We start from the raw sequence: 288,358 nt of genomic DNA, 5'->3' as shown, positions 1-288,358 counted from the left end.
CATGCTCTCACACTTAAATTCTGAGTATTATCAGTAAGTCCAGAACAATAATTGAACACTCTACATCAGTGGGTCTCAACACCTTTCTGCTAATGTCAAACGCTGTTTTAGGGCCAAGCCGATAGCTCAGTGGGACTTAGTATTTGCTGACAAGCACAGGACTGGAGTTCAAATGTGGGTCATGAGCCCTTTGGGGGTCAAATGGTGGTCTCACAGGGGTCACATAGCAGATATCCTGCAAATGGACACTTACAGTACAATTCACAACAGTATTAAAATTACAGTTGTGAAGTAGCAGTGAAAATAATTCTATGCTCTGTCTCGGAAAAAAAAAAGAAAATTATTTTATGGTTGGGGTCATCACAACACGAGGAACGGTATGAACGGGTCGCAGGGTTAGGAAGGCTGAGAGCCACTGCTCTAGGCGTCATTGTCTTGGATAAGACGAGGAGTTAAAGGTGTGACTGAAGAGTTATCTTCTTCCCTCTCACTCATCCTCAGAGCCATTTTCATCTCCTCCTCTTCACCTCCATCCTACTTATGGCCTTGGCTCCCTGTGTGACCCTCATGTTTCGCTCTTACTTTTCTTTCCGTGTTGATGGACTGTTCTAAGCTGGCTAACATTTTCTTGGCACGTTGCTTTCAAATCAAAAGCAATTCTTACTAATATAGTTCCTGTGTTTTGTTCTCAACTAAATTGGTTTGCAAAATTTCCCATCCACTGCAGCTCACAAGTTCTTTGAAGATAAGAACAGAAGATACTGACTTGAGGCAAGCAAAAGTGTTGTAAAACCAGACTAAGAGTAAGGCCCAGTGGTTTCAAGACCTTAAACACTGAAGGCAGCTGAGAGTTCTCTAATTGTTTTAACATAGCAGGAGCTGCTATCTATGTACCTATATTCTGTGTGATGTTTTATATTCTATAAATAAATTCATAAAAGGGAATGTATGCTTTTCCAGCTTGTTTTCATCCACACACCCTTACCAGGTATGCTTCAAAAGGGCAGGCAGATTTTCAAAAGTTTGCTTTCTCCAAAATAGTTAGATATGTGCCAGTTAGGGGGTATCCTTGGAGCCTAACTGTAAAATTCCTGGGATCTGATAGTCTTGTCTCTCTATAAACAGAGGCATGCACACTGTTTAGATAAAATGCTATACTTTACAAATTAGTGTATGCTTGTTTATAAGAGATATGCATGCTCACGAGATATAAACCATCTCGTGGGCTTGTTCAAATTCCTTAGCCTAGAGTATAGAAATGCAAATTAAATAGCAATAGTCCACTGTGCTTTTACATTTCAGTATTAAGAATGTTGCTGAGTTTATGACAAAGCAGGTGCTCTTCTGTGCTAGAGACACACAAAGTGGAAGACGCTCACTATGTGACATTTACCAGGGTGTTTCCATGCTCAGTTCATTAGGGCAGTATCTCCACTTCCCAGAAATGTATTCCACAGATTTATTTATATGTGTGGTCAAAGACACAAACACGAGAATAATTTTATTTTTTTAATTTTAATCGCCTAAGCTGTCAGAACCTAGGAACTGACCTAGAGTCCTTCAGAATGACAGCTGTGGAGTTACCCAACAATGTTTTTCTTGATAGACACTCAAGATGTGAGAACAGGCCCATCGAGATGTCTGTGTTTATGTGTGCATGTTCATAGCAGACATTCTTTAGCATAGACAAAAGTGCAAATAACATAAATGTTGTCCAACTTATGGGTGGATACATAAATGTGATCTATCTGCATGACAGGATAAAATTCAGCATGGTTGACATGCTATTATATGACCCATAACAGCTCTTGATCTTATCTGATTTATCATCAAAATACCCATCACATCTCCTCTTGAGGCTTCAGGTTCCGGCTCCAGTGCTCTGACACAGTTCCTTCCCTTGCGCCCCTTCATCTGAACTAGAGAGATAAGAGTCGGGGTCCTTACTAAAATATCTGTTGACTTTCCAGGTCACTGTGGTTCTCAACCTGTGGGTTGAGACTCCTTTTGGGGATCAAACAAAACCATCTGCATATCAGAGTACATTACAATTCATAACAGTAGCAAAATTATAGCTATGAAGTAGTAACAAAAAAAAACTTTATGGTTGGGGGGTTACCACAACACGGACTATATTAAAGGGTCACAACATTAGGAGGATCGAGGAAACCAGCCCTGTCTACCGATGCAGGGTTCTATATCTCTGGCCAATCCTGTCCTTTTCAGAGGAAAACACTCCTGATCTTTTAGTCTTGGTTCTTGACGACCACAGACCACCCAACAAAGTGCCCAAGTCTTGCGGGACAAGACAAATTAGTAGATGAGGATTGCAGGGGTCATCTGTCAAACTTCACATCTGTGTCTCCTAATGCCAACAAAAGCCTAAACTTGTTCTTTGCTGTTATTTCATAGATTTAACATACTTTTGTGGCTTTATTTCCAATTCCCTGACTAATTCCGGAGGAGTCTTCTCCTAGTGTTGGGCGGCATGTTTGAGAGTGTTTACTAACTCCAGGATGGCTACATTCCTGTCATTGGACTTCCAAAATCAGATTCTAAAGCAACACAAAGTTAGCATCCCACACACCCCTCCACATATACTTGGTAGTCTGACCCAGTTTTGCCCAATACCCTTATAAAATCGGCCTAAGAAGAAAGGTTTTTTTAAAAATCAAAAATAGTTGAATTATATTTCAATCTTAGGAAAATTTATTGTCTACTTGAATTTTCTAATAATTTCAGTTTTATTACAGTGAAAAGCAAGACACCATAGCAGAAAGGGCAGAAACACAACAAAATCATGACTGTGGTTCATCTCCATTTTGTTGCTCATCAACTTTGAACTTGAACAGTTTTCAACACTAAATTGAAAGTAAATGGTAGCATTATCCCAAGGCTGTTATAAGGCATAACTAAAACTGCATGTGTACAACACCTGTAGGGTCCCTACTAAAATTCAGGAATGGACTCTTATTCTCTGACATTTTCTGCCAATGTGTATTGTTTATCTATCTCTCCATATTCCATTATAGTTCAATGCCTATACTCTTCCTAACAAGAATCTCAGTATTGGCTGTGTTTTATGAAGCCTGTATGGTTGAGATTTTAGAGTCAGATATATATATATATATATATATATATATATATATATATATATATATATATAACTATATATATGTATATATAGTTATATATATGTATATATAGTTATATATATAGTTATATATATATAGTTATATATATAGTTATATATATAATTATATATATAGTTATATATAATGAAATATAAGGTTATATATAGTTTTATATATAGTAATATATAAAGATATATGTATATATATGTATATATAGAGAGAGGGGGGATAGTCTGATCATTTCTTTGTCCCAGGAAAACTAAGACACTTTGTTTTAGAATAGTTTTTCATAGATGCAAATGGTTTTTCTTTGCAGTATTTGAGAGTGACCACAGATTTTGCAAAGCAAAATATGTCACTGCCAACTCCTAGTGTATCACATGGAGACTTCAGTGTGTCATGAGGAGTGGGAATAATTAACAGTTAATTTAGTGCCTTATGAAGTCTTGCTGTTTCTTTTTAACAATTTCCCAATGGTCCTCTTTATTTCAAATCCAGTCCATTCCTCTCTGTTTGAGTCGTGCCCTTCTCTAGCCTTGGCGCACTTTCAGGCAAGCCCTGTCCTGCTGATGCACAAGGTTGCCAGCAACTGAAACCCACCCTTCTGCTCCAAGTCCCATGGGAAGGAGTGTACACTCTCCCAACATGACTCTGGCTATGATAAGCAATGAACAGCAAGTGGGTGAGAGGCATGCAGAACAGGAGGTATCTACCACAGGCCACAGACACCTCTTCAGATAGGGTCCACCAGACTGTGGGCAGGTAGAGAGCTTTCTGAGTACACCGTCTCTCTCAAGACTAGATATCGCCTGGCCCTCTGCTATAACTTCTCCCTTCCAGTCCTTAGCTCACTCTCCTATGGTAATGACTCCTGCTTGCCAAAAATCCCATCCTTGAAATACGGGTCACAGATGGCTCATAAACATTTTTGTATGTATGCAATGGCTTATTAGCATTTACTCACAGCAGCATATTCTCTTTGGCTACAAATCACTTATTTATGAATTAAAATAGCAAAACTCCTTTTCATCTGCCCAATAATCTAATATCTATGCTCTGGTGAAAGAGGCATTTCAAATTAATAAGCACTGCCATGGGTCATGAAATAGCATGTCAGTCAACACCAGGCTACATGAACCACGGGGGGTCCTAGAAGATTATTAGTTAAAATACAAGTACACACTGCTAAGACCTGCGCCATCTCTCTACCCCGAGGTTAATGTTCCTAATAAAGGTATTGTATAAATAAATAAGAGCAAGCACATGGTATGTAGAATGTAGACAAAGAATTGAATAGATTAAACATTTTAAAAGAAACACAAATCTAAAGATAGAAAATTACACCAGTGTTTAAATTGATATAAAAACAATAGGTTTTCCAATTAAAATTAACACACCCTCTTGCCCTCTCTAAAAAATCACATCAAAGCAAGGACGATAAGAGACACAATCTCCCTAATCAAGGAAACTAGGTACGGCAAGCAATTTTAAAGCATAAAATGTCAAGTGAGAAAGTAAATGGAGAATTGTGTGTTGGGAAAGGAGTCAAAGCAAGCCAGGAATGTACAGAGGCAAATGTGCCTCCCCCATGCCCTCCAGGCTCCCCATTAGCCAGGGCAAGGTTCTCAGGCACCAACTGAAAGATGCTGTCAAATTCTCATGAAAAACTAATAATAGTGTGTGGGGTTGTGTACGTGCCTGTGTGCTTATATGCATGTAGCAAGTGCACATAATTGTTGTTTCTGGTAGCCAGTCTATTGTTGCAATCAATAAGTGACTACTATGCCAACCGAAATATTGATTAGGTTGAGTATTTTTCAAGTCATTGGTAAGCAAAGGTAATAAAGTTGCACGTCAGAGCTTCATTCGTTTGTGGATGAGATGAGTGAGTGTTTGGGTCAGTTAGACAAAAGCTATAAATATTTGGCTAAGTACTAGAAGAATATTTCCTTGACTTTATGCTGCTCATAATATGGTAACTGGAGGAATGGGACTCTTAAGTCTAAACAGCATCACCAGTGTTTTGCTCTTGACTTTCTCAAGATAGTCACGAAAGAAGCCTGGTGCTTTCGATTTCTATTAGAAAAAAAGTGTGTTTATATATATGGTCCAACTCCAATATACCATGGTCAGGTCATTGAATGCAGAGCTGGAGAGAACACCCATCGCATGCAGTTACATAACACTTCCACCTTTCATTATACATGTTACAATTTATGTGACAATTCACATCAAGTATTATTTATGTATTTAGGCATTATATATTTCCTCAGAAACTGTCTGATTTTTTTTTAATTTTTAATATTTTTATTACATATTTTCCTCAATTACATTTCCAATGCTATCCCAAAAGTCCCCCATAGCGCCCCCCACTTCCCTACCCACCCATTCCCATTCTTTTGGCCCTGGCATTCCCCTATATTGGGGCATATAAAGTTTGCAAGTCCAATGGGCCTCTCTTTCCATTGATGGCCGACTAGGCCATCTTTCGATACATATGCAGCTAGAGACAAGAGCTCCGGGGTTCTGGTTAGTACATCATGTTGTTCCAACAATAGGGTTGCAGATCCCTTTAGCTCCTTGGGTACTTTCTCTAGCTTCTCCATTGGGAGCCCTGTGATACATCCAATAGCTGACTGTGAACATCCACTCCTGTGTTTGCTAGGCCCCGGCATCGTCTCACAAGAGACAGCTATATTTGGGTCCTTTCAGCAAAATCTTGCTAGTGTATGCAATGGTGTCAGTGTTTAGAAGCTGCTTATGGGATGGATCCCTGGATACGGCAGTCTCTAAATGGTCCATCGAAACTGTCTGATTTATCTCTGCTGCGTTCCTAGTATCTCAAACAGAACTTGGCATATTGTAGGCACTCTACAAAAATTTATTAAATAAAAAATAAAACATTGAACTTACTACCCACCAGACACTATCATAAGTGCTTTATATTATTGGACCATAACATCCCACACAAACATATAAGGGGCCATAATGGTTAGCTCCATTTCATAAAAGAATGAAGGAAATAGCCGGTCCAAGCCAGGACCAGAGCCCACGGACTTATTCCCATGCTCTTTGCCACAGAATATTCCACAGAATATGCCACAGAATGAGTACCATGCTGCAGAATTGAAAAGCAACAGAGACCTGAGTGTGTTAGCACACACCTTTTATGCCACTCGAGCAGTAGAGGAAGTGAATCCCTCTGAGTTCCAGGCGAGCCTAGTCTACACAACAAGACCCCATATCAAAACTCCAAATAAAATAAAAGTCAACAGAGTCATATTAGAGGAATTGAAAGGAGACAATATACTGATATCATACATTCACATCATAACACTCAGAAATACGTGTGTTTCAATAGGCAGTGGGAGAGGTAGGAATATGGGTGATTCATGCTTAAATTTTCTTAATATCTATAATATAATTTTAGCAATGTATCCGATTTACTCATGGGATGATTTCATAGGCTTCCATGTTTAAAAACGAGAGCCCAAACAAAATATCATTTGTTAAAAAGCAAAAGGGTGGGCTGGAGAGATGGCTCAGTGGTTAAGAACTGACTGCTCTTCCAGAGGTCCTGAGTCAATTCCCAGCAACCACATGGTGGCTCTCAACCATCTGTAATGGGATCTGATGCCCTCTTCTGGTCTGTCTGAAGAGAGTGACAGTGTACTCACATACTTAGAATCAATACTTAATAATTTTTAAAAAGATCAAAGAGCTTGTCAAAAACAAAGTGAATTGTGATGACAGTAGATGTGAGTGCTAGATCTGGGGACAGGAGATGTGAATACTAGATTTCTCTGGTCTAAAATACAGATCTAATGGAAAGAAAATAAAATGTATTTGCAAAATCATGAAGACAGTGCTATAAAATCGATACAGAGTTGTTCGCAAAATAATGTTAAAATTAAGGTTTATAAAAAGTTCATAAAAGGTAATATCCATAAAATATTAAGACACTGTAAAGCATTTGCTCAACAAGGTGGTATATTTCTAAGGTTTCTTTCTATTCGAGTTTCTTTCTGCATCCTTGGAACAGTAAGTTCTTAGTTTACCATCCCTTGCTTCTTAGGTGCCACCAAAAGCCAGACACCTTACTCGACAACTTCGCTGCCACCACCTCCGCCTACACATCCAGCCAGCCAGCCACCTCTGCCAGCGTCTCACCCCGCGCACCCGCCAGTCCCCAGCCTCCCCCCTAGAAACATCAAGCCTCCTCTTGACCTGAAGTAAGTAAAGGACCGTCTTACAATTTCATCCGCAGGCTCTCGCCAGGGCTTGCAAGATCATGTGTGGCTGGGTGCTAAACGGTCTATGGAAAACGTCCATGGTACTTTGGTAGGCAGTTGACAGGGAGAAAGGCAGGCTCTTTTCAAAGTTTGAAATCTCTCACCTGTGGGCTCCTTGGGAAAAAAGTCAAAATTATGTTGCATACTTACTTACTTCCAGTGGGAAGAGCCAGGGCATACTCACAATCTAACCAAAGCAAAACCAGACTCCAGCAGTGTAGATAACTCAATGTCTAATTGTCTGGCATTTACTGACAATCTTCTGGACCAAGACACTTGGGTTACTTCTCCAGCTCTGCCCTCCGCCACACATACAGCTTGTCTTCTAGGCTCCAGCAGGCTCCATTGCTGCCGCCGCTCGTTGTTCTTGGTGGTCATCCCCTGGCACTGACATCTCCAAAACTACAGGGGGCTTCTGGTGAAAGGGCTGCACTTTCACCAGAAGCCTCTCCTGGGCTCCTTTCATGGACTCCAGCCCTGTCACACAGTGCTCAGATACTCTCCAAGACCCCTTCAACACCCTCAGAACGAGCACCCCCTGGGTGACTCCTACACTACCAGGTTCATCTGGGAACATACGGTACAACCTTGGCCACACCTGGAACACAGGTTCTATGCGCTGACTCCCAGGAAAAGCTTTCCAGGCGATCTCACCTCGGCAAAGCTTCTGACGAACTGCTAATTTCTCAGCTCCAGCTGACCAGAACTACAGATTCTTCACCCAAAAAAAAGCCCAGGGAAGTGTTTGCTTCCCTCTGAACTTGACAAGCCAGGCCTCCACTGTCTACACTACTTCTGACATTCTTTTTTTCAAAGCTCAATCCTCCCCAAAATGACATGGCCAGCAATACCAGGTGCCAACTTATCTTGGTTAGGGTTACTATTACTGTGATGAAAACTATGACCAAAAGCAACTTGGGGAAGAAAGGGCTTATTTCACCAACAATGCCACATCATCAAAGACAGTGAGGACAGGAACTCAGGGCAGGAACCTGGACGCAGGAGCTGATGCAGAGGCCATGAAGGGTGCTGCTTGCTGGCTTGCTATCCATGGCTTGCTCAGCCTGCTCTCTTGTAGAACCCAGGACCACCAGCCCATGTATGGCTCTCCCCGACTGATTATTAACTATGAAAATGCCTTATAGCAGAATCTTATAGCTGTGTTTCCTCCATTGCGGTTCCTTCTTCTCTGATGATTCCAGCTTTTGTCAAGTTGACACAAAACTATACACACTACAGTGACATTCCACTATAGAAGCATAATTTGATTTCACCTTGTCCCCAGCATGATGTGTTTGTCTTTTGCTCATAATCCACATAATGCAATGTATTAATTACAAAATCACTTAATTGCTTCATGGTTACAATTTAGAACAGTGATTGAAAACGCACTTTTTATGAGTTACCCATGATTCTTTTTAACATCATAATACTTCCACGGGAGTCTCAAGTTGCTAAGTATGTATGTACAGCTTGGTGGGTCTTCTATGTGGGCTGCTATGTGTGTGCATATTAACATTACAGCCTTTCAGGCATTTGAGTCTAGAGATACTTGTTTGAAGACTTAAACACCCTTGTGAACATGCTGGTAGAGTCTGCTACCAAATCAAAGTCTGAGCATCTACCTACTACTACTATTAGCCTAATTAGCATTATCTATATATTTATTTAAATATATTTTATTAGGCTTATAAATATTAGCCTAATTAAAATAACTAGTATATATTCTCTTAAACATTTAATTTCCATATAAATTTTTTCTGTTCACATATATAAAATCATATTTCTTATTTCTAGGTTTATTTTAACCTCTGGTCAATTTAACTCATTAAATTTAGATCTCTGAATTTTTTTTATATATTTACTTTTATTTTACATTTAATTTTATTTTTCGTTTTGTTTGAGACAGACCATCACTATATAACCCTAGCTGGCCTAGCCCAGGCTGACTTTGATGTTAAAAAGATCCTTCTGCCTCCGCCTCCACCTCCGCCTCGATTGCAGGCATATGACACCATAGTGGGGGCCCAGGATCCTAGCACTTCTAAAGTCTGTTAAAAGCCCTCCCCCAGACACCAGCTCCAGCAAAGCCTCTGAGTATGGCAAGCTTTTAGAATGAAATCGTCACAAATGGCTCAAACAATATGAAAGTTGATAAACTCTGTTGGCCAGTTATCATTTCATTGAGATTATGAAAAAAAATGTATTTGACAATAGATCCTCTGCTTCAGGGGCCCTCCAGACCACCCATAAGTGTAATGACTCATTAAAAGGACTCCCAGGTCTCAGGGTTCAGTTAACAAAAGAGGCTGGCATTCGATAAGGTTAAGAAGAAAGGACAGCCAGCAGGTGGCGCTGTCTAAGCACAGGTTTCCAGGCAATTCCACAAGCATGAGAAGGGCCTACAGAAACCACAGTTATGAAAAAGCAGTGGGTGTCTCAGGCAGCTTCCACCAGGAACCGGTCTGAGGTTGGTAGAAACTAAGGTTTGCACAGGGACTAGGGGAACTGTCTCATGGTTTCCTTAGGCCTGACACCTGTCAGAAGACCTAAAACCTAGACAGAAAGCATATAGTTGATGAGGCCTCACACAGCAAAAATAATTTTATCAACTAGGCAACTTTTACAGCAGTGTATAATTATAAAGAAAATGTGTTCCTCTGTCAGTCATAGGCCAGACTTGATAGCATATTGTTCTAAAACCCAGCATGGGGCCTGCTGTGCTGACTCTCTGAAAACCTCATTGCTAGAATCTGTCCTGGATAAGGTTCCTAAGTAGGCTGTAGAAGGAAGTACAGATTTCAAAAGCAGTGGTAGAGCATGGGATGCTAGTCAACGTGCCAGCTTTGCAGGAATCACACAAAAGACAACATGCTTGGAGTCTTTTTTGTTTGTTTGTTTTTTGAGACAGGGCTTCTCTGTATAGCCCTGGCTGTCCTGGAACTCCCTCTGTAGACCAGGCTGGCCTCCAACTCAGAAATCTGCCTGCCTCTGCCTCCTAAGTGCTGGGATCATGGCTTTTTAATTGGCATGTGGCAGGAATTCACACCTAAGCAAGGAAGGCAATACTGGTGTGTATAACTGTAAAGCCCAGAAATGGCTGCCTCAGGAATGGCTATGTCCAAGAATTCAAGTAACACCAAGAATGACTCCCTATAAATACACACACACACACACACACACACACACACCTCAAAAAAACTTCCCTCTAAAACCAACAAGATGGCTGCCAACAGCCCGCCCTGCAGGCTTGGACTCTTGTAGGCAATATTGTTTCCTTAAGTTATCTCCAACGCCCACTGATAGTAATAAACCTTGAGTCGTTTATAATCTCCATCATATTAAGGCTTCCTCTTGCTACGTGGCTTATCTATGACCAGCCAACTTCATAAAAAAGATCCAACTTAGAAGGAACTTGGAAAGAACAAAAGAGGCTGGGTGCTTTCCATTGCCTGGGAAATCTATACTTAGAGACTGTAAAGTTAACTATGGTGTGCAGAAAGGGGGGAAATGGGCAAGTTAGTGACCTCTAGGAGCTTAGTCGACTCTTCAAAACAGAAAACTCTAACAGTCTTAAAGTCCCCAACCATAAATTCCACAATGAGGAAATATCTAGATGAGAAATCTCCCCCGCTGAAGGGGAAGTTAGATAAACACATAGAGGAAATGAAAGCAAAACAGGCCTTAGTCATGCTCAAGAGCATGGAGGAATGGATGGGTTGGGTTTGAGGCAGAAAAGTAGAAGAGGCATGTATTTCTGAGCCTCTTTTCCCACCTTCAGAGCATCCTTGGGATGCTGGTCCCTCCCTACTCAGAATCCATTCACAAGTCACAACCTATTGGGCTTTTAAAATATTCACTGGGACTGGAGAGATGGCTCCTTGGTTAAGAGCACTGACTGCTTGCTCTTCCAGAAGTCCAGAGTTCAATTCCCAGCAACCACATTGTGGCTCACAATGTGTTGGGATCTGATGTCCTCCTCTGATGTGTCTGAAGATAGCAACAGTGTACTCATACATTAAAAAAAAAAAAAAGTGTGTAAAATAGTCACTCAACAAACCTTTGAGTCACTCCTCTGTGTCTTTTCTATTGAACTTCAGGGAAGGCCATGCACAAAATAGAGATCTCTGCTTCTATATGAAGCAAGGGCAGGAGAAACAGGAACTGACGGACAGATGGAAGACACTGTGGTGGGCAGTAAGGGTCAAGTGCTGAGGGAGAAAACAGGAAAGGAAAACGTGAGGGGTGTTACAGGCAGCATAGCATTACAGCTTTAAACAGAGATCCGAGGGAGCAAAGATGCAAGGGGATGTGGGCGTTGGGCATAAAGCTGTGGGGGAGGGGCTGCTCAAGGCAGAGAACAGAGAGAACAGAAAGGCTCAAGTCTAAGGAAGAGGCGAGCAGAATTACACTAACAGCAGCAAGAGACACAATGGGGAAAGAGCCCGCTGTTGTAAGGGCTCCATGTGCTGTGACAGTCTGCGACTGTCACAGAAGTGAGATGCGAACCCCTGATGGTTGCAGCACAGCACCAAGGTTTTTTGACTTTTGTTTGATTAAGGCCACTTTAAGTAGATGGGCAAACTCGGGGGCAGCACCAGAACCATTTAGATGGTGCAGAAATGCAGGCAATCTACCGAAGCATTCTAGCCAAGATGGGCTGTTCTCTGCAGAGGCGGCAAGAAATGTCTGCACTGTGGATAAATTTTGAAGGGAACGGTAGCAGAATTTGAATTTATTAATGAAACGCACAGTGAGGATCGTGTGTGGTCTTAGCAACTGGAAAGTGCCTGCCACAGGAGCATGAGGTTTGTGCCCATCACACAGGTAAAAAGCATGTATATGGAACCCCATTTCTGACGAAGCAGAGGGGTTACTGATACGGCAGAGACAGGTAGAGTCCGGAGGCTCACGGTAGCTAAATCAAAGGCTCTGGATTCACTGAGAAATACAAAATGTAACGTGATAAAGGAAGATCCCCAACTTCAACTGCTGGTCTAGACATGCACATGCATGCACACAGGTAGAAAGAAACTGGAAAGAGCCCATTCAGACTCTATTCAAGGTGTGAAGCAAAGACACGGAGTAACAACTAGGATGGGAAGAATTTTTGTTCGTTTCTGTTTCTATATTTTGAGGCAGGATCTCATGTCACTATAACTTAAGCTAATATTAGGTAGCAAGGGTAGCATGGAGCTTATATGAAAATGACAACATGCTTATATATGGTGATAAGAAATAACCAGCAAAGGCAAAAACAATGCTGTAGACTGGGAAGAATTTCTGGAACAGAGTCTGGCTCAGCATCAGTGAGGGCTTGGCTAAATGACTGACGAGGTTAGATCTTCCCGGGTGCACAGTGGAATCTCCAACGGGAAAGTGGGGAGGGCATTTGGGGAGCTAGGGACTTTGACCATGCAGAACCTGCCCAGCCTACTTCTGAAGTTATTCTAGGGAGTAGTTTCTAATCATGTCCTTCAGATCAATTTATGTCTCAAGTCTGAAAGGTTTGAAGGTAAATGGGAACTAGAAATCACGAATCATTTCAAAAATCTTGAGTTTGTGGGAGGCAGGTTACCGGTATTTTAAATTGAATTCTTTCGCCACCTAGTGGGCAGAAAGCAGGCCGCCCATTACATTTTCCTGTATGTTACTCTGACCAAATGAAGTGAAATCAGAAGGGGAGCTTCTTGCTGTTAATGTCCAAGTCCATGTCTTTTACTATAGCACATTTCTTAGGGCTGTTTTAAAGGAATCAGAATTGTATCAGTATAGCCTATCCTTCAGATGGAACCCTGGGTTGAGATTTGATATACAAAGCAACTTTTGTGGGTATTAATAGTAATAAGACAGGAAACGTGAGGTAATAAGAAATAATAATGAATGGGAAGTGACTAAGGTCAGAAAAGGAAAGGTTAACTGCTTTTCCTGAAGTCACTCTAGTTAGGACCAGGGATTGTTTTAAAGAAGAATGTCCCAGTGTGATCTTGTAATTAACTACAAGTGCTTTAGTTTTCCAGAACTGGAGACTTGGCACATCAGACAGCCTTACCTAATTCCATTTGGCAATATTTGGCTTAGGCCAGTCATCGTTTGGAAATTTCTCATAGGTGAAATATAGAAAGACGTGTTCCCAAGGGAGGGGTCCATTCCTGAAAAGGGCAGGTATAAAATAACGATATGCGTCACTTAGATCTTTCTTCAAAAAAAAAAAAAATCAGCAGTAAAAGGTTAAAAGCTAAACTTTTTTTTAATTAGGTATTTTCTTCATTTACATTTCAAATGCTATCCCAAAAGTCCCCCATACCCTCCCCCAACCACCCACCCACCCACCCACTCCCACTTCTTGGCCCTGGCGTTCCCCTGGACTGAGGCATATAAAGTTAAAAGCTAAACTTACAAAGAGTAAATAGAGCATTAAAATAAAATAAAAAACACAGTTTCACACCTTTAAATGTTAAGATATAGAGCCTTTGTTTGCTTGGTTTTGGTTTTACCTTCCTGGGAACTGAACCAGGACCTCACGCGCACTAGGCAAGCACTCTATCTCTGAGCTGCAACCCCCACCCCACCCGAAGAGTGCTCCAAAATGACGGGCATAATATTAAATGAATTTCATTTGGTTCTTTAGGCTGTGCAGGAAACAAAGAGCTGTAGTGAGAAGCCGGCTTGCAGGGACTTATCTCCGCAGTTAAGCTCCCTGCTCTTTCTCCTCCCTGCCCACTGCCTCCACTTGGCTGCCTGTGGTCAGCTGTGGCTGCCTGTGGTCAGCTGTGGCTGGTTCCTTTCTTCTCTCTGTGAAACTCTCCTTTATGCCTTCCTGGAACACTGAGCAGTTAGTGGCAACTGGACTTGGATCTTTTCAGGACATTTGCATCTATTTCTTATCCTCATCTTGGTCCATTTTATTCTCCACTGTCATGGCCATTGGGGTCATTATTTCATACTTATTATTTTAATACTATAAACTTCATGAACTCAGACCTATATAAAATGGCATCACATTTTATATGGCATAATATTGAGTCTATGTATGCAAGTAACATCTCCTTGGGTGAGAAACGCTTTGACTGAATGTGCCAATGCCTTTTGTCTTATTATTATTATTTATTTATTATGTATCCAGGTGTTTTAGAAAGTAGACGATGAGTCCAGTGGGGGATGATGATGGTGATGGTGAGAAAGACAGTGTGTGTGCCCGAAGAGAGAAAGAGAAAGAGAAATGAGGGAGAGAGATCAAAATGTCTGGATTATATAGGCAGGAGCCTTTTGGAGGAAGGGCAACTCAACCCCTAGGCTGGAAAGTTCAGGGATGGGAGCAGGGTGTGCCAGGCATGGACTGAGGGATGCTGGGAGAACCTTAAGTCCAGATCTGCTTTGAAACCAAACATTACTTAATTTCCATTGTAAAACTTGTTCTTCCTTGTCCACACCTAGCAATATTATTTAAATAATTATTTCCAAAAGGACCTTTTTTTCTTTGCTTTGCTTTGTCATTGAAATGGAAACTTATTATCTAGTCCAGGTTGGCTTTGAACCCCAGAGTACTGCAATTATAAATAAGTGTGTAAGTACAAAGCTACAGTAATTGCTCATTACTGGTTGGACCACCCAACTTCAGGAGGTTTCGACGTGTTGGCGTGAAGGTTAAAGTGACTTAACCATTCTTAGATGTTTCATGCCCCATATACAAATGTAATATACCGACTTTCCTTTTTAAGGATTTTGAATACCTTAAACCAATGGTTCTCAGCCTTCCTATCCCTGTGACCGTGATCGTTTGATATAGTTCCTAATGCTGTGCTGACCTCCAATCATAAAGTGACTTTGTTGCCACTTCATAACTGTAACCTTGCTACTGTTATGCACTGTATGTATATATCTTATATGCAGGATATCGGATACAGACTCCCAATGTGGGTCATGACCCACAGGCTAAGCACCGCTGCCTTAAATGGACTTCCCAAAGACTTCACTACAGAAACCCCTCCCAGGACACTGTAAAAGCTTTGGAATTAAATCAGTTCCTTTAAAGAGCCCAAGAGCTTTTGTGATTAAATTACTAATTAAACCCCGTGTGTTAGCATAAGATATCGAATCAGCCATCAGCAGGACACAGGCCTCTCATCCCAGCACTCAAGGTTTTGAACCATGGAGGTTATTAGGTCAAGGCCAACTTGACCTGCTAAATTTTTCAGTCGTAGTATTCCTGTGTGCCTTAACTTTGACTAAGAGCTCACAGCCTAAAGTCTTTGATAATTCATGTTCATATTTTATGTATTCATGCATTTATACCTTTCACATGGAGGTTTGCCTACCACCTCAGTTTTTCTTTTTTTTTCCTTGCAATTTATTTATTAAGGAAATCAGATTGTTTGCTTGTGGATGTTATGGCTAGCCTTGTCCGGGTTTTGCTGACTGGGTCTCTGTTAGTGCGTTAGCAGATTCTCTCCCCTCTGCCTCCTGAAGATTGCTAATTGAATGCAAAGTTGGCTTGCTGACATTTGGTTTTTCTTTCTTACTGTTTTATTTTTGGTTTGGGGTAAAGCTTGTCTCTAGATGATAGTGTATTTTTTATGTTATTTATCATTATTTTATGTGTGTGAGAGTGTTTTGCCTGTATGTATGTGTACTGTATACATGCTAAGTGTCTACTGAGGCCAGAAGAAATTTCAGTTTATATGTATATGTTTATGTATATTTTTACTTTAAGGCAAGCTTCTACTTTATTCTCATGGGTGTTTTTCTTTTCCTTCTTTCTTGTTTTCAGACATCCTATAAATGAAGAAAATCAAGATGGTGTCATGCACTCTGATGGTAAGGAGTAACTTTCTTCTTCTTTTTTTTAATCTGAAGTACATGTTTGAATTAGTCAAATGTCATGGCATCCTTAATGGCCAGTTACCATCACTGGCCTATGCTGGCCGGATCCCCTGTTTTACTGATTTCTTAGCGTTCTCATGCTTCATTTCCTTCTCTTTCTCACTACAGACAACATCCTAAAACACTCAGTGTGTATTTGTACATATTCTTCTCATATGATTATATGTAAGGATACATGTAATTTATATGAAAAGCAGATTCTGGAGTTTTCTTTTTGAGAACACTCAGTGCACGGGTTTTCCAGCCTCCACTCCATGACTGTGCACACATTTAGTCTGTGGTGAGTAGGCACCGCCCAGCACACCGTGGAATGCACATCTTACCGAGCTCTGTCTCACTGGGAGTGAAGAGACCCTGCAGGGCTCCGCTATGGGCTCGTCCAGGTGGACCTCAGAGACGCCATTTCTTCATAGAGCAATGGCAGTGGAAAGGCTGGTTGTGTGCTCCGAGGTAGTTACTTTGCTGGACAGGACTAGAGTGCTCCTCAGAACTCATACCCTGTCTACAGTCTCAGCAACAAGGCACGGATGTGGCCACGTCCCCACCTTTCACTAAGCTTTCTCATCATTTTCCCAGTCTTATGGTATAAAACAGATCTCATTTTAATTTTTATACATTTTATTTTTATTAAACTTATTCTGTGGCCTCTCTGTACACTTATACCATACACTCTGCCCCCACTCAGCCACCCACCTCCCTCTTCCCACTCCTACCCACTCAACACCACTTCCCCAGTGCAAGTCTCCTTTCTATTTCATGCTTTTGTTTTGTAACCCACTGGATTCTGCAAACTACCTACGTTCGGATGAGTGTGGACCCCTCTCCTGGAACGTTGGGAACCCATTACTGGCTTCATCGCTGAAATCAGCGCCTCTCCTCAGCTAATTCATATTGGTTTTCATTTCATGATTCTGTTTTCTGCTCTTGAGTTTGTATACAGTGCCAGTGTTCTTCCAACCAAACTCAAAGTAATTCATGCTCTTCCTATAGTATATCGACTATATATGAATGTGGGTATGTGTGTGCGTATATGATGTGGCCAATTGGAAGTTTTTAGTCCCCGTCTTAGGGTTACTATTGCTGTGATGAATCACCACATGGGGAGGAGAGGGCTTATTCAGCTTATGCTTCCACACCACAGTTCATCACTGAAGGAGGTCAGAACAGGAACTGGGCAGGAACCTGGAGGCAGGAACCTGGAGGCAGGAGCTGATGCAGAGGCCATGGAGGGGGCTGCTTACTGGTGTGCTCCTCATGGCTTGCTCAGTCTGCTTCCTTATAGAACCCAGGACCTCCAGTCCAGGAATGGCACCGTCCAAAATGGGCTGGGCCCTCCCCCAGCAATCACAATTAATCTATAGGTTCTCCTACAACCCAATTTTATGAAGGCATTTTTTAAAAATGGAGGTTCCCTTCTCTCAAATAATTTTAGCCTCTGTCACATTGACATAAAAGTACCCAGTACAGTCCCTGAGCTCTTTTCTATCCCTTTGTCCTATCTATGTGTTTTAAAGCAATACAACATTGTTGTTTTATTATGGCTGCGCTTAATGTTATTATCTTAGTAACATAATATCAGATTATGGCTTGATATCTGGCAGGGCACATTTTACACTAGACTCTTGAGTAGTCTTTTTTAATTTAATCACCTTAGCTTATTTAATTCATGAAAGTAAATCCTTAAGAAAGAATATGCCAATGAGTGTGAACTATTGGTGATTTCCACCTTCCCCCCGCCCCTGCCCTGCTTTACATCATTTCACATAAATACATGCATCAAATGTACTATGCCCCACATAAAGCAAATAATAGGTACCATAACTGTTATTTATTTTTGAATTATCTTATAAAAATTAATAAAATAACTTTGTAATTAAATTACAAGTGTTAAAAAAATACCAAGCACATATTTTATTTTGTGCGTTAAAACGTTACGTTCGGTTATACTTTAAATTGTTATAAGTACTATTTTATCCATTTTGAAGTGTGTCTAATTACAGCATATTGTCTTGTTTTGTTTTTTCAATCCTTTAGGTACTGGAAATCTAGAAGAGGTCAGATATTTTTATATTTCTTTTTCTATTGCTAAAATGGAATGCTTAACAATTATTATGATTCACATAGTATTGTTATAAACAGACAAATAAAAAGTTTTACAAGTCCCAATAGTATTTTTTCCTTTTCTAACCTCAGTTAATATATGAATGCTTGAAATATTATATGCCAGTCAGCATGCTGACCCATGGTAGAGTAGGGTAACGCTGAACATGTGTCTGGCTGCATAGCTAAATTATGAACAAGACAGAGAATTTAATTTCCTTTATTTTGTTCCTAGTGTCTCTCACAGTTAGAAAGAGAGAGAGAAAAAGAAAATTTCAAATAAGCCAATTTAGGCTCAAATTATATAAACTCATAAACATTTTAAGGAACAATTTGCCAATGAGATATATGTTAAACACTTATTTTAAGGAATAAATTGTCAATGAAATATGTGTGTGACCTTTTGGAATAATCACAGTAATTATCTAATTTTTCTTGACAGGAACAAGAGAGTGAAGGAGAAACATACGAAGACATGTATGCATTGCTTTCATTACCATAATGATTTTCTTCTAAAATGAATACAGTGTTTTATAAGAGGGCAGATGGGTATGCAAAAGCACTAGGAAGGAAAAGCTTTATTTACACTGACGTTTGGCCTGTAATGACCTTCCTTATTTTACTACAAAGGACTGAAATTGGTTCACTTCTTCAAGAACGCTACATGGGACTCTGGTGACAAACTGCCATGCGGGACCTGAAGCTACCTGAAAAGCAGTCAGGGGATAGACTCCAAAATCTGTATCTTTCTCTCCCTTCCTCCCTCTCCCTCTCTGTCTCTCTCTTTGTCTGTCTCTCTCTCTCTCTCTCTGTCTCTCTCTTTGTCTGTCTTTCTCTCTCTCTGTCTCTCTCTCTCTGTCTCTGTCTCTCTCTGTCTCTCTCTGTCTCTCTCTGTGTCTCTCTCTCTCTCTCTCTCTGTGTGTGTGTATGTGTGTGTGTGTGTGTGTGTGTGTTGTATCTTCTTCACCCAGTTATTATGGACTGTACCAGATGCCCACATTATAGCCTACTGAGTAGATATGAAAAAATGACTCTGCAATGGAGTTTAAAATAGACTAAGAAATTGCTTGGAAACTGCCTTCATTTGAATTTCTATTACTATGAAGAGATACTATGACCATGGCAATTCTTAAAAAGGAAAACATTATTTAATTGGGATTGGCTCACAGTTTCAGAGGCTCAGTGCATTATTGTCATGATGAGAAGCATGGCAGCATTCATACAGGCATGATGCTGGAGAAAGAGCTGTGAGTTCTACATCTTGATCCACAGGCAACATTTGCAACTGACCCACCAGAACTAGTTTGAGCATATGAGACCTCAAAGCCAGCCTCCACAATGATTCACTTCCCCCAACAAGGCCACACCTCCTGATAATGCCACTCCTGGTGGGCCTCGAATTCATGCCCATGAGTCTATGGGGTCCATTCTTATTCAAATCACCACAGAAAGTGTGTGGAACTAGTAGTAATCTTTTTTTAAGGTATTTATTCATTCACTTTACAATCCAATATAAGCCCTTCCTCTCCTCCCAGTACCCGCTCACACAACTCCTCCCCCCATTTCACCTTTCCCTTCTCTTTTGAAAAAGGGAATCCCCCTTCTGGGTGTTTTACACACACACACACACACACACACACACACACACACACACACCAGCACATCAAGTCACTTCAGCACTGGGCACATCCCCTCCTACTGAGGCTAGGCAAGGTGGTCCATTTAGGGGTGCAGGATCCACAGTCAGGCAGGTAGGAAACAGGCTCAGGGACAGCCTCTGCTCCAGTTGTTGGTGGACCCTCATGAAGACCAAGCTGCTCATCTGCTACATATGTGCAGGGGGTCTAGGTCCAGCCAATGATCGCTCTTTGATTGGTGGTTCAGTCTCTGGGAGCCCCCCAAGGAACCAGACTCTGTTGGTCTTCCCATGAAGTCCCCGGCCTTTTTGGGTCCCTCAGTCCTTCTCCCAACTCTTTGTAAGACTTCCAAGCTCCATCTTATGATTGGGTGAGTCTCTGTATCTCTTTCCATTGGCTGCTAGGTGGAGCCTCTCGGAGGATATTTATGCTGGGTTCCTATTTGCAAGCAGAGCAAAGGATCTTTAATAGTGTTCGATTGAATGCTGAGCTCAGGTGTCTTAATTTCCTCTGCCCAATTCTTCAACCTGTTCCATGTAGTCTCTAGATTAGAATGTGTTTGAGTAACTGTGCTCACGCATGCCTAGGAAAGTGTGGGGGCGACTTGCCAGCATCAAGGACAGGGGCTTTCTGATCAGTGCCTCCCTCCTTGTGGTGCACACTGCAGCGGGGAGTAGCTGCACTGCCAGAGAAGGTATTTGTAGCTATGGGCTCCTCTGGCTTTACAAACAATCTCACACAGCCAGAGTTCTCACATCTTTAGCTTCTTGCCTTCATCTCTCATTTTTGGAGACCTCATTCTGTAGTGGGTAGACAACACCTCTCTGCACAGCGGTTCCTGACCTACGAACACCTGCACATGTAACCACAACATAACAATTTCTATTCACAGAGACTCATCTAAGGAAAGAGACAAGAAACGGGAAAAAGAAGAAAAGAAGAGGTTGGAACTAGAACGGAAGGAGCAGAAGGAGAGAGAGAAGAAAGAGCAAGAACTGAAGAAGAAATTCAAGGTGAGAGCTTGCTTGCTGATGAATAAAGCCATAGCATTATTTTTGTCCAAAACACCATCTTATCCTACCATCAAAAATGAAATGGGATTAATAAAATAAAATAAAACTAGCTTATAATTGGTGGGTACCCAGGGATTTCCTGTTGACAGAGGAAATGAATACATCATTACTGTGTGCCATGAGTCTGGACTCACACACAAAGATGTCCCAATGGCACATCACACAGTGGTTGCTTTGGACATAGTATTCCTGGATGAACCACATTCCCTGGAGTTACCAGAGACCCTGGTCTCTGGATCAAACTATACACTTGCCTTTAAGCCTCATACTTAGTGATAGTCTATGACCTGTTGCCTCTCGTCCCTCTTTAAATGCTTCAACTTCTGACCTTTATCTTCTCTGAATGCTGGTAACTGTCAGCTCTATGGCTACCCCTACTATGCTACATGCACAGGCTGAACTCTCATGGCTGTGCCATCTTTGATGACGGAAGCCATCTGGTATGTTTCCGGGGCCTCAGAAGTATTTGGAGCAACGATGTGAGTTACAAAACTATTCTTCACTTCTAAGGGAATTCACATGGTTTTCATTAAATATTTATTCCTTTAAGTATTTATTTCTCTAGAGAATTTGATACATGGGATTACGAAGTGTGACTCATGTATAACTTCCCAGTGCGTTTGTTATGTTAAAACAAAAGTTTCCCAGCTTGCTGCAAGGAAAACACCCAGCTTGGAGTCGTTGGGACAGACCTAGATTCCAATTCCAGCTGTACGTACCCGTTCTGTATTCTCAGACTTATTCCTCACGCCTTGGGGTTCAGATTCTTCGTCTTTAACGTGAAAATAAATGACATTTCCTATAGTCTGTTACAAGATTAAATGAAATATGATATAAAAGCCTCTATATCTACTATGAGTTTCCGTGACATCTTGGAGAAAGTCTTCTGCATACAAGGAACGTTACGATTGTAACGCAAAAGCTAAGACATTTTACTCACACAGAGTCCACGACTACTGAGATGTATGATCTCGAAGGAAACATTTGATGCAGGGAAATGCATGTAGTATACTTTTCACAAGAGAGTATCCATAGTTTTCAAGGATTTGACAAAGACTTTGCCTACCCTGGAGAACTGTAGTAGGCAGCCATATCTTAAACAACAACAACGATAAACAAACAAACAAAAACCAATAACAGAAACAAAAACCAAGGCATTCAAATGTCATCCAGGACTTTTGATTACCAAGAAGAGAATTCCAGTGGCCAAGCAGCCCTCACACCAACCCGACGCAAAGCGTTAGATGGATTTTTAGTTACTCCCTGCACAGGGCCACAGCAGAGCTCATTGCAGGGGACAGGGAGCTGTGTCAGAGTCATGCTACCCCCAAAGGACTTGGAATCCAACTGACTGGCTAGCCAGAAAGATTTTGGACAGCACTTTGTGTCCTGCCTGTGAGCAATGTCTCCTCTTCAGGAAAAGGGATATTTATTGACTTAGGGCAGTTTTTATATATAATTAGCTTGGGGTTTGAGAGATGGCTTAACTCTTAAGAGCACTGGCTGCTCGTCTAGAGGACCTGGTTTGATTTTTTAGCACCCACATAGTGGCTCACAAACTGTGACTGCAGTCACTCCATGGATACTGCATGCTTTGCACAGACATATATGCAGACAAAACTCCACACACATTAAACATTTCACAAAAAGATAACTTCTCTAGGGAATAATTTTATACAATAATAAAGCCTCTATGTTTAAGGCAAAAAAGAAAAACAAAGGATTTGAGGTTAGTTTGGGAAAAAAGGTAATGCATTGCTTCACACATTCATTCAAATAATTTTGTTAATACAAAAAACAGTATAGAAGTCATATCAGTGAATAAGAGCCCAAGAGTCTGTCAAGTGTGAGACCTATATTTTACTCAGATGTTAATAGACACTGGGGTTGTAAATGTGAGAATCCATCAGTGTAATGGCATATCATAATTAAATTTATAGTTTTTCTTTTTTGCTGACATATCAATTTATTGATACTAAAATAAATTTGACTTTATTAAGAAATCATTCTTGCCGGGCAGTGGTGGCACACACCTTTAATCCCAGTACTTGGGAGGCAGAGGTAGGCAGATTTCTGAGTTCAAGGCCAGCCTGGTCTACAAAGTGAGTTCCAGAACAGCAGAGCTATACAGAGAAACCCTGTCTCGAAAAACCAAAAAAAAAAAAAGAAAAGAAAAGAAAAGAAAAACGAAAAAAGAAAAGAAATCATCCTCAAAAACTGGCATGGCACTATGTATTTCACTGAAGTCATAAAAAAGAGTCAACAAGTAACCAATTCATACTCTGAACACTGCATGAATCCAAGCCCAACGCAGCTGCAGATCTGTTAGTCAAATATTCAGATTACACATTGTTTACAGAGTCCAACTATATAATAAAGCCAGCTCAGCCCAAAACCTTTCTACTTGAGTCTGCTCTTACTAATAAATCCCATAGTTGATATGATAGTTGGCTATCAATTTATGCTTTTAATTAATTAATATGTCACCTAATTCACAACATAGGCTCAATGAAACACGCTCTTCCCCACCCCCCAAAAAATCACAATCCATACTTGTCAAAAGATGAGAGACACCCTATTAAAGACAGTCATTTAGGAAAAGAAAATTAGGATCTAAGGACTCATGCCTTAAAATATATTATTCTATTAATAAATCATCATACTATTCAAATATTAGTTATGAAAACTTTGCCTAGTATTTGTTTACTATTTTTGAAGCTATTTATATACTGCTATCTTATTTGTAGCAGATAGTATTTACTACAAGTTTATATTTCAACAGGCAAAAGAAAGGAATTCAGGAACAAAGGGAGGGAGGGAGGGAAGGAGGGAGGGGAGGAGGGAGGGAGGGAGGGAGGAAGGAAGAATGTAAGAGAGAAAGGGCTAGTGTGCATTAGTACATATGCGGTCCCATTTACTCGATCTTTGTTCCAGAGGTCTTCTGCTCATCAGACCCCCACCACTCTCTGATGAACCACACACACCTGTTCTCCTGGTCTCTGTTGGTCTTGCACCACCCCTGCGGCTTGGCGCTTAACTCTTTCTCTTTTGTATCTTTTCTTCATTCTTCCCTCATAAATTACATCCCGGTTGCAGCTTCCCTTCTCCCACCCCCTCCTAGCCCTGCCCCCCTTCACTCCACCTCCACTTCTCTTCAGAAAAGTTCAGGACTCCCACGGATATCAACAAAATATGACGCATTAAGTTATAGTAAGGCACCATTCTTCATATTAAGGCTGGATGAGGCAACCCAGGAAGGAAAAAAGCGTCTCAAAAGCACTCAAAAGGGTCAGGGATAGCCCCTGGTCCCACTCTTAGGAGTGCCACAAGAAGACCAGTTTACACAACTGTAACATATATGCAGAGGGCAGAGGTTAAACCCACGAGTCAGAGCAAGACCTCCCTCCCTCTCTTTCCCTCTGCATGTGTGTTTGTGTGTCTGTGTGTGTCTCTATGTGTGTCTGTGTGTGTATCTGTGTGTGTCTCTGTGTGTGTTCATTTTTTCTGTATTATTCTTTGACTAGATCCACTAGTAAGACCCCCTGATTGTCAGTTCAGTCTCTCTGAGCCCCTGTAAGCCCTGGGTAGTTGGTTCTGTGGGGTTTCTTTGATGTTCTTGATCCCCCTGGTTCCTACAATCCTTCCTCCCCTTCTACAGGGTCCCCTGAGGTAAGCCTACTGTTTGGCTGTGGGACACTGTGTCTGCCTTAACCCCTTTAATAAGAGCACACACCAGGAGTGACAGTTGTGGAATTATTGTCTTTTGAGATTACATTTTTAGTGTTTTTCCATTATGTTTTCTACCTTGTAGCTCACAGGCCCCATTCAAGTCATCCACCATGCAAAAGCCTGCTTCGATGTCAAAGGAGGAAAGAACGAGCTGAGCTTCAAACAAGGAGAGGACATTGAGATTATCCGCATCACAGACAACCCAGAAGGAAAATGGCTGGGCAGGACTGCAAGGGGGTCATGTGAGCTCACCTTTTCCAAGGGCTTGGAGGCTTTCGGGGCTAGTCAGTTTCTTATTCCCCCCCCCCACCTCTCTCCCTCCCTCCTTACCTCTCTCCCTTTCCCTTTTTCTCCCTCTCTCCTTCCCTTCTTCTGTCCCTCTCCCTCCCTTTCTTTCCCTCCATTGGGTGTCTGTGTGTGTGTGTGTGTGTGTGTGTCTGTGTGTGTGTGTGTCTGTGTGTGTGTCTGTCTGTCTGTCTGTGTGTGTGTGTGTGTGTGTGTGTGTGTATCTGTGTCTGTGTTCATTTTTTTCTGTATTATTTTTGGCTAGTTTTATTTGAGAACTTCATATAACATGTTTTGATCATAGTCACCTTCCTCCCCAGCTCTTCCCCGATTCAAACTCTCTTTCCTTTTCAACCAACTTTGTATCTTTTTCCCTCCCTTTCTCCCTGATCCATAGCAATTTATGTTACCCAAATATTCTTGGATGTGTGTCTTTTCACTGGAGTGTGGTCTACACCAGGGGCTATGCCTTAGAGGAAACTTACTTGTTCTTTTCCAATAACTATCAGTTGCCAGTCACTTGTTGGTTAGGAATGGAACTTCATGCCCAACTCCCCTCTCATGTAGGGATTGATCTGTCTAGGTCTTGACAGGTCTTGTGAATAGTATCACAACTGCTATAAGTTTGTATGTACAGTTGTCCTGCTCTGTCTGGAGGACAGTTTTCTTCTAATTGTCTGCCTTTTTCTGGTCCTTAAACTCTTTCTGTCCTTCTGCAATATCCCGAGCCTTGGAGGAGGGGTACTATACATACCTTCCATGTAAGGTTGGGCATTCTTTAGTCTCTGATCCACTGCACTGTTCCCAGTCATGGGTCTACGTGTTCATTATCTATGTGTATCTATGTATAAACAGAAGCTTCTAGGATAAGAGTTATAAGATGCCTAAACCTATGCAATGTATGATGTATGATAAGTCATCAGGGGTTATTTTAATACTGTATCCATGAAGAATAGTAGTACCTTCTCTGCCTAGCTATAAGTCCCTTTTGAGTTAGCATTGGATCCTTCCAGACCTTTATGCCTCATATTAGGAATATGCTATGGATAAACAGAGAGGGAAAAAAAGTATAGTTCTCTTTAGTGAAGAGTGATGTAAACTTTTACAAAAGTCATTATGTTCTTCATTTCAGTTGGGGGGAAAAAAAAGAAATGTGTCCTGCGAGGCACTTTAAAATCTTCACATTAAATTTTTTAAAATGTATTTATTTATTATATGTAAGTACACTGTAGCTGTCTTCAGACACTCCAGAAGAGAGCATCAGATTTCATTACGGATTGTTGTGAGCCACCATGTGGTTGCTGGGATTTGAACTCAGGACCTTTGGAAGAGTAGTCGGTGCTCTTAACCACTGAGCCATATCACCAGCCCATTCACATTGAATCTTGACTCACTTTAAAGTGTCACAAGTTAAGTCTCTAACAGAGTATATAAAACCACAGAAGGTCCTTAAGCCAGGTGGCAAGCAAAGAGACCTTTAATGTTTAATGAAGTACCATTGGATGTACCCATGTGTTCATGCATAGGTATGCACATACGTAGCCAGGGGACCAAATCCAGAGCTCTGGGCATGTTAAGCTCCATTCCCAGCCCTGAAGAGAAATCTCTAAGAGTAAGTGAGCAATTGATGCTTCAAAACACACTCTCAAGTGTCTAAGCTCCAGGTGCCCGGACCCCTTTCTCCCTTTGGTAGATGGTTATATTAAAACAACTGCCGTGGAGATTGACTATGATTCGCTGAAACGGAAGAAGAACTCCCTCAATGCTGTCCCACCAAGACTTGTTGAAGATGACCAGGAGGTCTATGATGATGTGGCTGAGCAGGATGCCCCTAACAGGTGTGTGACACACCCAGGCAGCGAGCACACTACTGCCCCCTTGCCAGACGTCATGTATTTCAGGATTCCACAATTGTACCTTCCATGTCACCTAATGCTCTCAGTCACCAAACTAAATCACTGTGTACAACAACCCCAGTGTGAGTGACTGCAGGGCCCTGTGAAACTCGTTATCTTCTTTTACTTGTTGGCCACACACATCATGTGCTATTTGAAACATAGTGGGTTGTATAATTGTGTTAAATGTGTTGTCTGCTACACAACACTCTTGTGATGTTCATTATGAGTTAATCTTAGGGACATGCCTAAACTAGTATGATTTGAGAAACTATGAAGAAGAAGAGGTAAAGTATACCACACATGTGCGTGTGAGTGTGTGCGTGCGCACACACACACACACACACTCTCTCACACACACACACACACACACTTTTTCACCCTTAAATCTCTGAGTCTAAATACATTTCGTGTCATTGTGTAAAAATATAACAAGAAAGAGAATGGCTTACACTACAACTCTAGTATAGGCCTAAAATAAATCAGATCTCAATCTTCTATAATCCATAGACATTCCATAAAAATCCAACTTTCCAGTGTCTAATTACTCCTAATTACTCCACTACATTAGAGTGGCATTTTCTCCTAGAAAAATAAACACACTTTCACGGAGCAGAGGAACAAAACCGAAGTGTCCTATTTGGAGAGGCAAATAAAGGCATATTCTCCCACGTGTCAGCATGGGAGTTTCTCAAGGCTACACTGAAATACTTGAGACCTTTGACTTATAAAGAGGAAAGGTTTGTGTAACTGGTATTTTGGAAGTTCCAGTCTGAGATCAAGGAATTGTATATACCACATACAAATATAAATAAATTCACCCTATAGATGAAATGAGCGTGTAGGAGCTCTGCTCCTATCGTGTGATACTCCTGAGGCTTTAGCTGTGAGACTCTCCAAGGGGAGACACTCTCCAGGAGCATCAGTTATCCAGAACACAGTTCTAAGAACTGCCTCTTTCAGGGGAGGGGCAGAGAAAATAGATATGACGGCGACTGCTAGAGACAGTGTGACAACAGTTTCTAGAGGGTGATGTACCATGCCATTCTACAAAGTTCCATTGAGAGCAGTGTGCCTTTATTAATTATCCAGTGGTCTGTATCAGACTAGTTCCTTCCACTGGATTATAAAAGGAATGTTCAAGTTGAGAACCAGGGTACAGTTGTCCTGCATGAAGATAACATCACGTTTGTGCCTGCTGCTGGTACAAAGACCAAAATGGGGTCAGCACATAGCTAGGTTCAAGAGGAGTTAAACCCCCGGAATCCCAGATTCCTTCCTGCAAAATGACAAAATTGTACAAGCAGACGTCTTACATTTTTCCAGTGCCCACACTTGGTTCACACAGGGCGACACAGGCCAGAGTACCTGACTATAAAAGCTAAAATAGAAATTCTTGACTGTTAGGTAAAAAATAAAATAAAAGTAAAAAACAAAACCGACCTGGGTTTTGAGAGATAAAAGTCCTATCAAGAGATCAGCTCATTTTATTTTCTCTTAAAACAAGACTGTAATGATATTAGATTAAGAGTTAGATATGGTGGGTCTAAGATACTGAAAATGGATATAACTGATGAAACGATAATTGTCCTAATTGACTCCTAAAATAACACAGGGTGACTTTTAAAGTAATTTTAAATATAATGTGTAATGATTGAAAACTGCCTAATGGGAAGTTTATTGAAAGAAAGCAGCCTTCAGTGTCATGAACTAGGATACTAGAGCCCACTGTTTCCTGCTAATTGGTTACATTGTTGCCCTGTCCCTTCTGATCTACTACACTTAACGTTCTTCTTGCTCTTCCTGTATTTCATCCTAGTTTTAAGTAGAATGTTAATATTTACAGTCTGCTCAGTGTTTGAATTTCTATTCTTGGAAACCAAATAATTCATTCATTAACACATTTCTTTTTTGTTTCGTTCCTAGCCACGGTCAGAGCGGAAGTGGAGGTGAGACACAAGCTTTCTGTTTGTAGTCTTGAACATGTTTGAAAATGTTAATGAGAAAACACTGTAGTTTGCTAACTGTAAAGAGGAGTTTTTTTTATATTTCTGTACATCAAATCAAGTATTTTAAATATCATTTTATTGGTACAGCCATTGTGCCACAAGAAGATTTCTGTGTAAGCATATAATGAACTTTACCATATCCTCCCAACCCGTACCTTTCTTCCTCTTCCTCTTCCTCTTCCTCTTCCTCTTCCTCTTCCTCTTCCTCTTCCCCCTCCCCTTACTTCCTACCTTTGCTCCCCTAGATAATTTCTCTTCTGCTTTCTTGTCATATATACATACATCATTTTATAGATCTGTATAGGAACCAGAAGTTAAACACTCAGCGGGATCTTCAGGAGGGAAAGTACTTGGAGTCTATGACCCAGATTCTAGACTTGGTCACCAAGTGACTGTGACTCAGTCACTTCTGTCTCCCACGTTTGCTGTGGATCCTCGTGTGACTCCAGTCTCAGAGTGCCCGGGATAGTCTTGCTTTCTGCACACTGTCTGAGTGCACCTAAGCCTCCCCAGCGCCACACGGTTTTTATCGCCATTGCTCTGTCGTGCGGCTTAATGTCAGGCATGGTGGTTCCCCCAGAAGTTCTTTTATTGTTGAGAATACTTTCTGCTATCCTAGGTTTTTTTGTTATTCCAGATAAATTTGCAAATTGCCCTTTCTAACTCTGTGAAGAATTGAGTTGGAATTTTGATGGGGATTGCATTGAATCTGTATATTGCTTTCGGCAAGATAGCCATTTTTACTATATTAATCCTGCCAATCCATGAGCGTGGGAGATCTATGTTTTCTCATATTAATTCTCACCCATGCGTTTTACATCAGATCCGGAGTGCCCATCATCCCTCATTTCTTTATGATGGCTTTGGCCCTAACATGCTTTAAAACAATCAATAAAGCAACTGATTTAGGAACTGATAGTGAGAAATGCAAAGTTTTCCACTTAAATGGCTAATACGAAAAAGGGATGCTTTCCGCAGTCAAATGGGAGAGAATTGGTATCAAAATCAGAGTGGCCTGTATGTGATCAGGTTGTACAACTGACAAAAGATTTCCTTCCTAATCCGAATGAAGGGATGTTCCCCCCGCCACCAACAGACGACGAGATCTATGATGGAATAGAAGAGGAAGACGATGATGATGGGTAAGAATGATCACTGAATTGCTTTTCCCCCATGATATCACATATATGATAATTTAATGTTCATCTCCAGATAGTATAAACAGTAGAAAATATGGTTCTTCTTCGGTCCTAAAATTGTGAGAAGGTTTAATTGTCATTAAGGGTAAATCATAAAGGATAATTGTGTCATACTGTAAACAAACTAGTAAATTGAAAAATCTCATTTATGAGAAAAAATGAAAGAAAAGAGGAAAAATTACAGTGATGTGGATGTTTCTCTTTTTTTTTTAAAGAATCTCACAGTCATTTATCTATTAATGAATAATACTTTTACAACCATTTCTAGAGTTTATTGGTTACATGGCTGTGGTGTCTTCTGCATAATAACATAATTATAGCTGGGCATCAGGGCTCATACCTATAATTCTGGGACTCCAGAGGCTTAGCAGAAGCATCACTTGAACCCAGGAGCTCAAGGCCAGTCATAGCTGCTTAGTAAACCTGGAGATAACCTGAGCTATAGGATGAGATTCTGTTTCAAGTAAATTGAGACCTTTGTGATCTGTGGTAATTTTATAGCAGAACCGGTATTGAATATTTATTCCTTTGCTTGATAATAAATGCCTTTATTTTTATAATTATAATTTATAAAAAAATCTTTTGAGTTGATAAATCTTTCCATTTTAAAATAACATATTTAAGATCTAGTGTGTATTTTACAGTAGTCATAAATAATTCCAAGTCAACATTTTAAACTTAATTCTAGCTGACTTGTCCTAGCTTTGTGTTTTAGAAACCTAAATAAATCTAACTGAATAATTAAGAAATGACTAGCTGGGCGAAAGAAATATTCACTCACCAGCATGTATAAATTTAGCAGCACCATATTATTGGCTAAAATGATCTATTTACTATTATTTATGGTCAGCATAGTATAATTACTTAAACTCTGAATGTCCACACAATGTCTTCACGGTTTGCTGATTATTACATTCTGTCAATGCCTGATGCTCCCAAGATCCGTGCCGCAGGTTGACGAGAAGACTAACGCATGGTCCTGGGGGATTTTGAAGATGTTAAAGGGAAAAGATGACAGAAAGAAAAGCATTCGAGAGAAACCTAAAGTCTCTGAATCAGACAATAATGAAGGTTCATCGTAAGAGTCAACTGACTGCCTTCAGTGCACAATAACTACACTAATATTGGTTTAATTGAATGCTACTAATATTCTATAACCAATAAGGAAATCCTGTTGAACTTACACCACTTAACTGCCATTTTCCATTAATCATCACACACTCATCTCACAGTGTAGTTAATTACATTAGAGGACCCCACTTATTCTGAAATTATTGTGTAATTCTAAGGTACACTCTACTTGCCCTGCAAACTTGCATAAATACCAGAGATACACACACATGTGCACATATGCACACACTTTTAAGAACTCAAGCACACACAGTCATTCATGAACATACACACCAGTAGGATCTCTCTCATCAGAACAATCATCTAAAACTTTACTATTCTGATTGCAAGCCTCCATTTTACTGTATGGTATTTTATACTGAGTACTTTTAAAACTCCATATTCTGTATTAAAATTTAATTTGTTAAAATCTAAGACATAATTTAGAATTTTTTTCTAAATATAAAATTGAAAATTTTACAATAGTAATTTATTTTTAAATTATATGCATATACAGATTTGTTTTCAGTATTTCAAGTTAATCTGAATAACTAATGCATAAACAATTTTCAGCCTCAAAACAGCCCCTTAGTGTAAATTCCATGTATATTATTTTGAAGAATCTTAACCATGTGCAGATGAATCTTCCCGTTTTTGCATTTTTCAGCGTGTTCACATTTAACTGAAACCTTTATACATTGTTTTCACACAGCCTTCCTAATGTTATCCTTTGTGTGACGCACCAAAGAGCAGTCAATAAACAGCACACTTACCATGTTGAGGACACAGAACAAGAAGTCTTCTCTTGAGCGACATTGCTCAAATGTAACCTTCACTTGGTGCCAAAGGAAGGTCTCTTTTCTGCCTTGTGTGCACACTACCAAATTCTGATTCGTGGTTATTTGAGCGAATGTCTTTATATCGTACTTTAACCAGTCATTCCTGTGCTGTACATGAATCTTTCAGAAGTGAGTGAGCATGTGGGGGTGGGGGTCTGCTGTGTGTGTGTGTGTGTGTCTGCTTGCGTGCATGCGAATGTGTTCATGCTTGTGTGAATGCATGTGTGTGTGTGCTAACTAACTGTCATAGTTCAGAAAAAACTTCCTCTTCTGCTACAACTAAACCCACCTGATGTTCGTCCCTCTCACCCCTGCCCATCAGCTCTCACTGTCTAGTTTAAGAGTACATTCCTTTCTTATTCATCACTCTCCAGTTTGGTGTAGATAAGGACACACTGGAGAAATGTGGTCATGTTCCAATGACTGCTGCTGATTTTTGACTCTGTAATTTCAGTCCTTAATTTAAATAAACAGTTTGGGCCAAGCTTAAGAATAGCATGGGGCTCTAAAATACTAAGTCCATTTAACTTACTCTGGTGTGCTGACATGCTCAAACTTTAGAGCAACTCTAAGATATTGACCTAGCAACTGTGGGCAACATAAAATGACCGTCTTCATTCTTGACCTTTTTTGAACAACCAAGCTAGTTCAAAGCCAGTCTCAACAAATTCCAAATCGATGGCTAGAAGTTAGTGGCAAATGGAAGATAAGAAAGGTATGGTGGTCAGCAGATTAACCCATGTCACAACTTTAGAATATTTTCACATCTCCCTCATGTAAAGGAATTAAGTTCAAGGTTCATATTACTCTGATTTTAACTATATCCTCTCTCTCTCTTTTTTTTTCAGTCTCCCTTCTCAGCATAAGCAACTGGGTATGTAGTAAAAGCTAATTATGCAGTTTACAAATGATTTCTCACACATGTGGTAGAGGGAAGCATTGAATGTCATCCCTATTCCTGCTTTAAGTCCTGACTCCAAATAATAAACATATCACATTACACAAACAATTTTATCCTAGATGAGCCCAACTACCCAACAATAGAAACACAACCATAAAAATAAAATTCATGTATTATATACTTCTCTTTTGTTGTGATAAAACACCATTAATATCCCTCCCCAAAGCAGCAGGGTCAGGCCTGTCCCAGCAGTTACCTACTCCTTGGTACCAACCCCTGTACTGCTTTTCTATTACTGTGAAACACCTTGATGAAGGCATGGTGAACGAGCAGGAAGCTGAGATCTCACACCTGGTAATGGTATGTGCCTTCAACTCTCAAAGCCACCTCCAGTGACAAACATCAACAAGGCCATACCTGCAAAGCCAGCCCAAACAGCATCACCAACTGGGGACTAGGCTGGCCTTGAACTCAAATGCCTGAGAACATAAGAGACATCTCATTCAAGTCGACACAAGTAGCTTCAAAAGAATTAATCTGAAAGTCACTGTGGCATAGAGATAAGTGGAAAGTAATGGATACCTGTCTTAGACAGGGTTTCTATTCCTGCACAAACATCATGACCAAGAAGCAAGTTGGGGAGGAAAGGGTTTATTCAGCTTACACTTTCCACATTGATGTTCATCACCAAGGAAGTCAGGACTGGAACTCAAGCAGGTCAGAAAGCAGGAGCTGATGCAGAAGCCATGGAGGGATGTTCTTTACTGACTTGCTTCCCCTGGCTTGCTCAGCCTGCTCTCTTATAGAACCCAAGACTACCAGCCCAGAGATGGTCCCACCCACAAGGGGCCTTTCCCCTTGATCACTAATTGAGAAAATGCCTTACAGTTGGATCTCATGGAGGCATTTCCTCAACTGAAGCCTCTTTCTCTGTGATAACTCCAGCTGTGTCAAGTTGACACAAAACTACCCAATACAATACCTAATGTGAGCCATGGCCCCACCCCAATTCAGTCCGTGCTTGATATATATGTGTAAAAATACGCAGAAGGCATACAACCAGATACTTCCAGATAGCCTCTTTTCAACTCATATGCTTGTGTTGAACTTGAGGGGGAAAATGGTACAAAGCTTTCATCTTGGTACAATTTCAGTCATTTTAAAATTCTGCTAGGGCAGATCTTCTAACAATTTTAAAAATTTTGCTCTGAATAAAATAAAATGTCTTTAAAATATTGGAGGGCTTTTAAAGAATTTATCTACTTAAATTTGTAAATATGTTTTTAAGAGTATGTCAGGCTGGAGATGTGGCTCGGTTTGTAGCATTGAGCTTGATCCCCAGAACGCCATAAAACAGGCATAGGGGCTACTCTCATTCAGTTCACCACACCAGTCATAACTACTTCTTTCTTTCTTTCTTTCTTTCTTTCTTTCTTTCTTTCTTTCTTTCTTTCTTTCTTTCTTTCTTCCTTCCTTCCTTCCTTCCTTCCTTCCTTTCTTTCCTTTCTTTCTTTCCTTTCTTTCTTTCCTTTCTTTCTTTCCTTTCTTTCTTTCCTTTCTTTCTTTCTTTCTTTCTTTTCTTTCTTTCTTTCTTTCTTTCTTTCTTTCTTTCTTTCTTTCTTTCTTTCTCTCCTTCCTTCTTTCCTTCTTCCTTCCTGCTTGATTGCCTGCTTTCATTTTTGCTTTTGAAGACAGGGTTCCTCTCTGTAGCCCTAGCTGTTCTGGCTCTCACTCTATAGACCAGGCTGGCCTTGAACTCATAGAGATCCACTTACCTTTACCTCCAGAGCACTAGGATTAAAGGCATGAGCCACCACTACCTAGCCCAGCTCATGGCTACTTTCTATCAATGTTGTTTTTGCTATTTCTTATCACTTGGTGTATACTATTTATAGAAATGAGATTTGTTTTTGAAGGCAGTACAATTATACTATCACTGTAGGGTATAAACTAATACCTAACAAATCACAAAAAGGATATGGTGGATGATAGATGATACAGATAGCAAGATGAATGGATAGATAGATAGATAGATAGATAGATAGATAGATAGATAGATAGGTAGATAGGTAGATAGATAGATAGAGTTAGATGACAGATGATAGATAAATACATAGATCATACATACATACATACATAGATTTGGATGAGTGCAAGAACACTCCATAGTATGTAGAATACTGCCAGTGCCCAAGAGTGCTGACCTCTTTGTCCACTGTTCTGAAGTCCTACTAATCTTTCACTAACTATACTTGTGGAATTTTAGAGTAATAGCACTATTTCAAGTTTTCCCCCCAAATAATGATAGTTGTAATCATATTCACTGGTTTCCATTGTTAGTTTGTTTATGCACTGATTATTTGAAGTTGAATATTCACATTCAGGATGGTAAGGACTTCCTTCCTTCTTCCCTTACTTCCTTCCTTTAAAAGTAGATAATACCTTTAGTAGAAATGTATCCAGAAAAATCTCTTACTGGCTATGGGAAGTCTTCAGTTTACAGTAACATCACTGAATGTTTATATCAGAGTGTAAATGGACCATGTTTCAATATTTGATGTTCTGTCTCTTATTAGATGTGGGAGAAGAAGTTTACGATGATGTGGATGCCTCAGACTTCCCTCCTCCACCTGCAGAGATGAGGTCATTAAACTGTTTACCTTGCACTGAAGTGTTGACAAGGAGATTGCTCAACAGCAATGACCAGGAGTAAAAATCCAGCGTGGTGTATGTGTGCTGTGTGAAGTTGTGTGGGCTCTGCTGTCCCTTTCTAAAGCTGTGCCTGTTTCTGATCACACCTCTCACCTTGTTTGTGAGCAAATTATCCTAACCATCTCTTGTCTCTCCTCTGCCCCTCTTCATTCCTTCCTCTGACCCCAGACACTAGTTCTGCCCCTGGTTTCCTGACTAAGGTCTGCTGTCTGCTGGTGACTCACTGCTGTCTGTAGTCACTCACTTACTGGGAACATATACTTGAGATTCTGCTCACAAGTCACTTCAATGCTTCGTCTTCTCTCTTATTTTTACCCTTTTCCTTGACTTCTTTCCCCTGGAATATGCTTCCTTTCTATGCCATCCCTCAACCATTTTCTTCCCTGTCCTCCACCAATGGTTTTCTTGGTTAAAAAAAAAAAAAAAAGAAAATTATTACTTAAGAGGTCTTTAATGTATGTCCTTTTTGTTCGCAAGTTCATTAGATTCTCAAAATTTTTATGCCAATTCCTTTTTTGAGTTAAGAGTGAATAATAACTTCAGTTTACCCAAGATTTATGTTTAACTTTCAGGTTAAGGTGTATGAAAGGTACCTAAGACCAGTGAGGATAAAAAGAAGATCTTTTGGGAAGCCTTTGGAGGTAGAATGTAATGTGCTAGAACACTTGCTCACTTTTTGAATAACTATGTGAGGTGACTTGTGTACAAAAGCTAGAAACCTCTGGTGGTGTACCCCAGAAAGAGATGAGTGAGAAGACAGTAGAGGGCTGCAGAGATGGCTGTGATTAAGAGCACCGACTGCTCTTCCGAAGGTCCTGAGTTTGGATTCCAGCAACCACATGGTGGCTCACAACCATCCGTAATGAGATCTGACGCCCTCTTCTGGTGCATCTGAAGACAGCTACAATGTACTTAGATACAGTAATAAATAAATCTTAATGCCCCAGTACAGGGGAATGCCAGGGCCAAGAAGCGGGAGTGGGTGGGTAGGGGAGCAGGGCGAGGGAGGATATAGGGAACTTTCTTTTGGGATAGCATTTGAAATGTATATAAAGAAAATTTCTAATAAAAAAGAAGAAAGAAAAGAAAAGACAGTAGAGTTGACAAGTTAGCGGGCGCACATAGCATTACTGACTCGAGCTGAGCCTGCTGAGATGGACCGAAGAACGCATGAGAGGATGTCAAGTATTTACTTTTACCAGTTAAGCCAATTTGACTGAATAACAGACAGTATCAAGATCGAAGAAGCAGAAGGCAAAATATGCTGCGGTCCACACAAGTCCTACAGGCAAAGCAAGAAAGAAAGATGGAAGAAGACTCCCTCCCTTTTCGTTGCCTATGAAGGGAACGTCTCCCCATAGTGACCCACTCATTCTAATATTACTCAGCACATGGGCATTGTGCTTGTCTCTGATGAGCTCTAATACAATTTTCTGGTTTCTATTACTCTAGAAACCCCCACATCCCAGTAGCTGGCTCTCCGGGAACCCAGAGTCACATCCTGGCCCTTTTCTTGGAGCAAAACAAACGCCAGCTGATTAAACTTGACCAGATATGACTGTTGGGTTTCCCCCCCCCCCCTTACCCACTGTTTATTTTCAGAAATTAAAAACAATTCTATGTTTAAACACAGTATCCTATTTTGCAATAATTTATTTTCAAACATAGCTTGTGGTGCATATTCAGCATTCATTCATGCTCAGCTCATCCCAGACAGCTAATCTGGGCCAGCAATTCCACCGATGCTCGGATCATGAAAGTCTCCTGGGGCTAGATGCAGGACATGAGGTGGATAATGGTCCTAGTTCTTTTCGCAATGAGCAAGACAAATATTTTTTAAAAATTAAAAAATAAAACGAATCAAACATTTTCAAAAGATCACAGACAATTTTTTCTAGGTAACCAATGAAAATTAATAACAATATCAAATTTTCACTCTTCCCACCTATTCTAGTGCTTTCTTTAAAAACTCCCTTCTACGGGAATTCACATGTCTTTCTAGTTGTCTGTATTCAACTTTTATATTCTAATGAGCAACTTAATGAGATGGCTAAGGTGAAGATCGACTATTAGCTACCGTCTTTAAGATGTTCCCTCACGATATCAAAATAGTAATTTTATGTACATGCTTCTCATTAGCCAACACTTCCTCTCTTCCATGACTTCTCCATTTATTTCTGTTTTATTTTCCTCTTGTGTGGATCAAGTCTAGGTGTGTGATGTGTGAGTGCTCTCCCGCTCAACTCTGTCTTCTCCCTCATAACTCCAATTTAATTAGCTGTGAATATAGAAAGATAGATACATTTCATAAGTCATAAAACTATGTTCTTTTAAAAAGCAGTTTTGAGCCTTTTTAGTAACATTATCTCTGTCACTCAATTTTTGAGAGAGATAGAAAAATGTACAGGGTTCAAATGTAGGTCTAACCACATGAAACCATGGAATGTAAGCACTGGTCTAATATAACAGTAGGCCTTTTGGTTACAGTTTAACTCACTTGTATTATTTTCATGAACCACATCTATCTGTCAGAAAGACATTATTGGTTATAATGATAAGTACTGAGTTAAAAACAATATTGGCCAAAAATTTATTATTACATGCTGGGTGTGGTAGTGCATACCTTTAATCTCAACACTTGGAAGGCAGAGGCCGATTGATCTTTGTGAACATTGAGGCCAGCCTGGTCTATGTGTATACAGTGAATACAGTAAGACCCTGTAACAAAAAGAAAACATTTAAAATTTAATGTTAAGAATTAAATCTCTATTCTGATCTATTCTTTGCTATTTGTCAAAGTATTGGCTGATTTGTGTTCTGTCACCCTAGTCAAGGAATGAGTGTTGGAAGGGCAAAAATGGAAGAGAAAGATCCCAAGAAGCTAAAAAAGCAAGAAAAGGAAGAAAAAGACCTCAGGAAAAAATTTAAGGTGTGTAATACTTAATACAATTCAGAGTATGTAAACCTTTAAGTATCTGTATGTGAAGCTGGTGAGGTTTGAGGTGGCTTAGTTATTGTCACGGGACTGTGATAAATAGCCTGATAGCATCTTGAAGAACAGGCCATGATTTCTTTTGACTCACAGTTCTAAGCTACTGTTCACTATGAAGAAATCACAAAGGCAGGAGCTCCATGGGGCTGGTCACATTGTGTCTGCTGTCACAAAGCAGACAGAAACAAATGAATGCATATTGGTGCTTAACTTGTTTTCACCATTTTATACAGGCTCGGAGTCCCTGTCCAAGTCATAGTCCCAACCATAATTAACATAGTTCTTCCTGTATTGATTAACAATTTTGAGATAACCCTCCACATGCATGTGTAGAGCGAAACCCTTCTTAGTAAATTTGTCAATACATTTCTATAATAATTCGTATCATTAATGTGAATATATTTACCTTTTTCAGTACGACGGTGAAATTCGAGTTCTATATTCAACTAAAGTTGCATCCTCCTTAACCTCTAAAAAGTGGGGAGCGAGAGATCTGCAGATAAAACCTGGGGAGTCACTCGAAGTTATACAAAGCACAGATGACACCAAAGTTCTCTGCAGGAATGAAGAGGGCAAATGTAAGTCACAGCAGACACCACCCTGTGCCTTTAACAACAGCCAGGCCGGCTACAGCGGTCCTGCCTTTCTCCTAACTCATTTTGCTCTGTGGTTTGTGAGTTGTAGGACATGTTAAGAAACTGGAGCTTCTGCTATACTGAAATTGATGAATTCTACTTTAATGTCTTTGGGGGCCTTTTTAAGTTATAACATGATTACATCTTTTCGCCCACCCCCATCTTTTCTGTTTCCAATTTCTTCCTTGTATCCTCCTTTGCTCTCATTCACGACCTCTTTTTCTTTAATTGTTGGTGTGTGTGTGCGTGCGTGTGTGTGTGTGTGTGTGTGTGTGTGTGTGTAACCTGCTCAGGAATGATCATTTGGTATTGGATAACCAATTGCTGTGCTCTTCCCTGGGGAAGACATTCTCCCAATCTCCGTGTTCCTCCATCTTTTTAAAACCACAGTGGAGGCTGTGAGCGCCATCAGTGGCAGAACACAGGCTTGAAAATGCCAGTGGAAACATTGCATACACATCTGTAAGCTTTCTCACTGATACCTTTGTGATTTCTAAGCTCACTGATACCTGCTTCCTTTCTAGACGGCCTGAAAGTCTTATCTCCACAGGATGACTGTGTAAATCTCTTACCCTAACCCCACCCAGTAGGATGTGTTTTGTTTATCAGAAAGGCATTCTTTAGGTTGTATTTTGTTTTAGTTTGACTTCCTCTTTTTAAAGATGACTATAGTGTATGGTAGACAATGGCTCAGCAGTTAAAAGGTCTTACTACTCTTCTAGAAGACCCAAGTTTGGCTCCCTGCAGTCACATCTGACAGCTCACAAATAACTGTAACACCCCCCCCCCCCCCCCGCTCCAGGGGAGCCAACATCCTCTTCTGGCCTCCGCAGGAATCTTCACTATTGTACTCATAACTCCACACAGACATGCACATATACATAGTTAGAAATCACATAAAATAAATTTTAAACAAGAAGGTTAGAGAAGGCGGGCAGGAAAGTACTACTATCAAACTATCAGCTCCTGAGTCATTAAACTTAAATGTTGATGTGACCCCTGTCAGTTACTGTCCTCCCAGGTAGTGAGCAAACTGGGTATGTACTCAGAAGATTAGACAGAAGGTTAAAGGCTGCTCCTAGGGAGGTGTAAAGGTATTCAGGATGTTGAGCAATCTTATAGAGAGTTCTGGAAGCCAGAGCAAAGCCCTCCATAAATAGAACAAAATGGTTTAATATTAGCAGAACATCTGAGACTGCCTTTCAGAGTATTATTCCAGGAGGATTGAATTACTGTGCACATCTGTAAAATAAATAAGTTATGTTGTCTTAGATAGGTTTTCCAATGCTGTGAAGACACACCATGGCCAAGGCAACTCTTTATTATAAAGGCAGACATTTAATTAGGAGCTGGCTTACAGATTCAGAGGTTTAGTCCATTATCATCATAGCAGGAAGCATGGTAGCACGCAGGCAGATGGGGCATTGGAGGAGCTAAGAGTTCTGCATCTTAATCCAAAGGCAACCAGAAGAAACTGTCTTCTAGGCAGCTGGAAGGAGGGTCTCTTGTGCAATGGCCTGGCCATAGAAGGAGACCTCCAAAACCCACCCCACAGTCACACACTTCCTCCACAAGGTCACACGTCTAAAAAGTACCACTCCCTATGGGCCAAGCAGATTCAAAGCAGCACATGCTTATCACGGTCTGGTTACAAATGGGTGAGAGACGCAGAGTAAGGTTTATTTATTTGGCTTTGGAAGTTATCGGTGGGTTACTCTTAATCCTTTTCTAATGACTGGGACTGGCTACCTCCCCATTGTGGACCCCAAATACTGGCTGTTTGAATCTTTCTGGGTTATTTCTGCCCCAGCAGTGTGGTGTCCTGGGGCTGGAGAGCACTTCACGCTGACACATGTTGGTGATCCATCCATCATATCTAACGGAGCCCTTCTGCTCTCCCTTGGAAATGTCTTGTTGATCATCAAAGCTAATGATGCTCAGGCGTCTATGTCCACTAGAATTCAACAACACTGTGGACGTTACAGAATGAAGACTGTTCCGGTGTAGTTTACAGTTCTCGAGTCAGGCCACTGTGGATCTGACAAAGATTTAAAGGCGATGCTCAGAGAACAGACAGGAGATAAGGAATATCCCAGGGATAGACTAAATAATACTTTTCTGACTTTGAATCTCTTAAAAGTCAATGAAACAGCACAGCTGATAACACACACACACACAAAAACCACTGGATTTTAGAAGGGAAGGGGAGAGTTAGAAAATTTTTTTTCTATTTTAAAATTAATAAAAGGAGATCCAGAGTAACTAAGATCTGGAGTATGTATAATTTTGCCATACTTAGCTTAAAATAATTATTTTTTCAACAATGATTGCAATTTTATATATCCTTTTTCAGAGAGATCAAAAACATGACAGGCTTAGATAAGGAGAAGAATGGAAGATGGACTGGTAAATTGGAGACCATAGAGCAGAGGTTGGCGGATTATTTGAATCAAAATAGGGAACCTTCAGGATAATTCAATCTAGAATTTACAATAACACCAAGAGATGAAAGAAATCTTCAAAAGATTAAGAAATTAAAATGGCAGCCCATAGAGATTAAAAGGCTTCAGCTATAAACCAACATGGTCAGACTAGATATTATATTTATATTGTCAAGGATCAATTACTAAACAGAGGTCTATAGACAGAATTAAAAATCCAGGATCTACTTATTGAGGTTGCCTTGAAACAGTGGCATATAATATATGTTTTGGACTTTTTAGAGCTTGGAAAGTTGAATACGTACACATGTGGATACATCATACTATTAAAACATATTCAGAATTTCAATGGGCCTTTGCCTTTAATCCTGACAAGGATGATTCTGAGATTGCATGTTTGCTGGAGATGGTGACTGTCTTGGAAGTGCCTTTGCATTTAGGACCTTTTGAGCTTCAGCTGAACTAACTTTCTCTCTTTCTTTCTTTCTTCCTTCCTTCCTTCCTTTCTTCCTTTCTTCCTTTCTTCCTTCCTTTCTTTCTTTCTTTCTTTCTTTCTTTCTTTCTTTCTTTCTTTCTTTCTTCCTTTCCTTCTCTTTTTATTGGATATTTTCTTTATTTACATTTCAAATGTTATCCCCTTTCCTGGTTTCCCTTCAGAAAAACACCCTCCTCCTATTCCCTCCCCCTGCTCACCAACCCATCCACTCCTGCTTCCTGACCCTGGCATTCCCCTACACTGGGGCATAGAGCCTTCATAGGACAAAGGACCTCTCCTCCCATTGGTGTCCAACTAGGCCATCCTCTGTTGCATATGCAGCTGGAGCCATGAGTCCCACCATGTGTGCTCTTTGGTTGGTGGTTTAGTCTCTGGGAGCTCTGGGAGTACTGGCTAGTTTATATTGTTGTTCCTCCTATGGGGCTGCAAACCCCTTCAGCTCCTTGGGTCCTTTCTCTAGCTCCTTCATTGGGAACCCTATGTTCAGTCCAATGGATGGCTGTGAGCATCCACATCTGTATTTGTGAGGCACTGTCAGAGCCTCTCAAGAGAGAGCTATATCAGGCTCCTGTAAGCAAGCACTTGTTGGCATCCACAACAGTGTCTGAGTTTGGTGGTTGTTTATGGGATAGATCTCCACCACTATGTTCATAGCAGCCTTATTTATAATAGTCAGAAGCTGGAAAGAACTCAGATGTCCCTCACCAGAGGAATGGATACAGAAAATGTGGTACATTTGCACAATGGAGTACTACTCAGCTATTAAAAACAACGATTTTATGAAATTCATAGGCTAATGGATGCATCTGAATGATATCATCCTGAGTGAGGTAACCCAATCACAAAAGAACACACATGATATGCACTCACTGATAAGTGGATATTAGCCCAGAAGCTTGGAATATGCAAAATACAATTCATAAACCACATGAAACTCAATAAGAAGGAAGACCATAGTGTGGATACTTCTATCCATCTTAGAAGGGGGGAACAAAACACCCATGGAAGGAGTTATACAGACAAAGTGTGGAGTAGACACTGAAGTAATGACCATCTAGAGACTGACTCAGCTGAACTCTTATGAACTCCTTTTGTCACTCCTTGTGGTTCAATCTCTCTTCTCTCCTCTTCTCTCCTCTCCTCCCCTCCCCTTCTTCCCCCTCCCCCTCCCCCTCCCCCTCCCCCTCTCCCTCTCCCTCTCCCTCTCCCTCACTCCCCTTGATCCTACCTGGTGGAACTCCCAGTCCCATCCTATTCTCTCTTCTGCCCAGCCATTGGGTAATCATCTTTTATTGACAAGACAGAGAATAAATGGTAAGCATTATTTACACAATCTTGAGACAGGAGATTCTTGACATAAGCACATAAGCATTAAAATGCAGTGTCTAGATTGAAACTAGATGTGAGGATAGAGAGATCAGCATTTAAATAACACAAGAATGGACTTTACATGGTACACAATAACATTATGCCTACACATATTTAATTTCACCTTTTGCCTTTTCAAACTTCTTGCTTTTCTTAATTTTTATGAAATTTCTTTCTTGTTAATTCCTTCTTTGGCCTGGATCCTTGACAATTCTTAATTTCCCTAATTTCTGATCTATTCTCTATACATTCACTAGGACTTGGAATGATTACCATAGACATTTAACTCTTTCTCACCTAGGTCACCACAAATGGTGTTACCAATCACTTCTCTGCTAACCTGTTAACAAAATATTTTCAAGAACACCCAATCTCTAGGCAAGCATACAATAGATGCCCTTCATGATCGAGATCCATGGACAAGTGCAGTTTGCTATCTAGAACTGCCATCCAGAAATACAAAGTACATGGCATTCCATGAATAAAGTATGCCGGTTCAGTCCCACTGAGTTACTTTATTTAACTTGGAATGCATTCATCGTCCATTGAGATCAATTCAATCATCCTCTTAAACTGGAAGCATCCTTGCTCCTAGCCATTGAAGCCTGGTGAATCTCCCCTTCGCCTCTATGACACTGCTTCCACTGCTGAGTGGCTTGTTTCACCAACCTGCTGCTCTCATTAGACTTTGAGCTGTCGCAGAACTCCAGTGAAGTGTTCCTGATGTTGGATTGTCCTCACTGGTATGATGCCCCTCACCTTGAGCGGGACTTGATCAAAAGATTTCTAGTCTTGGTCTTAGAGTTCTAGCCTAAGACCCAGATAAAAGTCTGACATAAACAGTCGCAACAACACCTGCTGAATACTTTAACTGGTTGGCAGACAGTCCTCTGGCTTGCCCTGTCAGCGTGTATATCATTAAGGACTCTGAATAAGGTTCCTTCCTTATTTTTACATCTTCTCATGACCAGCCATGACTTGTTGTACTTCATCACCAGCATGACTAATGTTTTACTCACTCCCAATTTTCTTCAACCTATCAGAAAAGTCGGCAACCTAAGATTTAGACTGAGCAATTGAGAGGTTAAAGCATAACTGTGTGGAGCAAAAGTCTCTGGTATAGATATTGTCACATTGAATTGGGTCTCACCCACTGAATTCTACAAGTGTGAACTGTGTAGGCACTGGCATTTAAATATATATTTCTGGCAGATTCTCAAATGTTTAAAACACTAGCTAATATCTACACACATTCTACAATCTGATGCTCATAAGCTGAGAGTTTTCCCACCTCCTGTCACTGGAGAAAAACTTTCTCCAAAAAAGGAGGAGGAGGAGGAGGAAGAAGAAGAGGAGGAGGAGAAAGAAGAAGAGGAAGAGGAGGAGGAGGAAACTTCAAATGGCTGGATATCATCACATAACTAGTTGATCATTTCTTTGTTTTTGTTTTTTTTGTTTTAACAATACATGCTTACTGGAAAAAAATTGTATTTAGGAACTTAAAAAGTCAATCTGGACCATCTGTGGTGGCACACACTTAACACCCCAGTACTTGGGAGGCTGACTGAGGAACATCACTTGAAATCAGGAGTTCAAGGCAATCTTGGTAAACATAGTGAAGACTCATCTGAAAAACAAAATGGATGGATGGATATATAGATAGGTGGATGGATGGATAGATAGATAGATAGATAGATAGATAGATAGATAGATAGATTGTTTAAAGTCATTCTAATAGGAAATCTCAGAAACCATCAGAAGAGACAGAGAAAAAAAGAAGATAGATTATCTTTGTGAAAACCAAAATAATAAATTACATTCAATATTACATACCATTTATTGTGTTTCATATCCCTTCAAGTCTGACATCAGTTCACTTGTCTGGACAAGTCCACACCATATGATTATATGTTTTTAACTGCAGGAGACGAACAGTTACTTAATTTTATTTTCTGCAAATAAAACAAATAAATAAATAATAGGCAGTCATTTGATTGAGGAAAAACTGAAAATACAGTATAAAGTTTATTTAAATTTTTCCAAGCAATTGTCTATTTCCTTGGTAACTCTATATTTCCAATGTCTTCTCACAGGTGAGTTGTTAGCCCTGAGACAAGGTGGTAGGCAAACATTTTAGGAAGAAAGTGACTAGTAGAAATGGTGGGGGAGGTAATTTTGCTAACTGCTCTACCACACCATGCATTTCAAGACTTTTGTACAAGGCACTGGGTTTTTTTTTTTTTTGGTTTTTTTGTTTTTGTTTTTTCTGTGAGCAGAAGGCTTCCAAATGACAACTTGATGTGACTCATGAGAATCCCAGGAATATCAGTGCTCATGATAACGTAAGGCTAAACAGAGAGGCTGTTCTGCACCATGACCATGATTTTGTTTTGTTATCTGAAAGTTTTTTCATATTTCCTATGAATATCTCATATTGGTAGCATACCATGTGAATACAGAGAACATTTTTCTCCCTGCATTAAAAAATGACGTCTAAGAACTATACTGCCAGGATTGTGTAACAATTCGTGGTAAGTCATTTGTTTTGAGACTATCACAAACCATCCTGGAATAGAATCAAGTCTTAGCACTTGAGAGCGCTAGACAGCAAAGCCTATGCTATGTTAAAATTCACTAATCCCATAAAAACACTATGTAAGAGATTTTATAGTTAACAAGCCCTAAATTATCACGTCATCGTGGAACTCGTGTAGAGTAGCACAGCCTCCCCCCACATGTGACCTCCTTTACCTGAGTGAACTTTCTTCAGTATTCACAGTCATTGATATCTCCCTCCCTCCTTTCCCACACACACAAAGAAACAGCAAGAGGCAGAGAGAAGAGCGGATTTTAACAATAGCATCTATAAAGGAGTCCTCAACAGAGAAGAAAGCTGTTACTTCGAACTCTTGAGCAAGGACATTCAGGAGGGGGGATACTAAGCTTAGGAGTGTGAGAGAATATAGCTTTTAGAATTAGTTCATGAAGTTGAGATAATTAAGCTGTGTGTTATGAATTATTAACTTGATTACATAAAGGACAGCTAGTGGTGGTTTAACCAGGCCTGCAAATTTTTATCGTAAATGAGTTTTAAATTAAAAGTAATTTAATTGAAAGCAAATTACCTAAAAGCATCAGCAAATAATAATAATCTTTAATTTCCAGAAAGGTGGTTACATTTTCCTTTCATGAACTTTATTTTTCGTAATCTTCTGGAGATTTTTTTTTAATGGAAACATTTAATGTTAGAAAAACTTATCAGCAATCCTAATCAACAGTTTATAATTGTGTGTGTATATATATGTGTATGTATGTATACACACACACACACACTTCTTTCTTCAATTGCTGGCAGCCTGAGTTCAATCCCCACTACTCGCATGGTGGGAGGAAAGAACGGATGTCTGCCAGCTGCCCTCTGACTTCGAAATGATTATATTAAACAAAGTAAGTCTGATTTGAAGAAACAAGTTTCTCTGCATGATTTCTCTCACACGCGGAACCTCTGTCTAAATGTGTATGTGGGAGGGGGCGAGGAAGGGGATGAGAAGGGAAAGGGCAACCTTAGAGGTGGGAAGGGCCACCATTTGGAAGGAGGGAGGGAACCATCAAGAGAGGGACCTGGGCCACAGGGGATGTAGCCAGAGAAGAGAATAACTTAGACAAAAGTGTGAGGACACATGTGTGAAAACACTGTCATAAAATTACCTTTTAGGCTGACTTTAAAAATTAATAAAAAAAAGAAAAAAGAAATAGAGTAGAGAAACATGATCAATTTCCTCTATGTGCACATTCTATACACATGTAGTTAGTCCATGTTATCGTCTTAAAGGTTTTTTTATTTTTATTACTGTGAGTGTGTGTATCTGTGTGGGTGTCTGTGTCTGTATGGGTGTGTCGTATGTGGGTGTCTGTGAGTGTGTGTATCTGTGTGGGTGTCTGTGTCTGTATGGGTGTGTCGTATGTGGGTGTCTGTGAGTGTGTGTATCTGTGTGGGTGTCTGTGTCTGTATGGGTGTGTCGTATGTGGGTGTCTGTGAGTGTGTGTATCTGTGTGGGTGTCTGTGTCTGTATGGGTGTGTCGTATGTGGGTGTCTGTGAGTGTGTGTATCTGTGTGGGTGTCTGTGTCTGTATGGGTGTGTCGTATGTGGGTGTCTGTGAGTGTATGTATCTGTGTGGGTGTCTGTGTCTGTATGGGTGTGTTGTATGTGGGCGTCTGCAAAGGCTGGAACAGAGTATTGGAGGCCCTGGAGTTGGAGGCTGTTGTGAGCTGTTTATATGGTGGCTGGGTACCACACTGGATCCCGTGGATAAGGAGCAGGTGATGTGGTGGCTGGGTACCACACTGGATCCCGTGGATGAGGAGCAGGTGATGTGGTGGCTGGGTACCACACTGGATCCCATGGATAAGGAGCAGGACCTCTTAAGCACTGAGCCATCTCTTCAGACCCTCAGTATATTATCTCATAATTATTCACTTGTCTCTCAGCTTGCAAAACTAAATATGAAATATTTTCAAGGCTTTTATCTGTAGTTAATGTTAAATGTTTTCAAAACTGTATCTGTCATTAAAATGCATTTCCTTTTTCCTTTATAGATGGTTATGTCCTTCGGAGTTACCTGGTGGACAAGTAAGGCCATTTTCATCACTGTATTTGTTAAAAGACTCCCATGGCTTCCTTAAGGAGAAAGTGTTAATATCGCTCCCATAATGCAATGATCTGGACTTTCATAATAAATTGAAAACAATATATTACATTGGTATCAATCTAATAATGCCAATAACAAAGCTGAAAGTGCCAGTCTTAACTAGGAAGGAAGCCTGGCTGTCTCCTGAATAGTCTTACATACACGTTGAGCCATCTGCTCAGCAAGCACAGAAGGTGCACAGTGCAAAGCCACTACCTTTTTTGTTAATGTCTGTATTTTGCTTACTAATTATTGTAGCATTTGAACTGACCTAATTAGAGCCAACTACTGTCTGTGTGTTAGGTACTAATATCATCAGTTATTATGTCATAGTTTAGCCTCTAACTGAAGATTTTCTACACACACACCAGACATAGTTCTCTATCATGTTGCCCTTATTGAGAGTATGCCCATCCCCCTAAAAGAGATAGTAATCAATGACTCTTGTATTCTTATGAATAAGACCATTTCACAGTCTGTCACAGCCTAGTACTTAAGCCCTTAGACTCTTCCAAAATATTTTAAGGTTCTAAGACCAAGAAACCCAGCATAAAGTTAACCCCACCATCAGGCTGAGTGTCACAGCAATAGAAATGTTTGTAAAACTGACATAATGTAAGTTCCAAGGATTCACAAGCCATTTACCATAAGCAACAGGACACACACATCTGAATAGGACCGTGCATGTTACGAGTACTGTCAGCAAGCCAGAAGAGAGCAGAGAAAAAAAAAAAAAGAATCCTAAGAGTTTTTTCTTCTTGAGCAGTATTCAGTAATGTTCCAGTGGTGGGCATTATTGCTGGAGGTCAGCAGTGTCACAGTGGTGGGCATAGTATTTCTGATCTGCTTTGTTCTAAGAAAGATGCAAATTTTATGAGAAGAGTGTAATTGTAGATAGCAACATATCCTCATCAGTGATGACCCCGGGATGGTTGAGAGAACATGGAAAAGGGATACTAAGTTACTATTGGTTTGGTACCTACCAAAAGGCGTGCATTAGTAAACAGCAGGAAAATCTGTCCTCTTTGAATTCACATCAGCTTTCCATTAGCCAAAGCCTCCCTCTACCTCAGAGAAAGGATCCCAACAGAAGACATAGGGAGCTCATAGCATCTGCCACGCTTGGCAACAAGGAGGGGCCTGCTGCTGCCGCCACAATAAAGTCAGAGATAGGGAAAAGAAGAAGAACACGTCTACCCTAAAGTAACACAACTAGTCCACTGCTCCGATGCCTGGAACTGCATCCTACACAAGACTGTGTGTATGTCTACAATATGTGATTTTATTGTTTAAAGATCGCTCATTAGACCATACACTTTTACAATCAAAGCTTACATCTGACTCATATTTTATAAGTCTCCCAGAGCATGGGAGCCTCTCCGTGTTTGTTAATAGAATATTTCATGAAGATTCAGGACTAAGCAAAGCCTGAAAATATAAACATAGCCAAAATTACTGTGGTGGGTGTGATCTTCACAGTAAGTACTATACAAAATTCCATAATGGCTATATATTCCATAATAAGTATTTAAATACTTTAAACTTTAAACATTGTAACTGGAAACACACGCAAATGATATAGCCATTTTCTGTGCTAAATACTGTTTCCTTCATTTAAAATGTAGAATACTTGAAACTCACGTAAAAATATGAGTCTTGTACTATTTGCTGTTTAAATTCATTGCCCTTTTGGATTGAGGTCTCTGGATGAGGGTGGTGCCTTGGCAATCCAGTTTATTCTGTTCGGTACCCAGTTCTTAGGGAGTTCAGATGTCCTAAGCCCGTGGCAAAGCTCACAGTAGGGCATGGTCTGTGCTCTCAAGGCATGTGTTTGCTATTCTGTTTATAGAATGAACTAGGAGTCGACAAAGCCAGCGAAGGATGATGCAGAGATGAATGTAAAACCTTTGTCCCCTAGCACATCCACCTGCACAGACTCACCATTTACATCCACCTAAGTGTTTCTGATGCGTGGCAATTATATTATTGCTGTTTTCTTCTGTGTGTTAATGTTGGGAAGCTCTTTTCTATAAAATAAAAACGGTTTTCTGTGTTCGCAGTGATGGAGAAATCTATGACGACATCGCTGATGGTAAGTCTCCTGCAGCGCCCTCCACAGTAACAGTGAAAACCGATGGCTAGCTTAATTAGAGCCATCAGAGCTGATCAGAATGCAAAGTTTCTCAAAAATGCAAAGACAGAAAACGATTTGGTGTTGTAGGGAAAGAGGGATTATCTTTGCATGAGATTAAGAAATTGAAGAAAAGAGAAGCACTTTTCTTCTCCAGAATGAGAAAATATAAGATGGCCATGATGATTCAGGCTTGTAATTCCAGCACTTGGGTGGTGGAGAGAGGAAGATCAGAAGTTCAAGGGCAGCCTTAACCACACAACGAAAACTAGGGAGCAAGTTTAGGCTACATGAGACCCTGTGTCAAAAATCAACAGAACAGGGAAGACATGAAAGAAGTGGGAAGATTTGGAGGGCAGGGAAAAGTATTTGGTAAATTTTGTATTGTAACATGAGTTAAGATTTTGGTTTGGTTTGGTTTGGTTTGGTTTGGTTTGGTTTGGTTTTTTATCACAGAAAAATGCATTCTTGTTCAATTAATTAGGAACAGGTTTTAAAACTAGCAGCACTCATTCTGCACCAACTGAAATAATACTCAAGAAGTTAGCAATAGACTCATCTTTGCACCCTCTAAAATATGAAATTAACAAATCCAAATTGAACCACCATAAAGTTGGCAAATGCTGAAATGGGAGACTAGCAAACCTCTGGTCAATTAACAGGCACATATTTTATAATTAATAACACTAGTAAAATCATCAGATGTTTCTAAGTGATGACCCAAAGCATTAATCTCAACAAAACGTGCACAGTTGTCATCATGTTGCATGTGTGCATGTGCTTTGTTTGAGACCGGGTTTCACTTTGTAGCTCTTGTTGGCCTGGAACTTACTATCTAGACCAGGCTGGCCTTGAACCCAGAGATCCACCTGCCTCTGCTTCCCAAGCACTGGGATTAAAGATGTGCACCACCATACCTGGCACCACCCAGGTCCAGGTTTTGTTGTTGTTTGTTTTGTTTTTACATCAACTCTGAGATCAAACCTATTTTCTCTGCTTACAAGCAAGCTCTTCACAGATGGAGTCATTCCCCAGCCCTGATCCTTTAGTCTTTTAAGCTTGTGATACTTGTTGATGCTTAACGAATCTCAGTTCCAAAGGTGATGAGATGCCAGAATAATTAATCTTCAGTCTCATTTGATGGAGAATAAATCTCTTCGCCGATGTGGGCGAAAATGGATTATCAATGAAGGTGGCTTAGTTAGGGTTACTGTTGCTGTGATGAAACACCAGTACCAAAAGCAAGTTGCGGAGGAAAGGGTTTATTTCTTTTACATGTCCACATTGCTGTTCATCAACAAAGGAAGTCAGGACAAGAACACAAACAGGGCTAGAATGTGGACACAGGGGCTGATGCAGAGAACTATGAAAGGTTCTGGTTACTGGCTTGCTCCCAATGGCTTGTTCAGTCTGCTTTCTTATAAAATACAGGGACAGCACCACCCACAATGGGCTGGGCCCTCCCACATCAATCACTAAGAAAATGCCCTAGAGGCTTGCCGGCAATCTTATGGAGATGGTTTATTAACTGAGGCTCCCTCCTCTCTGATGACTCTAGCTTGTGTCAAGTTGGCATAAAACTAGCAAATAGAGAAGATTAAATATATGGCATTTCACTTAGCAATTTTAGTGTAAAATAAGCCAGTTTTATTTATTTGTTTGTTTGTTTTTTGGGTTTGGGTTTTTTTTTTTTTTTTTTTTTTTTGAGGCAGGGTTTCTCTGTATAGCCCTGGCTGTCCTGGAACTCACTTTGTAGGACAGGCTGGCCTCGAACTCAGAAATCCACCTGCCTCTGCCTCCCAAGTACTGGGATTAAAGGCATGTGCCACCACCGCCCAGCCAGTTTTATTTTTTCCTTTCATCTTAATTCTGGAGAGATTGAATTACTCAGAATTCTAACTTGAAGCACTTAAGGTATGTTATATATAATCTGTATTTAAAATTTTAAGACCAGATGTGGTAATGCAGACCCAGCACTTAGGATGTGAAGACAGGAGACTCAGAAGTTGAAAGTCCTGTTCAATGATCTATAGAGATTAAGAGCAGCCGGGGCTACAGGAGGACCTGCCTCCAAAACCATAATAGGGAGTTAGAAGAATGGCTCAGGAGTCAAGCTTATGTCGCAATCGTAGGCGCTGAGTCTAATCGCTGGAACACACAGGAAGACGGCAGGCAGTGATAAGTGCTTAGGAAAATGGCGGGCAGTGGTAAATGCTTAGAATCCCAGCCCTCTGAGGAGAGTCAGGAAGATCTGGGGCTCTCCCTAACTGGTGAGATTGAGAGACCCTGTCTCAGAGAAAGTACACGGCTCCTGAGAACGACACTAGAGGTTGTCTTCCAGCCTCCACTCTCACGCGCATACGCACCTGCACACACATGCAGACATATGCACACGCACATCTAAAAACCAATTTAATTAAAGTTATATTCTCTTTTCTTCCAGGTTGCATCTATGACAATGACTAGCACTCCGCTCTGTTCATTCCACTGCGCCTCTTAGTGGCCAACATGAATTTTAATTAGAATGTTCTTGGGTATTATAGAAAAAAATGTGAACGTACAAAATGAAATGTCAATCTCTATAAAGTTTTGAAATTTTAAACCTGGAAAATGAACTCTGTTTACTATGTTGGAAGATCAGGAATGAGCTTCTTCCCTTCTTCCTTCCTCCTCTTTTGTTGCTGCTGTTGTTGTTGTTGTTGTTGTGATCAAGGGTTTCTTACTGTGTCGTTCATGCCTTTTTCCTGCCTCAGCCTCCGAAGGGCTGAAATAATCAAGCTGAGCCAGCATACCCGCTTAAGGATCCCATTTTGCTTCGGCGCTTCTCTTAGACCACCAGCAGAATCTTCTCCACCATACGCTCTTTAAAGAAATAAAGAAAATGGAATGTAAAGAAGGGACTTTCAATTCCACAAGCAGTCAGCCTTCACTTGTCATCAGATTACCTACCCAAAATATAGGCAGAGCAAGTGCCTCTCAAGCCTGAAAGACAAGAGAATTGGCAGAACATTTGTATCAAATTGGTTCCTTTTTGTTCACTATGAAATCATATGTTAATTATTTGATAAGCATGCTTTCTGCTCTGTATGCACATCTAAGATTAACCTGTGTACAAGAGTCTAAAATCTTATTTCTGTGGATCTGTACACACATCGTTGAATTCTGTGCTCTGTTTAAATACCATCCTTACCTAGAGAAATGGAGGAGGCTACCAGACAATTGCGAACACCGTAAGGAAGAACCCTGAGACCCGCTCTCCTTTTACAGTGACGCTTTACTGTGTAGTCTCTTGGAAAGAGTTTTGTGTTTTGCTGTCAATTGCTTCTGCAGATCTTTACTAGAACCACTCTGCAGAACCACTTTACTAGAAAATTGTTGAGCAGAGGGAACACAGGGCAAGAAATCCCAGTGCTCCCAGTGCTTAGCCTGTGTGCTCCCCGCTGAGACCTGTCCCTCACCACCTCTTCCAGGCTGCAAAGCATTGGCTTTTGTATGCTAAGAACACTAAGCACCGTGATCCAAAACAGAACACCCCAACATCCAAGACAATAACAGATGAGGTAACACTGTTTTAAAATTACTGAATCCTGAGGCTGGTTCTATTGTTGACCATGCTGCAACCTTGGCAATATTCATTACTTGCCCACTGTTCTTGTAAAATACGAGTCAACTAAGTTTGTCCCAGCATTTTTTTCTACTGCCAGCTTCAAGCTTTTACAGTTTTACCTCCATCTCAGATGCACAATTCAGAAGTTCTTTTGTGTTTTTCTATTTGAAATCACTGATTAAATAATAATACATTATATAAGTAAACTGCAAAAGTCCATTGGCGTTTCCGAAGAGGGACCCCATTACATGTTCTTTTTTAAGTCAAAAATTATCTGGGATAGAGAAATAACTCAGTTGGTAAAAGTGTTTGCAGGCAAGCTTGAAGATGGAATTCAATCCACAGATCCCAGGTGAAAACCGAATGTGGAGACCTACAGTTCTCGCCATATTAGTGCTGAGGAGGCAGACGCGGGAGGTTCCTGTGGATCAGTGGACACTCTATCTATCCTAATTGCTGAGTCCCACACCAAGGACAGACATCTCTAAGGAAATGAACAGCACCTGAGGAACAAGAGCTGAGGTGTCCTTTGGACCCTACACATATATATCCTCTCACATATAGGAACATGTGCATACGGATTGAAAAATCTGTAAAAATAGCCCAAAGCCTTCCAATGGTTAGAGTTTCTATTACTTTGTTGTTGTTGTTGTCTTGTTTTGTTTTGTTCTGTTTTTGTTTTTTGTTTTTTGAAACAAGGTTTCCCTGTGTGACCCTCTCTGTTCTGGAACTTGCTCTGTAGACCAGGCTGGCCTTGAACTCACAGAGATCCACCTGCCTCTGCCTCCCTAGTGGTGGAACTAACTAAAGGTGTGCTGCTGCCCAGCCAAGTGGTTTGAAATTTTAAAGACTGTCAGCAGTATCTACAGCTCAATTTATAGGATACAGGCTCTGAGTCTCCGGGGTTGGGAATTACTCATCTCAGCTCATCTCTGAGTAGGAAGTAGTTTGGCCATATCAGCCATCCTGTGTCCTTGTGATAAATCCTTGTATCAGTAGATACATATGACGTGGCTCAAAAGTGGCCATTTGGTAGCTTTGGCATCAAATATAAATTATATGCTGCCTGCCTTTTCAGTAATTTTCCCTGATTAAGATTAGCACAATTCAATGCTAAAATCCCAAATTAGATCAAGAGAATATTTCAGATTCAATGTATAGTCAAGGAAATGGACAGATACCTAGGAGAAATTTGTGTAAAAATTATTTAATATATATTTGAGGTCTTAATTTTAATATACTAAATGTGATTTTGTTGTAGATTGTGTGTGGACTTTTGAGCTGCCAATAAAATACTTTTTCAGCAAGTGACCTGGCCTCCTGTTTCATGTCCATATGAAGGCCATCGGCTTTCCTCTCCCTTAGCTCCTTCTGTATCTACAGGAGACACCTATCTGCATCCTCCTCCCTGTGTGTCTCATTCTGCTTCCTATTCATAACCACACTCTCCCCTGGCACCTCCAAACACAGTGCTTCCTACTGTCTTAGAAATAGATAACTAAGTACAAGTCTCTTCAACTTCCCACCACCAAAACTTCACCCACGTTCAGACTTCTCAGAGCGTAAGATGCCACAACCCGAATTCAAAGCCATAACCAAGGACCGAATTTCCCCCAACTTCTCTCTGAGCCTGTTCCTACAAAATCCATTCTCTTCGTTCTCCTTTTACCTCCCCTTTCCCTCCCCTCCCTCTCTCCCTCTTCTTCCTCCTCTATCACATTTCTCTTTTTTTTTATTTTTTTTAATTTTTAATATTTTTATTACATATTTTCCTCAATTACATTTCCAATGCTATCCCAAAAGTCCCCCATAGCGCCCCCCACTTCCCTACCCACCCATTCCCATTCTTTTGGCCCTGGCATTCCCCTATATTGGGGCATATAAAGTTTGCAAGTCCAATGGGCCTCTCTTTCCAGTGATGGCCGACTAGGCCATCTTTCGATACATATGCAGCTAGAGACAAGAGCTCCGGGGTTCTGGTTAGTACATCATGTTGTTCCAACAATAGGGTTGCAGATCCCTTTAGCTCCTTGGGTATTTTCTCTAGCTTCTCCATTGGGAGCCCTGTGATACATCCAATAGCTGACTGTGAACATCCACTCCTGTGTTTGCTAGGCACATTTCTCTTTTATCCCTCCCTTCTTTCTTCACTTCCTTTCCTTCCTATCTTTAACTTGCTGTGAGTGGTTTTTCTCTGTATGTTTAAACTATACTAAAACATTTCTCAGCTGTAAGAAAGCTGAATTTTTAACCCGAAAACAAATACCTCTTCACCTATAACCCGTTTCAGCATTCCTCTCTCATTCCATTAGCTGCAAGTGGTCCATTGCCAGCTGTTACAACATGCCTCAGATTCCTCCAATTGTGTGGGATTTGATGAACCAGAGGTTCCCACTACAGTACTCTGCAAAGCATCACTCGTTGTGTACGGAGATCAGGATGCCTGCAGGCTGTCCTAACAAACCATTGAGAATAACAAGGGGTAAAAGATAACATACTGTTTATTCACAGAGCAAGTTCAGCTGAGGCCTCCCCAGGGGCCTTGCTAACAACCCCTCCTCAGAGTCCCAACCACTCTACCTCCTAACTTCACTGTGGCAGGCATGCACTGTGGACACAGGGTTCCTCCATCTTTTCTAGCTGGCTCTCTTTCCTGCACCTGTTTTTTCTGGTCCACCATTTTGCATTTTCAGCTCATCTTGCCATCAGCTTTCCAGGGAATCCAGACAGAGCACAGTACAGCTTTAACCATTATTAAATCCTGTATCTCAACCCCAAGATAAACTGAATCAAAAGTTGGGGGAAGTAATTTTGGAAGTCATTTGTAAGTAACCCTAAATTTGAATGGGGGACTGGAGTTTGAGAATTAATCACCCTGTTAATCCTTTTTCAGGTTCTCAAGATACACTCAGTCTCCAGACTGCTCCAACTTGGCTTCAGCTACTGTCACTTTAAAGTCCTTTCTATGTGATGTCCCCAAAAGAGCCTCACCCTCGTAGTTGTTAATCTTCATTGGCGAGGATTAGAATCATCTAAAATAGGAAATATATCTCTGGGTGTTTCTGTAAGGGAATTTTTTTTTTTTAAATAAAGTCTAACCAAGAAGACACTCCCTGGATGTGGACCAGTCTCCCTGAGATCTCACACTGAATAAAAAGGAGAAAGCAAGCTGAGCTTTCTTCTGTCTATGATTCCTGACTGTGCACACAATGGGACTAGACACTTCACTCTTCTGCGGCCATGTCAATGTCTTGGTCAATGATCTACTGCTGGGAACAGACACCATGATCATGGCAACTCACAAAGGAAAACATTTAACCCGGGGTGGGGGGACTGGCTTACAGGTTCAGAGGTTCAGTTCATTACCACGGCAGGAAGCATGGTGGCACTCAGGCAGATGGGGCTGGAGAAGTAGCTGAGAGTTCTACTTACGAATCCACAGGCAGCAGCAAGATAGAGGCCCTGGGCCCGGCTTGTGCACTTCAAATCCTAAAGCCCACCGCTTTGACACACTTCCTCCAACAGGGCCACAGCTCCTAAGGCCGCCGCCACTCCCTATGAACCTATGGGAGCCATTCTTAGTCAAACCACCAAAGTAATTCCTCAATCTTCGAGGCTAAACAAACCCTTCAGTTTCTTCAGTTTCTTTAGTTAGGTATTTTTCACAGCAATGAGAAAAATAAACATCCATACCAACCGCATAAGACTCCAAGTAGAAGTCTTCCTTTGACCTCAGCTTCTTGTGCTTCCTCAACATTCCTCCTCATTGGCATCTCTATTATCCTGCCACCCAAGCTTGAAACCTACACGTTTGTTTCTACACTTTATTTTATTTTGTTTTATTTTTGTCTATTGGGACACAGAGCTCCAAGAAGATAAAGACTCTCACCTGACTTGCTTTCACATCTGCATCAGATGGTATTTGAAGCTGTAACTAATACATTTAATAATGGGAGAATCAGTGGGTGATGGATCTACAAGAATGGGGTAAGCCTGTACAGTTATCACAGTCACAATGATCACAACAGTGTTCCAAGCTGGGCTTTCTGAAAACAGATGGTGGGAGAGTATAGATTACAACTTGTCTCTTAGGGATCAGTATCTGTGAAAGGAAGAGCAAGCAAAATTGAGTGAGAAAAAAAAGAAAGGTTGACTGTGAACCAGACCTGGTAAATGTTGGGACCGAGAGGTCTCTGATTAAATGTTTCATCAGCGGACTCCCTTCAGACAAAGTAGTGAGCCCTTTCAACAGAACTCCTCGTGCTCATCCCTGTGTGAGCCTCCTCGCCCTGCACCCTGAGAGGGAGGACTGCAGCCGTGGCAGCACACCCTGCTCACTTATTTGAGGCAATCAGCTAAGTGGCATAGCCTTAAGCAAGGTTCTCAACTTCTCAGGGCCTCAAGATCTTTTATTTATAAAATATGAAAGTACACGCTTAGTGGTTAAAATCAGATTGAAACAAAACTCTTGCCTTTTAGATTGTATGCATGCAGGGTAAAGACATTTGATCCTCCTGGAGCTGGAACTATAGACAGAATTCAAGAATTCAAGGTTGTGAGCCACTCGATGTAGGTGTGGGAACTGAATTTGTATCCTTTGCAAGAGCAGCCTCTTAACCCCTGAGACACCTCTCCTGCCCCCAAATAACTTAAAAGAAAAACAAAATATATTTGTTTACACATTAAGCTCAAAATCATATTTTATTTCTCCTACATATTCTTCCTTTGTTTTCTCAAATGCTTCGGTCCTCTCTGTTCTCTGCTTGCTTTTGGTAGATCCATCGATGAACAGATGATTGTGTCTGATGAAAAACATGAACATGTGTTTGCGGGAGTAAGTTGCTAATTGTGAGAGATGTTTTCCATTAGGCTCGGCTCTCCTGGTGCCCTTTCCAACCTTGCTACTGTCCTGCGCCCTCTGAGCCTGTGCTTTATCAGCCCCCTGCAGAGGCTCACTTGACCTCTGGCCTCCAGGTTCATGTGACCCTCGGGAATGACTGTGGTCTATCAAAGATACAGAGAGCGAGCCGAGTTTCTTCAGAATCTTTCTGGGGGACTCATCATGGATCATTATGTCCTTGCTCCCCTGAAGTTCCGGCTCTTTCAGACAGACGCTTCCACCGGGCCCAGCTCTCTCATTTTACTGCTTCTTCCTCATCTGGCTCCTTCGGGAGGTCAGACACACCCAGTGTCAGCGGCAGAGGTTTCCTCTTTATCTTGTGGTCTCCACAGACTGTCTACACATTTGTAAACAAGCCTTTTAATATTACCTGCGGCTTCTCACTTAACCATTTGTTTCCCACCTAAGCCTTAAGGATACATGACTCAATTCTAATAGCTTCTGAGTCCATGTCACCAAGTATTTCCAGAATCTAGATGTAAACCCAGGTTCACGCTTTGGTTCCCAGCACTCATGTTGAGTGTGCTACAACTGCCTGTAACATCAGCTCCAAGGGAGCTGACACCCTGTTCTGCCCTCCTGAGGTATCTGAACTCATTTGTACATACCCTACACACATACACACACACACACACACACACGCATGCATGCACACACATACATACACACGAACACACACTCATGCATAATTAAAACTAAGAAAATCTATTATTTTGCTTTATTTTTTTACATTATATTCATTTACATTTCAAATGATACCCCCCTTCCCAGTTACCCCTCCACCAACACCCCATCTTATCCCCTCCCCCTTCCTCTATGAGGGTACTCCTCTACCCGTTCACCCACTCCCGCCTTACCCCTCTAGCATCCCCTTACATTGGGGCATCAAGCCTACCACTCCTCCCAAGAAAATCTATTTTTAGAAATAAATCTATTTTTTACTAAAGTGTTGCTCTCCCATTCTTTGGTTTTCTAAGACACTGAAAATACAATGGCTTGAAACCAAATAGAATCCACTTGCCTTTAATCCCAGCCTTAGAGGTAGAGACAGAATTTCTGTGAACTTAAGGGCAGCCTGGTCTACGTAGTGAATAACCGGGATACAACAGAGAGACACTGTCTAAAACACAAACAAAGAAAAGAATTCTAAAGGACAACTGTGGTTTGAGGCATGTCCTATTGAGCAGAGTACTCATAGCTAATGGCCAAGTTCTTATCAATGGGGAGCAAAGCAACACCTTCTATGACACCAATATCAACTCATTCACCTCAGTTTCTTGAAACAGGCGTTTGAGACATTGTGATATTTTCCAAAAACTACCTAATAAGTTACCGAGTTTTACTTAGACATGTAAGCCACATCTTCCTTTTTAACTATTGATCCCCCTGTCATCAGATGCAAAAGCATTATCCTATCATAGCTCTAAGTGTGCTTCTTAAAGCAGTCATTTCTAAAGTTAGGATGAGTTGAGCTATAATTCATAAGCTAATACAATGTGCTCGCTGAGCCTCACTCTAAGTGGGAGAAGCTATGTTAAGTGAAGCACTGAAATCCTGGTGCCTCCCACATTCCTCAAGGGACCAGCGTTTTCTCATTTTTAATATATAAAGATCTCAAAGAGATGTGCTAATCTACAGTGGTTACCTAACTGCCAGGATATAAATAAATATGCAATGCTAGAAAGCAGACCACACAGTAACCACAGGCACATAAAGACTGTTGTCCATTCATTTAGAAGAGAAACAACAGGGAAATGCTTTCATTTGGAGAAGTACACATTAGGAAGGAACCTTGGGATATACTGGTTCCTTTTCTTGTTGCTATGAAAAAAGACCTAAGAGGTGGTGGCACTCGCCTTTAATCCCGGCACTTGAGAGGTGGAGACAGGCAGACCTCTGTGAGTTCAAGGCCAGCCACAAGTTCCAGGACAGCCAGAGCTACCTGTCTTGAGACAGAAAGAGCTACACAGAGAAAACCTGTCTTAAAAAAGACAAAAAGAAAGAAAGAATGAAAGAGAGAGAGAGAGGGAAAGAGAGAGAGAAAGAAAGGAAAGAAAATGCAACAAAAGTAATTTAAGGAAGAAAAGGTTTGGTTGGACTAATTGTGGGATGTTTACCAGGGAAGATCACTCACACATGGTTTAATCCAATAGAAAGTCCTTATCAGCAGGTCTGTGACTACACAGACTGTTTAGGATTTCTTGAGAGAGTGCTCTCAGCAACAGTTTCTGAGGTTCAGGAAGTTGGGGACATGGTGGAAGAAGTTGAACAAATACACAAGTTGTCACTTAATGTCTCTCATCAGCCTCGTCCTGGAGCAAGAACAGTGCTGGCTAGACCACCACTTACTCAGGAAGCTGGGTATTTGCTCCATCTCAGTCCCTGGCTGCTAGAGGTTCTCCTCTCCAGCCTCAGTTCCTACGGATCACTTGACTCTGATGCTCCTTTGAGCCCAAAACACATCTCCAGAATATCTGCAGGAGCAACAGACTTAGCAGCCAAATCATACAGCCACTGTGGGATCAGTTCTCCTGCCAGGGACATCAGGAAGAGGGTGGGGATAATGATCAAGAATAAGTCTGCAAATGTCTGCAAGGAGTGATTCACTCAGAATAAATCAGGCATAAGCGTGTGTGTATGGACCAGACCCGATAGCCATCTTTCTCCACATCACCTGGCTTGCCTAGGTCCTCTCAGCACCCTTAAGCACTTCAGCTTGAACATCAACTAAGAAACAAAATCAGGACTGAGTCGATTTTCAGGCACTCTCAGCTGAACTCTTCACCCTTGCATAGTCCTAAAGATCTGTTTCTCAAATTACTTTTAGAACACAAGCCTCAGCTGTGTGTCTTGGTGTAATTTCTACACTCAGGAGGTTAAGGCAGGAGAATTAAGAGTTTGAGGCTAACATTGGATACCTAATAAAACCCTGTCTTAAAAAAAAATCTTAAAGCAAACCATAAAATAATAATAAAAAACAGAAATCCGCCCTCAGTGACTAGTCAGCGCAGGTGAGAGTGCAGACTACAGAAGCTACATAGCTTCTGGGACATGCAGAAGTGACACAGCTTCTGAGACAGACCCCGTTTCGGGCTCCAAACATCTGGGCACCTTCCCTGCCAGTGGAGAGGTGTCACCTGGGAGGGCTCTGCCAGAGCACCTGGGGGAGCCATCTTGGGTCCCGGATCCCTCAGAAACTACTCTGCCCAGGTGAGAGTACGGACTACAGAAGCAAAACAGCTTCTGGGACAGGCAGAAGTGACACAGCTTCTGGAAAAGGCCCTGTTTCGAGCCTTCACCTTCAGCCAGGAGGCAGGTCCGAACGCCAGATATCTGTGCACCTTCCCTGCAAGAGGAGGGATTGCCTGCAGAGAGTACTCAGATCACTGAAATTCAGGAGAGAGATAGACTCCCAGGTCTGCTGATAGAGGCTAACATAATCACAGGAGGAACAAGCTCCAACCAGAGGAAACTATAACAACTGATTCCAGAGATTAACAGATGGCGAAAGGCAAATGTAAGAATCTTACTAACAGAAACCAAGACCACTCACCATCATCAGAACCCAGCACTTCCACCTCAGCCAATCCAGGATACCCCAACACACCTGAAAATCATATCTCTTGATGCTGGTAGAGGACATCAAGAAGGACTTTAATAGCTCACTTAAAGAAATACAGGAGAACACTGCGAAAGAGGTAGAAGTCCTTAAAGAAATACAGGAAATCACAACCAAACAGGTTATGGAATTGAACAAAAACATCAAAGACCTAAAAAGGGAAGTAGACACAATAAAGAAAACCCAAAGTGAAACAATGCTGGAGATAGAAACCCTAGGAAAGAAATCTGGAACTATAGATGTGAGCATCAGCAACAAAATACAAGAGATGGAAGAGAGAATCTCAGGTGCGGAAGATTCCATAGAAAATATGGGCAAAACAATCAAAGAAAATGCAAAATGCAAAAAGATCCTAACTCAAAACATCCAGGAAATCCAGGACACAATGAGAAGACCAAACCTATGGATAATAGTAGTGGATGAGACTGAAGATTCTCAATTTAAAGGGCTAGCAAATATCTTCTACAAAATTATAGAAGAAAACTTCCCAAACCTAAAGAAAGACATGCCCATGAACATACAAGAAGCCTACAGAACTCCAAATAGACTGGACTAGAAAAGAAATTTCTCCCGACACATAATAATCAGAACAACAAATGCACTAAATAAAGATAGAATATTAAAAGCAGTAAGGGAAAAACGTCAAGTAACATATAAAGGCAGGCCTATTAGAATTACACCAGACTTCTCACCAGAGACTATGAAAGCCAGAAGATCCTGGACAGATGTTATGCAGACCCTAAGAGAACACAAATGCCAGCAAAACTCTCAATTACCATAGATGGAGAAACCAAAGTATTCCATGATAAAACCAAATTCACACAATATCTTTCCATGAGCCCTGTGCTTCGAAGGATAATAAAGGGAAAACACCAACACAAGGACGGAAACTACACCCTAGATAAAGCAAGAAAGTAATCCTTCAACAAACCTAAAAGAAGACAACCACAAGAACAGAATCCCAACTTTAACAACAAAAATAACAGGAAGCAACAATTACTTTTCTTTAATTTCTCTTAACATCAATGAACTCAATTCCCCAATAAAAAGACATAGACTAACAGATTGACTACACAAACAGGACCCAACATTTTGTTGCTTACAGGAAACCCACCTCAGGGAAAAGGACAGACACTACCTCAGAGTGAAAGGCTGGAAAACAATTTTCCAAGCAAATGGTATGAAGAAACAAGCTGGAGTAGCCATTCTTATATCGAATAAAATTGACTTCCAACCCAAAGTTATCAAAAAAGACAAGGAAGGCCACTTTATACTCACCAAAGGTAAAATCTACCAAGATGAACTCTCAATTCTGAATATCTATGCTCCAAATACAAGGGCAGCCACATTCATTAAAGAAACTTTAGTAAAGCTCAAAGCACACACTGCACCTCACACAATAATAGTGGGAAACTTCAACACCCCAATCTCACCAATGAACAGATCCTGGAAACAGAAACTAAACAAAGACACATGGACACTAACAGAAGTTATGAAACAAGTGGATTTAACAGATATCTTCAGAACATTTTATCCTAAAACAAAAGGATATACCTTCTTCTCAGCACCACATGGTACCTCCTCCAAAACTGACCATATAATTGGTCACAAAACAGGCCTCCACAGATACAAAAATATTGAAATTATCCCATGCATCCTATCTGATCACCACGGACTAAGGTTGATCTTCAATAACAGCATAAATAATAGAAAGCTAACATTCACGTGGAAACTGAACAACACTCTGTTCAATGATTCCTTGGTCAAGGATGAAATAAAGAAAAGAAATTAAAGACTTTTTAGAGTTTAATGAAAATGAAGCCACAACATACCCAAACTTATGGGACACAATGAAGGCAGTCCTAAGAGGAAAACTCAGCCCTGAGTGCCTCCAAAAAGAAACTAGAGAGAGAGCATACACTAGCAGCCTGACAGCACACCTAGAAGCTCTAGAACTAAATGAAGCAAATTCACCCAAGAGGAGGAGATGGCAGGAAATAATCAAACTCCGGGCTGATATCAACCAAGTGGAAACAAAAAGAGCTATTCAAAGAATCAACCAAACCAGGAGCTGGTTCTTTGAGAAAACCAACAAGATAGATAAACCCTTAGCCAGACTAACTAGAGGGCACAGGGACAGTATCCTAATTAACAAAATCAAAAATAAAAAAGGAGACATAACAACAGAACCAGAGGAAATCCAAAACATCATCAGATCCTACTACAAAAGGCTATACTCAACAAAACTAGAAAACCTGGATGAAATGGACAACTTCCTAGACAGATACCAGGTACCAAAGTTAAATCAGGATCAGATTAAGGATCTAAACAGTCCCATTTCCCCTAAAGAAATAGAAGCAGTCACCAATAGTCTCAAAAAACAAAAACAAAAAAAAAAAAAAAAAACAAAAAAAAAAAACAAAAACCCAGGACCAGATGGGTTTAGTGCAGAGTTCTATCAGACCTTCAAAGAAGACCTAATCCCAGTTCTTCACAAACTATTCCACAAAATAGAAACAGAAGGTACTCTACCCAATTCATTCTACGAAGCCACAATTACTCTGATACCTAAAACACACAAAGATCTAACAAAGAATGAGAACTTCAGACCAATTTCCCTTATGAATATCGATGCAAAAATACTCAATAAAATCCTCGCAAACTGGATCTAAGAACACATCAAAATGATCATCCATCATGACCAAGTAGGCTTCATCCCAGGGATGCAGGGATGGTTTAATATACGGAAATCCATCAACGTAATCCACTATATAAACAAACTCAAAGACAAAAACCACATGATCATCTCCTTAGATGCTGAGAAAGCATTTGACAAAATCCAACACCCCTTCATGATAAAAGTTTTGGAAAGATCAGGAATTCAAGGCCCATACCTAAACATAATAAAAGCAATATACAGGGCTGGTGAGATGGCTCAGTGGGTAAGAGCACCCGACTGCTCTTCCGAAGGTCCAGAGTTCAAATCCCAGCAACCACATGGTGGCTCACAACCATCCGTAACGAGATCTGGCGCCCTCTTCTGGAGTGTCTGAAGACAGCTACAGTGTACTTACATATAATAAATAAATAAATCTTAAAAAAAAAAAAAGAAAGTGAACGAATTAACCTATCCTCAAGGTGTATGAAACATGAACATAGAGATAGAAAAAGCAATATACAGCAAACCAGTAGCCAACATCAATCGAAATGGAGAGAAACTCGAAGCAATCCCACTAAAATCAGGGACTAGACAAGGCTGCCCACTTTCTCCCTATCTATTCAATATATTACTTGAAGTCCTAGCCAGAGAAATTCGACAACAAAAGGACATCAAGGGGATACAAATTGGAAAGGAAGAAGTCAAAATATCACTATTTGCCGATGATATGATAGTATATATAAGTGACCCTAAAAATTCCACCAGAGAACTCCTAAACCTGATAAACAGCTTCAGTGCAGTAGCTGGATATAAAATTAACTCAAATAAATCAATGGCCTTTCTCTATACAAAGGAGACTGAGAAAGAAATTAGGGAAACAACACCCTTCACAATAGTCACAAATAATATAAAATACCTTGGTGTGACTCTAACTAAGGAAGTGAAAGATCTGTATGATAAGAACTTCAAGTCTCTGAAGAAAGAAATTGAAGATCTCAGAAGATGGAAAGATCTCCCATGCTCATGGATTGGCAGGATTAATATAATAAAAAATGGCTATCCTGCCAATAGCAATCTATAGATTCAATGCAATCCCCATCAAAATTCCAACTCAATTCTTCACTGAGATAGAAAGGGCAATTTGCAAATTCATCTGGAAAAATAAAAAACCTAGTATAGCAAAAACTATTCTCAAAAATAAAAGAACGTCTGGTGGAATCACCATGCCTGACATTAACCTGTACTACAGAGCAATTGTCATAAAAACTGCATGGTACTGGTACAATGACAGACAGGTAGGTCAATGGAATAGAATTGAAGAATCAGAAATGAATCCACACAGCTATGGTCACTTGATCTTTGACAAGTGAGCTAAATCCATCCAGTGGAAAAGAGACAGCATTTTCAACAAATGGTGCTAGCACAACTGGCGGTTATCATGTAGAAGAATGTGAATTGATCCATTCTTATCTCCTTGTACAAAGCTCAAGTCTAAGTGGAACAAAGACCTCCACATAAGACCAGAGACACTGAAATTAATAGAGGAGAAAGCGGAGGAAAGCCTCGAAGATGTGGGCACAGGGGAAAAATTCCTAAACAGAACAGCAATGACTTGTGCTGTAAGATCAAGAATCGACAAATGGGACCTCATAAAATTGCAAAACTTCTGTAAGGCAAAAGACACTGTCAATAAGACAAAAAGGCCACCAACAGATTGGGAAAGGATTTTTACCAATCCTAAATCTAATTGGGGACTAATATCCAATATATAAAAAGAACTCAAGAAGCTGGACTCCAGAAATTCAAATAACCCCATTAAAAATGGGGTTCAGAGCTAAACAAAGAATTCTCAAGGAATTTTCAGAGGAATATCTGAGGAATATTGAGGAATTTACTGAGGAATATAGAATGGCTGAGAAGCACCTGAAAAAATGTTCAACATCCTTAATAATCAGGGAAATGCAAATCAAAACAGCCCTGAGATTCCACTTCACACCAGTCAGGACAGCTAAGATCAAAAATTCAGGTGACAGCAGATGCAGGCGAGGATGTGGAGAAAGAAGAACACTCCTCCATTGCTGGTGGGATTGCAAGCTTGTACAACCACCCTGGAAGTCAGTCTGGAGGTTCCTCAGAAAATTGGACAAAATACTACCGGAAGATCCAGCAATACCCCCCGCCCCGGGCATATACTGAGAAGTTGCAACTGGCAATAAGAATACATGCTCCACTATGTTCATAGCAGCCTTATTTATAATAGCCAGAAGGTGAAAAGAACCCAGATGTCCCTAAAGAGAGGAATGGGTACAGAAAATGTGGTACATTTACACAATGGAGTACTACTCAGCTATTAAAAACAATAAATTTATGAAATTCTTAGGCAAATGGATGTATCTGGAGGATATCATCCTGAGTGAGGTAACACAATCACAAAAGAACACACATGATACGCACTCACTGATAAGTGGATATTAGCCCAGAAACTTAGAATACCCAAGATACAATTTGCAAAACACATGAAACTCAAGAAGAAGGAAGACCAAAGTGTGGATACTTCGTTCCTTCTTAAAATGGGGAACAAAATACCCATGGAAGGAGTTACAGAGACAAAGTTTGGAGCTAAGACGAAAGGATGGACGATCCAGAGACTACCCCACCCGAGGATCCATCCCATAATCAGCCACCAAACCCAGACACTATTGCATATGCCAGAAAGATTATGCTGAAGGGACCCTGTTATAGCTGTCTCGTATGAGGCTAAGCCAGTGACAGAAATGGATGCTCACAGTCATCTATAAAATGGAAAACAGGGCCCCCAATGGAGAAGCTAGAGAAAGCACCCAAGGAGCTGAAGGGGTCTGCAACCCTATAGGTGGAACAACAATATGAACTAACCAGTACCCCCAGAGCTCATATCTCTAGCTGCGTATGTAGCAGAAGATGGCCTAGTCAGTCATCACTAGGAAGAGAGGCCCCTTGCTATTATATGCCCCGGTACAGGTGAATGCCAGGGCTAAGAAGCAGGAGTGGGTGGGTAGGGGAACAGGGCGGAGGGAGGGTATAGGGAACTTTCGGGATAGCATTTGAAATGTATATAAAGAAAATATCTAATAAAAAAAGAGAGAAAAAATCCACCCACAAACAAAAGCGAGTAAACGACAAATTTGTAAGTCTTTCCCTAAGTGTGAGAGAGCTGTCTATGGTGCCAGTTACTGACAGGGCAGAGAGAAGAAGGTCCTTCAAGCTCAGAAATTAGAAACCAGCCCTGCAAGGCAACGTAACAAGATCCTATCTCAAAACACAACTACAAAAAAAAAGTCAAATAATTAAACAAGAGCAAAACTCTGCACCCCTATAAGTACCTGGGCATCAGTGTTGTCCAATGACCTTTAGACATCAAGTGAAACAAGTGAGCTGCAACTAGCCTTTCTACTTTCCAGCTTTATCGCCCTTTGAGCCCCTTTTTAAAAATGCTTAAAAGAGCTCTGCAATAGTATGGAGCTCAAGGAGAAAAATGGTCATCTTGCCTCACGAATATTCTGCCAAGCTCATAAATATTCATGAGACATATTTAAAATCTATACCACACTACAGAATGGTCTGCAAGCTCCCTCCTCTCTCCCCACTTCTGAGTGAACCTTCTCTGATTTCCCTCCAGAGAGTTGAGTGTACAGTCCTTTGCTTTGTTAAGGGGATTTCAACTGCCTTTTTTTTTTTTTTTTTTTTTTTTTGTGAGATCAGCTATGCTTTAAAGAAACACTTATGGACCCTGTGGTGGTTTTAATGACAGCATCTTCTATAGGTTCATGTGCTGAATGCTTGGTCCCCAGTTGGTGGAACTGTTTGGGAAGGATTAAGGAGATATGGTTTTATTAGAGGAGGTGTATCATTGAAGTTGGACTTGGTGGTTTCAAAGCCCACATTGGTCCCAGTTAATTCTCTCTTTTCTCCTACCTCCTCCTCCTCCTCCTCTTCCTCCTCCTCCTCCCTCTTCTCTCTCTCTCTTTGTCTCTCTCTCTGATTCTCTCTGATTCATGCTATAGGTCAGAAGCTCTCAACTACTGTTCCAAGGCCATGCCTGCTGCCCTGATCGTCATGGATTCTACTACCCCCTGGAACTGTAAGCCTCAAATAACTGCTTTCCTTTTATAAATTGCCTTGGTCATGGTGAGTCTGTTAGCACTTGCCTATAATCTTAGCCCTTAGACGTGGAGACAGAGACAAGAAGCCTCAGTAGTTCAAAGCCATCCTTAGCTTTGTCAGGATTTTGAGTGTTATGAACAAGGTTACAAGCAAGCCAGCTTGGGCTATGAGATCTTATCCCAAAAGAAAACATCAAAACAATAGTAGGTCATGACACAAGAAAGAGGGCTGTGATTGGGGAAGAAGAGATCTTGTGTGGGAAGAAGGGAGGGGAAGATGGTGGGACACCAGTAGCATGTTCCTGTTGGGACTCCTGTTTCCTGTGAAGCTTTCTGTTCATGAGTTTTTTCCCCCTGCTCTTCAATCTCTTCTTATATTTTTCTGGAGATTGGTTTATTTTTTCCATTGGTGGAATTCTTCCCACCCTACCCTTACTCATAGGCAAATTTACACACTCTTGCTTCCCTATTGCTGCTTAGCCTTGTAATTTGTTGCTCTCCATATTTCAGGGACTCTGGGGTTGCTCAGATAGCCAACCCTTCCCTCAGAACAGTGGAAGAGCTTCAGAGGATCCTAAGATGACTGCTCCTGGGTAAGACACCACGTGGTGCTTTGAATGAGAATGCTCCGCCCCCACAGGCTCATAGATGTATGTGTTTGGTCTGCAATTGGTGGGACTGTTCGGGAAGGACTTAGGGGTGTGGCTTGTTGAAAGAGGTGTGTCATTCAGTGGACTTGGAGGTTTCAGAAGTTCTCAAATTGCTCTCTCTGTCTCATAGTTTTTGTCCTAACATGTAATCTCTCAGCTTCTGTTCCAGGGCAGCTGCCATGCTTCCTGCTACCATGGACTTTGACCCTCTGAAACTATAACCAATAAAAAAGTTGTCTTCATCAGGTATCTCTTCACAGTACTAGAAAAGTAACTAATGCTATTACTGTCTTACTGTCTGGAATTATTATATTTCTTTTTTTTTTTTTCTTTTTTGAGACAGAGTTTCTCTGTGTAGCCATGGCTGTCCTGGAACTCACTCTGTAGACCAGGCTGGCCTCAAACTCAGAAATCCTCCTGCCTCTGCCCCCAAGTGCTGGGATTAAAGGTGTGTGCCACTGTTAGACCTAGTGGGGAAACCCCCACTCAATTCCCGATTCGGCATGCACCCAAAAAATCATGAAGGACCATCCTGATGTAAATATATGAGGACGTTTAATTACGGAGTTCCGGACCAACATGCATCCCACACAGGAGATAACGGATGTTGGCCACAAGGCTCGAAAGCTAGGGGTTTTTATGGGGTAAGGGGCTTAGGGGTGTGGAATTCAGCATAGCGACACACTATTGGCTTATTCAAACATTAACAGAAAGATTACATGTCAGCAAAAGGGCATCAGGACTTTGTTCCTGTGGGCTGTGGGCTTATCTTTGTTCACATAGCAACCAGTTGATGTATGACTTTACCCTGCGTCAAGGGGCAGTAGACAGAGGGGAGATTCCAGCCAGGTGGTGTTGACCCAGACAAGATAGCCCTGCTTGTCCTTGCTTTTTTTTTTTTTTTTCCATTTTTACAGTCAAGCTGTTCTTAGGAATGTCTTAACAACAGCCCTGTCTATTCTGCTTTGTTCTTCGCCCCAGGCAACCTCTAGGCTCACAAACAACCAGCAATTTCTGAGTACTTTATATGACTTACAGGTCTTGAAATTTCATCTTTCTTTCACCACCACTGCCTGGCTGGAATTATATCTCTTAATTTCTAAAATTAAAAAATATTAAATGCAAACTGTGTGTCTAAGTTTCCCTACATTTTTAAAATTAGTTTATTTGCTGTTTGTTCTTGCTTGCATCTTGTGCTATCCTCCCAAGGATCGTTTCTTCTTTAAGAAGTGTGAATATTAAGCTTCATTTGTTGAGTACCATGGTGGTAACATTTCTTTCTCTCTCTCTCTCTCTCTCTCTCTCTCTCTCTCTCTCTCTCTCTCTCTCTCTCTCTCTCTCTCTCTCTGTCTTTTTTATCTAGTTGTTTATTTTTCCCAGAGATGGAGTTTCTAGATAACCATTTAATTATCACTGTGTGTTCGGGAGGTTTCCTGCGTGGACAATGTGTATGTGGGTACATAAACGATGTGTGCACGTCAGGGTTAGAGCACATCTTTGTGGCGCTGGCGCTCTCTTCCACCCACACAGCAGGTTCTGGGTATTGAACTCAAGTCTCCCGGTTTGTACACAAGTCCTTTAACAATCGTCTCCCTGGCCTCAAAGATGGCTCTTTTTAGGTGAAGAATTCTTGATTGACAGTTGTTTTGTCTAACAGTTTAAAGGTATATTCCCTGTGTCTGTCTTCTAGCTCCCCTCCTCCCCGAGGAAACTGCAATGATTCTAATTGTATATTCTGTGGGCTCCATATCTCTTCTTTCAACTTCTCTATCATCTCTTTGCCTCTGATGGACTGTAATTTTGATGTAAGCTTTACTACAAGGTACTAAGTATAGTATTTCATTAGCGTTATCCCGGCTGGCTTACATTAACCCTCCGATGTTTATTAAATTATGTCTATCCCAAGTCTAAGCAAATGCAGCACATAGTCTTTTATGATATCATGCTCTGTTTGTTTGCTTTTGTCTTTTCACTCTGTAACCCAGCCTGTCTTGAACTAAAGGCAATCCTCCTGCCTAGCATCTCAAGTCCCGGGATTGCAGGCATGAGCCGTCCTGTGGAGCTTCGCACGTTCTTCCCTCTCAGTGCTTTTGCTGTCAGCACACAGTCAGTGTTCTCGGGTTTCACATCATCTATCTTTCATCCTCTGCATGAATGACTTGTTTCTAATTTTTAATGTATACAGATTTCATTTAGAGGAACTCACCTCTTCTAACACGCAGCTCTGTAAATGTAACACAGTCATAGAACCAACCCCCAAGGTGAACAAAACCCGGAAGCCCCTCATCCCTCGGAAAACAGATGCTATGCAGTGCTGGAGTCAGTTCCTTCTCCTGGGGGCTTCCCGGGCATTCTGGTCCTACCTTCCCCAGAATGTCGATTAAACAAAATCATAACTAGACATCGATTATTTTACTTAGGAGAACATATTTGAAATTTGTTCATATTGACTTACGATTTGCTAATGTAGTCCTCGCTAATGCTGAATAGTGTCCAACTGAACACTATCATCTATTCCCCAAGTAAAGGCTCATTGCCCTGTTTCTAGGTTTTGTTACTTTATTTGGCAATTACAAATAAAGCTGCTATATACATCCACATTGAGAACTTTTGTGCTACGTTAAGCTGTGGTTTCACTTGGGTAAACAGCTAAGCACAGTGCTTACTTGACTTTATGTTAAAAAAAAAAAAAAAGAATATGTAACTTCACAAGAACTAACCAACTGGTTCCCAAAGTCACCAAATCATTTTATGTCCCTATCCAACCAACAAAGTAAGATAATTGTAGTTGCTACACAGTCTCACCATTGCTTAAATCATTATATTAAGTGTAGAGTGGTAGCTTAGTGTGCTTCTTAATGAGCATGTTTCAAATAACTCATTGTGTAATTACTGGTGTTCTTATTTTCCACAGATTTCTTTCTTAAAGAAAAAAAGCAATTAAATATTGAGAGATCTCTAGTTAGCTTATATATAAGTACTTTATCAAATACATGATTAAAAATATTTTCCCAGACTGGGACTATAACTAATCATGTGATGTCCCAGACTTAATCTCCAATTCAGCAAAAAAGACACAACAAACACACATCAATATTTCCTAGAAGTCTTAGAGGATGCCTTTTATTTCAAAAGTGTCTTCCCTAAGGATAAAAATCCATCCAGTTTATCATTCTTCCCTGTATTGATCATGTTTCTGATATCATGTCTCAGAAAGGCTTCTCATGGAATCATGACCATGTTCTACTATTTTTTTCTGGACATTTCAAGTTTTAGGCTCATGATCCATTTTGACTCAGCCTCTGTATAAGGCTTAAGGTACAGATCAATATCCATTAATTATAGATGGAAATCCAGTTAAGCCAGCACCATTTGTTGCAAAGACTATTCTCTTTACAATGGATTGGTTTGCCATGTTAATCAAAATTTAATTGCATATAACTTTTTCTGGGCTCTTTATTTCTCCGCTATTAATTTATATGGATTTCCTTCCTCTAAAATTGTCTGTTACCTTTAAATAAGTCTTAAAACTAGAAATTGTGAGCTCTTAGGACCTTTCCCTTTATATAAATACGACGGTCATTTGCTATATCTATTAAATAACTTGAGAGCAAGCTTTGGCATTTCCTATCTCCCTATGATTTGACTCATTTAATTTAAGCAGTAAAAATAATTGGCATAAAATTAATATTTCCTTCCCTGCTTTGAGTACTAGTTATAATAGCCCATGTTTTGATCCTGATGGTTTTAAATGAATACGTCTCTATTTCCTTGATCAGTCTGACTAGATTTATCAATTTTAGGGGTCTTTTTTTAGACAAAGACTTTTTAATTTTTAAAAATAAAGTGTACAGGTGCATGTAGGGATAAGCATGGGAGTGAGGATGCCCCGAAGCCCAGAGGAGTCAGGTCCCAGGAGAGCTGAGCTTACAGGGGGCAACGAGGCACCAGTGTGGGGGGTGGGATCCGATCCCAGACACTGTGTAAGCTGTAAGCACAGTGCTCACTCTTACAGCAGAGCCATTTCCCCAGCCCCAAGAAAACAGATTTTGACCGTTTTACTCTTCTCAATTTTGCACTTACTTTCATTATTAACTTTCTTCTCTTTGGTTTTGATTCAATTTGCTGGCTTTTTAAAAAATCATCAAATTAATTATGCAATGCTTAGAACCATTCCAACAATTTTGGTTTGCTGTGTTTTTATTTATATTTAATTCCAATACGCTCTAGTTTCCCCATTGGTTTTTAGTTTATTTTATGGGTCATTTGGGTGCTGCCTGCTATTTAATATCTACAATCTGGGAATTTGTCAGGCTTTAAAAATATTACCAATTTGCTAATTTAATTTCATTATTATAGGGCATACACATATGCTTCTTATTATTTCAATTTGTTAGTTTGTTTTATAGTCTGAGTTACCCCCTACCATGGTAAATACTTTTTTTTGTGTTTGAAAGGAAGGTGTAGTCATTATCTGCCAGATTGCTCTCTAAATGTCCTTTAGTAACACGGTTGATAATATTGCTTATGTTTTCTAAGCCCTGGACACTAGTTACTTTTCTATTGTTGTTATAGAAAACTATGATGGGGCTGGAGAGATGGCTCAGCGGTTAAGAGCACTGACTGCTCTTTCAAAGGTCCTGAGTTAAAATCCCAGCAACCACATGGTGGATCACAACCATCTATAATAAGATCTGATGCTCTCTTCTGAGGTGTCTGAAGACAGCTACAGTGTACTTACATATAATAAATAAAGCTTAAAAAAAAGAAAACTATGACAAAGGTAACTTATAAAAGAAAACATTTAGTTGACTTTACAGTTCCAGAGGGCTAGAGCCCATAATTGTACAGCGAAGGCATAGGAGGCAGGAACAGCTGAAAGCACACATCTGGATGAGAGTGCACATCTGGAACCTACAAGCAGGAGGAAGAGAGTGATGGGCCTTGAAACTCAATGACTGCCCTCACCCTCACGGTGGCACACCTCATCCTATAGCCACACCTCCTGAACCTTCTCAAACAGTTCCACCAAGTGGGGACCAAGCATACAAATATGAGTCTGTAGGGGCCAGGCTTTCATTCCCACCACCACAATTGGACTGATCTGTAAAATGTTTCTTACAGACTACTGACAAAAGGGAGTGGGTGTTTTCCAGCATCTTGGATACTTGTCTGTACTTCCTTGAACTTTTATTATTTTGAAAACTTTTATTATTGCATATACACTTAGATTGGTTTTGTCTCCCTAGTGAATTGATCATCATCTCCATGTCCCTCACTAGTGTTCTTCTGAATCCTGACTCATACTGATATGGTTAGAGTAGCGTCCACCCGATGTGTGTTTCCCAGGGTATCTATCCCCTTCTGTTTACCTTTTTACTAACATGAATGTGTTGTAAGTATTAATAATGCCTAGTGCAGTATTTCAACACATGAATACTACAGGGATTGATTGGATCCAGCTTCTCTTTATCTTCCATTTGACCCCTTCCTAGTCTTCAGTAATCACCATTCTGAATTGAAAACAATATTATAGGGCTGGAGGGGTGGCACATAGCGGCACTTGCTGCCCAGTTATAAGTGCATGCACTCACACAGACCCAGACTTGCAGACAGACAGACAGACAGACACACACACACAGAAAAATTAAATAAAAATGCCAGGCAATGGTGGTGCACACCTTTAATCCTACCACTAATAGGCAGAGGCTGAGTTCAAGGACATCCTGGTCGACAGAGAGCCAGTTCCAGGACAGCCAGGGCTGCACAAAGAAACCCTGTCTTGTTTAAAAAAAAATAAAAATGAAAAATAAACCATATCATTTTCCACGGAGACAACAAGTCATTAAATGTTGCTTCTTTAGAACAAATTCTTCTTTTTAACATGGCAATTTACCTCCTCTCCCCTTAATACGCCATGCCATTAGATATCAAAAACCCCCTCAAAACCATAGATAATAGTAAAATATTCAAAGCTTCCCAGAGCCCTGCCCAAAGGTTGTTAAAACTTTAAATTTCAGTAAATAATCAAGAGACCCATGTACAAATTTCTAAGTCTCTTGCACAGTAGATGCCCCTCATCTCTCGTACTCTGTTCATCTAACACAGCTGAACTCAGTCATTTTAGTTTCTAGTCAGGGGGTACCGCTGTTGTGTTAGTTCTCACAACTTTGTTTTATATATATTTAAAAAAGATCCCAGGGAGAATGCCAGAGAGAATGTGGCGTTCTCTTTGTTTCTTTTACCCCAAGGTCACAGTATCACGGAGACATGGTAAAAAAAAAATCATTCCACCATGCAATCGGCATTTTCTATTCTGTTTCTGACGGTCACTACCTAAAGTCCAAGTATCACTCAATTTAAGTATAAATTTTCCCAGAAATAATAGAGTTCCATCAGTCTTGTCTTCTGATTCTTAGTAGTGGTGACAGTTCCCTGTGATTTTGATAATATAAAGTATTCCTTATTGGATCATGATTCCATTTTCCAGTACACGCTAGACTTTTCTCCCAAAAGAACTTGTAGTTGTGGCTGATGGAGGGCAGGGGGCGCAACCAACCTGGGCTCAGTTTGGTCCACCTCCTGATGCTGGCTTTCCAACCTTGGGTATTACCTTAGTCTTCTCTCTGCTGTGCCTGGGGCATTTATCCCTAGAGTAATACCACTCACCACTTTTCCTGTTCTTTATTCTGATTTTACTGTCCCTACTGAAGATCAACCACAGGCTTTTTACTTCCCAAACAAGCACTGTACCACTGAATCTCTTAGGTCTCTTATTTTGGTTTTATTCTTTGTAGTGGAGGACTTTTGAGGAGTTTTGTTTGTTTGTTTGTTTGTTTGTTTGATTGATTTTGTTGTTTTTAAGGACTTATTTATTTTTTGTATTTGAGTACACTGTCACTGTCTTCAGACACGGATCTCCGGATGGTTGTGAGCCACCATATGGTTGGTAGGAATTGAACTCAAGACCTCTGGAAGAGCAGTTGGTGCTCTTAACCGGAGCCATCTCTGCAGCCCTTGAGGAGGTTTTTTTGAAGACTCCTTCCTTCCTCCAAGATCGGAAGACAGTCTATTGATAGTCTAAAGGTTCACAATTTACCTGGCATTTGGTCAGCAGTCTAAGTCTGTACACAGCGTCCTGAGGGAGGGAAGAATTAGGAATTCTACAGATCTCAGGAGTTCCCAGAGCAGCCTTCCCTTTAGCTTATGACTATATACCAAGCGAAATGAATTTAAGGAGGATGTTTTAAACTATACATCACAAAACGTACACACCGTCTAAACACAGTCTTCCAGAGCCAGATGTGATGGCCCATGCCTGCAATTCCAGCGCTCAAGAGGCTGGGACAAAAGTATTGAAGATGCAAAGCCAGCCTGAGCTACATAGAACCTATCCAAAAAAAAAAAAAAAAAAAAAAAGGGTCTTGCAAAAAAACTATGTATGTATATAACAGAATAACGAAAGCAAAGCACAAATTATCCAGAGTCTGAGAGATCTGATGGTTCTGATTCTAGCATTTTCAGGGTTTTCTTATAAGAAAACAAAAGCAATAATGGTACAACTAGATGTTGTGTCTAAAGACTGAAATTATTAGCATTATGTGAAACAGGAGTTTACACCCATTACCCACTATTCCTGAGATCTGAAGTATAAACTGCCCCCAGGAAACATTAGCCATTGATGCGACAAAGCTGGCTGATAAGTAAAATATTTTTTAAAGATTAGTATAATAGCCATATTCTTTTAGTGATGTTAGAAGTTATACGATATTGAATTTAGTACTTTCCAAAAGGAGACATTTCTTTCTAGTCATAGACAGAATTATCTTCAGGGACTATAGTGATATTTCCTGCTATGGTGAAAAAAAATGGCTGAAACAGACAGACAAACAAGATCTGTTGATGAAGCTGAAATTTAGCTCCATTGGTAAACCAGAGCAGAAAATATATAGCAAGTATAGAGGGTTTTTTTTTTGTTTTTTTTTTGTTTTTTTTTTTCCGTGCAGTTGGCCAGAAGCATATAGATGCTTCCAAACACGCCTTCTTATGAGATCAGCTAAATTCTTTTCAGTACTAAAATCTCTAAGTAATTTCTTGTCCCAGCCCCATGCCACCAAAGTAAAAAGATATCAAAGAATATGTCCTTATCACCGAACAACTTCCTTCATAAGAGCAGTGCTCCAGGAAAGCCAGGAAAGCACTTCCTGAAAGTGAAATTTTAAAACAAGGTTCAAAGAAGAGGGATGCTTTAACCTCTAATTATTTTCTAGAAACAAAACCTTCAGGATGGTTTAATTTCTTCACAGTTTAAGATGAGAAGAGAGCAACGATTTGGTATTCTTTGTCCTTCGATGGCGAGTAAGTAGCTCCCCAAGGCATGCTACCTACCAGATTCTTAAAACATACTCTTTCTCTTCTGGGAAAAATGTGATATCAATAACTGAGCACACTATGACTTTCAACAGACGTGGAGCAAGGCAAGAACATTTCAGTTTCACAGTACTGTGATTTTTCCTTCTAAAAATGATTAAAATTTAAGTATGGTCACACAAATTTTTATATTTTCACTTTTACAAATGTTGGAAGTAGAATTTTCCTATCTGTGTAAACATCTTTCAGATGAATTGTTCCGAAAGCATGTTGTTAGTTTTCACTGAAATTTTCTAAATGTTCTATCTTCTAGTTTCCTGGGGAAAGTGGTAAAAAAAAATGGACATTTATTAGTAAAATTAATTTTTCAAATCGTGGTCAGTCTTAATGAAACTGTAGAAGTTTAAAAACTGAAGGCAGTGGAGTGGTTCCTCACTATTTGCTTTAATTGTTGTGAGATTTTATTTTTATTAATTTATGTTTCTAGAAGCAGACTTTTGAATTGCTATATCACAAGATTCAATAAGAAATACAGGAAAAAAATTAAGCATATTTTGGTTCTATAATTACTATCTCTTCCACTAGTAAAGCTGTGACTTTTAATATTTTTATTTCATCTTTATGTTTTAACTTAATAAAATGGTAAATATATGTATGCATTGTGATACATATTTGACTGTTTTTCCTTTTAATAACAGTGATACAAAAATAATTTTGATATGTTCAGTGATTACAAAATTAGAATTATATACAAGTATTTGTGATTTGACTTTAAAATAGCCAAGAAAATTTCTCTAGTTTTCCTTACCAAAGATTATCCAAGTAAAATTTTGTTTTTTAAAATAAACTGAGAAAAACAGGAAACACATCACTCACATTCTAACAGCCTCAAAGCACAACTGAAATCAGAGCATACATGCTTCTGGATGCTTTTATGAATGTACAGATATTTCTCTCTCATTAACACAAGTTTATTCTTCATTTAAAACGATTTATGCAGGGGCCTTTATACCTTACAAAATTATTTAAAATAAAACTCAAATAATTATTTTTGGACAGAACAAAATGTAAAGAAATCCTCAGAGTGCTTAAATCCTCCTTAAATCTAACTTTGTTTTGATGTGATCAAAGATGGAATTTCACAATCCAGTGGGAAAAGGGTGGTAGCATGGGTCTCACTGACTCCATTGTCTGTCATTTTAATGGCTTTTATCTAGGTAGTAAATGTGTGGCTTGACAACAAAGACAAGTTACCAAGAGAAGGTCTCACTGAGCATTGTGGTTTTCAGTTTGTTTCATCTCCATTTGGCCTATGTAGCAAAGCAGATAGACTAAAGGGAACCAAGACTTTGGCAAGGAGGCTTTTGTTTCTGTTCAGCATTACAGCTGTGCCTCAAACTGATAAAATACACTTTCAGGATTATAAACTGTGTGTAGCAGGACGGAGGATTGAAGCAGCTGGTGATCAGCATTGAAGTCATGGCATCTGCAAAACCAAGTGAGCTGTCAGTCTGAGGTGTGATCTTGGACTACCTCTCCTGTAACATTTTTTTTTTTTTTTTAATCAATGACTAGTATTAGAAAAAAAAAAGATTCATTGACACAGTAACTGAAAGCTGACTGGGAAATGAGAACTAAGAAGAGGAAGTCATATCCACAGTGGCTAGGTTAGAGCCAAAATAAAATTAGAGAAGTTGTAAACAAAGTGAGCAAGTCTTCTGGGCAGGCGAAAACAAATGAGGGGAAGACAGGTCTCAAGGGAAATTTGTAACAAGTATCACATCACAGAAAATAACCAGGCTTTTTATTTATTTTTTTCTTAATAAGTATCTTGTGTTCTGGGGTCAATTATGACTGACATCATTTAAAACTCAAGCATAACACTGCAGACTGTACAATGTTTACTATAACTCATCTAAAGTCCTCATGCCTAGATGAGTGTCCTTTGTTCTTTTGGTCAGTAAGCCACCCACTTTAAGAGCAAATGTGGACAACCCAACTCCCTGAAATAGAAGCAGAAGAAAACAAACAATGATGGCTAGATTGAAAATGAGGTGTGTGTGTGTATGTGTCCCCCCTTCTGGAAGAGATGGAATAAATAAATAGTGGTCTTCAAATAAGGACACACAGTTATGAAGATGAAAGGCTCGCAAGTCCCTCTACTAACTTAAAGTCAGTCAATTGTACTCACTTTAAAGAAAGCCTGGAACTTAAAGGAACTTACAACAGGTTAGGAAATGATTTAAAACAGGCGAGGATGGACATTAGCACCAGAAGGATCATTTGACAATCTGCTAGCATTTTACGGACAGATTTCTACTATTTTATTTTGTTTTTAGTGATGGTGATGTGTGGAGGGATGAAAGATAAACTTTTTCATGTTCTGGCCAGACCTCCAGCTTTGTGGTCTTCATCTAAGGCAGGAAATAGAATAAATAACATCCATAGAGACTTGGAAGCTATATAAAAAGGAAGCAATTTTGTTGTTTATCAGGGCTTGTGCTGATAGTGTCAGGGAATATTTCTTTAAAGCACTGTAATTGTGTTAGATCCTTAAAGCTAAGTGCAACAGGGCAGCAGATGCCAGAATGCAGACTTCATCCTGAGGGACATAGAATGAGTAGATATGGAGTAGTACCCCAAGAGAGCAGCAATTCAAGTTTATTTTCCTGGTGTTTCTTTATTTTTCTTTTTAAAAATTTTGTTGCTTCTACAACTGTCATAGATCGACTATTGGTTAAAAGTCCAACCACAACTATTGGTTGTAGGTGACCAAGCAAGAAGAAAATATGCAGGCATGATCCCACAATTGAAAGGGGAATAGTCGTTTACATTCAGATACACATCTTGGATTTTTTCCCCTTACATAATGCTTGTAAAAGTATTTTATAATGAATCATTTGAATTTTATATGTATTTCAAGCATTTATGGATAAAGGAAGTCTGTAATTGCTTACTTAATACCACTCTGTTAATATACTGGATCAACAAAGTCATTTTAAATGACTACTACATCTGCATAATCTCTACCTTTGGGCTTTCAAGTCTACAATTGCTCACTATTATTAACACGGTGAGTCTTTCTAATATTTTTTTATTTATCTTTGTGATTTTAGAGAGGTTTTGGTTTGCTTTTTTTTTTTAGTGAGAATATTATTATTATTTAGAACATTATTAGAACAAAAGGAGCTGAAGGTTTACATCAACAGATATTCGTTTTTGACGTCTGTACTAAAAACGAAGTGGTTAAGGCAAGATCTCCACTTTGGACTTACTTTTAAGTCTGGAAGAGAGAGGTGAGGAATTGGAGGAGACAAAATATCCTCTCAAAAGTAATCTAGCTTAAGAGAGTTGCTGGGTTAAGGGCCCAATGAGTACGTACTAACCCGCTTCTAGAAACCCGTAAACTAATCATTGTGACTTGTCCGCAATAAAAACATGGATCCTCGACATCTGCATCAGCCAGTGATGTAGGAGTAACAGAAAGCCAGGACGAGGCGCCCAGCCTCCTCCCCGGGCTCCGGGAGGAGAGGAAACCCTGTCCCGGGCCTCCAGGCGCTGGCGCGCGCCGGGGAAAGAGTCCCGCGCTGGGGCGAGCGCCCTGCACGCCCGCTTTCTGCACTCTTGCACGTCCGATGCCAGGCGGACCGAAAGCAAACCTCCGCCCTGCCGCCCAGCTCTCGGCGGCGGCGGCGGCGAGCGGCTTTGCCTGTGATCAAGCGCGAAGCCGCTTAGCTCAATGGTCAGAGCGTGGGTGGGAAAACAAACTTTGTTACGTGTTCACTCGGGGCGCCGCGGTTCTGGGAAAAGGATCAAAGCGACATTCCTAACTGTGCACCGCGCGCCTTTTTCCAGGACCCCACCCTCTGTTTTAATAATAATAATAAAAATAATGATAATAATTTTAGCCGATGAGTAAGGAAGCGGGCTTTAAAGCCACGCGGGGAGTGCGGCGGGGCGGGCCAGCAGGTGGCCCGCCCGCATCCCGACCTCTGCCGCGCGCGCGCGCGCCTCGAGTCCCGGGCCACATCAATGGGAGTCCCCCCTCCCCCGTGGGAACTGCGCCTCCCACCACGCCTGCGCCCCGTCGCCCAGCCCTTGTCCCCCCCGCCGGGGGTCGCATCCCACCGCCCGATCCGGGTCGGCACAGGCGGCGGCGCGTTGCTCGGCGCCCGCGGGGGAGCCTCCGTGCCGAGGGGCGGGGGCGCTGCCGCGGGAGGGGGGCGGAGGGGGGCGGGAACGGCGCGCGGGGAGGGGAAGGGGGTTCTCGCGCGATCGGGCGAGGTTTCCGGTGTTGTGACTGAAACCCGTCAATATGGCGGCGATCGGCCGCGGCCGCTCTCTGAAGAACCTCCGAATACGAGGTAAGCCGGCTCGCCGCCCTCGCTCTCCTCACCCGGTGCGGGTCACCGATCGCGGCGCTCGGCTTTGCTCCGGGCCTGGGGATGGGGTGGGGTGAGGTTGGATGGGGAAGACGAGCGGGGCGTCGGGCGCCGCCGGCCTGCGATGGATCCTAACTGGGGTTGTGTGTCTTGTCTCGCACAGGGCGGAATGACAGCGGCGAGGAGAACGTCCCGCTCGATCTGACCCGAGGTAACGCGGGCCGCCGCGGCCGCCGGGGAGGCGCGGGCAGCCGGGCGGGCGGGCGGGCGGGCAGGCGAGCCGTGCGGGGCAGCGAGGGGCCGAGCCCGCGCCCATCCCCCTGCCCCGCGCCCGGGTTGCTCGGGGGGCTGAGCCCGCTCCGGGGCCTCGGGCGGCTGCGGGAGCGCGGGATGGACCTCGGAGCAGCCAGGGAGGGATCCGGAGCTCCCGGGCCGGCTCGGTCGCCCGCGGGCGCGTGTGTGTCCCCCCCACTCCCCGAATCCCGGGGGCGGCCTTGGACGGGGTGGGTGGGGGAGCAAGGTAGAGGTTGTTATTTAGGTTGCTGGAGGATGTTTGTGGGAAGAGCGACCACATCCTGCCCTCCCCGTCCCCCACCCCCACCCCCCGAGCAGATGCTGGACCCTGCCGGCTTCTTGCTCACTGCGGGACTGCTGTTCCCTGCCCGTGGGATCCTCTTTGGGTGGGGTGGGGGGGGTCCCCGCAGCTTTTTGAGAGCCCGTGATGACTGCTAAGTGTCTGGTTCACGCCGCAGCTCCCTGCTGCTCGCTTCCCGTCTCCCGGGCCCGCTGGGGCTGTAGTTGGCTGGAGACCGGCCGCCCCCTCACTCCGCCGCCGCTTCATTGTGTACCTTGTGGCTGCAGTGGAGGAGAGCTGGGTTTGTTTACACCTTTCCCAGCAGGGCGAGCCCCGCGTGTGTTTTGTTTTTAAGAACCGCACCCGGCGAACGATCGGTATTTTCTTGCTTCGGTCACCCGCCCTCGGGCTGGTGTTTCATCTCCCAGTATCTCGCCGAAGCATCAGTCCGTTCTCTGCCAGATTTCTTTTCTCTTCCTCCTTAAACAGGAGTTGGGTCTACAGATTCCGAACGGTCCGACTCCACAGCGCTGGAGTGGAGTGTAACTTAACTAGTTCTGCTGTTATGGAATCACTTTTTGAGATTCGTGAAACACCTTAGGACGTTAAAACAAAACAAGAACAGTCGTAAACATTCTATATACGACATGAATTTGGTTCCCCCACCCACCCTGTATGTAGTGACCGTCGTATAAAGTATTTGGTGGATGTGGGGCTTGGGGGACCCGTCTCTGTATTGACTGCGTAATTCAGTTTTGTTTCGGTTTTTGTATTGTAAGAATCCTTCTGTGTAGACTGAAAGACTAGTTTTGATTTAGTTTCATGAACACGTGTTTGTTGTTTAGCATTTGGTTCTGATAGTTTAGGAAGTTGTTTTGAGTAAAAGAGCCCTTTCAAAGGGAACCTCTTTAAAGATCCAGCACAGTGGTGCGTAAGTCCTAGCGATGGCGACTACATCAGTGATCTGGAACACTCTTATCATTAACCAGCTTTCAGAAACACTAGAAAAAAGGTCAAGCTTTAGATTTTTTTTTTTTCAAATTTGTAAACTTAATATATACCTGAAAAATGTATACAAAGTAGGTTTTCCAGACAGCGGTTCTGAGTATCATAATACAGACCTGAGACTTTGCATCGTGCTTTTCTAACCAAGTAGTTCGTCAGTGATTTAATTGGTAAGGGAGCAATTGTGTGAAGAGACCTCTTGGTTAACTAGAGCCTAGTACCTACAGTTTTCCCCTGTTCAGCTGTGGGATTTTTATTTTTGTGGTGGCTGTCAGAATTTGGGATGGTAGAAAAGCTTACATACAAGTTTATATGAAACTTGCCTCACTTCAGTATGAACTCGGGAAGACAAATCTGGGGTAACGATCGAAAATCATCAGTTCTCTGAGACTTGACGTGAACGGCCATGTGATAGAGCAGCTGTTTCTAGGGTTACGTAAAATGCTTAGAAAATGTTATTTTTGCTTGCCCTGATAAAACGTACCAGTGTTGCAAATAAGTATTCACAGCCAGTTGACCTGATTGCAAAAGCAATACACAACAGAGAGAGGTTACACGAGAACTGTAGGCCTCAATCATAAGGAAGCTTAGCAGGAAAAAGTTAGGAGTTAGATTCATATATAGGGAGACAGTTGATTAGAGAAAGTGTTACTTGAACAAACATTTCATTGTTTGAAGGCATGTGGATCACACATGAAGAAAGTCCACGAGGAATTGAACTTTAGTAATGATTTGAGAACCACGAGGCAGATGGGTTGCAGCTGCTTGTAGATTAGATTCCAGTACGGAAAAATGTAAAGTTTGAGCCACCAGATTTTTGTTTCACATCATGCTGAGGCAGTGTGCAGAGTGTTTGGTGCAGTCTGCTGTGTAGGTGGACAGCCGTGGTCATAGTGATTTGTAAGCGACATCCATGCATATCAGAGCACTGACTGTCAAGTCAGATAGCTGTGCATTGTACTCTCAGGGACAGGGACAGCAGGAGTTGGGGGACGTGGGACAAGTTATTTGACCGTGCTTACATTCTGCTTTCTCCAACTGGAAAAAACAAAAAACCCCAAAACCGTTCAAGTGTTAGTGAAAGGTAAAGGAAGGTAGTTCTTAGTTACTCAGTGTGAAGTATGTCTTACCATTTGTAAGCAATATTTAGTGTAAGCTGCTTGCCTACATTGGGAATTGGGAGTCTTTAAATCATAAGTTAAGAAGGATGTCGGTGGTTGTGTGTGCATGTACGTGTCCAGGTGCAGAGGCACGTGTGTGCATGTGTGTGTACAGGTGTAGAGGCACGTGTGTGTACAGGTGCAGAGGCACATGTGTGCATGTGTGTGTCCAAGTGCAGAGGCACATGTGTGCATGTGTGTGTACAGGTGCAGAGGCACGTGTGTGTGCAGGTGCAGAGGCACATGTGTGCATGTGTGTGTGCAGGTGCAGAGGCACATGTGTGCATGTGTGTGTGCAGGTGCAGAGGCACATGTGTGCATGTGTGTGTGCAGGTGCAGAGGCACATGTGTGCATGTGTGTGTCCAGGTGCAGAGGCACATGTGTGCATGTGTGTGTCCAAGTGCAGAGGCACATGTGTGCATGTGTGTGTGCAGGTGCAGAGGCACATGTGTGCATGTGTGTGTGCAGGTGCAGAGGCACATGTGTGCATGTGTGTGTGCAGGTGCAGAGACATGTGTGCATGTGTGTGTGCAGGTGCAGAGGCACATGTGTGCATGTGTGTGTGCAGGTGCAGAGGCACATGTGTGCATGTGTGTGTGCAGGTACAGAGGCACATGTGTGCATGTGTGTGTCCAGGTGCAGAGGCACATGTGTGCATGTACGTGTGCAGGTGCAGAGGCGCATGTGTGTATAGAAGCCCGAGGACCACCTAGGTGCCAGTAGCTCCTAAGTGGCCTGGATCTTGTCAGTTAGGCTCGACTGGCTGGCCCAGGAACTAGGGTCTGCTTGTTGCCCTTAGCTCCTCGGTGCTGGGAACAAAAACACCTAGCTCTTTTACTTGGGCTCTGGGTTTTGAACTCAGGGCCTCTTACTTTTGGCAAGCACTTCTCTGACTGAGTGATTTCCCCAAGCCCCAAATCATCGACTGTTACACATATGTATTCAATGAATTAGAGTTTGTTTTGGAGATTGTCTACTTTATCAGGTATATCTGAAACGGAGTATTTAGTGATAACATGGTTTTGCTAGTATCAGCACTTAGGAGGTTGACACAGAGCTGGGAATTGGAGGCCAGCCTGGGCTCGGGGAGACCTGTCTCAAAGATTACCAGCTAAGTTTAACCCAAAGTATAGTTTGTTGTATGTCCTTAGGGTGAGATGTGAGATTACAGTTTGTGAGCCCTAGAATTGTTTTCTCTAACACAGAAAGCTTTTAGTTTGGTGATTGACTTGTGTTCTGATTCTCCTGAGGCCCAGGAGGGCTCGGGGCCTTTGGTTTTGGTATTGGTGTTTTTACTGTGGCTCATACAGAATGCCTGTATTAGAAATTGTTGACGGATTAATTTTGACCTAGGAGCCTATTTAGTAATCTTAGAGTTAATTTGTTAGTAATTCCTGCTTTCAGTTTTGTTCAGAAGCCTACTCTACTTAATTTGTGAAAGTCCCCAGTTTGCGTCTGACACCATTAAATACTCCCTGTATTTCATACCAAAATGTATTTTTTTTAAAGAAAGTCTAAATACCCAAATACTTCTTTAGCTACTTCCATAGCAAGCATGGACCTTTTTCTTTTTCCTTTTTTTTTTTTTTTTTTTTCTTAAATAGTGCATCCCCTTCTGGTCCTGTTTACTCAGACTTGAAAGACACAGTAATCTCTCAGGGTAAGCCCCTGTTAGTATAGTTTTTGAAGTGTCTTCCTAGAAAACGGACACTTCTGCAATAGACATTTATTGGAATGCAGTCTGTTGGATTAGATTGTTGCTGGTTCACTTGCTGTTCAGTATTTAGAAAGGCAGGATGGTTATCTGAAATAGTGTGAATTTGAACATTTTTTTTCCTAATTTCCCTTAGTTGGGAGGGTACTCATTTTTTTAATTGCTCACTTCAGTTAAACCAAACAAACACTGACAGAAACCTCTTATGTATCAGAAACGGAATTAAATGCTGAAGGAGCAGGAACAGGAAAGATGTCGTTCCTCTTAAAGAGTTTATTGGTGCTGAATAAAGAAGAGATTTGGTGTGAAATAATAAGCACTCAGACTGTTCGAGGGACAGAGCTGGCGTCGCAGCAGCCAGACGAGAGTGTGATCAGTCATGGCGCATTGGTGATCAGAGAAGCCTCGAAAGGGCTCGATGTCCATAAAAGCTGTGGCTTCGTGGAAGGAGCTGTGGGCTGCCTGCCGAATCCAGCCCACGGTGGAAAGGGAAAGTCTGTGGATGGAAAAGCTGTGTCGAGTCATCGGAGAAGTGATGAAGGATTAGACGGGGGTTAGCTACAGAAGTGGAGTCAGATCTTTTCCAGTGAGTGAGGAAATCAGCGGGTTTGCTTTCTCCTACTGAAAAGCAACTTTTAACTTTTGGTAACTTTTCTGTCTGTCTCCCATTTTGAAGGCAGTCTTGTTGTGTGTTCCTAGCTGGGTTGGCTCTGACTATATGGCCCAGGTCGGAGTAATCCTCTTGCTTAAGCATGTGCTAGCACACCCAGCTTCTTTCTTTTCTTTATTAAGAGGTCTGAATTCTGGATTCCTAATGAAGTCAGACCTGACTTCTCTTGCTAGTCAGGTGTAAAGCAGCTCCTGTCCAGGAGCGACTCCACACCTGAGGGACTTCCTTCAAGTCTTTGTACAGCTCTCCCTTACTTTAGTTTCTTCCTTCCTGTTGGCTCCCTTTCCACTTGATTAGCAAATATTTGCTGTATCCTTATGGATGGGTTACTAGAGTGGGCATAGGTCAAGACAGAGTAGAAAGAGATAAAGATTAGAAAAAATACTTCTCTGAAGACTTCAGGCAGCTGAGTTTATTCCACAGCTGCCTTCTCTCCCTGGGCTCTCTCCGTGTAGTGAAAACGCTGTCTTAATTGATGTGAGCAGCCTCTCCTGAAACTCACTGCCATTTGAAGTTTTACATTCTGCTTTTGCTATGATGCCAAGCACTCAGTTATCTCAGTTTTCATCAACTGTTGGCTATACTTACTCCAATTCAAAGAAGAAAAGCTTTGACATTCTAAAGCATTGAGACCTAGAGAGATGTCGTTCAGTGTTATAGGGCCAGTGAATGCCATGTATCTAATAATCATGTTAAAGTTAGAGTGTGTCACTCGGCACCTGAAGGCTTATCTGCTTTCTGCTTTCTAGGTACTGTCAGTATCTTCTGTTGTGCAAACTCCAGACCTGCTCTTCATTTGCTTAGTTCTCTTGATAAACTACTCATGTGGCCTCTGTAATATCTAGTTGGTAGTCTGTTCCCATCATTGTTGGTGTTCCTTCAAGTTCTCATTATCCCTGTGGAGTAATAAAAAAGACTTGATCTCTGTTTTTACCTGTTTTTCATTCCTGCTCTACTGCTACTAGGAGCATTTTCTTGTAAATCCAGATTTGATCTTGCCATCATGTAGTCACTTGAAAATAAACAGCAGCGAAACAAGGCTTGCTTTTGCTTACAGTATAAAGTCCGATTCCTTAGCTTGGCATCCAAGGCCTTTTATAAGCTATTTATGCATTTTCTTTTGTGCTACTACAGCTGTAGCAATCAAAATGTATTTGCCTGTTGGCATAGCTCTTGTTTGTAGTGCACTCCTTCATACACAGAGCACCGTTTGCTGGAGATTAGGGTCAGTTTTCTGGTCTAAAGCACTGACTCTCCCTCCATTCCTGTTGCGAGTAATTGTTTGAATCAGAGAAAAATGGTTTCTGAAGTGTGACATGCCATTTTATGTTTACTTACTGTAGTTGTTTCCTTTACCTAGGAATGTATTCTCAGTAGTCTTTATTTTTTTAAAAAATGGTAATTCTTTAAGGCTAAGGGGTACAGCTGAAGGTCTTTGCTCATGCTAACCAAGAAGTCTATTACTGAGTTTGCTCCCAACCCCTGAAGCAGTGAAGGAAAGGATGGAGAAAGAAATGAACAACAGAGTAGTATATTATTAAAGAGACTGGAACCAAAGTGATAGTGCTGTAAGATAGAGAAGACAGTTAGGACTTCAGTGTGTGGTTTTGAATTTCGTGTGATTGATAACACCAACCATATGGAAAAAGTACTACGAAATAGAGTGAATGTTTAATAGTTGTTATTCCGAATTTATGATTTGCGTATTTTTTGTATAGGTTGTTACGAGCGTGCGAGAGATTTGTGTGTGTGTTGGGAGTGACTGTAGGACCTTACCCGTGCTAAACATGTTCACTGCTGAATTATGTCCTCAGCTCCTCCGTGGACAGTCAAAGATCTGATCATTCCAAGATCAGAGAGAAGACTGCACATTGTGGATAGGATCCTTCAACAGATGAAAGTGGTGAAGGTTCTAATCTGAGATTGTTCAGTTGGAGGGGCTGGAAGCTGTAGAGTGGAAGGTGGGGTCCGTGGAAGAACTTAGGTCTACTCTTAGCGTGAGAGTGACTCTGGCGGGTGTTTCCCCTGTGGGCTTCAGCTGCCTTCCCTCTAGGATGCATAATGCTTACTGCACACAGCACTTTGACCTTCCGTCTCTGTGATTCTCAGATAATCACCACTGGCTGTTGAAAGGTTAAATAAAGAGAGAAAGCATTCGGAACCTTGTTACGTTCATGGTGAGGACTATTGAGAAGTATTTCTTAAATACTATGTATGTATAAATAGTATGTGTTGGAGAGACAGTGTTTCATAGCACTTTAAATGTAAGTTACAGTCAAGCGATCTGTCTGTTGAGACTTCTACCTTGGTCTCCTGCTCCAGAAAATAGGGCCCTGAAAAGCACAGTGGGCCAGCAAAAGTGCTTTGCCTGCCCGTTCCTCTGTCACTCTCTAGTCAGTCTGCTCTGCCCTGCGCTTAGAAGGCTGGCGCTGGGAGTGTGATAGTGTGGAGTCCTGACACTTACTCTGTGTGTCGTGATAGTGTGGAGTCTGCGTCGCTTGGTCAGGTTGCATGTTGTTCTTTTTCCCTTCAGTAGGTTTTTTGTTTGTTGACTTTTTTTTTTTTTGTATTTTTATTTTCTAAGCAAATGCTATCAGAGTAGCGGGGGAACAGGTTAAAATGTTTAGTAAATAATCGATGTATGAGTGATTGGGAGGAAACTGCTAAACTTTTTGGATCATCCATTGTTTTGATATCATTGTTCTTTTTGTCAGTGTGACCATGTTAAACAAAATTGCTCCCTGTACAGTGAATGGCGTATAGAATTATGCAGATGCCAAAATAAATGGGAAATAATTATGCATACCAGCTAAAAATAATTCATATGTTCAAGTAATGTAGATGACAAAGAATCCAAACATGAGTGCATTCTTCATCCACCAGTTCCACCAGTTCCAGTCTAGACTCATGCACTATTGCTGTGTACCTAGTAAATGAGCTTTATATAAAATAACATTGAGAATATGTTAATGCCTTAAACAAAGCCAGGTAAATATAATAGCAAATATGTTAAAAAGACTTTCAAACCCAATAAACTTGGATTTTAAAGACTTAGCATAAATAAGTTCCAGATTTTACTCCTGTATACTAAAGAATTTGGATGTATAGTGTTTTTTCTTGATGTTAGCACATGCCACCATAGCAGGCCTGAGACAGTTTTAAAAATCAAAACCTAAATTTGAGAACAAATATCTTACTAACAAGTCATTTATTGTTTAAGATAGTATTGGGAGGAAGTTGGTGGCAAGTGAAATGTTGAAAGACGAATTATATTTTAGGTTTGGGTTTGTTTGACCTTTGATAGGCAGTGATGCTGGACTGGATTTTGAGATTTGAATCATACTGTGAAATACTTGCACACTTGTGTTGATGAATCTGTAATTGCTCACATTTTAAGCTTAGTCATAAATGATTTTTCTCCTATTACTGTGTAGGGCATATGACCTTCCTCTTCATTAATACATTCTTGACAGAGGGTACTGTGCAAGTTCAAGGGGTTCTCTCAGTTTAGAAAACTTAATTCTGATAGATGCCCCCTGGAAACACGAGACTAAAGTGGGGTGGCTGATACTTTTGTTATTTTCTACAGTGAAGTGACTATTTTCTGATCTCAGAACTTAAGCATATGACCTACTGATGAGATCTTAAGTAATTTGAAGTGAACATCCTGAAGGCTGTCGAGAGGGCTCAGTGATGGACAGGACCTGACCTATTGACAAGCCCAACGGCACAGGAAGCCTGGAGAGGACTGACCCCAGCAGTCTGTCCTTTGTCTCCACACGGCGTGCTTGCTGTAGCACACATGATATAGCATGTGCATGTACTCAACATAAGTAAATCCCCAACATAAGTAAATGTTGTTTTATTTCCTTTTTCTTTTTTCGAGACAGGGTTTCTCTGTGTAGCCCTGGCTGTCCTGGAACTCACTCTGTAGACTGGCCTCCAACTCAGAAATCTGTCTGCCTCCGCCTCCCGAGTGCTGGGATTAAAGTCGTGCGCCACCATGCCCAGCTCAACATAAGTAAATGAATACTAGACACGTAAAAAACCTCTGTCTTGAAAACTCAGTGTTTCATTAGTCCCGAGCTCCTGGTTAGCTCTGTGAAATGGTGAAATGGCTGCTGTAGCAGGGTAGCAGAACCAGTCTTGGATTGTCACTTGCAGAGATGTTAGTGGTGTTGCTTGGAATTCAGTGCAATTTCATGTGCTTCTCATAATGAAGAAAGAGTGAAGAGGCACAGGAGCTGGAAACACAGGAGGTTGCCAAGCCACTTAGTTACTTAAAAGGAGCAGTTTGCCAGAGAAAAGGCTATTTAACTGCTTTAAATGTGGGCATGTATGTATTTTTCAGCAGTTACATAGGTCTAGAAAATCACATCTTGAAATAGTAGTGCTAATTATTTCCCAACTTGGTTCATCCCTGGTGTATTAAAACTTTTAATTGCCCTGGTTTTTTTTTTTTTCCACTCATAATCCTCTAATGTACTCTTTAACATTGTATAATCCCCACCTGCCTCCTGCTAGTGGGGGGGGGGGATGAGGAAAAAAAAGTGAATGGAGAGAAACTTAAGTTGAGGAAACATTTTGGTGATGTGAGCTCCAACATTGTACTGTGTTTCTGTGTGTGGCCAAGGGACAATGGAATAGTGTGGTCCTTAGTATTCTATGTGTGTGTTGTAAGAGGTATGATTTTGTTTAATCACATTTGTCTCCTGTGTTACTGACTGAATCAGTAATTACTGTCTGAATATTAGAACTGTTTGATACTCTGTTAGAATGGCCTGTGGTTTTATTACTAGACTGGTGGTATTTTAAAATGACACAGGCTGGCACAAAGGAAGTCAGGTGCATGCTTAAGTTTCAGTTATTATATGGAATTCCTGTGTACAGTTTTAGTTATTGCTGACGAATTAAATTTAAGCTCATGTTAGCTTTGAAATGGAGGTCACTGAGGTCACTGTATATACTTCCTCCCTCCTTTGTCCTTTTCCTTTATTTAATAGGAGAATTTAGAGTTAGCTGTTAATTAGGTTTCAGCCTTGTTCTTTCCCTGACAAAAGGAGAAAAATTACTTGAAAAAGGGAAAAGCTTTTGGATTTTCAGAAGAAAACAAAAAGATGTTAAGAGCCTGGGTTTAAAACAGTGACAGTTGATTCTGTTATTGTTTCTTTTCCTACTTTCATTTTTTTAAAAATCCTGTTTTCGTATTAGAAAACGCCACACAGAAAAGGTCTAATTGCCTTTTATTATTTTGAGATAGGAGCTGACCACAAACTTAGACTTCCAAACCCAGCTTTCTATTGTGAACAATACATACATTGCCATGAAATGTGTATTTGGGGTATTGGCATATGCCTGGGTTGGGGGAAGGTATGTTTTATATATGAACTTAATGTTTATTTAGTTTTTATCATATTGGAACTTGAATCCAGGGCCTTATTCATAGTTGGCAGTCAACTACTGAGGTACATGCCCGATCTGCTTTTCTAAAGCATGCATATGCTAATGACAATAGACACATGTTCATACGTACTGTAGTCACAGTTTTCTCACGTATACATTTCTTATATAATGCCATCTAGTTGTAATATGTAGGTTAGAGGCTAGAACCATGATGAACTGATGAGAGGAAACTTATATCAGAAAAGTGAGACAGAAAAGGAATTGCGGAACAAGGAGGACGGAGAGGGGGTCCAGTGGTAAGGAGTGCTGGCTGCTCTTGTGAAGGACCCCAGGCTCAGTCCCCCTCTTCCCCCAACAGCTCACTGCTGTCTATAGCTGGAGTTCTAGAGGATGTGACGCTCTTTTCTTGCCTGTGCAGGCACCAGGCACATACACAGTGCATGTACATACATGTAGGCAAAACATTCATACATATAAAAAAGCAAATCTTTAAAAGGATGAAACTTTAACCCATGAGTTCATGAATTCATGAATAAATATGAAGGTCTTACTAATCTTTCTAGGTATCTACCTAGGTGGTCATTTCAGTTGTGGCTACACACACACACACACACACACACACACACACATTACAGACTTTGTGAATAATTGACAGTCAGTGTATGAGAGAAACATTCACAAAAAAGCCATGCAACTATAAAGAGCTCTGATGACACAAGGACACTGAGTATATGAACAACACTAGAAAAACAGAGGTTGTTTAAAAAAATTGGTAGATTTCCCAGAGGTTCCCCCTTCCCACAAGCAGTGAAAGCTGTCAAATCCTGTAGACTCTCAGTTGAAGGAAAGGACTTGTCAACATGATGGAGCTGGGAGATCACTGGGGAAAGGAAAGCTTAGAGGATGCTGAACAGGCCGTCCTATGGCTGGAGAGGAGAACAATTCAGACTTGTAAACAGTCCACAGGCAGAGCTGATTCCTTCTTGACCTTTGCTGTGTCCTCTACCTCATTCCTGCCTGCTTGGAAGGTCACTGTCTTATTTTCTTGTCACAGGGCATAACTGGCTAAAAGGTCATATGGGCATTGAGAGAGAAATGATATTCAAGCACTTTTATTGTTTCTTATGACAGACCAAATGAGTTTAACTCTTTACTGTCTTTCCAAAATTAATACCAGGTGCAGTAGAAGATAGATGCTAACACTGACAGAGCATAGATTTGGAGCACTTAGGAGTATAGTTCAGCTTTCCTCCTCATTTTCTCCTTAACTGTTCCATCATTAGGAATCTCACTTCATAATAAAGACAGTTTATTTCCAGCGCTATGAAGCACCTGCTGCTCCTGTGATTTCCTGCATGTTGCCTCATTTCTTTGGTCACTCTACACTACTGCTTAAGTTTTTCCAACTTTCACTTTGGTGAGTTTATAGAACTGGGCTTTCAATGTTATTATATGCAAAGTAAGACAATAATTACAAAGAATGAAGGGGGCCTGATGCTGTGGTGGTTTGAATAAGATTGGCCCTAATAGGCTCACACATTGAGTGCTTAGTCAGCAGGAAGTGATGCTGTTTGAACGGATTAGGAGGATTAGGAGGTGTGGCTTTGTTGGAGAAAGTGTGTCATTGGGAATAGCCGCTGAGGTTTCAAAAGCCCATGTTGGGTACAGTCTGTCTGCTGTCACCCCCAAACCCCCAGCCCGCCTGGGGAGGTGATAATGGACTAAACCTCTGAAACTATAAGCAAGTTCTCAATTAAATTAAACAATTATGGTCATGGTGTCTCTTCTCAGCATTAAAACAGAAACTCAGATGTCGAGAACACATGAACTGTAGTAAATACACTTGTTGATGGTATTTATTTTGAGTATGTCTCTGCCTGTATTTGTTTGTCTATCTCTCTCTGTGTCACTTTCTCTCTCTCTCCCGTTTTTTTTTATTTTTAATATTTTTATTACATATTTTCCTCAATTACATTTCCAATGCTATCCCAAAAGTCCCCCATAGCGCCCCCCACTTCCCTACCCACCCATTCCCATTCTTTTGGCCCTGGCATTCCCCTATATTGGGGCATATAAAGTTTGCATGTCCAATGGGCCTCTCTTTCCATTGATGGCCGACTAGGCCATCTTTCGATACATATGCAGCTAGAGACAAGAGCTCCAGGGTTCTGGTTAGTACATCATGTTGTTCCAACAATAGGGTTGCAGATCCCTTTAGCTCCTTGGGTACTTTCTCTAGCTTCTCCATTGGGAGCCCTGTGATACATCCAATAGCTGACTGTGGACATCCACTCCTGTGTTTGCTAGGCCCCGGCATCGTCTCACAAGAGACAGCTATATTTGGGTCCTTTCAGCAAAATCTTGCTAGTGTATGCAATGGTGTCAGCGTTTAGAAGCTGATTATGGGACGGATCCCTGGATACAGCAGTCTCTAAATGGTCCATCCTTTCATCACAGCTACAAACTTTGTCTCTGTAACTCCTTCCCTGGGTGTTTTGTTCCCAATTCTAAGAGGGTGCACAGTGTCCACAAAGTTTCTCTATATAGCCATGACTCTTTTGGAACTCTCTCTGTAGACCAGGCTGGTCTTGAACTTAGAGATCTGCCTGCCTCTGCCTACTGTGGTAGAATTAAAGACATGCAACATCATGCGAACTGAAGAGTCCCAAATATTTATGCTTGCACTTCTCTGATGGTTGGAAACACTAACTTTGAAAGCTCCTTGCTGTTTGTGAGTCTGTAGTACATTGAACAAGTGTTAATGTAGTATACATTATTAGCCCCCCAAAGGGCAGTTGCTTTTAGAGATGAATTTTGAATGATAGTTGCTGTTAAGAATGACACAGTGGTACTATTTGTTCTGGGGTGTAGCTGGCACATTCACCACAGCTGCTGTCAGTGACTTCTTAGAGCTTATTGTCCAATGTAATCAGAACCGTACAGTATCACACCTTATCCTAAGTATATACAACAAACTACTTTTGCTTAAACTTAGTTGGCTATGTGTGTGTGTGTGTATATATATATTTTTTTTAAATTTTTGGAGACAGATCTCACGTAGCCCAGACTGGCCTCCAATTCCCAGTCCTGACACTACCTCCTAAGTGCTGGTATTAGCGGCATGGACCACCGTGCTCAGCTGGTGATCTCTTTTTATATTGTTGGTCTTCTTCTCCTTACCTTCCCTCCTTTCCTTTCTTTCTGTCTTCTGATCTCTCCTTTTTCCCTCTTTTTTTTTTCCTTTCATTTCTTTTTGTCTTGCTGAGATTGAACCTAAGATATCACTTAAGGTAGGGCAGTGTTCTACCACTGGACTATAATACATCTTTTTCATAGCCCTTGCCATTGGTGATGTTAAAGTATATATTTATCGTTTGTCTTCCTGCTGTAAATGTTGTGAGCACGCGTATTTTGCTTTGCTCATTATTGTATTGATGACTGGAACAGCTCTCTCTGTCTGGCATGCTGTATATGCCTAACAAATATTTATTTAAAGTGACTATCAGGTTTATGTTTTAGTCTGACAGCTTCAGAGCAATTTTGTATTGCTTACAATATCTTAACCATGAAGCAAGTACACTAAACTTAATGGTTTAAAATTCCAAATTCTCTTATTCTAAAAAAACCTTCCTATTTCTCACCTGTGTTAAGAGAAGTGCTTTAATTGGGCCAAATCAGATACCCTAGAGCCATCCTAACCTTGTTTCTTGTCCCTGTTCCACAAATCCAATTTTGAGTGGGATGATGGTACAGTTTCTATTTCTGAAATACACAGAAGCTCTGGTGTTGCCTGCCTGCTGTTGTAGCTTTACTCAGGCCTTGTTCTTCTTGGCTGATTGGAATGCTCTATGTCCACTCCTTCAGAAGGTCTCTCTTTCCCTCGTCTGTTCTCTCTTCTGTAGGCAGCACATTGTCTGAGAAGTTAGCAGTTACTTCCCAAATAGGGTTGAATTCTTGCTTTGGGATTTCATAGTATATGTTACCTTATAGCTAATTATAGTCAATCAAAATTAGCAAGTATTTATTGACATTTTACTATATACTGGATACTGACCTTTTGCTGTGCTGGATTCAGTGATGACAGAATGAGTCCCTGTTCTAGAGGGACATAGACTGTCAGTATGGGAACATGGAATTTTAGGCAGTGTTAAATGGAATTTGGTATGTGAAAGAATGTTGACTCATGGCTAGAGGAAGGGGGATTCAGAGAAATGCTCTCTAGGGTGTAGTATTTAGGAGACACTGTAAATGGTAGGATGGGAATCTTTCAAATAGCAGAAATGACTAGTCCATGTGCCCAGAGATAGGGAAGAACCAACATGGCTGGTGTGTAGTCACTGAGAGGAGATCAGAGGAGAGAGGCAGCCAGGTATGAGCTTGGATAAAAGGATACTCTGAGGCAGTCATGTGATCTGACTTAAAAAGATCATTGTTTGGAGAGATGCACTTGTCCTTGGAACAGACTCTGGATAACACATATCACGGAACCAGTACCAAGTGAGTGAATTAATTCTTTCCCTTTAGTCACAAGACAGGTAAGATTTTTCAGTTTTAATCACTTGAGACTTACATATTGCTTCTCACAGAAACAAACCAAAATGGACTTGGCGGAGCGATGGCTGCATTAGTGATGTATGGACCTGTAAACCCTCATGGTTTAATATGTTTACTTATCAAGGAATACCTGAGACACCATTCATTTCAGTGCATTTTCTGTTGTAGGTAGGAGTGCTACATTCATTTATTCACTCATTCATTTATACAGGGAGCTACTGTGAGTAGGTATGAGCACGCTGCAGCCAGCTTCTGGTTGAGATTATAAGATAGTGCTGACCATACTCTTAAGGAGGATTCACTTAGTTGTATATCATTTTTTATAAAAGTGATTTTGAAAGGCTAGCGTTAGTTAGGGTTAGACTGACAAAGCAGGGGGTGTGGCGAGCATTGGCTGGCTCTTTCTCTTCCCCTCAGCTCTGCACACACACGTGATCCCTGTGCTGTGCTGTGCTGTGCTGTGCTGTGCTGTGCTGTGCTGTGCTGTGCTGCTGGGTGCTTTCATTTAGATGTCAGTAGCCTTGGGAATATGGCAAAGCAGGCCATGTAGAAGTCAGTGAGATTAGTACTTTTATTCTCAGAACTTTTTTTTATTTTGAATAAAACCCCAGGGTAATTTTTCTTGCTTCTGGAAGTCCTGTTTGCACAGACCTCGGGCCTGTCCTGCACCCACCGTGACTGCTGCTCTTGGGATACAGCTCTTTTCGGGAGCCCTAGGGGGATGCCTCCTAACACAGAGTTTGAGGGAAATCCTTGTCTTTTGTTTTACAGCTTTTATTTATGTACCTTTGTGGTAAAGTTCCAGCTCTATAGTGGGTAATATTAATTATATGGGATCATGGTCACTTTACAACCTTGGAAACCCCAGATTTCTGGAAATTATTATTTTTTTTTCCTCTGCCAATAACCTGATAAAACCCTACCTGGCTTAAACTCATTCGTTTTTAGCCTGACTGGAATTTTATTATTAATGTTGATCTTCTGTAGCGTATCTAGTAACATGTTTTACCTAAAACAGAAAATTATAATTTATAATTAAGCAAGGCTGTCCCTAATACTATTTTGGGATACTCTAATAATTCACAATAAATAATACTATTTTGGGATACTCTAATAATTCACAATCATGTAGACATGTTAACAGTGCTTCTAGGTACTCTTCTATTGCTGTGATAAAATACCAAGACCAAAGCAACTCAGAAGGAAGGGTTTGTTTGGAGTTTATGGTCAGAGGGATCAGGGTCTGTCACCATCATGGGCAGGAAGCATGCATGGCAGCAAGTAGGCCAGCATGGGTGCTGGAATAGCGCTGGGAGCTCACATCTTCATTCACAGACAGGAAGCAGAGAGAGCCAACTGGGAATTGACGTGCCTTTTGTGATGTCAAAGCCTGCCCACAGCAAAGACACGTCCTCAGCAAAGGCCTGTCTCCTGTGACTGTTCTGTAAGGCCACCAACTAGGATTCAAATGCTTAAGATTGTGGGAGCCATCTTATTTAAACTACCACACAGAATATCGTGTTCTAACACTTTTATTCTTGGAAAATATATGTAGAAATGGACCATAGTGATTTTGTTTACAATAGCCCAAAGCTTTTGGGTGGTCAGAAGTTTGGATTTTTTTAATGCTATGAAGTTGTTAGGAATGTCCAAGTGAAATGTAGGAAAGAAAGACAGTCATTTTAAAATAAGTGAATCAACTTCCATTTACACCATACATATGCATAATTTTCTTTAACCTGACTCAAGACTGTCATGAAAAGGCTTAACATTTTTCCTTTTGGGGCTTGAGATTAGCCAATACATTTTTTTGTGTGTGTGTGATGATTTTGAGCATGACATGTTTTTGATGTTATTAATGATTATACCTAACCAAAAGATAATCTGCTGAATACTAAATAGGAAAATATCTGCAAGGCCTTGGTCAAAACTTAGAATATGAAGGCAAGACATAATTATGATAAAGGCTGACTTAACTATGTTAAAACATATGTAATAAGGTGTGTCAGTGATATTTACAAACCACATGCATAGATATAAGTAGACTCTGGAGTCTTAATTTCCATTATTCATATCTCATAAGGAAAGGAATTTTGAGAAGCTGTTTTTCATTTTAAGATGAATTATTTTGATCATAGAGGTTTTATTAAAGTTGACAGGTCCTGCAACTTAAATACCTGTTTCTGTAATTGAAGATAACAGTTTAGAGTTAAAGTTTCAAGTTTAAAAAGTTTAAAGTTCTCCCTCCGCGTTAGAAAATTGACGGAGATGGTGGAGAGAGAACTCTGAAGGCAGAGGGTAGGACTGAGGCTGTGTTAGAGACTAATGGCTGTGAGGAGGGAAGACAGGCCTGAGAGGAACACTGGGAAACGCAGAGAACTCAGAGAGCTCCAGGAAAGTTGCATGCCATCCTGTGATCAGGACAGGAAAGCCGTGGTCTTAAAGGCTAAAGGGGACAGCGGGCAGGCAGCCTGTGAGCTGGGTGGATGTTGAACTCTCCGTTCTTCAGCAGACAGCAGAGAGGAAGTCGTGAGCTTTAGGAGCAGAGATGGAAAGAACCCGTCCACTTGTGTCTGAAGAGTGCAGCAAAGAGCAATGTCTCAAAAACAGAAAAGGAAAAGGTTTTAAAGATTTCAGAAGTCAGAGACAGAAGATATGTGACAAAATAATTAGAAGTGTAAGAATGAACTTAGAAATTAGAATATATGGAGCCGGGCGTGGTGGCGCCCACCTTTAATCCCAGCACTCAGGAGGCAGAGGCAGGCGGATTTCCGAGTTCGAGGCCAGTCTGGTCTACAAAGAGAATTCCAGGACAGCCAAGGCTATACAGAGAAACCCTGTCTTGAAAAACCAATATATATATATTGTATGGTACTATTTCCTAGGTTTCAAACCACACTCATCTGAGTATACTGCAGAGCTGAGATGTCTTTGTGCCTCTGGCCTGTTACTAGTTTCTGAGTGTGGTGTGCCTCCCTACATTCATAGATGACACTTGTTAGACTCGGGCTGAGCTGCAGCCTCGTTTATAGAGAAAACCAAACGGGAAAGTACGTGTAAATATGCACGGTGTGCACACAGCTCCTGAGCAGTTGTAGGGGATTTGAAATTAATTTCACTAGGTGTAGAGTTAATCTCATTATTGGGGTATCTAACACAGTTAATTGTTTTTGCACTTAGACACAGATGTTCTATTCTTTCATGGGGTTCATTTAAATAGTGAGTTATTTTAAAGGCAAACAATTTTTCTCTTATAATAAAGGGCTCCTAATTAGAGGACTGTGGATGCCTAATTACCTTGCAATTATCATTGTAAGATATGTTAGGTTGACATAGAAATGATAGCAGGACATGCAGTATTGTAATCATTAAGCAAAATTGTAGGTTTTTTCATATTTTCTCAAGAAAAAATATCATGAAAATTATTGTTAAGAACATTTCTTTGAATGACAGAAATTTCTGTAGCCTGAAAATTGGCCTTTGTAAAATTTTTAGTACATACTTGTGCACAAAGTAAAAGTGCTTTGTGTGTTTTGTTCTAAAACTGGGTCTCATGTAGCCCAAGATGGTTGGAACTTCCTGTGTCCAAGGTTGAGTTTTTAACACCTGCACCTTCATCTCCCAAGTACTGGGATTACAGGCATGTGCCACCATACCTGGGGCAATTAATTTTTTTTCTGGGCATTTATTTGCTACTCATGTGTACTATATTCCCCAATATTATGACAAGAAAGAGGCAAAATTTAAGGAAGGACTTGATTTCTTTTTCATCCATTCAGTAGCTCTTTCTACCTAGTTCTTAGGTAACTTTTAACTTGAGAGGCTGAGGTAAAGAAGAATTTGATGTGGGTGTGCATACATGCATGCACGCACGCACACGAACACACCCACATCAAGTGTGTGACTCACAAGGTAAACATTAGGTGTCTTCCCCTCTTAGTTTTTTGAGACATGGCCTTTAATCTCTTCTCCTAGGCTCGCTGGTCAGTGAGCTCCAGCTCCATCTCCTTCCTGCCCTCAAGCTCTGGCATTACAGACATGCTGCTGTCACACCTGGCTTTCATGTCTGTGGGTACCACACTTACACTGCAGGTACTAGTTCACCATCTTCAGGCCCAGGAGTCAGGTGTTCTGATGGCAGATAATAGGTAAAAAGTTAGAGTCTTTTTTTGTTCTTTTCGTATTCCTAGGAATTGCTGCTATTTTTAAAAATTACATTTGACAAATTTGAGCAAAGCCCATTATGTTTTAATTACATTAAATATGTTTGTTCTTATTTAAAGATGTGGAACTTTTTCAGTTCAATAAAGTGTAGTTAAATATGGGGGAAATTTTATTTTATATATTTTTTTGGCTCTTCATTTAGAAAGTTGATGAACTTTGAGGTAGCATTACTTTCATTTGTTCCTTTGTACACACACACACACACACACACACACGCACTCTACAGCTGTCATTATAGCTAGTCATAAAATTAATTCGAAGTTCCTATTGTAAATTCATATTTTATCATTCACAGTGCTGACCTGGAATCCTGTCCTGTTCTTTTCTTTTCCTTTCCTTTCTTTTTCTCTTTCTTTTTTTATTGTTATATAAATGCCAAATTTTACAAAGTCAGCCTAAAGTAGCATATTCCTGTGTTCTGTAAATGGAGACTAGTAGTCTCTAACATCTGAAACTCTAACAAAGCATTTTTTATTTTTGTTTTTAAACACTTGCTTATCATCAGCGGTTAGATCTGTGAATCTTTATACATTGTCCCTCCTACCTCTGGCACCAGTAGCAAGTCCAGGAAACAGCTTGATGGATTTTAAATTTTAATGAATTTATTTATAGTAATATATACAGTTATTCATTGAAATTTTGAGTGGCTAGTGATACTAACCTATTATATTTTTAGGTGTTTGTTTTTATTTCCTTGTTTGCATTTTGAGATGAGGTGGTGTTTGTTTGTTTTGGCCAAGCTGTTTGTTTTTAGACACTTTCTTTGTTTGTAACTCAAGCAGGCCTTGAACCCACTATGTGGCTTAGACTGGCTTCTGAATGGCGGGTGATCAGGCAGACCTCCCAAATACTGGGAGGCACTTTCTTACTTAGGTCTCTAACACTGTGTTACTGTCATCCTTTGTAAACTACTTCCCACATCCCTGCACTGGCTAGCTTCTCAGGGCTACCGGAGAAGTAAACCATGCAGTACTTAGTGAAATTAAACCTCCACTGTCACGAGTACTTTTATCGCAACAACCTAGTTTTATTAAAAAAAAAAAATTTCTTCCTATTTCTACTGCCCTTTCTTTCTTCCTTCCATGTGTCCTTCCTTCAGCCATTCCTTTCCTGACTCTTAGCTTTCCCCTCTTTCAGCAGGGGACCTGTAAGCCCAGGCATTTCTCTTTCCTGTGGCAGTGCTGCCTTAGCCTAATGAGGAGTGCTGTGCAGTGACCATCCATGCTCATCTCTGCTGTAATACAGAAAATAATTCCTGAAAATCAGTATATGGTCGAGACTGTTGGTCCCTGTAGTTGTAAATAAGATGTTAATGTTCTTGTGAGACTTGAAAGTCTTTGGGTAAATGCTCACCTGATTTTTTACTCTCATTTTTATTGTTTAAAAAGAATAAAAAACAGTATATACAGATAATGCTCCAGTGCACACAGGAACTCATCCAGAATATTGAGTTTAGGTAAAAAGAACGTTGAGAAATTAAAGACAAGCTAAACTGTAGGATAGAAGATTAAAAACGGAATCTTGAAAGTATTCTCGAAGCTGCTAAATGTAGTCAATAATATATTAATAACAGCACCATGTTCCCTTATCTTATTTGTACCATTAAATTCACATTAGTTTATTATAATTTACTTTTCTAACACATATATTTCTTTAAGGGTTTGTTTGAAATTTTATTATATAATAACTATTTTAGGTAGATTTATTACTATAATTACTGTATTATCCCTTGTCTGTTAAATAATGATTTCAAGACATTCATACTAAATAGAAAACATCATAATTTTCTAATATTCATATAGCATTGTGATTTTACTATTTCTGTATGGGCTGTGTAATCACTATACAGTTCTGAAAGATAATTGTACTTTAAATATGATAAAATCTTAGATCATGAAAGTGATGCATCAAAGTACTCTATAATAAAATCTATTAATTTAAACACACACATATGAAACATTTGCTTGAGCTAACCACGTAATTTTCATGATTGATTCATAAAAACCTATTGCTAAGCACATAACTTTTAATTGTAGTTAGTATTTATTGAGTAGTCGTTACTGTTTTCACTGTAGATAGAAAAGTGGATCCCTATGAAGTTACGTGATTAACAGACTACGTGGTTGGGGAGTATGTAATCTGGAGTTGATTACAGTTAAGTTTAATCCCAAAGCTCACTTAAAATAAGATTGTTATATATTTATTGACAGATAAGATATAAGCATAGTTAATTGCTACAAGTTATAATGGAGTGTAAAACATGTAAAATTAAAGGTTTACTCATCAACAAACATTTACAGTTGTCTGTTCTGTATGTGACTACGTGGAGAACTGAGCAAATAAGTGAATGTGTAAATAAGAAATGAGTGACTGTTTTGTTTAGGTTTCTCCTAGTGGTTTTGTGCATGTTTTCATAGGGAAGGAGAGTGTGTGTGTGTGTGTGTGTGTGTGTGTGTGTGTGTTTCAGAACCAATGATAAACTGAATTATTTGGGTTTTTTTTGTTTTTAGTTATCCTTGTTTTTGTTGTTTTGTTAGTTTAATTCAGTTATCCTTCCTTTTGAAGTATAGATTGAGCTTTCCTAATCTGGAAATTTGAAATGGAAATTACATCTGACCTCATGTGACAGGTTCCAGTCAGAGCACAGGTAGTGGCATATGATTATCTCTATACTATGTGAATAAGGGGTGTATGACATAAGTGAGTGTCTTGATTACATTTAGAGCTCACCTCCCAAAGAGACTTCATCTTACTATGCAAATGTTCTAGAACCTGGAGACATACGAAATCCAGGCCACTTGATGTCCCAGGTACTTCAGATGAGGATATTCAATCTGGGATATAGTTATATAATAGAGAGAACTTCATGCCACCATTAACACAGAGCAGAATGCACCTGTCTTAGTTGGTGTGACAAAACACCATGACCAAACATAACTTGAGGAAGAAAGTGTTTATTTCAGTTTATATATCCCTATTACACTTGGACATCAAGCAAGTCTGGGCAGGAACCTGGAGTCAGATGCTGATGCAGAGGCTATAGAGGAGTGCTGCTTACTGGCTTGCTCCTCAGGGCTTGCTCAGCCTGCTCTCTTATAAACAAGGACCACCTGCCTAGGGGTAGCCCATCCATTCACAGTGAGCTGGGCCCTCCTGTGTCAATCATCAACCAAGAAAATACTCCAACAGGGCATTTTCTCAATTGAAGTTCCTGTTCTCAGATGACTCCAGATGCTGTCAAACAGCCAGCACTTACATCCTTAAATTTGACAGGTTTATGCATCACTGCTTTAGATAAACATTTCTATCCTTCCCACCTGTTCTCTGTTGCTTACTTCATCTTCCAGCAGGCACTAATTCCTCCCACCATTGCATGACTTTAATCTGTGTTTTAACTACATGTAAGTGGAACAACACAGTGTGCACTTAGCCTGCTGGCTTCTAGTAAGGTTCTGAGACTGGTCTGTAGTATCTATCCTAGGGGTCGTATTTTGTTAATCAGTATTTCAGTGTCTGACTAGACTACAACTTAGTAGACCTGGGTCGTAGTTAAGTAGTACTAGTAGCTTTCTAGCAGGGATATAATTTTTTATGCTCTCCCAGCAGCGTGTAAGGGCCCTAATGCCCCCTTCTTCTCCAGCATTTGGTGGTGCCAGACTTTTTTATTTTCCCCTTCTTGTAAGTGATTTTAGTTTTGTTTCCTAAGGTTTTGTTTCGTCTCAGTGCTTGGCCAAATGCATGTGGCTCCTGCCCACACCGAGAACAGATCTTTCTAGTGAGTCTGCTCAACCTCACGTGCCAGTCCGTGGATATAGATTGTATATGGGTATGATGCATACCTTCACATTTGAACAGTCAAGCTTTGCTGCTCCTCTGGGTCTTTAATCTAGTCAAATTGGCAATTAAAAATGATTACCATGGCAACTGTTAGAATGTTTTTGTATCCTTTTATTATTCCGATTTTTCTTTTTTAACAAAAGTTACTTTTGTATTCAGATACTCTACCAAACAAACATCAACATAAATAATATAATTTATGGTGACAAAAATATGTGATACTGTGGCAGAAGTGTTTTCTGTGTGTGTGTGTGTACTGTGATTACTATATAGTACAGTAAAATATATGGCACATATTTATTATATTTAGTTACTTGAAACTACTGTTTCGCTTTTTAAAATTTAATGAAATTGAAGATACTTCATATCAAAACCTATGGGACACAATGAAAGCAGTGGTAAGAGGAAAACTCATAGCTGAGTGCCTCCAAAGAGAAACTGGAGAGAGCACACACTGGCAGCTTGACAGCACACCTGAGAGCTCTAGAACAGAAAGAAGCAAATACACCCAAGAGGAGTAGACGGCAGGAAATAATCAAACTCAGGGCTCAAGTTAAACAAATAGAAACAAACAGAACTATACAAAGAATCAACAAAACCGGGAGCTGGTTCTTTGAAAAAATCAACAAGATAGATAAACTCTTAGCCAGACTAACCAGAGGGCACAGAGACAGTATTCAAATTAATAAAATCAGAAATGAAATGGGAGAGACACAACAACAAAATACACCTTAAAATAATTATTCTGTCTGTTGGATATTAATAGTTGAAAATATTAAATTCATGTTCTACAAACATCATGGAAATATTATTGATAATTTTCTCACTGTGCTTGAAATTAGCATTTTCATAATGTTTAACTTCAAAGAGCTTTTTGCTATTTTGAAATTTTAAAAATATACTTACTGATAAAATAATTTCTCTCCTAGAAACACTGATAATCTTTTTTTAAGTAAACTTACAGTTAAACAATGTACACAGATATATAATGCATTTTAAATACTCATTCTCACTATGTCAGGTGGTATCATATAAGGGCTTTTGAATATATATGTACATATATATGTATATATATATGTATTGGTTTTTACGAGACAGGGTTGAATATATTTCTTAATGATTCATTTTTAATATTTTATGCTCTTTTACTATGCTAAATTCCCAAAGAATATTTTGTATGTTTTGAAAAATTTAGTATTCAACATTATGGATGGTATTAAATGTTCATTAATGATATTAATGATATTTTTAGGGTATGAAAGGATATGAATATAGAAGTTGAGCAAATTTTTATATATCATTTAATTCTCAAAATACTCATATTACTAATATGTTTGTATAAAATGCATTTAAATAATAAAAATTTAAGAAGCTATCCTTTCCCTTTTTTACTTATAAAAAATGATGTGGAAGAGCAGGGTGTGGTAGGGAATGTTTATAGTCCCAGTGCTGGAAGCTGAGATTGGAGGGTTGCTCATTTGAGGCTAATTTGGGGCTATATATACTCTGTTTGAAAAATGCAAGCAAGACAGAAGCAGAGGGATTACCTCGAGTTCAAGGGCATCCACGACTGCCTTGTAAGACTCTGTTTCAAAACACAAAACAGTCATGGGCATGCCATTAATGTTGTTCTCTTCACTGCCATGGACTGTGCATTCTTTTTAAGTCATTTATTTCCTCTGACTTTCTCTCCCAGTGTGTCCTAGGCAGGCTTTGAATTCTCAGTTCTTTTGATACACCTCTGGGATTACAGGTGTAGACCATCAAGACAGCAGGCAGAAACCACCACCTTTACCCCAAGTCATGTTGAGATAGAGTCCAGTGAATGAAATGTTTGTGTCCATCCCCAATTTGTCTTCTGAAATCCTAGTCCCTGGCATGCCGCTGTTAGGAGACTGAACTCTGGGAAGATACTTACCATGTGAGGATGGCCTCTCATGAGCAGATAGTGAGAGCATCTTTTGTCTTGGTCCTTTCTCCACCATGTGAGGAAATAATGAGAAATTAAAGGGAAGAGGACTTCACTCCTTCACTTGTGCTTCACCAAACTTACTCTGGCCTTAAAGAACTATGAGAATAAATTTCTGTTCATAAGATACCTAGTCATTGTTTCTGTTTCTTAGCAGCCTAGACTAAAATACAAAACTGTTTCTATTCATACATGCTTTCTTCAGTTTCTTAGTATAACAGCAGTCAAGTGTATACAAGAGACTTTTATGATCTACAAAGTCTAAGATACTTTGACTTTTATCTGAGACTTCTACAGAAAAAAATTGCCAAACCCCAGTTTAACAGGGAAAGAAGAAATAAGCAATTTCTCATTTCATTACTCAGGGGAACCTTGACCCAATGTAAACTGAGAGTTCCCTGATTGCAACATTGTAGCACATGAGTATTCGTATCTCAGTGTCTGAAAAGGGCTTCTTACTGTTTTGAGTTGTCCTGGGAAGTGACATGCAGTTTGAGGAGCTGTGTTTTCAACAACTATTTACAAAGAAACAACTGTCACCTAGTTTGAGGCTCTTGTTGAAGGCTGCTGTGCTGCCTTCCGTTTGGTGCCTGAGACAGGGCCTGAGGAGAATGAGCACTCAACTCAGGTGATTCTCACTGAGTGAATGAACTCAGAGACGATTGCACTCTTCACCACAGACTGTGCTTTTTAAATGGCAACAGTTTCAGCCCTGAAAGTTTGTGATGGCTCTCGGAGGCAATTCTGCTGAGTCTTAACTGTGAGGATGCAGAGAGGAGTAATGTCACTTGAGGAATTTTTTGGTTCCGGGGTTTTTAATGGACTTTTCTCTTTGACTCTTGAAAATGCATAGGTTCTGAATTACGTTATCCTAAAGGGTTGTTTAGAAATGTTGTGAACTTCCCATACAGTACTAAATCATTAACGTGTTTTCCTTCCTCATTGTTGTCTAGATACAACACAGCAACAGAACAGTATTACAAAGGACCAGCTAAGACCTTCATCAGGCCTTTATAATTTTTTTTAAGGACTTGCTCTTTCTTATTGCTAGGCAGATCTTTAAGTCATTAATGTAGACCTTGTTAACCCACTTAAAACTACAGTGAATTTCATTTATACCGAATTTGTAATTTACGAAAGATGAAGATAGAAATGGAGGAGATGCTGTGAAGTAGCAGGTGCCAGCTTCACAGCAGAGGGAATTAGCAGGGTCTGGTGCTGTGCTTCCCCGGGTACCAGCACTGTCATGGCCTTCACCCTTGTGGTGGATTAGGTAGAAGAGAAGCTAAATGCAGATCAGGACAGTTTCATCTGGTAAGGAAAACAGTAATTACAGCTAATAGTTGTTCCTTTTTAAAGTATTGAAGTTACAATGTCTCTTAAATTATTACCAGAGTTATTATAGAATTTTAAAGATTCTGCTTTTGTTTTATTTAAAACAAGATGTTGAAAATAATTGCTTGAGAAATGTTACATTGTTTTTGAGGGCTTGATAAACTGCTGCAGAGGCCTGGCTGGCTCTTGGCCTGCTCTTTCTTGTAAAGTGAGGGAGCTGTGATAGGTTTTTCTACTTTTAGACTTTGAGTGGAGTTTTATCACTGTGTATGCATTGGGTGTGCCTGTGCAGTGCAGCACATGGAGACCACAAGACAGGGTCGTGAGGTTCATTTTCTCCCACATTGACTCCCTAGGCCTGTATGAGTTACCAGCTGACCCATCTTGCCTGCCTCTTTCAGGGCTGCTGAGCAGTTTAATTAGGATATGCCTTTGTATAGATAGTTTTTTCGTGTTTCCTTTGCTTGGAGTCTTGAATTTATTGCCTTGCTGTTGTTATTACATTGATAATGCCCACTTGATGGATGTCACATAGTGCTTTTAACCTTCCCTATAATTGCTTCCATCCATTGCTCCTTGGCCCCTCAGCACTGCTGCGGTGACTGTTGCTCTGCGGAATGAATGCACCACAGGCTCCTTGGCCAGATCTTCAGATCTTGAGAGTCCTTTTCCTGAGCAGTGCCCAACTTCTCTAGTAGCCCATGGTCTCTTTTGTCCTCTGAGCTTTGTGTCTTCAACTCAGTTTGCCTAGATTTTCCCTCCCCACTTAACACATGAAGATCAGAAGACCCGTCTGGGAAGTTCCTTTCCTCCTGGCAGTGTCTTAGGCAGTTGGCCAGCACAAGTATAGGGCATGCATGCATGCTTCTCATTTCCAGCGATCATTGTTCCTTACGGAATATATATGTTCATGGCTGTGAGAAGTATACCGATAAATGTTTTATCTAAGTTTTCGGTTTTATAAATTTGGACAGTCTATTTGGTCCCGGTTGTCACCTAGTAACAGAAATGAAAGTTGTGATGCTAAGACTTTTGGTTTCACAGCTCGATAATCTGAGTGATAGACAGCGTTGGACGATGGGCTTATGTGCGTGCAGTGGCAATGTGAAAGGATTGAACTCAGAACGCAGCCAACTGTGCACTTGGGGAGAAGGCTCACACTGTAAACGGAGAGCCAGTACCTTAGGGGCGCGCTACAGCATACTTGATGTTGGTTATGGTAATACTCCAAAGCTTATGCTAAATTGTTTGTATTTTCTTCCAGAACCTTCTGATAACTTGAGGGAGATTCTCCAAAATGTGGCCAGATTGCAAGGAGTGTCAAATATGAGGAAGCTGGGCCATCTGAATAACTTCACTAAGGCAAGTAGCTTCAAACTGTACTCACGCGGTCTTTCATTTGATTTGATAAACATTTCGTGATTATTGAGAAGTTTTAAAATATTTACTTTTTAGTAGATTTTCATCGCTTTCATCATGTTTCCGAGTTTCTGAGGAGTGTTGCTGTGCTGTCTAGGCTGGTCTCAGAACCCCTGAGTACCCTCCATTTCCCTGAGGAGTTGGGACCAGGGTTGCACATCACCATGCCTAGCTGTCAGATGAATGTACATGATAGAATATGTTCATACTGTAGAAAATCCAGAAGCAAGCCACTGTAATCCAGTGGCTTATTTATCTTGTTAACATATGACTATCAATCTCTTATGCATCTTAGAATCGAACATAATTCCCAGAGACCTGTTGTATTTCTCTTCCTTTATCCTGATTGTTTATTCCCATCATCGGCGTCTAAATTAGAGCCCAAGTGAGGTGTAATTTATGGTTTTATTTCCTTTTATTAAATATCAATTTTGTTGATCTTTATGTAACTCAAATAAGCCCCACTGCCTAACTGCTATCATAACTGCTTTTGCTCACCTCAGTGTGTGGCTCTACTTGTCTTGGTGTAGTTTGAAAACTAGGGTTGGCTGTAAGATGGCTCTGACTGCTGTTGCCAACACGGTGGCACCAGCCTGAGTCCTAGAGCGTTCTAGAACAGTGCTGTCTAATAGCAATCCATGTGAGCTCAGGCAGAGAGGCTTTCACAAAACTACCCTAAAATTGCTATTCGCTATATGAAGCATAAGACATTAAGTATCATTTAACTTTTCATACAAGTATTTTACACTGATAAATGGCTCAGTTCCTGCTAGAGATGTTTCTAGTATCTATAAGCAGCTGTGGCTGGTTCTACCAGGCATTGGATGGTACCAAGATAGGCTTTTGGGCTGGGATTGGTCTAAGCCTTCATTCCTAGAGCAGCAATGTTTCTCCTGTCTCTGTCTTGGTGTTTTGTTTTTTCTGTCTGTGTCTAGGCCTTGGAGCAAGGGGATCCATTTCTTGATTCTCCCCCCTCTCTTTTCTTTCCTGGCTTTATCTACATTTCTTTCATAGCACTTCACTTAGTTTTCCTCTACTTGGTCTATGCTTCTTGTTTTGTATTCTGGGACTGTCTCCCTTTCTCCTCTGTGCTCCCTCTCCTTCCCCTCTTTGAACCGTGCCCCCAGCCCACCTCCCACTCCCTTCTCTTCCCTCTGCCCCATTGTGCCCTCCTTTCTTTCCTAATTCTTCTTAGCTTCATGTTTCCTCTCCTCCTCCTGTATGGAGACTATGTGGTAACTTCTGTAGTGAAGTCTTGAGACTTTGTGTATTTTGTATTTATAAACCATATTTTAAAATCCACTTTTGCTTGTTCTGCTGGTCCTGGTGCTAGCTTTTTGTTTGCTGTCTTCAGGTACTTTTGGGTTGGGAAGCCAGATAGCCAGACTTGGTAGAGAATGCTTACAGTAAGAGGGATTAATTCCTCAGTTATGGTCTAAAGAGCTGCCCCATAAATAAATCCATTAACTTTAGACTTGATAAAATTTACTTTGGCTATGATATAGGAGAAGCCTGACGTTTCAGTTAATGTAACCTCACCTAATAGAGACCAATCTTGGGGAAATTTCACAGTACTGTTAATACCATTGGATGCAGCATGTTGCTGGTTAGTAAGATAGCTCTATAGCAGAGTGCATGGCAATTTGAAGCTTATTTTATTTTGATTTATGCTTTTTACCTGTTTCCTAGGTTTTCACTAACTCTTAAGAAGGTAATAAGCCTGCTTAATTGTTGAGCTATAGATGGTAGATCAGGGTTCTTCAGGGTATAGCACTCTTGACTTAACAGAGCAGGTTATGGTTTTGGAAGAAGGCTGAGCCTTGTTTCTGACTCTGTCCACCATATGACAGGAACATTTACTTAACACACCTCAATTGTGATAAGCAGAAATTTCATCAAGAATAGTCAGGTGTTCCTTAGGAGATAAAATGTCTCTATTTAATATCTGCTGCAGCTCCAAATAAATGTGTGTAGATTTTGTAATAAAGTTTACCACATACAAGCACATACTGAACTTGATTATAATAGTAAGCCTCTGAAATCCATATTGTTAGAGCCTGGGTATAAGAAATACTTATTGAGGTGGCATACCCATAAAATCTGCATGTACATGTGCCTACTTAGTGGAATGTAGACATTCTCAAAAACCCAGTAGCTTGATTAGCTGAGAAGATGAAAAGGTAATAATTATAATGCTAGAAGAATAAGAGCTAGTTGGGAATTCTCTTCTGTTTGCCCTAGAACACACACTCTTTCTGAAGTTTAGCTATTGGTTGTAAGCTAGAGAACACTAGCCATCGAAACCAAGCTTCTCAGACCAGGAAGTACTTTGTGCCTTTCCACTCTTCTGCTTCTCTTTATCCCAGATCTAGCTTGTTCCAGACTTCTGATTGAGTATGTTAGGTTGATAGGATTTTTCATTTTAAGAATGGGCTTTCATTGTACTTAGCATTTGCTTTACTGTAAAGTGTAAGTGTAGCTTTGGTGTTAATTGTGCTAATGTACAGGGTGAGCTTTCCTAAAACCTCCTCCTGAGCCATGAAGCAAGCAAATCAGTGCTGTGATCTTTTAATCAGTTGCCTGCCACACACCATGCTTGTCCTCTGCCATCATTGCACTAGACAGAGCAGAGTGTATGGCAGGCTGATGAGGAGGATAATTCTGCTGTTCTGTTTTTACAACAGACAGCATGTTTGCAGTCTAACGACTTGCTTTCTAAAGACGAAGACTTAGGCCCTTTTCATTTTAAAGCTTTGAAAACATCTTTATTTGCTTTTTTTTTTTTAATTTAAAGGGTGTCTATGTGAGGTAGTTACATGAAAATGGCATAGAGGTCACAGTAAAAAGTGAACTCCTTCTCTCATTTGCTACCTTCCCCTCCAAAGCACTCACTCGACCATGATGCAGAGCTTAGTGGCTAGGAGCTACTTAGTTTTGTAGTAACAAACATTGGGTAAATAGGTTTATGTGAGTGTCTTTTGTTCGTTTTGTTTACATTATAAGAATTAAAAGAACTAAATGCAGTGTTTTATAAAGTGCTCTGGTAATTTATTATGTATATACAAATGTTTTTAGATGAGTTTAAGATATCAGTGTGTGTAAATACAGTTTGTGTATGCCTATATCCATCTATGTATATATTGATTTGCAATGTGAAAAAATGCAAACTGCATTTTTCTAAATATACCATTCCATTTGTTTTTAATGTCCACCTCTGTGTTTTGTATGTATGTATGTACAAATTACCTTCTAAGAGTGAGGCTTTGTGGTATAGTCTGTAATCCCAGCTACTTTAAAGGCTGAGCAAAAGGATCTCAAGTTCAAGGACTTGATCTAGTGAGAGACTCGGTGGTAAAAGAGTTGCTGCCAAGCCTGACGGCCTGAGTTTAATACCAGGACCCCCGTGATGGAAGGAGAGAACTGACTTCTGCAAATCGTCCTCTGACCTCCACACTTGCTGGAGGTTCATGTTTGTGCGCGCACACGCGCACACACACACACACACACACACACACACACACACACACTAAGACATATACACGTAGTTGAAATTCAGGGGCCTGTCTGAGCTCCTTAGTCAGACCTTGTCTCACAGAGTTAGAGTAGGAAGCAGTGACAAAGAATAACTCTTGCCTAGCATGAATAGGCTCTGGGTCCAGCCCTGCCAAACAGTAAGTAAGTAAGGCCTGGAAGATGGTGTTAGATACCCCCTATTGCTCTGATAAAACAGTGTGGCCACAGCAACTTACAGAAGAAAGACCTTTGGGGCTTAGAGTTACAGAGGGATGTGACTCTATCCTCTGTAAAGGTAGAGTGTATCTCTGGCAGGGCACCAGAGCAGCATGAGCAAACAGCAGACATGTTGACTGGAGCAGCAGCTGAGAGCCCACAGGCATTTGAAACCTCAGAGTCCACCCACAGTGACATTACCTCCTCTACCAAGGCTCCTAATCCTCCCCAACCACCAACTGGGGGCCAAGTACTCAGATGCCTGAGATTTATGGGGGCCATCTCCTTCAAACCACCACAGATGGCTCAATGGTTCAGAACACTGGCTCGTCCGGAGGACTCAAGTTTGACTCCCAGCACCCCATGTAAGCAGACGACCCTGTAACTCCATTTCTGGTGGATCATATACCCTCTTCTGGCTGCTACGGGCACCAGGCATGGACGTGGGGCATACATCTATATGTAGGCAAACCCCTCTCATACAGTAAGCAAACAAATAAATGTTCTTTAAGACTATGCTGCAGAATTCTCCTATGTGTGAAAAATTTTTTAAACTTGGGTTATTCTGTGTTCTTATAAATAGGGCAAATATTTATTTAACCCTAGTTCTAATTTATTATTATATATTTTTAAATTGGCTTTGTTAATAAGAAAATTCAGAGCTGGAGAAATGCCTTTGTCAAGAACATGTGCTGCTCTTCCAGAGGACCAGGGTTTAGTTCCCAACACTGGTGCTCATAACCCCTGTAACTTCAGCTCCAAGGTAGCTGAAGCCTCAGGCCTCTGAAGGCATCCTATGTATTCACAAGTAGACCCGTATTCCTACACATGATCAGAAGGAATAAAAATGAAATTTTAAATAAATAGATTCTTAAAGGAAAAATAATCTTTAGAGATGATTTGCAAATTCGCTCTGACATTTTTAGAAGTAGCCTTTTGTGAGTGTGATTATGTGAGGAAGTCATATTATCCGACACGGATGAGTGTGGGGTTTCATAAGCAGGTGTACCAGTGACGTAGCAACCTTAGCCTATTTGAAGATTTCTGTCTTCAGCATTTACTTTGCTTATACAATTGACATGTTTATGACAGGACTATAGCTTTCTAATGGTATTGATTGGTATTAACTTTATTTTCAGTAGGCAGCAAATTTAACAAACCTAAAGTAACTTGACTAAAATGAAAAGAAGTTAGTTTCTTACATAGTTATGACGATGAAATGTTGGGTTCTAATTTCAGGCAAACAATTCACGTTGACAGTGCATCACTGGGTCTCTCTTTTTCTCTCTTTTTGTTTTAGATTTACTTACTTTATGTGCATCAGTGTTTGCACAAATATATGTCAGTACATCCTGTGGGTACTTTGTCCTGCAGATAACCAGAAGCGGGCATCAGACCCCTGGAGCTGGAGTCAGCCAGTTAGGAGCTGCCATGATGCTGGGAACTGAACCCAGCTCCTTTGCTACACCAGCCAGTGCTCTAACTGCTCAGTCATCTCTCTAGCCCTAAGTCACTGCCCCATCCAGCCTTCAGGGATGACTGACCATTTGCTGTTGTGGAAACAGTTATGCTTTTCCTGGGGAAGACCAATTTTCCACTTTGTTGCCTTCCTTAGTTGCCCAGTTCTTTTTCTGGGGATGAGGCCCCCTGAGCTTCTGTCTTCCTCCAAGGCATAGTGGGTGTCTTCCTTGTTCAGGTCATGTCTAGCCAGCCATTTTGTCAGACTTCCTCGGGGTACTTTCTCTTGTGTTCCTCGGAGGAAAAATCTTTCAGCAAACTACCTACCTGTTCTTTTAGCTCTTATAATCTTTTCACCTCTGAGCCTTGGGTGCAGAAGTTGTGTTGTAGAAGCGTCAGCTGGGAACAGGCATTTTGATCCATAGTGGTTTTCTGTAGTGGTCTGCATCTGTTGCAGAGAGAAGTCCTTGATGAAAGAAGAACAGTTATTTAGTATTAAAAACTAATAGTGTAAGTGTAATGCTTATAAATCTATAAATCTACAAAGGTAGATTTTGTTTCTGATGCTTTTTCCAAATTTGGTGAAATATTTCTAGTTTATACTTCAGCAATAAATCGTATATGGTACTTCAATTTTAAGTGGAATTTTTAGATCTATTTTTTAGGTTTTAGGAAACACAGTTTTATGTTGTATTTATTTGCCAATTTTATTTTATTTCCTCAGTAAATTTCTTGTATATTTTCTTTGCCTTGAAAAATTTTGTTTTTTACTATCCAGTTTTCCTCCTTTTTATATTATTATAAGCATCTGTATTAACTTGGCTGGCTGAATTAGAGTTCTCAATTTTGTTCTCCCTAAATGTTTGAAGTTCTAGCTCTTAGGAACTTAAAAATAGAGGTGTATTTGGGGATTTAGGCTATTAGAAAAGCTATGGGCGGATCTAATGCAGTATGACTACTGTCCTTAAAAGAGATGAGGACACAGATGTGTGCAGAGGAGAGATCATTTGAAGATACAAGCATAGCCATCTACAAGCCAAAGGGAAAGCCCTTTCCAAGACAGATTTCAGCCCACATCTGGACTTTAGGTCTGCAAATCCTGAGAAAGTACATTTCTGTTGTGTATGTTCTGATACCCTGGCAAACTAGAAAGGAATCTTAGTTTTTCTATCATATATGCTATAGTCCATCGTTTGTTTGTTTGTTTGTTTGTTTTTTTCCTTGAAAATAGAGTCTCATGTAGCCCAAGCTGGCCTCTGGAACTTACTCTAGCCCCTAGACTTCCTGTCTCTGCTTCCCAATGACTGGAACTGCAGATGTGCTACCAGCACGCACATATTTGTGACTGATATGTTCCTTTCACTTTTAGGTATGCCATATACATACACACACACACACACACACGCTTACTTCACTTTTTAACATAGTGTTTGCTATGATCTTAAAGCCACGTTAAAGCTTACTGTTGTAAGTATATTTGTATTTATGTGCACATGTGTTACCGAGAGAATAGTAAACTTGTGAGTTTGTTCTTTAGGGTCTCTTCTTTTCACAGTGACAAATACCAAAGTCACCTAGGGTTTTTCTTTGGCTCTACACAGAGAACTCCACCCCCTCCCAAAAAAAAACAACCCCCAAACAAACCCAGAGTTAAAAACAAGTAGAGAGTGTTGTTTGAAGACAACAAACTACTTGGCCATCCAGAAGTACGGAGGCCAGAGGTGCAGAGAAAGGCTCCTGTGAAGTGGGCGTCCGTCTCTTGTTCTCAGGGAAGACTCTGTGCTGACTTGAAGCACAGACAGTGCATGACCACGAGTTGTCTGAGGAGAAAGGGCTGGCGTTGAAGGATAAGAAAGGCGGGGGCAGAGATCCTCTTCATGGGTCTGTTGAGCCCTGGGGCTAACTCGGATGAGATACTTAACGCCTAAGCTAGGCAGAAAATTTGACATAGAAATTTGTAGTATTTTTATAAGACAAATAAAATTTATTATCCTGGAGACTAGGGCTGTTAATAACAAGCTTTCAGTGGAAGCTCTTTAGAGGTGAGGAAGATCCAGAGGGTGGCAGTTCTGTCAGTGCCAGAGAGAAGGCTGAGCTCACATAGGAAAAATGCCACAGTCTGCAAAGAGCACAGGAGCCAGCAAAGGACAGAGCTGATTGCATGGTCAGATCAAAGGACTACAGCTACTAAAAAGGCCTCAAAGATGCTAGCGTCTATATCAGTTTGCACCTTGAAAAATAACCATGTAAGTAGCAAAGAAATAGAACTGTGGAGAAAATGAGTGAAAAAGTAAGGTTTTTCACTAGAATCTTAAAAAGTTTTAATTTAATTTAAGAAAAATACGTTATCTAAAATCTAAAAATCCCTAGATGTGTTAGTGCAGTGGTTCTCAGCCTTCCTAATGCTGTGACCCTTTAACAGTTCCTCATGTTGTTGTGTGACCTCAGCCATAAAATTATTGTTTCTACTTGATAATTGTAATTTTGCTGTGGCGAATCCTAATGTAAATATCTGATCTGTGGCCTCTGTGAAAGGGTCATTCAGTGCCCAGATTGAGAACCACTGGTATAGGAGAGAAGGTTCAGACAGTAGAAAATACGGAACAGTTGAAATAAGAGAAAATAGAGAAGAAAAGATGATTTAATGAAAATACACATACCTTTTGCCAGCAGAAGAGAAGAGATTTGGACAGAGTGATTTTGAAGAGATAATATATGGAATGTTTTTTAAAAATTGATAAAATGTTCAAAACCAGAGATTCCCAAGGTATTATTTATTTTACACAAAGTGGATGCAAAGGAAATCACAACTGAACAAATCAAAGCAGGAATGATGATAGCCAATGATGAGGAAGAAAATGGCTGAAAGAATGTGAGGAAAAAGACATGTTTTGAAAGAGCAGACAGCAAGATTTATGCTAGACTTTGAGCAACCAAGTGGCCTGAAACTTTAGGAAGAAAATAGCAATTAAACTAAAATTCAGTGTGTTCGCCAAAATTGCTTTAAAAACGAAAATAAAATCACTTCCAAACAAAAACCAGTACAAACCTAGGCAAAAGTAAGATCACAACATGAGCAAAGAATGTCACCAGTAGCAGCAACAGAGCTCGTGACCAGTGGGGGCACTGTGACATTAGGGAAGAACGATAAAGGGAAACCGGTGTGAATATCAGCTATTATTAACTGGGTGTGGGTTGAAAAAATAACCAGTTAACAGCAGTGCTATCTTATGCATCCTGAATGACACAGGCAAGAAAGGAGGGAAAGTGAAGCTAAGAGTAACCGGGGTCAGAGTACTAAAGCCTCCAGCCCCGAGGCCGAGGCCGTGGGGAAGAAGTGCTGTCTGTAGACAGTCAGCAGTAAACACAGGGCCATGGCAGTGGGGGCTCAGACGGGAACACGGCAGAAGACGACAAAAGACAGGCAGTTCAAAAAGTGCAGGGAAGAGGTCAGTCGAAAGTTGTGGTTAAGTAAAGTTTACATGGTAGAAATAATGCACTGTATTTTTATTATACGATTACAGATTCTTTTAGAAATTTATTAAAGAAAAGCGTTCCATTTTTGTGCCTAAAATTGTGCATAGACAAGCATATCAATCTAAACTCATATGTAAGGTATTTTTGTGTTTCTTCTAACAGCTTCTTTGCGATATTGGCCATAGTGAAGAAAAACTGGGCTTTAATTATGAAGACATCATAATTTGGTAAGTTTAGTTCAGGTTTTTCTTCCATCCCTTATTTTAGTAATTTCTATTGTAACAATTTAAGTTAGAGCTAGGACGCCTGCAGCACATGCCTGGTGCATGTAGACACACTGTCTGGCTGAAAGGAAGAGTCAGTAACTCGGTCGTGTGAGCATTCGTTCAGATTCTGTACTGCTGGGTACAAAGAGCTAGACCTAAATACCCAGCCTTACCTGAACTTCTCCAAAGATTGTAATTAAATATTAAGTTTGCAGACTGAATTTCTCATTCTTTCCAGGAAACGTTGGAACAAAAAACCCCTAGATTTTACCTAAGAAAGAATGTATCTATTACAAACCTATTGTAGGCTAATAGGTAATTGATCAAGCAGTTTCAGTATCACTTTTTGATGTTCTTGGGAGTAAACATTAATATAGTAGTATGTGTTTACTACTGTTAAATATCTTGTTATTGAATTAAACTAATTATCCTTTGAGACATGTTGAAGCACACATGCAAATAAAGGATACATTGTAGAAACATCTAAAGATACAGTTTGAAAAGATTATAGGATTTCTTCTTGCATTTACACAATATGCCAGAAGATGAATAAAACTCCCAATTGGCTGAATTATGTGACTATTCAGAGGAAGCACAGAAGAAAGACATCACCAAATACAATTCTTTACTTTTTAGTGGTTTTTGTTTGGTTGTTTGGTTGGCTTTTCTTAAATAGAATTAATTGTATATAACAAAAAGTTTGGGATACCTTAGCCAAGAAAGAACTTGATATGCGAGTATATCCTGAAGTATGAAAAATCTGAAATGCTCCAAAATCCGAGACTTTGTTAGAGCCATCTCAAGTGTTCACAAGTTTGGGGGTTTAGATTTTCAAGTAAGAGACACTCAGTTTGAAATAGTCTTAAAAGTAGTCTCAGTCTAAAAATACAAGGAATCAGAAATACTTCTCCTCCCAAGCATTTCAGATGAGGGCAAAGTAACCTCCACTGAACTGCGGTGTCTTTGAAACCTGTGTAACAGAACGTTTTTGTTTTCCTACAGTCTGCGCTTAGCTTTATTAAATGAGGCAAAAGAAGTAAGAGCAGCTGGGTTGCGAGCGCTGCGCTATCTCATCCAAGATTCCAGTATTCTGCAGAAGGTGCTAAAACTGAAAGTGGACTATTTAATAGCTAGGTAATGTTCTGAGACATGCCTGTCTTTCTCATGCCTTTAAAGTTTTCTGTTTAGCATCCAGCCAAACCTGTACAGATTTTTGGTGTAAAGCTTAATTTTGCAAAGGTGCATGATCAAGTAAGACCAAGACGAAGGGGGTTTTAGCAAAGGAGGAACTCCCTTGATACTCTCTAGCAATTGTAAAATAGTTTTCTCCTTAGAGATTTGATAGATTATAAGAACAAATAGATTTGTTTTCCTGTCTTTGCATTTCACATTATATGTTAATTAATGTGTATAATCGACATATGTAAGTATACATTATTGTTTTCTCATCATCTGTAAGGTTCTTCCACATTGATCGTATCTGTTTTTAAAATGTATTTTTGCTGTGAAGTATTTGGTCTTATGCTTAGGACATACTTGAATCTGTTCCTTCAGGATAGTTTTCAGTGTTGCGCTATTTTGAATGAATCTGCCCTGCAGTCTTGTGTAAGTCTGTGGGGTGCTCACTTCTTAGAAGCAGGCATAGAGAAGGAAATGTCGGAACATGATGCATGTGTGCTTAGCTATGTGATTGGGGTCGGTCTCCCTCTCTCTTTGTAAAATTGATTTTTATTCTTTAATCCCTTTTTACAGTCCAGACTTCATCCCCCATCCACTCCCTATTCCATACCTCCCTCACCCCAGTGTCCAAAAGCATGTCCCCACCCCACCCCCTCACCCCCACCTCACCAGGCCTCCTCACTCCCTGGGGCCTCCAAGGGTTAGATGCATCTTCTCACTGAGGCCTGACCAGGACGTCCTCTGCTGTCTATGTGTTGGGGCCTCAGGTTGTTTCTTAAGAAATGGCACTGATCATTTAGATGCCTTGACTGTTTTGTGAGCTTTATTCACACATACTGGGTTTGGGACTTTTGTTGTTTGTTGCAGCAAATCTCCTCCCAAATATGCCCCGGCAATGAAAACACAACACAGTTCATATGATTACATGCTGTATACCAAGATTGGGCAGATCTGCCGCTACACCACCATCTTCCACAGCTTATGAGACCCCTTAGAACTTGCAGTTTCTCCAGGCCATGTGCTTCTGCTCCGCTTTTCTCCTTCCTCCTCCTCTGTGTCCTCTCCCTCTCACCTTCCACTCCACCTTCCCTTTTATCTGCCCAATCATCAGCTCTCCTTTACTTTACCTGAGTACTGACTCATTCCTTGTTTGCAACCACTCACCAGAGAATGGAATTAACATCAAATAGAATTAGCCCCAGGGCTATCCACAACAGTTGTTTGTTGTGGGTTAATTTATTTATTTATTTGTGTTGTTGTTGTATTACTTTGTTTTGACAGGGTTTCCACTACAAATTCCAGGCTGGCTTCAGACTTACTGATTCTCCTGCCTCACCGTCTTTGGGGTCACACGTGCCTTAGACTTCGTAGTGGTGGCAGTGCCATTATTTTTTCTTCTGATTTTAGCTACTAATATATAGATAATAGGATGTACTGTCTTCTTTCACAGCAGTCTTGGTAAATCCCTATAGTTTCCCTAGTTTATGGATTACGTGGGCCTCCCATGCTTGTGAGCGTTGACTCCTGAGGACTCACCTCCAGGACCTTTAGCCTTAGTCTTGCTTCAGTCCTCTGCTGAGAACTGCACTGCATCCGGATGTCCCTAGTTCGAGTGGAAGGTGCCAAATATTCCACTGGCTTGACTTTGCGTAGCTGTTAGTAAACTATGGCCCTCACTTGTATTTTTGAAGTCAATTCATTCATTCGTGATGGCTTCTCATTTCTAAATAGACTGAACACATTGGTATTTAGTTTTTAGTTCTGCTAATACATATTTCTGCTTTGGGTATCAGGATAATGTCTTATGAAATAACCATTGTCCTTTTTATTCTTTGAAAGATACTATGTAAAACTTGTGACTTGTGTTAAAATTTTCCCCTAGGTGGTTACAACTAGACCATCGAACCTTACATTTGTGGATTTTTTTGTTTGTTTTTTAATTGTGGTTTACTTTGCTTGGTGGATACAGCACTGTTGAGTTTTCCATGTTGGTGTATGTCTGTTTGGAACTCACTAAGGCTTGACTTTGGTGTCTTTGAGAGGTCTGTCTCGGTGCTGCTTCCTTCTGTTCTTGTCTGGTCCTGTAGCATCCATCAGACTCTCTCCTGCTGTACAACTCCCGTCACATAAGTAAATTCAAGCTTGTCACCTTACTACATGGGTGTTTTTGTCTCATCTGTTCTTTGTATTTTCTTTTCTTGTGGTTTTGTTACAGTTTGTGTTTTCAAGACAAGATCTCAAGTAGCTCAGGCTGGACCTGATTCCTGGACTCCTGCTGTTACCCTGCCCTGCTGTGTTGGAGTCCTCCATTCCTGCTATGGCAGAGGAGTGGACTGTGCCTTCTGCACTGTTGTGCTGGTTGGGTTGTGCCGACCTAACCCTCACCTGCTTCTTAACTCCTCAAGTGTTACTTACTGAGCCCACTCAGTGTTCATAGGCGACATTTGCTTGCCTGTGTTTGCACCTCATACTTCCTTGGAGTGCTATTTATTTGGCAGATCTTGTACTGTTTATTGTAGCACAGGCCTACAAAAGGTGAATTTTTCATCTTTTACTTGTTCATGAACATCTATTTTGATTTGCTGTTTTAAGGTTAATTTGATACTAGTAATTTTTCTTTTTTTTTTTTTTTTTGGTTTTTTTTTCGAGACAGGGTTTCTCTGTATAGCCCTGGCTGTCCTGGAACTCACTTTGTAGACCAGGCTGGCCTCGAACTCAGAAATCCGCCTGCCTCTGCCTCCCGAGTGCTGGGATTAAAGGCGTGCGCCACCACACCCGGCGCAATTTTTCTTTTTTTAAAAGAGATATTTATTAACTGTGTATCTGAGTATTTTGTCTGCATGTATTTATATATATATATATATATATATATATATATATATATATATATATATATATATACATACATACATACATATACACACACACACACACACACACACACACACACACACACCGTGTACCTGCCTGGTGCCTGAATTGGTCAGAAAAAATGCACCAGATCTTCTGGAACTAGAGTTACTAAAGGCTGTGAGCCACCATGTGGGTGCTAGGAATTGAACCTGGGCCCTCTATAAGATAGCAACAGCTCTTAACCATGGGGCTCTTAACCATTGTCAGTGAGTGTGTGTCCGTCTGTGTCTTCTACCTGTTCCTTACTCTCAGTCAGTGCCCTCTACAGGGTTTTATATGCTGCAGCTTACCCTCCCATGGCACTCAGGTCACTGTGCTGGGTCATCTTACGTCACCCATGTATCTGAACCCACCCTTACTGGATTTTTAACCTTCGTTAGTTTGTTTGTTGTTAACGTCATAGTTCAAGGCTTATTACTCCTCACCTAACTTTATTCCAGACTGCCCTGCCAGTAAGTCTTCCTCTTTAATGCTTGCTTCAGTTATTGCCTTATGAATTATCTGTTTAAAAATTTGTTTCTGCTTTTATTTTTCCATCTCTATTTTCACAGACATACTAAACCACAGTTATTTTTGAAGTTCTTATATGTAAATCGTCTGTATTTTTTTTTCTGTTGTCATTTTTTTTTTTTTAATTTGGAGTTCTTGAGACTTTTGGGTATTTGTTTTAAAACATGGCTTATAACAACTAGACTATGTGCAAACATTCATGTTTAAGATTTCTGGCACTGGATAATGTTATCATTTTCCTTTGAGGAGAGTTTTATTCAAGAGTCTTGCCTTACTGCACTAGTTTAGATGTTTGTTTGGGTTTTTTTTAGATTTATTTATTTATGAGTACACTGTTGCTGTTTTCAGACACACCAGAAGAGGGCATCAGATCTCATTATAGATGGTTGTGAGCCACCATGTGGTTGCTGGGAATTGAACTCATGACAGAGCAGCCAGTGCTCTTAACCATTGAGCCATCTCTCCACCTCACTAGTTTAGGTTTTGCTAATGTTCAAAGTAGCAGTGATTCGGAGTCTAAAACTAGAACTGAGATCATTTAGCAGAGCCTCCTCCTTGGCCAGCCCCAGCTGGAGAATCTTTCTTAGTCAGTTAATTATTTCCTGCATCTCTGCTCTGTTCTTGTGCTTCTCAGAGTAGGCTTTTACTGGGCTCATTAGAGCCTAATCCTGCCTTTGCACAGCATAGAGCCTGTCCAGTGCTTTGGTGAGAGCATTGATACAGATGTTTAAGCTCATAATCCTGTCCTTCCCTCCTTTGGGCACTTACCTGCCTTCAAGGACATCTCTGTCAGTCCTGCAGGGCTCCTGCTGCCCCACAGCTGGGGCTGACCATGTTCCCAGTGGAGATGGCGTGATGGACCGTGAGGCTCCTCAGCTTGTCTTTTCAGGGTTGAGTAGCAGTTGTCTGCAGGAAGCTTGTCAGCCTTTAGAGTTAGTTTTGGCAGAGGATTGGGTATGATCCAAGCTTTCTGGTTGTAGCTAAAAATGTAAATCTTTATCCACATGATTTTGTGTGTGTGTGTGTGTGTGTGTGTGTGTGTGTGTGTGTGTGTGTGTGTGACAGAGACAGACTCTGTAGAGAGTTAGTTGCTGGACTTGAGCAAACACTCCAGCTCTTCCCTGTTTATTTCTAAATTCCATTTAGACAAACCAGAAATGCTTTGAATAGTAACTTACCTAATTATAAAACATTGGTTAAAATAGGAACTGCCTAACATAGTTTTTGAGTAATTTTGTTATGACATAAAACAAAATTTATTATATTTTATCTTATTTTATTAAATGTTATCTAAGTGATACTTGATCAAATATTATTGAAGAGAATTCTGAATTTAAGTTATTTAGTAAAATAGTGTTGTTGTTGTTTTTTTGAGACAGAATCTCACTACTATGTAGTTCTGGCTGTTCTGGAACACCCTGTAGGCCAGGCTGGTCTCAAACTCAGAGCTCCACCTGTCTCTGTTTCCAAGGGCTGGGATTAAAGGTGTGTACCATGCCTGGTTAAAATAGGATCTTACATTGAATAAGACAGTCATGATGGATACAATTCAATCTGATTAAAATCACAAGCTAAGACAATGTGGAAATGGTTCCTTTAGAGTATATATACACTGCTGTGACTCACCAGGTCAGGGAACTCTTCCCACGTATGTGATGCTTAGCTTCATTTGTATGTTGTGATTCTTTCTTGATAGGTGTAGCACCTTTTCCCCCCCTTGAGATTTTATCTCATATTTCTGGTAATATTTATCACTAGAGTACATTAAATATTTGCTGTTACTGTAAAAGCATGTACTACAGTTTTAATACACTATACTGGACTCTGAAGGTAAATGTGATCTAATATTCTGTAAGGTATTGTTACACAGGATTTCCCAATGACTGGTGCATTATTTGTTATTTAGGTGCATTGACATTCAGCAGAGCAACGAGGTGGAGAGGACACAAGCCCTTCGCTTAGTCAGAAAGGTAGGCTCCGTGTGTGAGGGCGGAAGGGTGCTGAGTGCGCTCAGTGTCATGCTGCTAAAGAATGACTTTTCATTAAACACTTTAATTTTGTTAAGAGATTTTATGAAGTACATAGAGCTGTTACACATGTGAAGCGTGACTATTTGTGTAATTAGTATATGTGATTGAGATAGCTAGAATATTCTCAGGAAATGATCGTGCTGAGGGGGGTTTCTGTCTGTAGTGGACATGTAAATGTAGTTACAGCTTAATTATTAGACAATGGATTCTTTGCGCACAACTATCCTCCTCTGTCTCTGATATGTGGCCGTTTCTTAGCTAACAGTATGAAATGGATGTCACAAACAGGGGCTCATCACTTTCAAGATGAGTTTGGCCACAACCCATGGGCACTTGTGACAAACAATTGGGCTGACATCTTTACAGTATAATATGCTACAGTTTAAGCCCAGTAAAGGATTTGATTAAAGGCAGTTCACAATGCTTCTGAGATCCCTCCCCTGTCTGTTGTAGTTGTGATTTACTCATGACCAACTAGGAAAGGAAACAGAAAGTAAAGTCGGTTGGGACACATCCTGAAACAAGTATCATATCTTTCCCTTTGATGCAGTGTATGTTTGTGGATGTGAAATGTCTAATATTATTATTACTGATGTTTTAAAGCTGGGTCTGACTATGTGGCTTAGCTGGGTGAGATAGACTACAAAGCCCAGGATGGCCTCAAACGCTTGACCCTCTTGCCTCAGCCTCCCTAATGCTAGGATTACAGGCGTGCATCACTGACTTCAGCTTTCAACTATTGATTGATTGAATTTATTAGCTGTCTCTTTTTTCTTTTTACTGTCTTTGAATCCATTGCGTGTTTGAGACAGGGGGCTGCAGAGTTAGTATACTGACGTGTTTGCTTCCTTCCCAGTTAACCTCAATGGTTTAGTAATGGTCCGCAAGTTCACTGTAGTAAAGAATAAGGGAAGGATGAGGTTCTTTAAAGAAGGTTGAAGTTCTGTTCAGGTGATATTGGGAAGAGGCTTGGAGACTTTTGTTTTAAGAAAATGGTTAGCTTTGAACTATGATTTGGCTTCTCATATTTATATTTTAAAACAACCTATATTTTTTGTTTGTTCATAAATTCTTCCTAATGCTATGAGTACTCATGACAAGAAACAAAAATTTCTTCCTGTAGAACAGCTTGGAGCTTGGAGTTATATTTTCTGAATAGATTGCATTAAAAATAAATTATATGCTAAAAATAATAATCCTAGCATCTTTTTTCTAAAGTCTGTTTTCCAAGAGGGGAGATTAGTGAGGAGAGAGCTCTGGTTCTACAGTTTGTCACTCTCATTCTTCAGGGGAAGTCGTGACGCAGATCCTAGAGCATTATGTTCGCTTCCCTGTCACTGTTTTACTGTCACATACAGAGGAAGGAACCTCAAGAGAGAGCTTGACTGTATACTGAATAAATAAAAACAAGCAGAGAGTATAGGTATCATAAAAGCAATGTATCCTTTTGTTATTAATGAAATAGTCTTGCAGAACCTCTAAAAATATTTAGGGGACCCTTCATAATTGTTGACCTATATGTGCTTTCAGAAGAAAAGATAGTATCTAATAGATTCAAACAGTTGACCCCCAAGTTTTTGGATTATTTAGTAAATATTCTGTCTCCCCCATATGTCTGTTTCTCTGTTTAGGGAGCGTGTATGTGTGTGTGTGTGTGTGTGTGTGTGTGTGTGTGTGTGTGTGTGTGGTGGGGGTTGTTAAGAAAGAGGCTCACTCTCTCACCTAGGCTGGGCTTAAGCTACTGGAGATCCTCTAGCTACCTTATACATGCTAGGATTATAGTTGTGAGCCATCATGCCTATCTTGTATACGTTAAAATTTAATTTATAACATAGTTTCATTAAATTGTACTCTTAAAAATAATTTAATAGCAACATAACACAGAGACAGTTTAATTCCATTGTTTCCCGAGGTACAAATCATTGGTATGTTATTACTTTAAAAAGCAATAGCCATATAATATACATATATAAAATTTGTTATCTATTTATTACTTGGTAGTAACTATAAGCCAAGATAAAACTTATAGGCTAAGAGAAAGCTATAGACTAAGATAAAACATAGGCTAAGAGAAAATAAGTACATATAATGTATTATACATATTTTCTTGATAGAAACTATATAGGCCAAGAAGAAGAGCTATAGTGTTTGGATTCTCTTTCATTTAGCTAAAAGTATTAAAACATTTGATGAGTAAAGGCTGTCCGTTAGCATTAGAGGTACATGGGTCCTTTCTCAGCAATACCTGGACCCTGAAATCAATAAGGGGCAGGTGGATCTGGAGGCCAGAGGTCTGTGTCTGGGGATTTCTTCTGTTTCATTTCAGGATCTATCCTTGAACCTAGAGCTTATCTATCCAGCTAGACTGGCTTGCCAGTGAGCTCTAGAAAGCTGCCATTCTCTGAACCCAGAAGTGGATTTAGAGGTGCTCCATATGATAGGTGAGGTGATACGCCAGGGCACCTGAATAACTCAGGACCTCATAGTTGCAGAGTAGGCTTTTTTACTGACGGCACTGTCTCTTCAGTTTCCTCCAAAGTTAAGTGTTTTTTTTTTTTAAATTCATTTTCCTCATGCACGTGTGTGTGGGGGTGTGGTGTGTGCCCTGATACACAAGTCGATGTCAGAGGACAACTTGCAAGAGTGAGTTTTCTGCGTTGAGTATGCGGGTCCCAGGGTATGAGCTTAGGTATTGAGGCTTAGCTGCAGCCACCTTTACCCACTGAGCCATCTCACCACTTCATTAATTCCTTTTATTCAAACATTTGTTTTATTAATACTTTGATGATTCTTACGATAATAACTCAGGCTTTTTATATGCATTCAACATGTTTAATACCTAGCTTCTTTACCTAGGAGCAATTAAGGAATACTTCAGTCACGTTCCCTTATCTTCTTGGCACTTTTTCTTTTCAGTGTCTTTCATCTCTTCTTTCTTTTCTCATTCCTTCCAGTATTCTTTTCTGGTTTTGTCTTACACGATCTCTAGGGTTTGCCACCAGGCAGCTGCTCCTATGCTTTCTTCTCATTACTGCACCAGGGCTGGTCAGTAAAGTCCATGCTGTGAAGGCATTAGGCGCAGACTTCAGGCCGAGGCTAGGCACAGTGGCTTGCATGTGTAATCCTCCTTGTGGGGAGAGGGTAAGGGAGACAGACAGACAGGCAGACCCCTGCAGCTCTTGACTAGCCATTTTCGCTGTGTCATTAAGCTCCAGGTTCAGAGAGCAACCCTGTCTCAAACATAAAATGGAGAGTAATTGAGGAAAACATCCAACATTGGTATCTGGTTTCCACACACTGGGACATGTACACATGTACCTCCCCCTCCACACACTATAGAATACATTTTACTTCTTATCATGCTAACTTAATATTATATTCATATGGAATTTTTTTATTCATAAAATAAATAAAAGGGCTGTTTTCTTTTCCTTTTACATATAAGAATTCAATTTCGTGGAATCACATGCCTTTAATTTTCCACACCACTAAATAGTAGGAAATCCAGAGTGAGAACCCAGTGTGCAGATTCCTAGAGTCACATTGGCTAATGGGTGTTAAATACAACCTGCCTACCTTGGTTCTGCCAACCATTTCTATCCAAGCTGTCATCTGATGACATCATCCATGTAGGCAGAGGACCACCGTGACCTCAGTTATTGCTTGCTTCCCATTTACTTCCTCCTCTTTCTGTCCTCCAGTCCCCTTGCAGCTGCCTGTCTCTGAGCACTGTTGTCTAACTGCTTTGTGCCACTTGTGCAGATTTATTGCCTAGTCTTGAACTTGGCATTATATGTCTGTTCCTGCCAGAAAAGAAGATTGTAACCGTGGCCACAGAGCATGAAGCATGTCATGGCTTTTCCTTGATTGAGTGTTCGTAGGTCAAAGAGGAGAGCATCCTTTGAGCTCAGTGACTTTTTTTTAAAAAAATACTTTCTCTGCATGCATCCATCTCCCTGGAAAATAGCAATTATGATTTCATTTATAAAAATTTAATTTAATTTCATAGGCCTTAGTCATCGATCTCCTGTGTCAGAATACAAGGTCTAACTCTTCAGCAGGTTCTTAACGCCAGCAGTGTCCAGGAGAGGCTACTTTTCCTCCTCTCAAAACAAAACCACCTTCTCTTTCCCTGCCCGTGGCTGTTATTTTGAAATGGTTGTCTACCAGATAGTCTTAAACAGTAGTCTGCCACCTGCTTTATTTTCATTCTGCTTTCTGAATCATATGTAGACCCTCTTCACCTGTTTCCAGAACTGCAGTTGTATTGCCAATTTGACGTTTGACACGAGGTTCACCTGGAGTCTCATCACTTGGTTTCTGTATGGTCTACTGCACGGTTTTTCACATCAGGAGATTCTGGGTTAGTCAGTCTTCCTGACAGCTGAGGACAAGTGGAGGCAACATGAGGGACATGGAGATGGACCAGCCCTGGTGTGCATTGGGGACATTGAGGAGCTGTGTACGATGCCATTCCCGTTCTGGAGGGACTTAAAATCTTAGAGATAGCAAAATCTTGTCTAGTTTTAATCACTAGAAAAAGCCTGCTAGTTTTAATAATAGCCGTTTATACAAAGCTAAGTGTTAAAATCGCTGCCTGAGTCAAACAAGAATGTTGTGCCCTTAACTCGCTCCCTCCAAGTAAAATGAATTTTAAAATATACTAAACCTGAATTATTTTTTGATTCTTCTCTGTTACAGATGATTACTGTGAATGCTTCCTTGTTTCCTAGTTCTGTGGCCAACTCATTAATTGCGGTTGGAAATGATGGGCTTCAGGAACGAGACAGAATGGTCCGGGCTTGCATCGCCATCATCTGTGAACTAGGTCAGAATTGTCTTCCAGTCATGAAGAAAGGTTATAAAGCGCACGGAACGTTCCCCAATGTCTTTAAAAGGAAAATGCTCTGTCTATTGCTACAAAAAATATGAAAATGTACATTTGTGATAGAATATTAGATATTATTTATCAAATAATTCAGAAATTATGTTGTCACTTTTCATTTTTCAGATTTATGAAACTTGATTGTGTGTAATCCAATAATAACAATAATATCTACTAAAATCTAGCCTTCCTTGATTGATGATACAGTATCTTGATATAGTTTAAAAATAATAGCCTAGACTGTGCAGAGTAAATCCTAAAACCCTGTTTTATTAGAAATGAAAAGTTAGAGTGAAAACAGACTAAAGACTGACTGCATGCACTGAGAGGAGACAAGTGATCAAGTCGTGCTCTCATAACGAGAGCTTATTATCTGGCACCAAACAAGTGAGTGTTGCAGAGCAGACAAGCAAAATAATAAGAGGAAAGTAACGGAGTGAAAGCAAGTCCTCCCCAGATACCCACATGGCTCATCACTACAGTGTAAACGTTTAGCCTCGTTTATTATCAGTGCAATATAATTTTAAGTAGAATGAAAACGATGGGGTTTGTTTGTGTGGTTGTTTGTCTGTGTGGTTGTTTGGTTGTTTTTGGTATTATCAAAAAGTAGACATTGTAGAGATCATATTCATCTCGGGATAATAAATTAATAAAGTTTAAGTTAAAAAAGAAGAGCCACTCTACCACTAAAGACTGTCCTGCTGTAGAAACAAGGTCAGAAATGTGATTACGAAAATTATAAAAGTTTTACAATATGCCAATGTATGAGATGCCTAGAAAACTATATTGATTGATACGTATCATAAACTGAAGCAAAATGTAAATGGGTGAGGAACCAGGATAGGAAAGACAGGAAATGCCAGATCCTATGGTCAGCAGGGTGGAGTGAGGGTGACATTAGTTTATTGTTAGGATGAAAGACCGATTGCTCGCCCTTCACTTATAGTAGGTAGCAGAAGAAAACATTGAAATACATAAACTCCAAGTTGAGAAATTCCTTAATAAGGTAGAAAAATCTAATAAGAGTTCTTTTAACTAGAAAGTTTTTAAAAAATACATATTTTGGAAACTCACTGAAACAAATGGGTTTTAAAAATAAATACTGATAACCAGTTGCACGAAAGTAGAAATACATGGTAGGTCAGAAGCCACAGAAGTGATTGCAGATGTTGAGGCAGCAGTGGTCCTACACACCCCTGTCCAGAAACATTGATAGATAAGTAGAAAAATGTCAACAGCTATACATGTAATGTATGTAGAGTAATGGGATAGTTATAAAGTGCTACTGAGACATGGAAGGACTAATCTTAAACGTGACCAGGCACAACAGAAGAAACCATGAACACTTGTGAGGAAAAGTAACAGGAGAGAATTTCTGTCAGGTCAACAGTGTTAACCTTTTGTATGGGTGTGCATGGTGTGTGCACATGCATGTGAAGACCAGAGGTTGACACTGTGTCTTCCTCGGTCACTTTGTACCTTATGCTTTGGAACAGCAGTCTTGGTAAACATTGTTTACATTGGTGAGGTCATGAAGATCAAGGATTAGAAAGCAGCTAAATGTCACTATAAAGATCTACAGAGAAAACAGGATCAAGTGCGATGACTCACATGATTACCACTGTGGGATGGTGAGAATTCAAATCTGATACATATCAGCATTAATAATCAGAATAGAATACATAAGTGTGTGTGTGAGGGGGTACTTTTTAGTGAGTCAAATGGAGTTTCAAGAAGATACAAGTGACCCAGCATACAGAATGGGCTCAGTGACTACAGCGGAGGGGGAGATGGGGACCAAGAGATTCCTGGCCTGTGTTGTTGGGATTTGTGTGCTACGATGCTGTGCAGCTCTGCCGCATTTCAGAGCACGGGAGAAAACCCGATTCTGAAGTCATTCGGGGAATAAACATGATGGAAGAAACATTTTTGGAAAGAAAAATAAAAACTACTATCTATCACTCATTTTTTTTAAGAGAAAAACTTTTTAACAAGTTGCATATTCTACTTTAAAACACATTGGCAAATCATTAGGAATAAAAAGGAAAGATGGGCTTAGTAACAAACACCTAGCTGTCATCTCAGCCTTGGAAGACAGAGCCAGGAAGAGACCAGTTGTCAAAGGCAGCTTGCAAATACAGCAAGCTTGTCTCAACAGAAGTAAAGTATAAAAATCAATTTGAGAAATGTGCTGGGATAATTATAAAATATGAGAAAAAATTGAGATTATTATCTCAATAATGTCATCTATCTCAATAAAAACTTCACGATGGAGTGAAATAAATAGAACTTAAGTCATTAAAATACACACATGCCAGGCGTGGTGATAGGCAGCTGTGATCCTAGCACTCGGGACAGACAGAGTGGTGCACAGGAAGCCTGCTGGAGCTCAGTGCTGACTTCCAGGCCCTATTTTCATAACAGAAATTCCACAGCAGAAAGCACAGACTACGTTCAGGGGCAGTCCTGGTCTTCAAAGGAAGATAAAAAGAGTTTTCATCTTAAAATTGAATATTCTTGTGTGTGTGTGTGTGTGTGTGTTTTGCATGTGTGTATTTTTATGAAAATAAATGATACACACTGTTTAAATCAAAATTAAAAACAAGAAGTTCTATAAAGTATTTGAAAAAAGCCTATGGGACTAATGTTTCCACAGTAAAATGAACTCTGAAACTGAAGAAAAATATTCAGTAAACTATTGTTCAAAGACATTTTAAAAGTCAGGCTTGGGGAAAGATATTAAATGATTTTAAATTAAATAAAGATATTAAATCAGTAGGAACCTGATATCTTTTGTAAATGTAGTTAATTAGAAAGTTTTAGGTTTTCCTAAAAGGAAACTAAGACGTAAGTAAAAGAGTAGCGTTTAAATACATAGTGCTGTGAATATAATTAGTCTTTCTTTCATTTTAGCACTTCAGAACCCAGAGGTGGTAGCCCTTCGAGGAGGACTAAACACCATACTGAAAAATGTGATTGATTGCCAATTAAGTCGAATAAATGAGGCTCTCATTACTACAATTTTGCACCTTCTTAACCATCCAAAGACCCGGCAGTATGTGCGAGCTGATGTAGAATTAGAGGTAGGCACCTTTTAGTATGCTTCTAATATAACTTAAAAATACTTATGTTTACTTAATGTGTATGGGGGTTTAGCCTTAATGTATGTCTGTGCACCATGTGTGTACAGGCCCACAGAGGCTAGAAGAGGGCGTTGGTACCCCAAGAACTGGCATTACAGATGGTTTTAAGTTCTCATGTGGGTGCTGGGAATCGAACTTTGATCCTCTGGAAGAGCAGCCAATGCTTTTAATGTTCGAGCCATCTCTCTAGCTCTAAAATATAAGTTTAAATAGAAAACTTTGCTTTGAAATTTTGAAATAGTAGACTCGGGTGCTATATTAACTGTCTAACCTATGTCAGTTTGGTTTATTCCCATTCTTTCTTATAGTTATTTGATTAGGAATGAGTTAAAAATGTTATTCTCAAGAATATTTCAGCAACATACAAAATGGTTCATTTTGTATTAGCCCTAAGAAGTTTCCTGAGCCAACTAAAGGATGAGTAAGATTGCACTAAGACATGCGCCTATGTAGGAAATGCACGGCTAATATTGTTTACCTTCAGCTAAGCGGGTTCCGTTTATTCATCAGTAATACTGAAGTTTTCTCAAGAACCATTTTCGGGGCTGAGGAGATGGTTCAGAGGGTAAAGCCCTTACTGTGTACCTGACAACCTAAGTTTGATTCTGGGACCCTCATAAAAGCTGGGTGTAGTTCAATCCTGTGATCTCAGCATTCCTGGAAAAAGCATAAGAGTTGGCTGAGAGCTCTTGTAGGTACCTCAGGGGCAGAAACAGAAGAATTCTGCCTCAGCTATAAGGTGGGAGAGAACAGAGTCCCCAAAAGGTATCCTTCAGTTTCTACATGCACACCATGGCATGTCTGCACCTGTACACCAATACCATACACTTACATATATAGTAAATTAATATTGAAAAATTAACAATGAAGAAACAATACACTTTGGTATTTGGCATACATTATTTAAAAAGTATGTCACATAAAATTTTAATTCAGGTAGAGTGTTTTATAGTTAAAGTAGTAAGGTAACTGTACACTCCTTCTTATAGGTGGTGCTAAGTGAGGATGACGGCGCATGACTGTAATCTTAGCAGTCATGAGGCAGAGGAGGGGTAGTGAATGGGAGAGGAAGCCGTCCAGGACTACTAGTGAGACTGCATCAGACAGGGCAGGTTGTTTTGGAGAACGCACTACATTATTGTCTATTGAAGGCAGCGTCTGGAATTAAGTCTAAATCAAGGAATTAAGTATGAAATTATAAATTATCTAGGACTTATGTTTATTATTTTCTAGTTATCTGAACCATTTTAGGGAAGGAGCCTTAACTGTAGTAGTTCTGATCATATTATGATTTCTTTTTCTTTTTTCCCCCTGTGATGCGGTCTTGCAATGGTCGGGGCTGGTCTCCAGATGGTAGGCTCCTAGGTCAGCCTGCCACATAGGTTGAATGATAGGCAGAACCAACAAACTTGGCATCAGGACTATTTTTAAGAACATTGCAGATGGTAAAGCTTTCTTCAGACTGTTATTACTAATAAATGTAATAAGCACAGTAGTCTCTCAGTGATTTTTAAATGTATTCTTTAGAGTCCTATGCCAGTATTGATATTTTATAGAGTGCTGTAATTTATTAAATAGAATAATATTAAAATTGAATATTTTTATAAGTGAAGAAGGTAAGTGTATAGACTCTTCCTATACATTATAAAGCAGACTAGCAACCCTTTATAGAAATGAAAATAACCTGCAAAGACTATGGTAGATTTCTAAACAAACCGTTGTATTATGTGCATACAACCATAAACACCGTTCTCCCTCAGGAACATGCCACCCAGTGGAAGAGAACCTGAGATGGTAGACTTTAGGCTGTCTAAGTTATGTTTGGGTGATCAGCATAGAACTCAGTGGCGAGAGCAGCAGCCTACTGTCCTATCGTGGGTGTGAGTGTAGCCTAGTATGGACTTGTTGGCTTTAGAGCTTTCGGCAGCAGGTCTTCTCTTAACTTAGATGTTTAATAGGGAAAATGAAGGTCATGGTTTTCAAACTTAAAAGAATTATTTCAAAAGTTAAATGTTCTAAATAACAAATCTTAAAAATAGTAGCTGTAGTACTTGGCAACTATATAAGCTTATATTTAGTTATATACATTTCCCAATATTCTAGTCTACCTAAAATGTGTTGTGTAATTCTTTACACTTAATAAATCTGGCTTCCCTGGCTGTTTATCACTTCTTCTGTCTTCCTTCACCCCCATGACTTCATTGTGGAATCAATTAGAGAATGCAATCTTTATTATATCAAATCAATTTTGTTTTCATTCTAAAGAAATTTGTTTTATTTTCTATAAGAACTATTCATAGTGTCCTTGACATCACCTTCCTTTTGTTAACAGAAGGTGTGCGACTAACTTAACGTTTTGTGTCTCGCTGTTTAGCTTAGCTGGTGCTCACTAGGAGTGAGTTTATACAGTTGTGTGTGATTGCTCACCGTTTGCAGGGTGATTTGTGGTGTGCTGGGGAAAACACTCAGTAAGCTCTTCCTGTGACATTAGAAAGATCAAGAACTGTTGGTGAACGTAGAGTACTAAAATAACAAACTACATACTTTGTAACCAATTTCTTGTTCTTAATATTTACCAAATTCTTAAAGTTGTTTAAATGGGTAAAAGGTCTCAGTTTAAACATATAAAATACATTCTGGAAAATTCTTGGCATGGTGCATGCCTATAATCATAGTACTTGGGAATCAGAGGCAGGCAGATCTCTCTTGAGTTCAAAACTGTGCTGATCTACATAGTGAATCCCACATCAACCAAGGCTACATAGTGAGAACTTGTCTTTAATTAAAAGAAAAAAAAAAAAAAGAATCTAATTGGGCCCGGAACGATGCTTCAGTGGTTAAGACCAGTCTGCTCCTTTAGAGGACCACAGTTAGAGTCCCAGCACCTGCCCATGTCAGACCTCTCACAGTCTCCGATAACTCTAGCTTCAGGGAGACCTGCCTCTTCTGGTCTCTGTGTACACCTGCACTCGTGCATGTATTTCCATACACATATCTAAAAGTACTAAAAAGAAACCTCTTTTAAAATCTCATTCTGGCTGTTAAGGAGGAAAAAAATCACCTAAGTTATATTGAAAATACTAGGAGAACACAGTAAGACACAGAACAGACAAGCATACTCAGTATGACTAGATTAGGGTATAACTTCTATTTAGCAACATCATTGGGATTGAATGAGTGGCTGCTTTCATTTATCTGCATAGAAAAGAAAATTAACCGCCTCTGATGGAAGATAACATCAAGTAATTTTTTTTTAATAAAATGACTGTGTTGGACATTCAGTCAGAAATTTCTAGACATGGCCTGTGTAGTTGGCTCAGTATGTAAAGTGTTTGGTTCGAGCACAAGGACCTGAGCTGGCATCGCCAGCATCCACATAGACAAGCCGGGTATGGTGGAGCATGCAGAGACACAGAAGTGGATGAACCCTGGTGTCTCCGTGGCCTTCTGGTCTGGCCTAAACAGTGCTCTGTAGGTTCGTTGAGACTGTCTTGGGAAGTAATGTGGACAGTGCTTGCACAGACAAGTTAACCCCCAACATCGACATTCATACACAAAGATATGATCATGTTACTGGAAACTCAAAAGAAAAAATGTTTTTCTTAGATCAGGAAGGGTTAGGGTTAGGGTTGGATGTGGTCAAAGACTTTTTTATTATGTGCTTCCCCTCCCCCCCTTCGGTTTGTTTATATAGTGTATCACATAGACAGATTTCCATATGTTGACCTATCCCAGCATTTCTGGGACAAAGCCAACTTGATCACGATGGATGATCCTTTTGATGTGTTGCTTAGGGAATAATCTACATAGAAAAAAAAAGACTTCAGGTAAACCACAGTTAATTTGTTCTGGGTGAAAATATGAAGAATTTTATCACAGCCTATACAAAATGAATCAAAAATGTGAAAAACAAATATCTAGAATTCAGAATTCTATAAAATTAAAATCTCACTGAGGACAAGGAGATTTCAATAGGAAATCGAAAGGGTCAATAAAAATAACCAGAGTAAATCACAATGAGGGTAAGGGGCACATAGGACACAGCACATGGAAGACAGCAGCTTCAGTCCTGGAAAGGAGGCAGAAGCAAGGTTCCAAAAAACAACTAAACTTTTCTAGATTTAACTACCTTTTATAAGAACATAAAATAAGTTGTCAGGCACTCCATTGTAGGATTACTAAACCCAGCTCACTTAAACTCTTATAAGCAACTTGAGAAGAAGAAACTGATAGAAAGATAAACTGCTTTCAGAAACAACAGTGTAACAGCTGATTTCTCAGCAGAAGAAATGGAGTCAAGGTGTGTTTGGTAGGGACCATAATGAACACTGAAGGAGATGACTACTAGCCCAAGCCAGAAGCACCTTTATGCCTGTGTCTGTTTTGTTTTAGATGTACATTATGCCTTAGTTAATGAATTAAAAAATCAGTTTGTACTTAAAATCATGTTACATTTTTTAAAATGAATTTGAAGAACAAATTCTTAAGTGGTTAATCCACTTAAAGGTGCAGAGAAATGGAATTAATTTTGTGCTAAAGAATGCTTTTTATAATAAAAATTTTTTATGTTTCTCTTTCCTTTTCTAATTAGCGAATTTTAGCACCCTATACTGATTTCCACTACAGACACAGTCCAGATACGGCTGAAGGACAGCTCAAGTAAGTGCCCTGCGTATCTGCTGGGACGTGGGGTGTCTGTTCCCAGTAAGCACTGATTGTTACAGAGCCAGAGAGTGGGAGGAGATGTCCTTGTTCATGGCTCAGTTGTACATCTCTCAGTTATATAGCACAGATTAAAGGATAGCATTGAGAAACTTAAAAGTTAACTAGTGATACAAACCAAGTCATTACTGGATTCTTCTTGTTATGAATGCAGGTGTTGCCCAGAGCTTCCTTAGCTCCTTGGTTACATGGTGTCGTTGCTGTGTGATGCTGAGCTGACTGTGCTCGGGTGCTCATTTGAAGCACATCTAAGAATACGTTTTCCGAAAGATCAAGATTTATGACTTAATTGTAATCCATGCTGTGGATTTGATTTTTAGTCATTTATTTATTTATTGCCTTACCATGTTATCCCTGACTAGCCAGACACCGGCTGTGTAGTCTAGCCTGACCCAGAGCCCACAGCAACACTCTCGTCTCTGTCTCCTGAGTGCTGAGATTGGAGGTGTGCACTACTACCACACACCTTAAAACTGAAGACCAGTTTATACTAAAAGTTGAGTAATGGCTTTAGAGTAGACCTGGTCTTTTTCAGAACATCTTGTTTTGATTTCAAATGTAAATAATTAACTTTAATGATAGACTTTTCTCTGATACATTATCAGCAAAAACTCACTTCAGTCTAAATTTTGTGTCTTTAATAACTGCCCACCCACACCTTGCAACAGAGAAGACAGAGAAGCACGATTTCTAGCCAGTAAAATGGGAATCATTGCGACATTCCGCTCATGGGCAGGTATGTTCTGAATATTCCTCAGTGACATAAAAAACTAAACTTTACTTAGTTTTTCAAATGTTTAATTGTTGTAGCATCTAATTTAAATATGAGTAGTTTTAAATGTATGGTAGTCAAGGAGATTTATCCAAAAGAAAAGACAGAAAATTTATAATAAGTAGGATACTGCATCCTGTATTCTGTGTATTGTATTGATATATACTCATTACATTTTCAACTCACTGTGCTAAAATGATTACCTGAACATTTTAAGAAAATCCAGCGTTATTTACCTCTTTCCCTGAGGCTCCCAAAGTAAAGGGCAAAAGATAAAAAAAAATTAAAAAGTGAGGGGGTTGTATGTATTACTTAAATATGGTATAGTAATGTCATAATTATTAAGTTAAGCAGGGTGTTAGGAGTCTCAAACTTGTTTATTATTTGTTTTTACAGTTTGTTTGTTCTGAGCCCAGGGCTTTATGCATGATGAGCAAGACCTCTACTCTCGAGCCTTGTCTCCAGGTCACCAGATTTCTTTAGTATAAAGAGTATACATGCTTCATTTTCCTATGGAGTAAATACTTAGTTTCATAATAGTACGACAGAGAGCTTAGAAGGGAACATTCGCTGCTCTGTACTTACCTTCCCACCTTACAGATACCTTTTCCATGCAAATATTTATCCCAGTCAGTAGGCTTCAGCTAGTATGTCTCCAGTTTGCTTCCTCTGCTCGCTTGGTGCCCCCGTGAGAACCCTGCCCTACCTATTTCACCTTTATGGACAACTGAGAGGTTGTATGTGGACCTAAGAGGAAACAACATCTCTCATACTTGTTTTCATTCATTTTCTGTTGTCAAAACAAAATACCAAAAAATAGGCGATTCATTTTAAAATCAAGATTTATGTGGTTCCCACTTCTGGAGGCATGAGCATCGTGTGGCGAGAAAGCTAGCCCACTAGTGCCAGGCTTCCCTCTCTTAGCTTTAGCTTGGGGATTTGTTAGGATGCCTCACCTAACAGGTCCTCCCCCCAAAGCTGAAAGTGTACAGCAGGGCACCACTAACCCCCCATGTTCTCTTTTAACAAGGACACGACTTCAGTCACTTTGCCCTTACTCCAAGATGATGCCATTTCTGACACTAGGTGTCCTCTACTGTTCCTCAGCCAGCTGCTGCTATAGCATCTTTACGTTACCCACACGCTGCACTGGGCTTTAACCACCAAGGTCACCTACTGCTCACTCAGCCTTCCTTCTTCTAGACTCTGCTTACCATCACTGCGTGCCTCGTTGTGGTCAGCCCCTTTTAAAGGCTGACCACATCGCACACTCTTTCTCCAGTGCCTTCCTGATGTGTTGATCTATGATGAGGATTGAACTAAGAACAATAATAGCATTTCAGTTACGACCTTGAAAATACTCTTCTAACAGAAGTAGTTTTCTAAATAGTGTTTTGATTCTGTGGCCCTATTTATAAATTAAATACAGTTTGCAGTGGTGATTCTACAACAAGTTTTAAAATTACAAATGACTTCCGGAGGGATAACTTTAGCAGCACAGATTTTCCACAAGTGTCAACACCTTTTTTACTCTGTTAGCACAGGGTAAGTAAGACTTAGATCTCTTACCGTAATCTCTGATTTCTCACACTGCTGTCAGATGTCAAAGTTGGGGACCTGCACTTCAAGGACTTAATTTTGCTTACTGTGCTGAACTTGAGAAATTATAGATACTCATGCACTCAGGCATACAAGTTGTTGGCCCTTAATATGGAACCCAGAATGCTATAGTAGTAGCCGAGGCTTTTGAGCAGTGACGTGAGCAGAAGATTGTACATGTGACCTGATGGGGCTAGTTGCACTCAGCATAAGAACGTTGAGTTCAGTCTCCAGGATATGTAGATAATGTATATTTGAAACCTAAATGAACTTATGTCCACATGTGAACTATCTCTTAGAATATATGCAGGAATTCTGAAATTTGAAAAAAAATTAGAATCTGAAACACATGGTTCTAAGGATGTTTGATAATGGACACTTCAGCCATTGTAGTGAGAAAGAGTCAGAGTCCTATGTGACTTTCAAAAACAGTTTCCCTACATTTTACTATAAAACATTTCAAAGAATTTACAAAACTGTGGTGATTAGCATGTATTCCCACTGTGTAGATTCTGTTATCTGTCTAAGGTCGGTCTGTCAGTGTGTCCCTCTATGTCTTCGTCAATCCATCTAAGTTTCTCTAATGTACCATGAAGCGCTTGCAGATGCAGCATTCTTTCATCCAGAAAGGGGGGGGGGGGGGAGGGTGCACATGCGCACTGCTTGCTGTTGGCTTTTCATTCCAGTGTGTTGGTCTCACTTAAGCAGCTTGTATTTCACCATAGTTAATGGTCCTGAGTATTTTGTGCTTGCTACATACATATTTTTTGTGACACGGAATTTTAGTGTCTTTAACTTTAGTATCTGTAACTTAAAACTCTTTGACCTGTGAATTTTATTTGGAACGTGTTGCTTATTCCCCTTTGTACACTTAGGAGATGTTAGAACGAAGTTTCACAAGCATCATGCAGCATTTCACTGTAGTTTCAAGGAGTATTAGACAGGGAAACTATTGTGCTTTTTTCTCTCATGTTCTTACTCCCAGAGAAACATTTATTTATAGCCACCTCTGTGTTCAGTTTCTACATATGAAATAGAAATTAATAAGAAATTTAGGTGATGAGAATAATGTCAATTTCCAGGTAGGGAAATTCTGAGAATACTTGGTATCTATTATTTATATGATATCAAGTATAATAACCAAATAATATAATTTAACTTGGGAAAAATCACAGATTTTTATATTGTGACACATTATTGTAGAAGTTCTTTCTTAGTTTAATTTTTAAACTTTTATCCTCTTCAGGTATTATTAATTTATGTAAGCCTGGAAATTCTGGGATACAGTCTCTAATTGGAGTACTTTGCATACCGAATATGGAAATAAGGGTAGGTAACAGTTACTGTAACTCTTACATGCCTAGACCTTTAGAAGTGACACTAGAGGCTGGAGAGAGGCCCCTTAGTAAGGGCAGCTCGTGCTCTGGCCCAGGACGCAGGCCAGGCTCCAGCATGCCTCATAGCATCTCCTCAGCTCTCCTTAGGCATCTACACACATGCACACAGATTCTTTACAAATCATGTTAGCTCAAGTTGTTCTTTAAGTTGGCAATTTTTAGTTTACAGCATTTTTCAGTACATGAATACTTCAGAGTAATATATAAATCACTTAAAATACTGTTAGGAGTGGCAGTTTTATTAAAACGAGTTAAAATATAAATGAATTATAGTTTATTAAAACAATGCAAGTGAAGTAGAAGGGTATTCTTATTTTATGAGTCAAGTGTAGAACAAAGTAGATACTATGTTTACGTAGTCATTTATATACTTTTGATACCACGTGACCATGCTTTTATCTTGAAGATGGTGATTTTTTTACTACAACTCTTAGGTGTTCATTTATTAGCAATATTTCTAAATTATTGTTATTATAATTAGTAAGTTTATATTAAAGAGCTAAACCAAATTGAATGTGGGGAAAACATATATTAGCTTTTAAGCTATCTTTTCCCTTAAATGTTTTTAATTTCATTTCTCCATTTTGCCTTCTAGTTTTTTCTTTAAGTGAACGTTCCTGTATGAGGAAGAACTGTTAGAAAGCATTGGCTGGGTGTGCATGGAAGCGGGGGGGGGGGGGGGTGGGGGGGTGGTTGCTGATAACTCACAGAGCTCTGCTCAAGAAACAAAGGAGCAGTTCTGTTCACCTTTGATTTTTTGATGTGTTGGGAATCAAACCCTACAATGTCCACTGAACCACCCTTCTGACCACCAGCTGGCCTCTATGCCTAGACATGGAAAGAAGTGAAATCTCTTTCCAAATTTGTACAGTGGTGATAAGGAAAGATTAAAAAATTAAATGACATATATGTTAAATATTTAGTAATTATCCCCTAGGTATATATGTTTCTGTTACTTTGTTATTCTGTAAACATGATCTTTTAAAAGCCATTAAGGACTTTTTCTGTAGAAATAAGTGGACTGTACTTGTTGTTCCAGCGAGGTCTGCTCGAAGTGCTCTATGACATCTTTCGTCTCCCTCTGCCTGTTGTGACGGACGAGTTCATAGAAGCTCTGCTCAGTGTAGGTAGGTTCTGAAGGGCACCAGGGTCTGCCGCTTACATTTCCGTAGGACTTGATGCAAACCGCTTACTAAATAGAAATATGAACAGTTGGACTTCTTTCTGGTGATTAAAGATTCATAAGATGCCTGAGTCTCCAAGTGAGGGGAGTTACAAGGGTGTGCCCTCCCAGAAACAGTTGGGTGTGTTGCATGTGCGTGTACAGGTATGCACACTTCCTAATGCTGCTGTCACAGGCACATACCTCTTGACAAGCCCACCCCTGTGCCAGTCATGACACAATCCCCATCTCTTCCCCAGTGTTATTTTAGAACCACTTTGAAGTTTTTGTAGCCTGGATAGCTGATAGTCCCATTCTTGTCTGTTTCAGTATTGCCTGATCTGCTAACAACCTCATTTTAATTCTTTTAGATCCAGGAAGATTCCAGGACAGTTGGAGGCTTTCAGATGGCTTTGTGGCAGCTGAGGCAAAAACTATTCTTCCCCATCGTGCTAGATCCAGGTAGACCTTAGATAGAAAAGGGATGACCACTTATTAATAACCTCACTGCTTTTATGTTCCGTGAAACATCTAAACTGTGGCTGTGCTTTTGCTTCCAGGCCAGACCTCATGGACAATTATTTGGCTCTGATACTCTCTGCATTTATTCGGAATGGACTTTTAGAGGTAACAGTTACAAACCTTTATCTTACATTGCTGTTCAAAAACTTCCTAGGAGTGCAAACCAGGTCTGGTGCAGAAATGTGTTGACCTGCACTGCTGGGCAACACTGGTGCTTCCTTCTTGCCTCCTAGGGCTTGGTCGAAGTGATAACGAACAGTGACGACCACATCTCAGTGAGGGCGACCATCCTTTTAGGAGAGCTCCTGCATATGGTGAGTACTATGACTTTTGCCTTGTGGTTGGACTTGTAGGATCTTAAATCGGGTTAAATGAATGGTGTTACTTTTGATAGCTCATAGAATATATTAATAATATTGCCAAAGCCTTTGGTGGCTATTCCTGGTAGATTTAAATTTTTAATATTAACTGGTTTTATAAATGTAACAAGTGTCAAAAGTACAAAATACTGAATGCTGATATTTTTTGAAAAAGTTCTAAATATAATTGTTTTACCTGAGTGTCAGTGATTTCCACAAATTAATAGTTTAGGTTCACAGACTGAGAGTCTGGGGCGAGGCCTCGGGTAACTACATCATTTTATGACCTTTCTAACAATTAGAAACTATTGGCCTTTGACATTGAAGTGATTTTTTGACACGTGTTTTTCATACACATCAGTGGCTTACTTCTACTGTCAAGAATTAACACTGCCCCACCCCCACCTGGCTCCTAAGCGTTTCTGGCTGGGCATGCTAGTATTCTTTTGATCTTAATCTCAGGAAGCAAAGGCAAGAGAATGTCTGAGTTCAAGGCCAGCTTGGCCTACTGGTGAATGTCAGAACAGCCAGGGCTACTTATCAGACACCACCTCAGAAACCAACACCAACCAACCGTGCTTCCTCCTTTCTTCCATCTCTTTTCTCCCTCCGTGGCAGCTGAGCTGTGTGTGTGAGGTAAAGTCCGTCTTTTTAATCAGTGACTTAGCCACTTGCTCTGACCTCATTGAGCCTATTGGTAAAAACACTAAACAGTACCGCAGACTCAGGTCAGATGAGCTGTATGTTGGTTCTCAGATACCACTTCCTCTGCAAACACTGGAATTCATTTCCTTTATATGAAGGAATCTTTTGATAGAAATTTAATCTTTTTCTGTGAGCCCCAGAATTCTGTGATTCTTAGGAAAGATAAAAGCAGGTTGGATTAAATGATAGCAATATTCAATGCTTTTTATTATATCTTCTCCTTCTTTACATTTAATAAATGTACTTATCAGTAGAAAGCTGGTTGGGTAGTTAATTTTTTTCTGTCACCGGGAAATAATGTTTCTATTTAAGGATTGCTGCTACAAGGGACCAACGTGTTCTGGGGTAGATATAGCACAACCTCTCTACTTTTCTCAAATACAATGCTTTGCTACATAATTCTCCAGATCATGAAAGAAATGAGATTGGCAACTTTTTTGTTTTTGTTTTTGTTGTTTTTTGTTTTGTTGTTTTTGGTTTGTCCGAGACAGGGTTTCTCTGCATAAACCTGGTTGTCCTGGAACTCACTTTGTAGACTAGGCTGGCCTCGAACTCAGAAATCCACCTGCCTCCACCTCCCGAGTGCTGGGATTAAAGGTGTGCGCCACCACACCCAGCTTAAGATTGGAAACTTTTAGAAGCCATATTTAATAATAACATATGATAGTAGCTTTATTAATTTTTATTCGTTAAAATATTTTATAGTGTGTGTGTGTTTGTCTGTGTCCGTTTGTGTGTGTACAATTGTGCCCTGGTGCACTGAGGGTCAGAAGGCAACTTTGCAGTTGTTCTCTCTCTCCTTGCCATGTAGATCCTGGGGTAAAACTCAGGTCCTCATATTTAGTGGCAGATATCTATCCTGCAGAGCTATCTCATTCTTACTGAAATTTGATGGGATTAAGAATTAGAAGTATGCCGGGCGGTGGTGGCGCATGCCTTTAATCCCAGCACTCGGGAGGCAGAGGCAGGTGGATTTCTGAGTTCGAGGCCAGCCTGGTCTACAAAGTGAGTTCCAGGACAGCCAGGGCTATACAGAGAAACCCTGTCTCGAAAAAAACAAAAAGAAAAAAAAATAAAAACAAAACAAAACAGAGTTAGAAGTATGTGTGGGCAGAGATGATTAAGTTGTTTTCATGAAAAGCCTTGGGTTTTATTGGTCTTGCATCCTGTATTATGTCTGCAGATAGCTGTATTTGTCTCTGAGGTCTCATGAAGCATCATGTTCCCTGTAGGCAAACACCATCCTGCCTCACTCGCATAGCCACCATCTGCACTGCTTGCCAACCCTCATGAACATGGCTGCGTCCTTCGATATTCCCAAGGAAAAGAGGCTGTGAGTATCGGAGCCTCAGCAAAGCGTGCTCGGTCTGTTTAGGGTCTGCCTCGATGGCCTGGCCTTTAAGTGGGGAGAGAAAACAAGGAGTTGATAGGTTGTGTTTGGCAGTTTCCCTTGGGAACCCCAAGAAGGGGAAGTTACAGTTCTCAAAATAGTAATAATTGGTATTTGAGGCAATAAAGTGTTAGTAAGTGGTAGATTGACGTTTTTCCTTTCATGTTGCTAAACAAGGCTTTTACTGTATGACTGAAATAGAAAGTTTTTCTGTTGTGGTTTTAATTTGTTTGCTTTTATGATCTGGGAAAAGTTATATATGTTTCCCCTGTAAGCAAAATGCAGTTCAGTACCTCTTGGGAGCTGTGAAGATTTGTTTAAAATGACACATTCTTCAAGAGTGTGTGTGTTTACAGATGGGCCTAACTATCAGTAAATAGCAATTCACTTTCACTTTTCCAGTAAGTAGACTAGAGACATTAACTGAAGCATTAGCAGACCATCATGGTTCTAACGAGAAGCTTACAGTGTAATGTACAAGTTTTATCTTAGTAGTTCCATGTTGAGGTAAGCCTTTCTCAAAACCTGGTGGTACTTTTAAACTCAACCAAATTAAGGTCACACGTCTCAGGGATCATTAAGATTAAAAATTGTGGTTAAAAGAACTGAGATAGTAATAGTCTAAATTTTTTTCTTTAGCTCCCTAAGTTGTCTTTCCTGACAGATTGTATACTCGCCAGTCTGACTGTATCCTAAGGGTTTCAGAGTCTCCTTAACACAAGTCTAAAGCTTAGTTGCTGCCTACTTCTTGAAAACTATACTTCTGCATGTAACAAATAAGTAATTAAATAGCTTTAAAGGATTTTAGTTAGGATTACGAATCAGTGCAGAAGATAAGAGACAATCCCATTCATACTAGGATCATGGATTATATTGATGGACAGTAAAATGGTTTTTGCAGCTTCATGAAAACAAAAATTAGTTTCAAGTACAATAATGAGTTACATGTGAGAAACAAAGCTTTACAGCTTTAGTAAGGAAACTGGGTTCTTGACTTAAATACTTGTGTATACCTGGGAGTATGTGGAGGGAACAGGGAGTCACACTGGCCATCTATGTAGCAGTCAGAGGTTGAAGTCAACTGTCTCCTTGTATTAATTTCCACCTCACTTTATGAGACAGGGTCTCTCCCTGAAACAAGAGTTCACCTCGCCCTTCGGGCTAGGCTGGCTGAGTAGCCAATGATCCTTGGGACTTCCCCTGAGGCTGCAGGTGTAGTGCCTACATTTTGTGAGTACTTAGGGTACCAAACCCAGGTACCCCTTGTGCAAGTGATCCTACTGACCCATCTTGCCAGTAGTCCATAAGGAATTCTTAAAACCATATACAGAGTGGGCCTACCACCTTAGAAGAAAGGGTTAGTATGTGGAAGTATGACCCCACAATAGGCTTCCTTATGTAAGTTAGCAGTGCTGACTTGTCATTATGCTCCCACGCACCACCAAAATTTGCTTGGTAATCTCTGTTGTTGTTTATGTAAGCTTAAGTAACTTAGCAGCCACTGCTTGAAAGGATGCTAGCCCTGCCACAGTATGGATTTTTCTTTCCTCGTCAGGCGAGCCAGTGCAGCCCTGAACTGTTTAAACCGTTTCCATGAGATGAAGAAGCGAGGACCTAAACCCTACAGCCTTCATTTAGATCACATCATTCAGAAAGCAACCGCAACCCACCACAAGCGGGATCAGTCTCTTCGCGTTCAGAAAGATATATTTGTTCTTAAGGTACTGACATGAGAAACGAAACGGACACAATTTTATTCCTTTCCTAATTCTCAGCAACTGCATTGTCTGGATTTTCAGGGTTTTTGCAAGCAGATTGGTTTTCAAACGACTAGTTTTACCATGACTAGGAATCCTTGAACTGCCTTTATGTGTATGTGAGGGTAGAATGCATTGCAGTTTGTGTGGATGTGTACAAATGTGTATGGGGTCAAGAGAACAGCATTGTGCTGTTCCTCAGATACCATGCATCTTGGGTTTTTCATTTTTGTTTGCTTTTGAGACAGGGTCTCTTACTAAAAAAACCTCGTCCCATGGGTTGGGCTCCAGCACTCTCCTTACATCTCTTCCACAATGCTGGGATACCAAGTGTGTCACCAGTCTCAGCATGTGTAGCCTATGGGGCTTGAACTTAGGTCCTCATGCTTGTAAGGCAAGCCCTTCACTAACTGAGCCATCTCAGGCCCTTATTGTTGTCTTATTAACCTTTTGAAAATAGGCATTGAGGATCTTTGACGACCTAACTATAAATACTACATACCCCCTCCTTTTTTCATTTTTAAAATTAGAAATTAGTTTCCTTATGTAGCATAAACTGCCTAATTGTCCTTCTTACTGTCTGGTGTTTTAGGATACAGAGGAAGCTCTCTTGATAAACCTTAGAGACAGCCAAGTCCTTCAGCATAAAGAGAATCTTGACTGGGATTGGAATCTGATTGGGACCATCCTTAAGGTAGACAGAGCACTTCCTGGACATTGTCCAGTCAATTGCTGTCATTTTATTACTGCTGTTTGTTAGAGTTCTATGCTTAGGAATTGTCAAATATACATTATATAATATATTGTGTTTTTCTAGTGGCCAAATGTAAATCTAAGAAACTATAAAGATGAGCAGTTGCACAGGTATGTAAAATCTATTGAAGAACTTAAATTTATATTAAGCTTAAAAGTAATTATTGATATTTTTAAATGATATTTTTATGTGCAGTCTTATAATCAGAGTGCATCAGCTAAATTTCTCATTACTTTGCTTCTAGCTTTGTTCTTTCTAAGTTACTTACTTCGGTAGTGTTACTCAGGTTGTGATGCTAACCCTGACACAAGGATGGCATTAATTAAGAAAGGGCGTGTGTTTTATTAAGCTGCTTGTGCTCACACTCAGATCATCTTCGGAGAGTGGCCTCCTCATCAGCTCCTCAGTTCCACTGCCTGTAGAGCATGCTCTGTCATGACTTCACAGAGCACAGGGAGCCTCTGCTCTCTACTGCGCCCGTGCGCTCTTGTACTTCTGAGTTACTGAGCAACCACTGCTATCAGACTCCTTGGATCACAAGGCCTTTCTGTGTCTTAGAGAAGTTCCTATCAGTAACAGTTCTTACGCTGTAATCATATGTAATGATAAGGAGCTATGTTTATATCAGGTTTTAAAAAATATATAGAACCGACAAGTTACAGTGGAATTAAGAAGCATGGTTCTCTTGAGAACCTTTAAGAAAAAACGAATGATATCTTAATAATTCCTGCTACCTTTCTGGGTTACACTGTTGTGCATGAAATTAAGCTGAACTATATATATGAAGTGAGCACAGCATTGAAAGTTATTGAAATATGTACGTAAGTTCAGTTACATCAGCGTCTGCTTGAGGCTTCCTTGTGTCTCCTAAGCTTTACAGTCTGTATGTTCTCTCTGCTCTGTGGAGTCTTATGTTGCTCTTTTGGGTTTTTGAGGGTTTTTTTGTTTTGCTTTGTGTTTGTTTGTTTGTTTGTTGAGGTCAGAGTTTGCTTTGTAACCTGAAACCCATTATGTGCTCTACCCTGGCTTTGAGCTACTGCCCTTTCTGCCTTTACCTCCTAAGTGCTGAGGGCTTAAAGTGTCTGGCCCATGCCTGCCCATGCCTGAACGCTCCCTACCAGGTCTTACTCTAACGTTCTTACTCAACCAACAGAGTTTTAAAATCCGTGAACTGTGCCAAAGTGTTTAATGAGTTTCCTGACGTGTTCTTTAATAATTGTTTGGTTTCCTGCTTTGTTGCTCATTTCACCTTCATTTTAGGTTTGTGCGCAGACTTCTTTACTTTTACAAGCCCAGCAGCAAACTGTACGCTAGTCTGGATCTGGACTTGGCCAAGTCCAAGCAGCTCACAGTTGTTGGTTGTCAGTTTACAGAATTTCTTCTCGAGTCTGAAGAGGTAAGCCTTGAGGACTTTCACAGCAGGTGTTTTCTGTTGACTCCGTCCCCTTCATTTTCCTCCTCTCTTACTCTTTGATACTCTCCTCCTTTTTTTGTTCTTTTTTTCTTTCTGGTTTTTTTTTTGGGGGGGGGGGTTGGGTGTTTTGTTTTGTTTATAGGATGGGTCATACTGTGTAGCCTGGAATTTACAATGTAGGCCATGCTTACCTTGAACACAATGATGTGCCTGCTAGAGCACTGAGATTAAAGTGTAGCCTTGCCATACCTGCCCTTCTGGCTTACTTCATTTTCTAGACTATATATGCTGCTTGCAATACAAGCCTAGACATGTATGTGAATCCTGATGTAGTCCCTACCTAGGTATAAAGCCTTAGGGAATTATCTGCCCTCTAGATGGACTAGTTTACCCTCAGGTAAGATGGAAAGATGGGAAATAAAGACTGTCTCCAGGTAACAGTGTTTTCATTGAAAGAGTTAAGGTTCACTCAGTGGTCCTATCTGTTACTAGTGACTTATCATCACTAAGTTTTTATGGCTACTAAAGGTGATTTTCTAACTACAGGACGGGCAAGGATACTTAGAAGATCTCGTGAAAGATATTGTTCAGTGGCTCAATGCTTCATCTGGAGTGAAACCTGAGAGAAGCCTTCAGAATAATGGCTTACTGACCACCCTTAGTCAACACTACTTCTTATTTATCGGAACACTCTCTTGTCATCCTCATGGAGTCAAAATGCTGGAAAAGTGCAGTGTCTTTCAGTGGTGAGCCTTCTCAGATCTGCTGCATTGTAAGCTAAGCTTTAGTCCCAGGGAGTCCAGACACACAGTTTGCCTTTTAGTCTTACGCATGTGTGTTTGGTTAATCATTTTTATCAAGACTCTTTACTTATGTAGGATTTTTAAAAGGTATGTGGAATTATTTTCGCATGCCCGTACCTTAAGATAGTAATTGTCTGTGCTAATGGATTTTATAATGAATTTATCACCTGATAGGTTAAATTTATATCTAATTAGATATTCTGTTTGAATATACATAATTTTTATTTGTCAGTCATATTTCAATAAAGCTAGTGAAAAATTACTGTTAATCAGCATAGTAATTTATAATTCTTCTCTTTTAGTCTCCTTAATCTTTGTTCCTTGAAAAACCAAGATCACCTGCTAAAACTCACGGTTTCCAGCCTAGACTATAGCAGAGATGGATTAGCCAGAGTCATTCTTTCAAAAATCCTCACGGCAGCTACAGATGTGAGTATAGCACAGAAGGAAAGTGTGCTCTTCTAGCCAGCTCATTCCAGTACTGTGTAAGCTAGAGGCTGAGTCACGAGAAACTAAGTAACTAAGATACGGGATGGAGCTGAATCAACCTTGAGCTTTAGTCTTGTACTTACCTGGCAGGGGGCTTTCTGTGATAATAAAGATGTGATTTCCAGGGTACCGTGTGCTTTACATGTGCTGACCCCTGTGGCTCCACCAAATACAAAATATTTGATATATAATTTATAATAGTTGGTAATTACACTCACACATTCTTAAATTAAAAAACAAGCAAACACACACACACACACACACAAAACCCTAGTCTCTGAGAAACTCTATAGAGAACTTTTTTAGGTTAAATCAGTGAGGCTGCAGATAGTAACTACACCTCAGTTCCAGGTCTTTCCGGGTAGAAGAGGTTTTTTTGTTGTTTTCAAAATGATAGCAAGTTGTATATGATGACTTTTGATGTGTTCCTTTATCTATCTAGGCTTGCAGACTGTATGCAACAAAACACTTAAGGGTTTTATTGAGAGCTAACGTTGAATTCTTCAACAATTGGGGAATTGAGTTACTAGTAACTCAGCTACATGATAAAAACAAAACAATTTCTTCTGAAGCGCTGGATATTCTTGATGAAGCTTGTGAAGACAAGGTAATGTTGAGTTTCAGTGGTAAGGCAAAATTTTATTAAACTATTCCACTTTAATTGGCAGTGTTACAAAAGCTCCAAGTGCATAAGTGTTTTGGAGCAGAACATACGCTACCTTGGCATAATTACTAACTCGGTGATCGTCTCTTTAGGCCAATCTTCATGCTCTTATTCAGATGAAGCCAGCCTTATCCCACCTTGGAGACAAGGGCTTGCTTCTACTCCTGAGGTGAGTATGAAGTACATTTGTGGTGCCCTCTTGGTCACGTGTATTAATGTTAGATGCAAATGTGCCTAGGAGATTCTCTGAATTTACTTTGACCATCTGAACCATGCTTCATTTAGAATTGAACTATTCCTCATTATGAGCTTGTGCTGAGCATTGTGCTCCTGCTTGTCATGACATTTCCCTTATTGTTACCGCAGTCAGTCTTTTTTGCAAATATTGTGAAAGTTTATCTGCAAATTGGAAAGTCAAGGACAACTTTATTAGAGTTTAAAAGTTCAAACTCCAGAGTAGACAAACTGTAAAACCTTAACAGCTACCCTGAGGAAGACAGTGGAGGAGAGGAGTCCAGAAGGCCGTGCCCTAATATGGCATGAAGGGCAGGCATGCAGCAGACAAGCAGCTACATGGTGGGAGGGAAGCCTGAGTTAGAAAGGAAGCCTAAAGTGTGGTAGAACAGCCCAACGTTTTAAGGAAGGCATGCTTAGAAGACAGAAACAAGACCAGCAAAGGTGGGCTTTTCTGAATCAGGTAGACATATAAGGTACATGGTTGCAAGCTATGGTATTAAGATCCAGTAACGTAGCTGGGTGAATGGCTGATCTGGCTTCTAGCAGCTAAATGGCTGAGTCAGGTGTGGTGGTCAGAGTGCCCTTCCAGTACCGTATGTAAAGATGATTACAACAGTGCACCCATGGTTTTATCTGTGTAACTGTCAGATGGAGAGAGAAATGGAAGTCCATGTGTTTGAAATATTAATACTTTACAGATTGTTTTATACTGGACATAGTCCAAGGTCTGTTTGTTTCTGAAGCATATGCTTTGTGCTAATTTAGATAATTTTTTTGGCCGCAATGTTCAGTTATGGTTGTTCTAATTTACAGATTTCTTTCCATTCCGAAAGGATTTTCTTACCTGAATGAAAGGGGTTATGTTGCAAAACAGTTGGAAAAATGGCACAAGGTAACTTCTTATGAAATAATAAGATATACTTTTTTCCTTTGGAAATTCAGACCAGCCTTCACTACATGCATGTGACCCTATCTATAAAAACAAAAAACAAATTAACCATTCATTCATTAATGCTAAATTATATTAATTTTACATTAATATATATATTTGTATACTTCTTTTTTTAATGTTAGATTTATTTATTTATCTTGTGTGTGTTGTATGAACATCAGAGAACAGCTTATGGAAATGAGCCCTCTCCTTCTGCCATGTAGATCATAGGACTCAGACACAGATCATTGGGCTTGATAGCAAGCACGCTTTGAGCCCTTTGTTCTTCCCCATTTATTTTGACCACATGTGCCTGGTGCCTGTGGAGGCACCTGAAGTGGGCAGCAGATCCCCTGGACCTGACATCCTAAAGGCAGTGAGCCACCATGTAGATATTGACAATCAAGCCAGGGTCCACACAGTAGCCATTGCTTTGACCTAGTGAGCCATCTCCAGCCCTTTTCTCTATTTTTGGATAATAAATTTCATACTACTCCAGGTGTGAAACAGGAGGAAGGAACATTCTTTCTCTTGGTAAACTCATGGGTTTGCTGGCGCTAAGTGAGCTGATTTATGTTGACTCTTTCTCGGAGGCTACGCTCATGGGCCTCTCATACAGCTCTTGACAAGGCAGTGTCTCCCGTCATCTGGCTGAGTCTCGTAGTGGCTACAGGTCCATGAAGGACTGTATCTCCTTGCCCTTCCATCTTGCCCTTTCTCTGCCTTTTGCATCACCTCCTAGTAGTAGACAGCCACACTTGGGATGGAGGATCATGTCTCCTTGACCTCCCAGGTCAATATTTTTGGACCAGATCTTCAAAATAACCCTTATTAGAAATTTAATCCATTTCATGACTTTCAGCAATGGTAAAGATATGGTTCTAGTTGTTACTGGTAAGATATCATTGAGTATATATACCCCCGTGGATAATAACTTAAGCCTGCAGAAAGCTCAAACGCTTGTCTTAATCAAGTTTTTTGTACTGACATTTTTATTAGAGGCAAGTACAGTGATAGTATTAATTAAGCCCTTGTTACAGTAAATGTACAGTAAATATAAAACCCAGTCAGTGACCAGGAAGAGCTTTCAGTGGCCTGAGCAGGATGCTAAGTTAAAGTGCTTGACTGGCATAGTCTCTGGTTTAAAATGCAAACCAGCTTCTCTGTCCGGCCCTGTCTTCTCTGAATATGCTATCCTTCACAATTTCTTTTTTTTATGTACTTGACTATGTATACAGCTATAAGTGTATATATATACATATATATACACATATACATATTTTTTATGTCCTTTATTTAAAATGTAAAGGGATTAATTCAGTTTGCAAATGTAAATACAACTGAATTTTTATTTATTAGTTTATCTCACAGAACTTTCCAGAATAGTGTGCATTTAGATCTACTTCATTCATTTTTTAAACACCTCCACCGTGCATGTGTGTGTGTGTGTGTGTGTGTATATATATGTGTGTGTGCGCGCGCACATATGTAATCAACCACGTGTGGAAGTCATAGAACAATTTGCAGGAGTCATTTAGTCATTTATCTTCCTTTATGGACTCTCTAGGGATTGGAATGGTTGTCAGGCATGGCAGCAAGTGTCTCTCTACCTGTTGAACTATCTCACTGGCCACTACTTTTTTTTTTTTAAAGGACTGCATAATTTTACCAATCCTGGTACTAAAATATATTTAGATTATGCCTGAAACACCTATTTTTTTTGAAATAAATGGTATTTGCTTATATTACATGTATAAGGATAGCTATTTCATAGTTCTAAAAGTATATAAATTAAATTGTTTAAAAATATAATACAAATAAATTTGAATTTAATTTTTAGTAAATACTGCTAAGTTGCCTTCCAGGTTGCTTTTACTTACTTTTGCTGACAGCTTGAAATGAAAGTCTCTTGTAATAGCGATAGCAGAATGGTGCACTCACCCCATGAGTTACAATTTTTTTCAGTGGTATGTATGTGAAATTAATTTTGGTTTTGATCTGACTTAAATTAGTAAAGAATTTTATCTAAAAACACTAAAATTATATAATTCAGTTAATTTTCTTTTTACAATTTCTCCTGAATGTCTTCAGAATGTAATGCTAAGAAGACAACTTGTTAATGAAAATGAGAGCTCTAACATGACAGAAGCCATTACTTGCTCATTGACATGGAAGGAGAGGCTCTACAGAGCTCTTTTAGCTGGGATAGAGCATGTGCCTTCATAGCTTACGCTTCTCCTTTCCTAAAAACTTGTGAGCATACGCCAAGGTTTGCTATAATGTAGTGAAGCTAATTATGAAAACAGAAGATTTAAAACAATATTATCTTCTAGGAATATAATTCAAAGTATGTTGACTTGATTGAGGAACAACTTAATGAAGCCCTCACTACATACAGGAAGCCTATTGATGGTGATAACTACGTTCGTCGCAGTAATCAAAGGTATGGCCCAGTCAGTGGGTCCCTGTATTATTGTCTCTCAAATGCCAAATTAAAAGCAGCTTTTAATAAGTTATTTTAAAATGTTTCCGAGGACTCCTGTTCACTGATAGAGGAGAGCTCTTGCTTGCCCAGGGTTCCACGTTGCTAATGGAATATAGTGCGTGCTAAGCATGCTCCATGCCACACCACCTAGACATGCTCCATGGCCTCAGCCCAGTCTGCTGCACTAGCTCCGGCTTGCTCACCATTAAACTTTGAGAGCTTTCCAGAGACATCCTCATGGTTTCGCCCCTCTGTAGTTTTGTCAGGAATTGTACCAAACTTATTAGTACTTGTTTACTCACTTAGCATACTTAAACATGTTAGTAACTTTCTCGGTCATATTTCGTCACACCAGACTACAGCGACCTCATGTCTACCTGCCCGTACACCTTTATGGACAACTGGTACACCACAAAACAGGCTGCCATTTACTGGAAGTACAGGTAAAAACGTAATTTGCATTTTAATTATAAAAAAAGTAAAAGGAAAATATTAATAGGACTAAAATCATTATCTTTGCGAAGATTTCTCAAAAGCTGTTTTATAACTGACTTAGCCAGTATTCTAGTTGCTGGGTGTCATAATCATATAGTGTGATAAAATCTAAACATTAGTATTAAGGAGGTGCTATTTTCTAATTAAAAGAAACAAACATACAGAAGAGATAGCTCATGGGTACCCAGACACCTGTTGTCTAGCTTGATAATCTTGAGTTTGCTCCTAAGGAGCTATGTAGTAGAAGATCCAACTTGTGTGGGTTTTCCTCTAGTATCAGTGTGCTGTGGCACACACACACACACACACACAGTTTTTTAAAAGCATTAATATTTATGATTTGTAATACTAGGTACCGTGTACTTCAGTAACTACTTCATATGTAATATTAACTCACAAGACCTCGTAAGATGGGTTCTATAATCACTTACAGATTAAGAATTCAAGGCACAGGGATGCTCGGTAACTTGAATAACTAATTTCTTGTGTAGTGTTAGCCTCAGCTAAGGTCTGTGGTCTTCATGATTCACTGAAGAAATTGTAATCAAGTTTCTTCCCTGCTTCGGAAGCTGAGCTGAACTTAGTACAGATTAGTGAGAAGTGTGGACTGTGAGCTCAGCCCGAGCCTCCTAAAAAAGCTGAGTGCTCCTGCCGTTCTCAGTGAGCAGAAAGGACGGGAGGACACCTTTGCTGTCTTGTGCCAGTGTCCAGTATAAGACAAGCATAAGATGCTTACGTGGTACTTCCTTCTCTCTGCAGAGTATCATCACAGAACTCTGTCACAATGTTCGCACTCCAGACTTGGATAAATGGGAAGAGATTAAAAAGCTGAAAGCCTCTCTTTGGGCCTTGGTTTGTAGTAAACATTTCTGGTCTTTCCAGTGCTTATGGGTTTTGTTTTTTAGGTTTCTTCCACTAATACTAAATAAGTTAAAATTACTTTACCTTGAGCTTGCTTTTAGATTAATATTTAAAGACCAGGATTGTTCCTACCAACTTAAAGATCATCTGTATGCTGAAGAAACAGATGTTAGATTAAACTATTAGTGCCTCTGTTTTTCTTGTAAAATATATTTGCTTACTCCTAGCACATCTTATTTATGAAGTTTTGGGTTTTTTTTTTTTAATGGACTCCCCCCCCCCATTAGATTTAAATATATTTCTTGGTAGATTTTAAGGTTTCTTCAAAATATTAGTCTTATAAATATTTGATATTTCTTTTAGGGAAATATTGGCTCATCGAATTGGGGGCTTAATTTGCTACAGGAAGAAAATGTGATCCCAGATATACTAAAACTTGCAAAACAGTGTGAGGTCCTTTCCATCAGAGGGTATGTCACATTCTTGAAGTTTTTCTAGTAAGCACGTTCGTACTTAGAAATAAATGTAAGGCAGGGTTCTATGGTTCTTACTTGTCGATGTAAATGTCTGTGGCCTTGCTACCTGACCTTTTTGTTTTAATTACAAACTGAACAATTTTTAAATGTCTTTCTAAGGAAAATATAAATACCCATACAGTATTCTTTTATGGCTATTTAAGAAATCTTACCTTGGAATTATAAACTGTTTTTACCACATATTTTTACATGCAGGACCTGTGTATATGTTCTTGGGCTCATAGCTAAAACCAAGCAAGGCTGTGATATTTTAAAATGTCACAGCTGGGATTCTGTAAGGCACAGTCGCAAGCATCTATGGCCAGTGGTTCCAGATGATGTGGAGCAGCTCTGCAATGAGCTCTCATCTGTCCCAAGCACCCTCAGCTTGAACTCTGAGTCGACCAGCTCGAGACATAACAGTGAGAGTGAGTCTGCACCATCAAGTGAGTACCGTGATGGGTCACGTCAGGTCAACCCCAGAATCTGGGTTGGAGTTTTTATTTGTGATCTCACAGCTTCAGTGTATTCATTACAATCTTGAGTTTACATTTCTCTTTTCTAACTAGTCTTTGGGCTGTTGGGGGGCAAGAGTCTTGTATGACCTGGAACGTGCTGAACAGCCAAGGATGGTGTTGACTTTCTGATATTCATGCCTCCATCTCTTGAGTGCTAGGCTACAGACTACATGTAGTCATACCCAGATCCAATACTACCGTTTTCAAAACTAGTGTCTTAATGGTTATATCCTATTAGAAGCTGCATTTCTTTTCATAGCAGTAACTAGCAGCTAACCTGTTCTCTCCCTTGCTTTTGAGATAGTTTTAGGAATTTTGTAATCAGAGATGATCATAAATCATAGATGTAAAACAAGTGTGGGGAGCCGCAGGTATTGCTGAGTAGTAGAGCACTTGACTGTTTTCTGTAAAGCTCTGGGTTTAATTCTCAGAACTAGAGAGAAGAAAGGAAATGGGTGGATTCGTAAAAAGATAGGATGTCAGAAATAAATGATTTGTGAAGCAGACTATGGATTCAGAGTCTGTGCTGATGCTATGAGTTGTACAAAAATATAGGCATATTTCTTTGCTCTAAGATCATAACACAAGTGAGCTAGGTGGCACACACTTTAATCCTAGCACTTGGGGGGCGGGATGGGGAAAGAGGCAGGTGGATCTCCATGTTTTACATGCCAGCCTGGTTTACAAAGCAAGTTCCAGGACAGCTAGGGCTGTTACACAGAGAAACCCTGTCTTAAAACAACAGCAGCAGCAACAAACTAGATAACACAAACTAGTCCTGGTCGCACATGCCTCAGGATGCTCATGCTGGAAGATCACGAGGCCTGTCTAGGCTACAGGATAAGTCCAAGACCAACTTGGACAGCTAGATGAGGTCTGTGTTTGGTACAACACAAGTAAGGAAAGGAGAGAGGTTGGGTCTGCAAGTACACCTTTTTAGCCCAGCACTTAAACCTGAAGCTTAAAGATTGCCAACACTAGTTGGAGCTCTTAGTGAACTTAAGGCCAGGTGGACTGCAGTATAAAATCATATCTCAAAACATAAAGAGAATCATACATTTATTGAACCATATTTCACCCCAAGTCTGTGATAACTTGAATTATAAGATGTACTAATGTTCGTATTCCAACAAGAAAAAGAAATACATCTTGCCCATTATACTTCTCCATACTCTTTGTTACATGATTGATTCCTGAGAAATTCCATATAAAAAGATGTATCTTAGAGTTGGAAAATTTGGAAAAACAGTGTAATTTGTGAGCTTATTTAGGATTTTACTTTCTTTTTTTTTCCCAAAGTATATTTAAAGTCCTTAATAATTACTCAACAGGACAGTTACAAATAAAATAAATCTTACAGGTATCATTAGACAGACACCTACATTAGCTGATCTCTTACAGGTAGACACTAAGAATAGCATATAAGGCAAAATGGACAGTGAACATAATTGGTTTAAGGGTGACGCTTACCAGTGTGCCTTTATTCTCTATAAGTTTACTTATCCTTGAATATCTGTGAGAGATCCCAGGCTCCCACCTCAGTACCAGAACTGATTCTGATACAAATCTCCTACATACTTTATATCATCTTTAGATCCTCTGTAATGCCCAATCTGAGTGCTCAATGTTAAGTTTTGGTCTTAATTGCTTAAGAAATAATAACAAGAAAGGTACATGAACATATTTAATATAAGCACCTTTCTATGAATATTTTTGGTCTCTGGTTAGTTGAAGCCATTTGTGAAATAACTCGGGTGTGGAGGGATGAAGTATATTTCAAGTTTAGGGAATTCATTTCTTCTAAGGTGAGTGTCTCCTGCCACTGTAATGTAAAGAAGCCATGCCGCTTCTGTCTAGCAGAATGAGCGGCCGTGCTGAAGGGCTCCTTTACTCTCTCTTGACAATTGGGAACAGTCAGTAGGAGCCTCATATACTCTGTACTAGGGTGAGCGCTGCAGATTTCTTCATAGGTCCTCGCCATGATGCAACCTTCTTTTCTCATTCCCATCCCGACTCTGAGCGCCAGGGAAGCAGGTTTATTAACTAATCCCCTTCCCCAGGACGGGTTGGACAGTGCGGTAGCCCTCAGCACTGTGCTGACTGACAGCCGGTTGTTGACTTACAGGCATGTTCATGCTGGAGGACGACCGCTTCGGCAGCAGCTCCACCAGCACGTTTTTCCTTGACATCAATGAAGATGCTGAGCCAGCATTTTATGACCGACCTGGACCCATAAAAGATAAAAATTCATTTCCCTTTTTTGCCTCCAGCAAACTTGTAAAGAATCGTATCTTAAATTCACTTACTTTGCCTACTAAAAAACACCGCAGTAGCAGTGATCCAAAAGGAGGAAAACTGTCATCTGAAAATAAGACAAGCAACCGGCGAGTCAGAACACTTACCGAGCCCAGTGTGGACTTTAATCACAGCGAAGACTTCACAAGCTCCTCAGCACAGAAATCATTGCAGCTAGAAACTTCCTTCGTGGGGAATAAGCACCTTGAAGACACGGGCAGCACTCCAAGTATTGGAGAGAATGACCTAAAATTCCCCAAGAGTTTTGGTACCGAGACTCACAGAGAAAACACAAGCCGAGAAAGGTTGGTTGTGGAAGGCTCAGCAAGCTCCCACATGAAGATCCGCAGCCAGAGCTTTAACACGGACACTACGACGAGCGGCATCAGCTCCATGAGCTCGAGCCCCTCCCGAGAGACAGTCGCTGTCGACCCCACAGCTATGGACACGGACTGTGGAAGTCTGAGTACCGTGGTAAGTACTAAAACTGTTAAGACGAGCCACTATTTGACACCACAGTCTAACCATCTGTCTCTCTCCAAATCGAACTCAGTGTCCCTGGTGCCACCAGGTTCTTCTCATACCCTTCCTAGAAGAGCACAGTCCCTTAAAGCGCCCTCCATTGCAACAATAAAAAGTCTAGCAGATTGCAACTTCAGCTACACAAGCTCTAGAGATGCCTTTGGCTATGCTACATTGAAAAGATTACAGCAGCAAAGAATGCACCCGTCCTTGTCTCACTCTGAAGCTCTGGCATCGCCCGCAAAAGATGTGCTCTTCACGGACACCATCACCATGAAGGCCAACAGCTTTGAATCCAGACTGACGCCAAGCAGGTGAGCAGTATGCACTGAAAGATGAGTCAACGTGGTTCGGTTTTAACAGATTGAAATGTAAGACACTAGTCAGCTTGAGCACCACAGAAACCAAGTCTCAGAACTGACCTACTTACCTCAGTAGGCTGAGAGCTCCTCGGTACCTGATAGCATTTGAAATGGATTCTTGCAGCTGCGAGGGGGGAAAATAAGCTCCATTAGGCCCTGAAAATAAACACAGTTTGCAAGGTTACACAGTCACAAGCTTTTCTTATTTATTTCTCGCTTCTGCAAGGATCGATTTTAAAAAGAAGCATGTCGGGGGAGTCAGGAGCTTAAGACCTACAGTAACAAACAGCCTTTTCAGGTAGGTCAAGGTAAAGCTCCAACCGGTGACCTCTTACTAGTTTTTAAAATAACTGAAAACTTCAGTTCAATTATTTTGCTTTAAGTACACATAATTAAAAAGGAACCTAATAAACACTAAAAGAATTCCTGGGTCCTCAAGACTAAGCAAGAGTTTCTAATTATACATTAAATATTCCATATTTAGGGTATATCAAGCTATTAACAGTATAGTTTGTTTGTTTTTTACAATGATACACTTTGAAATTTGACAGTTGTAAGAAGTTCCACACCTGTTTGTTGTTGGAATTCTCATAGTTGAATTATATCCGTTTAAATGATTTATATTTCTCTAAGCAGACTGCTAGGTGTCAGGTAGTAAAGTTTTCTCTTTCTGGGAAAGAGGAAATGAGCCCTCATTTACAGGACACTCTCACTGTCAGAACTGGGAGTGACTTCTTTAAAAGATCAGGCTCATTTCTGATTTTTACGTAACATTTTTAATAAAGAAGGTCCTGGCAGCAGATAGTGAATTGTGTCCCCTCTTAATAAAAATGTACAGTAATGGTTGTTGTAACTGGAAGTCTCTGCCTCTGCCATCCTCGGGAGTGTGGAACACAGCCACGAGGCACGGATGGAGGGCTAGAGCTGCTGCATTAGGCTGCCTGCGGCTCTGTGAGCTTGCCTACTGGACACTCGGCTAGATCCGTGGGTTAAACTTTCACAATGTTAACTTTCTAAGCAGAAATTTTTTTTCTTCCTGAAGGATAGCTATACAAATCCAATAAACAATGCAGTTCAAAATGGAGCTACAGCTGCTTGAAATAGAATTGGAAAGTGAAGAGACTAAAGTTACCTCTTTCACAAAGTTCATAAACATCAGAAGCGAGTACTTTTTTGGAGATTAGAAATTACTTTGCTTCTATAATCTTAATGGCTACTATGTCAAACACATATTTCTTTGTGTGTTTTGTGTGAAATAATCCTTTGATTTACATTTGTACATTTTTTAAGACTTGGTTTTCCAGTTAGTAATGTGAGACTTTGAGTAGTGTTTCATATATTTAACAAGGTATACACAGTGGCATGAATAGTAATGAGTATGACAGAGTTTACCTTAGGGAGGTGTCCACATGCCGTGGATATAGAGGCTTCTGTGCCTGTAAGGGCGGACCAGTGGGCTGTGAGATGTCCTTTGTAATATTTACAAACGGGAGGAAGGATTGTACCACGGTGTGTGTACCTTGTGTGTTACAGACACCTTGCATGATGATGAAAGCGGTAATTAGCACACAGGATTGATAAGCGACTAGGCTTACTTTCCAACAGTACGCTACCTAGTAGATACACAGTATAGCAAGTCCAGCATCTCTCTGCGTCTAAAGGCAGTCTTTGAGTGTGCTTGTCTGTAAGTTAGCTTTGTATTCTTCTAAATATGGACATTATTCTCTCTGCCTCCCTTTTCATCTTTTCCTGGGGCCATAACAGTTGTTCTTTTGGCAACACTGAGCATTACTGCTGGCCCTGTGGTTGAGCCGTAGCAGCTGATGCTAGTGCTGATGTGCTCACAGTAGATACAGGTGGTCTGCTCCTGGCTGACTACCTGCTTTGATGATAGTGTAAATTGGGGTTTTGTTGTTGTTGTTTCTAATACACTTACCAGTGTAAATCAAGAAGCTAATACAAGGTTTCTTTTGTGATGTTCACAGGTTTATGAAAGCTTTAAGTTATGCATCGTTAGATAAAGAAGATTTATTAAGTCCTATTAATCAAAACACCCTTCAGCGATCCTCCTCAGTTAGGTCTATGGTGTCCAGTGCTACATATGGAGGTTCCGATGACTACATTGGACTTGCTCTTCCAGTAGACATCAATGACATATTCCAGGTACCCAAAGTGCTCCTGTTTTCTATGAGCTGGCTTCTTGTTTGGTTTGGTTTGGTTTTTAATGTTCTGTAGCTCCTTATTAGAAGTTGTAATTTATAGTGGATTACACCAATAGGTTTTGGAGGTGATTTTACATCTGAGCTGCTCTGTATTCTAGTCCGCCCGAGGCTGCAGTCTCTAGAGCAGCACGCTGTCTGACTCATGTGTTGTAGTCTCTGATCCCTTTTCTCCAGCAGCCACTTATTGTGCCCACATACAGTAGCCCTGCTCCCATGAGATAGGACAGTTTCTAGTTGCCTGTAATAGTACCGGAGAATACATTTTTTCTTAGGTGGCTGTTTTATTATTTCTTCAGTCTATTTTTCTTTGTGTGTACAGTAGAAGTATGTGTACTGTGGGTGCATATATGCGTGTAGGTCCACATGCTTGCAGTAGACAGAGAAACTATTGGTCATCCTGCTTAGTACTTTGCCTTAATCGCTCAACACAGGATTGCTCCTAGAATCTGGAGCTAGGCTGGGCAGCCAGCAAGCCCTCCCAGTCATTCTGTCTCCATCCTTTTTGCCCGTGTTGGACGAGCACATAGATGTGAACACACTTAGCATTTATGTGCATGGTGGAGATTGAAACTCAGATGCTCATACTTTACAGCAAGCGCCCTTAACTCACTGGAACCGTGCCCAGCCTCTAGGTAAACAATTTAGATTTAGATAAACAGTAGAGTATTTGAGTACCCACTTAATTCACCAGGACCATGGTTAAGAGATCAGTGTTTGGTTATATTTTGGTAATTTTAATCATCGTTAGTAAACTTTGCTTTCTAGATTTATTTACTACAGTAATTCTGTTTCTGTTGCATTTCCTTTAATTTTCTTAATATTCATAATGAATCTCTTTGTATGATGAAACTGACCATGATTTGTATGCGTTTTAGATAAAGGATGTTCCTTATTTTCAATCAAAGCACGTGCCTCCACCAGATGACCGAGGTGCAAGAATGTTTTCCCATGATGGAGGAGGTAATGGTGCTGCTTGTTTTACTGAGACTTCCTCCCTTAAAAATGAAATGCTCTTTTTACTTAGATAACACTAAAAATTAGGTCCACTAAACTCTGCGGTTTAAATTTAAATACTAAGCCAAAATAATTCAGTCAACTAAAAAGTAAAGCACAGTTAAAATGTTTTATGTTACGTTTTACTTACTTACTGTACACCCTGTTCACTCTGCCTCCCCCAGTCACTCCCTCCTACAACCGCTTCCCCCACCCCCTCCTGTTCTCTGAGTCTGGGGGCCTCCCTGACTCTCACTGAGGCCAAACAATGCAGCCCAGCTAGAAGAACAGATCTCATGTACAGGCAACGGTAAAGAAAGCACATTTTTTTTTTTTTAAGAAAATATTTTTGCAGGGAGGATCCCAGCCTCTTAAGTTGATAAGATCCAAAATAGTTCTTTCATTTTTCTTAAAGTGCAAGAGAAATGTTACAACTAGTTTTATAGGTCAGAGACACAGCTGTTCAGAATGAAACAAGGTGAGGACTAGCTTATTAGTCACACATTTTATTCTGTGCTGTGAAGTTAGTATGTGCATGTGAAGCATAGACTCAGTAGCTTTATAATTTATACCTCTTAGAATTACTGATTTTGTTTAAGCAATTATGAGAGTTAATTGAAATACTACAATAATCTGGTTTTTTTCAGTTGTATTTTAAAAACCTTATATTGAAATAGTAAATGAATATGTGCTGTTTTAATTTTCATAATTTAAAACACAGAATTCTCTTTCCTTCCTAATCAGAATTAGATGTTGGGTCATAGAGATTTCTAAATATTTATCTTTATAAACTACTATTTTAAGACATGAGAAAGATATCGACAGTGTCGTTATCGAGTTGTGTTTTTATTTACTTAAACATGCAGGTCTTTCATCTGGAGCCGGCGGTCTCGTAAAGAACTCTTTTCACTTGCTGCGGCAGCAGATGAGTCTCACAGAAATAATGAACTCTGTCCATTCGGACGCCTCTCTGTTCTTAGAGAGCACAGAAGACACTGGGCTGCAGGAGCACACAGATGACAATTGCCTTTACTGTGTCTGCATTGAAATCCTGGGCTTCCAGCCCAGTAACCAACTAAGTTCCATCTGTAGTCACTCCGGTGAGTGGTGTCCTTGGACTTCACTCCACTCTGTTTACAAGCCCGCCAGCAGCCCTACTACTGCTGTGACGGCCTTCCTACTCCTTCTCCAACCGCAGACATGGATGCACTTCAGCGTCTGCTTAGTGTACTATTAGTAGTCCAGCCTTCATTCCCTCCACTTCGTCTTTTAATAATGTTGCTTAAGATCAATAGATATTAGACTCTGTGTTCTGTGGGTTTCGTCATTCTCATTTCTTATCATTGGTAGACCATGCCTAAGTTTTCAACAGCTGCTGCAATGAGGATTCCTTTCCCAGCTGCACACGCGCACACACACACACACACACACACACACGCACACTTTCATTTAGTGTTTAAAGTGTTCGTGCAGATAATTTTCTTGGTAAATATCACTTAGCTACCCTCAGAACGCTAGTGCTGCCAGAGTTCTCTGGTCGTCTCTGCAGAAATTGTCCCTAGTGTTTCATTACTTCCCAGCTTGTGACTGCGTCAGCTGATGGTACTAGGGAGACGCCCATTAGCAATGTACTTGCTGTAATTTGCCACAAATAGTTTGAGAGAGTGCTTAGAAACAATCCATCCCTTCAGTGGTTCCAAGTTCCAGTAGAAGCCTGAATTGGAGAGATTCCTAAACTAGGCTTCTCACACTCTGGACCTCGGAGCCTCTCTATACTCTGATGGATTTTTGTTTTTACAAACGTGTTTATTTATGATTATCTTTTGAGCATTTGTAAAGTGTTAGATGTACTACGCACCATAGGAAAGAGCGCATGTAACTGGGCTGTGGTGGGCGGTGGTGGCACATGCCTTTGATGTCAGCACTCAGGAGGCAGGGCGGTGGTGGTACATGCCTTTGATGTCAGCACTCAGGAGGCAGAAGCACGTAGATTTCTGAGGTTAAAGAGTGAGGTCCAGCTCAAATAGAGATATACATTGAAACTCTGTCTTGAAAGAAAGGAAGAAAACAAATAACAGAAAGGAAGGCATCTTCTGTCATTTGCCAATGTTTGCATGGTTTAGCGACTCCACATTCTTTTCCTTTAAATACTCAAACAGTGTTTGAAGCACTTGTGGCGGAGCTCTGTATTTATGAAAATCACAGGAAGACCAGCCACCAAAACTGTTTCAATGAACACAACCAGAATTCTACACCTAACTACAAAATCCTTACAAAGCTCTTTAATCAGCGCATCATGAGATCAGCATTAAACACAGACATAAAGATGACAGAGTAGAGAAGCTGAGGTAAAGCTATACATCTTCAGCTGACAGACATCCAGCAGAGGGGCTAAGGACACCTGCTGGAGTGAGTGAGGACAGTGTTTTGATAAAAGAACAACTGGGTCTCCTCCTGGAAGTAACTAACACTAGAGGTCGCTAACTGAATAAGTGTATGGAGTAAAGCCATGAGTGAGAGCCTGAAAGTGAAGCTGCACAATTGCTTGGTGTTTTCAGTGGTGAGGACTTTTCAGAGTCCCACCTACCGCCTCCCTGCGCGCACTACAAAAATCCCACAGGAAGCAAGAGTGAGAACTTCCAAAGCTATAATGAGATATTTTACGGAGTGAAATAAATGAGTGAAAGAACCTATAGAAATCAAATACTTTCAAACTACATGTCTGATAAGAAATTAATAGACAAGTTTGGCATAATGGTACACACCTTTAATCCCAGCACCAGGGAGACAGAGGGCAGGTGGGTCTCCACATCACTGTTCATCATCAAAGACAGTCAGGGCAGGGACTCGAGCACGGCGGGAACCTGGAGGCAGGAGCTGATAGAGATGACATGGAAAGTGCTGCTTACTGGCTTGCTCCTGATGGCTTGCTCAGCCTGCTTTCTTACAGAGCCCAAGACCACCCACAGTGGGCTGGCCCTTCTTCCTTCAATCACTAATTTAAAAAATGCTTCACAGGCTTGCTGACAGCCCAATCTTGTGTAAGAATTGTTTTTAATTGAGATTCTCTTCTCTCAGATGACTAGCTTTTATCAAGTTGACATGAAACTAGTGTGGCTGACTTAATGGAAATAGTAATCTTAGAAGTTCTTGGAGGTGGAATAAAATGTAGTGCAGTGTTTAGCTCGTCGGAACCAACATTGGCTGAAGTTGGACCTCCCTTTCTCCCATTGTTATTATGAAGAAAGGATAACAGGCCGGCTGTGCTCAGCATCCCTGTCTGGATCACCCTTCTATTCCTAGTGAAATGCTTAGCTCGTTTTCATTGTGTTGTATAGTACTAAGCTTGTGTGATTTTTGTAGGATGTCTAATGTTACTTCCTGTGAAGGGATAATCATCAATTTTGTTTTGATTTTAGTTCCTAGGAAATATTTTTAAATTTTATTACATTTTTAAGTGTGCTCTGGAGTGTGCTTATGTCCCACACTTGCACGTGTGCCAGTGCGCAGGTGCCACAGGGCCACTTGAAGATGAGGACAAGTGGAGGGAGTCAGTTCTCTACTTCCCTCTGTGGGCCCTGGAGTTGGACTCGGGTAAGAAGGCAAAGCAGCAGGCACCTTTAACAATGAACGTCTGGCCGCTCCATGCCCTTGACATTTTTACACTAAAAAAGTACTTTAGCTTACATGTTTGGTTGCCTTGAAAATGCCACTGTGAGGGCAAAAAAGAAAAATTACACTAGGAAGAGATCTGAAATCACCTAATTGTAAATATATTTACTGCCAGATAAGGCATTCAGATACAGGTAGAAAGGGTGGGTCGAGAGAACAATACCAGTACGCTGTGTTCCCATTTTATATGTAACTGCTTGAGTTTCAGACACGCACAGATTCCTACGGAGTTTTGTTACTAGGAAACCAACTCTCTAGCAGGTTCCATGTTTGAATGCTCATCCCTGGGCAATGCGGGTTTCTTTGACAGTCTTCTGCAAGGGAAATCACTGAGAATGGAGAAGGAGTTTAGTGTGTGCAGTGCTATTGCAAGAGTGGATCTTTAAGTCAAATGCTTTTTTCTTCAGATCTTCAAGATATTCCGTACTCTGATTGGTGCGAGCAGACGATCCACAACCCCTTAGAAGTGGTTCCCTCTAAGTTCTCGGGGATTTCTGGGTGCAGTGATGGTGCATCTCAGGAAGAAGGCTCAGCTAGCAGCACCAAAAGCACTGAACTGTTACTGGGTGAGTTCGAGGTTCAGTTTCCTACTCCTAATTGGGGTTATCTCAGGCTCTGCAGGTCAGTCTTAGTGAAAGCATTTAGCAGACTCACCCTGTGAGTTCCCCTGTGTCATCCATCCTCAGGCTCCCTGTCAGGGATCTGCTTCTTCCTAGATTATGAGCAGATTGTGTGCAGCTGATCCCAGTCTTAGCTGCTTGTGTAGTTAGAAAATAAATTCCATGAATTGCAATCACTCTGTGTTGTAAAGTGATCGGGGCCTCACGCTGATGCCTTCATTTCAGGTGTTAAAAGCATCCCAGATGACACACCGATGTGCCGGATCCTGCTTCGTAAAGAAGTGCTGAGATTAGTCGTCAATTTGAGCAGCTCAGTCTCCACCAAGTGCCACGAGACTGGGCTTCTGACGTGAGTAACCGCGTGACGGTTGTCAGCTTGTTCTGCTTGTAACTTGTAGCTGCAGTCACAGGCTGGGCTCCCACCTGTGGGTGGGCCTTACAGGTGATTGCCTGTGGCACCTCAGGCTGCAGAGCAGAGTGACTACAAGAGGGAGTGAGGATCCAGCCAGACTGAAACACAATATCGAAAAGCGGGGCCACTCTTGCACCCCCTTTTTGTTTTGCTAAATTTGGGGGTTTAATTAAATAACTTACTATTTAACCTATAAAATGTTTTTAAATTTTCTAAATACCAGTTTCTGAAATAATTGTTGGTGGCTATAACTCAACATACCAAAAAAAAAAAAGCTTTTTAGATTTCTCAATTATTATTATTATTATTTTTTTTTTTTTTTTTGAGACAGGGTTTCTCTGTGTAGCGCTGTCCTGGAACTCACTCTGTAGACCAGGCTGAGCTCAGAAATCCTTCTGCCTCTGCCTCCCAAGTGCTGGGATCAAAGGTGTGTGCCACCACTGCCCGGCTCTCAACCACGTTTCAAGAACGTTGAGGAGACCTAAGGAGCACATGCTTGAAAGGCAGCCTAGGCCGGGGAGGCCCTGCTTAAACTGTGTTTCTCAATCAGAACCTGATGAATGACAGTTGTGAGCAAATCATCTTTATTTGCACAGCTTAGGGTTGTGCAAGCAGTGGTTGTCTAAAGACGTATACGTGTGCTCTGTATGTGTGTTGGCCGTGTGGTCCAGAGCTGCAAGAGTGAGGCCGTCAGCCCAGCCTCCCACTCACATGACTGCTCCTGAGGTGCTGTCCTCATGGAAGGATAGTCAGCCAGAGATAAGTAATATCCTAAATGCCTTGCAGTGTGAGCATGTTATGTAGTCATGCTAGTCTAATGAATACAATTCATAATTTCCTTGTGTTACTGGAAAATAACTTTACAATGAGCACTCAGATCTTGATATTTTTCAAAAGCAGACACCTGAACTGTCTAAAGTGTAAAATAGAAAAGCTTCACAGGAAGCCAGCTATGGCGGCATCCACATGTCATCCTGGCACTGGAAGATGGAGGCATGGGGGGCATTGGTCAAGGCTGGAGGAAAAGACAGACAGACAGACTGACTAACTGACTGACTGACTGTCTTATACTACTAAGCCACCATTGCTAACATTCCATCTAATCAGTATCTGGAGTGAGAAAAAATTAGCAGAAAGTGTCATTTGGTGGGGTAAAATGAATATATTATGTTACATTTTTATCACAACATATTCTCTCTTAATTTTAGCATTAAAGAGAAGTATCCTCAAACATTTGATGACATATGCCTTTATTCTGAAGTTTCTCATCTGTTGTCACACTGCACATTTAGACTTCAGTGTCGGCGGTTCATACAAGAGTTATTTCAGGATGTACAGTTTTTACAAGTAAGGAAGACTGTAGTTCTGAAATTTGTCTCCCAGAATTATTCTGTATTTGAAGTTGAAAGATTATGTCTACATTATATACCAATTTTATTTTTTTAAAAATTAACAATTTATTACTTTTTCCTAGATGCATGAAGAAGCAGAGGCTGTGTTGGCAATTCCACCAATTCAACCTGTAGTTGATGAATCTGCTGAATCCTGACCTCATATTTATGGCGTTTATAGCTAGATACTATATATGTATTCATACTTGTGGATTTCCTGAAAGCCTCACAAGATACTGACGGGCTGACAGTGAGGCAGGAGAACCTTCTGACACTGGCCAGCAGTTATTGGTACAGAACAGCTAGAACTGCTGGCATTCCTAGCCAAGCCAACTTCTCTCCCATGTTGGGCCCTTCTCGGGGTTCGTGATTCATTACCATGGTTTTAATTCAGTTACCATCATATGCAAGAGCCAAGCACTGAATATCTACATAGGTTTTCTATTTTTTTATTTTCAAAGCATAATGGCAGTGGAACAAAACAGGACATGAAGACGCATCCTTCACACAGTTGTTTCTGAATGCTTTTTAATCAAGGGTGAATACAAAAGATGCCTTGTTTGTTACTAATCTGTGGAAAGCAGGAGTCACTGACTCCGAGGCTGCATCCTGTTACCCCGTGGGCTGTAACTGCTGGTATCAGAGGAACACACTCGCCTTTCCACACTTCCTTAATGTCTGTAACACTACTTCAGAGGTTTATAACTTCAAAGCGGAAGGAAAACCTCAACACTCGGAACTTAGAAGTTAGTTTACGATGCTAGACTGCATACGGATGCTTACGTGTTCTCTGTCTCTTCAGGGTGTTGCAATACGTTGTTAAAGGCTATTTCTACTAATTAAGGTTTTTCACTATGGTTGGGATGTAGGAAGGAGTAAATATGAAATACTTCTCATGTCAGAACACATTATAGCCAACCTCTTCCACGCCTCTCACCACTTACAAGGGACTGAGCCAGATTAGCAGTCTGGACCCAAGCAAAGGAAGCGTGAAGTGATGCTGCAGTCTCTCAAGGAAAAGACAGGGTTGCCTGCAGTTTACACATTCCACGGAAAAAAGAAAGAGCCATATGTCCTATTAAAACGTCATTGAGACTTGTTATTAAGATTCAGAATTGTGGTGAAAAGCCTTAATTACTAAATTTTAAAGCAGCGATAATTTAATTTTTGTTAGTGTTCCTGTTTTGCATAAATTGCAGTTATAGGTGAGTTAAAAGTAGAGTCGTTGCCTTTATCACATTTGTGAAGTTGATGAAGGCAAGACTTTGTCTGTCTAATTTGTTTATGTATAAAGAGACTTGGAAACCTTTGCAGGAAGTAAACATATATGCAAATTTGTACATAAGGTAGCATGAACATCATTACTAGACTGCTTACACGTGAAAGGGTTATCTTAGAACAAACCATCCAGCTGGACTGACTAGGACCTTTGCAATTCCTTTGTGTAACCCATTTTACAATTGCACATCAGCTTTAACACGTCGTCATAGACATTGGTCCATATTTTCCCATGTCGAACACCCTTCTCATAATGGTCTTGTTTGCAAGACTGCTGTAAAGTACCCTGTGAACTAGAAAACATAACTCAACAGAAATTTGTCTTTGAACTTGCTGGCACTGAAAGTTGGCACTGAGACGAAGCATTTCGTGTCCCTCCTGACTCCTCTTTGACTGCACTTGAGCGAGTTGTTCTTCTGTGCACTGTATAGCAACTTCCATGATAACAAAGCAGACAAGGGCTCCAAGCTGCTGCTCACATTACAGCACAGTTCGCATTTCCCCAGAAAACTCAGTGAGGGTAAAACTTTCTTTTCAACTTCATCACTGAACCCGTGTTCATTAAATGTCAGCAGTGCTTGAAAGAGCATGCCTATCACCTTGGTCTTTGGTCTTGGACAATAAAACTGCCTTTCCAGAGAACCAAATGTCAGAGATACTAGACCAAATAATGGTTACAATTCCAAAGGAAGTAATGTAGTCTTATTCATAAATGGGATTAACATTTTAGACATTCATTTTAAACACTACCTCAGTTAACAGAGTAGGAAATCTGTGGTTTCGTCCCTTGAGAGTTAATGATAACTATTCTTGTTTGTTTTTCTTCACACAAAACTATGCCCATCCTCGCGCCCGAGTCCGCCATCATGAACCTGAGGCTGTGCCCTAGTGTCCTAAGCCAAGGATTGTCTTTTCACTTTTGACTGTTACTTTGAAAGGGGTGTGTGTGTGTGTGTGTGTGTGTGTGTGTGTGTGTGATCATATCTGCCTATAGCACTTACTTTGGGAAGATATCAGAGCTTTGTGATTATCAGTATATTGGGGGAAATTGTCTATGCTTAAATTTATAGTGCTATTTGGTTTAACCATGGTTTCACCAACAGGTATAATACATTTCTTTTTAAGTACGTGTATAAAAGTAGACTTTTATGACAAAAACTACATGCAGTGCCAAGTGATTAGCATAGGTGTTTAAGACTATTATAGCAGAAAAGGTTATGAATGATGTCAGCGGTAATAGAAATCATTGAGAAAATTGTCTATAAATATTAGATATTACCAAAATGTCAATACTGTAGTTTTTCAAGAGTTTAGAATTAATCTTAGTCATATAAATTTGTACTATTGATAATTATTTAATAATTTGGAGGAGTTTGAACACTTAAGCTGGTTGTAAACTGTGAATTTCTAATTGTAAATTGTCATTTCTAATTGAAATTTTTTCAAGAACAGATTTCCGCTTCACATACTAAGTACTGACAAATAAAAAAGTGAGAAATTTAGTATTTATAAGAAAATAGGCTCTAAAATGTCTTATGCTTTTCTGTTTCTGCTTAGAGTATAATGGAGGAAGACAGTGTCCCCTGACCTAAGTGTTTCTAATAAAGAGTAAGTGTAGAGACATCCCACAAGACAGTGGCAGTGCAAGGCTCTTAGGAAGTGTGTGCATTGTTGCTGTGGTGATGTATCCAAGTCACCAGGAGCCGTGTCCTCAGTAGCTTTCCGCTCTTGTCCAGAGCTTGAGACAGTTGAAGCTGGATTCCATCACTGAGGCCAGATGTGCACAGTGGGCTGCTAGTGTGTGTGTAGACTGCCGAGTGCTGTTTCCATGCACTCTCAGCCCCTTCAGCTGATGCCCCTGGTGCCCCATTCAAAGCACAGACCATTAAGCAATAAACAAAATTGTCATTCAAATTATAATTGTGGTTATTCTCCTGTGATAAGAGGTGCTAATTTTGTGTGAGAAGAACATGTGACCTCTTTGGAAATATAGTTTGGAAGTAAAGTTTTTCCCTCCTTCTTTTACTTCCATTTTGTCCCAAATTCACAATTCATGAAAGAAAAGTAAAATTGTTTGGGAGACTTGTAAGAAGAGCTGCTTGCAATAAACATTTCAGATTTTCCTGAGTAGTGCGGGTTGGGAAGGTCTCCATTTCCTCCATACTGACAAAGCCTGTTGGTCCATCTTAACGTCTCTTAGCTTGGAGAGTGTCTCTACACTGAGTCTCACCTCAGCCTGCCAGTGACCCTGAGGGCAGTGCTGAGGAAGACACAGGAGTCTGCACTAGTCTTTACAAGAGCCGTTTTCATTTCAGGTCCCCGGGGGTTCATTACAGTACATTTATACAACTCACAGAGTGTGGGATTCCGGCCCTTTGAGTATTTTTATAGTTAGGTGGATAACTGCCGCAGATGCATGGATTGCACATTTTGACTCTATAATACTTAGTATGAAAAATTAATTTATGCCAAAAAGGAAACATATTTTACAATTTCCCCAACTAGGTTGATCTAGCACAAAATGCAAAGTCTTGGGGCAGAGCGGGAGTGGTAAAATTTTTTAATGTATGATTGTTGAAAAATGTTCCATTACTAGCCTGTCAAAAACCCTAATGATGCATTGTAAAACAAATGATGTAAATTAAATTAGCTTTGAAAAGTGGTAAGGGATTATAAAGAGAATCTCAGATTTAATGCTCTCTGACCACATGACCTTTTTTTTTTCTTTTTTTTCTTTTTTTTTTTTTTTTTCTTTTAGTAATACGCTGCTACATTTTTGGAGGTTCTGGTGTTTGTAGGTCACTGAACAGACATTGAAATCTGATTTATATTGTATAACTGTAACATAGAAAGAAAAAGTATTTATATATTTTCCTTAAGAATATTTCATTGAGTTGTGTATAATTTAAATAAGATTTGTCCCAAAATGGTTTTGCTCACTTTGATTTTTTGTTGTTGTTATTGTGGTTGTATTGTTTTTGTACAATGTGTACAGTTTATGTTAAGGGCATTAAAGCCTCCTGAAGCATCATCTTATCAAAGGGATTCATTGTTAATAAAATGTACTTAAAATTCTTAAACTTGTGGTGCTGTTGGCATTATTTGAAAATTTAATATGTCTCATTGGCCTTGGTATGAAACATGTGCTGATGTTGACAGGGTGTGGTTTCAAGTAAATGTGGGTTTTTGAGTCTATAAATGGGGATGGTCTTGTACCACGAAAAGAGGTCCCAATTGTACTCCTTGGCATGCTTCCAAATTTAGTGTGACATTCTTACTCTTGAATTTCAAATCATTATGGTGAAAGATTTGGACCTAGAAACGTCTTTAACTAGAAGAGCTCTGGACTTGCTGAAGTAGTGTTAAGACAACGAACACCATGTAAGTGGTTTGATGCTCAGCAGTCTGCACACACTCGCCTGAGCAGATAGGCCAGCCTTCTGCCGCCTTGGCTAGAATATCGCACCACAAGAAAAGAGCCAGCTGAGAAACTCGCTGTGGCAGTTGCTGACGTCTATTTCCCCACCGTGAGCAAGCTGGCTGCAGGGGTTTGGACTGTGTTCATATCGTTGCTCACACGCTATACTGTGTTTACCAGAAATGTCGACACCCAGGTGAAGAGTATGCCTGACATTATCATACTTGAATAGGACAGTGATAGGTTTTATCTTTAAAGGGTCTCCAGATGCAAGTATTCACATAGCAGGAGACATAGCTCAGTGGTTAAGAGCACTAACTCTTCTTCCAGAGGACCTGGGTTCAAATGCCAGCACCCACCTGGTGGTTTATAGCCATCTGTAATGCTAGTTTCCTCTTCTGGTGTCTAGGCATCAGGCATATACACAGGCACAGTGGAGGCAGACATAGACACAAAATGTTAAAAATGCTCAAACCACTGTACCAAAATTTTAATGAATATTTCATGAAATAATATCTCAAAGCACTGTGGTTTTCTTGGTGCTCATCTGGAGCACTAGGCGAGCTTCAAACACTTAGAGCCAGAAGCTGGAGATAACTCACGATCTTGTTTGTCAGCTGATTCTGAAAACGTCATCTCCATTTTACCCCTTGGGGTTTTAGAATACCTCAGTATTTTCTAAGCCATTGGAGACAAAGCAAGCTTAGTCAACAGAGCTCATTAATGTGACCTTTAGTCTAATTCAACTTCGTTTTCTTATAAATACATACTTTGTAAATGAGATAAACCATTGACACATGCAGACTGACTGCACAGGGACATCTATGCACATGTAGAGACCAAAGTGCATACTTCTTTCCATCTTTTTAAGACTGCCTCTCAATGAACTTGGATCTTGACTAGGCTCTGGCCTGTGAACTGCAGGAATCTCATCTTAACATTCTTCACTGTCTCTTCACTTGGCTGATTGATTGCTGTGCAGGAATGTTTTAATTCATGTAGTCCCACCTAGCAGTTGGCATTGTCTCCTGCGCTGTTAAAAGGCCTTTTCAGAAAGTGCTTGCCTACGCCTATATCTTGTTTTTGTTGATGTTTCCTTCTAGTAGTTTTGGAGTTTTAGGCCAAATTGGAGTCTCTGATCCATTTAATTTTTGTACAGAGTGAAAGAAGTGGGATGTAATTTCAGCCACACAGATGGGAAATTTCAGTCCTAACACCATTTACTGGAGTCTAGTTTTGTACCTTTGTCATGTATTAGGTGGCTGTTTCTGGGTATGTCTGTTTCTGAGTCTTGTGCTGTATGTCATTCATCTATATGTCTCTTTGTGCCCATTTTATTTGGTTTTGTTCCGTGGCTTGGAGGTTATAATAATTTACAGTCTGGTATTATGGTATCCCCAGCATTTGCTCTTTGTGCTAAGGATTGCTTTTTTTTACTTTCATGTAAATTTGAGAATTATTTTATCTGGTTCTAATGAACAATGCAATTTGAATTTTTATGGAAATTCCATTGGGTGCGTAATCAATCATATGTGCTAACAGTCATTTTTACAGCATTCTACTAATCCAGGCCCATGGCAGTATTTCCATTTCTAATGTGTAGATGTAACTTATTTGCAAGATATAATTGTCTTGGAGGCTTACTGCTAAAATAGGTTCACCCTTTCTAGTTCTTTCTGAACTCTGGCTGGCTAGCTCAAGTCGGCTGTTCTGGCTCAAACTCTCCAAGCTGACTAATTCAAACTGGCTTCTCTCTGCTTTGGACTGAATTGCTCTGCTTTGCCTTAAAAAAGCCAGTAGTACTGGCTTCTTCTGTCTTCACACTCAGCTAACAACAAAAGGAGCACCCCTGCACCTTGCCCTGTAACGTGACAAGCACTAAGAGGAAGGAACCAGTGTAAGTGTTCAGCTGTCACATATAGTCATTCCTCTGTGGCACGCTCCAGGAGTCGATTACAGGAGCTCTGCCGTTACCAAGATCTTCAGAAGTTCAGGCCTTAACCTAAAAATAGCATTGTATACAGTGAGTACTCCTCCATGCTGTGGCCTAATACCTGATGCGTGTAAGTGCTATGGAAATTGTTAATACCTTATTTACGGAATAACAAGGAAAATCTATGAATTTAGTACAGACAGTTTTTCTCCGGAATATCTTCTTTCTGAAATTGGTTAAATCTTGATGTGAAACCCACAGATAGGACCAAGTAGATTTTTGTCAAAAGACATGCTTTGGATCCTTCACAACTGACTTCTACAGTTTAAATTATACCCAGTTCTGGGGCTATAGTATTTTAGCACAACAGGAATGTGAGACAGAATTCTCTTGAACCAGACAACCAAGCGTGCAAAGAGCAGAGATCAGCTCGTGAAATAGGTCATCTAGATACAGCTTGGGGTGGGGGCAGGGGCTGGGGGTGGTGTATATTATATGCAAAAGGCATCACTCAATGAAATGTCCTTTTTTTTTTTTTTTCCTGTTCTGAGGTAGTCAAAAACTAAAGAGGAAGACGAGTCTGTTGAACAGGATGCAGTCACCTGGGCAGCAGGTCTGGAGCTCCTTGAAATCCTGTTTTACTGCAGGAGACGTATGAAGAGTCTCCTGTCCATTTGCACATCTTACTGGTTAGTTATGGTGTAGACACGAAGAGAGTTCTTTTTGCTTTATCGGTGACTACAAGTTCTCATTTCAAGGTATGGCCAAAATCTAGTTTGTAACCTTTCCATTAAATGTGATAAATCTGCACAGTAAAGTACTCAACCTCTTGTGGTGCTAATCAAAACCTCGGACCCACTTGGTTTACCCTTAAACTATGAAGCGTGAGGTTAAGTTTACAAGAAGATGCTTTCGCACTGCAAATCAAAATCCTAGGACCACAGTCTCATTGTGTAGTTTTGAGTAGGTAGGCTCTGCGAAATGACTGGTGTATACCCTATGTCAAGCTACTGCAATAAGGGTGAGCCTGGACCAAATAATAACAAGGTCAGCATGCTCCCGGATCTGCCATTTCTAAGGAAGCCTTCAGGGTGAACACCATATTATATAGTTTTGGTCCTTAAGTCTGTCGGTCTGTAGTGATCGTTGATCACTACAGATAATTATCACTGCAGATAATGAGTCTCTCCCCACCCCTCACCCCTGGAACCAACCAGGGCAGGTGGTGTTGGCATGGTAACAGCTACATCTCCCAAAGTGCCTGTAGTGTGTAGAGTGCATTTGTGCTGCTTGGTGTTTACTGTTCACCTTGGCCTAAAAGGATCGTTGAGGTCAAGCTGTTATTCTCCTTCAGAGAAGGGGATGCGAAGCTCCCAGGAACTACCATTTGCCTTTTATACTCTGAACCATGCACTGGCATGGGTGGATTCGTGGCAAGCGTGTCCTTGTCTCCGCACATGGGTGAGGCCAGCTGCGACACATAAATCAAGCTAGTTTCTTCAGTTGGACTTTCGACCAGGGGCTTCATATAGTCCTTTTCTAATACGTTCTGGAACTTGTTAGGTGGAGCCAATAGTCCAAGTTGGTGTGCTGTGTCTTTTAGGGGACCTGGAACCAGGCCATGGGAACCAGAATCAAAAGCTGACTGATCGTAAGTAAAATTCTCAAAGAAGATGCAGGACACAGGCCCTGAGGAATCCTTTTCTGTTGGCACAATTGGAGGCTTAGTGGGTACATCTTCAATGTGAAGTTTCCCAGACTGTGTCTTGCTGCCTTCTGCTTTGTTTATCACTTCAAGGACATCTGGAATGCAGTCTTTGACATTCATTATTAAGTGAGGATTCTTCTGCAAGGGAATCAAACATATGTTAAGATAAATGCACGAGGGAGTGTCCAAGTGTATCATGTGTACAGTGTGCACTGAGTTTCCCATTCCTTCCTGGCCATATGTGAACTTGAAGGTTGTGACAAAACCATATGACTCAGCAGGACAGAACAAGTCATTTCTGTCTTAGGAATCTGTCAGACTCCCAGATGGATGAAGCCCTCCTCTCGCACCACTGACTTTTCTGGGAGCCCGCAATGAGTAAGATGTAATCACATTCGTTTGATCTATGCTGGGATGGATCAAAACCAGAGCTTCACTCATGCTAGGCAAGGCTACTCTGCCACTGAGCTGTGCCCTAGTCCAGCCTGCCTCATCACTGTGTTTATGTTTCTAATTTATTAGCTTTTCCTGAAGATGTACAAGAAAGCTTGATCAATAAACCAAGATGAGTTCTTTTCTGTCACTTACCAAACACACACACACACACACACACACACACTTTTAGTTTTTCTTGAAAGAGAGTCTCACTACATAGCCTTAGAACTAACTATATAGACGAGACTGGACTCAGGCTCACATAGGTAGGGACCGCAGGCATGAGCCACCATGTCCGGCTGGATTAGTTCTTCCCGGGCATGGTACACATACAGCATCCCCACATTTACCTTAGATTTTATGAGTGACAGAATGCTGCTCTTGTACGGATTGGGGATGTCAGGATAGCACTTCTCCTTCACCCTGGAAGAGTGGCAAGAACAAGACTGATGAACAATTCAGAGGGACCGGTAAGAGGGAGCGCTCTCAAGTACCCTCAGACATGAGTCTTCTTTTCCCCATCTAGTGATCAGAAGGCAAGCTTGTCAGCTAGATTGCATATGCTCACCTACATGCCTTTGCTCTCCCCTCATCCTTTCCCCATGTTATTCCATACCACTTGTGTCTTACGGTCTGCTCCTAACTCTTGACTGAAGGCTTCCTCTCCACTTACCACTGACTTTTCCAGTAGCAGACAATGATGCTGAGCAAGATGCAGAGGGTCATGGGTAGTATGATCTGCAGCAGCATGTGGGCTAAAGAAGAGAAAAGAAAGGAGTCATTTCCACATATGTGTTGGCCTCCTTAAAGAAAGAAAAGGTTATGGGGGGGGTGATGAATTTTCCATGTTTACTGATCTCCAACTTCATGTATTTATCCAAGACTCAGTAGGAGTCTTTTAAAATGAGTTTAATTCTGAAAAAAAGAAAATCACTTCTCACAAATGAATAGGTCTTATGTATTAGATTTAGAGAAACTTAACTGGGTGGAACTTATAGAAAAAATTCAATCGGAGTCTTGCCTGACTAGAAAGAGAGAAGTCAAAGGAGACTAGGTATGGTGGTGCATACCTGTAACCCTCCTAACACGAAGGAGGCAGAGCAGAAGTACCAGGAGTTCAAGGCCAACGTGGCCCATCTGAGACACCAACCAATGCAGGGTGCCCTTTGCCACGAGTCAACAAACACTCCATAGTTCAAACTCATTAAGTCTGATAGAAGATACCATTGACTGTCCAGTTTCTCACTGAAGTGGTTTAAATATGCTTGGCCCATGGGAGTGTGGTCTTGTTGGAAAAACTGTGTCGCTGTGTAGGCGGGCTTTGAGGTCTCCTAGTGCTCAAGCTCCACCTAGTGAAAAAGGAGACCCTCCTCCTCCTCCTCCTCGCTGCCTTCGGATCTGTGAAATTCTTGGCTCCTCCAGCACCAGGTTTGCTTGCATGCTGCCATGCTTCCCACCATGATGATAATTGACTGAACCTCTGAAACTGTAAGTCAGCCCCCCCCCCTTTTTTATGTTTGCCTTTATAAGAGTTGCCTTGGTCACGGTGTCTCTTCAGAGCAAACTAAGACACTACCCTAGCTCTGCAGTGGGTGGGAGTATTTTCCTCCTCTTGCCTGGGGGCATAAGCACATGCCTTAGTTTGGCCAGTATGATGATCAATGGGTCATAGCTGTGCTCTAAGGAGAGGCTTCAAATATGCTTGTATAGTCATTCTCTTCTTTCACCCCCCATGAAAAGAGTATGCCCGATGTACTGCTGCTTTTCACAAGTGACTTTATGTGAAAAAGACCTGCACCAGACCCAAGCCCAGAGGTCAGTGTGGCCCATCCAGCCAAGCCACGTTGGCATGGAACCTCTGATCAGAAGGGAAATATCTGTTTGCCACTGAGATTCTAAGGTTGCTTATCATATATTAAAATTTGGCTAGGTACAGGAGTGCCTGAACTTTTGATATTGTGACAGTTATCTCCTATAAAGTTCACACTCAGGAGTTACACGATAGAGCTACCAAAATGATCACATAGATCATAATATTTTAACAAAGTTGGGCCACATTCAGAACTGTCCCAGGGTTATATGTGACTAGCGGGCTGCAGCCTGGAGAGGGAGACAAACCTTGTCTTACATTCCTTTACCCTTGTGCACCTTAACTGCCTTTAATAATTAACTCTACTTTATTTCTCAAATGTGTCCAACACTACTATTTTTAGTGCTTGTAACTCAACTAGTCAATCACTTGGCTTTCGCAAAGAGAACATCCTAGGCAAATGACTGGGCAGGCTCTGAGGACAGTGTGCATGCAGGCACACATGGTCCTGTTCTTTCAGTGTGCTTCCCCTACCCTCCTCACTCCTTATCCAGTACCTGCCTGGACTAGAAACACACACACACACACACACACACAACTTGGTTTGGATCCCCAGCTGGGTGTTGGGTGTTGGGAAGTGCTAGAGTTCCTTAAGGGAGCCCCGCCTGGGTAGAGGCCTGTACCAGTGTGGTGAGAATACTTACTCTCAAGACCTGCGAGTGCTGTGATCAGTTTTAAATTTGGTAAAAGTATGGATTTACATACTCTTTACTGAAGGGCAAATGGGGGATGGGTATCCATTATTGGAAACGCTTGGAGCCAGAGGCTCTTAGGATTTCAGATCGCTTTGATTTGGGGAATATTTGCATATCCATGGTGAGCTGTATGATGAGAGTCTGATTACAAAATTCACACAAGATTCATCTGCATTGAAGTGTGCCCCTTTATACACGGGTGGCATGGCAGTCCTCAAAATGTTTTGATTTGGAATTTGGACTTTCCAATTTAGCATATTCAACCTGTGTGTGTGTGTGTGTGTGTGTGTGTGTGTGTGTGTGTGTGTGTGACGGGGGGGGGGGGAGAAAGACATGGATGTAGAGAGACAAACATTGTATACAGCTCAATGAATTTCTTACTACCCTGGCACATCCATCTAACCAGTGTACAAAGAGGAGCACTACCCAGCAGACCCCCCCACACTGTGTATCTCCAAGCAGACTGGCCCTTTCAGGGTGTGGCGGCGGTGTCTTCCTGTGTTCTGAAGTAGAACCTCACAGCAGAACTCGTAAATGCTTCCTGTCACTCCTTGCTGCACCATATAAGTTCATAACTGTAGGAACATTGTTTTCATTACTATGTGATAGTCCACTGTGTGGCCATAGCAGAGTTGTTTATCCTTCTCGGGGACAGAGAGTGGATGCTTCCAGTTTGTGAGTCTCAGGGGTTGTACAGATGTGGACATTCTATTCTAATACTCATCTGTAGGCATCTGCGGTGTATACGAGTGTATACCTCTATACAGACGGAATTTCTTTAGGCTGTACATCAAGAAATGAGGGTCTGAGCGCCACATTGAGCATACACTTTCCTTAGAAGACACTAATATGACCAGTTTCCCTAAGTTACTGTGCCAACTTTTTCCTCCCTACATACAAGGTGTAAGAGTTCCAGTTTTTCTACATCTTTGCCAACATTGGTTTTCGTTTTGTTTCTCCATCTGTTTGATTTCAACAGCCATCAGGTGAGTTTTGAAAACTTCTGAAAAGTTAACTCCAGGTGCCGCTTGCTTCGCAAGGGACAACATCCCGACAAAACTGTAAGTTCTGAGTACTGCAAGAGGATGCATTGCCACACACCCGGCCTGCCGACAGCCTGGCTTCACGGCAGCGACTGCAGACTGCCACAGACTCCCCTTGGAATGGCCTGGCTGTTGGAGCTGTGGCTTGTGCCACACCATCCTGCATTCCACCAGCCTGGGAAAAGATCACACTGCAAAGAACATCTTCTTCTGAGTGGGTCCTGCTTTTACACCGCAGCAATTCAAAGGGTCTTAAGTTGACCCATCATGTGGTAGGGAACCAGTACCTGTCCCAATACCAGAATAGGATGCTCGCTGTTCCCACTGAATGCTTGGCACTGGGGTCTCTGGACTCTGAAGCGGGCTCCTGTGGTCTTACCAATCAGAATGACTCTAAAGTCCTTCCTTTGAGGTTACTGACCCAGTATTTATGGCCTGATCTAGAGCACGTTACCAACCTCTCACTATCCTCAGAAGCCCTAGCAGAGCCAAAAGTTGCCGGTCAGCCCAGAAAACCCAGCCAGAAGGAAGGCTGAGGCCAAAGGCTACCCACCACCATCCAGGGCCTGCTGGAGTGAGAAGCCGGTAGCTTTTCTGATGTCAACTCTAAAATATGCTGTGACTTTCAAGTCACACTGAGGCTGAGTCCCAGAGATAGACATCCAGTCTCAGTGAGAAGAAGTTTTCAGATCATAATGGTCAGGTGACTGCTGGTTTGACCTGGGGTCGGGAACAGGATTCTGAATAATGTATGTGTGGAATGGAGAAAAAGGCATGGAGGCGGGGAAAGAAGGAAGAAATTATTGAAACGTCCTCATCTGGAGAAAGCACAGGAAGTCAACCTTGAGGGAATCATTCGCTTTGGAGAAACTCACAGCGTGCATCTGGAGTTGTGACCTTTGTGAACGTTTCATTGGGTCCTGGGCCAGCGCTGGTGTACGGAGTGACGAAAAACTCATAGAGGGACTCTGGCTGAAGGTTTTCCACGGTGAGTGTCTTTGTCTCTGAGCCATTGATGTCGTATTTACAGAGGACTGAATGATCTGTGAGTGAAAAACAACGTTGTCAAGAAAATCATATTCAGGGCATGGCGGAGCCCTGCTTGTGGCGTTAGTAGAGTGTTCGTCTAGCACCCACATGGCCTTAATTCTCAACACAACAGACACCGGACATGACGGCACACGCCTGTGATCCCAGTGGCAATGCGCTCAAGGTCATCTTCAGTTACATAGTGAGTTCCAGTCAGCCTGGGATGCATGGCACTGACTTAGGAAGAAGGAAAGAAAAGAACGTGGCAGAGACCTTGTGCGGGAGCCAGGCACTGATACCCTGCTCTCTTGGTACCATCAGCATCCTTAAGCCAACCTCAAATCAAATAATAATCTCACAGTGTTCAAGGTGTGCCACAATAAACAAAATACCCACTAAGCAGGGAGTGGCAACAATACAGGTAGAGGGCTGTGTGCCAGACGTAATAGGCACACACAGGGAACATAAGCTGGCACCAGAGATGTGGCTTACAGACTTCTTACTCATAGTATGTGGGAGGCGTGCATTTGGTCTTCAGCACCACAAACATATGAGTAAATCTAATACCTTTTGACAAAGTGTTTTTGGTTTTTTTTTTGTTTTGTTTTAGGAGAGGCTAGGAAACAAACAGGTTTTCAAAATGGAAGAGGGTTTCCTTAGGGGCCAATGGTCAGGCCCACATAATTTTTTAACAGAGTTAAACTTCCTCTCCCTCTACTCACAGCCCTTTTTTGTTTTGCTATTGGTTGTAAAATGGGATGGGAAGAGCATCAGTCTGGTTCCCAGCCTGGCCCTGTCACGTAAGGGGCCTTTTCTGAGCCTTTTCCTAACTCCACCAACAGACTCAGCCTCGCTTTCATGGCTCCCAAACTGTGAGATCTTCTGAGTCTAAGTGAACAACCAAGAAAGCGAGCATCACCTGGAAGGAGGGTCCTTTCCCAGTGTTGGTTGCACTGCATCTCCTTGGATTTCACATACACAAGGTACCCTTTTATAAAACCAGCCTGGAAGTCACTGTCGTAATCTGGCCATCTTAGAACGAAGGAGTTAGGGGTCGAGTAAGGAACCTCCACTTTCGGGTTCACCGAAGGCGCTAGGGAAGGAAGACGGGCAAGAGCGAGTCATGCTGTGGAAATGGCCATTTATGCAAAGTAAACACAGAGCACAGGTAGCTGAGGATGCTGAGCTCCTGTCAAGTGAAGGGGTTTTATCTGTTTCCATGGATGCTGTGCACCAAGACACAGTTCTTCATGCTCAGAAGGAGCTGAGCAACTGTCTCGTTAAAACTTCTCATAAATGAAGACATAAGTACATAGAGAGTGAAAAAATAAGTGAAAAAAATCATTGCAATCATGCTAAATTGTCCAACAATAGGTGGTTTGGCATATGTAGAAGGATTCCTTCCCATCATGGAAGTAGCATAGTCGTTAAGTCATATTTTGTGGCATTAATCAAACAAGAAGTTTGATTGTCGAGCATTCCATTTTTATTTAAAAGAGTATATCGCTATAGAGAAACAGTTATCAGTGTACAGTAAGACTAACTGGATATTGCCCTTTAGGTGTTAAAATTAGCAATGATTTCATCCTCTTTTATATAATGTTTTAGATATCTCCTAGAATGAAGATGTTTCATTTATATGACTTTAAAAACTTAATGCCAGTCCGGTGTGGTGGCGCATGCCTTTAATCCCAGTACTCGGGAGGCAGAGGCAGGTGGATTTCTGAGTTCCAGGCCAGCCTGGTCTACAAAGTGAGTTCCAGGACAGCCAGGGCTATACAGAGAAATCCTCTCTTGAAAAACAAAAACAAACAAACAAAAACAAACAAACAAACAAAAACCTTAATGCCATTTTAAAAAAATGGAACCATAACATTAAATATGGGAACGAAATCTTTCTAAACACAAAACTATGGTCCAGCACAAGTCTTCAGGAGTCATGCCAACAGTCTTCCACTTACCCAGTTCCTGGGTGTATCCTCTTTGTTTCTCTACTAACCGAGCTTGGTGTTCCGCAGACCTTTCAAAAATTCTGAAGTTGTAACGAACGCCTGGTTTAAAATCATCTAGAGAAGAGAAGTCAAAGGTTTTTAAGGAGACACGATGACATCATTTGAGCTGAGCAGGAAAGGGACAGACAGTAAGCAAGCAACCCCTAGTAGCTTCTTTCTCAAGATCTTCCCACTCTTTCCACGAGTATTTCCCCCCTTCCACTAGGCCTTAGAACTTTCTGTGTTGCGAACACAGTGCTGTCTACAGTCAATAGAAACTGTCATGTGCTCTGGAGCCAGGATCCTCAGCAGGCCTCACTTGTGCTCTTGGGCTCCCTCATCCGTGCTCTCGGGCCCCTGAATCTTGCAGGGGTCTCCATCACTTTCTGCATCTAGATGATTCCCACATCAGTCCTTCCTCCTGCGCTTCCTACTTAGGCCACACCCTTGAGCATCTTTGATCTCCCTAAAACAGCAGGGATTGTCAAGTTGAAGATTCATTGCAGGAGAGGAGAGTTCATGCCTTAAAGTTCACTGAAATTGAAAGCTGATTCTGTTTCCATTAACTCTATGGGCTACATGTCCCAAGTGTGGCTGTTCTTTGCATCTGCAAAAGCTTTCTGCAAATGGTTCCGATGTCCCTCTCATCTAGAGGAGACATTTGTTAAACTCTGCACTATGCATCCACATTTCCATACTCTGCTGCAGTAGATTTTAAGTTCAAAGGTCAGAATCCATTCCCAGAAAGTCTGATCTCCAAGCAACCACACTGGACTTGTCACTTCAAAATCGTTAGCCTAGCCTAGCACCAAGTATGCGTAGACCAGAACTGAAGTCAACGCTGAACTTCCTGCAAGAGAGCTATGCAGGGAGGAGTGCTGAGCACTCTCACCTGAGGTGATGGTCGTGCTTGTGGTATTGGGACCGAGGTTCTTCCACTGCAAATCACAGCGTTGGTCCTGGGAATGTGCACACCAGTCCACAACATAGCCCATCGTGTCTCCAGATACGGGCTCCCAAGAAATATTGAATGCATCCTTTATACCTTTAATTGTCTTTTCCTGGACCTCTTCTGTGCAGAAACAAATAGAATAATACTTCTGATCAGTTCATTGTGTGTGTGTGTGTGTCTTATGAGTTCCAAGGAAGGAAAGAAACCAACACTTGTAATGTTTGTTTATGGTTTTGCTTTAAAATGTCTCTCAGTGTCAAGGTTAAAGTGTAGCCCTGCTCCAGAGCAATAGAAGGGATTTCACATAGACAGTCTGTTGGAAAATGAAATACCTTCTAATATGGTTCACTTAGCCTAAACTTAAACTGAAATGGGATGGAACCATGCGATCTTGCCTAGCCCCATGAGAAGGCCCTGGCACCTTTACAGCAACAACTGTAGGATGGCATCATCGCAAGGTACGTTAATAATGATCTTAGCAGGTCAACTCCCTTTTGTCTCTTATTATGTACAGTGTTTCAAAGCATAAGGCTAAGCATATACTATGCCCAGATTTCCTATGGCTCAGTCAAGAAGGACATTGGTGTCACTCTTAAGGTTTAGATGTGAGATCACTTGCTCTTTGCTCAATCCTTAGTTGGCTGAAAGATTAGCAGGTTATCATCTATTCTTATTCTACAAACTTGGCCAAATTACAATGTCTCCTGAAAGAGTATGTCAGCTCTCCTTATGATATCCATGATATTCATGGGCTCCTCAGCCCCTACCACTGCTCTCTCTCAATGTAGTCTCACTATGTAGCAGAGGCTGGCCTCAAACTCATCATCCCCCTGCCTCAACCTCCTGAGTGTTGTGGATACAGACCTGCTCCATCAGCATGGCTGTACCATAAACTCTTTATAGGTGATAAGAATTGGCAAGTATTGGTCACAGCAGAGTAAATATAATCCATATCTCACAAGACAAAAGTCTCTAGGGCACTGTCTTGACGCTAAGGAGTAATTGGTGTGAGATTGCATTCACTTACATGAATTTTAGATCATCTCTTGAATGTGTGGAAGAACGCAAGGACAGAGTGTGCTGGACCACTGTGAAGGTATTGTCATATTGCAACCTGCTGATACACCCAGCTCTGAATGTGCCTCAAGTCATGGCTTTATTTGTCTGTCACTACTTGGAAATATCATCAATGTTTCCCTCAAGAGTGGAAGCCAAATTGCCCAACGCCGACTCACCGTGTCCAGAATCATTAGAAAGGACCATCAAGGACTCAGGAGATGCCCCCATGCTGTTGTTGGCTGTGATGCGAATCTTGTAAGGTTGCAGGTCAAGGCTCAGGTTTGTGCTGAGGGCTGGTGCCCAGACAGAGTAGTGTTCTGACTCAGTTGGTTTGGCTTCATTTTCTACAACTATATTATAGGATATGATTTTGCCATTGGCCTGTGATTTTAATAGTGGCTGAAAAAGATGATAATCCTTTCAAAATGGCTGTAGTCTAAAATAACTTTTTCATTTCTCCCATCCCTTAGCTGCCCAATCCACATATACATAAGAGCATATCCATATATATATATATATTTGCACACACCTATGTGCGCACTATCTACCACATTCACACATTCATACATATAAACAGATTAGAACAAATATATGTCTGTGTGAGTGTGCACATGAACACACACACATACACTAGAACATTCATAAAATTAAATAGGGTCATTATCTCAACACCACGCTTAGAATCAGGTGTGTCAATCTAACTGAAGAGAGCAGAGACTAAAATCATTTAGAGCTTATATTAAAGATTTATAGTGTGTCTAGAGAGCAGGAACCGAGTCAAAAGTCAAGAGAAATGTAGACTCCTTAGCTCCAGAGGAAATAAGATTATAAGGCAGCTAAAAGAAGATACAGGAGTGGAACCAGCATCCAGTAAGAAGAACCTGTGTCCTGGCCTCCCTTTACCTGGTCTTCCCTTACCCCGACCTCTGCCCGCTAGTTCATATTCCCTCTTCTAGAAGATGCTCATGGTTGCAGAGAAGCCCTGGCCCTCCCAGGTCAGCATCTATCAGTGCTTCTTGAGGTCTGTTCTTCCTGGAGCAGGCTATGTCCTGCTTTGTGGACCCCTAGATCTCAGATTAAGCAGTAGCTACCCCCTCAGGGGGTGAACAGAACTCAGACATCTTAGCAGAGCCATACTTACATGCAGAGACCCCAAAGACTGTGCCAAACTCAACGGGAGAAGAAAAGTTGGTGAGGCTGTGACAATGGGCCAACCATCTCCTATTGCTATGCTTTGGCATGAGACAGTGTAACTCATGTATCTCTCTATCTCAGAGCCCTGAATACAAAGCTGGCCTTCCAGGCTGTCATGCAGTGGATTGGGCCAGGCAGAAGAATAACGTTGATATAGTATAAATTAATAGCTTGATTTGAAACTTTTGTATTTACCTATCCACAAATCAGAAGTAGAGTGTGTGACTCTAGACATACTTCTTTGTCTTGATCCTTGCAAAAGTTACAGTGGACCTGAGTAGAACATTCAGGAAAGATTCTAACAGTCAGAACCAACCATCAGCCATCAGTTGGGCTCAGGGAAACTGTAGCCCAAGCACTAGGACCAGGTATGGAGTAGGTCTTTCTCCCTGATAACCAGCCCTGTGAGACTGACACCATGATTTCTCCTGGTGAACTGGGGAGTGCGCTGCTATCCAGAAGCAGCAAGTCAGACCTTCTGAAGCTGCAAGTCTTACCTTCCAGAATAAAGTCACAACGCGTCTTCCATTCTCCGACCACACTTCTCTCCACACATCAAGAGCCTGTGAGGGAGCTGAACCAAAGACAAGTCCCAAGGTCATTTTGTCTGCAAAGAAGGTCATACTTTCCATGTTTTTTTTTTTAAGGTATTTTCTTCATTTACATTTCCAGTGCTATCCCAAAAGTCTCCCATACCCTCCCCCCCATCCCCCCCCCCACTCCCACTTCTTGGCCCTGGTGTTCCCTGTACTGAGGCATATAAAGTTCGCACAACCAACGGGCCTCTCCACTGATGGCCGACTAAGCCATCTTCTGATACATATGCAGCTAGAGACATGAGCTCTCGGGGGTACTGGTTAGTTCATATTGTTGTTCCACCTATAGGGTTGCAGATCCCTTTAGCTCCTTGGGTACTTTCTCTAGCTCCTCCATTGGGGGACCTGTGATCCATCCAGTAGCTGACTGTGAGCATCCACTTCTGTTTGCTAGGCCCCGGCATAGTCTCACAAGAGACAGCTATATCAGGGTCCTTCCAGCAAAATTTTGCTAGTGTATGCAATGGTGTCAGCGTTTGGAGGCTGATTATGGGATGGATCCCCAGATATGGCAGTCTCTAGATGGTCCATCCTTTTGTCTCAGCTCCAAACTTTGTCTCTGTAACTCCTTCCATGGGTGGTTTGTTCCCAATTCTAAGAAGGGGCAAAGTGTCCACACTTTGGTCTTCGTTCTTCTTCAGTTTCATGTGTTTCACAAATTGTATCTTATATCTTGGGTATTCTAAGTTTCTGGGCTAATATCCACTTATCAGTGAGTACATATCATGTGAGTTCTTTTGTGATTGGGTTACCTCACTCAGGATGATGCCCTCCAGGTCCATCCATTTGCCTAGGAATTTCATAAATTCATTCTTTTTAATAGCTGAGTAGTACTCCATTGTGTAAATGTACCACATTTTCTGTATCCATTCCTCTGTTGAGGGACATCTGGGTTCTTTCCAGCTTCTGGCTATTATAAATAAGGCTGCTATGAACATAGTGGAGCATGTGTCCTTCTTACCGGTTGGAACATCTTCTGGATATATGCCCAGGAAAGGTATTGCGGGATCCTCTGGTAGTACTATGTCCAATTTTCTGAGGAACCGCCAGACTGATTTCCAGAGTGGTTGTACAAGCTTGCAATCCCACCAACAATGGAGGAGTGTTCCTCTTTCTCCACATCCTCGCCAGCATCTGCTGTTACCTGAATTTTTGATCTTAGCCATTCTGACTGGTGTGAAGTGGAATCTCAGGGTTGTTTTGATTTGCATTTCCCTGATGATTAAGGATGCTGAACATTTTTTTCAGGTGCTTCTCAGCCATTCAGTATTCCTCAGGTGAGAATTCTTTGTTTAGCTCTGAGTCCCATTTTTTAGTGGGGTTATTTGATTTTCTGGAGTCCACCTTCTTGAGTTCTTTATATATATTGGATATTAGTCCCCTATCTGATTTAGGATAGGTAAAGATCCTTTCCCAATCTGTTGGTGGCCTTTTTGTCTTATTGACAGTGTCTTTTGCCTTAAAGAAGCTTTGCAATTTTATGAGGTCCCATTTGTCGATTCTCGATCTTACAGCACAAGCCATTGCTGTTCTATTCAGGAATTTTTCCCCTGTGCCCATATCTTCGAGGCTTTTCCCCCACTTTCTCTTCTATAAGTTTCACTGTCTCTGGTTTTATGTGGAGTTCCTTGATCCACTTAGATTTGACCTTAGTACAAGGATCAATTCGAATTCTTCTACATGTTAACCGCCTGTTGTGCCAGCACCAGTTGTTGAAAATGCTGTCTTTTTTTCCACTGGATGGTTTTAGCTCCCTTGTCAAAGATCAAGTGACCATAGGTGTGTGGGTTCATTTCTGGGTCCCATTTCTGCTCAAATTTCTGGGCTAAGAGGGACCCGACTGGAACCATCAGGACACAGGAGCCAAGGAAGAGCAGGGGACAGAATCTTTCCAGTTTCCATCTGCATCCAGGATTTTGCCACAGCTCTCCATACCCAAATTCCTCCTGGAGAGAACTGGTCTCCCAGAAGTACTGACACACCACGGACTTGCAGGAGGGGCAAGCCACAGTTAAAGACAGCAAGACCAGCTAACACCAGAGACAACCAGGTGGCAAGAAGCAAGGGGAAGAACATAAGCAACAGAAACCAAGGCTACTTGGCATCATCAGAAACCAGTTCTCTCACCACAGCGAGCTCTGGATACTCCAAGACACCACAAAAGCAAGACTCTGATTTAAAATCACATCTCATGATGATGATAGGGGACTTTAAGAAGGACATAACTAACTCCCTTAAAGAAACACAGGAGAACACAGGTAAACAGGTAGAAGCCCTTAAATAGGAAACATTTAAAAATCCCTGAAAGAATTACAGGAAAGCACAACCAAACAAGTGAAGGAATTAAACAAAACCTTCCAGGATCTAAAAATGGAAATAGAAACAATAAAGAAATCACAAAGATAGACAACCCTGAAAATAGAAAACCTAGGAAAGAGATAAGGAGTCATAGATGCAAGCATCACCAACAGAATACAAGAGATAGAAGAGAGAATCTCAGATGCAGAAGATACCATAGAAAACATTGACACAACAGTCAAAGAAAATGCAAAATGCAAAAAGCTCCTAATCTAAAAGATCTAGGAAATCCAGAACACAATGAGAAGACTAAACCTAAGGATAATAGGTATAGAAGACAGTGAAGATTCCCACCTTAAAGGGGCCAGTAAATATCTTCAACAAAATTATAGAAGAAAACTTCCCTAACCTAAAGGAAGAGATGCCCATAAACATACAAGAGGCCTACAGAACCCCAAATAAATTGGACCAGAAAAGAAATTCCACCTGTCACATAATAGTCACAACACCAAATGCACAAAACAAAGAAAGAATATTAAAAGCAGTAAGGGAAAAATGTCAAGTAACATATAAAGGCAGACCTATCAGAATTACATCAGACTTCTCACCAGAGTCTATGAAAGCCAGAAGATCCTGGGCAGATCTCATAGAGACCCTAAGAGAACACAAATGCCAGCCCAGGGTACTATACCCAGCAAAACTCTCAATTACCATAGATGGAGAAACCAAGATATTCAATGACAAAAACAAGTTTACACAATATATTTCCACAAATCTGGCCAGAAATGGAAAACACCAATACAATGAGGGCAACTACACCCTAGAAAAAGCAAGAAAGAAATCTTCTTTCAACAAACCCAAAATAAGATAGCCACACAAACATAAAAATAATACCAAAAATAACAGGAAGCAACAATCACTATTCCTTAATATCTCTTAACATCAATGGATGCAGTTCCCCAGTAAAAAGACATATGAAAACAGACTAGATATGTAAACAGGACCCAGCATTTTGCTGCATACAGGAAACGCACCTCAGTGTCAAGGACTGACACCACCTCAGAGTAAAGGACTAGAAAACAATTTTCCAAGCAAATGGTCCCAATAAGCAAGCTCAAGTAGTCCTTCTAGTATCAAATAAAATAGACTTTCAACCAAAAGTTATCAAAAAGGATAAGGAAGAACACGTCATACTCATCAAAGGAAAAATTCTACCAAGAACTCTCAATTCTGAAGATCTAAATTCAAGGGCATCCACATTCATAAAAGAAACTTTACTAAAGTTCAAAGCACACATTGCACCTCACACAATAATAGTGGGAGAATTCAACACCCCACTCTCATCAATGGACAGATCATGGAAACAGAAACTAAACAGAGACACATTGAAACTAACAGAAGTTATGGACCAAATAGATTTAACAGATATCTATAGAACATTTTATCCTAAAACAGAATAATATACCTTCTTCTCAGCACCTCATGGTACCTTCTCCAAAACTGACCATATAATTGGTCACAAAACAGATACAAGAAGATTGAAATTATCCCATGCATCCTATCAGATCACCATGACTGAGGCTGGTCTTTAACAACAACAACAACAACAACAACAACAACAACAACAACAACAGGAAGCCCACATACACATGTAAGCTGAACAACACCCTACTCATTGATAACTTGGTCAAGGAAGAAATAAAGAAAGAAATTAAAGACTTTTTAGAAATTAATGAAAATGAAGGCACATCATACCCAAACTTATGGGACACAATGAAAGCAGTGCTAAGAGGAAAACTCAGCTCTGATTGCCTCCAAAAAGAAATTGGAGAGAGCATCCACTAGAAGCTTATCATCACACCTGAAAGCTCTAGAACAAAAAGAAGCAAATACACCCAAGAGGAGGAAATAATCAAGGGCTGAAATCAAACAAGGAGAGGAAAAAAAAAAAGAACTATAAAAAGAATCAACAAAACCAGGAGCTGGTTCTTTGAGAAAATCAACAAGATAGAAGAACCCTTAGCCAGACTACCCAGAGGGCACAGAGACAGTATCCAAATTAACAAAATCAGAAATGAAAAGGGAGACATAACAATAGATACTGAGGAAATTAAAAAAATCATCAGATCCTACTACAAAAGCCTATGTTCAACAAAATTGGAAAATCTAGATAAAATGGACAATTTTCTAGACAGATACCAAACACCTAAATTAAATCAGGATCAGGTAAACCATCTTAACAGTCTCATAACCCCTAAAGAAATAGAAGTAGTCATTAAAATCTCCCAACCATAAAAAGCTCAGGACCAGATGGGTTTAGTGCAGAATTCTATCAGACCTTCAAAGAAGACCTAAGACCAATACTCTTCAAACTACTCCTCAAAATAGAAACAGAAGGAACACTACCCAGTTCATTCTATGAAGCCACAGTTACAGTGCGTATTCTCCCCTGGAGATGGAATAGTTTCTGTCTAACCAGGAACTTGTCACAACTTCCTTTCATAGAGGACTTCATAAGAGATTTTTTTCTACTTCTATCATGTTTAATGTTCCAAATAGATTTTAAAAACTGGTTGAGTGCATATTACTTTTAGCTTCAGAAGATATAATATATATTTAAGAGGCATTAACTCTTATAAATTATTTTGATGACTTAAAAATATCGATACTGAGTTGTATATTTTAAAATAAATTTTATTCGTTTAATAAAAAAAATGAAGTATGACATCTGCTTTAACACGTTCCTCCCAGCATTTGGCACAAATCAAAGCTCTGAAGAAAGTCATCCCATATTCTCTGGCTTACACCATGATACCAATGCCAGGAAGTCACACATACCAGCCTCCGGTGTGCTGAACTCTTTTTGGGTCCAGTCACTCCATTTCCAGAAGTGGTTGGCACTTGCACAGCGCACAAAAGCCTTGTACTTTGTGTCTGGATCCAGATCACTGAAGAGGTAGTTTGCGCTCATGTGGGCAGAAACATTGTGCTCCTGGGTCGCGAAAGTGAAGGGAAAACAAAGACTACAGTTGCATTTGTGTCGAAAAGCCAAATCCGAATACTACAGTCCCTAATTTGGATTAAGACCAGGTCTTTCAAAGGAACATTTTTCCTCCTTAGGTTTTGTTTGCTTGCTTGCTTGCTTGCTTTTTTTCATGCCAAATATTTAGAACAATTGCAGGACCCACTATCAACAGACCACCCATACTATGAACCAATGTTGAAGTAAGGGCCTGATGTACTAGTTTATCATGTATTGTTGGGTTGTTCTTTTTGTTTGGGGAGCAAAGTCTTTCAATGTAGCCCTGGCTAGCTTAGAACTCACTATGTTCATCAGGCAGGTCTCCAACTTGTAGTAATCCTCCTGCCTCTGCCTCTCCAGTTACAGGTGTGCACCAGCATGCTTGGTTTGAAATAAGGCATGTTTTTGTTTGTATTTTGGTTATGTAGCTAAAGACAGCTTTAAACTTGTGATCTCCTAAGTAAACCGTTTGAATGGTAGGATTACAAGTGTGTGCCACCCACGCTGAAAAAAAAAAAGAGCTCATTCTGCCATCTCTCTGCTAAGACACATTGAAGATTTTTAAAACAGGAAATGAACAAATGTTCTTACACGAATCACTTCTCCTCCATTTTGGAGTTTAACCTGACACAAAAGTGTGTAGTCGTTTCCATGGGAGTGAACCTTCCAGGTCATGTTGGCTTTTGTAGCACCTATAATTTTAAGGGTGACGTCCTGTGGAGCCTTTGGATGAACTGTCAATAAAAGAACAAGAAACAAAAAAAGAACTCAAGCAGATCCAAACACAGAGCTCAGTAAATAGGCAATTCATTTCACCATTTATTCATTCACCAATGCTTTTTGCTTATGTTTAGGAAAATGCAGACAATACTGGGCTTGCTGACCGTATGTACTGTGTCAAGTATATAATCTCTTTCACTAATTGCCCTTGTATATTAATACTAAATGCATTAGTCACTGAAATAAAACACAAAAAGTAACTACACACAGGCACTTAAAATTAAATACCATCAGTCAGGGTGTGGAGGAGAGTCAAACTTTAAAGAAGGCTGCCAATAGAGAAAGGTTATAATGCACCCGAAGTCTAACTAAAATAATATTCACAATATCAAGGAATACCTCCAAGCAATCCAGTATACATAACATTTGATAATAATCTCACCAATTGTCAAGGGAAAAGATCATTAACAAACACGCCTGCCTCCAAATGACCCACGTGATAGAACTGCCCCAGGAGAGTTTAAAATAAGTCTATGAGCGAAAGCCACACAGGTGAAATGAATAGAAGGACAGTAGTTCTCAGTGGAGAAACTGAAGCTAATAAAAGGGGAAAAGAAAGTGAGGAGGCTAGTGTAGAGGTGGGTTATATAGACAAGGGATGGTGAGGCATGGCTGAGGAGGGGCAGGGACATTCAGACACTAAGGATGTTTGAAAACCCATAGAGAAAACAAGTATTTTAGAAGCATCGCATGCATAACTTTTCATTTAAAAGAGTTATCCTACACAGGGGACTATGCTCCTCCCAGGTATGGCACATTGGCAAATAAAGAAACCCAGAACATTCCCTTAAATTATTGATCAGAGGCATCCCAGAGACTCTTAAAATAGCGCAAGTTATTCCCAGTGCTCTTGGCTGCCCCCTAGAACTTGACGGTAAGACCTTACTGCTGAAGCTACAGCACACATTAGTCACAGGACATGGAGAAATCAAGTCAGTAGTGACCAGAAGGTTTCCTGCCACTAGGTATCTTTCTGGAAGAAGTTATACAGACTGCTGTGGGAGGGTAGGAAGGCCATCAGCAATGTCACCAACTGTGAACCCAGTGAACTGTAATGATGACCAGTGTGGTAGGATGCTTTTAGATGCAATAGCGGTATGAATGCTGTGGGGGTAACCAGCACCTCTATGCTGGGATTAATGGTCCATCACAGAGTAGGAAACACATGCGTGGTACCATAAGTCTGGCCAAGACAGGTGAGATGAACATAGCATCAAACTACACTCTAAATGTCCACCTCTCTGCGCAAAGAATGGTGGGTGGAACAAAAGGAAAACTAAATAATAATGGCAGAAAAGAGGAGGAAAAAAGAACCAGCTGAACATTTTAAACCAGAAAGTACAGTGTGGGAAGTGAGACCCTGGCTGGGAGTCAGCTGGGAAATGTGGAGAATGGCTATGGCCATCACATGGGAAACTCCTGCCTAGGAAGTGGAGAACAAGACATGGCCTTGTTTATATGGAACTTAACATAGAGTTTTAAAAGATGTTTCAAACACCCTTGTCACCTTGTGATATCCAAGTTGACCATTCACAGAGCTCTTCTAAGCATGAAAACAAACAGCAGACTTCTTATACCATGCCAAATGCCAGAACCATATGAGCTGAAAGCCAAAAGAATACCCCAGAAAGAAAAATGATAGGTTGGCCTGATTAACCCAGAAATGAGGAGGAGGTAGGGAATGAGTAAGTTTCTCTCTAAGTAGCCTCTATGTCATTTTGGTTCTCTACATCAGGGTGATGGACAGCATCCTTGCCTTTAAATGGAGCCTCCTGTAACAGGATGCCTTGCAAACCATCCAGCAAGTCATGGTCCAACTCTCACATCCTCACCCTCAGGACCTTTAGACTCTGCTAGCCTAATGCAGTCTTAGCTGTTCAGAATCTCCACGTGTGCTTGAGTACAGAGTATGACAGCAGAAAACTGCCACCAGGTTTATATAAGTCTCAGATTTGGAGCATGGGCATTGACCTCCACCTCCTGTCCCAGCTCTTTCTCCCTTGCTTTATTCCAGGGTTTCACTATATTACAAAGGATAGGGTCAAACTCATGCTCATCTGTCTCAGCTTCCCAAGTGCTTGGGCCTTGCTAACTTTGGGAGTTCCTTGCTTGATGATAAGTACCATTCTCAGACCAGGCATCAGATAACCAAAGCTTTACATGCGCCACCATGGCATGAACCACCAGTTCTTACTTGGTTAAATACAAATTCTGCCAGTGAAATGGAGCAGGGTTAACAGAGCTTAGTTATTCAGTGAAATTGTGCATTTAAGGTGGAGACCATTTACCCCATGAACAGATGTCTCACTTATCAGAAGGTTCAAGTTACCCATCCATGATATTTAAACTCTTCCCGATATTTAATTGTGGAGAATTAAAAACCTATTGGCAAGGTTTACTGACAGCCTTGTCAAACCAAAACCAGAATGAGTGTTGTGGCTGCCATCTGACCAGTAGATGGCAACCTTTTGACTAAAATTGGGCATGGATAGTCCAATCTGCTCTTATGCCAAACTACATACTGTGATGACAGTCACAATGTCTGTCTCTGTCATTCCCTCACCCCCACCCGCTACATACGGGATAGAGGTGGGCAGTGGGGCTAAGGCTTGAACCAAGCCTGGTGGGGTGTTTGTTATAGAGCAGAGTGATCAGTCACACCCTCACCATGGGAAAACCGTAACAACCAGTAGAGGAACGAACGAATAAATAACATGACCCAGCACATCATAAAGGAGAAAATGGTTGTGTTTCCAGGATAGGAAGAGATATTTAAACTTGTAACCATCAAGAAATACCATCTTAGGCTCAATTCAAAAATAAAAAGGGATCCTACAACCTTCGGGAGACTAAGTAAGCCCACAGAGTGAGCATGTACCTGGGAAAACTACTTCAGAACACAATCTGAGAGGTAAGCACTCAGGAATACTATGTCTTTGCCCCAATTCCATTTTAGGCACATACTGAGAAAATATGGATATGTCTACAGGCAAGTGTAAAATCCTGATATTACTTAAAACTCTACCCCAAGCAGAACATGATGCCACTTGAAAGCCACTGAGAGAGATGAATGAACAAATAGTATATGTTCACAGGAAGTGCTACACAGTAGTACACAGAAGAGATTACAGCAATGTTTCCAGGGTAAACACATCATGCCAATATTATATAATAGTATATAAAAAGTAATTCCTAGATTGCTATAGATGCCTTGTTATACAATAAGGCCCAAACTTTCCAGATCCTTAAAAGAACAGGGAATGAGAATACACATCCATATTCCTACATACAACCGAAAGCAATAGACAGTCTAGGTAGAAGAGTAGAGAGAGAGGTTCTGGGAGAGGCCATGCAATAAGTATATGCCTCAATACTAGTTTTTAAGTTTGTTAGCAAGCTCACTGATACTTGAGGTCTGATCAACGTTGGTACTCTGTCTGGACTCCACCCCTACAGTTACCTGGCAACAACCAGGTATGCTCCTCCCCACAGTTACCTGGCAAGATTCAGGTAGCCCACTATAAGAGGGGCTGCTTGCCCCCTCCTCACTCTCTTACTCTCTTGTTCTCTTATTCTCTTGCCTCCTGCTCCCTTGTTCCCTCTCTCCTCATTCCCTTACCCCCTTCTCTCCACATGGTCATGGTCAGCCTCTACTTCTCTACTCTCTTCTTCTCTCTGCCGTTCTCTGCCTATACTACTCTCTTAACTCTCCTCCCCATGCCCAAAGTAAACTCTATTTTATACTATACCATCGTGTGGCTGGCCCTTGGGGTATGGGGAAGGATGCCTTGGTATGGGCCCACAAAGACATCTCCTTCCCCCACACCTCACCACAACCACAGAACATATTCTTATATCTTTATCTTTTTACTCTCACAACAATCAAAACAAGTGCTTTGGAATGCACACATCCATGAGGGTAAGGGTGAACAAATAGAAGAACAAAGATTAGCTTCACTCGGGTTGTAAACTAGGCCAGTATCTGCAGCACATTTACTGGGTCTCATTGTATATAATGGCATACTAGTGTCCATCATGGGCTGTGGCATTGCTGTCTCACCTCTATGGGTCAGGTTAAAATTAATGTTGACACTTCTTTTCCTTAGTTGGTTTTCAGCTGTAAGAGTAAAGTTGTATATTTCCTGTGAGCCTTCAGTGATTTGCCAGGTATAGGAGTTCCTGTAGTTAGAAACCTCACATCTCTTAGAGAACCTTAAAAAGTGGAGGGAAAAAAACAAGACAGGAAAGACAGGATTTAAACACTTCCATCCAAGCAGATGTATCCTAATTCCTTGGGACATTAAAACCATAAATCCATTGATCTGTCACCAATGGATACCAATTATGAAAATGTTTCACTGAATTTCTGTATATGAAATTTCCCTATGGGTGCTATTAACATCAATTAATCTAGTTGAATATTGTTAAAAATTTAGAAAAATTGGAGAATGTTATATCAGCAGATAAGACTATTTTAATATAAAGATACACAATCTATTACTCTTATGTAATTGTACGTGTTCTTTCAGAGCACATCAGGTAGAAGATTCTATACCCCTGTAAAACACACAAAAAAAATTTCTGGTGATCCCAGAAGGTAGTTCTAAAATATCAGCACACATTTTCAGAAATGTCTAGATAGAGCTCTCCTTCTGTTCCGCATGTCTTTTTAATATGAGTAGAGTTGGAGATTTTTTTTTAAGACACACTAACATAGGCTTAACTATAATGGGTAGGAGGAAAGGACGTACCCAGAAGAAAGGAAGACACACCCAAGAGTATGCGTGTCTTCTCTAAGGGTGTGTGCTTCTCTAAGAGAGAATCACTTGTCACATGACCATTAAACAAGGAAGACCCTGTAGATGATATAACCAGAGCCAACTCACGATTCACATAAAGTGTAGTTTTGGAATCTTTGTTTACGCCAAGCCAAAGTCGTATCTATCCCAGGTTCCCATGAACAGTCCAAAGTCTTAAAGTCTCGGGTTTCACAGGAAAAATTCTTGGGTTCCTCAAGCACTTCTGTCCATACAAAGGAAAAGATGAAATATCTAATTAACTTCTTTCATTGAATGACAAGTCAAAGGGAAGTTCTGCTGGGTCTAAAATCACAATCCCCAAACAGTGAAGGATCAAAAGACAGAAGTCAGCAGATCAATAGCCCGAGAAAGGCTCTTCAGGTACTTCCTCATGTTAGTCTCTCCCCATTCTGGGATATCTTAGGGATCAATAGCCTATATTGTGCATGAGGTTGGCACTGTGTCTATCTGAGAGAGGGTTGGTGTCCCATATTGATTCTGTGATGTCCATTAAAGCCCAGGTATGTCAGCCAGACTATAAACTGATTCACTTCTACACTAGGGAGCAGAGAGTTCTGGGAATGGCAAAGCTCCTCAAAAAATGTAGTCTCTTCTGTTCCCAGAACCTAGAGTAGGGGATTCCGAAGGTGGAAGCATCCAGGCCTGGGATTACCTCCTACAGCAATAGTGAGAGATGTTTCAGATTCTGTCCTATGGTCTGGGTATATGATGGATGGAAATTTGAAAGCACACACAGCAGACCACCTAGCACAGGCATGCTGTGACCTACAGAAAAGTCAGCGTGTTCTCATCCCACTGAAACAGGCCACTCAGTTAAGAACAGTATTGGCCACTTTTGATGAACTAATATATTGCTGCTAGAAGCATCCCATACTCATGGATTCTCTACATCAGTACTATGCCATTTACAGAAATGACCAAGCCGATAGGCCTAGCCAGGAGATAAGGTTATCATAGGTCTTTGAACCTCTGTGCACCCTCTTTCTGTAGTTAGCTGACTGACAACAACACCCCTCCTCCCTCCATGATTTGGAGAAGATTCCAGTTCAGTTGAGTGGATCAGAGAAGAATATATTTTTAGTGGTCCAGGTCATAAATGGAAGTCTCTTTCCTTTAACACTATTGGTTCTAGGAATAAAACTGATACCAAACATCACGGATAAATAGGATATCCTGGGAGTATTGCTGTCCGGTATTACTTTCAAAGCCTCTTTTTGGAAAACTTGTGAAATCAAAGACAACTAAAACCACGTTTGAATATGTTTCTTTGCCTTCTGGCAAATGAGAAGGAAGGAGACCTAACACAGTGGTTCTCAGCCTGTGAGTCATAACACCCACAGGGGTCGCATATCAGATATTTACATGAGGATTTATAGCAATAGAAAATTACAGTTGTGAAGAAGTATTGAAACTAATTTGATGGTTGGGTTGGGGGTCGCTCTAACATGAGGAATGGTATTAAATGCTCACAGCATTAGGAAGGTTGAGAACCACTACTCTGATACTTACTCGAGACAAAGAGAACAGTACCAAATATTCCTTTAGGACCCTTCATGGCTTGACAATTGATGTTTGTCCCTGTGTCACTAAGGAAAACTACATTATTCAATTTTAATAATGACACGTGGGAATCAAGTTGTTCTCCATGGATTGGCTCATCTTGCAACTTACAGGATACATTATATAGATTCTGCCCATACATCAGACAGATGGTGACATTGGAGCCTTCTTCCAACAGTTTGTCTTTAGGAAATATTAATGATTTATCAGGTTCAACAGAAACCTTTGCTGAAAGACAAAAGGCCTTGGTTAGAATATTACTCAGATTTCAAGACACATCCCCTCCCACTCCCTGCAGGTAATACGGTTTTATTCTACCTTCTGGGGAAAATAGCAGCCTAAACTTCCGTGTGATTCCTGGGCCTTTTGGTAGGGGGAAAACCAAAGCTCTCCAGTGAGGGACCTTTTGTCATACTGTTCCAGCTAAAACAGCATCACTATCGTCACTTCTGGTTATTGTGATGTTGTTACTGTTTGGAGCTGCTCTCTGTGGGCCACCCACCATGCACGAAGTGTCATGAAGTGTTTGAGTTCCTTATCTCAAGTCATCCTCAAGACCTCTCAACAGCGAGATAGACCGGGACTTGGAGCTGAGGTTGCTTAACTTGCCAGTAGTAAACGCATATTCAGATCTCCTAGGTCTCCGTGATTGTCCATTTGAGATTCAGAATCCCTGGGAGACCCTTAATGATGGTCAATTTGAGTGTCTGGGAGATGAGTCTATGAGTGATCATATAGATTAGGTTAATCAAGATGGGAAGACTTTGTCACTGTGGTTGGTATCAGTCCCTGGCTGGAATCCTGGACTGTAGGAGATGGAGAACATGATTTGAGCACTAGAATTTCTGTTTCCTGATGGTAGCTGAGATATGAACAGCTGTTGCAAGCCCAAACCAACCTAACTGTCCCGCCATCATGGACTGTACCCCTGAAATAAAAGCCAAAACAAACTCTCCCTTTAATTGCTTAAACGAGATGAAACCAGCCCAGCTCCAAAGCCATGTCTTCTCCATCGCACTGCATCACACCCCCTCTGCCTTCCCAGAGATGCTCCTCACCCAGCTCCCAGCTCCTCCTGCTCCAGTCTTCCCTTCTGTGTGACCTTTGCCATATCAAAGTCCCAAGGACTCCCTCCTGCCACCTGCCACTCAGGCTTCACCACCTCAGCTCTCAGCCTGATGTAACCTGGCTGGTCTCCCATTAGGTCACTAGGTATTATCGCTGACCTCACTGTGCCAAGTGCATAGCTCTTCTGAAGGTTTGCAAGATCTCTAAATGATTCTACTGATCAGTCACAGTGGAGAAACAGCCCTCTAGGAGCCAGAACTCCCTTTTATATTTGTATAAATCTTACAGTTACAGTTTTGAGAAGTCTAGTCAATTTTACCAGTGTTGTTTATGACATATTTCTTTCTCTCTCTCACTGTTGTTTGAATGTTCAGAGATGGAATCTATTTATTCTTAGACATCCTTGAATTCTCTATATAATCCACCCAAGCTGACCTTGAATTTATCTTAACCCCTCATTCAGACTCCTGCGCACTGATATGTGCCACCATGTGATGGAATTTCTTACTACCTTTCTGCACTGATATTTTCCTTCTGCCTATTTCAGCAGTAGCTATAGTTGTGAAGGGCTTAGCCTATGTAGGTTCTTAGCTTTCCCTGGTTATCATTTTATGTATCTGTAAAGTGGGGGTAAAAATAAAGCTTTTTTTTTTTAAGTGTCAATGTGATAGCTAAACCAATGTCTACTGTTTAAAACTGTAGAATGTACATTTAATTTCACTATTATCAAGGTATACTCTAAACTATTCCTGGGTTAAGAGGTTGCCACTTAGAGTTAATAAATTTGCATCAATGCTTGGCAAAGGAACTGTTATATTGGTAGAGCTTCATGTAATACAATGAAGAACAGAAATGCTATTGTTATAGATCTGGCCTCTAGCCAAATGGAACACGAGAAGGCATGGTAAAGACTGCTCTAAACCGTTCCTACATCAATGTTCAAGGATCAAAATTAAGGGATAGTTAAAGTTATTTGTTCACAGTTCTATCACTATAATGAAAAGCTGCTTTATTATCCCCATATTACTCCCTGTCTCTAAACTGAGGATTGGAGAACCACAGCCCATGAGCTAAGTCAAGTATGCCATCTGTTTTTATAAATAAAGATTTATTGACACACAGCTGCTACAGCCACAAAAAAGAAACATTCCCTTTATCTTTCCCAAATATGTGTGTGTGTGTGTGTGTGTGTGTATAAGATATTCAGAGGTAAAATTTCAGGTGTCTAGAGCTCCACAGGGAATTTCAAGACCACTTTTTAGTTTTGTTTTGACCAAAGAAAAATAAAGCCAGTGGCAATTCAGTGTCTTTCACAGAGACCGGGGTATCCTCCAGTTGATTACTGATCTCTGAATTATACTAAATCTGATTATTCTTGGGGTCACTTCCCTTGTAACCACTTCACTTCTTACCATTAACTTCTTTCCAGGAACTCCAGTTGCCCCAGGAACTCTTTGGAAGGGACTTGGTGTCTTCTACCAGAGCCCTTATTCTTATGAAATGTGTGACACACTCCAAAGGGATATCAGACGTCCAGTTCCAACGCACAGCTTCCTTGCGCTTCACAGTGGTGCTATAATTCTCCTAAAAATAATAAAGGCAATATTTGGAAGTATACAGTCATTGCAATCCTCGAAAGTAGGTCAACCCGAATTACTCCAAAGCATAGACTTCCACCCTACATTAACTCCACCATCTATTTAAATTAAGCTCAATTGTAACCCTTGACTCCCTTAGTCTGATGTCTTGGCAGTAGCAGCTATGGCCTCCTGTCTCCTCAGTCCCATTGGCTGTCACATTCTCTAGGGGTCCATACAGATCAAGAGAGAAACCATTCAAGCCTTGCATCAAAGATCTGAGACAGGCGTCCAGCCATGCTGGTCACATACAACCCACTACGAAAATTCTAAAAAATCTAGTTAATTGAGTACTTACTTTTAGAAGTAGGCACTATTTGTTGGGATTTTTAAAAATTCATTTTAGCCAAGGTTAGATCAGACTAGCTAAATCTGAGTGAACAGGATAATCCATCCTCTATGGCACTCCAACATCACCAAGTATCCCCTGTTTTTTCTCTCCTGTCTTTTCAGATGTGGTGGCCAGGTGGACCACATCCTTCCACTAAGCTCCAGCCGCCAGAACCTTAGGCCCTAGAGACACCAAGCAAACAGCGTTTTTCATACTTCTCTTTGACCTGATTCAAGGTGAACTGGGTCTTAATCTTTCTAAGACAGTGGCATTTCAAGTTGCAAAGTTGATCAACTTCAGTGGTGCCATTACACCTTTCCTTCTCCAGTTTTCAAGGCCTCCAATGCCTGGTTCCCATTAACCTGAAGGAATCTTCTCTCTATCCAGCACTCTTGAGGGGTTTGGAACATCTCAGTGTCTGATCATGAGGCATTGCTGGCTTAGCATCCTCCACCTGCCTCTGCATTAGGAATTAGCTGTTATTGGAGCCTAAAGCATTCTCCTTCTCTTTCATGAAGCCTTCTTAAAATAGTTCAGTGTTGAAGAGAGAAGCCTTCACACATAGATGTGCTTCACACATGCTCAGCAAGAACTCTCCTGCAGAACTGCACCTCAAGTTCCTAGGTAATTTCCTGCTCTTTGCTTTAAATTCTTCCCATCTCTACCCACCAAAGCCCTCTTGGAATTTATCTATGATGCTGACAAGGACCAAAGAGAGATGAGACCACTATTTCTCCTGTACCTCCAGGAATTTTTCTTCCATGTGCCCCTCCAGAATCCTTGTCCTGCACCCAAGTCTATGCAGGATGGTCTTATGTCAACTTGACATGAGCTAGTGTCATCTGAAAAGAGGGGACCTCAATTGAGAAAATGTCTCCATAGATCAGGCTGTAGACAAACCTGTAGAACACTGATTGAAGACAGAGGGACCAGCCCATTGTGGGTGGCTCCAACCCTGGGCTGGTGGTCCTGGGTTCTATAGTAAAGTAGGCTGATCAAAGGTATGGAGAGCAAGCTAGTAAGATGAACTCCTGTGTGGACATCAGCTCATGTCTCCAGGTTTCTGCCCTGACTCTCTTTGATGATGAACTGTTATACAGAAGGGTAGGCAAACAAAATAAAACAAACAAACAAACAAAACTAACAACCAACCACAAACCCCTCCAAAACAACAAAACAAAACAATCAAAAAGCCCAAAAGCAAAACCCTTTTTTCCTCAAGTTGCTTTTGGACCCAGTGTTTGATTGCAGCAATAGTGACTCTAACTAAGGCAAATTCCCTACAGCTGGGGAGTGGAGATGCCAATCATGGTGAATTTCCTGGGGAAGCTAGTGGGAGTCTGTACGCTTATACCTTGGTGTACATGATAGGTCCTCAGTTTGTGGAGCACAGTAACCACATGTCACACTCGTAGGCAACAACTCTGACATCTTTGCTCCTGCTCAGATCACCAATCTTAAAGCACGTACACTACAGAATTCACTCAGTAGTGGGAAGAGAACACTGTGGCCCACCCAGGTACATGCAATTGTGTGTCTCATTTCTACTCTCTATAAAATAGAATATTTAAAACTGTTACTATTTTATATCAACTTATTATTTTGCTCTGTTCTTAGATCACAAAACATATTCCTGTCTGCCTGGTTTTAAGATCCTGATTCATGAAACTTTAATTAATTAAGGAACAGCCTTTAGATGTTACATTTGAATATTCTTTAAGCTAAATTAAATACTAGACAACAACAACAATAAAAAAGAAAACATCTTGGTGTTCTTATTCTTATTGCACTTGGTCTAAACACAATCTGAGTGTTCTACCCATGAGCTTGGGTGGTCTTGCCCTGCCCCTGGCTGCCCCACCTGTCTCCACATGCTCTGAGCCCACACACTGCATCCTGCCTTCCAGCCTGGCAGCTCCTCTACACCCTTCTCTCAATGCCTCTGATGGCTCCCATTGGGTTTTCCCAGAGATCTTGTTCCCAACTTTCACATTAAATTAACTTTGATTTCTCTTTCATATATTGGCTCAACAAATCTTCCATCTATATAGTGGGGAAAAAATTAGGCCTAACTCCAGCATTCACGAGTCACCCTTACACCCCATATGAATTTAGAACACCCCATTTGTGGGCTCAGCTTTTAGATTCCCCACTCTTTGTACAATGTCTGATGCAGGCCCACACTCGAATATTCTGAGCTGAGTAATATAGTCACTTGATTAATCTGCAGAGTTTCCTATAAACTCTGTGGATTTGATCTAACCTCAATGTATGCTCTGTGGTCTTTATAGCCTTGTCAATGAAGAAGATAAAGCTTTGACTGTGTCATTCAAATTAGCAATTTAAAAAGAAATTGTGGCAGATTTTCTTTGTTTTGTTTTCAGCCATTGAAGTGGCAAGTTGAATAGAGCCCTTGAAGACATTAGTAGGTCACAGAAACTGGCATGCACACAGACACAGAACTATATCTGAGGTCCCTGACACATTGCTGAGGCATGAGCTCTGTCCCTCCATGATTCACACCACAGGTCTCTTTCCAAGCTTGAGCTGCTTTCCGCCTTTTCTTGCTGTTGACTAAAGAATACAGAAAATGTCCTAGAGGGAAGAGCAGAAGTTTGGCCCGGAGCAGTGCCATGTAGTGTGCCTGTCAGCAGGGCTCCGTGTGGTCAGCACTGTCGGGGAGGTGCCCTATTCTAACTCGGAGCGTCTAGGTCAGTGTGCTTTTCCTCTGGCTTGTTGGAAGTGCAGTGAATGGTGAGGCACTAAGTCGCCCTCTCAGCATGGTTGTGATGGGATTCCTGGCTTGCACAACAAAGAAGAATTTCGAGAAGGAAGTGTGTTCTCTCCCTCATGTCTCTCCTCAACTTCAGGTACAAGAGGGGTCATCCAAGGGCATCGCCTAGCCATAGCACATGACCATTTTTTCTGTCTGGCCATGGGGATGAAGAAGGGGGACACTGGTTTTTGTCACTGTTGTCCTGGGGCTGTGGCTGCATGTTCTTGAGTTCAATGAAATAAACTGGTGGTGTAATAGTCCACCCTTTGAGATCTTAACTCCTCATAAATTACAGAATAATTTCTGCTGCTTTCTTGTTCAAAGAGACATTTTTGTGAAGCTAAAAGGAAACCAGACTTAAGAAAACAAAGAATGGGATCCACTTTAGCTCCATGACTAATGTTCCTTGCCTTTCCTAATATGAGAACTGATGTGAACTGATGTGAACTGCTTTTTAGAGAAATAACAGAATAGGTTTCCCTTGTTTCTACACTAGTGCTATTTTGTTGTGGTGATATGAATTAATGCTCCCAAATCCCTCCAGTGCTTCTCCCAACTTTCTGTCTTTGGAGGAGCATCTTTGTCCAATAAGACCTTTGTTGAACATTTCCCTAGGCCCAAGTCACATACCAATGCCCATCAGAACCACATCACTCAGGTTTCATAGTATAAGGTGGGATGGTGGCAAGATGGGAAACAGTGGCAAGTGGACTTATTGTACATCTGTGTTACGGAGGTGGCATAGTGCGTTCAACAACTACTGTTGTGGGAAAGGGCAGCCAAGTAACAGACCTGCTATAAGTCCTATGGACTGAGCCAGACTTGACTTATCTTTGGCTGCTTGCTTGGACTTTATATGTAGTAAAGGATATGGGGAAAAGCTGAAGACTCTAACATTAGTGAAAGGCTTAGCTAAAAGGACCTACATTCCTGATCCCTGTGTGCCCAGCATCTGCTGCCCAAGAAAAGGGAGACCTTGATGGGGCACATAGGTTTCATTTACCTCCAGATTTCTAAGGCTTCTTGACAAACATCTCATGACAATATCTAATGCCTGTGACCAATGTGCTCTTAGATGAGACTATGTTGGCCCCAGTAGACACTTCTGTTTTCTGAATCAAGATGAGTGAAAATATACTCCAAATAATTCAAAGCAAAAAAGAAGTTGAAAGATTTTCTTTCATTCAGTTTGATGTAGTCCAAGTTGGCCCTGAGCTGACTCTATAGCACAAGGTGTCTTGAACTCCTGATTCTCTGGCCTCCACCTCTCAAGAAGGATTTAATCAATTAACTTATTTCTTAACAAACTCATATTCCAGGAAGCAGAGGACACTGACTCACATCCAGTGCAGTCCATGTGTTGGCCACATATTAAGTGCTGGGAGTTAGCTCCTCTGTGCACGGAGCACAGAGCAAGCAAACAGAGCCCCAAGAAGGATCACCGTGAGAAAAGTGTCGGTAAGTCGTTATATCTCATTCGGGATAACCCAAGTTCCCTGGGTAATCCTTGGTGGATGAGAGGAGGAAAGTGAAATAAAGGCTCTTCACGGAACATGCAGATCCAGTCTTTACAAGGACGGACCCAGCAATTGTCCTCAGCACAGCAGAACAGAGAGAATAATCTACTCTCTCAATGAACCCATCAAACCCAGTCGGTCTTATTACTTTGTCTTAACTCGGTGACTTTCATTCTGTGAGTTGTGACCCTCACCAGGGTCATCTGAGACCATCAGAAAACTAGTAAGATTTAATTTATGATATAACAACAAAAATAATTGTATGGTTTGAGGGTCACCACAACATGAGGAACTGTAGTAAAGGGTCACAACATTACGAAGGCTGAGAACCATTGCCTTAACAAAACACACAGGGATGCAATTGTTTAGGAAACCTGTATTGAGAGGGAAATGTTCTTGGATGGCATAAAAGATAAATCATGGCACAGGAAAAGAATTTTTAAGACAATAAGTCACAAAGTACTTACCACCCAGATGATGTTGGATATGTTCAGTCTACTGATCTCTATCTGAAATATCATGTTTAATTCTTCATGAGTAAGGGCTGGGACAGTCCATTCTAAATTCACTTCTTGAAGTTTCAATTGAAAAGAAACTTTATGTATCTCAGGAATCAATGGTAAAGGCTCCTCCAAGACTGAAAGACCAGAAACAGGTATAAAACAACTCTCAGTGGGGGCTTAAACAGCCACACATCAAACCACAGAGATACTAGTGAGCTTTGGAAAGTAGATCTGTAAATGCATCCTAGCATCAGAATCTGAGAGAAGCTGGAGAGGAATTAGAAGTCATATCAGCAGAGGAAGAAATTAAGACCCAGATGAAACAAAGAACTTGCTGGGCAATGCACAACATAATAATATGTTGGGGGGGGGGAAGCACAAAAGTGTCTTTCCTGGGTAGTCAGATTTTAATTCATAATAGAGACAAAGAGATTTTTTTTCTAAAAATATCATATTTTAAAATTAAAAAATAAAAATTAGGTTTTGGAAATTCAGGGTTCTATGGCTTATTAGAAGACTAGAAAAATGGAGAAGCATATTGTATATCTAGACTGAGGTTCTATGTATTTTAATGTACTGAGTTTAGTCACCTCCAGAAAGAACTCACTGAACTCTTTGGATGGGACAGCAATAACTATAGGCTCTAAATGTGAGTCAAAAAGACTTGTAACAAGGTTCCTCAAAAACAAAACAAAACAAAACAAAACAAAACAAAACAACAACAACAAAAGAACCCAACTGGAGAGACACAGCAACACAATAGAAATAATTGAGATTGCAACCTTAGAGCAGTGAGCAGTGTAATGAGTCTGTAAGAGAACAAGAATTCAAACATGAACAATTTGTGCAGGCGACTGACCGCGAGAGGTGACCAGTGTCTCTCAGACTGTCTGTAAATCTGAAACAACACCATGGCCATTGCTTGCACACAGAAGCATCATCAGCTGATACATTCTGCTGTGAGTGAGAGGGCGGGCCTGGATCCCCTTGGGTTACTGTCAATAATAGGAGTGAGAAAGAAACAGCATATAGAATTGAAAGAGAAAAAAAAAAAACCAAACAACCCACATTTCATGTGTTGCTAATTCTACCCTCCCTACTGAAGGGGTCTGAAGTCAATGTTACAAAGGTTTTGAAAAGTAAAGACTCCCTTCCTGAAGTCAGCTGCTGTCTGGTGATCCGTATAGAACAGACATCCACGTCTCGGCATTTGTTTTCCTAATTTCTTAGAATTCAGTGATCTGAAAGCCTCTTTTAAAGGCAAGAAGTTGTTTAGGGAAAGAATGGCCTGGTTGTGAAACACATATTTAGCTTGATTAAAGCCCTGGGTTCAATCTTCTGCAGCCTTTCCCATCCACAAAGGCAAAGGAGTATCTTCCTAATAAAAATGTTAGCAATCTGCAAAATGTGAAGGCTCCCCAGACTGCTAGTGCACATGTGCTGTTTTTCTCACAGAGGATAGCAGTAACAATCCTGAGCACACGTTATTTATTTACTAGGCATGGTGGTGGCTGCTTCACTTAATGCTGTGTGGTATAATGCTGTAAAACCACAAGACAGTTTTTATTATAGATAAAAATCAGGGCTCTGAGAGATTAAATAACTTACAAAAGCTCTGTGAAACTTAATAGTAATCTCCCTAATATCCAAATACATGCTCCCTTGTTACACTGTTTCACAACCGGGAAGATAGGATCCGTTGTCTATCCATAGTCTTCTGGGATGGGATGCCCGAGGGGTGTGCTTCATGGCCTCAGCAGCATCCAGGGTACCACTGACAGGATGAGATTCTGGATGGAGCGGCGGTGAGAATGAAGTGCGTTCATGTCTCTGCTTTCCACAGTGGAGGACTTTGCATCCCGATAAGGCATTGTCCTCAGATGGCAGAAGGTTTCAGAAATTGATATAAGAATACCCATAAAATGAAAGACAGCTATTTATAGGTCGCCTAGCCTGTGGGACTATTTTTGCAAATATGGCAAGGAAAGGATAAATGTGCTCAACGTGGATGCCTTGACTTTAGAGTCAGCAGTGGATCCTATCATAGGACATGAAAAACATGAGCAGCCATGGGGGGAAAAATGACTTGAACGTCATCAAAATTAAAATCTGTCCATCAGGGACAGGTACCACTGTCCAGTGTTACAGTGAAGAAAATAAAGATGGCAAAATGGAAGAAGATAATTGTAAATCATGTGTTAGATAAGTTTCTAGTATCCATACCATCATATCATATAAAGAACTCTTACAAATTCACAACAGAATAGCAATGAACGCTCACTTTAAAGATGCATGTAGGACTTGGACATTTCTCCAGATAAAATAGACAAATGGCCAAAGAGCAACACGAAAAGATGTTCATTGTCGCTTGTCATCAAGAAAACGCAGATCAAATCCACGAAGGCATCTCAAGTGAGACAGTACCTCACACTCTTAAGGAAGACTTCAGCAAAAAATTAAAACATGGGAATCCCACATGCAGACAGGGTGTAAAGAAATTTGCAGTTCTTGTACACTGCAGGTGAAATGTAAAATGGCCTATCACTGGGGAAGACCTTTGGATAATTTTTTTTTTGGAAAGTTACAATAGAATTCTAAAGTAAGACCCAGCAATGAGATTCCTAGGTCTATATCCCATTCATCTCCCAAGTGAAACTGGGATTCAAGTAAAACATCTGCCTGGGAATGTTGGGAGTAGCGCCATTTACAAACATCAAAGGGTGGAAAAACTTCAGATGTCATCTGTGGGCGGCGTTCGGATTGAAAGTGGTGATTTCTCCTTAAAGTGCAACTATACTGCTCAGTAGTAGAAAGGGAGAGAGTGGGTGACCCATGCTACTGATTGCATGGAACTCAAACCATGATAAGGAACAGAATCCAGAGTTACGTATTACATGGTTTCACTTATGTGAAATATCTAGAAAAGGTAAACCTGTAGAAACAGCAAGAGGGAGGTCTGGTAGTCGCCAGCATTGGAGGGAGAAGAACCAAAAACCTTTGCTTTAATAGATACTAACGTTTTGAACCGCCAGAGGCTGTGTCTCTGGAGTTGTTAGGTAGCCTGTGTCCTGGCAGCATTAATAGCTCCACTATTCATTTCTAATAGGCCAACGAAAGACATGAGTAATAAGTACAGTAGAGAAAGCAGGCAGACTCAATTTGATGGCATTGGCAAGAGAAACACTCTAGGTCCGGCTTGAAATGAGGTGTAGGTTTCAACGAAAGGCAAGTGTTGTGCATCATCGTCACTAAGCAATCCCACTCAAGGTGTGGTCCTGCCCATCATTGGCTCAGCTCCAGTCTTCCTGCAAGGTGGCCTAACAAGTCCTTAGAACTGGGAAATCTCTTCTTGGGAAACACGCACAAAATTAGAATATCTTCACTCCCACCAGGATGGTTCCAGCAATATTACAAAATAATGATTGGTTCGCCGTAACCATAAAAAAAACTGAATCTTATGTGACTATTACATCAGTAAGGAATGTCAAGAGACATGATTAGGATAAAAAGAAAAAAATAACAAAGAGTTGAACTTCTGGAATCCTGTCAACTCCACTCTCACTCCCTTGTCGAACTTGGGTCATATGTTTTGACTTAACTTTTTCCATATAGCTGTCTGAGTGTCCAACAGAGATTCTTGGAAACTTGGTTCTGGTGTGGTCAAAGGCAGTTGAACTATTAAGAGGCAAAGCCAGTGGGAAACAACAGCTTTCTGATCAGACACAAGGCCCACACAAAAGGATGGAATTCACACCTGGTACTGGAAACCCAGCCAGCCTCCTATGGCCAGTGAGGTCACAGACCTTTAAAAAGAATATATTATGGCCATTTTACTAAACCACCATAATTCTTCACTACATGTTAATTGTATCCTTATGCCTACAGATAAATGTAGTTACCACCCCATATCTAAGAAGCCTTTCTCTACAGCAAATAGAGACCATCAGAGATAAACACATCATGGGGAGCCCAGTCCTGATAGATATCTCTATATCACAGATGCATCTGTGGCTCCAAGGACATCTCAGAAGAAAGGGTGAACTGATTTCAAGAGGCAGACTGTCAGGAAGTCGGTGGTGAGACATTTTCTCCTGGGCATGGCTGCATAAACAAGACTAAACCAACAGCAAAATCAATGGATATGTTAATGTGGAATGGGAAACTTTACAGGGGATTCGACTCCTAGATCAAAAACGATGGGTAACTGATGATTGCTGGGAGAAGAACTAGCCTTTCCCAGGGTGTTAGTCCCTCCAGGAATGAGCGCCCCTTATTGGTGGTCAGCCCTGAAAGCATAGATACAAACTACCAAAGTGGAGTCAGCACAGTGTATTTATATGTTTGTGCACACACACATACACACATGTATATATGTAAGAAAGTAAGTATGTATGTTCACATCAATAGTAATGAAAGGAAAAGAGACTGTTAATGAGAGCATAGGAGAGGTTAGAGGAGGGTTATCTGGAAGAGATTGCAGGGAGAAAAGGGACAGTGACTAGTGGTAGTATAATTCTATTTCAATTAAAAACATATTTTATGAATGAATTAATAAACGGATGGATGAATAGATGAGAGCAAGAGGGGGGAGAGGGGGGAGAGGGGAAGAGAGAGAGACAGAGTGAGGGGGGAGAGAGAGAGAGAGACAGAGAGAGAGAGAGAGAGAGAGAGAGAGAGAGAGAGAGAGAGAGAGAGAGAGAGAAAGGTAGGGTCTTAGTGAAAGGTGGTTAGTCATTGCCTAGACTGCCCTTAGACAGGATCAATATGGTTCTTTGAAACCCAGGTTCATTTTATCAGTTTGTCTGGATTTAGAGTCAACATGGAAACACAGCTTTGGGTGTGTGGACGAGGGTGTTTCCATAAGGGTTTAACTGAAGAGAAAACCCACCATGAATGTGGGCAGCAACATCAATGGGGTTGTAGCTCAGGCTGAATAAAAGGGGCAAAGCCAGCCGGCTACTGTAGCACTCTAACCATCTACATCGCAGCCCCGTCTCTAGCCAGCCGGCTACTGAGGCACTCTCACCATATCCCTCCACCAGTCCTCCCTCTAGACCCTCCCCAGCATGGCAGACTGTGCCTCAAACTGGGAGGCAAAGCAGATCCTTCCTTCACCTGCTCCTTTTCAAATGTTTTGTCATGGTAACTTTAAATAATGTCCATGCTCTCTCTGTGTCTCCCTGACCCGTGGCTTTTCTCAGCCCTGCTCATAGCCGACGGTAACAGGCGGCTTCTCTGCGGTGGGTTGGCTGTGATGGAGACCAGAGTGGGAATAAGTCTTACTTAGCTCAGGGAAGCAGAGATTAATAACACAGAGTGAGTGTGAGCGTTCTACAATCGATTGGCCAATGAATGAATCTGCTCCCTGTCTAACCTTATTTCTGGAAGCTCTAGCCACTTGCCCTATATTGCTTCAACAAGAGGGAAGTTCCTTAAGTTGACATATGTTATCAGCATGTGTGGAATGACTCAGGGATTTGAGTCACATTAGTTACTCAAATGTGGAGGAGGAGAGAGATGGGGGAGGGGAGAAAACTCCAAGGTGAAGCCAGAGATCATAGGGACCATGGAGATTAGTAAATCCAATCCCCCTGATTTTTTTCAGAGCAGCTAGTTGAGCTTAAATATGGAGGTGTGGGACTGTGCCAAAGCTATATACACCAGACCAGACCTAGGCCTTCTGGTTCCCAGGGCAGCTCTCATTCCATGAAACTGGAGTGTTGGCTAAAGAGATCATCTGGGGACTCAAATATGGGCTTAGTCACAGACAGCCTCCCACTTTTCCCATAGTTTCTTTGACCAACCCTAATACTACTGGAGGAAATAATATGTGGTGAATTCCCAGAAGGAGATACCATGTAACAGTATTTAAAACAGTGGGATGCCAAGAACTTTTATCATCAAAAGGAAACATTTACCCTACTTAATTGCTTAAAAAATTTTAAAAAGTTTCCTGGAAGGGAGATAAGATTATTGTATTTGTACACACACTCACACTCACACTCACACACACACACACACACACACACACACACTTGTAATTATGTCTTGCTCTTCAGATCATGATTTTACCTTTGTTAGAATGTGTATCAGAGGAAAGCAAGATGGCTCTTTGTGTAAAGGGAATTGCTGCTAAGTCAAACAAGGTTGAGTTTCCATCCCTGAAACCTACACTTTGGGAGAAGAGAACCAACTCCCACAGTCTGTCTTCTGACCTCCACACATTAACTGTGACATGTATATGCAGGTACATCAGTGTATGGGTGTACACACACACACACACATGCTAAGTGAATGTAAAAAATAATTTAAATTTCACCACTTATTTACAACTGTTTTCATATATATATCCCAAAGACAGAAAAAATACATCAAGTCTTCCAGCCTGATGGAAACATGGCCAGGGTTAACTGAAGGGTCTTACATATGTTCTATTGCTTGGAAAAAGTCAAGTCAGGTTATCAGAAATACAGTCTCCGACCTGAGCCTGGCTAGCCGAATAAGTGCTAAGCCCACTTGTTCGTGTGGGGATATAGTAGGCAGCAGAAATAGAAAGGAGTCCCCGCAGTTCAGGCGAAGACGAAGACCTACCCAGGAAGTCCTGTTTTGTAAAGAAAGTTGGAAGCAGAAATGGGAAAGTGGTTGCCAGGAAATGAGGGAAATGTGAGCTAAACAACAGAAACAGAGCCCCAGAGGCCGATCTGAGAGCAGTATGTTTCACATGGAGAAGATGTGCCACGAACACTCAGGTCACATCGTGAGACTGGGGGAGCAAGCCGTGGCAAAACTTTGTGGATGCTTGGGAGTCCCTCAGGGCGAGGACTTTGTGTCTCAGAACCAGGGGCTCTGATCTGGGCCAAAATATCCTCCATGCTCACTCAGCCCCTGCTCAGTTGCAGGGAACTGAGACTCCAGCAGGCAAGATAGACCGAGGGACCACACACGCCACAGGGCAAGAGCCCAGTCACCTTGTAGCCCCGGTATATAGAAGGGCTCAATTAACTGATATTTAAGAAGCCAGAAAAAAATAGTATATTCCCAAATGCCAAGACCAAATCTAGATGTAAAAGATGTGAGGCAGAACTTGAACTATTAGCAGAACTAATTTCCCTCTTTCCCACATAACTTTTCCTATAGTTCTAAGAGATAAACGAGTAATTCTATGCATATTCTTTGCAAGTGTCATTTTCATAAATCCATGCATGGATGGGTCATCTGCATTCTTTGTTAAAAAGCAAATACAGCAATGAATAAGTACAAGAAGGAAAAAACTGTAAAGTTTTGTATAATATGGACAAATGCAGGGAAAGTTTATGACCCAACAGAAACTCTTTCAAGAATCTATGTTTAACAAAGTTCAAAGTAATAAAGTATCCAGACACATTTGATAGAAAGTTTCCACTCATGTATGCATTTACGAAGTTAATTTATTCCAAACTACTGTCTGCTGAGGAGAGCCAAGAGAGAAACATTATTTCTCTGTCAAAGGAATTTGGCATTTAAGATAGTACCTTGTTTGTACTCAAGAGAGTTCCTACTGCTTTCCAGACTTCGGTTGCTTTTAGCCATATTTTATAAGTTTAACAGCTCTCAGTAAGTGTGGCTAAGGGGCATCGGAACTTGTTCTAACTCAGCAGCCAGAACTAGTCTGGGCTGTTCCATCTTGCTCAGCAAGGTTCAGAAGGAAATACCTTGGCAGTGGTGTAGATCCAACAGAGCAATTATGAAGCTCTGTAGTCTCAGGTCCGCTCACGACCATACCAATGGGCAGAGCACCTAGCAGTGGGCTTACTAAACGAGCTATCAGTTGAGGGAGAACACGCCCGAGGCAATTGTGGCTTCCAGAAATTTACCACCTCTCATGTGAATTAATCACCAGCTCTGAGAAAGGAAAATTGCTTAACCATTCTCCAAAGCACCAGCTGGAGCACCTTTCCGTGCTCCCTTCTCCCGTTCCCGTCACTCACCTTCACTTCGGGATGTCCTCAGGGACAGCACTGCCAGGAGGAAGGCTGGATGAAGGACCACAGAAAAAGCCATTGGTCTGATTACCTGAAAAAGATAAATGACAAGAAAGGGCCTTTTATATAGCTTTAACTCCTGGTATGTTTCTTGGGGGCAACTGTGGTCAGAGGTGGGACGAAAGTCTTCCATTATTCTTCCCATACCTGTGTCTCTTGTCATCTGTCTTTGAAGGAAGAAGGCACATTTCCCTGTCTCATGAAGTGTCCCTCCGATTATAAAAGAGGTGCAGCTGACAGGGTGCAAGTCAGAAGCCTAGGTCTCAAGGAACCTTGAGTCAGCTGTGAGGATGTCCTACCATGGATTACTGCCTTGAGTGAGCTGTGAGGATGTCCTACCATGGATTACTGCCTTGAGTCAGCTGTGAAGGTGTCCTACTATGGATTACCAAGGTTTGGTAGCAAGAGCTTAATGACTAGCCAGCTTATCTGAATAATCCAAACAAAGCTGGTAAAGAAAAAAAAAGTTAAAAATGAAAGAGAACAAACAAAAGCTGATTGAAAAAAGGACAAATATAGTCTCAAGGGGGCTCAGTTTAAATGAACCCCGTGAAGGGCTGGAGAGGTGCCTCACAGGTTGGAGGCCCTGGGTGCCCTTGCAGAGAACTTGGGTCCCATTTCCAGCATCCACTCAGTAGTTCAAAACCACCTGTAACTCCAGTTCTGGGGCTCTAATACTATGCTGACCTCTGTGGATACTAGACACAAATACGGTACACAGACATACAGGCAGGCAAAAATAACTGCACAAACAGTAATCAATAAATTATTTCAATTTTTTAAACAAATAATTTAAAAATTAATAATAATTACTGGAGTCATTTATACTCTCCCCTTTCCCTCTCACCAAAATTCAACCTGGGGAAAAGTTAACCTATTCCAAGACACAGCAGTTTTCATTATTCAATACCATTTTCCTTTTCTTTTGTTTTGTTTTCCCTCGAAGAGAATTGCAAATTGCAGGCCCCTTTAAAGGGAGCCACTTTTTCTTTAGAGATAGTTTTGCACAATGGACAGACTTTTAGACCAGGTTTTAAATTCTAAGTTTGGGAACGTTATCCTAAACAAATCATATAGAATGTAATTCCTCTCGGGATCATTTTTTTAACATGTAAAATGGGTTTAATCATTTCTCCCACAGTTCTGTCTTGTAAATCATTTTAAAGCAGAATGATATTGTTCAGTGCAGTGGGTTGTAAAACTAATAAAACATTCTTGGAGTGGTTACTCATAAAAAAAAAAAAAAAGAAAAGAAAAGGGAGCCACTGACTTATCAGGTGCTGTGATCAGAGAACAATCTGGGGGCAGAGACAAGGTGGCTGGATGACCTCAAAAAGACCAGCTCGTTCTTCGTTCTTCGTTTAATGGTTGAAAGCCCAGTAGTCAGGGGAAGCCCTGATCTTTTACTTTTCTCTTTAGGACTCTGGGTCAGCAGAGATTCATGTTTAGACGAGTCTTGCCTTCGCCCTGCTGCCCAGATTTTTGAGTTCCAGAGCTAGACCTTCCGTGAGTCTGTTTATGAGTTCCACTGTCACACCTGTTTATTCTCAAAGAGTGTTTTACAGGTAAATCGGAACCACAACAAAGACAAGAACTGGATAAAGGAAAGGACTATGACAGACACCAGAGAGCTCTGAAGCAGCAGCCAGCCTTTCTGCACATTTCTGTCAGCACTGCATTCTATTCTTGGCAAACGCATCATTCCATTCATAACTGATCTCTACTTACAACAGCACACGCTAACGGAATGCCAGAACCAGAGGGGAGAGTTAAGTCAGGGAGAAAACGTGTGTGCGCAGAACCCAGGGAGCAAAGGAAGAGGCCTAGTGGGACCGGACGTGTGTGCCGCTCTGCTGAGAGTGACTTCAGTTCTGGGTCCAGGCACTTAGCACTGTCCCCTCCCAACTCACTCTTGGGACGTGAAGGAGCCTCTGTGGGAAGGAACTCTCATGTCAGAAAGTTGAAACCGAGGGCTCTGGAGCTGGTATGCACCTCAAATGATTTCTCTATGACAGGGCTATTTAAAACATTTCTAAACACATGGCATTACATCAAGAAGTTAAAGTTCCAGGTACAGAAATACTCAGCTGAGAAATTCAGAGGTGATGGTAAGCAGAAACGAGAGGTGAAAGGTCACCAGGAACGCAACTGGAAAACAGGTATTCGCAAAGACCACCGTATAGGTCTCACGGGCGTCTCCAGCAGCCATAAAGACAGAATTGCTTCTGATTTCTTGTCATCTACAATCTGCCTTTCTCCTGTTTAACTGTCTTCACATCTGGGGCTCCTCAGCCAGCCACAGTTTGACAATACAATCGGAAAATGTCCAGAAATAGTAGGTAAGCTTACACATTATTACATTTATTTATTTAGTGTGTTTCTCTGTGTGTCTGTGTGTCTGTGTATCTTTGTGTCTGTGTGTGTATATATGTGTATGAGTGTGTATGTGTGTGTATAAGCATGCATGTGTATATGTGTGTATAGATGTGTGCATGTATGTGTTTTGTGTGTGTTTATATGTTTGTATGTATGAGTGTATATGTGTATATAAGTATGCATGTGTGTATGTGTATGTATGCCTGTATATGTGTTTGTATATGTGTGTGTGTATGTGTCTGTATATGTGTCTACATGTATATGTGTATATAAGTGTGTGTATGTGTGTGCATATGTGTGTCTGTAAATGTTTATGTGTATATATGTGTGTCTGTATATATGTATGTATGTATGTATGATGTATGTATGTATGTATGTTTGTATGTATATATATGTGTGTGTATGTGTGTGCACATGCACTTTCATTCCATGTGGTACACATGGAGGTCAGACAACAGCCTCCGTTTTGTGGACTCCAAGGTCAGGCTCAGGTTCTAGGCTTGGCAATAAGGTCCCCACGCCTCTGAAATGGCTGCTACTAAGTATGGCTCCACTTGTTTGTGCCATTGCTGCTGTCGGTGTCACTGTTGCCTGCAGTCCTCCTGGCAAAATCAATAACGTCCTTTAAAATGGGCAGGATGAGAGTTGTCGGTGCAACAACTTGGAGACTCAATGGAGCATTTCTCCTGAAAACCACACAGGAGTAACCCTCCAACAGTCAGAGGCTATGGAGAAATAGACATCACTCACTTGCAAACCTTGGTGGGCGGGGGGGGGGGGAGGGGGGAAGCACTATGCCTGGTAATAGAGCCTTCCCAAATTAGCCTACTCTGAGGGTGTCACCTATTGTTTTGATGGGACGATAAGGAGGAGGAAGAAAGGCCAGAAGATCAAGAACAAATAGGAGAAAGATGTGCTGAAGGGAGCGGAGGAGCAGGGAAGGCAGTCCTGGGATGAGATGGGAAGTTTCTGCAGAGCAGAGCAGACAGAGCAGGCATATTTGAATCCTGTGGGCTGCCATGGTGAGGCACTGGAAACCACAGAGGTATATTGGGTTGATGTACACAGAGCAGAGACCAAGAGATGCAGAAAGAATTGGGGGACCAGGAGTAGAAAGCCACAGTGTCAGAATCAACAGTCCAGGTGAGAGTAGAGGGCAGGGTTTGGACTGTGGAAGTGTGGTGGTGTTAGGGCGAGATTTCAAAGGCAGGGCTGATAAGCCATGGAGTGGGAACCAAATGAACCATCAAAATTTTTCAGCTCAAGCCCTTTGGCTAACGCCCCCATTTAGCAAGGCAGAAGACGCAAATGGATGGATTGGGAGTCTATCGGAAACTCAGCTGCAGATGAAAGTTTAAGATGCTTCTTTGACCTGCAAGAGAAGATCTTAAGCAACCAGCTAAATATACAGAATTCCTCTATCAGAAGAAGAAAGCCAAGTACCATATGGGACTACATGACTGTCAAGGCAGAAATCTAATATGACAAAGTCCAAGGTGAGAGCTGTGGGGTACTCCACGGCTGTACTGGCTATTTTTGTGTCAACTTGACACAGCTGAGTTATCACAGAGAAAGGAGCTTCAGTTGAGGAAATGCCTCCATGAGATCCAACTGTAAGGCATTTTCTCAATTAGTGATCAAGGGGGAAAGGCCCCTGTGGGTGGGACCATCTCTGGGCTGGTAGTCTTGGGTTCTATAAGAGAGTAGGCTGAGCAAGCCAGGGGAGGCAAGCCAGTAAAGAACATCCCTCCATGGCCTCTGTATCAGCTCCTGCTCCCTGACCTGTCTGAGTTCTAGTCCTGACTTCCTTTGGTGATGAACAGCAGCATGGAAGTGTAAGCCGAATAAACCCTTTCCTCCCCAACTTGCTTCTTGGTCATGATGTTTGTGCAGGAATAGAAACCCTGACTAAGACAAATTGGTACCAGCAGAGTGGGGTATTCCTGTGACAACCTGACCATGTTTTGGGGAGGACTGTGGAAGGACTTTGGAACTTTGGGCTTGAAGATCCATTCGTTGTTAAGAGCTCTGTCAGATGTTGTGTAGGAGCTTGGAAGATAATGTTGAGAACAGTGCAGAAGATGGAGGTCTGGTTTGTGAAATTTCAGAGGGAAAATTAAAGACTCTTTTCAGGGCCATTGCTGTTTTTATTGTGAAGATTTTGTAGTTCTGGTTAGCTGGGGCTGAAGAATCAGCTGTGATTAACAAGATACCAGAACTACTAAAGCAAAAACTTTGCATTACTGGGACTATTGATGCTGTTTAGCTGGAGCTAAGAAATTAGCGGTGATTAAGAAGAGACCAGCATCTTGAGGTGACATCTTCTGGGAAGTGTTTTCTGAAAGCACAAAGAGGCTGTGTTCCAGAGATGGGCAAGGTTGTACTCCTTCTGCAGTGGGACTTGGTAATGTGTAAGGGTCACCCAGGTGGTACTGGTTTTGAAGGCATGAAGGGGTCACACAGCAGCTCAGGCTCTGCACTGTGAGAGGCCATGGAAGGCCATTGGTGAAGGTGCAGCCCCAGTTGTAATTGAAGGCCCAGGACTGAAGGGGTCACGCAGTGTTTTGGAGATGCCAGTACCACGAGATGACCACCAAGAGCAGCAGCAGCAGTGGAGTACAGGCATCTGGAGCCCAGAGGACGACGTGTGTGCTACAAAGGGCATGGCTGGAGAAGTGACCCAAGCCCTTGGAGGAGCCCAGAAGATCGTGAGTTGGATCCCAGACGTTGGACGGTTGGAGATTGATTTTTGCTTTGATTGTGACTGTGCCCTGATATTTTCCCTCTTGAAGGAAGAAACTGTTTTAGTGGAGCCCACAGTTAAGAGACTTTTAATTGTAAAAAGACTTTGGATTTTAAAAGAGATGGATATTTTAAAGAGATTCAAATTTTAAGAATATGTAAAGACTGTGGGACTTTTAAAGTTATTTAGATCTTGGGGATGAATAAGAATGTAAGGGTTGAGGCTTACTAGTGATGTGTTTGTGTGTCAAGTTGACAAGGGGTCAATTGTACTGGCTATTTTTGTGTCAACTTGACACAGCTGAGTTATCACAGAGAAAGGAGCTTCAGTTGAGGAAATGCCTCCATGAGATCCAACTGTAAGGCATTTTCTCAATTAGTGATCAAGGGGGAAAGGCCCCTGTGGGTGGGACCATCTCTGGGCTGGTAGTCTTGGGTTCTATAAGAGAGTAGGCTGAGCAAGCCAGGGGAGGCAAGCCAGTAAAGAACATCCCTCCATGGCCTCTGTATCAGCTCCTGCTCCCTGACCTGTCTGAGTTCTAGTCCTGACTTCCTTTGGTGATGAACAGCAGCATGGAAGTGTAAGCCGAATAAACCCTTTCCTCCCCAACTTGCTTCTTGGTCATGATGTTTGTGCAGGAATAGAAACCCTGACTAAGACAACGGCCTACGCTGTCTCCACTGACTGCATATGTACCATGCAGAGAAATATTAAAACCCAGGGTAAGCTTAGCTATACAGCACTCTCAAGGATGAGCCCTGTGGGTGGCTAGGAGGGTGTGTGGGCTGGTAGACCAGTACCTACTTATGGAGCAGAGAGATTCCCCACTGCCCGGGGTACATCACGTCCAGGCACCTAGCCTCAAATTCACCCAGCGGGCTCAGAAGCTCCCTACTCTCAGCAGTATATGACTCCCCGTTTTCACTAAGAAAACGACGGTGAGGGGTGTGTCTATCGGCGCCGCCAAGTCCTTTCCCCGAATCTGTTGGTTTTCGCCTCTCCCCATTATCCAATGGACTCTGTGGCACTAGAGAGAGCAGATCTGTGTCTGAGACACACCATGCACCAGAGTCCTATGACACAGCTGCCGTTCAGGAAACATCTGGGAAATGAAGAAAAACGCATGCTAGTTTTCTCCCAGCTTCTCCTCTCCTCTTTCAACTTATTTTAATGAAAAACACCAATTAGTTTCTTTTTAGATCTTTTTATCTTCTGTCACCAAATATTACCCAGTTCATAATCTTTGGCCCACATGGGGTTGGGGAGCTGCCCCTCCCCCTGCCTCTCTTCATCTTGGGATTCTGATCAATTATATCAACCTAGTACACCTCACATATGTGACAGTCTTGCTTGCTTCACTGTGTTCTTTGGCGGTCGTGGCAGCTCTTTAAATCGTATCTGCACACTCCTATTCTCACTCCAGGCCCTCTGACTCTCCTTCCGTGTGAATGTTACACAGGCACTAAACGTACAGCCGAGGACCGTACCAGGATGACTTGCTCAGCACGACTAAGATATCCCTGGGAAGTTTCTCTACCACAGATAAGCCTCGTGAGACACAGCAGTGGCAACAGTCCTTTGCTCCCTCAAACCTGGGTGTGTTGCCAAATTCTTAAAATCTGGCTGGGTGAGCCACTGCTATCGCATGCAAATGCCATTCTGTCGGTCTGTCTGTCTGTGTGTGTCTCTCTCTCTTTACGCGTGTGTTGGGGTGGGGGCTAGAAAGTCGGGGGTTTTTTTAGAATTGAATGGTCTCCGAGAGAGGTTATATGGTAAACCACACGTCTCAACAAATTTCTAAAAATTGAAATCATAGCAAGAATCGGTTTCAACCTCAACGAGGAAACATTGGAAGTCAACATCGCGAGTTCTGTGCGACAGCGCGGAGTGTCATGTGTTTGGAGGAGGTTCTGCATCGTCTCCTCTTTCAAGGGCACTGCCATTAGGATTGGGAAGCCCCTTTGAGGGATTCTCATCGCTTCTCTATAAGACTGATGACTCGAAGCCCCACCTCACTCCAGCCCCACCCTCTAGTTTCCCTTCTGCTCAGGCTCCACCCCCAGGACAAATGCCCCTGTTCAGAATTCCTTCTCCATCCTCACTGTGCATCTCTCCAGTGGATAACATCTGGATAACATCTGTCCACCAAGTTCGTAAAGCAAATCCTGTCTTAAGGAGCTGAATTAGTTCTAACTCAATGTTCAGTTAAACATTTCTGGGATGTTTGACCTCAGCTTCAGTTAGTTAATGCTTAGTCTGTAAGCTTTGAACCGGCGAAGCCAAAAGAAGAAATGGAAACCCCAATCCAAGGAATATTCCAGATTAAAAGAGATGCAGAAATTTAGTATATGCTAAACGTAGTATCAAAATCGTTTGAGAAGAACTATACTGTTCCCATGAATGACATTAGAACAATAACAAAGAGTATCTGCTCTGTCCTGGACTGTGATAGGAGACTAATAGGGTCAGCACCACTTAGCTGCTGTATGACCAAGTGACTTCTGTAAATGAGAATGAAAGAGGCTATATTTGTGAGGAGACAGGAGGAGTAATGGATTGAGATTAAGAGAGAGTTCCCATAGTAAATCCAGTGGGTCTTATCATTATTTCTACTCCTTCCAGCAAAAGACACTCCAGATAAACCAGCAAAAGCCGCTCAATAAAACGTGTCTGGGTAGTTTTGTTTTGTTTTTTGTTTGTTTGGGGTTTTGTTGTTGTTTTTTTTTTTTTTTGTTTTGTTTTGTTTTTGTAATCTGGCAGGCATCATACAAAACCAAAAAGCAGTAAAGCAGTAAAGATAAAGGTTGCTTTCCTGACTACACACACATGTTTTTAAGATTTAATATTAACTAGAAATGTACAATAAAGAGTTATGGTTCCCAATATGCAGAAATCTGCTAAAAATAAGATTAAAGGGCAAACAGCTACAGAAAACAGGAATGTGTAATTCAAGAAAAGAAGAAAAAGCAAATACTAAAAAAAAAAGAAATTAAGAAAGATTACTAGGAATTAATAAAAGTCAACTTAAAATGGATATGTGGTGCATGCCTGTTATGCTAGCACTTTGTGGGCAGAGGCAGGAGGATTACAGCAAGTTTGAGGCCAGCCTGATCTTCATAACAAGCTCTAGGAGAGCCCACAGCTATGCAGTGAGGCCTTGTCTCAAAACAGTTACAATAAACAAGGAGAGCCATGATTGTACACACAAATGTCTGGGCAACAACAGAGATAGAAATGCTCCTGAGATCACCAGTGCTGTTCACCAGTAAGTGTTCAAGACACACACATCACACTGCTCATTGAGAATCCAGGAGGGCAACCTCACATGTTGACTCCATTAGCTTACAGTGTGCATTGACTCCATCCAGAACCAATTATAACTATATTGTTAGGCTTTTACCCTACAGATAAAACAAACATATCATGTGACCATTCAGAGGAACCGGAAATGTTAAACACCAGGCATCCCCACAAGGGGAAACTCCAGTGTTAGAGGAGGTTAAAGTAGACATATGTATTGACATAAAGGGGTCTTCCAAGATACTGAGTGGACAAGCAAACTTCAGAGCAGCATTTGCACCGGAGCCTCTCTGCAGGAAATGCACAGCACTGGGCATCGTGACTGACCGTATCCACTGATGACTGACGAAGCTAAGCCTCCTGCAATTGACTCCTCCGATAAGCAGCTTCAACAGGTCTGTCCCTGTTCTAGCTAAAGCATAGCACCCTGTCTGGAAGCAGTCCTCCACACAGGTCCTCTTCCCTACCTGTGCGGGTGTGCATGCATGCATGCGTGTGTATTAAATAATGTAATAAATGTACTTATTTAACAGGGTATAACTGTTGGGGTTTGAATCGGTTTTTAATGAAGTTTAGCTGCACATATATTTGCTTGCTTGCTTGCTTTTGTCGATATTGTTCTCTGTTTTTCTTTGTGTATCCCCTTAACTGTTCTTTCCTCTCAGCATGGTCTCTTTGCTTGCTTTTAGAACTGTTAAACTGATACTTCACATCTCAGTTTCTTCTTTATTGGTTTCTTTTCGTTGTGTCCTGAAAGGGCTTTTGCTTTCTTTGATCTATATTTTTCTCTGGATGCATGACCTTTATTCTAGTTAATCCTCCTTTGCGAGCTTTTGATAGTAATTACTCTGTTTACTTTTTGAGAATTTCAATTAAAAATTTACATTTGCACCATATCTGCCAGGAGAATTGACTAGCTGACTTTGTTTTCTGATTTTATTCTAAGCCATGGCAACTAAGCAGCTCTGAAAGAGGTTAACAATGTTTAGGACCCGAATAAGCCTAGGGTGTCCTTTGTTATGTTTAAAACCTGTGAGCTTGTAGGCCCTCAGTGCAGACACTAAACTAATACATTCCAATTGCAATAAGTAACCGTGTCCTGAGTGGAAAAACATATTTCCATTCTTCTGATGAATAGACGCTAAATGTATATGGGAAGTTAAATTAATCCAAAATATCTTAATTTAGTTATGTAGCATAGACGTGTGTGTGAGTTTTTCTGGCTATATATGTAAATGTGGGGGGGGGCATTGGTCAGTCTTAGGTGTTTTCCTTAGGATCTATCCACCTTGCGTTTTGAGGCAGGGTGTCTCATTAGGACTAAGTGCTAGATGACTTAGGCTAGGATGGCTGGCCAGTGAGTCCCAGGGATCTAGCTGCTTCTACTTCCACAGCTGCAGAATTAGAAGCCATTGTCACCCTGCCTGGCTTTTCTCTTCTTTGTTTGTTTTACATCACAGGTATTGAAGATCAAACTCAGGGACTCATTCTTTTCTCAGCAAGCACTTTATTGACTGAGATGTGTGCTTGGCACCTACCATGCAATATTCAAAGAAAACAGCTTATACAGCACATCAGCCCCACATATCGCAAATAGGAAGTATAATTACTTGCAATGTAATTTTAGACTTCATTGAAAGATTATATACTCAAAAATGTGGAGTGAGGACGGACAGCAGCTGATTATGTTAGAGGTCATGGAAGCCATGCGATTGCTTGTTCGGAGTGAAAAACCCAGGGCACACTTTAAAGTAGACTTGGTAGAGAAATTGGCAAATAAGCCACAACCCCTGGTGACTGAACAGCATGTGGATTGCAGCCAACATTTACTGCACACGTGTGTTTTCTAGAATGCTATCGATAAATAAAGGCGAGGGTTGGTTAGTTCCCACTATCAGCAAGACACTCAGAACAGCCCAATGTAGGCTTACATTGAGATGTGAAAGTGCTGTCAGATACTGTGTCCTGGAGACCAATGTCTTGCCTGCTGCTTTGTTAAGTGAGCTAGAGGATGAATTTTCCAAAAGCCCTATGGAGGCGAGTCTACTACTATCCCTGGAAGCAAACAAGGATGCTAAAGATAACGTAAGTCAAAGGTAAGTTGCCCTGTGACACAGCTTGTCACCTATCAAGTCAGTACTTGAAACCAGGTGAGCCACTTGCTAAAGGCCAACCCCTACCTGTACACCATTGTCTCCTCCATGCTTGGTGTTCATATTAGAGTGGACAGTGAGGAACAATCACTGCTGATAACTGCAGACTCGGTAAAAAAAATTCCCACCGAACTTTATTAAACCAAACAGATGAGGAACTTAACAAGAACGGTAAAAAATGCAGGAGAAGCATCTCTGAAATCTGTTTTGAAAGAAATATAAATATATATTTTAGACTTAGAAATATACTATTAGAGCTCCAGTACTTAGCATCATGGCATTGACAAGAAAGAGGCTCAAGGATCACTGGGAAGAACACAGGCTAGAAACAGGCCGGGTACAAAGAGATAACTGGTTTTATAATGAAAACCATAAAGCATCTCTGCATCCAGGAGCGCGGGGGTGTGGGGTGTGGGGGGGGGGAGTTCTGAGTTTAAGGTTAGCCTTAGTTTTATACTTGGCTCTTGCTGCAGCCACTTTGTCTCCACTGTCAGAGTAAGGAGAGCTGTTGTTTGGGTTACTTCAAAGCAACCCAGTTCAAAGGTAATAGAAGGTAAGCAAGACCTGGGAAGCCAGAGAATAAAGTGTGGGGGAAGGAAGACTGGGAAGCCAGGGTCAGCGACAGAGAAAGAAACCCTCAGGTAGGGACAAGGAAGTTTGCTTTAGGGAGGCGTCTTCTCAAAAAAGATGCAAAAACGCTTTGTGCTTTGCTTCCATCTCACTGTGTGCTGTTTGTTTTGTTTTTTATTCTCCCCTCTCTAGGAAAGGTTTCCTGTCCAGAGAAGAGGGCCAAACCTACTGTTCCCATAAACGAGCCCGAGAGTGCACACTGTGATTTCCTTTCAGAGTCTGTAAACATTCAGCCCAGTTCCCACGGGGAAAGCACCAACATTGACACCGGCAGAATGGTGGACAGCCACTCTTTCAGAACTGTACCAAGGTGCCAGACTGGGTTCTTTTCCCGGGATGAAGGAAAACAAAAACATCAACACCCACGGACTTCCTGTGCACTGGAGATGGGGTCCCCAGGCAGGTGATGATGGGGTGGAGGGTGGGGTGGGGATAGGAACAGGTAGACTCTGGGCTGTGCAGATGAAGAGAAGGAGACCGGGAAAGCCATCCACAGTGAGTGCTCTTGTGGCTTAAGTTCCTCTGGACCCTTAGCACCAGTCCCATTCTCTCACATTCTCTCTGCCTTTGATGAAAAACAAACAAGAGACAGAACGGGACTCAAGAGCCCCACAGAGGCCAGTGGTGGCGCTGACCTAGCTCTGCCCAGCAGTGAAAGTAGTGGACCTTCCTAGCCTGGGAACATCCCTCACTGTGCTGAGATATTCCCAGGAGGTGTCAGATGTAGGTGTGGTTGAAAAAGACCAAGAATGATTCTCAAACACAAGTCAACTGGGGAACTCCTGTGACTCATCCCAGGCAAAACAGCAGTACAAGAGACCTCAGCCCCACTCCGGAAACAATATTGGAAGTATAGCAGAGAGGCTATGAGACATGGAAGTGAAGTCTCCACTCTCTCATCTAACTATTTGCCATAACTCGCTTAAAATGAAGCACACAGTTCCTGGTCAAAAGTTATAGGAAACCTTATTGTTGTGTAAACAAGAAAACTGAAAGTAAGATGTAAAAGGTAACCTGACCCCGGTTCCAACTCTGTTTACATCAGGGTTAGGACCTATTGGGGATACCGCCCCCCAGACCCGCCCCCCACCCCCCCACACACAGTTCTCTCCCGACATCCACCACCACCACCACCACCTCTCAAAAGCAGAATGCCTTTGGTCTGCACCTAGCTTCCACTTTCAATTCTGTCTGCTTTGCTTACATCGATCCTCACGTCCACGAGTTCTGAGCTGAAAAACAGCTTGATCTCAAAGCGCTTTCACCATGTCCTGCAAGCAGGTAGCATCTGTCTGTCTGAAAGTAATCCCTATATCTGTGCCTCTGGTCACTCACAAGGCAGGCAGGGAAGATGGAAGCACAGATGAAGAGTGTGTGAACAAGCGGCCCATCAAGAACTGTTACAGGGAACCTGTATTCATGCTCCGGCTTCAGCATCTCTCTGGTACCTAGTCTCAGAGACACTGACCCCTACGCGCATCCTTGCCTGTTAGTGGTGACACTTCCGTTCAAGCAGCTTGAGAGGTGGTACCTGCTCTCCCCACCTGCATAGAAGCTCAGCCCCCACGGGCTGTCTTATGCAGGTGCTCTTCTCTGAGTGGAGAGGGAAGCACCTAGTCCCAGAGAAATGACAGGGACGGGTGAGAGTTAAGGACTGGAAAGTAAGAGGCTGGGGAAAACCATCAACTCCCACTCCCACGGGGTATTGTGAGAGAAACCAAATTGGCCCAAATGGGAGCTCTAACTCAGCAAGTGTTTCCCCAGCTGCTTGAGTGAGAGGCCAGGGGACGGTGAACCTCAAAGCAGGCCTGGACTGGTGTCCCAGCGACGTGCACGCTAAGAGTATCTAGTCTTTTAGAGTTACCCACCAATTAGGCGGCACTTTTCTGGCACAACCTCTTGCGGCTCCTGAGAGTGCAGTCTCGGGAGGCAAAACTAACGCAGGACAGGGCAGAGGCGCGGGGCACCAAAGCTCTCGGCTCGCCCGTCGGAAAGCGGATGGAGGCGGCGCACGGGCAGCGCGGGCACACGGGTCCCGTACTCACCCGCCTGGCGACCTGCTCCGGAGCCTGGCCGGTCCTCGGCCTCACAGGGGAACGGGCGCGGACGTCTGTCCAGGCGTGTGGAGGCGGCCCCGCGCCCCAGCTATGAATCAACTACGGGGCAAGTGTCCAGGGGCGGGAGTTACGGGAAAGCGCCGGGGGAGGGCCGAGGGGCCAGTACTGTTGCAATTTCCCGTCTCGCTGAGCACTTTTGGCACTCCTGGGACCCACAGGAATTTGCCTCCTGGTCCCAAGGGGATGTAGGGGGGAACGATCGGGACCCTGCGACGGGCGCGGTTCCTGGGACCGAGCGGGCAGCACCGGTAAGAAGGGAAGTGGGAGAGGCCTGGGAAGGAAAAGCTGGTCCTTGAGCATCGTTGTTCTGGAGGGAGAGGGGACGAGCTGCGACCCAGTGCCCCGTGCCAGGTGTCCTGCACAGAGCCAATTGTGATGCCCGGGAGATCCAACCCCAGCGCTCCGTCTGAAAATTACCTGAAATGTCAAACTCTTGGATCAAACTTGTGATCGAGTTGACTTTCGGCGTTCAGAGCAAGACAAACTTGTTAGAACAGAGATCTATGGACTGTGCTTCCTCTACAGGACCTGGAAACGCCCTGTGTGACCACGCCTCCTTCAGCTACAGACCTGAGTTCTTTGTCCACGAAGATCCAAGTTCCTTTCTCTCCTTAGAACGCCATCAGATCTTTACTAACCCAGCACTTGAAAGACATTTTTGACCTCTCTTTATGGCTGCATGGTAAAATGTCCACAGCCACGTCGACTTTGGGAACTGGCACGAAACGATCGCCACAGGAGGTGTGGCAACAAGTTCCACTTGTCGCTAGGCCAAGAAGCCTGGAGAACCGCCCACTTGCACACTATACCTTGCTTCAAGCCATAGTTCAGTTCACATTTGGAAACTACCTACAAGTCACAAATGGAAGGAGACTGAGGGAAATGGCTATAGATCAGAACTTGTGGATCCACAAATCAGTCTTAGAATCAGTAACTGAGGTATTGGGACGCCTCAAAACAATGTCAGAAACACTAGTTACAAAGCCTTACTTTCGTGTCTGTACATGCTTTTTCTTCCTCCCTAATGACAATTGAGGAAAGGATCTTTTTTATTATTATTAAAGATATTAATCCTCTAAATACCTAATACCTAATGGTGCCTCAAAGACTGGAGTACACAGTAAGTATTTGAAGAGAATTAGAAAAAGGTACATCGTGTCTAGGAAATAATGTGTGCTCCTTTGCCACACGCTTTATTACTTACTTTAAATGAGCCCATTAGTGTGGCCATGCCAACATCCTCGGAGCAGTGTGGAGCCAGGTTCTCACCCATTAAAAAGGCTTTTTGATTCTATTTATCTATGAAAATGGTGTGCGGGTGTGTCAGTTGAGCGAGGTGTTTCCTACAGCAGATGCCCATATTAAACAAGAGTCATCGGGTTAATACGGCCTTTGGTTTCCATGCATGTATGTAGAGCGAATTCTCTCGGTTTCCGTGTATGTATATAGAGTGTATTCTCCCCCGGATCTCCCCTGCTTTCTCTGTCCACCAGTGTCCCCCAAGCCAGTTCTAATTCCACTTCAGTGTCATACCTGATTGCATAACTTTATGTATCTATATGAAATCTAGGAACCGCAAATAATGGGGGAAAAAACCTGGTGACATTTTTCTCCCTGATATTGGCTTAATTTGCTTAATGATATTATCTTCATCTCATTCATTGTCCTATAAGTAATATGATTTTTTTCTATGTGTCAGGAAAAAAGTTTGACTGTGTGTGCATACACGTTCCCCTCAACCACTTCTCTACTGTTGAGTGTCTGTGTTGGCTCTGTAGCTCAGCCACCATGAAGAGTGCTGGAATAAACATGGATGTACAAGAATTTCTGTGGTTGAGTTCTTTGGATGAATATCCACTTAATTTAGACTCCTGTTAATAGTATTGTTGGAAAAGACTATGTCAAAATGTAGTAGCAGGGCATGCTTTTATTTTTTTTTTCTTTTATGGGATATTTTCTTTATTTACATTTCAAATGTCATCCCCCCGCAGGGCATGCTTTTAATCCCAATACTTGAGAGACAGACAGATCTCTGTGGGCTCCAGGTCAGCCTGGTCTACATAATAGCTTGTCCAAAAAAAAAAAAAAAAAAAGTAGTGTCTTCATTTAATTCATTAATTCATTTACTTTTGTCCCATTCTAACTTCTTATATGTGTTCCTTTATTCAACATCTGAGTGGCTGTGGACACATAAGCACAATCCTCCCCAATTCTCACCAAAGCCCAGCATGGGAGGGACCATAATTGGAAACAGTGGTCTTTCGGGGTTAATTGAATGAAGAAGAGGTCCCTGTGGGCTAACACAGTGATGTCCGTGTTTATAAGGAGATGTGCATCTGGACATGAACCCCCAGAATGAACACTGTACGTCTGTGAAGACAGACTCTGAACCTATTTTATCTCACACAGGGCAAGGACTGCTGACACCCAGCAGAAGCTGGGAGAGAGGCAGGTAAGAGATTGTCCTGTGAGCCGCTGAGAAGGAGCTTATGCCAATAACTACTTGGCCTCACTCTCCTGGCCTCCAGAGATGTGGGAAGACAGGCTTCAGAGGTTAAATGCTGTCACATTTGTGCTGCTGTGTGAGCCTAGGATGCTCTCTCACAGGTTGCATGCCAAAGGTTAGTTTTTAAAAGAGGCCCAAAAATAACCCGGACAGAAAGATGAAAAATGCCAGTGACTTATTAAGCTGAAGGTTGAAATCTCCATCCTTGCTTAGCGCTGATATAACTGTACGGCAGGAACACAGATGTTATTCTTCTCTTAGACCCCATCCTTGGCTCTCTGGCTGCCTTCTGATTTCTATAAGGAAGCCCCCCCCTGCTTTTCCAGTGTCATTGTCCATTGTCTCTTCGAGACAGGGTTTCACCTGTGAAGCCCTGACTGTACTGGAACTCACTTGGTAGATGAGGTTGGCCTTGAACTCAGAGTCCCACCTGCCTCTGCTGAGGCTAAAGATATGCATGCCATCATACCCAATTCTCATTGCTCTGTTACCTTGTGGGGCTGCTTATTCTCACTTGTCCCCAACAACTTGATGGGTCACAGGATCCTTCCCATGACTGACATTTGCCTCTTCTTTCCCAGTTTCCTACATGACCATGTTCCTTTATGACATCAGTGGTCACTTATGTGCAACTGACCAGACAATATTCGTTCCTACTGTGAGCCCTTCATCAGTACTCCAGACCAGGTTGTTTCCACTTCCGAATCTGTATGCTCTAGTTCAAGGTGGAGGGAGATGGCTTTCAAATATTGTCATCTGGCATCCACATGTCCACATGTCTGTCATGTCAGTCACATCTAGGTATGCTTACATCTATACTCACACACACACACACACACATCTCACACAGATAATATGGAGCCAGGGTCACCTCTGAGGAGCCAGTGATGACTTGGAGTGTGAGTAATGATGCAGAGATGTGGTTCAAGATTCTCCCTGGGGTTAGAGAGATGGCTCAGTGGTTAAGAGCATTGACTACTCTTCCAAAGGTCCTGAGTTCAAATCCCAGTAACCACATGGTGGCTCACAACCATCCATAACGAGATCTGATGCCCTTTTCTGGTGTGTCTGAAGACAGCTACAGTGTACCTATATATAATAAATAAATAAATCGTTTAAAAACAAAAGATTCGCCCTGGTCTCGTCATTATGGGGGTGTATTGATCATCTCTGGGGTGTCCATTGCATACATCCACATGTGAACCAACGGGGGCAAGGGAAAATGAGTTGCTTGAATTCGGTACTAATGGTATTTAATGGAAAGCATAGACTTGTCTCTGGAGTCAACTGCTACTATGTGTCCAGGGGCCTGGAGAACATGGACTAACATAGCCTTTTCCTGGTTGATGAAAAGAAAATTACTCAACTATGGTCATCTTTTCCCACTAGAAGGCTCCATAGCATTTATTTACTATGCTCATGTTATGGAATGCTTAATAAAAATTTTAAAAAGCAAGAAAATGTGTCTAATTTTTCCCTGATGACCTGGAATATTTTCTTCAGATCTTTAGATGTCATTTGCTCGTCACTGGAATATTTTCTTCACGTCTTTAGATGTCATTCGCTCGTCACTGGAATATTTTCTTCACGTCTTTAGATGTCATTCGCTCGTCACTGGAATATTTTCTTCAGATCTTTAGATGTCATTCGCTCGTCACTGGTGCACTGAAGCTTTAAAGAGTATTGCTCTTGTTCGTCCTGACTGACATTCACGGATCTTCTTAAGTTTATAAATGTATGGATTCTTTTCAAATCAAACTTGAGGAATTTTCAGTCAGTGTATCAGTCAGATGTACGTTGGGCCCCCTTGTCTTTCTTGGCTCATTCTGAGACTCCAATTATATATTTAGTAGGCTCCTTGATATAGATTCAAGTGACCATAAAGTCCCCCCGTCCCATCCTTTCTCTGGGCTTCTCAACTTGCATAGTTTCCATTGAGTTGTCATTAAGTCTACTCATGTCTTTAGAACTTCATAACATTTTTAATGACCACGCCCGACACGAATATGGGCTAGCCTTGGGCAAAGGCACTGAATGTGAGAAACTCATTCTGCTCTTTCCTTTAGTCAGACGTAGCCCTCCTGTTCACAGTCGGCTGCCAGCTCCTCACACTTGGTGCCTTTAAAAAGTGTCCTTATTTTACCTAAAAACATCCTTTGTGCTCTATGCTAGGTCAGTTTAACAGAGCTGTTCAGCTGTGACTAGGGGTGTGTGTCTTCACATTTGTAACTTCTAACTCCTTCCTCTCCTAGGAACAGTTTGTTTTTTTGTTTGTTTGTTTTTGTTTTGTTTTGTTCGTTTGTTTGTTTGTTTTAAACTTAGTGTCAGTCAGTTTCCTGTAACTGTAACAAAAATCTGAGATGGCCAACTTATAAAGAGAAGTAATCTGAATGTTTTCACCTAGTGTCAGTGGATTCAATTGATGCCAAAGCCACAGTCATGGTGGGACCTTGACTAAGTACAACCTCTTTCACCTCTGGGAAGCAAGAGAGAGACTGGGGAGGACTCTCATTCTCCACTCTTCCCCTTCCCTTCCAAGTCATGTTCCCAGGGAACAAATGGCCTTCCTTAAGGCATTACCTTCTTCCTGATGAAAAGAAAAAAAAAGAAAAAAGAAAAAAGAAAAAAAAAAAAGAAATTCTCCCTCTGACCCAGGGTAGAGGAAGGACATTCTGAAATCTCTCAACATGACATACTTTTATCCCCTCCATTAAGAGTTGATACAGCTGGGGCTGCCAGTCACTTGACCATGAGACCGCTCAGGGACGCTCATTTCCCTGAAGGCATGCTAAGGAGATGAGAGGAATAATTATCCCCTTAATTAGAAAATGTGCTTTCACCCCCTTTAGCCTGATTCAATGGAGCGGCTTACAGATCTTCTGTGTTCTAACTCCCAAAGGGCAAATCTTCATTTTCCACTATTCTCCGTCTTGGTCACAAGACAAGATCCTGACCGTGCTTGCTCTGACACTCAAGACTCAGTCTTTCTCTAAGGTCACCCTCCTACTTCCTACAGCAGCCACTCACCTCCATCTCTGAACCTGCCTGTTTTCCTTGGATCCTGATAGAAAAGAGTATGACTTTGCCTCTTTTTATCCACACCCCTTCCAGCAGTTTCAGAGATTTATAGCTCACCTGCCCTGTGGTTTCTCTCTCAAATGCTAATAAAACGACCTCTCAAGCTTCCTTCTGAGTCTGTTTTCAAATCCTTTGATTTATGAGATTATGCATCCACAAACTGGAACACTAATGCCCTGTTAACAGTAAGAACTTGTCTTCCTAGAAATTACTGAAGCATGAGCCTAAAGATCAAGGCATAAGTGTTTTTTTTTTTTTTTAAAAAAAAGCATTATTTTCTTCTGAATGCTTTCCTTGTTCGTAGAAACAAACACAGAGTTGTTTAGTTGACTGGTGATTTAGGCTCAGAGGCATCCATGCTTACAAAATCAGAGTTCACCTGCACACAGGTGCCTATCAGAATAATACTGTTTATAATAGTAACTCAAAACGGAGTTTCCGAGCTGTGTGGGTGGGGGCGGGGAGCACACAGCATCAGAGCATAGACAGGGCTATGGTTCTGAAGCCTGGAGGCAGATGGTACTTCTCAGCTCAGTGGAAGTTGATGTTAAACGGGCTGTCGGGAGCCACAGAAGACCTGGAAATTCCTCACTAACTCTTAGGCAGAGGAGTAGCTATTCCAGGTCCAGAGAAAGACTTTAACACAGGAACACAAAGCCTAATGGAGAGGCAGGCCCAGACCCGGCAGAGTAGCCCAGTGTTTGTTAAAAATGAATAAACTTTCTTCACAAAACAATGTTTGGGTTGTTAATTTTTTTAAAAAGCCATCGATTATATATTAAAGGCTTAAATATTTTATTTATGTTTGCCTATGACTACATGGTGCTGGTACCTTTGGAGGCCAGAAGAAAACATTGAGTCCCCTGAAGTTGGAGTTACAGCCCTTTGTAAGACCACAGAAATGAGGACTGGAAACCAAAATCAGGTTCGACAAGACAGTAACACTGAGCTGAATAGCCATCCCTCCACCCCCAGAGACGGTATCTTTTAATTTAAGAGAATTCGTGGGCAATTCTGTCACTGCCCATGGAAATCACCTGAGCTTATCCAAAGAGGAAGTTCAGGATTTCTCTTCGAGATAGGCCATTTTGAGAAATGATGCTTAATGCAGTCCATTATGTCATCCACCTAAAATGGTCTTATCTGAGCCTTTTTAAAAATCTCTGCTTGGACTAAGCACTTAAGAAGGTTAATTTCAAAGTGCAGAGATATCCAGGGTGGACCTCACCTGCCTCAGGTGAGGTGGACACACCTTTGAAAGGAGGCTGCAGCCTTTGAAGGATGCTTAAGTGTTTCTGCTCTGGCAAGGTGCATTCTTGAGTCCTTACGGGCAGAGAAATTGCTGGGTACCAGGTTCATTAGCAGAGGGTTGGCGCCTGGGCCAAGCCGATGGTGGAAAGTTCCAGTTCTAGGAGGCCAAGAGCGTTCCGCTACTGGATAGAAAGAAAAGAAAAGCCCTGCCACATGGACGGAAATCAGCCTAACCTCCCCTACCTAGGGGTACCCTCATCTCTCCTGTGCTGTCTGGGCAAGGACCACCAGCACACAGCAGATCCAGGGAGACCTGAGCCATTCATTCCTTGCCAAGGGCTACATAGAAACTGCTGCGGTTGACCCGATTGACAGACGGTCCGTTTACTAAGGATCGAGATGAACCCGGGACTGTGAAGACAAATAATAGATAGATCCTTTTCTTTTCACGTGTGAACACCTCCTTGTTCCACTCGCGGCGAGTGTCCCGGGGATGGGTAATGTGGGTTGTGAATTCAATTAGGTCCGGATTAGATTAGTAGAGACATGCCTGTGTGCAGGTCTGTGAGGTCTTTTCTTTGAAGGCCTGACTGAAGGGAACCAGACTTCTCCTGGGGTTGAGGCACCTTCACCAAAAAGTCCGAGAGAAGGGCAGCGCTCCTGGACAGCCTGCGGTAGCTTCTGGTTGCTGGATGTTTGTTGAATGCTTCTGTACTGATGCTGCGGCCATCCTTTGTCGCCATCAGAATCCAGCTTCTCCGGTGCGGATGTGAACTCAATTCCTAGCCACAGGTTCTATCAAGCATCCTTTATAGAAAGTCAAATAAAAATAATTAACTGAGGGTGAGCCCTCTTGGCTTCTTGACACAATTTAGTGGGGACATTAAATTGAATTGCCTGCAGCATAAGAAATGAACAGCCACAGCCACTTAGATTGACTGAGGCACTGGCAAGGAGCAGGATTTAGGTAAGTGGTTGCCATCTGATGGGCTCAGATTCGCTAGCAGAGGGGCATTGCAATGGCAAGGATGGAATGTTGTCGATGACTTTTAAAAAAAGTCTGCTGCGTAAGCATCGCTTCATGAATTCCAAGCCCCTGGGCTGTGGTTGTTTATTAACTTCCAGAGACATTTTATTTTGATGTAGTTCAGTTGCTATAACATTAGTCCCCAGGGGATAGCTGGATCTTTTATTTTACTATGAGTGGAAAGATATATCGTTTCTTCTTTTATCTTTTTGTATCTAGGCCGCCCCCAGGAAGAGGCTCCAGGCCCAGAAGTCTGGTCACTTCAGTGAAGTCTTCATGAAAATTCCCCTACAGACCTGCATAGAGGCATGCTTCGTCTTTATCTTCTCTTTGTTTGGAAAAAAAAGAAAAAGCTGACTTGTTTGTTTGTTTTGTTGTTGTTTTTTTTAAATGTGCGATCTGAAGAGTGGACTTAGGTTCTTTCTCAGTGAATTTTCCAAGACCCCTTTGCCTTCTCAAATTACTGCCCCCAGCCTTTAAAATTCGAGTGAGGGAATTTGTTGTGAAAATTTTTATGAGCTCCTTCTCTTGTCAACATGTAAGGAGGTAGGCATGTGACCCTTGGTAAGACTATCCCCCCCGCTGTCAGTGTATGTGCTTCAGCCTATCTAAAAGGCATTTAAAACAAAACAAAACCAAAAATAACCCATAGGCCTTTGCACTGAAGCTGCAAATGACTTCAGTTATTCAGTTTCCCTTTCCGAAGTTTCTTAGGATTTTGTGTGTTACACAAAAATACCTCAAATAATTTCTTTTTATTATCAGCTTCTAAACGCTGACACCATTGCATACACTAGTAAGATCTTGCTGAAAGGACCCAAATATAGCTGTCTCTTGTGAGATGATGCCGGGGCCTAGCAAACACAGGAGTGGATGTTCACAGTCAGCTATTGGATGTATCACAGGGCTCCCAATGGAGAAGCTAGAGAAAGTACCCAAGGAGCTAAAGGGATCTGCAACCCTATTGTTGGAACAACATGATGTACTAACCAGAACCCTGGAGCTCTTGTCTCTAGCTGCATATGTATCGAAAGATGGCCTAGTCGGCCATCAATGGAAAGAGAGGCCCATTGGACTTGCAAACTTTATAAGCCCCAATATAGGGGAATGCCAGGGCCAAAAGAATGGGAATGGGTGGGTAGGGAAGTGGGGGGCGCTATGGGGGACTTTTGGGATAGTATTGGAAATGTAATTGAGGAAAATATGTAATAAAAATATTAAAAAAAAATTAGTTTTCTCAGTAATTCCAGGAGGTTCTAAGAGCAGCCTCGCTCTTTCAGGTCTGTAGAACCCAGCTTCCAAGGGCCTGACAGATTATAGAGTGAGCTGAGGTGACCAGCATCACGGCTGAGCCCACTCGTAGAGCCAGACTGGGCTATAGGTTGTCTGTGAAAATGCACCGAGGTTTTATTTCCATTCTAGTTCATTTGGCTCCTGTTTTTAGTATATCCTTGTGCAGGTGGTAGAGATACCAGTCCAGAAAACTATTGCTCATTACTACTTATCCAAAAATTTCCTTCAGTGGCACAGTAGAAACTAAGTTAAAACAAGAAACCCCAGGGTTGGGGATTTAGCTCAGTGGTAGAGTGCTTGCCTAGCAAGCACAAGGCCCTGGGTTTGGTCCTCAGCTCTGGAAAACAAAACAAAACAAAACAAAACAAAACAAAACAAAACAAAACAAAACAAAACACATTGCTCCAAGTGAGCAAGGGAGTCTGGAAAAACACAGAGCTTTGCTAATAACTAGCAATATATTTTTAGTAGTACAACATAATTTGGTTATAGAATTATGGTTCTGAAGTGTAGTTAACGACAGGAAAATATCAAGTTCAATTGAAAAGAGCAAGAAATAGACTCCCGTCATTCTAAATCTGGGAAAAAATAGTGTTTTACCCACATATGCATGTTTATTAATAAGAACTAAAAGAATGTAAAACATATAATTTATGCTACTTTAGGGAGTAAGGTTATATGCCTGTTTGTGGAATTTATACTAGCAAAGAAATTGCTAAATTATTCTTTTCTTCTGTGAGCAAGTGAGTGTGTATGTGTGCATGTGTGTGAGTGTGTGTGTATGCGTGTGTGTATGTGTGTGTATAGTGTGTGTGTGACTGTATGTATGTGTCTGTGTGTCTGTGTGTGTATGAGTATATGTGTGTGTGTGTATGTGTATATGTGTGTGTATGTGTGTGTATGTGTGTGTGTGACTGTATGTATGTGTCTGTGTGTGTATGAGTGTATTTGTGTGAATGTGTGTGTATGTGTATATGTGTGTGTATGTGTGTGTGTGACTGTATGTATGTGTCTGTGTGTCTGTGTGTATATGAGTGTATGTGTGTGAGTTGTGTGAGTGTGTGTGTGAGTGTGTGTGTGTGTGGTGACATGTGTGGAAGCAAGAGGACAAGTTGTAGATGTCTGTCTCTGCTTTCACCGTGTGGGTCATGGGACTGAATTTAGGTTATCAAGGTCGTGTGCCTTCCTTCACTTGCTGAATCATTTTGCTGACTTCCAGTTTCTGATTGTTTTGTTTTCAGGATTCATTGGCTAGCACAAAACAAACTCGATTCTTGTGGACTTTTTGCTTCATTTCCTTTGGTTTGTTTGCTTGCTTGCTTTTTTATAACTGAAGAGGATATCGTCAGAGGTCCTGGTAGGGGAGCTGACATTTAAACCCCTGTAAGTAGGAAGTAGGAATTTAGCTAGCTGAGGAATTTCTAGGCATGTGTTCAGTCAGCAGAGGGCAGCGCTCAGCTTCTGTGCGCCTCTTTTTCCAAACATCACTGAGCCAACTTGTACACTAGCTGTGCTAAGAATCACAGATTACATTCATTCCTCCTGAAGTTGAAGCCAAAGCCTATGTAGGACACCATCAGCAACAAGGCTCTCTGGATTGTGCAGGTTTTTCTAAACAAAGTAAATAAGCAAGCAGGTCAGGCCTTAAGGAGCTTCAGCCTCAGTTCTATGAAAGGGGAATACACAGCATAGGACACTGCTTTAGCAAGCATACAGCCATGCTTTTGTTTGTTTGTTTCATTTTTAACTTTTTTATTGATTCTTTGTGAGTTTCACATTGTGCACCCTCAGTCCCATTCACTTCCTCTTCCCCTCGTATCCATCCTCAGCCCTTGCAACCCCTCCCCAAAACCCCACATAACACAAAAACACACATAAACAAAACAAAGCATAGAAAACATCTTGTGGTGGAAACTGTAGTATGTTACAGTGTGTCCCACGGTGTACTACTTAGTCTAACATCTTCACTGTGAATGTTCACTGCAGTGAGTCATTGGTCTGGTTTGAAGTCCGGATTCTATGACACTGTCAGTACTGGATCCTCACCAGGACTCCTTTTGTATATTCTGTTGTTGCCCGGTGTCAAGTAGATTCTGCAGCTTTGGATCTATAGGCCCCGCCTCTTGATGTGCTCCAGCTGTTTGTAGATGGAGTAGATGTTAGGGTTTGGGGTAGGCCAGCTCAAGGCCCTGGATCTGGGCCTGGGTGGTAGCTGAGCTGGGCAGCCTGACAGCTCTTCTGCACCCACACCACAGGGCAAGCTCTCCAGCTCTGCTAGGGCTAGGACACCCGATGCTGCCACTGGCAGAAGCCAAGGTCGGCTCTCCAGCTCCAGCTCCATTGTGCTGCCCGGTAGTGGGAGAGGAAGTGCTGCAGCCTGAGAGGAGCTGAGCCAGCAGTCTGTCGGCTCTCATGCCCTTGAGCATGCTCACCCAACACTGTTCTACCAGGGCCAACTCTACTGTACTGCCCAGGTAGAAGCAGGGCCAGCTCTACTGCCTTTGATTGCAAGAGAACTGAGGACCAGGCTAAAGGGTTCAGAGATTCCAATAGGGAAGTGCTTACCAGAAACCACACTTATTTGTAAATCAAGATTGCTGAGTAAAGAAATCATTATTCAAAGTTTCTATACAGGACAAAGAAATTTGTGACAGATTCTCAATAGGCAAAATACAGCCAGCTGGTTAAAAACAGGAAAATTTGCTAAAACTGGCTGTATAATCTACTATATTGGAACAATTTATAGAGATGACCTTTTGTCTGATGTGGATGAGATCCTGTGTTGACAGCTAATACTCAAATGCATCAGGTAGAAAGATAAATCAGTCCGTCTTTAATCAACTTAACTTTATAATGGAGAAATTGCTACTCTCAGAAGCTCCTTTGCTTCCAAGGCAACTCTCTCTGCAAAGATACTGCGGGCAGGATGGTGACATTTCTGCTGTCCACCTGTGCCACCTTTGGAACTCATCTCAGAGCAATGAGAACTGGGAATGGGAAAGAAGAGGAGAAAGGCGCCCCCTTGTGGCTGCCACTTAGAAAGCGGGCTATGGAAAGAATTTGCTTTAAGCATTATTATAGAGAGCAATGAGGCTTAGTCTCCTATCACAAGCCTCCCAGGCAGAGCCTCTGACTAGATTTTGTCCCCTATAAAGCATCCCTTGAAGAATATACTTCAATTTCATTTCACTTAACTGCGAATGAAGTACACGGTACTGACAGTTGTTGAAAAGTAAAGTTCAGAACCATCAAGACAGGAATAGGGAGCTGAACAATGGAACTGGACCCTGCAGAAGACAGACCAGACTCCACTCCTAATACAGCACGGAGAAATAGGACTTCATAGCTAAGATGGAGAATAGGGTTAGCGGGTGGGAAACTGCTGAGGGAACTATCACAGAGTTCTGCTTAGACTGACCTAACCGTGTGCTTGATGAAGACAAGCCTGGGTGACCAGTGTTACTTGGCATGGAAGAGGATATCTGATAAGGCTATTTAACAAATTGCGTGGAGTCAAGGACTCTGGCAAAATCCTCACAGATGACGTAATATGTGAACTTTCTCCCCTCTGAAGAACAGGGGACACATTCAAAATTAACTGTTTAGTCTTTTTCTTTCTTTCTTTTTTTTCTTGAGGGGTGGGTTTAAGACAGGGTTTCCTGGTGTAGCCTGGGCTGTCCCAGAATTCACTTTGTAGACCAGGCTGACCTTAACTTGGAGATCTGTCTGCCTTTGCCTCCCAAGTGCTAGGATTGAAGGCATGTGTCACTGTGCCTTGCCAAAATTAACTTTTTAAATGACCTCAAGTTATAAAAGATTGAGCAAACTGGGAGGATCGCGTGGGTTAGAGAGAACTGGGGTCCCCCGAGGAGTGTCTGTGTCTGTGAAGTGTGCGCCGTGTGCTGGGGATGACTACTGAGCAAACCAGTGACAAATACTGGGCCCCTCAACTCCAAGCTACCTCCATTCCTGTTAGCGCTCATGAGTGCAGGGCTCAGCAGAAAAACAGGGCCTTCATGGTCCATACAGACTGTTTTCTCAGATGTACCACTGCAGAGACACACCGTGTACTAACTGGGAGCCTTGGTAGAGTACGCTTAACCACATAGCTTGAGTCCCTTCTCACGTACCTACCTAGCAAGGAGGATGGATGCAGGCAGAGGTCCAGCCCTTGCTCCACTGGCAGTCTTGAGCCTGGGCTGTTCTGGAAGCACCGTCTTGGTGTAACAGGCACAAAGGTACTTGTGATGGTCAATTTCAGTTGTCAACTTGAGATCCAGAATCACCTAGGAGATGAGTCTCTGGGCATGCCTGGGGGAGGGACTGTCCTGATTGAGTGAGTTGATGTGAGAAGGACCCACTCCCTGAGAGTGGCACCAGATAGGAGAAACCGGGTGGGGCCTAAGCATCCATCCCTTTCTGCTTTTTAATTGTGGATGCACTATGACTGGTGCCTCAAGCTCCTGCCGTAGGACTCCATGATGGATTGTGTCCTCTAACTTTTTTTCTCTTACGTTGGACATTTTACCACAACATCAAGAAAGGGAGCCATTAGAGCACCTTAAGTGCTGGTGGCCTGTGTGTGCAGTGCGCCATCCCTTAATGGAGGTAGGCACACTGGGATTTACTGTGAAACTAATGACAAACATTTTCCCACAGTCCTAGGAGAGTCCCGAGGCGTGTCTCACATGCTTATAGTTGGTCCTAAAATCGAGATTTTAGGGTAATTAAGCTAATATAAATGTTCCATTTAAGATTGTTGTGATAGCGGCTTGTAGGGGCAAGTGCAATTATTATTACCACTTTGTGATGGAGACACAGAACAATTTGAAGCAGGAAAGCTTGGATCTTATAAACTCCCTCACTCTAATGGCAGATCATTGAGAACGGGCATATTATTTCTTTTTTTTTTTTAATTCACTTTTTGTGAATTTCACATCACATATCCCATTCCCACTCATTTGCCAACCCCTCCTTCCACATCTGCCCTCCATGCCGTTAACCTCCTTTCCAAGGAAAAAACCTAAAAATTAAATTTAAATAAAAATTTAAAAACCCTTGTCATAGAAGCTATGGTGTGTCACAGAGTGTCACATAGTACAGCCTTTTACCCAGACAACTTGACTTGCAAATGTCGATTGCAGCGAGATGCTGGTCTGGTTTGAAGCTTCTGTTACCCCATCAGTACTCGATCCTCACCGGGACTCCTCTAGGACATCCTGCTGTTGCTCAGAGTCATGGAGATCCTGCAGCTTTGGTTCGGAAGGACCAGCCCCTTCATGAGCTCCATCAGTTCCATGGTAGGGTACATGTTTTGGTGGGCTAGCTCTGCTCAGGCCCACTCCACTCAGGCCGAGCCAGTTCTCCTTTGTCCAATGTACCGCTAGTAGTGACCGATGATGGGCGTGGGCAGCTGACTGATGAGGGGCGGGGCCTCAGCGCAGCCCAAGAGCATCCACATGGCCTTTGATGGTAACATGGACCACGGACGTTATCACAGACCCTTGCTGCTGCCATGAACCGAGACATGGCCTTCAGTGCGCCACAGACCCAGACCTCAGCATGGCCTCAGGCGGCAGCACAAGCCGCTCACATCAAGCTGTTCCTTACCAATGTCCACTCTCCAGTTCCACCTCTCTTCATAGTGGACAGACCGTTCTCTTTCTCTTCCATCTCTCCACCACATACTTGCCCATCATCATATTGGTGCCCGCCTGCCTGCGTGTGCCGTGAGACAGCAGCTGACGTTTCTAATGGGACAAAGATTCCAGGAACATTGCCAGGCACTGTGTTGTCCCGGTCCAGAGTCTCCAAAGGTCTAGAGACACCAATAATAATTGCTTTTAGATATGATTCTAGCCAGAGGAGACTGGTAACAGGCAGAGGACAAATTGTGGAGGCCATACTAGGAGGACACTATGGTCACTGAGAAGCCAGCCTGGGCAGTGTGGAAGCAGTAACCATCAGCAGGGTGTTTTATGACCTTTATATTCTTCAGTGTTTTGTGAGAGAAAGCTTTTCTGCCATGCCCTCAAGTTCAATATATGGAGGACTGTGAGTTAAACTAACTGAAGGATAGATCGACAGAAGAAAAAGCATGGGCGCTGGGCAGTGGTGGAGCTTGCCTTTAATCCCAGCACTTGGAAGGCAAAGGTAGGCAGATTTCTGAGTTCGAGGCCAGCCTGGTCTACAAAGTGAGTTCCAGGACAGCCAGGGCTATACAGAGAAACCCTGTCTCTAAAAACAAACAAACAAACAAACAAACAGACAGACAGCATGGGAATTTTAGATTAATACAGACAATATAGTGTATAATGGAATATAATACAAAGGAGTTGTTAGAAAAGAAGCAAAACTCAAAGAACTGGTTAGACCTGGCCATTGTTTTATCACCTTACAAAGTCAGGTCATGAGGAAAAGACCAGGAAAGGCCTGGCTGGAACTGGTGGAAGATGAAGGCTGCTTCTGTAAGGTTCGTTTGTAAGTTCCTGTGGTGCCAACTCAGAGAGAGGCCCCTTCACAAAAAGAACCCTTTTACATTTACGCCTTGCCTTTAAGCAGAGAAAGGGAGGGCACAGGCCTCTCCCTGCGCCTGTTGATTTGCTATTGCCTTCAGGTAAAAAATAATTGCTTAACTTCACATATGCAAGAACAAACAAACAAACAAACAAACAAAAAACTAAAACTGTCAAAGTAGCAAATCCTGATCCCCTTCGAGCCTAAAACCAGACTCACTGGATCCCATGAAATCCAGACTAATCAGTGTGTGTGCATTGCACATGGGCCAGGGTTCATAAAAACATTTCCGTGTAAGTATATACTACAGTTTGACTGTGTTCCCCACAATACACCCTCCTCTCCCCTTTCCCTTTCCCATTCCTGCTGCCCACTAATTCCCCTCTTCAGTTTTGCTTCTATCTGCATGTAATAATCACATACATGACTTTATGTTTTATGTAAAATTCTCTACGAGTAGGAGAACATGTGTGATGGTTGTCTTTCTGGGTCCAACTGAAATTCTCTTAATATGATAATCTCCAGCAGCTCCCACTTTCCTTTATTAATCGTCTAAGGCAGAGAGGCTGGGCAGTTCCAACATGTTCACACATGTTTTCTACATGCCTACATCTGGCCTCTTTCACCTCTAGTAGAAGAAAGAGGGTGGGGGCAGTGAGAGGCTTCTGGTTTAGACTGACTACACGTTCTTATAAACTGTCACGAGAACCTGTTCTGTATACATGTGGTTTGAATCTGTCTATCAGGGTTTCAATCTTTTTTTGTTATGGAAACTTGGTGCCCAGTGAAGCGATATTGAGAAGTGGCAGATCCTTTGAAAGGTAGGGTCTATCATAGGATAAAAGTCATGGGGTGCCGCCCCTAGAAAGGTGGTTTTTTAACTTTTACTAGTTCTTTGTGAATTTCACATCACACACCCCAACACCACTCATCTCCACCTTCCCTCATACCCTCTCTCCACCCTTGCAACCTCTCCCTCAACAGAGAAAACAAATAATATCATTGTAGAAGCTGTAGTGTGTCACAGTGTGTCCCACAGTACACCCTTTTGTCCACACTTCTTTGTTTATGTTCATCGCAATGAGTCGTTGGTCTGGTCTGAGGGCTCTGGATTCTGCTACACTATCAATACTGGAACCTCACTGGGGCTCCTCTTGGATATCCTGTTGTTGTTCTGTGTCGTGGAGATCCTATAGTTTTGGGTCTGTAGCATGTATTCCAGGAGTTCATTGATGGGATAGATGTCAGGTGAGTCCATTCAAAGCCTTAGATCTGGACTTGAGAGGTATCTGAGTTGGTCAGCGAGCTGGCCCTCCTGCTCTCACACCCTCAGGCTTGCTCACTAGCTCTTCTGTGCTGCCCAAGCAAGATATAAGCCCACTCTTCCAAGAATTGAGGGTCAGGGCCGGTTCTCCCACTCTCATGATCCTGGGACCAACTCTCCAGGTGGTGACAGGCAAGGAGGAAGGACGTTATCTCTACCTCAGCCATGCCACCATAGAAGATGTGAGTGGGAGGACTAGCTCTCCCACCCTCATATCCTTGTGTCTGGCTCACCTGCAACTCCCACAATGTGCAGCACCCCCTTTCCAGAGGACCGGAGCTGGCTAGGGGTGGGGTCAACTCTCCTGTTCTCAGACCCTCCAGGGTCAGGTCTCCCACAATGTTCAGGTGAAGGGTGGGGCCAGTTCTGCACAGCCCTCAGATGCACATGCCCTTGAGTGGCAGCCTGGCCTTTGGTGGTAACAGACCCCTGCTGCTTCAGGGCCACAGACCCAGATGTGGACCCTAGGAAGATTTGGGAGGCTCACGAAGAAGATTGTTTGGCTCAGGAAATAATAGGACAGTGTGAAGAAGTGTCAGAGAAGAAAGGTTGGCACTCTGGTTAGTGTAGAGAGACAGCTCACCAAGGGGTCACGTACACACAAGGGTGCAGGGGTGGTGACCGCACCCTGGGACTCATCATGTATATCTTCTTATCACTCCTGTATCCGAATGAAGCTGGTCCTGCTCTTACTTCCAGGCACATCATGAGTGCTCAAGTAGGCACACATTTTACAGTACTACACAGCGCCCATCTGCACCATCTAACTTGATGTTATAGTTGAAACCTGGACTTTAGCCCTTGAACTGGTTCTCCAGCTGTTTTTAGTTAGGGTTTTACTGCAGTGAAAAGACACCATGACCAAGGCAACTCTTAGAAAGGACAACATTTAATTGGGGCTGGCTTACAGGTTCAGAGTCCATTATCATTAAGGCAGGAGCATGGCAGAGTCTAGGCAAGCACGGTGCAGGAGAAGCCGAGAGTTCTACATCTTCATCTGAAGGTTGCTAATGGAAGACTGACATCCAGGCAGCTAGGACTAGGGTCTTAAAGCCCATGCCTATAGTGACACACCTATTCCAACAAGGCCACAAATAGTGCCACTCCCTAGACCAAGCATATTCAAACCATGACACCTGTGATGTATTCTTCCATGGCAGAGGAAAAAGCCAGCAGGAAGCCAAACCGTAGACATCTAAAGCTTCTACCTTTCCCAAGTGTGCTTAGCTTTTCCTGGTCAAAGTTAGCCACCTGGCCATGTCCAATCACTGCAGTGGGGAAGTGTGAGCCAGGAGACGACAGAAGAGTTCCTCCTCCTCCTCCTCCTCCTCCTCCTCCTCCTCCTCCTCCTCCTCCTCCTCCTCCTCCTCCTCCTCCCCTCCCTCCTCCTCCTCCTCCTCCTCCCCACCTCCTCCTCCTCCTCCTCCTCCCCACCTCCTCCTCCTCCTCTTCCTCTTCCTCTTCCTCTTCTTCTTCTTCTTCTTTTTCTGTTTATTATTATTATTATTATTATTATTATTAAAAATTGTGGTCTGAGAATGTCTTTCTGCTATTAGACTATTTGCCTAGCATATACAAGACCTTGGGCTGGATCCTCATAACCACATAAATCAGGTGTGATGTCACATGCTTTTTATAGATGTTAATCTCAATCTTCGGTTTCTACCCTGCCTTTGATAATTTAGTTCCCAGATATAGGACACAAAACCTTTATACTTATGTTAGTCCTTAATAGCAGTAGAGCTGGGTAGATATCAGCCTTCTAAGGTATTTTGCCTACTTCTCTGTCAATAACCGTGAGATATGACTGGCATGTTCTGCCTGGGCTCCTCCTACTCCACTAGCCAGCCCTCATGGCCAGTTCTCATGATCCCTTACCACATGGTGTCTTCCTCTCTCTCTCCACTTTCTCTCTTTTCCCTTGGTTCCTCTCTCCAACTCCAAGCCCATGAACCAAAACCCTACCTATCTCTCTTTGCCCAGATACAGGATGTAAGCATCTTTATTCAACCAATAGTTTTAAACTAAGGAGCAAAGTTATATAAAGTCTCCTCTTTTCTGGGGGCAACTAGACCTTGGGGGCCAGCATTTAGCCTTACAATATATAGCAACAGTCCAAACATCAGCACAGGCCCAAATTCCAGCACTTGGAAGACAGAGGCAGAAACATCAGCAGTTCGAGGTCATCCTTAGTTACACAGTGAGTTTGGGCTATATGAGACCTTGTCACAACAATGTAATGAAATCAATTTTAACATGGACTGTAGATGTCAGTCAGCTAAGACTATTTCTCTGCATGAGGGACACAGGCATCTCCCCGTGCTGATGCTGCTTTGCAGGGTGCCTGCAGAGATGACCTCTGACCTGTCTGCAGCAGCTGGCAGGGGACAATTAATAGCTGCCAAATTACCAAACAAATTGGGAAAGGTTATCACGGAGCAATCTGGCTTCTGCAGAGGAAGAGAGAACATTCTAGGAATAAGCTGGACACCCGTCTGTCTGGCTGGACACCCGTCTGTCTGGCTGGACACCCGTCTGTCTAGCTGGACACCCGTCTGTCTAGCTGGACACCCGTCTGTCTGGCTGGACACCCGTCTGTCTGGCTGGACACCCGTCTGTCTGGCTGGACACCCGTCTGTCTAGCTGGACACCCGTCTGTCTGGCTGGACACCCGTCTGTCTGGCTGGACACCCGTCTGTCTGGCTGGACACCCGTCTGTCTGGCTGGACACCCGTCTGTCTGGCTGGACACCCGTCTGTCTAGCTGGACACCCGTCTGTCTGGCTGGACACCCGTCTGTCTGGCTGGACACCCGTCTGTCTGGCTGGACACCCGTCTGTCTAGCTGGCGAGAAGGCCTTTCCAGATGGGTGGGAATGTCCTATTTAAAACCTTTAGTGTGCTAAAGCGCATGCGAGTATGGTAAGGGAAGCCACAAGCTGTAGACACCACTTCTCACAAACCATGATGTGTTCTTCCATGGCAGAGGGAAAAGCCAGCGGGAAGCCAAACCATAGACTTCTAAAGCTTCTACCTTTTCCGGAGGCACTGAGGGCTCACACACTGATTACTATTAAGTCTTCCCACGGGAAACTTTGATTTTCTTTCCCTCTGAAATGATTTGACCTGTTCTTCCTGCCACCTTCGGTAATTGTTAACTAGTCAACGTATGTATGGTAATCTTAACATTATTCTGCTTACATCTAAGGAGTTCTGATTGACAGCTACACCCTGTGTGTATTTAGGATGTGAAATTCTGTGAGGATTGCATCTATCTATACATTATTAAAATTTACTTGAGGCCAATTAGCCTATCATTCCTAGATTTATTTTCTTCTTCAGTTATTTCCTCCTGCAGAAAACTTTGCTTCATTCTATCAGTTGTTAAATAAAGTCATTGTGCTGAACACGACAACTCCAGAACATATGCATGTCATTAAAATGATAGATTAGGACCTTTCATAACCACACGCACAGGCGCACGACACCCAGACACCCAGACACCCAGACACACAGGCACACAGGCACACAGGCACACAGGCACACAGGCACACAGGCACACAGGCACACAGACACACAGACACACAGGCACACAGACACACAGGCACACAGACACACAGACACACAGACACACAGGCACACAGACACACAGGCACACAGACACACAGGCACACAGACACACAGACACACAGGCACACAGACACACAGGCACACAGACACACAGGCACACAGACACACAGACACACAGACACACAGACACACAGGCACACAGACACACAGGCACACAGACACACAGGCACACAGACACCCAGACACCCAGACACACAGGCACACAGACACACAGGCACACAGACACACAGACACACAGACACACAGGCACACAGACACACAGGCACACAGACACACAGGCACACAGACACACAGACACACAGGCACACAGACACACAGGCACACAGACACACAGGCACACAGACACACAGACACACAGACACACAGACACACAGGCACACAGACACACAGGCACACAGACACACAGGCACACAGACACCCAGACACCCAGACACACAGGCACACAGACACACAGGCACACAGACACACAGACACACAGGCACACGACACACAGACACACAGACACACAGACACACAGACACACAGACACACAGACACACAGACAACACACAGACACACGACACACACACTGCATGGCACTGGTGCAGAGGTCCAAGAACAACCTGGTGGAATGTCTTTCTCCTTCTACCTTTCCTGAGGATGGATTGACCCCATGTTACACAGCAAGTGCTTCATCCACTGAGCTGCCATTGGCTGGCACCAACAGTTTTTTACTTTTAGATAACAAACCCACTCCTTACCTCGTACTGACTGTCACCTACATTTCTCTGATAGCTGGTGATATTGAGCATCTTTTCATATACCCATTGGTTGTATTTATGTTTACCTTGTAAAGAATGTCATTTGTGGTCACTGTATGTAATCATGTCATATATAGATAAGAGATTTTTAATGTTCCCTATCTAACTTGGGCATCTTTATTCTCTCAACCATTTGTCCAGCTAAGATTTCTTTGTGACACACACATACACACACACACACACACACACACACACACACACACACACACACACACACACCAACCCTATGCAAACAGAAGTGATGAGAGTGGGCACTCCTGTCCCCTCCTGATCATAGAGGAAAGGGCTCAGCTTTTCACCATTGAATAGAATTCTCTCTGTAGGTTTATCTTGCTTTTGCTTAATTTGTTGAGACTTCTGTTTATATCGCAACAGGATGTTGAATTTTGTTGAGTGTTCTTCCTGTATCTTTTGTGATGATCATATTTATCCTCTGCTCTGTTAATGTGGTATATTGCAGTTACTGAGCACAAACCCTCCTGTGAGCTGGAGACTGTTTCCACTTGATCATTGTATATGGTCAGTTTCATATGTTGGTGAATTGGGATGGCTTGGGGTTTCATGTAAGGCCTTTTTCATTTATGTTTTTCACTAATATTGGTCACTTTTTTTTCTTATAGTATCTTTTGGCTTTGGTCTCAGAGAAATTAATTATGTTTGGGGACAGACATAGACTTTTGCTTTTTGAAAGAACCCAAGAAGAACTGCCATGGGTTCTTTTAACACTTTTGGAAGAATTCAACAGGAAGCTGTCTGCTCCTGGGTTTTTCTTTCTTAGGAGATTTTTAGTTACTGATTCAGGCTCCTGCTTATCACTGGTTTGTTTAGATTTCGTCTTTTTTTCAAGATTCAGCCCTCAAGTTTCTAGGACTTTTGCCATTTCTTCTAGGTTGCCTAACTTTTGGCACCTGCAGAACGTCCTCTTACAATGCTTTGCACCACTGCAGTATTGGTGGTAGCCTCTGCAGTATCGGTGGTAGCCTCTGCAGTATTGGTGGTAGCATTTTCCCTTTTTTTTTCTAATTTTATTTGGGTTGTTGTAGTTGCTGCAGCTCAAGTTTTGTCACTTTTGTTTACATTCAAAAGTCCATTCTGTGTTGATCCTTTCTATTGCTTTTCCCAGTATTTATTCAGTTACTTCTACTCTGAACTTTATTTCCTTTCTTCTCTTTAGTTTTTTTCTTTTAATGGTTCATTGATTTGTGAAGTTAGTTTGTATATTTCTCAATACAGGCAAAATCCATGTAAATAAACTTTTCTTTTAGGATTGCCTTTGTTGTAGCCTACAAATTTTGGTATAGCTTTTTTCTAGCTTCTATCTATCTATCTATCTATCTATCTATCTATCTATCTATCTATCTATCATCTATCTATCATCTATCTATCTATCTATCTATCTATCTATCTATCTATCTATCTATCTATCTATCTATGTGAAAGTATGCACACAAGTGTATTGGTGCATATGCTGGAAGCCAGAGGAGTCTGTGGGTTATCTTCTATCTTTTTTGCCTATTTAGGCTCTCTCCCTGAATCTGGGGGCTACTTACCCCTAGACTGGAAGACATTGAACCCCAGAGATCCTCTTATCTCTGTCCCTCCTGGAACTGGATGGAGTTGGAAGGACTTTCCAGGATGCCCAGCTTGTTAACTGGGTGCAGAGAGCCAGAGTTCAGTTTTTATAGTTTCAGAGCAAGCATGGTTAACTGTTGAGCCTGTAGAGCATCCCTAAAAGTGTTGACACCATGAAAAGCAAGGGGAAATTCAGACACTGTTTCAGGTACTAAGGTGACAAGAGATACAGTATGGACAACACAGGATGCTGGGACACGCCGTTGGTTATAAAGATGTCACACTGGGACTTAGGGATACTTGAAGAGGACCTGAGAACTACATAGTAGTTCCTGTCAATATCATTCTCCTAATTTTTGAGGTCGTATTTAGTTATGCAGAACACTCACTTTTGTAGGAAGTACATATAAAGTATTGAGTTATCCATATATTTTGTAAACTAACCTGGCAACTGGCAATTTATTCTTAAAGTGGCTCATGATAAAAATGCATATTACTCTCTCTATACCAGAAAATGTTCTGTTTGTGATTATGTCAATCATTCTAACAATTTAGAGCATTCCTCCTTGGGTTTCCTTTAAACCAGAGTGCCTGTGATTGGTGCCTGTGATCCAGAGTGCCTGTGATTGGTGCCTGTGATCCAGAGTGCCTGTGATTGGTGCCTGTGATCCAGAGTGCCTGTGATTGGTGCCTGTGATCCAGAGTGCCTGTGATTGGTGCCTGTGATCCAGAGTGCCTGTGATTGGTGCCTGTGATCCAGAGTGCCTGTGATTGGTGCCTGTGATCCAGAGTGCCTGTGATTGGTGCCTGTGATCCAGAGTGCCTGTGATTGGTGCCTGTGATCCAGAGTGCATGGGATTGGTGCCTGTGATCCAGAGTGCATGGGATTGGTGCCTGTGATCCAGAGTGCATGGGATTGGTGCCTGTGATCCAGAGTGCATGGGATTGGTGCCTGTGATCCAGAGTGCCTGTGATTGGTGCCTGTGATCCAGAGTGCCTGTGATTGGTGCCCGTGATCACCCTTTGGGAAATCCTAGACTTGATAATTTTCCTGATTTCTTAACTGCATCCATTTCTCTCATTTTCCAGAATTTAGGAGAAAAACAGAGGGAAGGAGGGGAAATGTTAATGAGAAGGTTCTGGGAAGGTTTTAACTAAACATTCGGTTTGTTTCCGGGGCGCAGGTCCTCCAGGACACCAGAATTCAGGAAGTGGCATCACTCCTGGGAGTATGTCCTGGCCCAATCAATCAAATCAAATCAACAATCAAAGCTACAGTAAACAATCAAATCAAATCTTTGCAACTCTATCGAGGCAAGAGAAAACAAGAAGGTCATATCTGAAAGGGAAACCCAGAAGACACGCCCAGCTTTCTAGGAGGACCAGTCTCACTGCCAAGTGCTAGAAAGGCATAGAGACCTCTGCTCTGCACACAGAGTTGGAGTGGGGTGTTCTTTGATAGCAGCAAGGAGCGGTGGTGTCTTTACAGATCGGTGGCTTCAGAGTGCACAGCCCACTTCCGGCCTAGTCTCAATGGCTTCTTTGACAGCACTGGTGTGGTTTCCAAAAGAGATGGGATTCCCACATTTCCCCAGAAAATAAAAGGATACCCTTGCAGTCCCTGCCAGACAGCAAGGGGTGCTCGCTATCAAGCTCACAGGGCCGTGCCACTGGAATCCCCTGGACGGCACCTCTCTATTCCTATGTTCCTTGATGTCTTGATGTACCATGCACTGTCACACAATCAGATAAATGACTGTAAACGTGGGTTCAGTTTTCTTGGTAGTAGAAACTGATGTGTTCAAAACTGCCATTGGTTCACTTAGCTAAGAAACTGTCTTAGTATGTGAAACAAATTATTTTCAGATTCCTGGGCCTGATTCCTTGTGGGATGTTCTCTCTCTCTCTCTCTCTCTCTCTCTCTCTCTCTCTCTCTCTCTCTCTCTCTCTCTCTCTCTCTGCAAGAGAAGAGCTATTATTGTAACTAAATGTTATGGGGCCATCCAATGTGTTTGACAGGGGAATGCTGTTATTTCTAACCTGAAAAATATGAAGCAGCAGAAGAATCTGTGGTATTCACTGGGCAGATAGAGGTCTCAAGGAGTTACAAAGGCCACCAGAGCTATAGAATCACAAAGCTGTGGCTGTTCTCAGACAGGGAAAATGCAAAGAAAACATTCTGTGAATAGTTCTCTAGGGCAGACCTCTGCTCCTTTTAATAAGCAGATGAGGTGGGGCTCGTGCTGACCATAATTAGATGCTGAAAGCCACCTCTGGGATTCAGACAGAATGATTCTACACATGTATGTTGCTTCAGACAAGTCTTGCCACTCATTGGTCGGAAATTGTCTTCCATCAGAAGGTCCTGTAGAGCTTCAGTTAGTTAGGAATGGCCACATTCTTACACAGCTTTGGTTTAGATTCACTTAGGCAAGGGATACTGTAAGTTCCTATACAATGGGTGTGCATGGGAACCATGCCGCATCCTTCCATGGAGAGAGCTGCTGAATGTGATGCAGGAGAAAAGGATAATCACCTCAAACCTACTTTGACGAGTAAATAGACACAAAGAAAGTGCTCTCTGTCTTGGACACTCGGAATATGCAGACAGGAAACATATGCAGGAAGCCCTGTTTCCCAGGAGAATCAAGACCCACCACCCAAGAGCATTCTCAAGACACTCCCCGCCTATCATCCTATCACCCCACCCTACCCCACACTGACCTGAGATCGATCGGGTGAAGAAGGATTCTCATGCTGGAGGTAGCAGCCTGGAAGTCTGGGATGACTCAGTGAGTTGGTTTCTGCTTTGTTCTGAAGAGGATGAGCAATCTGAAGGCAACTGAATGCCTGTTGGCTTTTACTTCCTGAGAGAGAAAACAGGAGTCCAGACAGCAGTTGACACGCAGATGATTGCGCGCTATACTTTTTATTGTCTTTAACTTTACACACATTTTGTTGTGTATATTATTTTGTTTATAGGAGAAATTCAGAAACATTCCTTTAAATACTGTTAATAATTATACATATTTGTGGAGGGTAAATTTGGCATTATTTTCATTCTTTGGGGTATCAAATAACTAAAAACTACTGAACATTCACTGTGTTGGGTGTTAAGCAGTTTCCATGCAAAAATCCTCTGAAAATTCCCTAAGATGAATTGCCTTTGCAGATAGATAAGTACTGCAAAATCTTTTGCTGTAAGATCCTTGAGGCAGTAAGTTCATGCCTTCCTTCATACATTGGGACAATGACATGAAACACCATAACACGGCCATCTGATTAACAAAGATCCAGAAGTGTAGTACAGTATATATTATATTGTCCAAGATGGGGGGGGGAGGGGGTCTAGGTGCTTTTGTGTGTTTTGGTTAGGTGTGCATGTTGGTAGGACCCTCTGGGGTTGGTAATTTGACAATACACACATGCTCAGTATCTCACCAACTATACTTTGGGGGATTCACCATCCGCCCATGGATGTAAACTCCCTTTGTTGAGTAGTAGTGATCACGGCAGCATTATTTGTGGTTGCAAATGACTGGAGAGAAGCTTGGGTGTCTATAAGTAATGCACAGATTATATAAATCACTGTCAAATAAATCATTGCAACCACAAAATGGGAAAAAGCATGAGAGAGACATCGACTAAAATGAGAATATCTCCAAGACATAAAACATGAATAAAGCATGCTATAAAATGCTGTAATGTGCTGTCTTCCACTGTTAGTGTATAATAGAAAAAGGAGGGAATGTACAAACTCGGCTGGTTATTCTGTTCCGGGCTATGGAGTCCCCTCTCACCATTCTCTAACAACTGCCCATTCTAGGAGGACAAATTCTGTACTCTGAATATGATGGGAATTTAAATATCAGTGGTCTCAGCAAGCTGAAGTGCCCAAGTGAGGACGCCTCAGTCTCACTTGGGAGAGAGAAGAAAGCAATCACAAGTGGGGAGGGAGGGAGGGACTTGAGAAGGATAGTAGATGGGGAGGGGGGAACCTGATCTGATACTGGGTGAGAGAAAAGGACTGAAGCCTGCAACCTCAGGAAAGAGGAGGTTGGGGGACCCCCCACCCAGAGTGCACCAGAGTCCTGGGAGGTGAGAGACTCCCAGGACTCACAGGGAGGGACCTTTGATGAGATGCCCAACAGTGGGGAGAGGGAACTTATAGAGCCCACCTCCAACAGGAAGACAGGACATCAAGTGAGGGATGAGGTTGCCATCCCACTGTCACACCTCTGACCTGTAATTGTGTCTGTCTGAAAGAATTACAGGGATGGAAATGAAGAGGAGCCTGAGGAAATGAAGGTCCAGCAACAGGCCCAAAGTGGGATCCAGCTCAAGGGGAGGTCCCAAGGCCTGACACTATTACTGAGGCTATGGAGCACTCACAAAAAGGGATCTATCATGCCTGCCCTCTGAAAGACCCAACAAGCAGCTGAAAGAGTCAGATGCAAATATTTGCACCCAACAATGAACAGAAGCAGCTGACCCCTGTTGTTGAATTAGGGAAGACTTTGAGGAGTAGGGTGATCCTATAGGAGGACCAGCAATCTTCATTAGTCTGGACCCCCAAGATCTTTCAAACACTGGACCACCCAACAGACAGCATACACCAGCTGATAAGAGGTCCCCAGCACACATACAGTAGAGGACTTCCAGGTCTATGTTCATTCAGAGATGATGCACCTAACCCTCAAGAGACTCAGGCCCCAGGAAGTTTAGAGGTTAGATGGGGTGGGTGGTGGGGGCATCCATGTGGAGACAGGGTGTGGTGGGGAGGATTTGTGGGATGTAGAACAGTTGGAGGGTGGGAGGGGAGGGACAGGGAATGGAATATGGAGTGTAAAAAATGAATTACAAATAAAATTAAATTTTAAAAAAATCAGTGAGCCTAAGTCAAACCAGCCTAGATGCTGCTGTAAAGTTATTTAAATATATGATTAACATTTGAATCAGTTCATTTTGAGAAAAGAGAAATTACTCCTTATCCTGTGAGTGGGCCTCCTCCAATCCCTTGAAGGCTTTAAAATAACAATGAAGAACTGGGTTTCCAGTTGGTTCAGAAGAGAGTGATCCCGTTTCAGCTTGGATTGGGGGTTTCTGGCTTCTTGGAGTGACTTTGGCTCACCAAGGGTCATTGCTCACGTAGTTTGTGTTGGACAGCCTTTACTAACTAACATCTTGCCTTCTCTCTTCGACACATCCTTACTGCCATTCTCAATCTAGACCTTGCCCCAACTTTCTATCCCATTGCCCAGTCAGGCCTAGAAAATTCTCCCCGCTGCCAGCTCCTACAAGTTACACTTCCATTTGTCCTGTTCACTTGTTCTTGAATCACGTATTCATTACTCTCTCTTGAAATTGCCAACAGATTTTCTAGTTGGTTTAATGTACATTAAAATTCTAAAGAGAGCCGGGCGTGGTAGCGCATGCCTTTAATCCCAGCACTCGGGAGACAGAGGCAGGGGGATTTCTGAGTTCGAGGCCAGCCTGGTCTACAGAGTGAGTTCCAGGACAGCCAAGGCTACACAGAGAAACCCTGTCTCGAAAAACAAAAACAAATCAAAACAAAAATCTAAAGAGAAACACAATATCAAGCAGGGCGGCATTTCTTTAACTTAGTTGCTCTTTATAGGTTTATTAAGACCTCTGAATGTCAAGAAGAAATTTAAGATTCTTCATATGTGTGTGTGTGTAGTAGTAGTAGTATATTATTATTATTATTATTATTATTATTAAGGACTACCAATGAAGCAAAACATCTACACTTAATTGTGAGATAAGCTTGTGTTCTGCTCTAAAAAACGCCTACCCCTTCATCTCCGTGATGCTGGTGCCGAATGTGGCTGTGGTGTGTGAATACTGAGGATATGTTTAACACATGAAGTTAAGTCTCTATTAAGGGATTGCTTGCAATTATGGAGGCCTAAGGAGATTAAAAGGTGGATGAGATCTCACCAGAGGACACGTGCTTAAAGGGGGAGCAAGGGAACATTCATCCCTCCTCCAAGTCAACAGGGTACAGAGATAGACTACTTATGGTACTTTTCAAACAGGCAAGGTCTCCAAAAAGTTTATCTCCTGTGCACCTCCCCCCCTCCCCCAGAGGAAACTGAATAAAAAACAGAAATGAAAAGAAAAGGACACAACCGCTCCTAGGTATGGTGGAGGAGGACGTTTATTGTAGATATAAGGGTGAGTGTAGGTAGAGACAGACACATCTGGGAGAGGCCAGAGTGGGCGTGGCCAGGCTGAGCTGGACCTTGTAGGGAGAGGGGAAACAGAGAGGGAGAGGAGAGAGAGGAGAACAAAGAGGGTGGTGGGTAACCAAAATGTCTCAACTATAGAGGGAAGAGCCTCTGGGGGAAGGTTTGAGCCACCAGAATAGGAAGATAGGAAGCAAAAGATCTCATGCAAGAAAGGCATACAGGAAGTCCTTGGATTAATGGAAAGGGAGGTGTCCTGCAAGCAGGAAGCAGGGCTAGGGGTTGATCCCTCTAAACAATTCCTGTCCAGAGGGCTCTAGAAGTTTCTATTTCAAGATAATGAGATTGGCAGAGCAATTAATTTCCTCCACTCTATCTAAAGAAGAGCCCGGGGGAACGTATGCAGGAATAGACTGATGGTAAATTCGCAAAGGATAAAGCAAATGAAAAAGCAAGACAGATACGAACTTCAAGGACAGAAAACATGAGGGCAAGAAGGCAACTACGCAGATGACATCGTTTATGTGTGCCATTGTCACGTGTTTGCTAAATGACTCCACGTCATTTAGTGCTGGTTTGATAGGTGGGTGACATGTGTACTCATAGATGAGCAAGCACCATCTTTAGTCAGTCTTTCCAGAGAAAAGGCCATGGTCCATGCCTAAAACAGAATAACAGAAAAAAAAAAAAATCTAGGCCCCTCCCCCACCTCCCACCCCAGAAATCCAGAAAAAATATATCAAAGGAGATGACCCTAACTCCTCAGATGCTGAAAGTTGGGAGGGCAGGGGAGGCTGCTTTTTCTCCAACATCTGCAGAGTAGGAAGAGTTCTATGGAGAGCAGAGGCTCCCGTGCATGCAGCAGGTTGATAGTGATCAGCACATGGAGAAGCCTAAGGGGTCCCAGGCCTGGAGGGCACCGTGGGATGGGCTGGGGAGGTGTCTGGGTCCCATGCCTGGAGGGCACCGTGGGATGGGCTGGGGAGGTGTCTGGGTCCCAGGCCTGGAGGGCCACAGTGGGATGGGCTGGGGAGGTGTCTGGGTCCCAGGCCTGGAGGGCACAGTGGGATGGGCTGGGGAGGTGTCTGGGTCCCAGGCCTGGAGGGCACCGTGGGATGGGCTGGGGAGGTGTCTGGGTCCCAGGCCTGGAGGGCACCGTGGGATGGGCTGGGGAGGTGTCTGGGTTCCTTGCCTTGAGGGCACCGTGGGATGGGCTGGGGAGGTGTCTGGGTCCCAGGCCTGGAGGGCACCGTGGGATGGGCTGGGGAGGTGTCTGGGTCCCATGCCTGGAGGGCCACAGTGGGATGGGCTGGGGAGGTGTCTGGGTTCCTTGCCTTGAGGGCACCGTGGGATGGGATGGGGAGGTGTCTGGGTCCCATGCCTGGAGGGCACCGTGGGATGGGCTGGGGAGGTGTCTGGGTCCCATGCCTGGAGGGCCACAGTGGGATGGGCTGGGGAGGTGTCTGGGTTCCTTGCCTTGAGGGCACCGTGGGATGGGATGGGGAGGTGTCTGGGTCCCATGCCTGGAGGGCACCGTGGGCTGGGCTGGGGAGGTGTCTGGGTCCCATGCCTGGAGGGCCACAGTGGGATGGGCTGGGGAGGTGTCTGGGTCCCATGCCTGGAGGGCCACAGTGGGATGGGCTGGGGAGGTGTCTGGGTCCCATGCCTGGAGGGCCACAGTGGGATGGGCTGGGGAGGTGTCTGGGTCCCATGCCTGGAGGGCCACAGTGGGATGGGCTGGGGAGGTGTCTGGGTTCCATGCCTGGAGGGCACCGTGGGCTGGGCTGGGGAGGTGTCTGGGTCCCATGCCTGGAGGGCCACAGTGGGATGGGCTGGGGAGGTGTCTGGGTCCCATGCCTGGAGGGCACCGTGGGCTGGGCTGGGGAGGTGTCTGGGTCCCATGCCTGGAGGGCCACAGTGGGATGGGCTGGGGAGGTGTCTGGGTTCCTTGCCTGGAGGGCCACAGTGGGATGGGCTGGGGAGGTGTCTGGGTTCCATGCCTTGAGGGCACCGTGGGATGGGTTGGGAGGTGTCTGGGTGAAGTAGGTCTAAGAGCAAGCAAATGAGTCTGCTCATGAGTGTGTTTGTGTTTTGTTGTAGGAGTCGGAGAACAATGTCTTTTGCCCTTCTAGCTTTGCGTGGTAATATGACACATTGCTAATCCCAGGATTGCTATCCTTCATTGGTTACTCTGCCCAAGATGGCTGCCTGTAGGAACTCTCGTTCCCTAAACAAGAGGAGACCTGCAGGTTCTTGCAAAGGCAAGGCTTACGGTTACCTGTTACATCCATTTCCACACAGATGCACTCACCCGATATCCTTTCCAAGTCTGTCTTAAGGAGCTCACTTTAATAGACTCAGCTAATTAAGGGCCATTAAACTTTCTTAGGAATGTAACCTCTAGTTTGAGCATTGTTCTTAGGAGGAAATACCATATCCCTGGTGAGGGAGAGTCCAAAAACTCATTGATTAACCAATTTGCTTCTACCTGCTTGGTTATCACTGTCAAATTGAAGCAAAACTAAACTGAGCACAACTCAGCTTGAGTATGAAGAAGGCAGAGACTTCAAGACCGGCTTGAGTCAAGTGTGAAGAGATAGAAACTGCTTCAAAGGGCCAGCCAGGGAAACAGCTTTGTTTGTTTTTAGATAAAAAGGCATAAGGAAGGAAAAGGCTTCATTCCCCCAGGAGGCTGGATGAAGGAACAGGAGCTCATTACGGAATGGAATGGACTCTGAGTGAGGCAGGCACCTAAACTGGTGTTCTAGCGGATTGGATTGTTCTGAGCTGGAACCAGCCAGATACCAGGAGATAGAGCTGACTGGGACTTGGCATGTTCATGAACTGACATGTCTGATGAAGAGGCAGCTAAAGGACACAGTGGGACTTATGTGTCTGACTTGGTTAGCAAGACCTAGTGCCACTCTGACTCTTGTATTTCTACTCACATTTGCTTGTGACCTATCATCATGCTCACAGATGAGTGGATCACTCACTCAACCCTCGAGAGAAACGTCTGTCTGTCCTACATAATGATTAACACAGAGGTGCGCACCCAGTCACGAGAATACAAGAGTGCTTATCTCTTAATGAGGCATCTATATCACACACCCACTCTGACTCAGGGGTCATTGTGGAAGAGGGGTGGGAAGATGGTAAGAGCAAGAGGCGTAGATAACTGCCCTACTAGGTTCTGCCTCTTTTCCCAGGTTTCTGGGGCACCAATGGCGGGCCACTGGAGGGCTGCAGAGCAAAGTCTTGGAATAGGGTCCACATCCCTTGTCTTCCTGCTCTGACCAGGAAGAGGAGATGGCAGTCTGGGATGAATGCTGCGGTTTCCTGTCTCCTCTCTGGGTACTTGGGCGCCTAAGGTGTACCACTGAGAGTCAGGAACAGGTCCGACAGAGGTCTGCCTTTCCCCTCCGGGTCTATGCACAGGTAGGGAGGAGGCAGAGACCCGGACAAGCAGAATCAAGTCAGATTGAGAGCTAGGGCACAGTATACGGAGGTTCTGGAGGGGAGAAAGCCTTTCTCAGGAGTCTTAGGACTCTTTAGTTGCCATGTATTTGTATGTCTGCTTCTGTACTCTGTAGTCTTTGGCAAGAGCCCGTTGGAATATTTTCTATGACATTCCATACTGTCCTAAGTGTGATAGCAGCTAGAAAGATTTTAATCTCCGGGAGAAAAGTTTTCCCATATTCTTCTTTAAAGTGTCTATTCTTGGTCCTCTGATATTTTATTCGACTGCTGGGATTAACTTATGAGTTTCCTCCAAAGCTAATGGGAACTCTGGAATTTTACTGAATACATGAAGTCATATGTCTCCAGGCATACACGCTCACAGAATCGACGAGTTGTAGAGCATTGCATTTCACAAGGTCTTTTTGGCTCTTCACCAGCTCCAATCTGTCACAGTCTCACAACGCCACGGAAGGAGATGCTGTGCTCAAGCAGCCATGAAAGGCTTTGTTTATAGAAAGCTGTGATAAAGTGAAGCTTTCTTGGATTTTGATATTGCTTTTACCAGAGTAGATTAATATAAACCCGCAACTAGACGTAGAAACAGCCACTACGTTTATAGCAGCAAACAGCAGCAGCAGCAGCAGCAGCAGCAAAAGCAAACAGCAGCAGCAGCAGCAGCAGCAGCAGCAGCAGCAGCAGCAGAGTCCCCTTGCATTTAGTACAATGTATCTTTTTCTTCTATTGGGGATTGAAAGATTTGTTTCTCAGAACAAGGAGTGCCAAACCAATTGATGTAAGAATGATAACTATGTGGGATAACATGGATGCTAGTGAAGTTGAACAGTCAGAAACATGCTTGCGGACCTGAGTCCTATCTTCAGAAACGTGGCTTTAAAAGGACTGGGCCTTGTGGCATGTGCTTGTATTTGTGGTGTTGGAGAGGAGACATGCAGATGCTAGGAGCTCACTGGCCAGCCTAGCCTAGTTGATGAGTTCCACGTTGGTAAAAGATCTTCTCTCAGTCAATCAGTTAATAGCACACCTAAGGTCTCTGGCTGCGTGTGTGACACACACACACACACACACACGATTGGTTTTACATAGACTAGCCTGCTCTTAAAATCCATCTTAATTTGTCTTGAAGTTAACTTAGCTATAGCGGAAATTGTCATGGCAACTTACGGCTCTACTACACAGATGAAATTCATCATTTTTCACAGCCACCATCTTGGCCATGGAAGCTCAAGGAAGCGTTGCACTTGGGATTCAGTTCTGTTTTACATGTTGATGTGTGCAGATGTCATCTGAAGATAAAGTGGGCTTTCCACACTATTGTTTACAATGCTGATGTCTTTCTCGTAAAATCCTTCAGACATTTGCTATAGGAGAAAGGAATCAACTCCTAAAGTTGCATTAGAATTATATTTTTGTGAGGCACTGATTTGAAAACCATGGGACCACAGTCAATGGCAGTGACCAGAGGCAGGCTTGCATATGCATGGAGTGAAGGTAGTGTTTTCATTTGACTGCACAGTCAGTTTGATGGGCCGATAATAGCTGGCTCTTGATCATGTTAGCATGATCAGGAAAAAAAAATCACTTTTCAAATTGGGTGTTAATTCATATTTGCATAACTCTTTGTAGCTGCTAGTATGCACGGAATGAAAGGATCTCTGCTCTCAAGTTGGACAAAAGAAAAATAGCTCATTCCTGTGGGACCATTCCAGGAAGTTCACAGACTCAAACCAGGGGTGGGGTGGGGCTTTGAAAATGATCACAATAGAAATAACTTTGCCTGTCATTACCAGCCAGTCTGCTATCCCTGATTGACAGCTGGTCAGCTATCCCTGATTGACAGTTGATCTGTCAGTTATCTCTAATTATCAGTTGATTAGTCAGCTGTTCCTGATTGTCAACTGATGAGTCAGCTAGCTATCTGGGATTGTCAGTCAGCTTCATGAGCTAAGCATCAGAAAAAGTAGGTTTCAAACACGTTCGTCTTTTAGCCACTGTGACAAATACCTGGGGGGGGGGGAGGGGGCAACATGAGGGAGGAGGGTTATAGCATGGTGACAGAAGGGCATGGTGGAACAGAATTGTTCATGGCATGGCAGTCAGGCTGAAGAAGGGCGACGTTTCCTAATTTTTTTTTAATATTTTTTTATTACGTATTTTCCTCAATTACATTTCCAATGCTATCCCAAAAGTCCCCCATACCCTCCCCCCCCACTTCCCTACCCACCCATTCCCATGTTTTGGCCTGTACTGGGGCATATAAAGTTTGCGTGTCCAATGGGCCTCTCTTTCCAGTGATGGCCAACTAGGCCATCTTTTGATACATATGCAGCTAGAGTCGAGAGCTCCGGGGTACTGGTTAGTTCATAATGTTGTTCCACCTATAGGGTTGCAGATCCCTTTAGCTCCTTGGGTACTTTCTCTAGCTCCTCCATTGGGGGCCCTGTGATCCATCCAATAGCTGACTGTGAGCATCCACTTACGTGTTTGCTAGGCCCCGGCCTAGTCTCACAATCCATCGGGGCTCTCCGCCTACACATACAGCGTTAGCGATGCATGCGTTTAGTTTTCCCCGTTAGTCAATCCTATCTGAAAAGCCCTTCACTGAAGTGCTTTACTAATCTGCTTGGCACTTCACCCTAATCAAGAGAGCGATCAAGGTTAACAATTCCTATGAGTCTCGTAGAGCCCCTTGCATGAAGACATCACCTAGAATTCAACACGACCCGAGAAAGAAAAGGAAAAGAGAAAAAAGAAAAGAAAGGGAAGGGAAGGGGAAAGATAAAGGACGTTCTGTCTTGTCATTGATTTCACGGGCGCATCACAAGGTGGAGTCGAGTTCTGCACTGTCATGGAGGTGACCAAATATGAGAGTCAAGTTTGTAGAAACAAATGCTTGCTCTCCTAAGTTTGGATTAGAATTGCCTTTGGGCAAAATTCCCTCATTAGCGTCGAATAAATGTTTTTCCATCATGAGCAAAAAAGATTTTATACAAATTCCATTTCCCAGAACTCCGTGAAAGAAATGGAAACTCCCTTTTCTGATGTTACAAAACAACTTCCCCCACTAAACCTGCTTTCTCCTTATCCCCCAAGTTCACTCTGCGTCTGCTAGGTGGCGCTGCAGGCTAATGCATGGGTCCCTTAGCGCCTCGCGGGCGGCTGTGTGGGAGGCTAGGCAGGAGGGAAGGAAGCAGCTGCCACTGTTTCCGTCCAGTTAGGATATCATCAGCACAGTGGAAGGGAGGAGACCTGCTCTTGCCAAGACTTGGCTTCTGTCAACTTAGGAATCGCTCATCATCTTCTGGATGGATCACAGCTGGCGCTGAAGGGGCTTCTGGACCGCGGGCTTTGTAATTCTTTGGAGAGATTCTGGGGGACCCAAGCTTGGTGAGAAAGGCTGTGGTTTTCTTTGTCCGAATTTCCAAAAGGTGTTCTGTAACTTTGGAAGAAAGACTCAAGAATGAAAGGAAAACATCACAGTTCAAAGGTTTGGGGGAAACCAAGCTGTGCCCTGCTTTAACTGGTTCCACACAGTGTAAAACAGTGGCTTTCAGACTATAATTTGGCCTGAATGCTTGTATTTTTATAAGGAGTATTCTGCACCATTTTGAGAGCACTTGTCTCTGCCTCTCCTTGTGCATATAGGTACCACAACTTGTCCACTACTGCCTGCAAAGGACAGACTGCTAAGTCATAAAACTTAGTTTTTAAAGGGAAAGGAGATATCAGTTACAAAGTTAACATAGTAGATTGGCATGCATGGGCACATAAGTACATTCAAACCACATCAGAAAACTTGGGCCCAAGAACTTATCAAACACAACCAGACAATGGAAGCGTGCAACACCCTCACCGGGATCCCACAAGCAGGACGCCTAACTGTGGTCTCCCACTTCCCACTCAACCCTGTAGCCCAGGCTCAGACCTGCAGCAGCTCTTTTTGACTTGGGGTTCTTTGACATTTTTTTCTAACAACCAGCAGTGGCTTTCTTTGTATCTGCCTCACCTTTCTGTCTCCACTAGGGCTTCTTGGAACTGCAACTCCACCCCCACCCCCACCTCCACCCCCCTGCTTTGACCTTTTTGACCCTTTTGTTGCCATTCTGTTATCTGCATATATACAGAGAGATAAAATTACTAAATGCTGTGTAACGTGTGACCCAAGAGTTAATGTTAGCGATTAAGATGGGAGTAAAATATTTCATGTTTGTCAATGGGCAGCTATCAAAGGCCATCAGGACTATTAGGCTAACTGCAGCTGACAAAAACAATACAACCTGTGAGTTTATGGTTATTCAATAAACTATGACATTGTAAAAAGATACAAACATGTCTGTCTGCGTTTCTGACCTAGTGTTCTCAAAGCTGTACTGATGCCCAATTTTCTAAACCAGGTCCCGGGTGGAGGGCAGAGATTCCCACTTCAGTCTTTTCCTAAGCAACGGATGCTTCCTGCTGCAGCAGGACCTAGGACAGCCTTTCTCACTCTCTGCTGCTTCCTGCTGCAGCAGGACCTAGGACAGCCTTTCTCACTCTCTGCTGCTTTCAGATTAAGCTAGGGTTGACTTCTGGAAAAGCATAGAGGTAGAGTTTGCTGCCCTGTGTGGTCTGGAGGACCCTAGAGTATCTAGTGACTTAAAAGACTCCTTTCCCACCTTGATGAGGTCTGGAGCTCTGAGATTACTGACCTTAACAAATTAAAGACTCCTTTAAATGTATATAATACAAAATATTGCATATATAAACATATACATATAAATCATACACACACACACATATATATACATATATATATATATATATATATATATATATATATATATATATATGAAGGTTTTAACTGGAGAAGCAATATGGAGGTGGTCAGGAAAAACCCTGGGAGAACCAGGGCCTTGGTGGGCCTGGGTAGGCAGGATGTTCACCCAAGCAGAGACCACAAAGACAGATTTGCTGCCTGGGTAGCAGTGTGCCCCAAAGTGTTTGTGTGTAGTCTGTGCCTGTGTCCAGGTTTGGGTTCTGGCTCTTTCTCGCCTCTTTCATTCTCCCTTCCAGTCACGCCTGGGGGAAATGGTGAGGTCTGTGGGTTGGATTTGAAAACTCAGGACTGAGGAGGGGCCTTAGGCAGAGGGAATATCGGCATACATTCCAGAAAGAAGACTTCCTTAAGACACAAAGGTTCCCACCCAGAGGCAGAATACACACTCCTACCCACTGTAGAGAAGAGAAGACATGCCAGGAGACACCGAGGAGGAAGGAAACACTACACAGCAATGTACCAAAGGTCAGAGCAGGGAGGAGGACAAAGGTTAGGGAAAGAGTTCCAACAGGAGCTTGCAAATGAGAGTGCGTGTGTGAGCACACACACACACACATACACGAGAGAGAGAGAGAGAGAGAGAGAGAGAGAGAGAGAGAGAGAGAGAGAGAGAGAGAGAGAGAGAGAGAGAGATTGAGATTTGTAGCCACAAGAAAGTAAAGAGAAATACTAAAGTCCAAAAGTAGAGGCCAGGAAAGTAGCCATCAAAATGGACACGTGTGGGTTTCTGAGCTGTTCTTCTGATACTGCCCTAAAGATATTTGTCCGGCTAGGCATTGCTACATGCCATGTCCATCCTGCAATCTATCTGTTTCAACCTCAGGGACCTGCAGCCCTTCCTACATTTATCTCTGCCACAGCAACGATAACTTCTTTTGGCAGTAAACATCAGTAACCTTAAGTGCCATGAGTCATATTTTCAATTTTTTAATTAAATTATGGTCTGGCTGCAGTTTGATTTATTTCAGCCCAAATTAATTTAGAGTTGAGTCCACATAAATTTACATGGTATATTTAATACAGTGTGTGATTGTTCGGATTGTAAAGCCTGGTAGATTGATACAGTCTCCTAGCAGGCAGAGCGGTAGGAACTGCAATTAAGGGAAAGGTTTACCTTACTCCCGAAACTATAGTCATGGAGGAGATCTGCTCCGTTCCTAGGAAAGACGGGGGGAGCCTACAAGTGTTCCCCAAGTCTCCACGTTAAAAGTTGTAGCAATATGCTAAAGCTGCACTAAACCTAGCAGTGATGTGTTTCTTTCCCAGAATGTTAGAGATCGTAAATTCATCTAGGGGGAGAAAAACCCATCTGACTCACGAAAATCTACTAAATCCTATTTTAAACAGCGAGAGAGTGAGTCATGCTGAGATGGCGTTCCTAGAATTCTGATAAAAGAAAAAAAAATGTCACATTAATTAATGTTCCTGAGAAAGGGTCACAGCTTACAGGAAATGAATTGGAAGGCGACAGGAAGAAAGGGTGGGATACTGAGTGCTTTGGATAAAGGCAAGTGACAGCAGCCATCAGAAAGATTTGATTTGATGGGAAATGCAGGGATGCAGGGTAGGGCAAGAGAAGCAGGGGGCCGAGAAGAGGATAGAAGTGGATGATGGTGGAGACGCTGGCTGGAGGCTTGGAGCGCAGTGGGAGGAGCCTAGTCAGGAAGCAGGGCCTGGGGAAGAGCTGCGATGCCCTTTCTCCTGGTTGCCTGTTAGCCAGGTGATTTGGGGCATGGAATTTTCTAGAACCTCTGAATGTTGAAGGGGATTCAATGGACCTAGCAATTCAGGTAACTCCCTTGACTGAGTGGCCCCAAAGGGTCAGTCAAAGAGGTGAGTTCTGCAAGAGGCAGGAGAAGCGGCCTCCGAGTACACGGGCTGGAGTTCAGATGTTCACTCTTCAGTCGCCTCGGGGGCGAGGGCAGAGAGTAGAAAGAGACCGCAATTCCGCAGCCTGTGCGGCTCAGCTGCTTTGTCCTCTTCCTCCTTGGGAGTGTCATCGTGCTGGGTCACAGTCCGTTTCCACACAGAACAGACCCAAAGTGCCATACAGAACCATACAGAATTATTTTTTTCTCTCTTTTTTTTTTTTTTTACAAAAGAAAATATTACATCGATGTATGCATTTGTGTGGATGTGTGTGAGCGCCAGTGCCACACTGGGCTTGCCGGAGTCAGAGGACAACGTGCTGAAGTTGGGTTCTCTCTACCGTGTAGATCTTGGGTACCAACCTCAAGTCGCCAGGCTTGGCACCCAGTGCCCTTCTCTGCTAAGCAACCTCTCCCCAGCTTACTCTTCGTTCCCTCACAGACGGGTTGGTGAATGGGAAACATTTGCAAAGCTCTAAAACTCAAACCAACCAAGCTTTATTCTCTGTCTAATGGACTTATTAGTCAGAAAGAAGTCAGTGTTCTTCAAGGAAATCTGGGGGGGGGGGTGTCCTGCTTCTAGCAATTCCTGAAAATCCTCATAGATTATTAATTTTCCTGGGAGTGGGGAGGGCTGTAAGGATGCTTGTGGGTTGGCCATTCCAGGAACACCAGCAAATCTATCTGCAGAAGGTAGAGCTGGCTGCTGCTTCTTCTATTGGGGTGCTTTTGCCGTGCCAATTGCACTGTGCTGGGAACCGGGGTGCAGAGGAAATGATTAGTGTATAAGTGGTCAGGAGCTGCAACTCCCTAAAGGTTGGGCCAACATGTGCAGACCCCAAGGAATTGGGAAGAATCAGCAAAATCCTCCTTCCTGCCTCCTGCTTGACAGGGGTGCCGTGGATGCCAGGGTGTATGTGAAGAAGAGAAATGGAGGGTGTCTAAGCACCATCTGCCAGGCCATCAGGAAACACTGGAAAGTCCCATTTGCATGTGATACTGTTTTTGTAAGATGAGCGGCTTGACTGAATGAAAGTAGGGTGCCAAGAAAACTTGAGTAATGCTTCGGAGGTGTCTTCATGGGAGTCAAGACTTCTGAGCCACGACTAACTAGCTGTCAGGGCTTGGACGAGTCATGTTATTTCTCTGAGTCTTGGATTTGCAGAGAGACTGGACTGCTTTTATTTATTTATTTTCATAATCAGTGCAAGGCTGCTTGGCTCTCAACTATCAGCCAAGAGTTCTAAGTTTCATTTCTTGTGTTTTGGATCCACCCTAAAAAGGAAATACCCAAGTAATTGATCCACACACACTCTGACCTGCTATTTATAATTTCTTGATGGAGAACTTATTGTAACTTATTACCTCTGTGCTCTCTAGTAGAATCTATATTTCCAATGATATCATCTTGGTCATGACATTTTTATATCTAAGTAGGCTGTAAAGCCATGGTTGGCCCTGGTTAGTGTATGTTAGAAATAGACATGTGGTCTCTGTTCCCCTAAACCCAGTCCTTAGGGCCATTAGTAACTTTTCAACAGAACACCAGCTGCAGCCTCTCCTCCTCTGTCCACACTTCCTGTGGATCTCACAGACCCTTTCCCACCCCCGACTCCCAATACCACACTGCAGTGGCCAACTTGGGCTGACATTCCCTGCTCAACTGACAGAAGGCCAGGTAAGCTGCCCAACAGACAGCCTTCTCCATTCATTCACTCGGTTCCCCCAGATCCAGTCTTCAATGTTGTCCCTAGTGTTGTACCAGAACACCAGTTGCAGTCACCCTTTCCCCCATCCCCCATCCGTGTACTCTGTAGATGCTACATTCTCCTGTTGCCCTCCCCTTCCCCCAGCCTCCAACACCAGCAAGCATTTCCTGTGAATACAGCAGCTGACCAGGTCAGTAAAACAGGCAACACACAACAAACAAACTCTGAAAATTCAGAGGGGAAACCGAAACCAAGTAACAAAACACCCACCCAAGAAAGACAAACCCAGAAATGAGAACCTAGACCTATACTCACCTCCAAACCCAGATGCCTAGACACTAGCATAAGAACACAGTCAATAATAGCCATAGCAGAATGTCTCCATTAGAGCCTAGCTGTCCTATCACAACAGGTCTTGAATATTACTCCAAAGCTGAGGCACACGAAAAAGATCCTAAAATTAACTAACTAAACGAGGATGACAGAGGATCCTAAAGAAGACGTGAATAGGTCTCTTAAAGAAATCTAGGAGAACACGAACAAACAACCAGAAGAAATGAGTAAATCCATTAAACAAAACCAACAAACAGTTGAAGAAATCGAATAAAACTCAAACTGAGGGAATTCTGGAAATAACAAATGTAAGAGTGTAAGCAGGGACTACAGAGGCTACACTAACAGAAGACAAGAGATGGGAGAAAGAATCTCGAGCATTGAAGATACTATAGAAGAAAACATCCAGGAAAATTCAGACACTATAAAAAGACCAAACTCAAGAATGACAGGAATAAAGGAAGGAGAAGAGTCCCAGACAAATGTCGAGAAAATATTTTCAACAAACTTCTAGATAAAAATGTTCCTAACCATCCAGCAATACCTCTCCTGGGCATATATCCAGAAGATGTCCCAACCGGTAAAAAAGACACATGCTCCACTATGTTCATAGCAGCCCTATTTATAATAGCCAGAAGCTGGAAAGAACCCAGATGTCCCTCAACAGAGGAATGGATACAGAAATTATGGTACATTTACACAATGGAGTACTACTCAGCTATTAAAAAGAATGAATTTATGAAATTCCTAGCCAAATGGATGGACCTGGAGGGCATCATCTTGAGTGAAGTAACACAATCACAAAAGAACTCACACAATATGTATTCACTGATAAGTGGATATTAGCCCAAAACTTAGGATACCCAAGATATAAGATACAATTTGCTAAACGCATGAAACTCAAGAAGAATGAAGACCAAAGTGTGGACACTGTGCACCTTCTTAGAATTGGGAACAAAACACCCAGGGAAGGAGTTACAGAGACAAAGTTCGTAGCTGTGATGAAAGGATGGACCATTTAGAGACTGCTGTATCCAGGGATCCGTCCCATAATCAGCTTCTAAACGCTGACACCATTGCATACACTAGCAAGATTTTGCTGAAAGGACCCAAATATAGCTGTCTCTTGTGAGACGATGCCGGGGCCTAGCAAACACAGGAGTGGATGTTCACAGTCAGCTATTGGATGTATCACAGGGCTCCCAATGGAGAAGCTAGAGAAAGTACCCAAGGAGCTAAAGGGATCTGCAACCCTATTGTTGGAACAACATGATGTACTAACCAGAACCCTGGAGCTCTTGTCTCTAGCTGCATATGTATCGAAAGATGGCCTAGTCGGCCATCAATGGAAAGAGAGGCCCATTGGACTTGCAAACTTTATATGCCCCAATATAGGGGAATGCCAGGGCCAAAAGAATGGGAATGGGTGGGTAGGGAAGTGGGGGGCGCTATGGGGAACTTTTGGGATAGTATTGGAAATGTAATTGAGGAAAATATGTAATAAAAATATTAAAAAAAAATGTTCCTAACCTAAAGAGGGAAATGCTTATAAAGGTACAAGAGTCTTACAGAACACCAAATATATTAAGTCCCCACTCCACATAACAACAACAACAAACGAATTTTAAAAGCTGCAGGAGAAAAAGACCAAATAACATATAAAGAGAGAGCTACTAGAATTATATTTGATTTCTCAACAGAAACTCTAAAGGCAAGAAGGGCCTGAACCAATGTCTTGCAGACTCTTAAGAGATCACAGACTATTATACCCAGCAAAACTTTCAATCATCATAGATGGAGAAAATAAGATATTACATAATAAAGTCAAATTTAAACAATATCTATCTACAAATTCAGCCCTACAGAAGATATGAGAAGGAAAACTTCAATTCACGGAAGTTAACTACATCTATGAAAACACAGGAAATAATCTCACACCAGCAAAATCAAAAGAAGGGAAACACACACCCTATGTACCACCACCACCACCACCAGCAGCAGCAGCAGCAGCAGCAACAACAACAAAAAGGCTACAAACTCATGTAAACTCAACAACTCTCTAATAAATGATGGCTAGATCATGGCAGAACTAAAGGAAGAAATTAAAGACTTCCTAGAATTCAATGAAAATGAATACATAACATACCCAACTTATGGTACACATTGAAAGTGGTGCTAAGAGGAACGTTTATAGCACTATGTATTCACATAAAGAAATTGGAATGATCTCACATTAGTAACCTGAGAGTTCTGGAACAAATAGAAGCAAATGCACCTAAGAGAAAGAGACAACTAGAAATAATCAAACCCAGGGCTCAAATCAATAAAAATAGAACCAAAGAGAACAATAAAAAGAATCAGTGAAACAAGAGTTAGTTCTTTGAGAAAATCAATAAGATAGACAAACTCTTATCCAAACTAACTCAAAGATGAAGAGAATATCCAAACAAAGTCAGAAAAGGAAAAGGAGACGTAACAGATACTAACAGAAATCAAAGAATCCTTGGGTCATAATTAAAAAGACCAGAAAATCTAAAAGAAATAGATAATTTCCTTGATAGGTACCACTTAACAAGCTAAATCAAGATCAGAACTCTCAACAAAGGAATCTCAAACGGCTGAGATATACTTAAAGAAATGTTCTACATACTAATTAACTATCAGGCAAATGCAAATCAAAACTACTTTGAGGGCCAAACCTTGGTAGCATACACCTTTAATCCCAAATAGGCAGATCTTCAAGGCCAGTCTGGTCTACAAAACAAGTTCTGGGACACTCAGGGATGTAACACAGAGAAACACTGCCCCCCCCCAAAGAAAACAAAACAAAACTTACTTTGAGGTTCCATCTTACACCTATCAAAATGGCTAAGATCAAGATTAATAACACAAGTGACAGTTCATGCTGGTGAGGATGTGGAGCAAGGAGAACACTCCTGCATTGCTGGTGCGAGTGCAAATTTGAACAGCCACTATGGGAATCCATATAGTAACTCCTCAGAAAACTGGGAATTGATCTCCCTCAAAACCCAGCCATGCCACTCTTGGGCATATACCTAAAAGACACTCCATCCTATCACAGGGACACTTGTTCAACTATGTTCACAGTGGCTTTATTCATAACAGCCAGAAACTGAAAATAATGTAGATGTCTCTCAGCCGAAGAAAAGCCGTAGTACTTTTACACAATGGAGTGTTACTCAGATGTTATCAACAATAACAAAAAGTGATATCATGTAATTTTTAGGCAAATGGATGTAACTAGAAAAGTCATCCTGAGTGAGGTAGCCTAGACTCAGAAAGACAAATATGATATGTGCTCACTTATAAGTAGATAGTAACTGTTAAGTAAATGATAATCAAGCTACAATCCACAAATCCATACAGTCTAAGTAATGAGGATGGCTCTAAGGGAGGATGCATGGTTCTCCCAGAAACAGGAAATAGAATAGATTTTGAGGGTTAACGGGGAACAGAGAGGATAGAAACAGGAGGGGTCAGGTTGAGGGGAAGGGATGGAGGAAGAGTTTGTGAGGAGAAACGGCTTCAGCTGGGTGGTATTTGGGGGCAGTATGGAAATCTAGTGCAATGAAAACATGTTGGCATCTGTAAGAATGACCCAAGTTAGGATCCCTAGTATTGGAAGATAGGAGTCTGGATTGGCCATCTTTTGTAGCCAGGCAAGACTTCCAGTGTTGGAACTGGGACACCAACCCAGCCACAAAACCTTGGATCCACAACCTGTCCTGCCTGCAAGGTGGGCTGGGGCAATGGTGGCACAGACCATGTGTCTCAGTCCCTGAGAAGAACCCTGGCCCTGCCTGGATGCCCAGGAATCTGAGACTAGACAGCCTAGAGACCTGGGGCAGAACCAAATGTGACTGGCAAAGAAAAAGAAAATCAATGAAGTGCTTCCTGATGTTATTCTGAGGAACTCATAGACCAGCGCCTATACAGCCGTCATCCGAGAGACTTCATCTGGCAGCATATGCGAGCAGGTATAGAGACCCACCGCCAGACAGTATGCAAAGAAAGGGCAGGGGGCTGCTCTTTTCTGAAAGAAACTGGGAACAGGGGCGTGTTCACAGGAGACAGAGGAGCAGAAGGAGGAAAACTGGTCAGGAGATATTGTATGAGAGAAGAATCTATTTTAATAAACTTTAAAAGGCTGTTTATAACAGAGGAAAAAAAAATCACAAACAAGAAACCAAGACTATGCTTTGGCTGTTTTCAGTCTTGTAGATCCCCAGATCTCAAAAACAAAATAAAACAAAGCAAAGCAAAGCAAAACAAAACAAAACAAAACAACCTCCCCACTAACAACACCAACCACAAAACAACAACAACAACAAAACTAAAAGAAACAAAGAAAGAAAAGAGTGGACATTTTAAAGTAGACATTGTCACTAAAGCTGGATTGCCAGTATCTAACAGGAAAGGCAAAGATGAGAATAATACACATCCAGTGGGAGTACAGGGAGTCTTAAGCAGATACTTGGAGAATAGACAGGCGAGGAAACCTGGTAAGAGGGGCCTGGCCCTGAACTTGGCGGATATGCTCATTGTCAAATCCCACCATTGGTTTCTTCTCCTGATGGGTATGAAGAGAAGAAATACATCACCTTTTCTGGTCTAGCTATTCCTGTTTGCATGCAGATGCCCTGTGGCCTAGGACCCTAACGCATATCTGTGCCATTACTCGTTCTGATGGGAGATGCTTCCCACTTCTGAACTGAGTCCTGAATTCATAAGCAATGCTCAAATGAATCTCAAAGATAAAGTACTCCTTGGAGTTTCAGATTTACAAGGCGTGGTAAGGGAGGCAGCAACGAGGCAGCATCCTATCTTGTACCACTTTAGATGCAGATAGCCATATAGGGAGAGAGCATGTGCGTACATGCACGTGTGTATGTGTTTTATGGGGTTCCCATAAGGAGTTTCCTGGGAAATTGGGATTTCTCAGGGATGGCTGGTTCTATCTGTCAACTTGAAAATAGGTTCAGGTGAAATTATTAATATTGGTGAAATCTGAGTAGAAACTTGCCCTCCGTGTTGGGCATGGCGCAGAGAAGGTGGAGGGCAGACTAGAACAAAAGGACAGGATTACTCAGCAGCCTGCCTCCAGGCTGTCCCTGTATCAGTGTCTTCTGTCATCGCAAGCCAGTGGCTCACAATGTGAGTTAGAGAGACCCGTGGCTGCCTCATTCCTGTGAACCACATCCTTTGAATTTCTCCATTTCTTTGTGTCTCCATGTCTCTCTGCCCATCCCTGGTTAGTTGGTGTTCACTATCTGACTGTTTCTCACGGTCCCATTTCTCTGAAGTATCCTAGGATCTTTCCATTTCTATCCCCCTCTCTCTACTCTAACATGCAGCTGCTTCCAAGTTTTCACCTTTTGGTTATTGTTGGTTCAATAATTTCAGTCGGTTCTCTGAGACAGTTTAGACACAGGAGGACTGTCATCTAGCATTCCTGTGTTCAAAACCTGGAACTGTGATGGATTTGAGGAAGGACTGAGACAAAGAGTAAGCAATGTGAAGTTATTCAGTAGTAGGCTCAACCAACTACCCATGTTGGAGCTTAAGTGGCCTATCAGATGGAACTCAATACTCTCTGTATCCCATGGGCCAGGTGCTTCCCTACAGCTGAAGCAGGGTTAGAACTGTATCATGTCTACTGACAGCACTTGCTCAGTGAAGGCAATGAGCTCTTCCTTGAGGTGGAAGCTGGCTGGTAAATGTTCACATCTACGAAATCTGTCTACTGAAGTCATTTTACTCTGTATATTGTCCATGTTAATTTAGATGCTTAACTGAGAGGAGGACTATATCTCTCAGGTTCTCTTGCAGCTAGGTGTGGCTTTGTATCTTTGTTCTCCCACATAGGATATTGACACAAGTGTGTGTAACTTCCACATGGTGTTCTTAAATAGAAAGGCAGGGGTTCCTTTTTCCCCCTGCTGAAAGCATGTGTGGTGATTGGGTACCAGCATCACTCAGATCACGAAGTATCCTTGGGAGTGGCTGAGAAGATCAAAAACAGAAAAAAATCTCCTTTCTGTCTGGATTATTTGACTATCTTGAGCTAGCCACTTCCAGGCCTCTTGTACATGAAGGAGAAACACTCTTCCTGTTTTCTTATGCCATTTCTACTCAGAAACTATGTTTCTTACAGATGAAATGGATTCTGACAATCCTTTAGCTTTCCCAAGGTAAAACTCAGCACTGGATATACCACACTCAAGCCCCACTCCAGCTATTTCTCATCTTTTGAAGCCTCCAGGAATCCTCATAGCACATCTTATTTCCCTTCTGAATAATGGCAGATGATTAGCATGAGAAACTCATATTCCCCTTAGTCATGTACAGTTGTTGATCGTTCCATGCAAATTAGTGCTGGATCCCTTTCAAGGGGACTTCCATGCCCTGGCGAGTATTAGCAAACCTTAACTGACAGATGCTGGATTTCTGTCTAGTTGCTTTTCCCAATTCTTTGAGCACATATAGGGGCTAACCTACCTTTCACTTCTGTTTGTATTTCAAACTCAAGACAACTGGTACCAAGGTGAGCGGAGGTTGGGAGCAAAAGGAAAGAGCGGGAAGAAGCCGCCACGAGGCTTCTCCAGCCTGTAGTGGATAAACTCTGAGGTATCTTTCTGTTCTTTGCTTCTTGAAATTGATGCCCAGATCTTCTTCCCCGAGAAGGTGGCAGATATGTGTTAGTAAGGCATTAGGAGAGATGCTGCCCGTATAGTGTGGTCAGACCGTGGGAAGGACATCATTTGAGAGAGGCTAACAAGTTGGAGAGTAGTTAAATGAGCTCACAGTCTGGTTCCATTGCGCCGTGTTTGACTCCTTAATCTCACAGATATTAACTGTGCCACCTTAGTAAGATGGTTTCATCATTTCAGGGCTGAGGTTCCATATCTATACGTGGGGCCCTTTATCATGCTAGCTAATAGTTTTATTGTGTAGGGTAAATGAGGTAATAGGTGAAAAGTGGCCAGGCTGACATACAATAAACACTTAATCAATGACAGCTTAAAAGATAAAACAACAAAACCACTGAATAAGGAAGCAGAAAATGTATCAAGCTTTGGTTTACCAAAGTATTTGGAATGCTTAAGAGAAAATCTGCCTGCCTGTTTAGAGTTGAAATTTCCCATCAAGGTGGACAATCTTGGGCTGACAGTACCAGAGCTGATAGGATGCTTGAAGTCCTGGATTTGACCCCTGGTACCTGATAAAACTGAATGTGGTAGCCCGTGCCTCTATCTCAGAATTCTGGCCAGGGGAGTAGAGATAAGAGACTCAAAAGTTGAAGGCTAGTTTGGGCTACTAGGCTATAGGAGACCTCTCACAAAATAAACTAAAACCCAAAACCAACCAACCAACCAACCAACCAACCAAACAAACAAACAAACAAACAAACAAACAAACAAAAATGGGGTAATGTTCATGAGGCTTCAACCTACACACAGGCAACTGAGGAATACTAAGAGCAGGAAGGATAGTCTTCTCCATGGAAGAGCACACCAACTGGCTACCCAGTGCCCAAGGTCAGCCTGGAAAACATACATACAGGTTAGAAGTAACAGTAGACAACGGCAGGTTTTATTTGCATATTTAAGAGCACAGACTCTTCAGGCTGGAAGAACACAAGGCATGGGGAATCAAAGCCACAAGACCCGAGCTCTCTGTTTGCTTCTGCCAAAAGCTTTTGAGAGACTGGGCCGTCATTACACTGAGCATGTGCTGGGCACTGTTTCCAACTACTCTGAATGTATTCATTATTGACTAAGTTTTTTCCTACCAGCCTAGGGAAACAGCGTCCATGACTCTCCTCGGAGCTCATATCACAGAGAAGTCAAGTAAGAGATCTAAGGTCATACTACTGTGTCGCTAGATGAGAACCTAGGAGACCTGAGCTTCTGCCAGGAGCTATTCTACTCTCCTGGTGAATATGAGGCTGGCTTTAATTTTATTCATTACTAAGTGGAGCTTGGCTGTTCTCCAGTTCTGCTGGTCCATAAGCATTTAGCAGACACACTAAATGGCAGGCGGTATGAATTTGATTGTAAAAATTTAAATCGAGGGACATATCAGAGTACATTGTAAACGCCAAGGCAAAGAGAACACAGGCAAGCGGCAGCCAGCACTGAGAAACACAACTCTGTTTGCAAAGGTTATCACGTTAATTGGAAAATATAACCTCACCGTCAGCCCATCCCCTCTGTCCTTTTGGTATTCTGTCTATTTAGCCACGCAAAGAAGTGCAGAGATGTATTGACGGCCAGCCAGACCCAGGTAGCTCAGTCTTAGAAGGGAGATGTGAATTTTGCATGACACAATCAGAAATTTGATGGAGCAGATTGGCTCTAACCACAAAAGGAGGTAATTATCTCATCTGACTGGAATTTTCTATGGTTGCTGAACTTCAGGATGCTGGTACCTACTTTTAACTCTGAACTTGATGTCTGGGTTGGCCAATCATTCTCAAGCAACACAAGACTGTCTGTCCAAATCTATGACATACACCAACATGAGGCTGATGCTCTCAGGACATCAGAAGTGGGAGAAAATAACTGTATGGTAAACACCCCCATGAATGAACACATTTCAGACTAACAAGGACCTCCCACCATCACCCTCCCATGACTCTGCAGCTGTGAGGAAGGCTGGTTCCCTTGCGGGAGACTCAATCCCAGTACCAAGAAGCACTCACTGTTCCTGTTTCACTCAGAGAGGTTTCCAAATACCTTCAGATTGACAGAAGAGTAGTCAGCAAGTACAAAATTGAAGGAAGATCTGCATCCCGGTGTAGGAGTCATTACAATCAAAGCAGATTTGCCAAAATGGCTGTTATTTTTCATCTTTCTCCTAGCTGTTACCTAATAAGTTGAAGATTCCAAAGCTTCAAGCCCAATGAAGGTCTTGGAGGATCAAGTACACACTGTACCAAGACCTGTACCCCTTTGCCTGGTTAAAAAGTCCCTAGAAAGCCCAGCATGCTCTGACACAGTCTGTTTACCCAGCATACTCTGCTCTGATACAGTCTGTTTAAAACTTCTTGAACTTATCTCAAATCACAACCCCTCCATCTTGAATCATTTCACGTGTCCCCATCCTTGTTTGAAATGATACTATTTGTCATAATAAGTCATGGTGAAGAGTGCACTTATCACACAGTGATGTGGAAATATTAAATTATAAAACCTGGGTAGAGCAGAGAACATACCACTTGCTTAACATTAGGTTCATATACTCAGGGTTGGTGTCTGCCTTGCTTCCTGATGGTTCACCCATGCTTAGAACTGTGACTATCATAGAGATGTTCAAATTATTGATTTCTGATTACTTGTCGCAGTTTGCTTTGAAGTTGTTGTGAGAAAACACTGCCAAAAGCAACTAAGAGGAGTAAAGTGTCCATTTGAACTTACAGTTTATGTTCCATCCCTGGAGAAAGCCATGGCAGGTGAATGAGGCAGAAACCTTGTAGGGGACACAGAGGTCTTTGTGCTCACAGACAAGCACTGAAGGAACCTGGAATGTTAAGTATACAAAATTGTCACCTGCCCAGAAGGCTGGGTGAGAACTGATTTCTAACCTGGTGACATTTGTGCTTTCTGTGTAGCCTGAGACTACACTGGACCCTCCTCCGGGTCCTTATCATAAACTTGTTTTTCTCAGTCAATCTACAGAGCCCATCTCTCTGAAAGGTGACAGGAGCACTTTCTACAGAGGGTTGACGTCGTCACATTTGATCTTTATTTTCCTCCAGGAGATTTATGTGTGCTTTCTTGTGTGTGTGAATTGAGTTGATTATCAACGGGAAAGTTTTCAGCAAATCGTGCTGCGTACGCCTAAAATAAACCATTTGGAGTTAGACTCCTGAAGTTTGAACAAACACTAGCTACTAAGTCATGTTGAACATAACTTTCTTCTTGTCTCCCTGAGATCATCTCTATACGAGCCTGTGAATGTCACAGAGAACTCCACAGGCACCCGAAGGCAGCAACTGAAGCAGAGACCATGGAGGGATGCTACTTACTGGCTTGCTTCCCCTGGTTTCTCAGATGCCTTTCTTATACATGCTAAGACCGTATGCCTAGGGAAGGCACTACCCACAGTGGGCTAGGCACTCCTACATCAATCAGGAATCAAGAAATTACTCCATACATATCATAAAAAAAAAAAATCAGTCTGATGGAGGTAATCCATAAAATGAGATTTCCTACTCCCAGGTAACTCTAATTTGTGTTAGTTTAACAAAACTAACCAGGCTGGTGAGATGGCTCAGTGGGTAAGAGTACCCGACTGCTCTTCTGAAGGTCCAGAGTTCAAATCCCAGCAACCACATGGTGGCTCACAACCATTCGTAACAAGATCTGGCGCCGTCTTCTGGAGTGTCTGAAGACAGCTACAGTGTACTTACATATAATAAATAAATAAATAAATAAATAAATAAATAAATAAATAAATAAATAAATAAACTAACCGTAATGTGATTGTTACTTCTTTCAGAACAGCTCCCTATGAACACAAAGAAAGATGCAACCTTACATGATCTAAATCTTCATCTTTGAATTTAAGGTTGATATCAAGCAGGTACTCAGCCCCAAGTCAGCCAGCTATGGCAGGTGATGGGGCCTTCTAGATTGAGAATTGCTGTTTGCATGAAAGGAGAGTCTTTGGAGTTAGCAGATGCTAACACCTACGTTTATAATTAGACAGGTAGCTGTGATAGTGAAGGCAGCGGGTGGCAAGTGGTACTTAGATATGTCTAAATACAACCATGTTTTTATGAATTGCAAACTCACTGAGAGTTTCATCCCTATAACATGAAACATTCTTGTAAATTTGATGATATTTTTTCAGCCAATCCCTGTTTGGACATCTCTATGAAAAAAGGAAGACTGACTTTGAAGAGTTTTTAAGTTCATTATTAAAAACATCCAGAGAATTCACACACACACATGTCTGCCTTAAATCCTGACTCTGTTGACCTGGAGTTCTACTTTTTGGTACTAAATAGAATAAAATTCTTTGGTACTGACAGTCCTACAAAAAACAAAGAATACTATTGGGTTGTTCTGGCTCCTTTGCTGTGGTTGTGTGGTGGTTTGAGTGAGAATGGCCCCCATAGGATTATATGTTTGAATACATAGTCCCTAGTTAGTGGAACTGTCTGAGAATTAGGGGGTGTGGCCCTTTAAGAGTAGGCTTGGCCTTGTTACAGGAGGTGTATCTCTGGGGGGTGGGTTTCGAGAAATCAAAATCCCATACCAAGCCCAGTGTTTCTCTCTCTGCCTGTAACCTACAGATCAGATGTGAGGCCTCAACAACTTCTCTAGCACTAGGCTTGCCTTTCTGCCATCAGGCTTCCACCATGATGCTAATGATGCTCTGAAACTATGAGCAAGCCTCAAATGAAATGCGTTCTTTTATAAAGGTTGCCTTGGTCTTAGTGTCTCTTCAGAGCCCTAGAGCAGTAACTAAGACAAGGTAAGACATGCTTCTGTATACTCACTGTATTGCAGATCTAGCATGATATCTCTGTTATTCCTCAAAAATAATATCAGTAAGCTGGTTTGAATGAGACGTCTCCCGTAAATCTCAAACACTTGAATACTTGGTCTCCAGTTGGTGGTTCTTCCAGGAGGATTAGAAGGTGTGGCTTTGCTGGAGGTACTGCGTCACTGGAAGAGGGCCTTTGGATTTCAAAGACCAGTTCGAGTTTGCTCTCTTTGCTTTCTGCTTGCAGTTGAGGTGTGAGCTCTCAGCTTGCTCCTACCATGATGCCTTTTCTTTACCATCATGGATCTCAAATCCTTGGATTGGTAAACCCAATTAAACACTTTCTTCTCTAAGTTACTTTGGTCATGGTGTTTTCTTATGTAATAATAAGAAACAAGGACAATCAGTAAGTTAGCTGTGGATGGGAAGTGGGCCCAGACTTTATACTTTCTGATCTTGGTCCCTACCCAAAAAGAGATATTTAATATGTTTTCTCAAGATATCTTCTTTAAAAAATATTTTTGTTTTTCTTTTTTTTTTTAAATAGGGTCTTCCTATGTAGTTCAGGCTGGCATTGAACTCCAGATTCTCCTGTTTCAACCTCCTCAGTGATAAGATTCCAGCTGTGTGTCACAAAGCCAAGTTCATGGTATCTTTCTTATTACCCATTATAGATATAATTGTAGGCTTGTATTTTTCAAAACCTATTTTAATGAGTGTACTTAAATGCATTAACCTCTGTTCTAGCTCACTACCCACCAAAGGAGGTGGAAGGAAAGGTTAATAGGGCAAGGAGGATGTCGACCTGTTTAGAAAGAGTTCTTTGAGTTGAATCCACTCTGCATTGTCAGGATAGCAGCAGTTTAGTTTGCACGAATCAGCAGCAGTAACTATGGCCACTTGCAAATACTATTCATGAATCAGCAATGATGGTTCAATCCAGAAGAAACTGAGAGGCTCTGCTAATTGGCCAGAGTCCAAAGAAGTAGCAAGAAGCTACTGGAACAACACCAGAAGTTCTTCGGTAGTGTTTCTATAAAGTCATGACAAACTATGATCAGCAAAGACTGGCAAGGTGAACCAATACCACAGAGTTCCATCCACTGTTGGGTTGTATTTATATCCTTTCTAAACATCATGTGTTCTCTCAAGTGTCTGCTAAGTAAAACATCACATACCCTTTTTTTTAGGAAGCTTCCAACAAAACACCACATGTATGTTCTCAGAAAACATCCTCTCATGTGCCTGCTTCAGCAAAAGCATCCTCTTATAAGACAGTTTCCCAAAAAAAAAAAAAAAAAAAAAAAAACAAAACATCATATGACACAATTGATTCTCCAAAGAAACCAGAAATTTCTGGTTCATACAGTGGTCTTCACCAGTGATCCCTTCTAACAAGGAAAGTGGCCAAGGAAGAGATGCATCAGCTGGACCAATCAGTGAGGTCAAATTGGCAGCTTGTGGCTTGTTGGCCACCTAATAGCATGTAAGTTGCCAGATTTTTCAAAATTATATGTATTGTTATTTTTAAAGCTTTCATTTATAGTACAAAAACATGTGACACAGGATAATTGCCATCTGAATAATCAGACAGTTAAGGATCTTCTACCTACTCAGGTGCAAATGTTCTGAGCATGGGTTGATGAGAGCTTTGGGCCATGTTGGTCAGGCAATGACTGAGATGAGTCTTGAAGGATGAACAGGAACTAGCCAGATGAAGAGTACTAGAAGGGTGAGAGTAGACCCTACATTTCTCTCTTTGCATTTTTTGAAGCTATGCAGGATTGACATATGATTTGCTCCAAGAGTAGCCAAAGTGTGGAACAGGAAGACAAGAGGTATCCAATCAAGACAGTGTGTGGCTATAACAATGGCTTTTTGCTCAGTAGCAAACCATCTCCAAGACTCAGAAATCTCAGACAGAAGTTCTTTGTTAATGCTCATGAGTCAATTGGTCATCTGTAGGATTCTGCCCAACCGGCCCAGGCCTGTTTGATCACTGCTTATGTGTCAAATGTGGTTCCAGTCTTGGATAGTCTTACTCACAGGCTGACAATTGGCTGGCTAGCAGTTAGGTGTGGAAGCAATGTGCCTCTCATCATACAGTGGGGCTAGCCTGAGCCTGTTCATGTACTACTTTCAGAGAGTCAATGAAGAGGAACACACATTAAATTCTGAAGCTGCCATGCTATTGTTTCTGTCATAGCTGGTTGGACACAGTGAGATACATGACCATTTGATGTTAAAACAACAACAACAACAACAACAACAAAGATATGCACTATCTTGTGGTCAGAGAGGCTATTGTGGTCTTGTTTCAAAGGTGTGGATGCAGGAAGGTTTGGGTGACTTTAGCCCCTCTGACAATCAGTCTTACACAAGGACCATAGATTATTTTATTTTGACAAGGATGGGGACAGATCAACAACCTATCCCATTTTAAAAGTTATTTTTAATTTACATACTAGGATAAAGTCTCCTGAAAATCTATTATCTTGTTAAATGGGATATGATAAATAATGTCTCCTTGGACGCCCTATCCAAATTTTACTACAACCTGCTGTTGGCTATTTCTCAATGCGTTGAGCCTCTGCTGACTCAACTATCAGAAATTTACACAAATCTCTGCTTCTTTGTCCATGTCTTCCTCTTCCTCACAGGGCGATCAAAAGGAGCATTGTCAACTGCCTTGTAAAATCTCGATCCATGTGCATTACTGACTCTACCCTTAGAAAGCCTGCCAGAAAAGACAATGAAATTAGACCATTCCAACTGGTTCTCTCCATTTCCCCTCTCCCATCTTGCACATCTTCTTTAGTAGCCCAATTTAGAAACATTTTGCAGCTTCATTCTGTAGTGATTTGGGAGTGGGGTTGGGGGGGGGGAGTGTGCCTTCACATTGACTTCATTTTGAAAACTGGAATCCTCGTTCTCTCCATCACCAAAGTTTCCTAAATTCAATGAGCAACATTTGGGATATTTTATCCCTAAGTCCTCTCCTCTCAGTTCCCTGAGATAAAAAGTAGCATGGTCTCAAGATGACTTTATTCCAATCTCCCAGATGCCTACGTCTTACTAGCTCTTCTCTTGGTGGAATCTTCAGTTCTTGATGCTGTAAGACTTAGCTTTCCTTCTTGATAGGAAGCAAGAAAGGATTAAAAGAAGAAGGGAGAAAAGGAAAAAAGAAGAGATGAATAGAGGGAA

General features: G+C 41.7%; 3 protein-coding genes and 1 pseudogene across 12 annotated transcripts in view; 3 read left to right on the top strand and 1 right to left on the bottom strand.

Annotated features, from left to right (window-relative positions):
- Positions 1–55,459, top strand: part of Fyb1 (FYN binding protein 1) — a 141,457-nt gene extending 85,998 nt beyond the window's left edge. For 2 of the 5 annotated variants that reach the window (XM_085831467.1, XM_085831469.1), the window contains exons 3-19: positions 7,210–7,366; positions 16,197–16,243; positions 18,344–18,363; positions 18,852–18,886; positions 20,939–21,059; positions 24,931–25,090; positions 26,827–26,971; positions 28,955–28,977; positions 30,086–30,179; positions 31,177–31,314; positions 33,034–33,059; positions 35,663–35,729; positions 38,628–38,727; positions 39,206–39,368; positions 48,328–48,361; positions 50,480–50,511; positions 52,994–55,459. In XM_085831467.1, the coding sequence (XP_085687593.1) occupies positions 7,210–7,366; positions 16,197–16,243; positions 18,344–18,363; positions 18,852–18,886; positions 20,939–21,059; positions 24,931–25,090; positions 26,827–26,971; positions 28,955–28,977; positions 30,086–30,179; positions 31,177–31,314; positions 33,034–33,059; positions 35,663–35,729; positions 38,628–38,727; positions 39,206–39,368; positions 48,328–48,361; positions 50,480–50,511; positions 52,994–53,016 (1,385 nt within the window). In that variant the 3' untranslated portion in view covers positions 53,017–55,459. The remainder of the gene's footprint in view (positions 1–7,209; positions 7,367–16,196; positions 16,244–18,343; positions 18,364–18,851; positions 18,887–20,938; positions 21,060–24,930; positions 25,091–26,826; positions 26,972–28,954; positions 28,978–30,085; positions 30,180–31,176; positions 31,315–33,033; positions 33,060–35,662; positions 35,730–38,627; positions 38,728–39,205; positions 39,369–48,327; positions 48,362–50,479; positions 50,512–52,993) is intronic. The other 3 variants (XM_029470072.2, XM_029470073.2, XM_085831470.1) reach the window with 3 other exon arrangements.
- Positions 55,460–82,785: 27,326 nt separating this feature from the next.
- On the top strand, positions 82,786–172,152 carry Rictor (RPTOR independent companion of MTOR complex 2). 2 transcript variants are annotated; one of them, XM_021183026.3, is made up of 39 exons: positions 82,786–82,861; positions 83,043–83,090; positions 110,590–110,687; positions 119,571–119,635; positions 120,677–120,808; positions 126,183–126,246; positions 131,008–131,134; positions 134,105–134,274; positions 138,926–138,993; positions 139,725–139,792; positions 142,674–142,756; positions 143,864–143,951; positions 144,358–144,448; positions 144,547–144,613; positions 144,742–144,822; positions 146,805–146,905; positions 148,518–148,683; positions 149,312–149,413; positions 149,537–149,583; positions 150,734–150,869; positions 151,434–151,633; positions 151,993–152,119; positions 152,622–152,786; positions 152,936–153,012; positions 153,894–153,972; positions 156,345–156,454; positions 156,852–156,939; positions 157,751–157,843; positions 158,216–158,322; positions 158,584–158,813; positions 161,011–162,016; positions 162,291–162,362; positions 164,050–164,227; positions 165,162–165,246; positions 166,146–166,379; positions 169,359–169,517; positions 169,797–169,920; positions 171,192–171,330; positions 171,458–172,152. In XM_021183026.3, exons 1-39 carry the CDS (start codon positions 82,813–82,815, stop codon positions 171,530–171,532), a joined length of 5,199 nt encoding a protein of 1,732 aa, XP_021038685.2. In that variant the 5' UTR covers positions 82,786–82,812; the 3' UTR covers positions 171,533–172,152. The 2 variants fall into 2 exon arrangements, with proteins under 2 accessions (XP_021038685.2, XP_021038686.2); XM_021183027.3 differs by lacking the exon at positions 162,291–162,362.
- A 3,291-nt stretch (positions 172,153–175,443) lies between these two features.
- Osmr (oncostatin M receptor) lies at positions 175,444–232,904 on the bottom strand. Of its 5 annotated transcripts, none has more exons than XM_085831465.1 (18): positions 232,798–232,904; positions 218,855–218,939; positions 210,852–211,021; positions 205,536–205,707; positions 203,005–203,283; positions 201,562–201,697; positions 200,736–200,887; positions 196,487–196,629; positions 195,712–195,865; positions 190,477–190,553; positions 188,962–189,184; positions 187,667–187,846; positions 186,745–186,849; positions 185,703–185,876; positions 184,630–184,797; positions 180,820–180,901; positions 180,497–180,569; positions 175,444–179,849 (listed from the first exon to the last, which is right to left on the bottom strand). In XM_085831465.1, exons 2-18 carry the CDS (start codon positions 218,925–218,927, stop codon positions 179,301–179,303), a joined length of 2,910 nt encoding a protein of 969 aa, XP_085687591.1. In that variant the 5' UTR covers positions 218,928–218,939; positions 232,798–232,904; the 3' UTR covers positions 175,444–179,300. The 5 variants fall into 5 exon arrangements, with proteins under 5 accessions (XP_085687591.1, XP_085687590.1, XP_021039266.1 ...); XM_085831464.1 differs by lacking the exon at positions 232,798–232,904 and adding an exon at positions 232,645–232,745; XM_021183607.3 differs by lacking the exon at positions 232,798–232,904 and adding an exon at positions 232,156–232,374 and having other exon boundaries at positions 187,667–187,843.
- Positions 232,905–235,650: 2,746 nt separating this feature from the next.
- LOC110309996 (NADH dehydrogenase [ubiquinone] 1 alpha subcomplex subunit 1-like) lies at positions 235,651–236,060 on the top strand (annotated as a pseudogene).
- Positions 236,061–288,358: the final 52,298 nt, after the last annotated feature.

The sequence above is a fragment of the Mus caroli genome, unplaced genomic scaffold (genome assembly GCF_978045245.1).
Source record: "Mus caroli unplaced genomic scaffold, Mus_caroli_1 scaffold_16, whole genome shotgun sequence".
NCBI classification, from domain to species: Eukaryota; Metazoa; Chordata; class Mammalia; order Rodentia; family Muridae; genus Mus; species Mus caroli.
This window is presented reverse-complemented; position numbering and strand designations above follow the sequence as displayed.

Coding starts and splice junctions, on each gene's coding strand:
- Osmr (XM_085831465.1), bottom strand. CDS start 218,927: ATGGCTTTTTCTGTGGTCCTTCATCCAGCCTTCCTCCTGGCAGTGCTG. Junction 196,630..200,735: donor TTTTAACCTGACCCATAGAG/GTGAGACAGCAA, acceptor TTTTATTGACAG/TTCATCCAAAGGCTCCACAG. Junction 184,798..185,702: donor GGAAAGGACCCTCCTTCCAG/GTGATGCTCGCT, acceptor TTTCACTCACAG/ATCATTCAGTCCTCTGTAAA.
- Rictor (XM_021183026.3), top strand. CDS start 82,813: ATGGCGGCGATCGGCCGCGGCCGCTCTCTGAAGAACCTCCGAATACGA. Junction 148,684..149,311: donor AAGATATATTTGTTCTTAAG/GTACTGACATGA, acceptor CTGGTGTTTTAG/GATACAGAGGAAGCTCTCTT. Junction 157,844..158,215: donor AAGCCTCTCTTTGGGCCTTG/GTTTGTAGTAAA, acceptor TATTTCTTTTAG/GGAAATATTGGCTCATCGAA.